General features: G+C 41.1%; 17 protein-coding genes and 1 long non-coding RNA gene across 35 annotated transcripts; 10 read left to right on the forward strand and 8 right to left on the reverse strand.

Annotated features, from left to right (window-relative positions):
* Positions 1-1,904: 1,904 nt before the first annotated feature.
* On the reverse strand, positions 1,905-32,695 carry LOC122784677 (DNA-binding protein SATB2-like). Its single transcript, XM_044049988.1, has 13 exons — positions 32,676-32,695; positions 29,361-29,580; positions 23,098-23,352; positions 20,111-20,296; positions 15,153-15,279; positions 13,782-13,905; positions 12,099-12,201; positions 10,391-10,441; positions 8,243-8,766; positions 7,953-8,165; positions 7,690-7,842; positions 5,886-6,077; positions 1,905-3,723 (listed from the first exon to the last, which is right to left on the reverse strand). Exons 3-13 carry the CDS (start codon positions 23,303-23,305, stop codon positions 3,106-3,108), a joined length of 2,499 nt encoding a protein of 832 aa, XP_043905923.1. The 5' UTR covers positions 23,306-23,352; positions 29,361-29,580; positions 32,676-32,695; the 3' UTR covers positions 1,905-3,105.
* A 670-nt stretch (positions 32,696-33,365) lies between these two features.
* LOC122762203 (potassium voltage-gated channel subfamily H member 8-like) lies at positions 33,366-68,546 on the reverse strand. 6 transcript variants are annotated; one of them, XM_044017414.1, is made up of 17 exons: positions 68,482-68,545; positions 67,680-67,714; positions 66,285-66,552; positions 54,516-54,749; positions 54,305-54,436; positions 53,298-53,443; positions 52,757-53,015; positions 52,286-52,443; positions 50,905-51,112; positions 48,738-49,115; positions 44,517-44,716; positions 43,740-43,989; positions 40,864-41,078; positions 36,303-36,562; positions 34,457-34,566; positions 34,301-34,353; positions 33,366-34,210 (listed from the first exon to the last, which is right to left on the reverse strand). In XM_044017414.1, exons 3-17 carry the CDS (start codon positions 66,358-66,360, stop codon positions 33,557-33,559), a joined length of 3,333 nt encoding a protein of 1,110 aa, XP_043873349.1. In that variant the 5' UTR covers positions 66,361-66,552; positions 67,680-67,714; positions 68,482-68,545; the 3' UTR covers positions 33,366-33,556. The 6 variants fall into 6 exon arrangements, with proteins under 6 accessions (XP_043873349.1, XP_043873357.1, XP_043873381.1 ...); XM_044017422.1 differs by lacking the exon at positions 67,680-67,714 and having other exon boundaries at positions 68,482-68,546; XM_044017446.1 differs by lacking the exons at positions 33,366-34,210; positions 34,301-34,353; positions 34,457-34,566; positions 68,482-68,545 and adding an exon at positions 39,902-39,995 and having other exon boundaries at positions 36,508-36,562; positions 66,285-67,942.
* On the forward strand, positions 68,541-73,931 carry LOC122762259 (cytochrome P450 4F3). The gene is made up of 13 exons (XM_044017452.1): positions 68,541-68,823; positions 69,376-69,520; positions 69,605-69,658; positions 70,064-70,191; positions 70,561-70,682; positions 70,774-70,920; positions 71,479-71,602; positions 72,565-72,631; positions 72,736-72,865; positions 73,098-73,231; positions 73,321-73,385; positions 73,464-73,546; positions 73,621-73,931. The coding sequence occupies exons 1-13, from the start codon at positions 68,620-68,622 to the stop codon at positions 73,814-73,816; spliced, it is 1,599 nt and encodes a 532-aa protein (XP_043873387.1). The 5' UTR covers positions 68,541-68,619; the 3' UTR covers positions 73,817-73,931.
* A 1,008-nt stretch (positions 73,932-74,939) lies between these two features.
* LOC122762271 (carcinoembryonic antigen-related cell adhesion molecule 3-like) lies at positions 74,940-80,752 on the forward strand. Of its 3 annotated transcripts, none has more exons than XM_044017459.1 (11): positions 74,940-75,193; positions 76,106-76,261; positions 76,343-76,468; positions 77,193-77,356; positions 78,286-78,388; positions 78,484-78,582; positions 78,682-78,702; positions 79,332-79,352; positions 79,456-79,482; positions 79,576-79,629; positions 80,132-80,752. In XM_044017459.1, the coding sequence occupies exons 1-11, from the start codon at positions 75,130-75,132 to the stop codon at positions 80,179-80,181; spliced, it is 885 nt and encodes a 294-aa protein (XP_043873394.1). In that variant the 5' UTR covers positions 74,940-75,129; the 3' UTR covers positions 80,182-80,752. The 3 variants fall into 3 exon arrangements, with proteins under 3 accessions (XP_043873394.1, XP_043873406.1, XP_043873398.1); XM_044017463.1 differs by having other exon boundaries at positions 74,941-75,193; positions 79,579-79,629; XM_044017471.1 differs by lacking the exons at positions 79,456-79,482; positions 79,576-79,629; positions 80,132-80,752 and having other exon boundaries at positions 78,682-78,748.
* A 2,554-nt stretch (positions 80,753-83,306) lies between these two features.
* slc19a1 (solute carrier family 19 member 1) lies at positions 83,307-90,790 on the reverse strand. The gene is made up of 6 exons (XM_044017448.1): positions 90,738-90,790; positions 89,131-89,740; positions 86,679-87,465; positions 85,857-86,049; positions 85,594-85,735; positions 83,307-85,320 (listed from the first exon to the last, which is right to left on the reverse strand). Exons 2-6 carry the CDS (start codon positions 89,407-89,409, stop codon positions 85,120-85,122), a joined length of 1,602 nt encoding a protein of 533 aa, XP_043873383.1. The 5' UTR covers positions 89,410-89,740; positions 90,738-90,790; the 3' UTR covers positions 83,307-85,119.
* Positions 90,791-91,874: 1,084 nt separating this feature from the next.
* LOC122785439 (C-X-C chemokine receptor type 1-like) lies at positions 91,875-94,110 on the reverse strand. Of its 2 annotated transcripts, XM_044051234.1 has the most exons (3): positions 93,734-94,110; positions 92,488-93,589; positions 91,875-92,396 (listed from the first exon to the last, which is right to left on the reverse strand). In XM_044051234.1, exons 1-2 carry the CDS (start codon positions 93,858-93,860, stop codon positions 92,520-92,522), a joined length of 1,197 nt encoding a protein of 398 aa, XP_043907169.1. In that variant the 5' UTR covers positions 93,861-94,110; the 3' UTR covers positions 91,875-92,396; positions 92,488-92,519. The 2 variants fall into 2 exon arrangements, with proteins under 2 accessions (XP_043907169.1, XP_043907165.1); XM_044051230.1 differs by having other exon boundaries at positions 91,875-93,589; positions 93,734-94,109.
* A 2,812-nt stretch (positions 94,111-96,922) lies between these two features.
* arpc2 (actin related protein 2/3 complex, subunit 2) lies at positions 96,923-106,784 on the forward strand. The gene is made up of 10 exons (XM_044016775.1): positions 96,923-97,161; positions 98,454-98,488; positions 99,395-99,507; positions 102,093-102,138; positions 102,304-102,490; positions 102,573-102,666; positions 103,510-103,636; positions 103,761-103,861; positions 104,851-104,951; positions 106,172-106,784. The coding sequence occupies exons 1-10, from the start codon at positions 97,088-97,090 to the stop codon at positions 106,191-106,193; spliced, it is 900 nt and encodes a 299-aa protein (XP_043872710.1). The 5' UTR covers positions 96,923-97,087; the 3' UTR covers positions 106,194-106,784.
* Positions 106,785-112,589: 5,805 nt separating this feature from the next.
* Positions 112,590-116,973, reverse strand: LOC122761562 (keratin, type I cytoskeletal 18-like). 2 transcript variants are annotated; one of them, XM_044016788.1, is made up of 8 exons: positions 116,565-116,973; positions 116,131-116,213; positions 115,761-115,917; positions 115,488-115,649; positions 115,274-115,399; positions 114,707-114,936; positions 114,059-114,093; positions 112,590-112,976 (listed from the first exon to the last, which is right to left on the reverse strand). In XM_044016788.1, exons 1-8 carry the CDS (start codon positions 116,922-116,924, stop codon positions 112,669-112,671), a joined length of 1,461 nt encoding a protein of 486 aa, XP_043872723.1. In that variant the 5' UTR covers positions 116,925-116,973; the 3' UTR covers positions 112,590-112,668. The 2 variants fall into 2 exon arrangements, with proteins under 2 accessions (XP_043872723.1, XP_043872732.1); XM_044016797.1 differs by lacking the exon at positions 114,059-114,093 and having other exon boundaries at positions 112,625-112,976.
* Positions 116,974-117,035: 62 nt separating this feature from the next.
* On the forward strand, positions 117,036-120,645 carry LOC122761578 (intermediate filament protein ON3-like). Of its 3 annotated transcripts, none has more exons than XM_044016816.1 (9): positions 117,036-117,457; positions 118,023-118,231; positions 118,316-118,376; positions 118,478-118,573; positions 118,678-118,842; positions 118,933-119,058; positions 119,170-119,390; positions 119,497-119,522; positions 119,659-120,645. In XM_044016816.1, exons 1-9 carry the CDS (start codon positions 117,290-117,292, stop codon positions 119,664-119,666), a joined length of 1,080 nt encoding a protein of 359 aa, XP_043872751.1. In that variant the 5' UTR covers positions 117,036-117,289; the 3' UTR covers positions 119,667-120,645. The 3 variants fall into 3 exon arrangements, with proteins under 3 accessions (XP_043872751.1, XP_043872736.1, XP_043872742.1); XM_044016801.1 differs by having other exon boundaries at positions 119,706-119,926; XM_044016807.1 differs by having other exon boundaries at positions 118,936-119,058; positions 119,706-119,926.
* Positions 120,646-123,458: 2,813 nt separating this feature from the next.
* Positions 123,459-129,657, reverse strand: gpbar1 (G protein-coupled bile acid receptor 1). Of its 2 annotated transcripts, none has more exons than XM_044019582.1 (2): positions 129,619-129,657; positions 123,459-125,632 (listed from the first exon to the last, which is right to left on the reverse strand). In XM_044019582.1, exon 2 carries the CDS (start codon positions 125,575-125,577, stop codon positions 124,546-124,548), a length of 1,032 nt encoding a protein of 343 aa, XP_043875517.1. In that variant the 5' UTR covers positions 125,578-125,632; positions 129,619-129,657; the 3' UTR covers positions 123,459-124,545. The 2 variants fall into 2 exon arrangements, with proteins under 2 accessions (XP_043875517.1, XP_043875516.1); XM_044019581.1 differs by lacking the exon at positions 129,619-129,657 and adding an exon at positions 126,551-126,766.
* A 5,478-nt stretch (positions 129,658-135,135) lies between these two features.
* LOC122765354 (angio-associated, migratory cell protein) lies at positions 135,136-140,709 on the reverse strand. Its single transcript, XM_044019580.1, has 11 exons — positions 140,394-140,709; positions 140,064-140,201; positions 139,841-139,960; positions 138,937-139,076; positions 138,172-138,316; positions 137,495-137,578; positions 137,005-137,120; positions 136,532-136,626; positions 136,006-136,096; positions 135,704-135,858; positions 135,136-135,613 (listed from the first exon to the last, which is right to left on the reverse strand). The coding sequence occupies exons 1-11, from the start codon at positions 140,482-140,484 to the stop codon at positions 135,538-135,540; spliced, it is 1,251 nt and encodes a 416-aa protein (XP_043875515.1). The 5' UTR covers positions 140,485-140,709; the 3' UTR covers positions 135,136-135,537.
* On the forward strand, positions 135,838-138,223 carry LOC122765356. Its single transcript, XR_006359964.1, has 3 exons — positions 135,838-135,886; positions 136,945-137,142; positions 138,162-138,223. It is a non-coding gene; the product is annotated as an uncharacterized LOC122765356 (long non-coding RNA).
* An 8,890-nt stretch (positions 140,710-149,599) lies between the features above and the next one.
* On the forward strand, positions 149,600-226,550 carry LOC122785211 (histone deacetylase 4-like). 5 transcript variants are annotated; one of them, XM_044050943.1, is made up of 27 exons: positions 149,600-149,743; positions 154,270-154,537; positions 172,497-172,565; positions 182,804-183,144; positions 187,570-187,720; positions 190,411-190,534; positions 192,240-192,358; positions 204,839-204,967; positions 205,061-205,170; positions 206,214-206,348; positions 206,468-206,660; positions 208,248-208,471; positions 211,675-211,902; positions 217,417-217,612; positions 218,610-218,743; positions 218,830-218,932; positions 219,863-219,909; positions 220,050-220,157; positions 221,587-221,642; positions 221,852-221,939; positions 222,057-222,176; positions 222,444-222,541; positions 223,300-223,418; positions 224,275-224,408; positions 224,630-224,714; positions 224,806-224,950; positions 225,989-226,550. In XM_044050943.1, exons 2-27 carry the CDS (start codon positions 154,516-154,518, stop codon positions 226,026-226,028), a joined length of 3,318 nt encoding a protein of 1,105 aa, XP_043906878.1. In that variant the 5' UTR covers positions 149,600-149,743; positions 154,270-154,515; the 3' UTR covers positions 226,029-226,550. The 5 variants fall into 5 exon arrangements, with proteins under 5 accessions (XP_043906878.1, XP_043906885.1, XP_043906870.1 ...); XM_044050950.1 differs by lacking the exon at positions 149,600-149,743 and adding an exon at positions 149,757-149,976; XM_044050935.1 differs by lacking the exons at positions 149,600-149,743; positions 154,270-154,537 and having other exon boundaries at positions 172,106-172,565.
* LOC122785249 (zinc finger and SCAN domain-containing protein 32-like) lies at positions 197,783-201,996 on the reverse strand. Its single transcript, XM_044050977.1, has 2 exons — positions 200,980-201,996; positions 197,783-198,210 (listed from the first exon to the last, which is right to left on the reverse strand). The coding sequence occupies exons 1-2, from the start codon at positions 201,943-201,945 to the stop codon at positions 197,815-197,817; spliced, it is 1,362 nt and encodes a 453-aa protein (XP_043906912.1). The 5' UTR covers positions 201,946-201,996; the 3' UTR covers positions 197,783-197,814.
* Positions 226,551-230,577: 4,027 nt separating the features above from the next.
* LOC122765259 (ribose-phosphate pyrophosphokinase 2) lies at positions 230,578-239,365 on the forward strand. 2 transcript variants are annotated; one of them, XM_044019421.1, is made up of 7 exons: positions 230,578-230,899; positions 234,172-234,361; positions 235,717-235,815; positions 236,159-236,283; positions 236,945-237,118; positions 237,247-237,406; positions 238,204-239,365. In XM_044019421.1, exons 1-7 carry the CDS (start codon positions 230,778-230,780, stop codon positions 238,294-238,296), a joined length of 963 nt encoding a protein of 320 aa, XP_043875356.1. In that variant the 5' UTR covers positions 230,578-230,777; the 3' UTR covers positions 238,297-239,365. The 2 variants fall into 2 exon arrangements, with proteins under 2 accessions (XP_043875356.1, XP_043875357.1); XM_044019422.1 differs by having other exon boundaries at positions 234,172-234,355.
* A 936-nt stretch (positions 239,366-240,301) lies between these two features.
* On the forward strand, positions 240,302-242,273 carry LOC122765459 (thymosin beta-4). Its single transcript, XM_044019712.1, has 3 exons — positions 240,302-240,386; positions 241,304-241,416; positions 241,498-242,273. Exons 2-3 carry the CDS (start codon positions 241,317-241,319, stop codon positions 241,521-241,523), a joined length of 126 nt encoding a protein of 41 aa, XP_043875647.1. The 5' UTR covers positions 240,302-240,386; positions 241,304-241,316; the 3' UTR covers positions 241,524-242,273.
* A 34,311-nt stretch (positions 242,274-276,584) lies between these two features.
* Positions 276,585-285,468, forward strand: LOC122765616 (ras-related protein Rab-9A-like). The gene is made up of 3 exons (XM_044020010.1): positions 276,585-276,680; positions 281,097-281,263; positions 284,489-285,468. Exon 3 carries the CDS (start codon positions 284,529-284,531, stop codon positions 285,129-285,131), a length of 603 nt encoding a protein of 200 aa, XP_043875945.1. The 5' UTR covers positions 276,585-276,680; positions 281,097-281,263; positions 284,489-284,528; the 3' UTR covers positions 285,132-285,468.
* LOC122765615 (transcription elongation factor A N-terminal and central domain-containing protein) lies at positions 276,674-278,799 on the forward strand. The gene has a single exon (XM_044020009.1). The coding sequence runs from the start codon at positions 276,844-276,846 to the stop codon at positions 277,828-277,830; it is 987 nt and encodes a 328-aa protein (XP_043875944.1). The 5' UTR covers positions 276,674-276,843; the 3' UTR covers positions 277,831-278,799.
* Positions 285,469-287,267: the final 1,799 nt, after the last annotated feature.

Consider the following 287,267-nt stretch of genomic DNA (forward strand, 5'->3'; position numbering starts at 1 on the left):
GAGCAGGGGTGTCAAACGCATGGCCCGCAGCCCAGAACCGCCACCCCAGTGGGTCCAATCCGGCCCCCAGGGTGAATTTGTGAAAATTTCACATTATGATTAGAATTAGAAGCTACACATGCAGCCAAATCACGGCATGTCCACAGCACGCGTGGAAGTAAGCCAGGGCCTTAACCCTCAAACCAGGTCTTCACCTCAGAAAAAGACCTTTAAGGTTGCGGGGCCCAGACAAAATGTCCTCACAGAGATATCACTTCATGTACACAAACACACACAGAGCCACACGTTGGCTTAACTGATGACTGTGTTGTGCTCAATGTTGTGTAAAGTGCTGCCGCTGTGAGTATTAACCTGTTTATCAGAGTGTGTATTAACGTGCTGGAGAACAGTGTGTGTGGGTGTGAGCGTGCGATCGCAGGTGTGTTTGCAAGCTCCACTGAGAGCACAAACCCCCCCACACACACACACACACCCTCGCCATCCATGCCCCTCCCCTTAGCATCCTGAGTAATATCAGCACATGGAGCACCTGCATCCCTATTCCGCAACACGCACACACACCTCTAATGGCCCCGTATCAGTCTGTCATACGGCTCTAATAGCCAGCTGTGTGAGCACAAACCCACTGGAGCGTACCAACGCTCACTGATGCAGTTGTAATATTAGATGCGAGTTCAATATGACACTTATAAACACACACAGAGTAGACATTTGTAAAGCTTCCACTCACGTCAATGAAACAGAGTCACGACACCCAGCGTGGACGCTCACCCACAGACGTCTCCTCCGTCAAGAAGTCAGAAATCCAGCGATTGCTCCTTTAAACGTGTTGCAGAGCAGAGGGTGGCAGAGACGAGGAGAGGAGGCACACTTTCACACATGGCAGCTGTTAAATTGTAATTATTCAAATTGTTATCAGATGCCCTGACGAGCAGCGAGGACATGAAACTGCGCTGCACTTAGCACGAATCGTAAATTAATCTGTTTCATAATGATTCCCAGAGTGAGGGAGAAGGAGAAATCAAACCAGATCTCTGCACACTGAACCGCTCTCGTACCATGACACAAGGGTTTAATGGGTGTGAGGCCGTTTGACCCACACGTTTATTAAATATCTGGATTTTTCTATCAATCAAATGTCTATATACAGTCAATATACAGACATCTATATATATAGATATATATCACACACGGTGCTCAGGAGCCGCCGTCTGTTTTGAATCAGGGATTTAAAAAGAAAAATTGTACGGTAGATTTTACGTGTTACAGCTGCTGGTTTAGGTCTGTGGGGTCAAAGCTGAGGAATGACATCTTATCTCTACTTTTGACATAATGTGATATAAAGTACGTTATGGTACCTTATAAATAGAAATGTCTCAATTTTCAGAGACAAACTAGTATCACAATCTTGAATATCTACTGAAATCTGTTTGAATTTTTTTTAACTTAACTGAGCTCTTAACATACAGTATTTATGTTAATGTTTTTACCATTTAGCCATAATGTAAACATTTTGAAAGCACGAACTGAAACAAATACTCTGCTTTCACACAGTTGACTGAGTTCGAGTTAAGTCTACAATTAATGCTCTCCATGGTATTGTGTGTACACAAACAGCATAGCAACATTTGTACGGTTAAAAATTAAAAAAAAATTATGTGTACAACTCATTTACTGTGAAATAAATACAACAAAAGTTCTATTATGTCAGATTTAACATCCGTCTTCTCTCTCTTTCCGATCCAGTGATTTCAACTATTGGACCCATACTACACATCATATTGGCTCATCATTTTTTTACCTCACACAACAAGCCTAACGATGTGGCATAATTCACTTAATTCACCACCGCATGCTCAGAAGAAAAAGGCAAAAAAAAACAAAACAGGGCAACTTTTACACAATAATTTCAAAAGGTTTTATCAGATTTTCTTGTCCTGAAACAAAACAGAGAGTTAAATTGACAAAGTGGAACAAATAAAAAGCTTGTGTGCTCTCGTCCAGGGCCGCACAGACTGGGAAAGGAAATACATTTCCTACCTTGTTCCTTTGTGGCATAAAATGATTCAAAAAAACAAACAATGTTGACAGTAACTTGCATCCATGACGACAGATTGTCAGCGTTTACATACCGAGTGTAAATCGACAGCTTCAGAGTCGACTATTGGGCCATTTGCCAATATCACACAGTCTCTCGTGATATGATCTGGATCGATACGATTCAGGGAATTGATATGGAAATGATTTTTACTGTCGCATTTGTCGCAACTGAAATATGATGTCATGATGTCATGATTTAAATTCACTCTCACGTTTAAATATAAATAAGAATCACTTTTTTTTAGTCTATGTTTTCACTTTTGAAATTTCATGTTCATGAATCGATACATTGATCCAGAAATAGCAAATAAAAAGTCTGTGATTTCAAAGCTCAGACTTTTCCTCTCTCGTCACATTTACAAAGACCACAAACAAAAACTCATGACAGCGATAATACTTTTGATTTCCTGAATACAAAGGTGGCAATAAATATTAATACAATGGTGGTTTATTGTCAGTAAGAGTCCATGTATGAAACGCTCGAAGCATCAAAGCACGACAATAAACGGCACGCTAGAAAAAACACGAGTAGAAAACTGGCTTTGTCGAGTTGAGTGACTCTTTACCTCTTTACACGAGCGGCGGCTGCTGCTAAACAGCTACTGTACGTACAGTAAGTCGATGCGCCTTCATTTATTTATTTTGAATATCTGAAAGGATTTTCCACCACGGCTTCCATGAAACGTCCTTGAATTGTTCTCCCTCTCTCTCCTGAAGTCGTGTACGTATAACTTACAGTACGTGTACCGCAAGCTTAAAGCTCTCAGAGGATCAAATCCTCAACTTTAGAGAGAAGTGGAAATTTAAGCATCGGTGTATGTAAAGATACAGTACGTACTGTATCTTTACATCAGTGTTATAAAATATTAAAAAAACACTGGCATTATCCTTCAAATGTAGTCGTCCAGATATCACTGAGCTCTGATCAGCTCTGGTACAGAGCATGTGTGTGTGTGTGTGTGTGCTTCACAGCTGTTTGTGTGTGTGTGTGTGTGTCCTCTGCTGTTATCTCTGCTGCTCTGCAGAGTGTGGACTGTCCAGGCTGCTGTAGGGGGACAGCGAGGACGTCGCGGGACCTGAGGCTTTCCCGTCATCCGCCTCTTCCTTCTCCAGCTCCATCTCCACCTCTCGGTCATCTCCTCCCTCTGTTCTGAACACCACTGATCCTCTGCCGTCCTCGCTGGACTCCTCGGACGCGGAGAACGCGTCCTCCGCTCTGCTCTGCTCCGCCGCGTTCATGCCTCCCTCACTGGGACTCAAGCTGTCGCCGTCGTCCTCGGGGACGGACTCTCTGGTCTGGCTGTGGTGCTTGACGTTGTAGCGCTGGTTCTGGAAGAACTTGACGATGGTGTGCTTGGGCAGGTCCAGCTGAGCCGACAGGGTGTGGATGGCCTCCTGGTCGGGGTAGAGGCCCACGTCGCCGATGAAGCTCTGCAGGATTCCCAGCGCTTCCAGAGAGATCCGTGTCCGGGAGCGGGCTTTCTTCTGTCCTCCGAGGCCTGGACTCATCCCGCGCTGGGGCGTCTCCTCTGAGCTGTGCAGTGCCGGCAGCAGGACGGGCTGTGGTTCTTCATGGACTGGAGATGGAGAGGTCAGCGGTGGGAGGGGCTGTCTGTGGAGAGCCTGTTCAAAAAGAATTCAAGGATTATTAATAAGAGGATTTTAAGACTTTTCATTCATGCAGCAAATACAGAACCATATTAAATGACACTTTTAATGCCTAATTTGTACAATTTGTAATATGCAGCAAGAACACAATAGATATAACAAGAAATGCCCTCTTTTCTATAGCTTTAACATAAGCAGAGCTCAAGAAATGTAAGTATTTGTCAATTAGATAATAGAGAGACTTTTAATTAACACATAAATAAAATGTCTTATACTTATTTAAGCCTAAAAGACCTTGACAATATGAATGCTGCTTTTCCTTGCCATCACACGGATATCCTTTCCTAAACTTTTCTAAAGTTTCAAATCTGTTCTCTGCCCCACACCAAAGTCCATAGAGAAAATCAGCCATTTTACATTATGCCACAAAAGAGTAGACGATCCCCTGCTGCCTGAATGATTCAGCTGTTGTGTTTTTGTCAGTTAATTATGTTAATTATGTGGAGGATAAAGTGGTAGAAAATGGATGAATGGATGTTAAATTTGTCCAACTGCAACTTGACTTTCAGTTTCTATATTCTTAAGATAACAAAGATTTAAGCCAGGGGTGTCAAAACCTTTTTCAAACCAGGGCCAGATTTGATAATGGGAAGATTTCCGGGGGCCAATGGCCTCTCAGACCTTTTTCTAACAGTAAACTTTACAAACAAGTGCACTATTTTATAATAATCTAATCTTCATTGTTAAAAATGATCTGCCTTTCTTTCACTCTCATCTGGAGTGTTTTATAACAAATAATATACACAAAATGTGTCTCTCACAGGAGAGTTTTCAACCCAGGACTCTGGTTTCAAAGCACAACTAAACTAACAGCTTAACTAATGGGGGCGACATGTGACTTCCGGGTCATAAATAATACACATAAAGTCGGCGCTGCGGGTGGTACCACATCTGACCGAGGACCGTGACACAAAACCACACTATATCCCATTAACAGTGTCTGGAATCAATAAATATTTTTCCTTTTGTTACTATATAAACGACATACAGAGTCTATCTCTCATCAGTCACTCGTGACTTTTTTCAGTACAGACCTCAAAGCTGTCGCGGCTACAATCACGAGTGACCCGCTCTTCCCATGTCGCACTGCACCGCCACCGCTCAGAGGAAATGTCGTACAAGTGGAAGGGTGATTGACCCGCTTCCATCCGCTGCCAACATGAACGCTCCGCTCTCCCCCCCGTTCATCACACAGGCGACCACACTGCTCAAGCCTATTAGCAGGGTGGGGCGGCCAGCACACCCAAACACAGGAATTCCAACATGTAAATCTTTGGCCCATCAAAATTAAAGGACCTAAATAAAGATAATGGCAATTCCTTTTTTCTCTCTCTCGGCTTCAATAATTACAGGCTGTGTTCTGAATAATATTGAGGTTAGGGCCTGACTGGAGAGCGTTCTTGGGTTTTGGGGTAGAGGGTGGAATGGAGGAGTGTTTAGCAGGAAATGTGTGGGCAGGTCATTTACCACTTCTATTTTCAATGACTTATGGGATACGACGATGACAAAGAGGAGGGCAGGTGGTGGGATCACAGACGCAGAGAGACAAAAACATTTTCTTACTCACAAAAGATGCTTTGATTTGTACTTTTTGCTCACACATGGCCGCACTGTGGTTGTGTTTATTAAAAAAATGAGCACATTTCTTTTAGTTTTTACTTGTTACTCCCATCATCATTCCAGTAGAATACAAGGTTGATGTATCGTCTACATCACGTGTGTCAAACTCCACTGACACTTTTACATTGTCCCGTAAAAAGAGAAACAAACTTATTAACTTTGAAAACAGTACAGTGACTTATTGGCTAAGCGCGTGTTGGTCATGGAAAAATGACTTTTTCCAGGACCAATTCCCCTCAAATTCAAGGGCCGAATGTAATGGCACAGGTTACGATGGGACGGCAACATGTAAGACCCGCTTTGTCTATTGTGTTTTATTGACTTGTCCTTTGGATCTTGGTCAAAGTCAGTCTTTGTAATGTTCTTTGATGAGCGAGAGGTCCTGAAATTTGCATTTCGCAGGCGTCACATATTTTGCTCTCTCTTGCTTAACGTTACTCGCTCATTGTTGAGTTTCACACCCCTGAGAGGCTACAATTGTCGGTACGTGTTGGTACCTGCTGTTCTGGGATGTGGAGAACGGTGTGAACTCTGTCGCTGTGCTGCTGCCTCGACTCCTCTTCGTAGACGTGGTCGCGATCGGACTGCGTTAGCGCCAGGAAGCGCCTGATGGTGCACAGGTTCTCCCACAGCGTGCGGTTGTCGGGGCTCGGGCTCTCCTTCCACCTGAGCAGCTCACACAGCCAACCCTACAGCCAAGACCCAGTGGAGGAAAAAAAAATGTGAAAAAGCTAGAGTGACAATGAATGACGGCGTAACGTAGTGATGATGTGACCAAATCGGGCCGGAACATGATGACACATAACTTTGAAATTAACTCACTCACTAGACAAGTCTTTAACTAGGACAGTGTAATGATCTGGCAAATTGCTCCTTGTGTAGAAGCAAAGACTATTTGTCTCAAACCAAAATCACAAACACATTGTTTCATGAAAAACAACTGCAGTGTAAAAAGCTGCAGATCTTTTTTGCAGACTACTACAAAAAACAGGTTAGTTTTTCTCTCTGAGGAGAGAAAACCTAATGAGTGTCATGTGATCCAACCCTATTTCATGTTTCAGGCTTACCAATATACATATATGATAGTTTAGACTTTTTTAAGCACACTAAAGTTTGTCAGCGCTTCCTGGAGAGACAGAGGAGAGGCTTGTCCACGGGCTGCCCCCGTTATCTTCTTCTTCTGTCGATAATGTTCTTATGTTCGTGTTTGGCATCACTTTGCATCACCTTTTTTGGTCAATTGCTGATACTTTTAAATGCAACAGAGCAGAGAAGGTGGAGGAGAATGAAAATGAGGGAAACATCGAGAGCGTGTGTGTGTGTGTGTGTGTAAAGATTGGATTATATCTGCTAGGCTGACCCAGGATCTGCCACCAGCTGTTGTTTATTCACAGCCTTCAGCCTGCAAATTAATGGTAATAATGTGATCATCCCTCCATCATCTTGTCTCCATTTTCTTCCTCCTTCTGTCCCCCCCTCCCCCCTTCATCCCTCACTCACCCCCTCACTTTTTCCTCTGCGACACTTTAACTTTAACTTCTTGTGCCTCGGTGATGAAGAACTTGCAGGAGGTTTGTGTGATAATGTGAAGACATTGCTACTGGCTTGAAAACCATATTGCGCTCTCTCTTCCTCTCTCTCCCCCCTTCTCTCTCTCTCTCCCTCCCTCAAAGCGCAGACTGAGCTTTGATCTCATCCTCGATCACCCGCATTGTTTATATGAGGATGGAGACATGATGGCATACCACAGCGGGGTAATCAGACACTCCACACACCCACACACGAAGAAATCACTCACACCTCCCCGTTACACCCTCATCAGAAAGTCAGGGAGCAGCTATATATGCAACTTCAACTGCAGGATGTTTGTGGATATAAATATTAAAAAAGAGACTTTATTTCAGTGGTGGATAGTGATAAGAATGTTGGATGGGTGTGAAGGTCTTTCTACAAGTTATTATTACGATCATACAGACTTTGATCTGCAGCCGCTTCTGAAAAGTGCTTTATGAATCATCAGGTTAGTAATCGATTACATATTTATTTTATTGCCGGAATAAGGGCTTATTCAGTCACTCGAGTACCTCCGCTCGCTTCAGGATCGGACACCAGGGGAGTGATTTTGAACGACAGCCTTGACAGTCCCAGGGAGCAGAGAGCTGCGTTCCTGGCATGGTCTGGACGGAATCAATTATGTGCCCTAATTATTTCCACGTCGCATCGACAAAGTTACAGTGCTATAATTAAACCAAAGGTTTGATCTGGAAGCTTTTCAAAAACAGCTGTTTCACTGGGACTAACCTGGCTTTTATTGGCAGCCACTTTAGCAAACAGAGCCTGCGAGACCTTCGCCCTCTTCATCTCCTGCTGGATCTCATCGTAGATCCCTGACGTGATGTTCATCAGCGAGTCGAGCTTCAGTGGCAGCTCTGCACTGGACACGCTGCACTTTGACTGCATACAGAGGGAAACAATGGGAAATTTCATTAATTCTATATTTTGTTTGAGGTGATGTTTGGGGTTTGAGTATGAGGCCAGAGTGTGTGTGTGTGTGTGTATGGTACCTGTGTGTGTCTGTGTGTGGTAGGGGTGGAGATGTGGTTGGTGGTGTGGTTGTGGTTCGTGTTGGTGCTCCTCTCTCTCTCCTCCTGGTAGATGCGGTCTCGCTCGCCCTCGGGCAGGTTGAGGAAGTTCTGCATGGCCTTCAGGTTGACCAGCAGTGACTGAGAGGCAGAGCGAGGGTCCTCCTCCTTACGAAGGATCTCTGAAAGTAACCCCTGCAGCACACACACAGTTACTATCATTGTTATCTTCAGTCTCTGGTGGACAGTGACATCATTTTATTTTAGATTACCTGTGTGCGGTTAAAAGCCACGCGGGCAAACACTGCTTGAGAAACGCTGGCCCTCTTCAGCTCGTTCCTGACATGCTGGTAAATGTCTGGTGAGACTTCGGCCCCTGAGCAGTTGAGGCCCGACTCAGTCGCTCCCCCGGGGCCTTTGCAGACCCTTGCGATGGGCGGGTGGTTGAGGAACTGCTGGTTGACTCCTTGTGGGTGCTGCTGGTGGGCGAGTAAGCGGCTGACGGCAAGCTGATGGTTGATGAGGTGGGCCATGGCGAGCTGCTGGCGGACGAGCTGAGGGGACAGAAGGCTGCTGTGGCCCAGAAGCGGCGGAGCCTGGGGACGCAGTGGAGGACTGGGGTGGTGCTGGCCCGCTGGGTGAGGCAGACCATGAGGCTGGGTGGGTGTGGGGGTGTCCCCAAGGCCACTCTTGATTGGCAGAGCTCCAGGGCCACCAATGGTGGCCAGATGTGCGGTGGAGGGTAAGAGAGCGGGAGGACGATGGCTGATGATGCCCAGGTCTAAATCCCTCTCCACTGTGTCAACACACACACACACACAAACAATATAGGTGTGTTACAACTGCCTAACCTTGAGTGGTATTACTGGGCAGTTCAAATCAGAGCAGGGATGTTCTTATTTCAGTCTGGGTTTCAACAGAATCACACTTGAGTAACATTCCTTTAAATGTGTAATTATATTCTGCAAACAAGCTGAAAGTAATTAAACAGACTTTTCTTAAAAAAAAACACATCAACACTTTGGCATAATTCCCATGGATATTTGGGAAAATCACTAAATTATTGTCTCAGGTTTCCAACCCATTTCCATCCTGGTAGAGCTGACAAGGTTCAAAGCCTGGGCATCGCGGGGTGAAGCCAGGGAAGCTGAACCTCAACAATGAAAACACCGTTTTCATGTCATTTGAAGAACTCAAAATCCAGATATGGGTTCCCTCAAAAACCCTTCTTTAAATATTTGCTTAGGGAGTTTCATTTTATTCCAGACAGAGAAATAGTTAGAAACCTCCTCCCTGCTCCACGCTGAAAGACTCTCTGAGGAGTCATCACAAGTCTTATTGCAAGCATAGAGAACAGACTTACAGGAGAACCTAACAGAGAAGTCCAGCCCAAAACCAGTCCATAAACACAAACTCCAAACAATTACAACATAAATGGATAAGTAGATTATATATAACACCACTTTAATGCAAACAAACCTGATACTTAAATGTAAAGAACAAAAAAGAAACTTTGTTTCATAATACTGTATGTGGAAATGTCCACAGATTTTGGAGGAAGGTATCAGACCTGGCTGACCTAATTATTGGCAAAAGAATATTGCCCAAAATAATGTTTATTAAATCTTTACCCGGATAGCTTTATTACTTCCCCAAAAAATTAGAGATCAGACACTCCTTGTGTTACAGTGCAATGGTTGAGGGAAAAGATAAGTTACGCAACCAAGAACAGGCTTGACACGTTCTGGATTTTTTTCTATAATTTCCTTGAGAACAATGATTTCGATATAGATGCTTTAAAAATAAATTGAGTGTTGTTGTTTCCTTTGTTTGTTTTTCTTCTCGATGGAAGATAATGTATATTCTAATTATAGTAGATCGTCAGGACTTGTCAGTAAGGGTAACAGTTTATTATTATTTATTTATTCATGTATTTGAGTGTTTTATTGTTGTTTGTTTACATGTGCCAGGTTGTATTGTTTATATGGCCGTCTTGTCTTTTCTAATTGGACAAAACTTTAATTTAAAAAAAAAATTTTTTTCTTCATTTTTCAGAGCAGTTCAAAGAGGTTCAGAGAAAAGTTGCATAAATGAATCTAAAATCATCCAGAATAAGTAGATTGAAGTGGCCCATTGATCAGACATCCTACACAGCCAGCTGTGAAGGCAGTAAAGTGATTTATGACTTTAGATCATATTGGTCTGAGGTTAATATGGATTTAAATAACGCTAATAATGAGTTTTGGACATGCAGTAATTAGCAGCTGCTGGATTACCTTCACAGCACTTCTCCGGGTTCTCCGGTTTTCTCCCACAGTCCAAAAACATGCAGATTTGGGGATTAGGCAAATTGGACACTCTAAATAGTGAGAGAGTGGATGGTTGTTTGTCTCCAACCATCCACTCGCCCTTGAACGTACCTTTTATATCCGACTTGTCCTGTGCACTCCACATCTTCTCAATGTAGTCACCTGAAGAGGAAACATGACAAGTCTGCATCAGAGTCATTATAAATCCCTTACATCACTTATTTAACTGTACTGCATTTTTATTAAACCTTTCTGTTAACAGTGTGTACCTTCATTTTTCAGTTATTCTCCTCTTTTCGATGGCTTTTTTTTTTAAACCAGCCATCAAGGGAATAGACACTCCTTACCTCAAGATTACTTTAAATCAGACAAATCTAGTTTATTTTCTATCCTTTATAGTCCATTAAAACTTAATTTCTAATGTTTTATTTCCAATTTTCTATAAGTCACTGTGACTGGCTGCTGCTGCTGCGTTCTTTACAGTGAATGAAGTTGGCTACAGGTTGGTCAAGCAGCTCCTGATTAATCAAATCAGATCAAATCAGTGAAAAGATTCTCTTTATCGCTGAGGTGAACTTTGTCTTTCCTTTTCTGAATTCTTTGGCCTCTCTCCCTCTCTCTCTGCTGTGCTGCACATAAATCTGCTTCTTATTACGCTTCCACTGGGTTTGGTTCAGAGTCACATTTTCAGTTATTAAGGGAATAAAAGTTGGAGTGAGGTTTGGCAGGGCTTCAGACTTTTACCTTCCCTGTGTGTGTGTGTGTGTGTGTGTGTGTGTGTATGTGTAAGACAAGCTTGTGTGTGTGGGGCTACCACTGCTGTTTTCCATTTGGAGTTAAGAGCATTTAGTTTTGTCATGTGTATTAAGGGTGACATTAATGTGAACCATGTGACAGTTCCTTCCTACTGAGAGCTGTCATTGACAGACATCTCATGCTGCAGATTAGACACATACAGGCTGACAGACGCTCGTAAACATGCAGGGGGTGGACAGACAGAAGAATGGGAAAGAACTTCATTAAAATTACGCTTCGCTTTTTTGAGGCCACACAAAAAAAACAACCAAAAAGGCGACGAGGCAGGTGAGCGCAGTCACGAGTGTCACTTTTGAAAGGGCTCTGCTTTTTTGTGTGTGAAAAGCAACAGGAGGCAAATAAAGTATAAACAGCTGAACGGTTTGAGTTGGTCACAGAAACTGTAAAGTTTTTTTAACAAGGCAGGAGTTGCTGAACATCATAAACCTACAGCCTGTGTGCATTTAAGGAGTAAGGCGACTGTGAAACATCGGGATTACATGCATCCCAATTAACTTTTTCACTTGAGTTCGATATTTGATGCAAGGGTTCAGTCGACTGAAACTAAACATAAAAGTCTCCAGTGGTAGAATATTTCAGCATGGTGAATATCCGTTCATTCGTTCACTGTCTACAGATTTATCCTCCCACATGAGGGTCACAGGGAGCTGGAGTCAATCCCAGCTGACATAGGGAAAAAGATGGAGTCACACCCTGGACAGTATGGTCAATTTAGAGTGTTCAGTTAACCTCTGCATGTTTGGGACTGTGGGAGGAAACCAGAGAAACCAGCAAAAAGCTAAAAAGACCCCAATCTTGCTGTAAGACATCAGTGCTAGCCACTACTCTGCCGTGTGGCCAGGAGGAGAGTGACCACGACAGTATTGTACGTGTTAAATATTCATCCAGACTCAGACCTGCAGAGAGCTGCCTGTTTGCTGTGGCGCGTCTGGGAGCAAGTGTCTTTGGCTCAGAGGTCATTTCTATTGGACAGGAAAAATCTTCACAGGAGGAATAAGTTTACCTTTGATGCGTTTGTATCTCTTGTACCAGCGTCCGAACTCTTGGCATTTTGAGGTGGAGACGTTGGCGTAGTAGGAGCTGTTCACTATCGCTGAAATCATACTCTGGACAGAGGAAGGAAATGTGAGGAATGATGCATTAAAAAAAGAAAAGGTCTAAAAGCACAAACTCAAGGCGTACGGGCCACATCTGGCCTGCCGTACGATTGTGTTCGGCCCGCTCACCTCTAAAAGAAATAAATGAATTGTGGGGCTCTCTCTCTCTCTCTCTCTCTCTCTCTCTCTCTCTCTCTCTCTCTCTCAAATCCCAACTAAAAACCTGGGGCGATTGGGCCTTTTCTGTAGCTGCCCCTAAACTTTTACCAATGCGAATAAAATCTGCCCCCACCACTGAACATTTAAAGACCCACCTCTTCTCCTTGGCCTTCACTTCAGGATAAAAGTAATCAACCCGGACACTTCTATGTCATTTCTTACCATTTTATTGTTCTATTATGTCATTATTTTACTTCTATTTTTTATACCTTTTATGTTGCTGTGCCTTTAAATCTGTAAAGCACCCTTTTAAATGTGCACTAGAAATAAAGTTGACTTGACTATGTAAATATTTAGCCCAGGCTATTCCATGATTAAATCAATTAAGCATCCATTGCGTTCACTAATGTATCTTAACATGACACGTTTAATTTCAAGTTTTTGAAAAAATTAAAATGAATTTATTAGCTTGCTTTTTGATATTATTTGACCTTGTCTGGCCCTGGACTTGAATTTTGGCCCCTTCTATAATTCTGCTCTAAAGTATTATAATAAATAAACATTATTACAGATTTATGACTTTATTATGAAGAATCAAACTTTATTTTAATATAATTAGGCTGTTAATAAAAGCCTGTGGTTTGTGCTGGGTGTGGCTCTGCCTTCTATAATTGGGTGATGAGATTTCAGCATTGACCAACTCTCGGCTGATTCGTGACAACTCTTGAGCCTGACTTTTTATTCTTATTTATTTTTTCCCCCAGCATGCACTGTGGTCAGTTCCTCAGATAGATGCAACAACTCTTAAAGAGAGTGGTGGAGGCTCCACATGGGAAACAGTGAGGATTAAAACTCACATGAGTCAGGCTGCAAACACACACCACCCACACACTTCCCCCTAATCACTAATTACATCATGACGAAGTCCCGTGTGTAAATCACAAGTCGAAATGACACACTCTCAGGTCTAATGACTGCAGGGTGTGTGTGTCTCTCCCTCTGTGTGTGTGTGTGTGTGAGAGAGACAGCAGTATAATTGAGGTGTGTGTGTGTATTTGCATCTTTTCCCATGGGATTGTATCAATAACTGTATGTGTATGTGGGACAGATTACACACTGCAAACGTGTGGGTAACTGATGATGACACCACATGTTTATAAAAAATATTTTCAGCTGTGTGTGTGTGTGTGTGTGTGTGTGTGAAATAGAATCATCATCATCACACACACTGAACCATTTAGCTTAAGCAAAGGAATTTAAAACTCTATCTCTGTTTACTTGTTACTTCCTGTAACATACTAATCATAAAAAATGTAATCCATAATGTGGAAATCAGGAAAGTATAAACAAAGAGTTCAACAGTCAAATCATTTAGATTTTGTGCTTTTTGTGGACGTTCAGGTACGGGGACATTCAGGTAGAGTGCTTACCTGGGAGAGAGGACACTCTTTAGCCAGAGCGCTCTGGTTGGTCTCTCGCAGCAGCTCTTTGAGGGCGTTCCTCACCGTGGCATGGGTCCACTGCTCTGACGGCAGCTCCTCCAGCCGCGCGAAGCTATGGAACAAAAATATTCACGATGACACAACACAGTGACCACTGAATCATTAAAAACACTCCAGAAAGAAACATCATGAAGTGATTTCCCTTTGAACAGCTCATGACACCAGGTGATTTATTTTAAAGCTATAACTTTTTTTGTCTGTATGCTGCGTCCTTCATCAGACCTGATGTGACGTTTGTGTGTATACAGGAGCCGTGCAGGGGCGGGTGGGGGACAAGAAGCAGATTAATTCCCCTTTTGAAACTTTTCAAAGGCACTTCTTTTGAGTTTTCACTCTCACTCTAACCATGTTCGCTGTCGACAATACTTGCACAGTGAACAAATAATTTCCTGTATGCAGCACGGGAATGTCACACAGAGTCGTGTGGAGCTTTTGTGAACTCATCTGATAGTGGTCCGAGTGAAACAAAATCAGTTTATATTCGACAAAGATCAGCCATAACTTAATTAAGTAAGACAAAATTGCAGCACGCATATCTTTATCTGATAAAATGGATATGGTCAAGGTTGTATAACAAACCACATGAAACTCCTATGTTCATAAATATTGTTATTCATGTCAGTGCAATATCTTTTATGTGAAATCCAGCACAACTCAGTTAAAGTCATGATGCCCTGTATATAGTCTGGTCACTCACCATCTATATAGCCTATATTATTCAGGTTTTTGATTTTGATATTTAATATTAACATCAGGCGTTAACCCTTTTTTTTTTTTTCTTATTTTAACCATAAAAATGTCCTGTGAGTAAGTGCTTTTGCCCATTTTTGCAGAACAACTTACAATATCTGGCAATTATTTAAAATGTACTGCATGTTAAAATACAGTTTTAACAATTTCAAATGAAGAAAACCAAAAAGGTTTATTTAGAAAAGCACTGCCCTTGTACACAAAACCAGATTGTGTGTGTTAAATTTGAACTAACATTTTTGAGTCTCTCTCAATGGCCAAAAAACGTATGTACAGGTGTTCTTCCCACTCTCTCCTCTCTCACTGGCTTCCTGAAACAGCGCCAGTGAAATTAATTGATGTGCAACTTCTCAGCTTCTGTGCTAGTGCAAACGTGTCGTCAGTGATTTCAGCTCGGTTTTAAACACCTTACATGTTACTTTCTTATGTTCACTGCCAAGCTTACCATTAAAACAAGAATTAAAATTAGCAAATAATTAAAATTAGGTGGCTCTGGCAATGACAACATTGCTAAAGTACTATAATTTAAATACACCATATGTAGCTGACCTGTGCAGCATGATGCGCAGTGTGACCATGTGATAAACGTCCAGCAGCATGTCAGCCACCGTTGCCTCTGGCGCGTCTGTGAGATAGTGGATGGGCATCGGCTTCCAGCGGCCCACTTTAATGATACCTGGAGAAAACACACACACACACACAGCGCATTATAATAAAATAATCGTCTTCTGTTGGACACTGATGTCCAGTCAGTGTGTGCAGAGGGAGCTGAAACTCTCCTGTTCTGGAACATTCTCTCAGTTTGCTCCAACCATGACTACAAGTGCAAATCTAAACAGGCCTAATCATGTTAGGAGCTGCTAAATCAAAGCCAGACGCTGCTTGGCCTGTCAGCCTCAGTCGTGTGTGTGTGTGTGTGTGTGCTTGATTTTGTTTCCTCTTTTCTGGCATAAACACTGACCTTGTCAGGACCAGTAGTCCTCATGGAGACCAAAACCTGGTCCTTCTGAGGAATGGTTTACGTTTAAGGTTAAGATTTGAGTTGTGGTTAGGTTAAGGTTATGGATAAGGCTTACAAACAAGCTGCACAAACCTGTGTGTGTGTGTGTGTGTGTGTGTGTGTGTGTGTGTGTGTGTGATGGGCCCATAGGGGGGCACAAGAACAAAAGACATTTTCTCTGCACTCTCCAGCTGATTAATCAGAGGGGAAATGTAAAACCAGCTCAACATTAAAGATGAGAGCAGCAATTTTGATGTTGAAGCTCTGAATAAACACCGTCATTGTTCCTTTGTCTGTCTGTCTGTCTGTCTGACAGCAGGTTTCTGGCACTTTAAACTGTGTTTCCTGCTGCTGCTCAAGCTTTGCTTTTGTCATGTCATCAGTTTGTCATTGATATAAACCAACATTTTAAACTCCTGACCTTAAATACACTCAGCAAACAGAAGCAAATAGTTCTGATGGCTGGCACTAACGATTATTTTCATAATCAATTAATTGTTAGGTCCAAAATGAGCTGAAAATGTTACTATGACCAGTGTTTTTCAGTGTTTTGTTTTTTTTTTAATAGGAAGCAAAGATATCAGAACCTATTCCCCTTTAAGAAGCAGAAAAATCAGACAACTTGTTTTAATTGTTAAAAAAAATAAATAAATTGATTATAATATTAGCTGACGATTCATTTAGTAATCGATTATTTATCAAGAAGGCAGCACGGATGACATTTTAGACTTCTTTAAATCTCACTTCATAAACATAAAAGTGGAATTTGAGTGTATGTTAACATGCTAAGAGATATACGCACTGTATTACATTAATAACCAGCAAATCGTTTTTTTAATTTAAATATTAAATAAACCAGTTATTTGCCCCTCCCATTTTCTGCCAAACATCTTTCAGATCTAAATTTAAAATTTTGTAAGTTTATGAGCATGCTTAGGCCCTCAAAAATACAATTAATTCTGAGGACTAATAATAAAAATATGAATAATAATGCCTTTAGTTTCAATAGGGTCCTTAAAGTACCCTAAATATCTAACATGTATAATCAGTTGTTTCTTTTTACTTCACTGCGTGACACACAAACTTTTCATTCTTTAAATTAATGCCACATCTTCATTTTATTATACCAAATAACAATGGCTACGTGTACGGCTGCAACTAACAATTATTTTCCCCAAATGATTTGTTGTTTGCGCTATAAAATGCTGAAAAATGTGGATCGGTGTTTCCCAAACCTGGAAATGATGATGTTTCTCAAATTTCCTTTTGTTTTGTCCACAAACCCTAAATTGAAGCTTGTTTTTTTATTCCCTAATAAAACACTCGTCATTTATCGAAAATGGTTTGATTCACTCGTTGCAGCCCCGAGCTACAGAATGTGCGTTGAGAAACAACCGAGCTCATCAGAGCCTGTAGGTGGGACAAGACAAGAAGTGAATACCAGACATATTTGTCAGCACCCGAGAAACTGGCAGATCAAAGAATGCAAGGAAAATGACAACAAACATGGATTAAGAGTGTAACAGCTTTGTAACAGTTTGTAAATTCATTTATGGAAACTCACACACACAGTTTCTTTAAAGTTTTGGAAAAAAACAAAACAAATATAACCATTGCTTCTGCTTGAATATAATTAGTGATAAAATGGACATGTGAGTCACTGCAGAGTGGATTTTAAATCATCCAGGGTCACCAAAAAAACACCATGAAACATCAGGATAGTATGAAGCTGAGCCACAGTTTCATCCGATTGTGAGGCCTTAGCATGCAAGACAGTGTCCTGGAAACTATTTTCAGATATTTCACTCTCTTTGGTGAAGAAACATGTTTGAATCACAGACGTGTAATTACTCAAACTTGTTTTTAAATGATTTAGAAGTCTGGGAGGGGGTTTAGAGACCGTTTTAAATATACATGAAATAATTTGGTTTGGCGATAAATGCTCTTAAGTGCAGTTTGAAAAGAAAAGGGACTTGGTTTGTGTCTGGGATCCACTTAAAACCTTAAAATATGGTAAATTTATATTTTAAAGTGAGTAATCAGTGAATGTTTCCCAAAACATGGCCTCAAATTAGATTTGACATGTCTATTTTTTGCTCGCCATTTTACCTAGGGTCATATTAAACTCGGAGGAGAAACCATATACACCAAATACGAAAGAGCTTCTTTTTAATTAGCCTTAATGTGCAAGTTAATTAAAGAAAAAAAAAAAACCTGTGCCAGTTTAAAAGCTTAAAAATACACATCCAGCCAAAGTTATGCAAGATGCAATTCAATCGCAGAAGAAAATAGCAGACTGTATAATTTTGGTTGTGACCACACTGGGGGGAAAAAATGCACGACTCCAGCCAAAAAATATTTATTTGAAAAAGAAAAGGCTTATTTCTCAGAACAAAACCTAGCTATTTGAGAGAGGCGAGGGGGGTCGCAGGGCGTCGGCCACTTGGTTACAGGGCCTGTGTTTATGGGGACACACCAGGAATGTCTTTCTCTGTGTGTGTGTGTGTGTGTGAGTAGGCTGCCGTTTCATGGTCGCCTGGATGTTGTCTTCCCTCTTGTTTTGATCTCAAGACGATGAGAAACTTTTGATTCTGGCCTGAGACTCATGGATTCAGATATTTGGTGGGTGAACTGGATCAGCAGATAAAAGGTTAAAAGAAAGATTTCCTCCTCTCTAAAAAAAATTAATAAATAAGTAGTAACCCCCACCCATTTGGAAAAGCAGTTACTGCTGCTGCTGCTGCTGGACATAATTAATTACTCATAAATAATCAAACAAAGCAATGTTTCCCATTGGCATGTAATAACAGCAAAGTGAAGCAACATGCACTACAGAGGCTGATGAGTCAATATTGTAAACGCTCTCGGTAATGATGAGATGTTACTGAAGCTCATCATTACAGAAAACATTTAAAATATTGACTCATCATTACCGGAACATTTAAAATATTGACTCATCATTAACGAGAACGTTAATTATGGGATGTTACTGGAGTTTTTAAGTCATCTTGTTGCCAGAAATATCTGAATATTTGAAAACACTTGGAAATTATGTGAAAACAGAGCAAGGATCCTCAAAAGTTGACATGAAATATTATGTGTATATTCACATTATCCAAACATGAGGTTTCCATATGGAATTAGATTTGTGTCAATATTTATAACAGCACTTTTTAAGAAGCAAACACTTTATGAATTGAGCAAAGAAATACAAACCACAAAATCAAAATACACAAATTGCAAATAAAAAAATCGTTTTAATCACTCAAAAATATTGTATGGTAAGTAGTCACAGGCTTGGAGTCGCTGTCCGTCTGGGACTACGACGATACCGACGGGGAAAACTTAGGGAACAAATTCCAGATGGACCATGACTACTTAGCCAATCAGCAGGAAGCTCCCCAAGTGCCACCCATGGTCAGAATCGCGAACAAAAAAAACACAGCGCAACGTGAGGGAACGCAAAAAAGTCAGTGCAAACAAAATTCTGAAAAATACCAAAAAGTGTGTTTTCAAACAAATGAAATACGATATTTTTGAATGATTAAATTTATGTTATTTGCAGCTTGTGTATATATACAATTAGTACACAAAAATTTAGTTTGCTTTTGGTCTCATGTACATCCTTAAATGGTCAATTCGCAACATCACTGTGAACGTCGAGTAACAAAATGACCATAAAATAACGTGAAGACAGAGCAACAATATGCCTTTTTAAGTACATATTCTAAACTACTGTAAAGGTGATATTCACACCAAAAAAAAAAAGGTGTTTTTACGGAATTATTTAATTTTGATATGAAGTTTTTTATACACTGTGTTTGTGGAGGGATTGATTGATTTGAAATTAGGATTACCTTGTACAGTATCTAGTCTTTTTCCCCTTCTTTCCATTCTGATAGTTTTGTAAAAAGATCATTTTTACTGCAGGAAACCAGAGGTTTCAAACTCAACTTTGATTCAGACACTTTTATTTTGACACTGTGAAATATCGTCACCAATTTTGTTACGTATGATGGAATATTGAGATATAATTTTAAGCTCATATCATCCACCCCTTTTTTCCACTTGACCAGCCCCCTCCTCAGTGGCCCCCAGTTTATTTGAGTTTGAGTAAACGATTAAAGAGGAGATGCAGAGCTTCACACTGAGGTGGAACCTTACAATTGTCAAGTCAGGATTACACGTTGTCAGTGTGCAAGTATAAAAACTGTCAGGAGCTTGAATTAATATCCAAAACACTCATATCACAAATGCATGGTTGTTATGGATTATAGCAATGGTTCTTAAACACTGGGTCGCTGCCCACAGATGGGTCACAGGACATTTATTTTGGGTGCAGAATTGTGTATTTCTTTTAAATGGCATTCATAAAATGACGTTTTAGTTGATGAGGTGTCGCAGATGTGGCTCTTGTCATGAATTATATTGTCACGATAGTTAGCCATTTTTTAAATTCCCATATATAAATTTAGGGAAACACTGGATTATAAAACATGATGCTCACCGTGTGCCTGTACAGCCAAGCTATGCGAGTACCCGAGAGCGACCAGCACCGTCTCCACCAGCTGAGTGAAGAGGACGTCCCTGCGCACCAACACAAACTCGGCGTGACAGTCGCCGTGTCCGTCAAAGTTCCCCGTGGCTCCGGCGTCACTGTGCTCCACCACACAGTAGACCGGGATCATCAAACCTGGAGGACGACACGGATTCACAGAGACTTTAGAGGAGCAGAAGAATGAGGACTCTCTGCTGTACCACACAGAAAAGGATCTAGGTGAATCAACTAAAGTTATTTTTTTTAAAATCGTTTCGGCATTTTATCCACACCGAAACGGCACATTGGGAGCAATGGAAACACTTATTCACATTGTAGAAACGATGTACAGTACCACCTCTCATGCGCTTGCATTCGCTTATTCTCGTCATCTGCCTCTTGTGTTTGGAGATTGTTTTGGTCTTTCTCATATAATGTACTGTATACTTATTCAACACACTGGGGATACAAGCTGAATGCCCCAGAAACCTTGGATTGTATCGATATATTCAAATGCAAACAAAAAGTATCCTATAGTTGAGAAAGGTATATATAAATAAATAAATAAATAAATAAATAGAGAGTCAACAATGGACTATCAAAATAAATTGTTAACAGGTTTATTATCAAGACATAAATGGAATATTTTAAAGGGGATGATTCTCACTTTGGGCGCAAGAGGTCCTGGGTTCAAATCCTGGACGAGCCCCCAATTGTTACAACCAGGTATAGGAGACTTCCTTGAGCCAGACTGTCAGCACACATTTTTAATAAACCTTTAAGATGGTTTGTTTAGTTTGTTGCTGGTCGTTTCTTGGGAGTTGAATAGGAAGAGGGAGTCTCCTTATTCAGGTTCTCCCTTAGACCTGGTTGTAATGTAATAATAATAATATATAATAATAAAAATAGTAAGTATAATAATATACTACAAGTAAGTATTTGTAAGAGTGTATAATTGTTTTAAATTACTGTTTTCAAAGCCTCAGAATAAGCCTTTTTTATGCACTTTAGTTAAGAGTCTTGTTTTATTGTTTCAAAAATCAAAATAGCCCCAAAAAACCTTGGATTGCATAGACATGTGTAGTTGTAAACAAACAAAGCCAGGGATTTTTCACGACATTGTGTGGCAGCGAAGCTGCTTGGTGGTCTCAGTAGAAGCCGCTGGTTAAACTGGGCAGCTGCCTGTAAGTCGCTGTGAGTTTGTACAACCATATTTGTATTTTCACCACATATTAAAGCCCACAAGGAATACGAGTCAAATCCAGAACCGCTGTTACAGGATATAACGTCTTTATCATGTTGCAGTCAAGGAGGCAGCGAGGGAGTGAGGGAGGGATGCCATAACTCCAGTGGTGGGGCTGGTTCCTCAAAGAGAATCTAGACCAGACTCATTGGGAAAGTACCAAGAGTTCCTCCAGGCCTGGACCCATTCACACCCAACCAGTCCACTGCTGCGTCCCACAGGAACTGCTCGTTAACCCGCCATCAATCCTGCGCCTGATGAGGCAGTGACAGATCAGCTGGAGCCAAACCAGAGACGTGTTAGGCTCAGGATCAGCCAGTAAGTGCTCAGTGAGAGGGTGGAGAGAGGTGCAACTGTGTGTGTGTGTGTGTGTGTGTGTGTGTGTGTGATGATGCAGGATGATGTTTTCAACTGCATGAGAGAATAATGGGCACCTGTGCAGCACTGTTTCCTGTTTGTTTGTTTTTTACTCTGGGTGCCAGCGCAGAGTCTGTGTTACCTGTGTGCAGGGGTTGGAAGTAACAGATTCCATATAATCAGATTACAAAATATGTAATCTGTATGCATATTTAACTTAGCCTCCATCCCTATATATAAAATGTTCTGTATTCACTTGACTGTAGATTCAAGAAAAATGACACATGTAAAAAGAAATGTACATTATGTCAATGTGAAATGTAAAGTGTAGTGTATGAAAACATGATGAAACCATCATGACCTCCTCCCTTTTCCTCTCCCTAACCACAGTTTCAATCATCAACGTCACTAATCGAGTCTCAAAACACTTTCTGCATCTGGTTAATTACAACAAAAAAAAAAATTCTATGTTTAATTTCCCTGCAAACTGATAAGAGACTAAACCCAGGCTGTGAAGCATTCATGGTTCCTCTTAACTTCAGACTTATAGAAGGACAGTAGACGTTCTTCAGTGGTAGAGTGGGTTGTCGTTCAGCTTGAAGATCATCGGTTTGATCCCAGGTTCTGTTAGTCGGTCAAGACACTTAACCTCCAAGGTGCTCCTGATGGCAGCGTGCGACTGGGTATGACTGAAAGGTCATCAAGACTAGAGGAGCAATGTTTTCTAATTTCTAAGGCTGCAATTACTATGAGAATCCACAAAGAACCAGACAAATCCTGCCCATTTCTGAGGAATCAATCAAAAGGGAATAATGTGGATTGTCATAGTCATTGCTGTTACTTTAGCAGACTAATCAATATTCTTATAGATTGTATTCAAACACTATATTCAGCCCATTGGAATAGATTAATTATTTAATACAGGATCAGCTGAAGTTTTAACATGCACAAATGAAAAGACAGGTGAAAAGGTTATTTAGCGATCATGAAAATATGTTCAGATTTATATTAACCCTTAAACACACACACACAATTAATAATTTATTTATTTTTAGACCACAAAATGAAGACGCATTATGACAAAACTTGCCAATTTTATTTGATACATATGGAAAGGGCTGATAAAAAAAATGAAGTAACACACGCTCTAGGTGTGTTAGCGTTTTTGAATGCCCATGACACATGACGCACTGCTCTCCCCTACATGACAGTACATACACTGCATCTATAAATAAAAAGTATCAGTATTGACATCAGAGATATTTATTTAATATTGATTGAATATCTCACTGGTGTGAAATCTGTTGTGCTGGATTAAAAACAGGATGTAGAGTGTGTGCTCGTCTTGACGCCTCACCTCCCATTGTTGTCAGTGGCGTGCCATTCTGTCGGCTCTGTGGGTTTGCCGGGCTGCCGTTGACCTCCGCGCGGCTCAGCTTGCAGGGTGGCGGCGGGCCACCGCCAGAGATGGGGCTCTGGTCTTGCCGCTCTTGCCGCTCTGGGCTGGCACTGACCTGGAGGACGGGGTTCTCCGTCCCTCCTCCTGCACCTCCTCGCTGATCCATCCCCACGAATGCTTCAGGAGGTGCAGGCAGCAGAGTGTGTGAATGTGCTGGAAGGAAAAGAGACACTCAAAGTCAAGTTAAAAACTCTCTGATGGGATCTGGACACTCACAGACATGTGTAGATTATAGAACGTCACAATTTTAACATGACATGAACAAACTAATTAACTCAACAAATGAAACCATTCAGGATGAGATTTATGTCAAATTTAGACCAGCCACATTTACTTAAAACCATATAAAACTCATCTCATACCTTTCAGCTAAATAAATTAAGGTTGATTCACAGCTATAGCCACATTTCAAACATATTCTTGTGGTTTTAACTGATTAAATTGGAGTGTTTTTCGTAATTAACAATACATTATTGAAATAAAATCAAATAGATGTAAATACTTATGAGTATGAGGCCAATCATATAATTTCACACACATTAAGAGAAAAAGCTTAAAATTAGAATAAAGAAAAAGCATTAATTCAAACACATTTTATATTCCAACACAATTACATTTCTATTTCATTCTGTATATGTAGAATATGCAGGATTTGTTTCTAATTTTGGCAATAATGGTAACAAATTATTATAAAATGTATATGAATAAAAAGATCAAAAACCGCAAGAGATTTGATTTTAACGTTTCATGCCAAAATCCCAACATAAACACCAGGACAAGAACGTGTTTTAACTGCTTGTTATTCAAGGTTTTATGCATATAATATATGTCATAAGTGTTTCCCTGCTGGAAAAACCCAGAAGTGACTAATCCATACTGTTTTATCGATCAGATATCGCTGTTGACAGACTGTTTCCATCACACACTTTCATCTGGTTCCTCCTGAAAGAGACAGAGCAACGACCACAACAGACGGGGACAGTCACGATCATCTGGTACACATCACAAGTCGACAGCCAGTGGCGTTCAACTCGCAGACTAAACACAGACCAGTTTATTGTCCTGAGTTTACACGCAGGAACAAAAAAATCACAACCTGACGTGAAGGTGTGGAGGGCAAAGATGTTTGGAAAATGACATAGAATCAAGACTTATTGTAAACCGATTGTGTACGACGATTATTATTATATATCCAAACATGGTAATTAGGAAATGACTGAACTTATTGCAGCAGAATTTGCTTTGTAGCAGAGAAATAAACATTTTTTTTTCCTTCTTTGATGTGTGAATGTAAGCAAAAAACACTGCATACAAGTTGAGCTTTGACTTTAACAATACCCAAAATGTCATCACATTGTGTGACATGATGGGATACAACACCAAAACTGACAAAACTTTTGCTATTAATCAAATAAAAACAAGATGTAATTCCGCTTTTGTATTGTTGAAAACTATAAAACCGTCTCGTTGCTTTGTTGTGCTGTCAGAGAAGTTTAAGACGACATTTGTTTTGCATTCAAATGCAGAATGTGCAGCGTCACGCACAGCAAACATCTACTGCTTGTGCTTTGTTTTACCTCCTCGCACAAACTGTGGTTTCCACTGCTTTGACTGTAAAGACGCTGAGCACCAATTTGAGCCCAAAAAGCGACGCATGATTACCATAAAAAACACACATGCAAAATTAAGTGCTGCCAATTAAAAGACAAAAGAAATGCTGTCCAACGCAATTTCACAATTTCTCTCTTTAAGTGTAGCTAAACCTGAAATTTAAAACTTAGATAAGCTGTCAGTCATCCACTGTCTAAATTTCCAACGCATATAAGGATTTTTACACAGATGCCAGGAGATGCTGGAGTCTTTCTACAACACATATAGACTAAGTTTAGCAATTCTTAATATGACACATTAAACCAGTGTTTCCCAAACCTTCTATGTGGGGAGCCACTTTTTAAAGATGGCCATCTATTGTGACACAAACCATGATGTAAATTGTGACAAGAGCAAATTTTTGGGCAAAATGTAACGACTAATTCACAGACATATCTGTAAAACCAGATATCATTGGGAGTCATTTTAACAGATATTTGGCAAAACTGATTAAAATTTCAAGTTGGATGGGAAAGTTCTGTTAAAAAGTTGATTTTAAGGCAAGTGAAAACCTTTCCTTGTACTACAACTTATTTATCATCTCAAAATCACTGTATCCTAATACTGTCATTTGTTTATTGTACATGTCTCACAGATTGTCTCCTAAAAAATGAGCAACCCTGTGATTCGCAGTCCTACAACCTTACCTCACATGGAATGAACCTGTTGCTATGTCTAAAATTAATGTCAGTTTCAGACATGAGCTCGACCTGACGACACCTTAATCTAAACCTGAGCTGATAAGAGTCAGTTAAAAACCAAGGTGCGAGCAAAGCATAACAAAGTCTTGTCGGTATGATATCGGCCGATACTGACTTTAAAATGTATTATTGGATATCGGCAAACAAGCCAAAATCCTCCGATAGGACTGATGACTAAAACAGTAGGCTGAATAAGCTGCTACCTCCATGACGTCTATGCTGGCACCCTCTACAGCTATTATTTTGTTTTAGGTTTATATATTTTGCACAATGAAGAAAATATCACTCGCTGCTGCGACATGAGTATGAAAAACATGTTAATGTCACAACCGAAGAGAGACTTCAGTTGGGCGCAGGGGAAAAACATAGATATTTAGGAATGACCTGATCACCAACAGCATTAAAAATCACCAACATCATTTTAGCGGAGACCTGTTACACAGGAGAATTATGTCTTTTGAAATAGCTGGAAATGGTGAGCACAAATATGTTGTTAACAACTTAAGACTTTGTGATATTGGTATCAAAAAATTATTGGTTATCAGTCCAAGCACTCCTGATATATGGGTAAAAAGTTCAATATTGTGTATAAACTGAGGATTTTGCAGCTTCTGCAACTCCAAAAACCCCCCTGAGACAGTATGTCCACTGAATTTAATGTTTTCTATAGCGATCCGTTTAAAAACCACCGCTGCTCATTGCCATCCCTGGACGCAGCTGTCTGTCCCACACTGTCTTTCCCAATTTCCCCCATCACTCTATTAAAGGATTTAATCATGACTGAGCATTCATTCTCCAGTCCACAGAAACCACAAACCTCTGAAGTGTTTCCTCTTTTTTCCTCCTGCTGGGACTTCATTTCAACCCCGGGAGGGGGAAAGCGAAAAAGTTATCGCTCTATTCCCCGAGTCAAATCGACAACAGTAAACAAGGTTACAGTGCAAATGAAGTGAATGCTGTTTTCATATGTATACACACGCTGAATCATGAGCAGCTGAGAGAAAAAGAATCAAAGTGTGTAACGATTTGATTAAAATGTCTTAAAAAGTTAAAAGCGTGCTCATGTGCTCGCTCTGCTTTTAATAAACGCATATTTGGAATATCTGGGCCATCGTAATTTCTTCTCTAAACCAGAGCAATATTTAAGTCGTTAATGAGGAGGCAGAAAATGTGCAGCAGGGGAGAGAGAAAAAAAACGATAGTTTTGGCATTTGAGAGAAATCTGTGCAAGACAAACTTACAAAACACAACAGCTGGAAAATTTTACTAGTAAGTAAATGTCACCCCTGGGGGATTATTTTCGGCATCAAACAAATATTTTCCCCAAAAACTGAGCTCATTTTTAATTGTTTTAGAAATAAAATGCCAGAAAATAATTAAATTTCTTTCAAAATATCTCATATTAATAGGCAAAATGGTTTCTGTTGAATAAAACCACTTAATTTTAGCATATTCATATTATTAATTCAGTAAATATATATACACTGTCCTCTGTTTATAACTGCTTTTAAAGCATCTGTTACTCACACACACATAACCACTTCAAGCAACACATTCAGGGGCACACAGCCATGAGACCACACACTCCTGTTCACTTTAGCAGCACACATGGAGGCCAAATGTACAGTTGCAGTCTCGGTAGCCTGCGACTGACAAATCACATCGAGACACACGACTTCAGCTGGCTACAAAATCGCAGATTCATTTAGGCAGGGTCTAATTTACAGGGTCTCTTGAAGTATTTAGCTGTAATTAGGTTTAAGTGTGGATTCTCTGTGTGGGCTTTTATGACACCTGAGTGTCCTTGAGAGGTTCCAGGTCATCACAGGGAATATTAGGACACTGGATCCAGTGGGTTTAACAGAAATCGCAGTCTTGTCAAATTTTCAGACCAAACTGCATCAATTAAAGGCCCACGTGTTTATCACATTACTGCCTATGTTTTATAATATAGAGATATTTAATGCCACATAAACCCCACAAAGAGCAAAGGTCAGTAAAAGCTTCAGGTCACAAATTTGATGTTCACACCTCATTGTGAATTAGTCCTATACGTTGTCATCAATGGATGAGAAAACCCGATGCATTCACATACACCTCTGAGAAAATGTAAGGATTTAATGTGTTTCCCCTCCATTATCTAATAAGAAAATGCTAACATTCAATCAATAATATCAATATTTATCAACATTCTCAACTTAAATTGGCTACAGCACATCTAATCGACCTTAAACTCAATTAAATAATTTTTACACAATGTTATTATATCATATTTTGTTCCTGAAATGCTCAATTATAACGTTATATTATGTATAATCTATATTTTAAACAACTTAAATGATGCAGCATCAGACTGCTTTTCACTTAATTCTACAGAGACCTGGAGCAGCCCCCCTGAAATGTATTCATATTTGTTCATCATTTAGTCTTCGCCGTTGATATACAAACATTAGTGCTACTAATACAATTTCCAGAATGTTATAGTGAATTCGGCTGTCATGTTAAGGTTAATACTTACTTCATTGTGGTGAAATTTTCGACTTTCACAGCTGGACTCCCTGCGGTAGCGAGAGCGGCAGCAGCAGCAACGGCTATTAGAGGCTGATTGTGACAGCAGAGCAAACACAGGTGCAGCTGATATCATAATTAGGCTAATAATGGCTCGGTTAGATTCGGGTGAGCCAAACGAAGCGCTATCGAAATGGTCCCTATTGTTAACGCTCAGTGGTTCAGTAAATCCGAATTGTATTAGCTGCAGCTGTGTTTAACCAACAGAACCTCGGCTTATTAAATGTGCCTGATGTTTCAACAACACACTATTTATTTTTAATGGGAGTTTGGAGCTAGCCTAGCACCAAACTCCATTCATTATTTGTCAAATGTTTAGGTACATTTAGCTTAGATTTAGTTTCTCCCTGACGTTAGCACTTGTACAAGTGACAAAGAAGTATTTACAGTAGAAGCCAAAATCTTAAAGTAAATGTAATCATGTTTAAATTTAGCATTAGCTTTAGTTTGTTGTTGCTCTCTGAGGTTAGCTCTCGCATTGACAACACACAAAGTGGTGACAGTAAAAAAAACAAAAACCCAAAGGCATTAAAAGTAAATTAACAAATTAATATTGTTTAAATGATAATTATTTTTCAAGTTATATGTCTGTATTTGGCAATAAGAAAAATAATGCACAGTTGGCTGAATATCACTGAAATTTCCATCACAAAATATGAAAGCTATATTTAGAAAATTAGGTGTATGATACCAACCACAACACTGTTTGAAACTATTTGTGTGGCAAGTTTAGAGAAGGTCAATTTAATAATAAAATCTACAATATGGATCTACAAACAGACATGTGTTCTAAGTAATCTACAACACACTTAATTTAAAGTTTATATTAATTGACCACAATTAGCTCAAATTAAATACTTTACATCAAGTGCAGGTGAAAGAACTTGCCTATTTTATAAATGGTTACATGGTTATGTTTTGTTGAAACTTAAACAAACCATTTCAATTCTTTATATGACACTTTAAACCAGTGTTTCCCAAACTGTCTATGTGGGGACCCCCATGGCAAACTATTGTGTCCCAAATCATAACATAAATTGTGACCAGAGCAACCGATGGTTGTCCTTCGTCGACAAGTGTAGTAAAGCTATGTCTATGTTTACGAATGACATTTAATTACATTCTACTATGCATTTTCACATTAAATTAGTCATAAATGACACAACCCCAAAGCTGCCATAAAGTTTTCATCCCACACACCGGGAGGTGTAAGAACTTTCTTCCAGTAAAATGCTCACTCACTTTTCAAGATGTCACTGTTCTTGCTGGGGAATAAAGTCCATCCACTGGTGCAAACGAGTGAATCCAGCCTGAGAGAATATGGATTTCTCCAATGTTTCCTTATTTAAAAAAAAGAGAGATGAAAAAGGGGAAGGAAAGAGGAAAAAATACAGAGCAGATTAGGAGTGGAGGCGAGGAGATGTAAAGACAAGGAGGAATGAGGAGAGACTGCTGCTGCCTGCTGTGTAAAATGACACATGGACAGAGAGAGAGAAGGAGAAGAGAGAAGAGAAGGAGAGATAGAGAGAGAGAGAGAGGGAGGGAGGGAGGGAGGGAGGGAGGGAAACATGACAAAAAAGTTTAATTTATTCATACAATAATCTCTAATGTACACTGATATGAGGCAAAAAAATACAAAGTAGTCTTTATTTGTAGAATTAAATGGGTATAAAAAATGGCCCTGGAGACAAAGTGAAAATTAATGTGATCATAATATTCATTAATTCACTCCCCAGATGCTGTGGCAGCAAAGAAAAGTGGGAAAAAAGTGTAAAGAGTTGGAAAATGCGGAGCAATATTCAATATGTGTCAAAAATATAGAAACATAACTCATGATAGAAAGTGTAAAGAGAGCACAAGATATAAGATACACATCATATCTAGTGCTCATATACAGTACTTGTCTATGATGCCACCCAGTGGTGATAACAACTTAAATTAAAGGTGAGGTTGAATGACCCTTTTCAAACTACATATGTGAGTTAGGGAGGTCTACTTAAACATTAGCTTGTTTTTATGGTTAAAAAACAAAAACAAAAACAAGTTTCATAGTTTCTAAAGAATGAGCCAGTTTACTTCTCCTCTCTGCCTGTCTCTGTCAGCTGAGTGGTTTCAGAGCTAAAACCACACCCCCAGAACACAGACTCTCTTGTGATTGGCCAGCTACTGAGAGTGGCACGCTGGAAATGGCACATCCCCTCCCAGAGCTACAACTTTGCTTCTAGTGGCGCTTTCCCAATACATGGTCCCGGCACGACTCGACTCAGCGTGGTTATTTTACTTTTCCATTACCTAAAGTACCTGGTACTTTTTTTAGTACCTGCTCTGGCTAGGTTCCAAGCGAGCTGAGCCAATACTAAAATGTGACGTCGTCAGCCTGCCGGGCCACTGATTGAGCGCGACATCTGACTCAAGAATCAAGCCAAACAATGCAGAACAGTTAAAAAGACTTAAAAATCCCTAGCATTTAGCACAGAAATGTGTAAAAAAAACAGATTTAACAAAGGAGTCTGGTGTATTTATATATAACAGCCCTGCCACTGTATTTCAGTGTCACACGGAGTACTGAACAAATCTCTTTATGAACTAATTCTAATGATTCAGTTACACTGAAAACAACTGCTTTACAAGTCACTAGTCATTAGTTTGCCTGTGTCACGTATAAAACGAAGTTACAGCAATTTCATGCAGCCATGCTGTGATGACTCTGCCCCCCAATTTTTTTTAAATCTCAAAACGCCACCCTTGCGTTTTCATGTGCTACTTTGGGAAAACGATGATGTCACAGTTCCACCTCTCACTTGCACTGTCTCTCATTCACTGTCCCTATCTTTGTTGTTATCATCATCATCAAGTGTTTATATTATATGTAAATATTATTATAATTATTATTATTATTATTATTATTGTTATTATGATTAGGGCCATAGTAGATAAACATGTTCACTTCATACTTTTTGTAAAAATAAAAGCAAAGCAAAGCTTTGGAGGGAATTTATCACATGTCAAAAAATTCTGCCCATCCATCACTTTCAGGTTTATTTATGTGTCTGTTCAAACAGTTGGTCTGGATTTGACCAGCAGTGGTCAGTGTTCCTTGATTTATTCTAGATGGAAGCGTAGTCACCTATCATTACCACTAAGGCTGTCTGCCCTCTTGTCCTGTCGCTCCTCTTTGGGCTCTGTGTGTGTGTTCTTGTATTTATCACCTCTTTAGGACCTTTTCCCTGCATAAACACTGCCCTTGTCATTTCTGAGAAACTGGTGAAGTTTAGAGCTTTGAGATATGAATTGTTGTTAGGTTAAGGTTGAGGTTAGAAATTAACTGGTTATGGTTAATTTTAGGGATACGGTTTTGTTCAGGCTGTCCAAAGGAATGGAAGTCAGTACAGTGTGCTGAGAAGTATAGCTGTGCAAACCTGTGTGTGTGTGTGCATGCACTGCCAACACTGATGCCCTACACATCCTTCATCTTAAGTATCTCTGACAGCTCACCACAAGTTGTTCACCATGAATAAGAGGTATATTTGTGTATGTGTTTCCACCAAACTCCACCCACTGATACTTTTGTTGCACATTCTGCTGCAACCATGAAAATGTTTTACTTAAAAATCACTTAAATTAAAGTTAATAATAATATATATTATATAAATTAAAGATATCCTGCTTTGTTCTGACATTTCACTTCAAACTGTAATAAAAATCTGGACCTACACGAGCAGCGGGAAGTTGAGCTTGTTTCTTTTCAGTGTGGAAATGCTGCCCCCCTGTGGTACCTAATGTAATCACATGCAAGTCATGTACACACACACACACAAATCACACATGTTGTAAGTTGTATGTCCTGTATGTCAACACAAAAGCATTCATTTCAACACAGGAATGTTTTGATTGACTTCTTAAAAGAATTATTATCAAATGATAAATGGTGTTGTGGTAACTGTTCGACTCAATAAGCTGCTTCACTGTGTGGATAAAGAAATAATTGGATTATACCAAATTACTGAAATAAATGATTGACTGGGGGACAGCAGCATCTAGTGGGGATTTAGAGCAACTTCAGCGAAAGACTTGCAGCTTGTGGAAACCGAGTTCATTCCACTAGTTTGACTAGTCTAACTAGTTGACTGGTTAGGCCTGTGGTGCTATTAATGTGTCATTTGGTATCACTAGTTAGTTAAAACTAGTTCAACAAAAGTGCCTCAAGTTGATAAAAAGTAGTGACGATTAAGAAATGGTAAAATTGTGTGACCAAACAAGAAAAGAAAGACCAAAACTAGTGAAGGAAACTGACATTTGATATGGGAGATGCTCATTGGCAAAATGATGCAGCAAAAAATGACTCCAATAAAGATCCAGATGTCACGTGACTCTATGAAGCACCATGTTGGCTGCCTAAGACACAGCAAAAATGAATGGGACCGGCTGATGACAGATTCAGCCTGTCAGAATTCAATGTGCACTTTAAATCCACAAAGATTGACCAACATATCTGATCTTTATTATGCCCCCAGTATGTTTTTCTATGAGTTTGTAAAGAGGTGGGGAGGACATTACCTGCAGTATCCTGACATCTTCCTCATTGACTTCCATTCATATTACTCCAGGGAGTCACTGAAAGTTTACAAGAGCCTGGAGGGAAACAAAAGGATGCAATCTGGAAGGGTAAGAGTTGTGTTATAGCATGACGTTTGCATTAGTAACAGGCAGTGTAGTGTAAATGACAATGTTACCACTGTTTTTTGGCACAACATCCAATATCCACCATCTTCACATTTATGATGACAACAGCCGATGAAGAGATGGTGGCGAGCACTCCTGCCTTTGCAACAAGAAGACTTGGGTTCACAAACCGGTTGGAACAAGGGCCTTTCTGCATGGAGTTTGCATGTTCTCCCTGTGTGTGTGTGGGTTTTCTCCAGGCTCACCAGCTTCCTACCACAGTCCAAAAACATGCAGTATGGGGATTAGGTCAATTGGAAACCCTAAATTGACCATAGGTGAGAGTGAATGGTTGTTTGTCTCTCTACGTGGCCCTGTGATGGACTGGTGAACTGTCCAGGGCTTACCTCGCCTATCGCCCTATGTCAGCTGAGATTGACACAGCTCCCCCTGCGACCTTCATGTGGAGAATAAAGCAGTAGGAGATGAACGGATGGATATATGTCTACAGAGGGGAACAGTGTTACTTTGGTTGTGTGACGTCAGCTACCGGAGTTTACTGTGTCAAACTCATCCAAATGAAACTGCAAAACAAACTCTTTTATTATCAGTTCTGCTTACACCTGGTGCTCATAATCATAGCTTATAATCTTTTTAAATCAATGTATTTACATGGCAGAGTTGCGGAAAAAAATGTTTCGTCATGCAGTAACTGTGCGACATGCTGCCCCCATCTGTCCGTCCAGTGTTAGTGTCCACGCTCCGCTCTTCTCGGCTCACACCGATGGTCGTCCTTCGTCGACAAAGCTGAGCTGCACGCTGTGCTCCGCCCACTCCCGAGGTTGTGATGTCATGCCAGAGGCGTGGAGGTGAGGCTCGGGTCGGGAAGTGGCATTATACTGAGACATGAACCGGGAACGGGGCTGAGACTCGGACTGGGACAGTAGCTGGAGATGAGGTCCTGACAGGTCAGCGAAGAGGGGAGTGATGGGAGATGGGTGGCTTAACGGAAGAAGAGAAGGGTTAGAGGAGGATGAGAAGGGAGGTGGCACAAGTGTGTGCTCATGGGGGGAGCTGTGGAGTGATGGGGGAGCTGAGGAATGGGAGACCCGCGGGGTCGTGCTGGTCTGCGAGGGTGAACACAGACGTGGATCGAGCTCTCCACATAACAAGTTCACACTGAGCTGCGGAGAGGACGACTCGGGTCCAAGGATGGGCGGGGCCTTCCCATCATCTGAAGAGTCCGCAGGTGCACTTTGGGTCAAAAGAGGCGGGGCTGGGGAGCAGCCGTGTGACGACGCGCTGGGAGGCGGAGTCACAGCGCCGGGTGTCAGCAGCACGGCAGGGACGTGGAGGAGAGGTTTGAGGAGACGTGTCACTTCCTGTAGCTCGTGGCTCACAGCAGCTACCTGACGGGAGAGGACGCTCATCTGAAAAGTCAGAGGAAAGACTCAATACTATTCTTTAAAAAATATTTGATGATGAATGATGAACAGGATCACCTTTATCGGCAGCCTCACCTCATGCTTTAGTTTTGTAACAGTCTGCATAGTGTCTGCATCTTCATGAGCCTCTGTGGACACAAACATACACACCTAGAGTGAGAAAATGGCTTCAAACGGCAATGAAATTAATAATATACAGTATTTGCTTTTGTGTATTTATGTGTAGGTAACCTGAGGGAGCCGATTCAGGGCTCGGTAAGAAACTGTGAGTTGCACTGGAGGAAAAATCAAACTTCTGAGCGGCGGCTCTGTGGCTTTCTGTCTCAATCCCGTCGACAAACCTGAGGACAGAGGAAGCGTCGTTTTACCATGGGACAAGAAAAAACTGAGGCACTGAACAAGATAAAATATATAATAGATATATTATAAAAAATATTATCTATCTGCGAAGTCCACAATTTAGCAAAAATATAGACTTTTTTTGACAAATGTGTGTCAAATGTGATTGAAGCCTAGTGTTTGATGTGATCTTTAAAAAAAAAGGACAGTGCTGATCTTAGGCCTCTCTGCTCTCTATAAACTCTAAAATGTTAATTGAACTGTCAAATTCAAAATCACAACTGCACGTAAAGAGGACAGAGGGAGCACTGATGGAAATGTTCCCCAGCTGATGTCGGTGAGCGGGTCAGAGGTCGTGCTCAGTGTGAGCAGGTGATGATGCACACACCTGCATACAAATCACCAGCCAACTAACCAACCAAAAAAACGCAGCTTCATTTTCACTGCACCATCACTGACAGGTGAAGTTGTTACTAAAGAGTAGATTTATGATTCATCCTCACTGTCCCCACACGCAGGGACATTACTAGTCCCATTCTTTTTTGCCGCATCAACGTGACAGTTCACAGGGACCAAGTCACGTAAGGTCCGGAGCTCTAATGTTTAACATGTTAATACTTAATGTCCACTGCTGTAACACAAAGCAAATGTCCCCAATGTGGGACTTATCATGAATAATCTTGTGAGGTGAAAAGATCAGATGACATGAGATGAGATAAGAAAATAAGGTGAGATAAATTGGCATAAGATGAGATGGGATGAGATAAGGTAATATTAGAGATGAGACGAGACAATATGACACAAATGTAAGATGAGATAGGATGAGACGAGACAAGAGATGAGGAGGTAAGATAAGGTGCAATTAAACAAGATGAGATGAAATGAGATAAGACAATATGAGATATGAGATAAGAGATGAGACAAGGTAAGATAAGATGAGATGAAATAAGGTAAGATGATATGGGACAAGCTAAGGTGGGATGAGACAAGACAATATGACATAAGGTAAAATGAGATGAAATGAGATAGAATGAGATGAGATAAGATAACATGAGACCAGAAAAGGTAAGCAATGAGACAAGGTAAGATGAGAAGTGATAAGAGACAAGATGAGACAAGATGAGACAAGATAAGATGAGATGAAATAAGATGACATTATGTGGGATAAGGCGAGATGGGATTAGATAAGAATACATAAGAGATTAGATGAGACAATATGACATAAGGTAAAGTGAGATTATACAAGATAAGATGAGCGATGAGAGGAGGCAAGATTAGATGAGGTAAAATGAGACATGGTAAGATAAGATGAGATGAAATGAGATAAGATAAGATGGGACATAAAAACACAACAGCAAACAGCAAACTGCAATAACAAGTGATAAAAATAGAAATTTGCACAGAAACGAAGTGACAGCAAAATATAAGACAAACATACTCACTCCCAAGCCTGACATTTATTTTTTGGAAATAAAATGCAAACACAATCCCAAAAAAACTGAACCTGGTGCTTTTTTAAAAAAATAATAATAAATTGACTGCTTGTGTGCATCTGTGCCAGAACTAGAGTCATTTCTCTGTCCAAGCGTCTGCTGCCTCGTCTCCAGAGGCTTCATGCAAATGAGCCTCTAGATGGTTTGAACATGCCATGACAGATTCAAGTTCAAATTCCCACAGAGGAGGATTACTTTCAGCCACCGGATTAACACAGTCAGTGCCTCAGTGAGTGTTTTCCTACCGTGGGCTAAGGTCTGACTGCAGGCAGCTGAAGCTCATCACAGGAATCTGCAGGCTGGTGGGCCGAGGGTGAACACTCGCTGTTCTGAAGGGTCTTGACAGCAGGGGGGAGCGCAGGGGGGAGCACAGGCCACGGCCAAGCTTTCCAAGAGCAGGAATCTTCGGGAGAGATGAGCGTTCCGACTCTGACCCGGGGCCTTCCTCGTCCTCCTTGATAGAGGGAAGCTTCTTCACGATTCCTCCGTTTCTCTCACAGTCGGTCTGAATTGTCAAGATAATGGCAGCAAAATTCAAAGAGACAGAAAAAAACCTCAAACAGACAGGAATAAACCTTAAAGAAAGAGGAAAGAACCTTAAAGAATCAGGAAAGAACCTCAAAGAGACAGGAAAGAACCTTAAAGAGCCAGGAAAGAACCTTAAAGAAACAGGAAAGAACCTCAAAGAGACAGGAAAGAACCTTAAAGAGACAGGAAAGAACCTTAAAGAAACAGGAAAGAACCTCAAAGAGACAGGAAAGAACATTAAAGAGACAGGAAAGAACCTTAAAGAAACAGGAAAGATCCTTAAAGAGACAGGAAATAACCTTAAAGAGACAGGAAAGAACCTTAAAGAAACAGGAAAGATCCTTAAAGAACCTTAGAGACAGGAAAAACCTTAAAGAGACAGGGAAATAACTTTACAGAGACAGGAGGAACCTTAAAGAGAACTTAAAAAAGACAGGAAAGAACGTCAAAGAGAGAGGAAAAACATCAAAGATACAGGAAAGAACCTTAAAGAGACATTATAGAGACAGGAAACAACCTTGTAGATGAAAATGATTGTCTGAAATTACCATATGAATTTGAAAACAGTTGTTCACCTTGAATTAATACTTATTTGTTCCTCAAAGTGTCACCACCATCATACACTCATTTTTGGCAGATTTTTTTTTTTTTACTATTCACAGTGACAGTTTGAGTATTTTTCTGACACATTCCCAGAGTAAACACAGCCCAGACTCGCAATCTGCTTGAATTACACGGGGAATCAATAAATGAGTTTGTGAATTAATGAGAGGTAAATAAGTCTAGTGTTGCTCTTTGAGCAGAGGGGGGAGCTGCTGAGCCATGCACTGTAGAAGCCTCACTGAGACTGAGCAGCCACAATTCACACATAGTGATGCTGATAATCCTTTCAGTTTAGAGAGCGTTCTCATTCAAAATCAAGCAAACAACGGCACCATTCACCTACAGTGACATGCAGTTGTTTTGAGGGATTATTATCATCTCAGATTTATGAAGAGTTTCTTGGAGTTTCAGGATCCATTTTAAGGTCTTTGTTGTTTTTTAAAGTTCTTAATGGTGTTCACATTGAGCCTTCTGGAACCTTTAGGTCTACTGGTTATCAGCGATTTTAATCATAACAGCCCACAAGAGCAGCAGAGGAAATTCATATTTTTACAAGAAAACTCTGGCCTCAAATGATCATTTTATTACCATGTTATTTCTCTTCTTTGAGCTTTTGTTTCCGTCTGTTTTTGTCAAGTCCTGAAATTGAACACTAATGACTCCTCTTTCCCCGTATTATTCTCTTCATTTTCTCCCCTATCTTCATCATCCTTCCCCTACCCTTCCCTTCATCACTCCATTTGTTGTCTTCTCCATTCAGTCTTTGACTCACGTGCCAGGCTGGTATTTTTAGATCACAGAGGTTTAATTTTAGCAGAGGTTTGCCTGGAGGGATGTGAGCGGAGAAGGGACTGTTGGGAATTTCAGTATGTGTGTGTGCAAGTGTAAGTGTGTGTGTGTGTGTAGCACGTGTCACTCTTGGTATGCAGCATGCCTATATATGCCTAGGAATTACATGTGTGCCCTTGTGGGTATAAAACAGAGTGTGTGTCCAGCATGTGAGAGATGCTGCATGCATTATATGGTCACTGTTTGTGTGTGTGTGTGTACACGTATGTTGTGAGTCTGAGAGTCAGCATATGAATGTAAATAACAGCGAGGTCCTTCTCTCTTCCTCTTCTTCTCAGCCTGATGTTCCCCCCCCCCATCTCATCTATATCTGGTTGCCGCTCTATATTTATTCAGCCAGGGACGACCACAACCCCCTCCACCCATCTGACAGCGCTATATTTAGGTACACACCACACTTGGTGGAGGGACACACCACTGCTCATGCTGCACATAGATATACACACACACACATTGTACATGCATGTTTGCGAGGACAACAACAGTGAGGACATTTTTGGCTGGTGCTCACATTCTGTCACACGTTAAAATGGCTGATTATGGGTTAAGACTTGTTAGGTTAAATGTGTTTAATGTAGTTGTGATGGTTAAGGTTAGGGTAAGGGGCAAAAAGGGGGGGTTGTGTTTAAATGTGGTCTGTAAGTAAACTTGACCTTGACAATGAATATAGACAAACTAAAGTACACCACATCATTGTCTCTCTTCTTTGGGTTTGCTAAATATAAATAGATAAAGTTCAGACTCAAATATAAGTGGGGTATGAGACAAAACACAACAAAGAGACTTTAAGAGACAGGCTACAACCACAAAGGGACAGGAAATCTTCTAAAATACACAAAACAACAACAACAAAACCCTCAAAGAACCACCACAGCCTCAAATGACTGGAAAAAAATAACATCTTTTTTATGAAGTGACCTGATTTTAATGTGTGTGTGGCGAATTTCAAATAAATAATAAGACTTATGATTTTCTCCTTATTACCACACTAGTACCATCGTTATTACCGACTGGAAATTGCATAAGAAATGTGGTATTGGTGTAGTTTTACCAACATGTTTTTATAATTATTCTGCAACCAGATACTTAGACTGAGCTGCAGAGATGAGGACATGGTGTGTAAAATGCGTCTATTTATCATACGTTACATGATAAATTACAGCTACTGTTTGCTCAGTGACACACAGTGTTAATTTGATAATCACGTGTCCAGGTGTTTAAACTATGGTCCCATATTGGCCCATATACAATCCAGTGAATTGTAATGATACAGTTTCTCTTGGATGTCTGCTCTAATTAACAGGTTTACTGGCAGCGACAATGGGACGCAGTCATTTCCAGTATAGGCTGGTTATTCATGTGCATGCTGCAGCTGAGTTCCATCTGTAAATCCCCAGCATTAGAATTGACCAAACTGAGCAAAAATCTTATCTGTTGGCCGCATCTCAAGCAGAAGACATTTGCACTTCCTCCTCACTCCCAGTCCAGATGGCTAATCCTTTGCAAGTGCAGAGCCATCACTCCGTCACTGTGTAAAATGCTGGGTGGAGGAGATCAATGCACAGATGAGACTGGTAGGGAAAAACAGAAGGACTCTTATTGTGGAATTTTCTTTAAGGCATTTAGAACATGAGACAATGATGATGATGACAACATGTTTAAACAACCTCAAAGAGACAGACAATGTGGTACCCGTGACCTTTAATGATCTTTGTTGTTATCTGGTAAAGGGTTGGTCTTTGATGTTAGATGATAACTATGGTATATGATGAGTGTGGAGTGATCGTGAAACTGCTGGCTCACAACTTGTGTGTGCTATGTTGGCTGAATAAACATTATAGTGAAGCCAGTGAGTGTTTCTTACTTTGTGCAAACAAGTTACCACAGGAAACAACCTCGAGGAGACAGGAAACAACCTCAAAGAGAAAGGAAACACCCTCAAAGAGACAGGAATCAACCTTAACAGAGAGGAAGCAATGTTAAAGAGACAGGAAACAACCTCAAAGAGACAGGAAACAACCTTAACAGAGAGGAAGCAACTTTAAAGAGACAGGAAACAACCTCAGAGAGACAGGAAACAACCTCAAGCCTTAACAGGGAGGAAGCAATATTAAAGAGACAGGAAGCAATATTAAAGAGACAGGAAACAACCCTAAACAGAGAGGAAGCAACATTAAAGAGACAGGAAACAACCTCAAACCTTAACAGAGAGGAAACAACATTAAAGAGACATGAAACAACAGAAGAGATACAAAACAACCTTGAAGAGACAGGAAACAACCTTAACAGAGAGGAAGCTACATAGAAGAGACAGGAAACAACCTTGTGAACAACCTCAAAAACCTCAATAGCCTCAAAAACACAGGTAACGATGCCATATTTTTTCATTCAATCCAATTGTATTTATTCATAAAGCAAATTTAATAACAACTACAGTTGACCACGTCGCTGTACAGTAGTAATTAAATAAATAAACAGATGTAAAAACAAACAAAAACATAAAAGACAAAACATGTGCGTGGACAACGACATCTCATCCAGAGTGTGCAGAACAGCAGACTGCACACAGTCTCGACTGCAAAGGAAAACAGATGAATCTTTAAAAGAGATTTATAATTAGACAGTGACGGGGACTGCCTCATGTATAATGGCTGCAACTGCGAAAGCACCGATCCCTTCTGAGCTTCAGCTGTGATTGAGGAACAACTAAGAGTAGCTGATCAACTGATCTTAGCCCAACAAACAAACCAACCATCCGTCCATCCAGCCTCCATCTGGGGGAAAATAGGGGGAGCTGGAGCCAATATGGTGTCGTGGTGATCATACCTCAGTGGCGTGTCCCTCCCGCAGGTTGTATGTCAGGTCATGCTGGATCTCGGAGATGAACTTCTGAGCGTAGTCTGGGTAGAGACACAGCACCTCGCGCAGACCTTTAAGGCTGATGTACTGGAGGTCACAGTAGGTCAAGGCCTTCACACAGGCATTGGTCTTTATCACTTCCTCTTGTGTCAAACAGTCAGAGCCAATCAGGTCACCCCGGCCTGGAAAAAAGAGATTTCATATAAAAATGTTTTTTATCTTCTTCAATAAACCTGGACTCTTTCAGTCAGTCTAGTTTGGTGAAAGATCCAGAGTGTAACATTTAGGAGACGGCTGACAAGACTTTTTTTTTACCTGAATCAAAGTTTTGTTACCTATTACTTGTTTTTAAACAATCGCAGTTTAAGTTTTAGTCCTGGCCAAACCTTCCATTGACTCCCATGTTAAAACTCAGCTCTGGAGTTCCTAAAAAGAAAATTGAAGACGAGGGTGATTTTAAAACTGTAATTTCTCTGTCAATTTACACCCGTTTTTCACTAATTTAAATGTGGGAGCTTCTGAAAGCCTCCCAATGCTCACAAACAAAAACACAAGCTGTATCGTCAACTGTTCTTAAAATATGACAACTTTAACATGTTGCTTTCTCTGCTTGTCACCAGTTTTTTGACAGGTGTTTGGAAGGGGGAGGGACATGGGAATTTTCTAGTTGACATTAATTAATGATAAATATTCACAAAAATTATATAAAAGCATATTCTTTTCACACTGACGTTGTATCATGGTGTAGTTATTAAAAAATGTAAAACAGAATTCGGGTGTTGCACCTTGTAGATGTTAAATTGTATCTGGGATTGAACAAATTAATGTGTAATTTATATGAGTGTTGGATCAAGTTTACACTGTGTGGTACAGATCAGTCTGTTGTGCTTTTTATTCTTCTCTTTTTGAATTCTGCTTCCTCCCTCGTCCTCACTGCTTCTCTGGAGCTGTAAATCTAAAGTGGCAGTGCCAAAACAATTTGTGCATCTGTGTGTGTGTGTGTGTGCGTGCGTGCACGCGCACGGGTGGCTCTGTTTCTGTTTCAATCCCCACGTGTACATGTGCATGGACTGTACACAGACAGCAGGAACATAAAGATAATAACCCCCCCCCTCCCTTTGGAGGCAGCAGTCACTTCATTATTTACAGCGGTTAAATCATTAATACAGGAAACAGTATTGCTAATTTGCTCCTTCTGCTTTGTATTGGCCTGTTTGTGTTTCTCTATTCTGTTTAATCCATAGACTGGGGAACAGAAGTGTATGTGGACATTCTGGCACATTCTAGAATGTTTGAGTTACATCATTTTGTGTGTGTGTTCATATTTACAATAGTTTGCTACTTTTAGGATATAATGGGGTGGCAGTGGCTCAGTGGTAGAGCAGCTCATGAGCTCAATCTCCTGCTCTGCCAGTCTACATGCCAATGTGTCACTTTGAATAAAAGCGTCAAATCCCAAATGACTCAAATGTAATGGCATCATTTAAATTGTAGAAGATTCCTACATAAATTCCAACATATTTATCTTATTTCAAACGCTGTTGCTCATATGCTCATATGAGTTGCAACTGGGATAAATGTGACAATTTAATTTAATTTAATTTAATTTAATTTAATTTAATTTAATTTAATTTAATTTAATTTAATTTAATACTCATTTTTGGAGCCAGGTCAGCTCTATGGACGTGGCCATTTTGGACCACCATGTTTTTACCCCCGCCCCTAGAGGACAAACATCTTTGTGCTAACTGAAGGCTAAATATGTTATTATGACACGCTGCACCTTTAAAACACAAACTCATTCATTAAATAATGCATGAAAACTGGTTCCTGCTTGTGATTGCTGCCATCAGTGGGTAACTCTCATCTTTTGCCCACAGAGACACTTAAACATGGGGATGATTGCAGCTTTTATTAGCACTGTGCTGCTCCTGCTTCATTATATTCTTTCTCGTAACAAAAATAATAAATAAATACAAAAACACTGGCTTGGCAACTAAATGCAGCAGATCTAATGACATGCTCGGTGGTGATAGCCCTTTCTCATCTTCTCCTCATTAAGAAATAAACCAAAGAGTAAAGAATTTCTAACCCCCTTACTCTCCAATTCAACACGACTTAAAAACACTTGATTGTGAATTGCATGCCTCCATACACAGTCCTAAATTATGCAATATCAACTGTCCTCACACTAATATGTGCCCAATTTTCCTATAATGGGATGATCATTTACAAAATTGACATGTTCTGTTGAAGAAGAACTGAAACTTTTTACTGATGCTGTAAATCAAGTGAGAAGCACATTTTCCCATTGATTTCCATTCAAGTTGCCCCCTGGTGGTAATTCAACATATTCTTACTTCCCTCTTGTCTTCATCCACCAAATTGGAATACTGTTTTATATACAGTATGTTTTATATACAGACTATGGTATTTTCACAATTTTGGTTTTGTACGTATTCACCCAGGGCTGGCCCAAGCCTTTACAGGGCCCTAAGGTGAATTTGATTTTGGGCCCCCACCACCTTTGAGTAGCCGGTGCTTGACTATTGTTGTTACAAATGTATCACTATGTGTATTTGCATAAATGAAAGTTGCATTACACCTAACCAGTGTCAGTCTCAGTGGTGATAACCACTTTAATTACTTACTTAATAATTAGAAAAATAGAAAAATTATATGTGTATACTATTTAAAATGCTTACATCCAATGGGATTCAACCATTGCTTAAAATCTACTCATTCAGAGTTTTGCAGCGGCTGCATGAGCCAATCCCAGACGAGTACATTCTGGGAGTACAATCTCCTCACTTTCGTAAATATAAAATCCCAATTTGATTTACCTAGAATGGCCAGCACAGTGTTGTCTTTTAGTACTTCCATGGAGCCGGAGCACACAAAGTAGATGGCGTGGAGGGCGTCTCCCTGCCGGATGAGGAACTCCCCGGGAGCGCAGAAGGAGGTCTTGATGATGAGCGAGAGGGAGCGCAGGCACCCCCTGCTGGCGGACTCAAAAAGCGGCAGCTGCAGCAGCTCCTTGTTCAGGTGCATGGCGATGTCGGCCCTCAGCTCGTCTGGGAAGTCTTTCAGCAGCTGTGAAGAGGACGGGGAGGAAAGAAAATGAGCTCTGTGATGAAACACACATAATAACAATGATAATTATCAACTTAATAACTGTGGTTCATCTCTTTTAGTTTAAGTGGCTCTTTCTGTTTTTCTTTAACCATCACTTCAATGCGAGCGAGTGTGTGTGGGAGGGTGAAGGTAACAGGCAAAATAAAACCTTCCACATTCCAACGTAGTCGCAACTGATTCACCCACAGAGGCATTATAGGACATTATTTGGTGTAACACGCCAACAAAAACGACTTTCTGTCAAACCTAAATACTTTCTAAAAGGAAAAAGCACAATTCTGCTGCACGAGTGAGATCCATCAAACTGTATTCACTTTCTCTGTAAAGAAAGGCCCTTGCCTGAAGCACAGGCTTCACACTCACGCAAACATTTGGCTAGTATTTTCAATTTCTGCTTTCTTGCACAGCATGGTGATACGAGCAATAAGGCAACAAACCAGGGTTTCTAGCTGTCGTCATTCCTCAATACTTCAAGCCCCTCCTACCTCGCTGACGTCAATGCCATTGTTGACGGACCAGGTGGTCTGGAAACACTCCATCATGCGTTGCTCAAGAGCCTTGGGCAGCCGGTGAACCCGGATGAAGTCCTTCAGGTCCTTGGTGCGGGTGTGGTAGAGGGAGCGGCGTGAGTACATCCGCTGGATGATGGCGGTGACGTTACCGAACACAACGGCATGCATTAGTGCTGCAGAGGAGACGGACAAAGACACAAAAAACCTTACTAAAAGGCTGTTGCATTGATAATCATCACATTTATTGTTGTGAATTAGTGAAATACACTAAATATTATAAATGCACATATATATATACATATATATATATACATTGATTTTTAAGCTCAAGTTATTTGTGTCAATTTATAGTCAATTTTATTGTTTCTAACACATGTAATAGCATTCATTTAACATTAAAAAGCCAAAGAATAATGAAAGGTAATAGCTGTATTTTAAGCATGTCATACAGATGATTTTAGAGTGTATTTACAGTGTATTGTCACACTCTTTTGAGAAGCACAAATATCTCAAAACATTTCATGACTCAAGAGAAACAACCTGTGTGCAGCTTTATATACAATATATCTCGCCTAAAAATATTATGCCCTTGATTCAGTTTAAATGCGCTCTGGCTGGGTTTCTTATCTCACGTGTGAAGTTTTGTGCAGATCGGAGAATGTGCGGCAAAGTTACAGTGCACTTGCTCGGAAGACCTACTTCCTGCTTGGAGGTAATGGTTTGCAGACGTGTTCAGAGCGGGTCCCTGCTCCCTGGTCTCACATATTTAGGGCGGAGTAACAACACACTGTTTTGTAGTGAAGCATTGAAATTGACAAAAATGTTTGTAACTACTGATAACTTTTCCTCCGTGATGAGTCTAGTAAAAACTGCCATGGTTTAAATGATTGCCTTGATTAATTACGTTTTTTACACGTGTCAGAACTTGTCAACAGCAATTGGTGTGGACACTACACTTCAAGTCAAATCAATGGCCATTGTTTTAAATGTGTGTACACGTAACTTTGTGCGTAAAAAAAATCCAATGCATTGTGACTATGGAAAAAGTATGTCCTTTATCCACCAGTTCTTGCATAAAACACAACAAGTCCACAAGTGAAACACGCACTTAAAAGGGACAGTGAGGGACCTTGTAAGAGTCTTTCATCAGCTCACCACCAGAGGCGGAAAAACATGAAATGTGGTACAAAAGTGGAAATGCTCGCTGCTAATTATTTTATAGCCGTAAACAAATGGTTAACATGTGTTGAAAGTGGCATTAAATAAAAGGGGGAAAAATAATCTCCCAGAAAAGCAAGTCTTCAACATCATCTTCACATCTGCAAGCGGAGGCTGCTCTCATGGCTTGTGCTGCTGCGCTACAGAAAAAGCATGCTCTGGAGGAGAAAAGAGCAACTGGAAATTGAAACAGTAATTGCAGCATCCACAGCAATCCACAGAGTCAAACATCATCTCAGTCAAATCCCAATGGTCAACAAGCAGCATTTTCGAAGCAATCCTCAACCGGCTGGATATGTCTACAGTCCGCTGCGGGGACAACATCGAGTAACTACTTGTACAGACACAAAACTCACATTTTTAAATAAATTTTTTATCAGAGCCTTCCATCCTTGGTGTGCAAGGAGAAACAAACAACAAAGGGAATTGTTTGTATTACTTTTAGCCCCGTAGATAAGGAAGCCAGTCGGCAGGTAACAACACCCTGAAGGCAGATAAGACGCGAGCAGTGTTAGCGTAAACAAAATATAAGTCTTTATTCAATTATCACAAGGTGTTTCCAGACACATTAAAACCCCAATTGCCAGGCACATTGCATCAAAAATTGACGTACTATATATCTCACAGTCTATACACCGGCTGCAAACTCACAGCAGCAAGACAATAAAATACTAAAGGAAAACCAAAGATAGAGAAAACAACCACCAAGGCAGTGGCTGTAACACTAGCTCTAACAAAACAAAACACAGTCAATCAAACTCCAATCAATCTCATCATGAAAAATACAAAAGAATACTTCTATATATAATCTACCAGCTGCACAGTGAATCCCCTGCACCCACACACCACAACACAGACACACAACTATAAACAAATGACCTGCTAAACCAGTAGCCCCCAAGCACATGGTCCTGGACAGATGTCCCCTCACCACTGGGCTGCCTCACAGACTAGGCAGGCAACAAAGCTCTCATTTCATGGTCGTTCCCCTCACTCTGAGGGAAAACTTGTCGGACGTGCGTTTACCAACGTCAACTTCACTTGGATATCTTTTCTTTTTTTGTACGGTGACCGTTTATCACTTAGATCCCTTCTGTGTGGCAATAACACTGCTCAGTCTGCCAGCACCGTCATCCTGGAGACAAAAAACCCGAAAGCCACACTTGCGAGCTGCAAACAGGTGCCTCTTATCACCTTGACAACACTTCAGCCGGCCTCACTCCGTGCAAAATCTGTTCCACCTACATAACATTACCCAGAGCAATTCACAGGAGGGCAGCCAAGAGATCTGCAAACATATGACATATGATCCATGTTGACGTGATGGAAGAACTGTCGATTAATCAATACAGTCATGATTTCTATGAAAATATCCCTAATGACAAACAGGAAAAGAAAGGCGAAGAAGAAAAAGAAATCCATCAAAATCGTCATTATACTTATCTGTTGCTAAGCAACAAATCAGCGCATTAAAAGGAAAATTTCTGTGTCAATCAGAAAGTGAACGGCCAGCACAACATTTCACATCACATCACATCAGTGATGTCAACCCTGAAGTCAGAAGAAACTCAACAGTAAATACCACGGATCGTCAAGTTAAAAAATTGTCTTGTTGACTTTAAGTGCGGGAAGAATCCAGCTTATTGCAACCAATACCAGAGGCTACAATCGTCAATTGAATGTCAGTGTGAAGATGCAGGAGTTTAAAGCATCACTTGACAACGGTTGTCTGCAAATTATCTTCTTGAAGCTGAAATGGTTATTGTGCAATACAGTCCATTGTAAAAGTTAACCAATGAATGATTGCTGCACTAAAATCTGTAAAAGTAAAAGGTAAAAAAAAGGACAGCACCATTTAAAAACTTGACCCAGTTTATAAAGGATGGGTTTTAAGAGTTCGAGGAAAACAAAGGACCAACGTATCTCCATTCTTATACTCATGTCATATACACGGACAACTGGGCCATGGTGGAAGGCATTGTGTTCTCTCCAGACTGTGAAAAAGGTACTGGATGAGAAGCAGCAATTTAGCCGTCAGAAAGGTGAATGTTATTTCTGCAGGTGCTACAGAAGAACGATGAGAGAACAAAGAGAAAAAATGGCTGACCTATCTACAGAAAAGAATTGTTCCTGATGTCCCGATGGTGTGGATTACTTTAGTCCAAGATGTAAAAAAAAAGAGAAGCTTAAACGTCAGTAATTCATGATAAAATCAAAAGGAATACGGCACAGGATTGAGTAAAAATGGACTTTCAACACTCCTACTGCATCCCATTATGGTGGTGTATGGGAATGTAAATATGTCTGATGATCCTAACGACCTTGAGCCATTAACACCTCATCACATACTTTTGATGGGAGGAAAACCTTCTCTGTCACCTGGAATATTTGGGACAATAGATAGTGGGGATTGCAGCAGTCCCACTAATTAATGGGTCTCCCTCTAAAGGGAACAATGGAGTGTGAGATTGGCTGGAGAATCTGAGCGGTATTGGGTTGGTTCTGGTGCACCGTTGTGACGAAAAGGGAGTTGAGCTAAAAGACAAAGCTCTCGATCTACTGGTTGATCTTCGTTCATATCCTCACCTATAGTCATGAGCGATAATGTAAGGTGATTAGAGATCCCAGAGGGACACAGAGTAGAGCCACTACTCCTTTACGTGGTAAAGATGCCTCCCAAAGGAGGTGTTCCTTATATATCGAACTGGGAGACTTAGGGGCAGACCAAGGACTAGGTGGAAAGTTCATATCTCCTTGCTGGCCTGGCAGCACCTGGGGATCCCCCAGTCAGAGTTGGACAATGTGGCCAGGGAAGGGAAAGTCTGGTCCCCCTGCTAGAGCTGCTACCCCCATGACCTGATCTCATGCAATAAGTGGTTGACAATTAAATGGATGGATGGATGGATGGGTGATCTCTGATTGCAGCAATTCTACTAATAATGGGTCTAAATGTTTGGTGATTTATTTTTACCCCACCTCCGATCAACATGGTGCAGATGGAGAAGATCTTCTCCGCGTCAGTGTTCGCTGAAACGTTGCCGAAGCCCACGCTGGTCAGACTGCTCAGCGCAAAGTACAGTGATGTCACGTAGGAGCTCCTGACAGATGGACCGCCACCGAGAGTCATCCCTGAGCCGTTCAGCGTCCTCACCCTGGTCCTGCTGCCGTTCCACAGGCCCGAGTCCAGCAAACCCGCGCCTTTCAGCAGCTCCGAACCCGAGCCATTCCACTGGCTGTGATTGGCGAGTGTCGCCATCACAGTTTCCGGAGGTGAATCGGGAACTCCAAACAGGGAGGTGAGTGGTGCCAGAAAGTATGGCGTTCCCAGGCGTTTGGCAAGTTCATGGAGCCAGCCTGGTGGCGGAAGAGGGACAGTTTAATGAGAATGCATCCATGGTCGTTAGATGAACTTTACTAGCAGGCTTCATCAGCAGCGGTAATAAGGCTGGAAGGGCAGAGTAATTATTTGTGCGCTTGTGTTTGTGTATTTGGTTGTGCAGGCTGACATTTCACATGTCAACTCCCATTTATATACAAGTGTGAAACAAATGCTCTGTCAACACCTGTGTTTTCCTCATATTTTAAAAATGTATGACAGTCAGTTTAACATCATTTAGATTTAGAATCCTGCCCATTTCTGTCCTTTACTAAAATACATTCTGGCAAAGAAATTATAATTGAAAAAGTTCCAAATTAATTATTAATTATTAATTATTAATTATTAAAGATTTCTTTTTTAATTTAACCAAAATGCATTTTATTTCATACATTCAACAACTTATAGAATCACAAATAAAGAAATGGGGGAGGAAGATGGAATAAATCAGTGGTTCCCAAATACTGGGTCGGGACCCAAAGATGGGCCACGGGAGATTTTTTTCTGGGTCCCCCAAACAAATTAGCAGAATTTTGCCAAACTTTTTGTTCAACTGACATGCATACATTTTAATTAACCAAAATCATCATGGTATTAGTCACTATATTATGCATAAAATGTGCTGTTTTCACAATAGGTTTCCGAAACTGGGACCTCCCCTTTTTCAATTTTACATATATATCTCTGTGTGTGTGTGTGTGTGTGTGTTTTCCTTTTTTGGTTTCCTTTAGATATTATCACATTTAAATTTCTATCTTTTAACTCACTATCATTACTGTTTTTTGTCTCACATATAAAATATTATTGGATCGCTATAATAGTATGCAATCAATTACATGTAGACTTATGTAACATTCAAACAAACAAAAAAGTAATTTACACCATCTCAGTTAAAATGTTGTGAACGGTGAGTTTACATACTGTGAAAAGGGGGCGAGAAAATCAAGAGCTAATGTGGGTTAACATGTTATTGCTTTTCAAGCCTATGATTAATGAACATCCCACTTTTCCTCCTGAGCCGTGGTCGCAGCACGTGTGCACCTTTCCTCATGTGTCATACATCCTTTTCTTTATCAGCCACTCTTGCTCTGCTCTGCCTTGCCGCTCCTCTCCAATTTTCATCCTAAGCTGCTGAGTTTAATCACTTGAGCAGGGTGACCAGCATCTCCACATGCACCTCACAGTATTGTTGTTATCTGGCACCAGGGTAGACAGTGGGAGGGGAGACAGCTCACCAGAATTAGAGGTGTTTTCTCAGTAAAACGACATAAAATTAAAAAAAATAAATCTCACACCGAGCGCACACAAGCATGTTTTCCTGCTCAGAATCAGTTGAAATGACTCCAGAGATCTTTGTCTCAGGGTCCATTTGTGGACTAACGACGATGTAGTACAGCATATTAACAAAATCTCCATTACAAATCAATGGTTTGATTTCTGAATCAAACCATTCTAAAAATGAGTTCACACAATGCTGATTAAGTCTATCTGCTCCATATAGCAGTTTGTGGGGTCACCTTGGCCACATTCCAACACTGCTAGCGTAAACACATTTCTTATATATATTTTGTTTCTCCGATGATCAAACCATTTTGAGGGGTATTTTGGCCTCTTCGGTTTGGTAAAGTTTGTTATCAGTGAGGCCAGTATTTAAATTTAACATTTTCCCATAATAATCTAATCTTTATAATTTATACAGTGCAGTTTTCTGCCATGTTATTTGTCATGTTCTCATAATGGTAAAAAATGGATAATACACACACACACCTATATCCCAGGAGTTGGAGCTGTTACTTTCAATCTCATTGCGCCCGATGAAGTACCAGACACAAGCCATCCAGTGAGCCAACAGGGCGAAGGTGGACATGAGCAGCGTGAGGACCACGGCGCTGTACTGAGAGTAGCGGTCCAGCTTCTGCAGGAGCCTCAGGAGCCGCAGGAGCCGCACCGTCTTCAGCAGGTGAACCCCAAAGTTCTGGTGAGAGAGGTGTTATGGGCGTCCAGGTATGAAACTTTGGATCGAATCATTTCCTGTAAGTTAAATACAAGCCTGGTCGCTTTTTCGCCCTAGCTTCCCCTACAATCTTGGTCTACCTAACATTGCATCCATCCATTGGCTACCGCTTTATCCTCACTGTTCTTAAAACTCACAGCTGATGCTCTTCCCCCTCGCTTCCCCTCTCCTGGCCATGTGCAATTGCGTGTTGCCTCCTCCTCAGCTCAGGGGGTAAATATCGAGTGGCTCCTTAGGCAGCACAGCTGTGTAGTGGAGGGCTAACAACTGATCCCTGCTGTAAACGACAGAGCCAGGGCTCCACACAGGATCACCAGACACGGCCGAAACGTGTAAAAAAACACAGCAACAGGCACACAACAAGCACAATGTACATGGTGCATATGGTGGCCAGAGTTTAGTTGGAAAAAAATACTTAAATAGTAGGAAAAAGTCAAAAATAGTGAGCACAGGAGGGCAGAGCTACAAAGTGAGGAGAAGGGAAAGGAAATTGCGGTGTTTGTATGTAAAATTGCTTTCGTTACAGCTACTCCAAGCAAGAACAGAAAATAACTGAGATTCACTGCATACACTAAGATGAAAAACATATTAAACAAAAGAATAAAGATTATAAATAATAAAATATTTATGTGTAGTATTATACGTAATAGTATTATGGGTATAACCTAAGTTTAACATGTTCAACTAAATTGGTAAAATCTCCAAATACATTTTCTCCAAATGATTTATAATCCCAAAATAACAACTTTAATTTGTTGCCTCGTATGTTTTGCAATAGTGCTGATGCACATGCCTTTATGTTGGTCGAAATACTGACGACGCTTCTTATTATTTTGAAACACCATGTCATTACTTTCATAAAGTTTCTCATTATACTGACTGATAGGATTGTGTTTGTTTTTTTATCACGGGTAGAAATTGGCTTCCATACTATGTTTGGATTTGTGTGTGTGTGTGTATGTGTGTGAGATCTCATTAATCATTGGTGAAAGAGGGTCGAATAGCAGTAAAGCGCCTAGCGGTATAAGAAGGTCGATTACCGCTGGCGAGGTGGAGCTGTACCTCTACATCACACACACATTAATGCATAAATTGAACATAACCTTTACAAAAAAAAAATAAATGTGCACTCACCACACTGATATTGAAGGCGTAGAGCAGGTCAAAGGGCAGGGCGGCAATCAGATCCACAAACAGCCAGGATGTGACGTAGTGGACGCAGATGGAGCGGGCGTCGTACACCACCTGACCCGACGTGCTCACGTAGGTGGTGCGGAAGTTCAGCACGATGTCTGAGGCACAGACACACATCTTATCTAACACATATCTTTTTTTAAGTTAGGTTTCTCTGTTTCAAAGGTTGTGTACAAGTGTAGGGGCCATGCAATCAGAGGGTTTATTAAAGGTGCAAATAAAACATTTTGTTTTCATTATAACATAATATTATGTTGTGGGCCACATATAATGGATGGGGGGGGGGGCTATTACCAGTTTGACTTCAAAATGCAGACATACTTAAATTAAAAAAGGATATTAGCTGAGATGAAGGATATAAACGTTTAAAAGAAGGAATAAAGACAAGAGTTTCAAAAGTTCCAGCCTTACCGATGATGAAAAGGATCTCCACCAGGATATCGCTGACACTTGGTGGGTTCCGTGCCACAGAGCTGCCCTCCTCTCGTACTTCCACGGTGGTGAAGCAGACATTGTAGGGAACAGTCACGGCTACGTAGAAGGTGGCCAGCAAGATCAGCCAATCCCAGCAGGCCTTGAACGCACCGTAGTGGAGGAGGATGAGACGGGACTTCTGGATGTCTGCCACCTTGTACTCGGGGACCGGGTTGGCATTGGCTCCGAGGACACTCTGGGTATGGAAACACACACACACAGTTTTATGTATATTAATATTGTGGACTCACCACTGGGAGTCCTTAATTTGGAAGGATCTCCACTTCATTCACTTCAGCATCAATATTTCAGCACTACTGGTAAGAGAATTCTGTGTGTGAGTGCTGCGTGTTATGAATGCTATGTACTGCTGTAACATACAAGGATTATGTAAATACAACGGTCAACCATGGAAACATTGAATGTCCCTGAGGTCAAACCCCAAGCAGGACGGATGATAATTAAACACATGTCTCACGTTGTTGATCTTGAGCTTGCTCTTGGTCTTGTCCTGCTTCTGTAGGTGTCCAGACAGCTGGTAGAGGACAGCGCGGCTGCGGCGGCGCTCCACGTTGAAGCCCGACGGGCAGCTGATCTGGCGGATCTCCAAGCTCTTCTCCTCATCTAAAAGACATGTAAAAGGTTGTGAGGACACGTGGAGGGAACCACACCTGTAAAACGTGGGATTCCCAAACTACAAACTAATAGAAAGTTTCTTGGAGCAAACAAAGCCGTGTGGTCTAATGTTGCTATTATTCCACAGTCTGGTCTTTTTTTCTCCACTCTTGGGTCTCACTTAACATTGCTGCTTTTTACTTGCAGCTGCAAAAAAAACCAAAAACAACCACAATCCAAATTGATGAGGCCATATGACACATTTCACAGCCTGCGGGTAATGAAGGCATTAAATTGCTGAAGCCACAGTGTACATTCACGTCTGTCGTCTGCTACTGTGAGTTAAGACAGCTCTATGAGCTCTGTGTGTGTAAAGATATAAATGCCAAGCAACTTATGACCCCTCAGCTCGAAATATACATTTATATTTATTTGAAATCAATTGGCAAAATATTGCTCTGAAAAATGCAAGATTTCAAAAACAGGCATCTGATGATGTTCTTATTCATAATTTAGATGTCCTTTGGGCATCTTACTGATTTTTTACAAACCTTTCCTGGCAGAAAAGCAAAGACTAAAACAGCAACAGCACATAATATACAGTATATAAGATAATCTATCACTATCACTATGATAAAGTCTTGCGTTTTGGTGAATCGAGACCATGAAAAATGTACACAGGATGTTACTGAATCTGTGAAAGCATGACTAGATAAGTTTTGTGCCTTCATTTGGAGAAAAATAAAGGTCAACCTGGCAACGTCCACTTTCTTTACTGTCATAAATTAGATTTATTAGGAAAATAAGAAGACAGCAAACAGAGGACACCATCACGGCTCCAGTAATCTTGTATATTTCTACAACTCTCACCAGTGTCTGATTCATTGCCGGGGTCCAGGTCTTTGTTTTCAGTGATGTCCTTATGTGAGACCAGGAACAGAACCACCTCGCTCTTCTCATTCTTAATGGGCACAATGTCCAAGAGACACCAGAACTTGGAGCCTGTGGAAGGAGGCAGGAGATCAGAAAAATCCCAAAACTCCACATAGGATATTTTTGGGACAGACACCATCAGCCTCACCGCTCTTCTTGTACAGGACGATCTCAGTCTTGAACTCTCGCCGCTCATCCAGGGCTTTCTGCATCTGCGAGGTGAGGCGGTCGCTGGTCTCGCTGCCGTACAGGAAGTGACACGTGCAGCTCTTCTGCATCAGCTCGCCGCGGGCGAAGCCGCTCAGCTCGCAGAAGCCGTCGGAGCAGTAGACGATGGGGTAGATGGACTGGACCTGAGCGTTCCCCAGGACGAAGTTACTGTCTGAGGAGAGGACAGACAGCGGGGACACAGAGACGCAAGACAGGGAAACGAACATGGTGCAGAGATGCAGAGACCCAGACATAAAGGACAAGGACACATAGACATAAGACAGGGACACAGTGGCAAATATATGGGAGAAGTCAGAAGACCACACACAGAAGACGTCACTTGCATTAAAGCTGGAACAAAGGAGAGCCATTCCAGTGTCCACAGAAACAAATTCATCTTAACTTAATCCAATTAGTGTGAAATCAAGCTGAAAAATATCCTTTTTAACTGCTGCCTTTAATATGACGGTCCTCTCTTTTCCCCACTGTGCCTCTGCCAGAGAAACCAACAGTCATTTTGACTCCAGTAACATCCACACTAATATGTATACATGACTTTACTGCTTAACTCTCACGATCACACTTCCCATGATTTTCCCTCATCAATAGTGTAACCATGTGCGGTTTCACATAAGACGTAAAGTTAATTCAAAGACAGCAAAATAAAACTTGTATGCCCAGCGTTAACTTTCACTTAATGGAGTCTTTCCCCTTCATGTTGAAGAAATCCCCTCTGGGAAAACTTTAATCCACCTGCTGCTTTCCCTCTCTCTCTTTGCCTTGATGACCTCTACAGTGTTTCAGCAGCAGCAGTGTATTCATCACACGTACTGAATCAGGCTACAGAGAGAAACCTTACACATTCAAAAATAGAAGTACTGCTGTGTATCTGAAAGGGTACAAAGGCTTGTCGCTGGGGGGGGGAAAAAAAATCGTCTTTTAAAAAAGGTTGCGACCTTTTTTTCGCGAGGCAAATCGGACACTCCAAATTGACCGTAGGTGTGAGTATGAGAGTGGATGGTTGCTTGTCTCTATGTGGTCCACTTTTCGCCCTATGTCAGCTGGGATTGGCACCAGCAACCCCCAACCCTCATGTGGAGGATAAAGTGGAAGCAAGGATGAATGGATGATGGATTTGTTCACCAGTAAGTGAAAGTACCATATCAAACTGTACTAGTTTAAGCACGGTTTAGAGTAGCTTGAGTATTATTGCTACAAATGTAATGTACTATAAATTACACACACATTACTCTTGGTCAATGTACCCACTGAAAATAAACAATAATTGTCCACATAATAATTACATTTGACCATTTATTTACCATGTACCGTTAATTATTAAAAGCTAATTCATGTGGTAAAGTTGCAAACACACATACAGTATATAGTGCAGTGGTAATGTACAGTAAATAACTTTTCTTTTTTTTTTTTACATTGTAAAAGGAAGACATGTGTCTGTACCCTTGGGGTGAAAAAGGTACAACCTTGTAACTCTCTGATAGTCAAACAGTACATTTCTCGTATCTCCATGCACAATATTGTACTAGTGAAGGGAACAACTCCCCAAATGTGTTCTTGTCTTGTATCCTTATTTTTGCGTACCATGCAGCTCAGACTTAAATTATTCAAGTAATTTCTTTATTTTTACAGCCTTGGGATATTTGCAGTGGTCATAATATCTCTATCCGTGCATAATAGAGACAAATGAATTATCTTGCACGCCACATATGAGTGTGGGAATTTGGGACTTTCACTTTTAGCTGCTCATGGAGCCGGAGACTGTGCAATGTGACTTTGCCCATGTTACATTGCAGGTACAAAGTATAAATCATGGGGATGGATGGTATGTGACACATCATTGTCATGTCATTCATGAAGGCAATACCAAGCAGTGCACAAATCACACTCTGATTCACTTAATGAATATGATTTGATGCCCCTGGTGGCGACTACGTCCACCTTTTATATACTTTACAGTCTACCATATTTAATTTTCTTTTTTTGGCTTTTGTACACATTTTCTTTTCAATTTTCTCAGTGTTAAAACATGAAATGTAATATAATCCTGCTCTGCTGGGGGAATTGTAATGAATTGTATTTCTTATAGCAAATATATAACAAATAAGAGATTAACCAAAACATACAAGCCACTAACCATCAGTTACACCTGTTCAACTGCATGTTAACACTAATATCTAATCAGCCAGTCATGGCAGTAACTCAATGCATATAGGCATGTAGACATGGTTGAGATGAGCTGCTGAACTTGAAACTGAGCATCAGAATGAAGAGGAAACTGTTTTAAGTGACTTTAATGAGGCGTGGTTGTTTCATAAACTGCTGATCTACTGGGATTTTGACACACAACCATCTCCAAAGTTTAAAGAATGGTTCAAAAACGGTTTTGAGGTTTGTAGAAGACCATCTCTGAACATACAACATGTCAAAACCTTGAAGAAGATGAGCTACAGCCGGAGAAAACCACACCGGGTGTCGCTGCTCCCACTTTATTGGTTGCCCTGTGTACCTAATGAAGTGGCTGGTGAGTGTTAGGAAATGTAGATTGCCAGGATGTTCTGGAAGCACGACCTATGACAAAATGCTACGACAGGCTCAGTTATGGGCATGGTCTTGAATAACTCATTATGGAAGTGAGTTAGGTATGAGAGGAGACGAGACACTCATTCCACCGAGATCGTTAAAGTTCATACATAAATGAATCTGGAAGGCCAAAGCACTCAATTTGAGGAACGAGCACAATAAAGGAACAAGGCAGGCGAATGACTGAAAGGCAGAACAGACAGAGTGAGAGTTGGATGAATTAGTAATGACAGTGAGACGGCATGAAAATGAACGGCTGACAATGAAATTTAATGTTTGCGCATAAATAAAGTACGTCCAGTGTAAACACTCTCACAAAACACCGCTCACACAAGACATAAACTACTTTTCTGTGCAGGAAAGACATTATTTTAGTATAGACATTTATTCTCAATGGCAAATGGGTGCAGCACCCGTTCAATATGTGCAACTGCGGTCAATTGTGTTTATGTTTTTTGAGTATTTTTGGTTTGAATGGTTGCTGACAGAGAACAGAGAGTCTGTTACAGAGTCTGTTAATGATATACCTGTTTGATTCTTATCTATATTTCTTGCATTTCTTATCCAAACTACATCAAAGTCGGCGCTGCTCACATTGGTGCCCTTAGTAAGTCACCTGCCAAGTTTGAAGCCTGTCAAGCTGACAGTTGGAAAGTTATGCTATTAAAAGGCAGACAGACAGCAATACCAGTTGATAATGTTGACATCGTAGCAACATGTCTATGGTGAATAATTAACCAAATAAACAGCTCACACTTTACAGACTGTAAAGCATTAATGGTGCATACCATTTACATCACAACTTGGAACTGGGAGTGACATCACCCCCCCAAGTTCACTGCGTTCCAGTTGAGAATTCAGGAAAAAAAAACACGGGCGCAAGCGTATCTCGGGCTAGCAGGTTAGCCATGGTTAGCAATACCAGTCAATAACAAGGAATGCGCTCCTGTACATGGTATTTTGCACACACAAGCAACGTAGCAACATGTCGATGGTTAAAAAAAAATACAGGACAGAAGTGCTATTAACAGTAAAAGTAGCAGCGTTTGCATGGGGGCAGCCGTCTTGGAATCCTAACTCGGGGTACATGAGGTTGCTCAAACAACTACAAATGGAACGCACCACAACACATTCATAGCCTGAATAAATAAATATACAGTAGACATCTAGTAGATGGATACATTGCATGGATGTGTTGCCAGGTTTATGACTGTGTAGCTAGCAGATGGAAAGTGGCTTAATGACTGCATATGCGCCTGCTGTGTATGATGTCATTCTGCCGGTGTGATATATGATGCATATGTTACATATTGATTATACAGTATAATGTACATGGGGAACATAAATTGCATAGTAGAGCATATCACCTGTACCTGTAGTGATGTTTATACAACTGGAACTGTTTGAAATCACTTAATGTACACATATTGATGTGTCATACATCAGGGGCAGTTCCTGTTAAATTAGATTTCTGATTGTTTTAGTTTCTTCAATGTGAATATTATGGACCAAACGATTCCTCGATTAATCGTGAAAATAATCGACAGATTAATTGATTACGAAAATAATCGTTAGTTGCAGCTCTAGAGTGGATGCAACGTTGTTAAAGCATTTAACCAAGCAGGTTCTCAATAGTATTTCAATTCGGGGGGGTATGAAAAAAATTCTGTGCTCTAGGGGGGGGCATGACAGTAAATAATTGAGAACCACTATGTTAACACATTTGAACAATAAAACCTCTGCCCAACAGTATGTCAGATCGAACAGTTTGGCTCTATTTTCTGGCCTGTATCACTACGCCGGGTCACAAGTCAGTGTTTCAGCTCTTTTAGTCAGAGAGAGGGTGAGGGAAATTAAATCAAATCAGACACATCTGACTATGAAACTGATGAAGATGACCTGTATAGAGAAAATCCATCAGGTTATATTTATAAACCAGAGTACGCACACAAGGACCTTTACCAGAGAGAGAGGACTCCACAGGGGCCCCAAGTCAATCAGGCAGTAGGATATTTACCCAGAGTGCAGCTGATGACAACCTTTTCTGCATACGTAAAAAAATACTGTATATAATACCCTTGTTGTCAGTTTCACCTTGTGTGTTAGAAACGGCCGTGGTAACAGCTGCACCGTGAAGCACAGAGGAGAAAAGAGGCCGTCCACCATTTCATACATAAAAAGGATGCAGCTGGTTGTTTTGACAAGTGTGACGGCACACAACAGGATTTGACAAAGTACTCCTCCCAGAATAATGGACTTGTACTTTTAATGATTAAGCAGTAGAATAGAGGAATATATGAATACTGAAGAACACAGAGCCCTTTTCCATGCAACAAGAAGAGTGCTTTTCATTTAATGCTGAAATAAGGCATGAAATATCAGGACAATTACAGTGCAGCTTTCAAAAGGAGTTTCTTTAAAAAGAAAAAAATTATAGTAATTGATGATGATAGTTGTTTTTGAGATGGTCAGGACAGTGTATTTACATTGGAATACGACTATATTCATGTGGCTCAGTGCTAGAGCGAGTTGTCTTTCAACTGGAAGGTTGTGGGTTAGATTCCCAGCACTTCACCCCACGTTGCTCCTGAAGGCAAAGCAGCTTTGAGTGGTCATCAAGACTACATGATGATGTAATCATGAAATAACATACATAATAAGCACTGTGCGGTTTTGTGAGGCCCAGTAAATATCCCTCAGAAATTATTTAGCAGACAATTTGATCAAAACTAATTTCACATGTTACATATGCTGCAAGGAGCAACTGAAAGTCATGTGCCTTGCTCAGGGACACATGGCATTTAGACGAGCATTAGAACCCACCAAGACACTCTACCAACAAACCAAAGCTGCCTCTTAAAATTCAAGTTTTAACTGCACAAATAAATGAAATAAGTATTAACTACATTTATATTCAGTCTTCCACACCAAACTAGATTAAACCCTTGAGGCTTAGACAAATGTGACAGATGTATCTTCCTCCAGCTGTCTGCAGAAACATCCTGCACCGCGCAAATATTAAACATGTTACTAAAAGACTGAGCACAAAACACAAACTTCTGTCCTGTTGCAGCAGCAGCAACTGCCTCCCAAAAAAGTCACATATATGCACCTGGATGTGTGATATATAGACTCTGCCTGGTGAGCTGAGCTCATATATAGTGGTCAGCTCCATACATAATAGGGACACTGATATTAATCGACTTCACTTTTAACTGTGGCTAAAAATGTCCCGGTCACGTGACCCTGAAGGCTCAGCTACTGTTCATTAAGGGTTTTTGGTCACACTCTCAGTAGCATAACGGGGAAAATTTGACAATTGACAAGTTCCTGCAGTTGCAACTAGCAGACGGAAGATAATATGCTAAAAGAACTAGAGATGGTGGCAGAACTACACCGTTAAAGGGTATCTAAAACCCCCTCTTCTGTGGCTAACTGCCGGATTTTGAAAAATGTCAAGAAAGTGGGCTGAGAGGAAAAAGGAGGGAGAGTTGAATAGCAATGCAGGGGGCATAGCTATGTTTACCTAGACAAGTAATTGAGTTATGTGTTACGTAAACATGCCAATCCAAAAACTCTGATCCGGTACAGCCCATTTAGAAACAAATTTAATTCTGAATGAGAGGGCTGGTATATGCCAATCGTCATTCGGTTTGGTGTCCATATACAATCACAACTGCCTGGTTTGGTGCTATCATGTGTCGGATCTATGTAAACATGACATATTTCTCTTTTGTTACTGCTGTATTTACATTCCAAAAAGAACTAGGACTGCTCACAGTATGCATGCAGTCAAGAAGAGGGCCCTCGCATCCCCGACGCGACTCGGAGCAGTCCTCTGACCTCAATATATCCCTCACTCAGCAGTCAGCTCACTTCACTTTTATGGAGGAATATTTGTGCCAACTTCCATGAATACTGACTCAACCACGTTGTGACGGGAGCCCAGAATGGATGAAGGGCACTATAGAGTTAATGAACCACACACAAGTGTTAGTGTGGTATCATACTAAAGGAAATCTTTGTGAGAATCAGACTGGTATAAGAATAGTTAACAATAGCTATAGGCCGAGATACCTTTGTGAAATCAGGGGTGGCATCACTCCCAGGTCCAATTTCCCTTTGCAGATAAACGCTTCATGTCCTCCACCATTTTGCTTCCACCCTTTTTCCTCTGCGTCATATTCCTGTTCTGAATCCTTCCCGAGGCAGTGGGAGATGCCTGTCACAACCACGATGCAAGCCAGGTGTAAAAGCCAAAGCACAGAAGCACCAAGACTCAGCCCCAATAAACCCTGGTAGTGATGGCAGAGACAGTGACAGCCCGTCACAATACATCCACCACCGCCGTGCACAATGCCCTGCTACACACACACACAAACATGCTGGTAACACACTGTTAAGAGGCCAACACTGCAAATCAACAAAAAAAAACAGGTTTTTGGATGTGTTTCCTAATCTTTCACTGAAAGCATGTTCTCACTCAGCTTCAAAACTTCACAGCCCACAGCTGCCTGCCAGAACTCCCCTGACAAAAACACTAAACTCTCTCGCTCTCAAGACGCTCGCTCCTCTGTCTCGTTTTTTTCCTGTTACAAGAGCATAAGATCCAGTCTGTAGTGACCTATTTACCATTTTAAAAGACTAAAACCGTTTCCAAATAAAGGTGCAGCCTTGCCGGCCCCTGGGACGAGTATATTTTAGAAACCAAAATCATTACCACAGAGTCGAAAACTGTTTGCCTCTCTCCTCAGTCAGCAACAAAATGTGCTCATTATCACCTGAGCTGTAAAATTGGTGCAAATTGATAGCACATCAGCTCCCAACACCAAGATAACATTTATATGGCTACTACACTCAATATATTCAGAAGATCATCAATATGAACAAATAACGCTGAAGGCATTTGTTTGCCTCCTGTAAAGCAGATTTTACTGTTTACAAACTGAATCCCTATAGGATTTAAAACATTTAAATCATAATTCCTGAATATACTGTAGTAGGCATACTGGGATAATTGTGAAATGAAACCCTTAAAGCAGAACTATGCAGGATTTTTACCTTAATTTAACAGCTCATTGTGATGTTCAAATGGCTTCTTGCGGGGATATTAGGCGCCGTCTCCACTCTCCATGCCATATGTTGGCAGAAAACCAGCCTTGCAGACCTGGAGTCCTCACAATCAGGAGGTCTCAGGTCTCACTAGAAAAACAAAATTGCTTCACGGTACTACACACATACCCACCCCCTAGCCAGGTACCAGCTATAAGATCAAGGCAATGAAAACTTGTCTGTCCAAGATGTGTATATATATATGTGTGTATATATATATATACATATATATATGTATGTGTGTAGTATATGTACATATATACATATATGCATATGGAGGAAGAGTACGGTTTTGGAATTTGCATTTTTGCCCTCCCAAAAGAAATGAATGCAAATAAAAACAATAATTAGCACATTCACCTTGGTCTTCTGTTTCCATTTATGCAGATCAAAGGAGAAGCTGGGAAAAAACCCTGCATGCAATGTAGAGTCAATTGACTCAGGAGTGAATGCTGATTAAACACATTCCCACTGGTCAAAAACCCAATTAATCCAGGATTAAAAGGGGTTTGGACCAGTGGGAATGGGGTATTAGCTGCAGCAGCTAATTGCATGAATTTACATGACACCATGTAAAGGAGAATAAAGGTGATAAAAATTGATATTTGGACAAACAGACCTGTATTTGACCATTATGCCCACAACAGAACACAATCTCACACAAAATGGGTAATGAGACATCTCTGGGTTACAAAGAGCTCAAACTAAAGCTCTCCACTGCAATATCAGAGAAAGAAAAAAAAAGTCAAGAAATCCCTCAGAGACTCAGCGGGTATTGCGCTGCATTAATGTTGCATGGAAAAGATGGAAGATCCCAGCTTCTGAGTTGAAAACGCTGTTCTGCTCAGCTGGCTCTGACAACACACCGTAACCACAATGAACATTGCCCTGCACTGTTTCTCTCCTGTGAGCCAGATCACAAACTGAAACATGGCACCACAGTATCTCAGCACTTTTAGGACAGCGCCCCCCCTATCTACAGCCTCATACAGTTTTACTGTTGTGTGGTCGGTGAGGGACCTCTTTAAAGGTTTCTCCAACTGTGTTTGGACCACAGGTAAAGCCAGAAGTACGGGAAGAGAGGGTAATGAAATCATGAATGAGCATCGGACCAGACTCACACATGTTTTTGTATACCCAGAAATGGTTACATTTATTCACTGTGTTTCTTAGTTTATTCTTTATTCATTCTAGACACAGTCTAATACATATCTAATTGACTAATGCAAACCAATATAGGAATTAATTTAAAGCTAACTATTTCAGCACCCTTTCCCAAAGCATCTGGAAACTACGATGGCCTTCACATACCAGAAAGGATGTTAATATTCTTAGTTTGCATAGTAAGAGTAGACACTGTCCTATTGCAATTAACTTCCTACTACATCCTTTTTGTGTGATACATAGTTATATGATAAGTAAACTAAGGTCTACAGAGTCAGAATTCCTCAAGTCAGGTTGAGTAAACTGTACTCTGTATACCCTGAAGAGTCTAATGGAGAAAACCATCTGGCAGCCAGTACGCAGGGGCTGCAGGGCAAATACACAAAGTTGATCAGATCCGGGGAAGTGCAATCTGTTCCACTTTCTGACCGCTGTTGACATAACGAAAAAATCCTAATTGAATCAACTCTACCTCATAAAGCAGTGCCTCTAGGGGACATGCTGCAAACATCACATACCTGAGGACACTACTAAATAATATTCGGGATGCATCTTTGAACATTACGTAGAGTGCCAGAAATGCTATATCACAATCTACACTAATGAAGTTCTTTATGTTTTCTGTTACACACAGATGTGTGTAAGGAAACAGAAGGTGCATACAGTGTCTGTGTGCTGCTGGCTGACTCCTGCCTGATAGTCTGTGCCTCCAGAACTGTGTTATGTAACACTGTTCCACTATCCTAATAAATACTGTTTGCAAATTGACAAAGAGTGATTTCCCTGTGGCGCATAGTTCTGCAATGAATTCTGTGTGAAAACCAGCGAGTAAGAGTCTGTAAAACAATATGAATAAATGCTACCTCAGTTTGTTTTGTAATAGTGTTGCAACTGTTATTATTCAATTCATAAAATACTTCATTGTAGGGTCTTTTTTAAAGCAGAACTATGCAGGATTTTTACCCTAATTTGACAGCTATGGAGTCATTGTGCTACCGTGTTTGAGTGTTGGACATTTCCCACTTCCGAGTTCTTACATAAATATGTTTAATCACATTACCACATTAGATTACTTTTCCACATAAGAGGAAGTGGCAAACTGGGATTATTTTGTGTTTGCCTTGGGCCAATTGAACAGGTTAATCCAACACGGTATTGTTTCAGGAAATGACTCACACGAAACACCCCCAAAATGACTAAAAATGTATGCAGTACATATGCCAGGCCTGTAGGTGGTGCTGTAACGCTACACCATAAATAGAGAACACATTGCAATGTATAATCGCAGAAACAGAGACTGAACAAACCAAGCCAGGGGAAAGAGAGAGGAATAAAGAAAGATAATAAAAGTTATGACCAACTTGGTGACTTTGTCGCAATATTTAGCAACTTTTCAGACCTTTCCTTTTTTTTTCTTTTCTTTTGTGGAAAGTACCCTAAGTACTTTCTGAGAAGAAAATGGCTTGTTCTGCCACATGACTGAGCTTCATCTAGTTGTATTTACTGCAGGCGGGGAGTCAGTCTGACTGAAGACACAGAGAGGGAGAGAGAAGCCACACAGTCAACACAGAGTCACAGACAAGAACGAGCTGTGGATGTGCAGTGCAGCTGACCATATCAAATCCAAATCACTCATCTCTTCATTCAAGTAAAAATAGTGTCTGAGAAAATATGTTTTGTATTCTCCTTCCCTTGTTTTCTTCCCGCTTCAGTTAGTTGTCATTGACAGTATAGTTGGAAACACTATCAAACAATCTCCAAACACAAGAGTATGATGACCACAGTAACTACAAATATAGGGACAGTGAATACCAGTGCAAGAAAGAGGTGGAACTATGACGTAATCATTTTCCCAAAGTAGCACATCAGTTGTCTACATGAAAAAGCAAGGGTGGCATTTGGCCACGTCCACACAGGAAATGTATTGAAATGTAAACTATTTGTTTTGGAAAAAGTTTTTAGAAAATACAGCATCATTGTCTCCATCCGCACGATCCGTCCTCTTAAATGGCAAAAAAACTGTAGCAAACTGTAACAACTTTCTGGCATAACCCTAGTCATTGGTATTGTCCATTTAAGTAAAAATAGTGTCTGTGATAAAAAAGGGTTTGTTTTCACCTCCCTTTTTTTTTTACATTTTATTATCATTGTTAATCTACAACACAGATGGCAAATTGCTGCTCAATATGATTGGATGTTATGTTTTTACAGGCCTGTCCATTCCACAGCTGACTGACATTTTTCATTTTTGTGACAGTGCATTCATTAGTTGGTTACAATCACGTTGTGAAGAGGATTTTAAGCAACACAGTAAAAAAAAAAGATGCTCCAGAAAATGATCTCCCCCCCTACCTTTAAGTGACTGTGCAGGAGAACAGACATAAAGATGTCTGGAATTAACCCTTTGAATACAGCCTGACGGTTCGGCTGCAAATCAAAGCCTGTCAATGGTAATTATTATGCTGACTGCATTAATTAATGGTGAGTCAACGTCTTATCACCATTGATACAGTCCGGAAATTACAATCTGTTTTTGGGTAAAAGCAGGATTTTGCTAAAAAAATAAGTTTGCATGTAATTTGTTTTTTTATTATTTTATTTGGCCCAAAAGTGGTTTGTCTGTTTGTAAATTAATAAATAAATAATGACTTTGTTGACTTCACATTTGTGCATCAGATTATGTTTTATGAATGTCCTCATCCTAATCCTCATCCAACTCTGCAGGATTAAGACTTTGCCACAGTTTAAATGTAAAAAGCTCGAACATTTCAGAGCAAACAACATTTACTGTGAAGAAAGAAAACCCCACATGATAATTAAATTAACTTACGGGTCCCGTCGAAACGAGTGGCGATGGTGTCCAGGAAGGTGTTTTGTGGCGCAATCAGTCCGCGCATCACCGGCATCCGAGAGCGCGTCGAGCCGCGTCTCTCCCGGCGCTCGGAGCCATGGCTCTCCCCGGCGGTGGACACGAAGCCCGGCAGGAACCTGGGCGAGATTCCCGGCGCTCCTCCTAAACCCTGGAGGAGGGCGCCGAGCCGAGACCCCCGCTGGGACTCCAGGGTCCGTGAGTGAGTGCCGACCACCGAGCAGGTGATCTGCGGGGAGAAGAGGAGGAGAGAGCAGCCACTTCAGGCTGGAGGAGGTTATGGAGGAGAGAGGAACAGTGAGAGGATGCTCACATTTACGCACGGATGCAGCGCGACCTCTCTCCCCCTCCTCCTTCTCTTTCTCTCCCTCTATTCAAACATTTATTCTCTCTATCCCTTTTTTCACTTTGCCAGTCCATCTCTTTGATATTCTCCCTCTCTCTCCTCACCGCTCAGCCTTTGATACCCTGATGAATGAATGACTGAATCAATGAATTCCCCCTTCAAAGAGGGAAAGTGTCTTTATTTTGGGTGTTGCCAATGAATTCATATGTTTCCAGCAGTGTCTGTCATGTTTCTGCAAAATCCATGTTGAAATGTTTGAATATTTTATATTATTACGTAACGTTATATACATTATCACTTGTTTTTTGTTGTAAGATATTTGGGACAAATATTGCATTAAAATAGGATTCACTCTCATTTTTGGACTGCATTCATCACCGAAAATAAAACATGCATTTGGGATACTGAGTGTGGCTGCTAGGAAAGCCATAAAGCTAAATTCCATCTATTGATTTACATCCCATAACTTCTTTGTAAAAAAGTGCTTCTTCCTTTTCTCATTACTAGTATTTTACTCATTCTTATTCAAAAACTAAAATAAACAATTGGGATTTATATTTGTGAAAGCATTCTTACTTTACAGTATATTTGACTTACCCAATATAGACATAAATAAACATATGTCACAAAAAATAAGTATATTGATTAGTATGGTTACTTCTGGCAACCGATTGAATTAATTTCTTTTTAATTAAAAGGGAAGAATATCACACAGTAATGCATTTGTAATATATACACAACTATGAGCGTGCACTCCATCCACAGTCATTCACAAAGTAAGGGATCATTTAAGTGGGTTTTTGAGGGGAATTCAAGCTTGTGTAACAGCATTTCAGGCTCGGTATAGGTACAGTAAGAGCAAAGCAAAAAGCCGCCTGCAGATTAAAGCTGAGCCGACATTTGTCACCGGCTGAATGAACTGCAGTGACTGAACAAAGACGTAGGAGAAGCTGCTGCACAAGATAAAAAACGTCTGGAAGAAACTATAACGTGGAGGAGAGAAGTCTTACCACACTGTCAGGTGACTGAGACTGAGGTCCTGATCCTGTACAATGTAGTGCAGGTTTGTTAGAGTGGTATTATTAGGGGAAATAGTGCCATCAACAGGATATGACATGCATATGATGAAACTACAAAATAAGAAGTGGCAACTGTCCATTTCAGTTCAGTTGTTACATCCTTTGTCAGACAGATTATTATATCAAATGTATGTAAAATAGCCTCTTTAACAGTCAGGCACAATTATATTACAAAAATTTTTTTTTTATTATTATTATTATTATTATTTAGTTTAGTCATTGGGTTAAGGTGGGGGGAGCAATTTTCACCATTGTACGTCTACAAACACTACTAATGGGTAATATATTCTGTTTCCTTTAATCCTCCTATAAATGTTACACACTGGACCTTTAACAATCACTAATTCACTATGAGTCAATCGTTCAAATTAAATGAAGTCTTCAAACTGAAAGGATCAAGTATTTATTTACCTCATAGCATGTTTAACCTAACATGGTTTGGTGCAGGTGATATTTTCCATTACTGCTTTCATATTACATTGCTTTACCTGTTCTGTTCAGTGCAGCAGGTTTGCTACGTAAGGTTTTGTTTGTGTTGAGGTGAAGACATACTGTAGGTTAGTCTTTTGGGTCTTATGGAAAGTAGCCATTAAGTACTCAAAATGTTCAGTACAGGGTTTTTACACTTGAATTCAAAGTCTGTGAAGGTAGATATTGGAATGCATTGCTAATATTATACTATATATTATATTATCATGAGAAAACTCTCCCCAACCCTTATCATAGTACTTACATCAGGTGGTTCAGAGTTCTCCTCCCTTACAGGTTACCACAGTGACACATTTCAACATCAGCAGCTTCTCAGTGTGAACACATCTGCTGTTCCTGTGCGTCTGTCTCGGCGCATCTCTTCGCATCTCTTTGCTCCACAATGTCTGTCCTCCAGGGCGTCCTCTACGTGGTCCTCAGCTGGACCAACCTCTGTCAGATCCTGTGGGTGGTCGTCACAGGGCTGGTTATCGTGGTGGCGGCGTGGACGGCGAGGCTGCTGGTGCGTCACGCCTGGTACGTGCACAGACTGTCGTGCTTCAGCAGGCCCCGTGCACACTCTTGGCTGATAGGTCACCTGGGCCAGGTAGGACAAAAACACACCAACACACACACATCATGTATGTTGTGTGTGGCACTTTTTTTACAATTTTTTTACTGTGTGTTCTGTTTTGTCGTTATGATGAAAGACAGAGGAAATGGTCTTTGTATCTGTTGCCACATACCATATTACAAAACGTCCTCTTTGATATTAATTTCCTTTCAACCGTTACTTAGAAATCAGAAAGGAAAACCTCTACCAAATCTTACTTTACTCTCTTTATCCAACTTTAAAATAACATTATTGAGATTATTTAAAAAAAAATAAAAATAGAGAATGTCATCTTGTATTTTAGGAGTTGTAATGATGCAAAACTCGGTAGAACACAAAATGGACAGTCCAAGTTTTGTCTGTGCACTAATCATGTCTTACCCGCCACATGGATGGAGTAAAGGTATAGTGCCGACTAAAACAGACCAAATTTAAGAGGAATAAATCGTTTTTGGGTTTCTTCGAATAAATGTTACAAATTTTACTTCAATTCATTGGCAAGAAAATGGCTGCTTTTATGTTTTTATGTTGTATTTCGTGTATCAGATGCAGAGCACAGAGGAAGGTCTCCTCCAGGTGGACGACCTGGTGCAGACATACAAACACTCCTGCAGCTGGTTCCTCGGTCCTTTCTATCACCTGGTCAGAGTTTTCCACCCCGACTATGTCAAACCTCTACTGATGGCACCTGGTACTGTCACACTCTGTCATGTCAAAACTAAAAAAGCACATTTCCCCCAAGTCTCATTTACTAATATTCATCGTTCTCTTTAAGCGAGCATCACAATGAAAGATGAGCTTATCTATGGGCATCTGCGTCCATGGCTTGGTGAGTCAAACATGGTTCTCTTTAAACTTTAAATCAAACCAGGAAAAACAGGTTATTCTGCTTCTTGACATTGAATCAGGATCGAGATAGATAGATAGATAGATAGATAGATAGAGAGAGAGAGAGATAGAGAGGGAGAGAGATAGAGTTTTTTTTTTCAACAGTTTTGCCCATTAAAAGAAATAGGGATTTCTTGAAAATTTGGTCATTTATGTGATGTCATCAGTGGGTAGATTCTTACCAAAACTGAACAGGAAATTCTGATTGTTCCGTCAAAAATTGTAGATAGGAAGTTGCTAGACCACGCCGATGAAAACATAGAGGGGAATTAGGTCATGAAATATTGATTCCATTTGCTCTGTGTCGCTATTGTCTGCTATTACAATCAAATTTCTTGCATTCCAGGCCAGAGTTTGCTGACAACCAACGGGGACGAGTGGCTGCGCAGGAGGAGGCTGCTGACCCCGGCATTTCATTTTGACATCCTGAAGAACTACGTTAGCACATTTAACGCCTCTGCTAACACCATGCATGTACGGCACACACTTTATGGGAATGTTTTTGCATCATCTATTTTTTTTAAGCGGTCCACCACACTTACAAATGGGTGGCAAGACAATAATACAAAGTTTGTTTTTTTTTGTTTTTTTTTTAAACTATCAACCCCAACATGGGATTCTAAGATGGCTGCCACTATACAAACACTGCTTCTTGTACCGTTAATAGCACTTCTGACATATTTCTTTCATAGTAAACCAGTGGAACACATAGAGCTGTTTAATTTTGACCACAGACATGTTGCTGCACTGTTTGTGTGTGAAAATAACGCCACTCCCGGTTCTTCCGATGTAAATGTAACACAGGACAAAGCTGTTTCATGTCCACCTTCTCTCCCACCCCAGGGTAAATGGTGCCGCCTTGTGGCAGAGGGCAGGACCAACGTAGAGATCTTTGACCATGTCACCCTGATGACACTGGACAGTTTACTGAAATGTGCCTTCAGCTACAACAGCAACTGTCAGGAGTGAGGACAGACACTTAACCATCCTCCACTCATGTGTTGTCGATGGCTATTTTTGTTTTACTTCTCCATTTTTTATTATTTTTCTCTGCAGGTCAAACAGCGAGTATGTGTCAGCGATAGTTAAGCTCAGTGACCTCGTCATCGATCGTCGCTTCAAAATGTTGCATCACTGGGACTGGATTTACTGGAAAACTCAGCAAGGGAAACAATTCAAGAAAGCCTTAAGTGTTGTGCACAGGTACATGCAAACAATTTGACCATAGCATTACTCTCATATCTATATTCTATTTTTAGCATTGCAATTCTTTACTGTACTTTGTAAGTTTTACAGCACTCATATATTATTATATTACATTTAGGGCTGCAGGTTTTTTCATAATCAATTGTAAATTGTTTTATCAATGAGTTGTTCTGTCCAAAAAATGACGATTGATGTTCCCAAACGTCCTATTTTGTCCACAAACCAAAATAATTTGGTTTTGATGATTTCAAAGTTGTATGGAGCAAAGAAACCAGGTAAAGAAATCACATTTAAAAAGCTGAAAAATCAAAAAAATCTAAATTTAATGGATTATCAAAATAGTTGCAGATTAGTCTAGTAATCGATTAGTTGGTACAGCACTAATTATGTACAAATATATACCATAACATAAAGTAGTGACCTTCCATGTCACATTTAATAGTATTTATATACCATATTTCACTGCGCTGCGTTAATTATTCATTATCTAAAGTTCTATATACAGGTACTTTTAAGGGCTTTATACTGTATAATCCTTTCATGATGCTATTCCAGGTTCACCAGTGAAGTGGTTCAGAGGCGTCGTGCCCTCATTAGCCAGCAGAGGGAGACGGACACAGAATTCACCACTTCACCTCAAAGAAAGAGAGACTTTGTGGACCTGATATTGCTGTCAAAGGTAGGACAGAAGAACAACTGTGATTGACTTGTGTTTTACTGGTGCGTGTGTCTGCTTTTCTGTCATAAACACTGACCTTGTCACGACCAGTGGTCCTCACCAAGACCAAAACCTGGTCCTAATGAGGTAGAGCCTCATTTCTGAGCAACTGGTTAAGTTTAGGGCTAAGCTTTGAATTGTGGTTAGGTTAAGGTTAAGGTTAGGGTTAAGACTTTGTTTAGGCCAGACTTGGGCATCATATCGTTCCTGTGGTATCTTTGAATACCAACTTTGTCTTTCATTCAGCTGATTTTATTGCAGGAAAACAATTGCAGTGTGCATTATAACATGACTCACATGGTGACTGCTCTCTTTATAAACCTATGTGCAGTACTCTAGCACCCTCCACTGACTCTCAGCTGCAATTACACACAGAAGTCATTCTGTAGCGCCCTTTCCCGCATAGAACCAACAACAGATAAAATATTTTATTTTTTTTCCATTGATGACTGGCTATGTAATCCACAGCAACTTTTATAGATATTCTCACATAACAACTGTCCCTACTGATGACTACTTTACAGTGCCTTGAGATAATGTACTGTATGTTGTGATTCAGTGCTTTATAAATAAAATGGAATTAAATTGAATAGTATTTGAGCTGTTGTGTTAGAGCTCTGGAATCAGGGGTATCTGTAAAATACAACAAAATAGAAGGGGTGGGGTGGGAGGGCACAAACTAGGGAGAGGGAGAGAAAACAAAGTTATTGTCATGAGAGAGCGAGACAGATAAAGAGAGAGGAGGTGAAAGAGAGAGAGAGTGCTCGCTGCATATTTGCAGTATAACATGGCAGCAAAACATAGAAATGGTTCGCCAGCCCTAACTATAAGCTTTATTAAAGAGATAAAATTAATATTGAGCAGAATTTAGTTCAGCATGATGGTCCGGCCCTCAACGATTGGCTGGTGTGTGTATATTGCAGGATGAAGATGGACAAGGCCTTACAGATGAGGAGATACAGGCTGAGGCCAACACCTTCATGTTTGCAGGTGAGTCTACTAACACGGCGCCATCTTGGCGTTACAGAATGACTGTAAGTGGCTGACACACAAAATAATTTAAAAGGAATTAAATTAAAGTGACTTGCCCAAAGGTCACGACTCAACAGCCAGTGCAATCTGCTGGACGCTGTATAATTTAGCACGCCACGCTCATCATCAGGACAAATGCAGAGAGGAAGTGATGGATTTGATGCAAGGACGGGACAGAGAGGACATAGAGTGGTCAGACAACACACACACACACACAACTATGTGATTATGTATGTACTGTATATATAGCCGCCAGTTGCTGACCAGTGCTTTATACCAAATGAAGAGACCAAGTAAACTAAAAATAAATACAGCAAATGTGCTTATTTATATAGACTGATACATATACATCTGTATTGCTATCAATTCAAAAAAATCTAGTATTTACATGTGACTGTGTTTTTACTTATCTTTTTGTACTCAGGGAGGATCTGTCAAACCTCACGTTCACCACCATGTGCATCAGAGAAAGCCTCAGACTCCACTCACCTGTGCAGGCTGTGACGAGGAAATACAGCCGGGACATGATGCTGCCTGGGGATCGAACAGTACCTGAGGGTGAGAGGAACACACTGTGACACCGTTATGATGTACAAAAAAACTCTAAAAGTCTAAAAAAAAAAAAAAATTAAAACATTTTTTGTCAGGTGCCATTTGTTTGGTCAGTATTTATGGAACACACCATAACCCCACTGTCTGGACTGACCCACATGTAAGAAACCAACCATGAAAAATCATTTTGTTGACTGTGAAACAGAGTCATCATATCTCACCTGTGTTACTTTATTAGGAGTACAATCCTCTGCGTTTTGACCCGGCCACCACAACAAGCAGAGCCTCTCATGCCTTCATCCCCTTCTCGTCAGGCCCCAGGTGAGCTGTCCTCACTGTCGCTGACCATTTATGAAGAGATGATTCTGACTCTGTGTGTGTGTGTGTATCCGCAGGAACTGCATTGGTCAGAAATTTGCACTGGCAGAGCTGCGAGTGGTCGTGGCACTGACCCTGCTCAGGTTTCGTCTTACCCTGGGGCTGAACCCCAGCGGTGGTGGTGTCCGTCGTCTTCCCCAGCTGGTCCTGCGCGCCGAGGGAGGGCTGTGGCTGCAGCTGGAGCCTCTGACTGCGCATGACATGGAGAAATGATCCAAGAAATAATAAGTACACATAAGCTCTGGCCTCACACTGCATGATTTTCAGTCAATTTGGAAGCAAAGCAAACATTTACTGTTTCATTAAAGGAAAATTACAGGCAAAACTTCCTATTTACAGTGTAATATACTTGAAAAATTTATTCAAAACGGTTCAAAAAGCTCTGTAATTACTGCTTTTAACAAAGCAATATTTTCTATATGCACATTTTTTAAGATGCGACAAATTAGTGTCTATCTGCTATAACATAATAAAAATAACTTAAGGTGAATTTACAGGCAGAGTTTTAAGGAACACAAAGCATAATAGTACAGTAGCATGTTAATAATGCATAAAATCATCATATACAGAGGGATTTGAAAGAGATGGATGGCTGAAATTTTTTTTTAAGTGTATACTTGTAATGTTGGCGTTTTATCCTGTACATTTGCATTAAGTTACAGATGATTGTTGTTGTTTTTTGTGTCATTTTGTTGTTTATTATGTTGTTTTGTTGTTGTAACTGTGGAATTTTAATTGTTTCCTGCAAAATGCTGCCTTTTTCTTTTTTGTTTTTGGCCAGTCCTAGTTCATATTGTCATGGAACGTATATTGTAACCTATAATTTCTTTTCTTTTGTTTTTCTTTTATTAAATAGCCTCAAATAAGTCCTGTTATGACATAACAAACTATAATCATTTCATAATAAAAACCATTACAACAGTTGTAGTTGTGTGTTCATATATATATATATATATATATATATATATATATATATATATATATATATATATATATGCATATATACTTATAAATATATCAGTGTTGATATGGGATATGGGATGATATATAGTTCTCAATAACAATGTATTTATAATGCAAAACTAATCTATTACTTAAAAAAGTGCTGATTTTGATGTTTTCTGGCTTCAATTGCAACATCTGGACGCAGGGAGGCAGAAAAGGACCACATTGATAGTGCATATTGAAACTTATATATATATATAATAACCATACAATTTTTTTTTAAGATGTTTTAACTTTAGACAATGTAAATAGGGTAAACATGAAACAAACACATATTATTACATACATATTATGTATTTGAATACAATATGACAACGGAGGCGGGATCTGTCGAGGTTACAGCTACTTTCACTTTCAGTAGTAAGCTCGCTGGTTCGCAGCTCGTCAACGCTCCTTCGCTTCTCATGTTAGAGCTATGTTTTTAAACCTGTCATGTTGTTTGTAGCTTAGTTAAACTACTCGAACTCGAGCTCGTCTTTCCCCCCCTCTCCTCTGGTTCTGTTGAGGAACATCGAGGAGACATGTTTTGGACTGTGTCACTGACTGTGTTGCTCTGTTTTCTGGATATGGTGTCCACTCAGTCCGGTAACCTTTACTGCCTTTACTCACTAATTTATTTACATTTTTGTTTAGAAAAACCAGCTGTTTTGTGTACAAACTGTTGTTTTTGTGCCGCTCTCTACGTAGGTGCAGTGTTGTGGTTTTTCTATGACCCCACCCAGTTTACACCCGTATGCAGCATGTGGTTTAGTCATCTACGCTACATAATGATGTGTCATTTAAAAATCGTCAGATTCTAAACTTTTCTTGAGATTAAAACTTATTCTGTTGCGTTTGCTAGTAAATCAGCAAGTGCCCAACAAACAACAACATATATATGAAAATTCGGCGTACTTTATTTAAAAACAAGTATAAACAAATAAAAGATGAAAATAGCGTCCAAACTGCATTGACTCCATGGCAACGCAACATAAGTTCACGCAATACTTTCAATGTGACGTTAAATACTTTGTTTGGAAGAAAATGTATATTTAATAGATACAATAAAAGTCGGTTTGCAAAGTCAAACACAAATGATGAATACTTATATTAATTGTTCTATTAGTTATATGGAAAAAAAACAAAAATGGAGCAAGAACATCAACAAAAATGAAAAATATGTTTCTTTTTTAATTAATTATGTGTTATCCTCCTGCCTTCTCTTGTCATCTTGTACTTCTCTTTCTTTCGTGGTTTATCAAATAACAGAAACTAGTAAATACTGAGTTTGCACACTTAAAAGGGCCAAGGTGAGTCTTTTAAAGAACCTATTTTGTTGAAACTGTAGTCAAAATAGAAAAAGGTCACAATCCTCCAGTGAAAACATGGAGCAGGTGGTTTTTTGGTCAATTAATCCTTTGATTGACTAATTATAAATAATATCTAACTGCAAAACACAGCTAAAACACATCAGCTTCAATTTAAAAAAGTGCTTTGTCTGTTTGTTTGTTTTTGCAGAAATTACACTCTACAAGAAGGTGGGTGATGATGTCATCCTCACACCTCCCTCTGTCACTGCTCCCATCACCAGCATCACGTGGAAGGTTGGTCTCAACATGGCCGTCCAGTGGGACGACTCTGAGTCTGAGGTTTCGTATTATCGTCATTTCAAAGGTGAGCTGGCGACTTGGCTCGAATTTGGTGTCCGTGTGTCTTTTGCTGAGAATTGTTAACCGTGCCCGTTTTGGTTTAAAGAACGTGGGAGGCTGAACATTTCAAGTGGAGGGTTGACAATAGCGGGAGTGACTCGAGGAGACAGTGAGGTGTACACGCCAGAAATAAACGGTGCCGCGGCAACGCCCATTCGTCTGATCGTCATCTGTAAGTACACAATACGCTGAAGTGTCACTGTCACTGTCACCCACTTTTCTCATCTTATAACAACAATAACAGCAGTGGGTTACTGATAGTTAATAGGTTAATACTGTAACAGTCAAACTTACAAATAACTATCATTACTGAAAGTTTTCATTATCAGGGAATGCGCTGGGTGTTTTAGAACTTGTTGGACTTTATGGAGAGCCGTCTTCTTCTGCCAACTGCGAGAAATATCAACACTGGACCATTTGTTCCGAGTGAGAACTCGGCTGTCCTCTCTTACTTTATTGAACATGTGGGTGAAATATTATATATAATATGGCAACCTACGGCCTTACTTAAATACTTTGGCTCTCCAGTTTCTCCAGCTTTAATGCCAAAATACTGCTCAATTAGTGATAATCTTTCTTACCATGTCATGCCTCACGCAGCCAAATCAATTAACGCATACATTTTCTTTCAAAATAAAAGTATGAAAATGCATAGCAACTATTCGATATATGTTATTGTAAAAAATAATTGCAAATATCGTGACAATAATATCTTATATCGGCGCACAAGCTAGATCCAACACTATCACACAACCGTGTGTTTTAAAAGTCCAGTTAGAAATACTGAACGTTTGACTACATAGTGTCATGACACAACTCATCTGTGAAGTATACAGTGCAGTGAAGTCGATCAAGTGTAAATATGACTCTTTTGTTTCTCTCTCCAACGTCTGCAGCTCCTGTTCCCGTGCCCACTGTCACTGTGTCCTGTGATGATGCGGAGGGCAGCTGTGTTTTGACATGCAGCGCAAACACCACAGGCGCTGAACCGCACTCTTTAAAATGGAAGTCGGACGACAGCGAGCTGACGACTACGTCCAATGTGCACCATATAGAGAAGGTCTGTGTCTTTACCTCACTATGGCAACATCTGCGTTCGGACAAACGTTTTAGCTTTGTGTTTGCAGTAATCTGTGTGCACAGACCTGTAAAAATCTGACCAGAATTGCGTTCGAAGCCACCTCTGTACGTGGTTTGAATCCCATGTGTGCTGTCCAGACTGCCAAAAAAATCAAGTCTGGATATGCTTGAAAATCCATTTAAACTGCCCTGCCCTTGTACAGCAGACAGTCGCACACACAGGCAAATGGCACAGAAATTGATGCCAGATTTAAAGGGAATACATGTTTCTTTTTTAATTCAAATACGGATACTGGGCCTACAACACAAGCCCCCGAAATAGTTAAACTAAAATGATTTTATTCTTAGTTTTTGTTCCTTTACACTTACCCATTTTAAGTGCAGGGTCTAGGTGTCGATGGCAGGCGTACCTGAAGTGGAGTAGTATGGATGTAGCCTGTTTTCTGTAGACATGTAAAAGATGGAGTGATTACAGCAAAACGTTTTTTATTAGTAAATATAGTTAGTAGACAAAACAAGTATTTTGTTCTACTCAAAATTCTGTTGCCACCTCCTTGTAGAAACATATTTCAACTTCATTGCCTCTGTCGAGAAAATCGTTGTATAATCCTGCACTAAATATTGTGATTGCGATATGATCATTTTTGCATCAGAGCTTTCATTTTTCACGAAAAAAAACATTATCAATATAAAACAAACATATTTACTTATGTGAAGAGAATGATTATGGAGCCGGTGAGTTTCTACTGCATTGAAGAACTTCAATCGCTGCATTGTCCTCAGACGTGAACATTGCACTCGTTCAGTTATCATGTACTTTTGTGAATCGGCTATGAATCAAAGCCACAATGAAACCAGCTTTTAAACGTGGTGCATGATATGAATTCAAATCACTGTTTTGACTCCCAGGAGAAAAGTTTAAGCATAACACAGTTCAGCTGTGAGCTGGATAATCCAGTCAGTCGACAGAGCAGTGGACCCATCTTCAATCCTTTCAACCCCAAAGCAACTCGTGAGTTATTTTGTTTGTTTTATCTTGGAAAATGATCACATACACTTAACAGTGTTAGCGACGTCCTTTTTTTTGCTTTTGTCGTTGTCTTCCAGGGGCTCAAGGAAATCTCAACATTAGTGCGGGACTCGTGGTTTTCATCAGTCTGTTGAGTGCTGTGCTGTTGCTGGTTTTTGTACACAGATGTAAAACAGGTATGATACTGTGATTATTAACTTTTATTTATTAATTAAGTGTTAATGAAACATGACTGATTTTAAAAAAAATCAATAATTCTGCCAATTTCTCTGTAGGGGATTGGTTCTTCCAAAAGGGTAGGAAATCAATTTTAAACCAGAAATGCATGTCAAAATAAAAAAGGTATGTATATATTCTGTATTTTGTAAGATATTTTTTGCTGGCATCGGACTACATGATATTTTGTCTTTCACGATGGTCACTATTGAATATGGAACAACATAAGATGACTTACGCACGCATACACATCCAAACAAAACACTCTTGGCTTGCAGTCAATTTGGATGTTACACTATACGTCCGTTCATTGTTCCCAAAATTCATAATCCGGTCCAACAAATTGCTTTTAATTGGCCTGACTTCGTGTCGTCTGATCCCGGCATAAAGGTTCAATTCAATTCAATTGTATTTGAATAGTGCCAAATCACAACATACAGAACCTTTAAAATAGTACTGAGAGTAGAGAAACCCTTCACACCAGCGCTTCACACAATGAGCAATCAGGTGAGGGGAAAAAAATCTGCCTCGACCAATAAGGGTGAAAGGAAAAATGGGGGACTCAGAATGTTCCCTTTTACCTGTAATATATCTGTTTAAGAGTCACTGCTGCTCTAATTACAAGTATGCCAAGTCAGTACACTCTATGATGCCTTAATTTAACATGAATATTGAAAACATGTCCTCTGCTGTGTTTCTGTCCTTGCAGAATACATGCCATGGACAGCAGGTCAGTAAACTGTTCTCCTTTTTTTTTATACATTTAAAATGACAAACAAAAAGGACTTATTCAGTAACCGTATTGCGTCTTGCTATTTGTTTTAAAATCACAGACTTCTGGAGAAAGAAGGAGAGTACACGTAGGTTCAAGCAACACACTCTTCTCTTCAATATTGTCCCATGTTTTTACTATTATAATATACAATGATGACAATCTCTTAATATCATTAAAGCAGCAGAGGCCTCTGCAACTAATGGCACCACAGCTCGTCAAGAGAATAGACAAGGTAACAGAAAAAAATCTATTTATAATACATGATATATAATTACTGTATATGTTTATAATCCACTTTACTTAAAGGTCCAGAAATTGTGATATCTAATGAAAAAAAATAGTACTATTTGTACAGAGTGCGGAGTCTGTTAAAAGTAGCAGTGTTTGTGTGGTGGCAGCCATCTTGGAATGGGTCAAAGATAGAAATCAGGGGCATTCCTGAAGGGAATGTTCAGTTCTGACTGCATTCTGAAGTGGAATGCCCCATATCTGGCTGGTTTGACCCTTTAGGCCAGGGGTGTGATTGTACAGCTACAACAAATTACAATTGCACGCACAAATTTAAACAGAAAGTATGATCCAGTCCCTGTTGTAAATAGGTTATATTCAAATTTCTGCCCATTAATCCCTCATAAATGTTAGATACTGGACCTTTAAATGCATGTTAGGCTTTGCGTGAAGGTGTAAGCAGCAGTTTGTGACTCTTTTTTCTTTTCTTTTTTTTAATCTGTCAGAGGAAACAGCGCGGAATCAGGATGCCGGGGACGATCTGCGTGTGTATTGAAGTGTCAAGAACTTTTAATGAAATACGGAAATGAACACATGCTGTGGAATGTTAGGGCAAGCCACATAATACAATGGGATGTGGGATCGGTCCAGTCGTAGCTGTTACAGAAACGTGTCTGTTACTATATACAGTGCTTAACAAATGTATTAGACCACCTTGTCATAAAAACTAGAAATAAGGAAATCTTTCAAAAACTTTAAAACTATTATTATTATTAGTTATTGTCATTTATTTGGCAAATGGCAAACTGAATTCTCCCTTTATACCCAAATTTGAGCCAGCTCACTGGGCAGAAATTAAGTATAATATTTAACCACTAAAATAAAATGTTTCTTTTCAGGAATGCAAGTAAACAACTAAAGTTTGACATCTTAATCAAGAAATAAGAATGTGCTTTACTATTTTTTCAATTTTGTTTGTGAGACAGTTAATTTGAAAAGTTGTGGATAACAATAATAATTGTTATTGATATGAATATCATTTTGATATGATATGAATATCATTTTGAGACATGACTGATTTTGATAATTACCAAGGCTGTCAATTTTGGGGCATACATTTAATACATTTGGTAAGCGCTGTGTATATATGTGTGTATATATATATACACACATATATGTATACCTCTGAAGAGAACTGAAATAGTGTTTAAAAATATATTTTTGGACAAAAATGAATAAATAGTCCAGATTGAAACAGAGATGCTGCCTCAGAGAGAAACCCGAAGACCCCTCAGGTCTTCATGGGAAATAACAGAATCTAGGTTTAGGCAGCAGCAGGAAACACAATCGAGTGTGTCTTCTTCCTGAATGTACAGCATCACCTGACATTCACTGGTGCTTCAAACTCATTTCATCAACAGCAGAGGAGGATTGGAGGTGGATCTGCTATGGATTCATGTGGGGAAGAACTCCACTGACAATGAGGTGAAAGAGGGACTCCATTGTTTGGCTCAGGCCACAATAATACAAGCTTTGTACAGAGTTTTACTGCATATTCCTCAGCAGCAGCCTCATGGACACCCTGCATTTATTATTAATACTGCATGTATTAAATATATGGTATGAGTTATAGCTAAGATGTAAATTGTGGTCGGGCAAAGGTTAAGGTTACATATTTAACAGGCTAACAAGGTTATGGATGAGGCTATGGCTAAATATACAAAAACTAAGCATTTTTCGCAACAATTTTAGTTAGTTTTGTAAATACACACTTCAGTTTCAGTTAGTTATCGTTCTTTTTTTAAACTCTACTTTTTATTTTTATTTCAGTTTTTGTTATTACTATAACAACCTTGATAAGCACTGAAAGACATGCTTTGACCCATCTGAGCTGCTGGAGGAAAAATAAATACTCCTGGTTAAAGTTGAGGTAAATAAAAATGTAAACCTATATAATGTACATGCTGTAGCACCCACAAACCGCGTGTTTATGTGACGGAATATGAGATTTGTTTATCAGCAACTGGCATTTTAAAATAAAAATACATTAGCTAATTTTTATTACATTGAATGAATGACACTACATTAAATTATAATGTCATAAGCTTGTTGTTTTGTGTATGTTTACAGTTTGCTGCTTTTATTTACAGATTCATTTTGCCTCATAAAAATGACTTTTATGCATTAGCGATGTGTATGAGGCACGATGTGAGCTTTGTTGCAAAGGAGGTTTTAAAAAATGTCTTAAAAGTGATTAAAATTGTTGCAGAGACCCTGTAGACTCATTTGACAGTGATTTGACTTACATGATGTAGCTTTAATGTGAAGTTTGGTCTTACTCTCGATGGGGTCGCAGAGATCCTTGGCACTGGTGTCCGTCCTCGCAGCTTTAAGGAGGTGAGGTGAGGTAGTTCTCATCAAACCGGACCATGTGGGGGAGCATCCAGGCTGCCGCCGTTAGTGATCGCTACAAAGGGGAAATGTGGACAGAGTGACATTAAGTCGGTCTGCCTGTGATGAATAGAATACAAATAAATGTAGTCCAGGAATGTATTGTTCATTTCATTAACTCTCGTCTATTTTGAAAAGTATCACATTGTCTCCTGATGTGGCTCACACCTCGCGTGACATAATAATAAAGTGTAAAAAGTGGTCACCCTTTTGTGATAAGACAATTATTGTTTTTATTAACATCACTCATAGAGGTTTCTTATATTGCAGTAATACTCCAAAGACTTAAGTTTGTTTGTGTTTTGTTTATGATGGATGTTGTAAAAGGGATTTATCAGACATGTACCAATAAAATAATGTTTTGCTCTAGTTAAGAAAAACAACAAAACCCTGAACCCATTTTCCTTTGACACCTATAAATCATAAATAAGAAATTAAATATTTATGTTGTAGTTTAAGGTAAATATAGACAGTGCGAGGTTTAACCACTAGAGGGTAGCACAGGGTCGATGACAGTTTCAAGCATCCTGAAAAATAAATTTTTTCTCATAATACTGTGTATTTTGTGATACTGAGCAAAATAGATGGCGGAAAAATGTGCTATGTATATAATTTAATGATGTGTAATTTGAAGATTAAATAGTGCATTTAGTTTTAATATTTTGAATCTCACTGATCCATATGATTTCATTTTATTTCGTCTTACTTTTATATTTTCTATATTTGACACAGTGTATTTGCACAGCTTATTGTCTCTTTAAATGTGAGTAGAGTCATTGCTGAGCAATCATGTTTCACTTTGAGAACAGCTCATACAGCTGCTGATTTTGACATTTTAAGTCTTCTTAGTTTCACACAAGGTCAAATCATTCAAATGTGTAAGTAAATAAAAGTAAAAAAAACAATTAAGCTGCCAAGTCATTGCTTACAGAGGTCAGGTCAGAAACCAGGGCTGGACTGTCCAACACAGCAAACAAGTGGGTAATATGTCACTCATGTAATTTCCCATGATTCCTTTCTGGGTTCTGGTTCACACATCTCGACATTCAGCTGGAGAAACAGGGGAGGGGGAAAAAACACTGAGTACCTGCTGAGAAATTCAGAAAAACAAACACATATCAGACACATCGTGGTGTTCGTGCTGGGAACGGTGACCACAGCTGAACTCACATGGACACAACACAGTACATTACAAAAGTGTGGTTTAGAAACGAGTCTGGGAAAATAAAATAGTAGGTATTTTATAATTAATTTATTCGCAAATACAAAAAGGAGGAAAAAACCTGATGAAAACCAGTTTTCCTTTTACAGCATTCACACAGATTCAGTGACGTCATCTGCCAGCAAATATTTGAATCAAAAATAGTTAATAAAATCTATACATATTGATGTATAACACTACAGCCCTTTTGACAGTGGGTTGGTACAGGCAAACTCCCAATGGACAACCGCAATACTACCAGCTGACTGAGGTACTGATGAAATTAGTGTAAATAGAAAATAATTAAGTTTATTTTCCTCTATCACTTCTCTTAAGCAGCATATTCTGTAGCCTGTTTCAGTGTCATTTCAAAAACCCTGATGCAGCTGTGACTACATTCTTGAAATTTCACATTACAGCAACAACAAAGATCACAAATTAAACGTTAGAAAATCTGCACTGTGGACTTTCATAATACTAACTATTTTAAAAACGGTTTAATGTGATGAATTCGATTATCACAATGTGAATTTACACATGTGTACAACAAGCAATTATTCTGATATGATTTAATTGTTTTCTATTGGCAGTACTACACGGTAAGGGTGTAAAAATTCCGAGCATGTAATTAATTTTTTGTGGTCATTTTTGGAAAATTGGGCTTGGAGGGTTACTGGTTCGAATCCCCTCCAGTTCAAGGGCTGGGGCAATGCTCATTGTTAATTGGACACAGTAAATTGACTCTAACCAAGGGTGGCCACATCTAGTGTGTCAGGAAGGGCATCCACAGTTGAAAAAAACATCTCTGCCAAAATCAAATGTGCAGATCATCCATTGTGGTGACCCCTAGAGCGGGAAAAAAATGTACCTTATTTCAAAGGTCAAACCTCTGCCACTGAAAAAGAACAGTTAACCATGTTTGCTAGTTTCCTGTACAAGTTACAAAAAAACAGCCCATTACATCAGTGGTCCCTCACTGTGTGTATGAAACCACATAGGCGTGTAAAAGTAGTCAAGAGGTTCTAAACTACAGTACATAAACATGACTGTCAGTGCTGCATTGACCGTGAGGCACTTCTATGATTAAGGCTTAGCAGCCAACACTGAACAACGACGCCTCCGTTTACAGCAGTGGGGTCAAAGCGGCTGAGCGCACTGAGCCTGAGAAACTCGTTATCAGCAGCCTGTTCTCATTCCAAGAGCGTCGTACACCGCTGCTCTGTCACGTCCCTCAGCGTCACCTTACATACGCAAAACACACAGAAAAGCTCTGACACTTCTGTACAAAATTTTTAGCACTTTACAGTAGGGTTGGGTAAAAACATTAATTACGAGATGCATCGCGGTTCAGACGTGGACGATTCTGAATCGACTACAAATTACAATTATTTAAACGGTACACAATGTGAAATAGACGGTGCCAAAAGGCAAAACTCGGAAGCATGGAGTCGGTTTCGTTGACACTTAACAAGGAGCCACGGCCTCTTTGAGGCGGGTAGGATAGGATAGAAATTACATGTGATGTTTGGACATCTGTTGCCACCATATCGTACATCCCTAACGCTAACCCTCAATGGCCGAACTCTAGCCTCTGTCCTTTTATTAGCTCTAACTCTAGCCTCAGTCCTTCTCCTGGTCCTAATCTTAACCTCAGTCCTATTCTGACCCCTAACCCTAACCTCATACTGACTTTTATTTTACCTCTGCTCTGAGTGTGGAAATGTGCCGCTAGTCGGTTTACATTGGAAGATGCCTTGTGTAAGGCAATGCAGAGGGATGTGACACGTGGTTGCAGCGTTACCACCTGGGTCTTGATAGGATTCGACGCAGACGGAAGAAGAGCTAAGCTATGGCACTGCTGCCATTAGACAAAGGTTCCGCCTCTGAATTTGCTGCCACAGGACTTAGCTCTGTGGACTTGGCCTGGTCACTGGCCTCGCCTCCTGGTCTGTTCTGGTTTCTGTAGTGACGGAAGATGACCACAGCAGCGCAGATGAAGTAGACAACAGTCAGGATGATGAAGTAAATGAAGAACACCAGGAACTGTGAAGGGAAAAATTAACAGGTTATCAATATGGAATAATTCATCCTGTATGAGAGAACTAAAGCCTTATTTATAACCTGACTACATTCTATCGCCCCTGACCGATTTTACGCTGTTGCTTTTTTTTTGGTCTTGTCAGTGGATGTCAACTTTAACATTAAAGGTCGGAAACCACAATCTTCTCAAAACCTTTTGTGAGTCACATTGGACTAGAACTTGTTGTGTTTTTTTTTAAAGTAAGATCATCTTCTATAATGAAGTGAGTGTTTCACCTGGCTGTGCACATCAAATGCCAGGCCCCTCTTATCAATAAATATCAGGCTGATAATGGTATTCAGTATGGTCCCCAAGAAGGTGTTGATGCCAAACACCAGTGCACACAGCTCCTTTGTGAGTGAGGAGGCAATCTGGAAACTACAGAGAGACAATTCAAAAAGTCAGATCATTAATGATACAAACATAAAATCACACACTGGGGAAAAAAAATAGTGTTTACAACATGAATGGTTTTGTAGTTCTATGGTCAAATACTCACGTGGCAATAGGCACCAGTAGCTGATAGAAGCATCTGAAGATAATGTAGGCAATGTAGCACACCCAGATGTTGTCCGTGGTGCCCATGAGCAGCAGCAGACCCGCCTGCACCGCCGTGATGATGCCGATGACCAGCTCCGACCAAATGTTCCACCGGATTTTCAAAAATCCCGCCGTGAAGGACATTATTGCACCTGGACAAAGACATACGTCAGTCACTCCTCTCCATCTTGAGAATTGTCATTGAGTGTCGAACACACATGCTTCCTCACTGCTCTGCACTTAATAAATAAAGTGACAGCACTGTGTTAGCAACAAAATAAAGATTCCATTAACATCATTTAACCATCACTAGATTTGACTTTTGCCATCTTGGAAATTACTTACAAGGTGCTGCCTTTGTGAATCTTTTCCACCTAATGCTATGTGGTAATTAATGATTAATGACTGTGGTAGAGTTTTTTTCTCTACAAAAGGAAACTAGAGGAAACTCCTACTTTTTCCTTAACCTGTAATTAGGTAATCAAACACAATGTAATTCATATTAGTCTTGTTCATGAAACCTGTAAAGGTGGCAAGACAAAGTGGCAAACATCAACGTTTTATGTCTAAAGACATACTTAAATTAAAGCTACAGAATTATAAATGTTCCTAAAGTAAAATTAAAAACGTTTCAGCTGACATTTTAGGAGATAGTGGAACTTTAATGTTTAGTTGAGGTCTAAATTTAGAAATCTGAAAATGCACGAATATGCATGAAAGATTTAAAATGTCTAGTCTGTTCTTAGAAAAACTACATTCAGGAGCTCCAAAAATGTCTCACTCAGTAAGGTAGAAGCTGCCTCCACTCCCCCGTTGTAAACGTTCTTGTTCTCCGTGGCGGGGTAGACTTTGTTCCACAGGATGTGGACGTAGAACAACACTAGGTAGTACCCAGTGGAGTTGAACACCCACCACAGGGACCACAGCCTCAGGTTCGGGATCCTGACGACATTTCTCAGCTCCAGCAGCATCTGCGCAAGGACGGAATCCTTCCAGCGTGCTGCAGAGCACAGGGGTGCTACAGAAGGAAACCTACTCTGTTTCGGCTTCATTTGGTCCAGTTCTGATTTGGAAGCTGCCAATGCTGCTTTTTCCATTTGCTCCTTTTTACGCATTTGATTAAAAAACAGGGAGCGTTTTGGCCATGGCATGCACAGAGCCAGCAGAAGGCCAAAGCTAACGAAACCCAGGGATATAGAGTTGAGGGTGTAGAAACTGATATTGCCCAGGGACATGCAAAGCTGACCCAGCACCGAGCTGGTGAACACACCCATGAGGACTGAGCAGCGTGAGTATCCAGCCACTCGCTGGTAGAGGACCGGGCTGACCAGGGAGAAGATGTAGGAGGAGTAGGCCATGCGGCAGGCCATAGTGATGCCGTAGAAGAACTCCATGAGCTGCATCTCAAGGAGAGAGGTACCCAGGAGCAGAATGACCCAAATGATCACCTGACTAATGCCCTGGATGACCAGGACTGGTTTGTAGCGCAGGAGATCAGTCAGCAGGAAGGCTGGCACCAGCACTGCCATGTAGGAGTAGGTCAGCACAGGGCTGATCTCATTGGTCACCTGACGATGACAAAAATCAAGATGAGAAATCATGGCGGGGGATGAAAAATCCACTTATAGTTTTGTTTTCATAGCCCTAACACTCAGTTTTCATGATAACTTTAAAGTACCGTATTTTCCGCACTACAAGGCGCACCTAAAAACCTCAAATGTTCTCAAAAGCCGACAGTGCGCCGTATAATCCGGACGAGACGGAGCCGGGCATGTTGGATCCCGTATTCGCCCAACTGTTTAATTCGGACACTGAAGAAGAAGAATTCGAGGGATTCGCGGATGAGGAATAACTTGATAAAGTGAGCTTTACATGTTTATTTTGTGTGTTGTGTTGTGTGACATTAACGTTTGAGCAACGTTGAGTTATTTATATATTGTTATTGCTTTGCACTATTTCGAGTGTTACTATATTGTGATAGCACTAACGTTTGATTTACCGTAACAGTATCAGACTGTTTTTTACGTGTTTATTGAATCCAGGAAAGGTTCCCCTCCACTATGTGATATAAATGTTGCACTACATGTTATACCCTGCTGTTGTTAAAAGATAAACGAAATACCACATCACATAAAACAGCTGTTTATTCATGTTGGGAGTAAACGGAGTTGTCAGAACGCTGGTTTGTAATCTATAAATAAAGTTTGACTGACCTATCTGACTGTTTTGTTGACATTACCTTTAGCGCAGCTCCATCTAATGAATGCATAACGTAACCCCAGCCCCTACTGTAGCGTCTATTCTATGCGCCTTATAATGCAGTGCGCCTTATATATGGACAAAGTTTTAAAATAGGCCATTCATTGAAGGTGCGCCTTATAATCCGGTGCGCCTTATAATCCGGTGCGCCTTATAGTGCGGAAAATACGGTAAGTGTAGGGCAACAGGACATGGGTGGCCACAAGTCTAAAATGACCGTATCAAACTGATCAAACTCGGTATTAGCAGATCCTTGAGTTTTCAATATCGGTATTGGAAACAAAAAAGCTTTATCATGGCACCCCTACTCAGGTGAACAAATCTGTCTGAAAGAAGCTGGTCAAAATCTGATACTGTAGATCTCTAACAATGTTTTTGCTGATTGTCACATTTTATAAAAGTTGAAAATACTTCATTTCTTCAGACAGACAAACAGAAAACTAACTGTTGGTAAATTGCAGTAGTTCTAATTCAAATCGCTATTCCTTCATTACAAAACTCTACAAACTTGTTCGAGCGATTCCTGCTTGGAGGAATGTGAACTTGGACCTCAGTGTGATGGATCAAAAACTCACCACAGGCCACTCATTAATTCCACTGTGTAATGACTACCCAAATGAAGTGGAGAGAGTTAGAGGCAAAGAATTCAGCCTTTTCAGACTTAAGTGGGCAACTGTAATCTCTCTTTGATTACTGACTTGTAATCAAAGAAATGTATTATGTTTACTGGACGGTATATATTCTAAACATGGCTGCACTGGTGTCATTTTGCATTACACATTCATTGACAAGTTGTGATTATTTGTAAAGGGAGTCACTCTGATTATGAAGTTGGTCGGAAGGCAGGTGTATCATATTTTAACGGAAAAATATCCAAATCTATTGCTATTGTGTACAAAACAAATGATTTGCTAAATAAGAAATGTTATTCAAAATGTATTCAAATATAAATGTGTACACATGTGTAGACAAACCTGACTTCTGGTGAAGTTCTTGACGGGGCTGAGCAGAAGCGGTGTGATGAAAGGCTCCCCGGGCTTTATCGATGACATGAAGCCATAGAAACACAGAAACATCACTGCCCAGTTCCACTTTCTTGGTTCACTGGTCCCTTCCTGGGGACCATCAGCGGAGGACAGGACCTCTGCCATTTTTTCGTCTCCTCCAGTGTCCTCAGATGTGAGCACTTTCAGGTCCATGTCTTTCTCCTCGTCTGATCTGTCCACACATCCTGCTGTGTCACCTTCTACCATTATGTCAGCTGTTTGTGGTTGGGAGGGTTCGCACCGTGATGCAGAGTACAGGGTCAGTCAAACCAGCATGCAGTGACTTGTTCTGGCATGAAAAGCTACTGATTTCCAGTTTAAAATCTAATTAGAAATGAAAAAAGCTGTTGTGCTTCTCCACTGCCAGAGAAGCCTCACACACTGAGCGAACCATTGAACGGAGCAGTGAGACGGAAGTTAAAGCACAACATGCTGCTGATCACATGTAAGAGAAAATGTTGACCTTTGCTTCATTCCACTCTGTGACATAGTCTGGACACAAGGCTACCCAGCAGCTGAGTCTGGTGTCATTGTTAACCTGGAAAGATAACACTGTTGTTAGTCACACTGTTATGACAGTGGGCAGACAAAAACTTTACAGCACAGCTTTTTGATTATTGCTTATTCTATTTATATGTTTACATTTTATTTCTATATCTTATTTATTGTCTAATTTACTACTGCTTATTCTATATCCTTGTAACGATGTAAAATTCCCCAGTGTATATAAATAAACTAATCTAATCTAATCCCAAATCCACCTTTATCTTATTTTTCTTTTATTAATGTAATTTTGGTTGTGAAATCTGACTGAAAACAGCAATTATTTGGGACTTGTGTGGAATAATTAGACTTAAAAAATATATATTTAATTCAAAAAAATTGGAAAGTACGTGTAATAATATCATCAGATTAGAGGAATCTGTGGGCATTACACGCATCTGAATATCCAAAGTGTTCCATATTGTAGTGCAACTAAGTGACTAGTTACATCATCTCTAATGTCACACATGTGAGGCTGTAACTGTTGGATAAACCAAGGTCGTTTTCTAACACTAGTACATTTTTGTGTCTCTGTTTTTTAACGAAAAGTTAAATATGTCTTTCTAAATGGTGGTACTTTTTCAGTGAATGTATAAACAGGGACAAGTTGAGCCAGTTTTCCTGTGAGAAATGTTTGTGTGTGTGTGTGTGTGTGTGTGTGTGAAATCATGTTAGCATACATAAGATATTAGCAGGCTGTTTTGTTAGCTGCTAATGTGCGAAACCTCGCGTTAACTTGGGGTTTGTGTGTCGGACACCAATACACATACATGTGAAATTATTTCAATGAGTCACAGAACCCGCTAACCAGGGAGCTAATGATACACAAACTTAGCGCTCTTCTATCGACTTTGTCGACTGTATTCAACGTATCGCAATAATGGCAATTAACTAACATCAACATACGACACATAAATCAGTTTATGCATTAACAGACACCATTAATTTGCCTGTAATATCAAGATATGTAATAACGAATGAACATAGCATACCTCATGTGCTGGAGACGCTCAACAGTACTAATAACACCGCATTGGCTTCTGGGAAATGTCCCACAGAAAAAATCAAATCAGAAAACTCTTTACAACGGGATTGTGAAACTTTATGTAACCTGGGTTAGGGTTAGATGATGAAACAAACGTGTAAAACAAACGCAATTTGGTTTGTTTTATTACAGCAAAGATGACATTTCATTCAATTGTATGGCATAATGGTTTTGAGAGCGTTGCGTTTAATTATCGCCATCTGCTGGACAAATGATGTTATTACAATACAAAAGTCACCATTGCAATGACTACTTCATCCAGGTCAGTAAGTTCTTCAGCGGTTGGCTGTAGGCGAAAACAGTCCTGTAGGTGAAACGTCCAGTCGCCTACTAACCAGCCAGCCAACTACTGAAGAATACTACTATACTAATGTACTATTACTACTACTACTACTACTTCTTCCACTACTACAACTACTAATAACAATAATACTAATAATGATTAGTTAGTTTTAATACGTTTTATGACTTGGTTTGCCAGTTTTTATTAGTTTTTATTTTTTGTAAATGTTTAGTTTTTATTAGTTTTCGTGTTAGTGGAGTTTAGTGGAGTAGATGCCATTTTAAAAATGTATTAGAACAGATGAACAGCCATCCCTGAACCAAATATAACAGTCTACAAGAGAGTAGACTGAACTGCAAAATGTGCATCATAGTTAGTGTGATAGGTCAAAAATCAAATAGCCATGAACATAACATAAATATAATCAATAACCCTCATGAGACACATCACATTGTTTGTGAGCTAGGGGTCTCAATCTCTCAATCTGAGGAAATAATAAAAAAAGAACTTGAACTTTACTCAGTTAGATAAACCAACTCTACCCAATTAACTACATCATGAATGTTATATTTTACTTTCATAGCCTAGTAAACGAAAAAAAATGAAAACATTTTGTTATGAATTAACCTTTCAAAATTGCTGGCAGAGGAAAAATAAATACACTTCATATGAACCCAAAAGGATTATGTATGAAATACATTTACAAAGTCAAAAAACTAAGAACATTATAGTTAGTTTTAAAACTCAAAACTCTTTTTTAAACTCTAGTTTTCCAAAGAAAGCAATCTCACAGGTGTGGGCCATAGTTTATCAGTGAAACACATGATTTTAATTGGAAGAAACAAAGGGTTTGCAAAGGAAGAACTATACAATACACATCATATTTAACAGTTATAGGGAGGACTTTAACAGTGTGTACGGATCCACAATATACAAACATCACTTCTGTAAAAATTGAAAAACAAAAAAATGTAAATCGGCTGTAAATCTGAGTTTTTATTAGAGGATGTGGATGACAGAGAGGTCAATAGGGGGCAGCAGTGTACCACATACATCAGAGACAACATTGTAATGTTGTTTCCCTGCTCCAGCATATGTGATTCAAATGGTCAGCTCATCAGCAAGCTCTGCAAAAAACCTGACAATCACCCATTCATTTGAATCAGGAAACATCTGAAACCTGCAGATCAGTGGGTACCCAGGACCAGGATTGAGGAACCCTGCCTTGAAAATCCCTGTATAGCCCCGCGATTCTTAAAGACTGAATAGATTTACAAATTAGCAGAATTTTTCCATGTTTTTACTTAATATGTATATGTATCTGTCTTAAATAACATCATAACATGACAACAAATTGTATGTTTATTAAGTTTCAGATGCTGATGATGCACCTTTCTCTCTGGGGAGAAAATATTTTTTAACATGCTGTAAAATAGACCAGAACATTCAGAGTAAAACTCCGCTCCCCTCTGAGGTCTGAGATGTTGACCTGCTGACCCTAATTGATAGCACTCTCTTTTGTCTGACTCTCCTCAGGCAGAGCAGCATCATTTTCTTCCTGAACCTCTCTCCCACAAAAGCATACAGGACAGGGTTGATGCAGCTGTGGAGCAGAGCAACGAAGTTTGTTGCAGTCAGAGCCAGGTTTACCGACATTCTCATGGCACAGTCAAACTGCACCAACTTAGCCCTCAGGACTGTGTCTATAATCAGGGTGACATGGTACGGTATCCAGCAGAGCAGAAATGCAATCACCACAGCGATGATCACCTTCATGGCCCGGTGTTTCCGGAAACTTTGAGCGCGCAGCAACCTCACGATAGTGATGCTGTAGCAGAATAACATGACACCAAGTGGGAACAAAAAGCCAAGAATGTGGCCTAACATTCTCGTGGCAAGTCGCCATGAGCTGGCATGCCCAGAGTCAAAGACCTCATAGCAAATCATCACGTCTGAGTCTTTGCTGAACTTGGTAGCATCTTTGAAAAGTGCAGGCAGACCGAGCGCCGACCCAACTGCCCAGACTGCAGCACAGAGGACATGGCTCTGGTGACTGCTCTGAGTCTCATTGGCATGCACGATCGCAACATAGCGGTCGATGCTGATGCAGGCCAAGAAGATGATGCTGGTGTGGAAGTTTGCATCGATGATCAGGCTGAGGAGTTTGCACATGAAGTCACCAAAGATCCACCCTTGCACCGCCGCCACTGCACAGAAAGGCAGGGTGAGAGCCACGAGGCCATCCGCCACGGTCAGATGAAACAAGTACACATCAGACGGAATCAGGGCCTGCCTGTTGGTGCCTATCACCCACAGCACCAGCAGGTTTCCTGGCACTGCCAGGAGAAAGATGACTATGAGGATGAGACACAGCGCCACGGCCACTGCAGGATCCAGCTCTTTTGGCTCACAAGGTGATTTATCAGGGTCGAAGTAGAGGGTCCCGTTCGTTTCGACCGTGTAATCCTGCAGGTCATTGAAGAAGTCATCAGGGAGGGTGTAGGAGTAGGACATGGCTGTGGATGGAAAACAGAGAGATATATGTACACTGTGGTGGCAGCACAAACATAGATAGATAGATAGATAGATAGATAGATAGATAGATAGATAGATAGATAGATGGATAGATAGATAGATAGATAGATAGTTCGGGTACTCACCTCCTGCACTGGATCGGTTGCAATTATTTCGGGGTAAACAACTCAACAAACACGTTTGTGCCGCAGAACACCCTTTTATGAGTGACACAACATCTGTCCCAATAATGTCACGTTTCCTTCCCCACATGTGTAACTATGTCCTGTTTCCTACCTTACCGACTATGAAACTCCCTGTGTTTGCAATATAGAGTGTTTCTACACATTTTGACATGACTGTGTGAGAGGAGTACAAGTATAATTGAGAAATATAAATAGACCATGGCTGAGTTTGATTCAACTGTTCAACACATGGTTCAAACTGGCGAGATAGCATAACCCGAAACAGGTTATCATTTAACAGATACAATATATACATTTACTATTAATTTACTATTACAACAGAGGTTAGAAGGTATGTAATCATATTATTTAGTTAATTTGTTCAAGAAACCGTAGAAATTTTAATGTTTACATCTTAAATATAACCAAAATATAGGAAAGGAAATATAGAAAACATTTATGGGCATTAATAAATTTACAAAATAAAACAGCTCAAGTTGACATGGCAACTCTATCACATGATGAGATCCTGTGTGGTGGAGTTGTTGAGTAATTGTTTTTTTTTTTAAAACATTCGGAGGTGTGCTGCGAAACTTCCTGGTAATAAAATAGTGCAATGTTTTCGCTCTTGCTGTCACAATAGCCAGGTATTACCTCTTTCATTTTGATTAGGTCACTTTTTCTTCTCTTATTTTTGAAAAACAATCAGGATCATTTTCACTATTTTCACATATTGTTTTATGTGTTTCATTTGTCTTATATTATACCATAGATTAGTGTGACACTTTTAAATTAATCTTCTACCCTTGCAGAAATGTACACATTCATCTATATAATGTATACAAACTTTGAAATGAAGACACTGTAATGGAGCTAAAAACAAAAAAAAAATTATTTTGAAAATATAAATTGAAAATTATATTGAAATTTCTCAAGCCAAAACATTCTGAGACACAGAATAATGACTGGTTACCAGGTTTTATTAAAAATGTCAGCCATTTTACCATGACAGTGTCATGTTTTTGCTCCACAGAAATAAGATCTTTGTCATTTCTGTGTTTTTCTTAAGCATGACAGACATCACTTTGCATAAACAGGAGACACATGACAATAACCACTCATCAGTAATAATAGGTTCAGCCACATCTATTCTCTCCAGAGCCAAATGTGCTTTCAAACACAAATAAATCACTCCACTCATACCAGAGTGCTATATCACCATCCATTATTGCCCCCAGACACCTGTCTCCATATACAATACAGCACCTGTGAGTAAATAGAGACTTCATGGCTCCACATGAATGACAGGCTTGTTTTTAGTTTCTGGTCTTTAGTTTTTGATTATATAAAACAATATTTTGAATCCTGGTCCTTGAAAACCCACAGCCCAAATGTTTCCTCTCCATATTTGTAACACTGAATTGATAAACAAACCATGTCCATGAGATGTTTGCTAAACTAATACAACTTAACTTTATGCATGTTATTTAAAACTTATACACGTAACATCTTGGTCCCAACCCAGTGTTTGGGAACCACTGTTTTTAGATGTTTCCTAGCTCCAACACACCTGGTTTCTGGGAATAAAAACTGAACTTTTTTTTTTATTGTTGTCAATTTACAGCTACGGCTAGTTTAGTTGATGCTATAGGAATGTGACTGTGTCTCCACTACAGCCACAGCACCTTTTTATGAGTTTTACTGTTTTACAAGACACTAACATTGTTACATCGCTCTGTCATCATCCCAGTGTCCTTTCCAGCTCAAAATATATTCACGTCTAACGCTAATAATGATTGCATAAATAATACTATGATATATTGATATCTGCCAATCGCCATTATGAAAGGTTTTACCATTTTTTGTTTCATCAAGATCAAATACAACAAGTAAATACTCAGGGTTGTTTTTTTTACAAAATGTACATATTTAATTAATTGATTGCTCATTTGGCTGATGAAATATTCACATGTCTTGTTCCAATTATTCAAAACCAGATGTAAATGCCTGCCATGTTATTTGATAATATGATTTAATTAATCTGCTTACTCGTCAATGACTTTAAATGACAGTGTGGACAGTTCGTTCCTTACATTTTTGAACTTTTCTTTGACAAAAGCACTGAAATACGTACAAGCTAGAAATTACTGGACAATAGCCATGACACACGTCTGTAAAATACAGCCTATATTGTGTTTGTGTTGACATCATGAAACCACTGATACATGTCTCAACCTGCCTTGCAATTAGGCAGACACATACTTTTTTTTACTGCTGCTCATACATAACATGTTAGCAGGCAAATTTGTCTTTGTTGATGTGTGTTTATCTTGTATGCAATGTGATGCTTTCTGTCTATGTCATCAATAATACCCCATATACAGTCAGTGGTCAGTTTATTAGATACACTTTGCAAAACACTGCATTTAATATCTTCAGCCTTAATTTGAATGTGAAATCTGTGGGGTTGCAACTAATTAATTATTCTAATTATTTTAGTTATTTTTTTAACATAACTTAAATCCACTTAAAAAGACCTTATAATTTATGTATTCATATTATGCAGGTTTCCCCACTTACACTGCGTCTACCATACTTGAAAATCAAAATCTATATACAGTAAATGAATAGGTCTGGTTTTCAAACAAGCTACTTTTGGTGATTTTATCAGAGAATATTTAGAACCTACTTCACAAAAACAGGCCTTTTCTGTTGATTTATTTATTTTTTGTCTAACGTCTCTGTATTCTGGTCTGGCATACACAATTGGTTTGCTCTGAAAATGTACCTCGGTTTACCCACAATGATATCATATATTGTGTCACACTGTCGGACACTGTTAACTTGGAAAATTCACGCATGCACCTGGAAATGAAACCCACCATCATTCACAGCCTTTATGCATAATTTGACTGATTATTTCATGTAAACATCATGGATAAAAAACAAAAATAAACCCAAAACACTTATCTTAACACTTTATCTTATATCTTCTTTGATTTTTCTTAATTATCCGTTGTACCTAATATTCCATTGCTTTTCCCAGTCGTGCCTGTATTTTATAAATATAGCTTGAAAAAAAGAACAATTGTCACAACGAATTTATTACAGGCAACGTCGCGGCCACACTCTTCAAATGGGGGTCCTCTGTGTAAAAATATGCGGAAGTAACAGGCGGAAGCAGCCTCAGCGGAAGCGGTCTGTTCTGTCAAGGGAGGAAAAATTAGCAGAATTTTGAGACAAAGCGGTCGATCTCATCACTTAGCTTAAGTTCGCCATTTCCCCCCTTTTCCTCGACACCGGCGCTCCACTGCGATGATCCTGTTAGAAATCAATAACCGCATTATAGAGGAGACGTTGGCGCTGAAGTTCGACGGCGCATCAAACGGGTGAGGAATCATCGTTACACCTGGCTAGCGCCGCTAACGACAGCTAGCTTTTGCCCCGTAGCATTTCACTCAACATGATGCCTGTAATATGACGAAGCAACCGATAAACGAACACAGTGGTGCATATTGCCGCATGGGTTGTGTTTTTATGGTCGTGAAATCAGGGGAAACACATCGTGAATTAGCTTCCAGATCCGCCGAGACTGCTTTGCCTGGAGCTGGGGTGTGTCTGCACGGACGGTGTTGTGCCAAAAAATGTCACCACAAAGATTAAAATCTCACCCAGGAGAAGGAAAATAACAAAATAGTTAAGGGTATTGCAATTGCCGTGACCTCACGAATGTAAAAATGCATTTAAAATGTAAATAAGGTTACAGGTTTGCTCACTTTAATAATAATTAGCTAGCAAGGTTGCTAGCTTATTAATTAACACGGAATTCTAAATGTAATTCAGTACATTGGTTCCTCCTTAAAAAAGTGAACTGAAACGTGATTTAGTCGCAATTAGTCGCGTGCTGTCAGAAGTGACAGGACTTGCTTGTGTGTTTCTCTGCACTGGAGGCATTTAGCGGCTACCTGTGCTCGCACCACCGTTGGAGCTGCTTCCGCATTCCACCAGTCAAGCTGATTCAAGTCTGTGCAGCGCTGCACTTTGTGAAGCAGAATAATAACACAGCAGCCTGAACAAGTTACTGCAGCGTCCGTCCTTTAAAAAGTCTGCCTGCATTTCACAGTCTGTGCCCCTCTTAAATGACGTTGTTCAAGTATTTAATGTATTTTTGGCTACTGTTGCGAGTGTGAGAAGATGTTAATATTTGTCAGCCAATGATGTTAGCTTGTTCAATGTTGCATTTATGTCTGTTTTCACTTCCCACATTTATAAGGGTAAGGAAAAGCTGCAAGTCCTCACAACATGAAAGTACTTTAAAAGTATTTTCGGGATAAAAACGTTCTTTTTTTTTTTTGCTTTGTAGGTCCAATGCATAACATTTAGGTTTTATTGGAAGAAATTGAACGTCTTCATAGCCTCACACAATGATGGATAAATGGATAAACCAACCACAGTGTGTGTTCCACATTTTGAAGTGGAAGCTTGTTAAGCAAATTAAGTGATTTCATTAAATCAATGGAACAATAAATGGCCAATATATTTCTGTCCTTCAACTGCATCTTTCAGCATTTTTCCTGAAGGTGTTTTTTGCTCATTCAGGAAGGAGGATTTTTGCTGCACAAAAGACAGCGTTTGACTAATTCACTCTATGTCTCATCAACATCCTATATTGTCTCTGCAGAAACAAGCCAGAGGCCGTCGATGTGACGTTTGCAGGTAAGATTGTATGCAACGGTTTGCTAAAATTCTTGATTTTAAAGATGCGAATGTGAGAATTATATGAATTTTATGGCATATATTTAAATTAAAATTAAAAAAGGTCCTTGTTTATGTCTGTGTAGAAGACTAGTTAGAAGTGTCTTTTATGATACTGTATTAATCATGAGGGCACACTTCAGAAAATATTATGTGTAACATTTATTGGTGCAGTTGCACGTTGCAGCTGAATATCCCTCACCTGCCTTTAGTTGGCATCAAAACTCAAATGATGTTGTTTGTCCATTGTGGGCTATTGTGAAAAAATAGCTACCTCTGTAGAGCTGACCTAATTCCTGATATAAATATAAATGGCACATTCTGGGGTCCTGAAAAACAACAAATACGATGCAGCTATGGAAAATAAAGTTATTGAGCCTCCATCAGGAAACTTATGCATAATGCCACTCTTTGCTGTTTTCCTGTATTTTTATTTGTACTGTAGCAGATTGTCATTTGCATAATGTCTCTCATAGCATTTGGTTTAATATTTGTGAAAAGAGGTGTGTCAGCTGTGGTCTGTAGCTTTTTGTGGGATTTAGGTCAGCCCTTTTTTTCAGGGCACATCAGCACTTTTGTGACGTTGACACATTTAAGTTGTAAGCTGTTACTGATGACGATACAGATTTTTAGCAAGCATTGCAATAGTGTTTCCTGTGATGTCATGTGCTTGGTGTACATGTTTGGCCCAGTCAGTAATGACTTCCAAATGACACAGAGCGTTAGTCCTCCCATGTTAAATTGAAATCATCAAATGTGTTATACAGTATTAATGCTGTGTTATTAGCTTTTTGGTGGAGAAGCTGGTGGTGAGGCATCAGGTTGCTTGTCTTCTTCTGAATCATCTGACGTGTATCTCTGCTGCAGATTTTGATGGTGTCCTGTACCACATTTCCAACCCCAATGGGGACAAGACTAAAGTGATGGTCAGCATCTCCCTGAAGTTCTACAAGGAGCTGCAGGAGCATGGAGCTGACGAGGTAACACACACACAATGATGAGAATGTGGTCGGAACATAAACAATTAGTCTGGAAAAGATCTCTCTGTAGTTTCACCAAATGTCACACAAGCTCGAAATTCTGAAATAATCCCAAGTGCCTGAAAGTCCTGGGGGGGGATCAGTTGTATTTCAAATGCTGCAAGCTCCAGTCTTCTAGTTCTTAAACAAAAACATTAAAGAAATAAAAAAAAAATTTAGCCCTCCAACACGTTTGCAGCAGATGCTTCTTGATACACTCTTCATTTCAGACACTACGAGCATGCTTCTGTGGTCAATCTGATGTAAAGAAGTATCTAAAAGGAAAAGTAGAATTAGGTTATGACACATACAGACAGACTTCTCTACTATGAGCTATGTTGCCATGTATGGAAGAAAGCAGCTTATTGGAGCTTCTGTACGAAACAGGAAGTCAGCATGTGTGTCTCATAGCAGAAGAGGACGTGCTTACTGTGAGCGCCAGCAGCCTGTGTGTGTGTGTGTGTTCTTATATTTATGACCCCTTTAGGACCTTTTGTGGCATAAACACTGACATTGTCAGGACAACTAGTCCCCATGGAGACCAAAACCTGGTCCTAATGAGGTAGAACCTAATTTATGAGGAACTGGCTAAGTTTAGGAAAAAATCTTTTGTTGACTGTCCGAACAAATGTAGGTCAAGTGAAAGTCCTTAAAAAGGTAGCTGCACAATCCCTTGTGTGTATATAATTTGACCTTGTGGGGACTACAACTTTAGGGGTTAAGACTTGGGTTTTAGTGTTCGGGTTAGAATTAGGTTTATGTTAAGGTTAGGCACTTAGTTGTGATGGTTGAGGTCAGGGTAAAGGGTTTTGGAATACATTATGTCTATGATGTGTCCTTACTAAGATATAAAAACAGGTTTGTGTGTAAGGGCTGCTTTCCAGCATCTTCCCACTAAAAGTCTCGTTTGAGACTTCTGATTTTTTATTATTATTATTATTATTTTTATTATTATTATAATAAAGGTAAATAAAAGACAAAGTTAAAAGTGTGAAATTGGTATTTACATCGGCAGATATTGGCTTTAAAATGTATTATCGAATATCAGTAAACACACACCAAGAAGGTTTAAATAAATAGGCTGTTACCTCCTTGACTTTTATTTATTTTGATCATTGAAGAAAATTTATATCTGCATATGCTGCAAGTAGGCAAAATATTACGTTAATTTCATGACAGAAGAGACTAAATGACCCCTGTAGTATCAGCAAAAGGTCCAATATCGTGCATCCTGAATTATAATTAAGAATCAAATTTTCCACACTGTTTTTTCCCCTTTTCTCTCTCACTTCTGAACTGGATTTGCATACATGGCCTCCTCAGTTCATACCATGATGACAGGTATTCATTTTCATACAGGAGGTGTTGTAAAATGAAGCCCTTAGAGCAGACGATGCAAAGCGCACTGGTCCTTCTGCCGCCCTTTGGCTATGAAAATCACAAGTGTATCAGTTGTTTTGAAAGCAACTGTTAAGTTTTTTTTAAATGCAATTGACCATCTCCTTATTATCTCGTGTGTAGAAGTTTTGCTATAGCAGATGTTGTGTTTGTTTGTTTGACACATTTTCTCTTTTCCTTCCATCTTGATAAGATATAACAGTTTAGTAATTAAACATATATATTTGATAAATTAATAGGAATGATACTCGTAAAAATAATAATTAAAAATAAAAATTAAAAAATTTGATGCATCCATAAGCCTTACAATAGACACAATTGCTGTAAAGAGACATGTTGGAGGTGGAGCATTATGATTTTAAAAATGGTGGGTTTTAGTACATGCATGAGTATAGATGTTATATTACTAACTAAGCTGATTAAAAGTCTGGGTCGGACTGATATCTGTAGCAAAGAATACTCAAGGTTCTGGTATAGATCGTATCAGACGCAAATGACTCTATAATAAACATTCATTGAATTTTGAAAATGTATCAAATAATGCTTTTTTTGGTTAAGGGATACAAGGAAAACAAAACTGAAAAAAAGAAAAATGCTTTCATTTCGGTTTTAAATGATTAGTTTCAAACCATAACATGTAGCTGTTAGAAGGCTGTGTCTAAAAAGGCTGCTCAGTCAAACTACACTCTGCTGCTCCAACACAAAGGATATCAGTCTCCCAGCAGCTTTTGTAATCGGGTTGCCTGGCCCCCGCGTTGAGCTCAGCCAACACTCCACAGCAGGACTATGATCAAATTGTTCTAATGAATGTGATGTTTTTGATGCATGCACAGCATTGATTGCCTCACTGGCCGTTTTACAAGTCGCACACGACTATTTTCACCCGCAAATGTGAATAACACTCTACTGTAATGTTGAGCCCTTTATTGGACTTGTATGATCAGTCACTTTGTTTTGTATAATATACAGGTTTCTAAATCTTTAACTTAAGTTTTATTTTCTCTTTAGCTGATTTAAGTATTCATTTTCATTTTCATTCCTATAACATAAGAAATAGCTTCCCTAACTGTGTGACGTCAGTGCTTCTTTTTACAACCACATTTAGAGAAGTATGATTAAAAATAAATGTTTCTTCTTTTTTTTTTCAGCTGCTCAAGCGAGTCTATGGGAACTTCCTGGTCTCACCAGAGGCTGGTAAGTTACAGAGCTCCTTTTAGAAGCCAGTGAAAGAAATGTAAAAAGCTTAGGCATAAATTTGATTGTGTTGTCTGTGTGCCACAAAGCAGCTTTAACAGACTGTGGTAGCTCCTTTTTAATCTGGATTTTCCATCCCTCTGTGTCCCATCATCTTTCCCTCAGGCTACAATGTGTCCCTCCTTTACGACCTGGACGTGTTACCAGCCAATAAAGAAGAGGTCGTCCACCAGGCGGGGATCCTCAAGAGGAACTGCTTCGCCTCCGTGTTCGAGAAGTACTTCAAGTACCAGGAGGAGGGAATAGAGGGCGAGAGGAGGGCTGTGGTCCACTACAGAGACGACGAGACCATGTACGAAGCTATAGACATACAAAGACGGTCAGGGGGCAGCTTTGGACAATCCTGATGTGTCTGACATGTCGTGTCTTCGCAGGTACGTGGAGGCCAAGAAAGACAGAGTGACCGTCGTGTTCAGCACAGTGTTCAAAGACGACGATGATGTCATCATCGGCAAAGTCTTCATGCAGGTTGGTGAGAACGTTCCTTCGTCCATTTTCTACCCCTTTGTCCTCTACATGAGGGTCGTGCGGCAGCTGAAGCCAAACCCGTTCTACATATGCGGGTTCACGCCCCGCACAGGTCGCCAGTACATCGCAGGGCAAACACACAGACGCATATGGTCAATTAAGAGTGTCTAGTTAAGCACATGCTCCACCACGTGGCCCCCAAATAAAGTGTGGAATGGAGTTCTGCCACACTGAAACCCACTGAGTGAGAAAATGCTGTAATATGCTGCAAATGATGCTTTACAATTACAATACAGGAGTTATTATGGCTGTTTGGGTTAGGGTTAGACTTGTTTTTAAAAGAAAAATACTTACAGAAGTAAAATACAGCCTCCAGCCATGGCCACTAACATCTGTAGATCAGCTCCTCTAAGTCCCAAAAACAAGGCTGAAGCTTAGAGGGAACCGAGCGTTCTCTGTTTCAGCTGCTAAATTGTCATTAAAAAAACATGCTTTTAACCCAGAGTGAGTTCTGTTTTATGTCTGTGTTGCAGCTTATTTTCTTTTTTCTAAATGCTTCTTTTATTGTCTTTTATGTGTGTGGCTTATGTAGTGTTATCTTTTTTAGTGTGCATTAATACAATTGCATTGGATAAGATAATCATTTAACCTGGCGATTATTTTCTTGAACAAAAAAACACAGAGGGAATGAATTCTACATTACACGCTGCTCTTTGTTTTTCTTGGTTTCCTTAGTATAGTCACAGTTTGGTCATATCGTAATGTCTAATATTTAGTTTTTAACAATAAAAATGTTCAATGTAACTAAATGAAAGCAAACTATTGCAACTTTTTTCTGTGTAGGAGTTTAAAGAGGGTCGGCGAGCCAGCCACGCGGCCCCTCAGGTGCTGTTCAGCCACCGGGAGCCGCCGCTGGAGCTGAAGGACACGGACGCCGCTGTCGGAGACAACATCGGATACATCACTTTCGGTCAGCGTCCACCGAGTTTAATCATCTACTAGGCCTGCACTGCAGCTGTGTCGATAACATGAGTAATAATAATAATAGTAATAATAATGATAATAATAATAATGATGATATTTTTTTTGTCCAGTCCTCTTCCCACGTCACACCAACGCCAATGCCAGAGACAACACCATCAACCTCATCCACACCTTCAGGGACTACCTGCACTACCATATAAAGTGCTCCAAGGTGAGATTGTTTGTAGATCAAGTAGCTTAATGAATAGCGTCTATTGCTAAATTGTCAGTACTTGGTATCTGCAAGTAGTCAAATTTAAGTAAATTGTACTTGTACTCGGTCAGAGAAAGTAGTATTTGGGCGTCCATCAACATTTTTGCTACAATCTTTTCAAGTCTCGGCTTTTTCTCCCCCTACAGTTTCAGAGTACATCCCACAGTAAACATCCATCCATCCACTGTCTACCACTTTATCTTCACTGTTTTAAACTCAATTGCACCGTGAAGCAATTCATGTTTCTCGCAACTCGGCACAGACTTCGCAAGAACTCCCGGTTTTGACTCTGGGTTTGGCGGCCCTGATCTTGCAATCTTTTCGCTAGCAGATGGTAAGGGGAGTGGAGACGGCCCCCAATCTCCCCACAACAAGCCACTTAACCATCACAAAGCCACTAAAGCTGTTAAATTAGGGTAAAAACCCTGCATAGTTCCACTTTAACACATGTAAGTTGAGTAAAATATTGTGGAAAGGTTTTGTGTAGGAACCCTGTATGTATGTGAAGTCTGCTTTAATTACAGGTCACAGACAAGTCGGCATGTCACCCCTGTAATTGTACATTCATATCTTCACTATAAAACCTCCACAATGGAGAGTCCAGCTACAGGAGTGAAGACTTGAGATATTTTCTTCGCAGTATGTGGGCGTTTGTGTACTCACGAGAAAAACACATACATGCTTGAAATGGCTCAGATAATGGACCCATTTCGACTGTAAACCCTAATCAGAGTTTGGTTTGCACGACTCGAAGTCGCAAGGCAGGTTTTTGTGTCACTCCGTAAGTATCCGGCTCTCAGACAGGCAGATAATGGAGGCTGGATGTCCGGATGTTTCCACCTCAGACAAGAAGGAGACTAAGTGGGTGTCACAGAAGGGCTGTGTGTTAAGAGTCTGGCACAGAGACTAATAAAACCTCGTCATTCACGTCCACGTCTCTTCCACAGGCTTACATTCACACACGCATGAGGGCCAAGACGTCAGACTTCCTCAAGGTGCTGAACCGCGCCCGACCCGACGCTGAGAAGAAGGAGATGAAGACCATCTCGTAAGCTCTGCTTCACCTCATACGCACACCTCCCTTCTAAACCATCACTCACATGAGTCAGAAAACAAGAAACCCAATTTGTTCTTTACAATAGCTGAATTTATATAACACCACTTCCTCTCAACCTGGGTGTCAAAATAAGAGCCACCGACTTCGGCTTTTTACTACGTCTTACAGAAAATGTTTGCCATAACACAACAGTAAAAATCGCTTTTTATTGTACAGTTCCCGAACTTCAGAAGCTTTTAGACTAAAGAAATAAAATTCATGCAAAAATTTCAACTAAAATACATGGAAATAGTGTAGGGGGTTGTCACTAGATATGTTTAGGAATCAGAGTGGAGGGGACGTGTAAATGTCTGTACCCACCACGAACTGTAGGTCGATCGGGACCCAGATGTTCAGAGCATCCGGCAGTCCCACAAGGGCCAGAGTGACCTAGGTAAGCAGGTGGAGGGATACGAGGTGCCAGTCTCGTAATAAATCTCTGAGTATATGAGGTCATTTTAGTGTGGAAGGGGCTTTAGTCATTTTTGCCATCATGATACTGGATGTACTTATTCTTCCTTTTTTACGAGTAGACGCATGGACCTATGTGTGTTTTTGAGGTGTGTATCAACTACTCCCTATGCGGTTAAAAAAGAAAAAGAAAAAGAAATACAGCTCTGAAACTAATTGGGAAACATCCATTGTAGTGTCACAAAGAGAGTCTTTGTTCTGCAGTCAATGTGTCACTGAAACAAGCAAAGAATACCCCCCACAGCATGTCACATGACTCACAGGTTGGGCAACACAGCAGAAAATTAAAGGTTCTCGGAAACGGAGGCCACTGCTTGTTTACACATTGTTTGATTATTTTGACAGAGATGTGACGCACTGAGTGGAGTCAAGTTTAAGGGCCAAGTAGCTTTTAGTGCTGCTGCCAAAACAGAATCAATTAATAATCTATGACTTAATTAATCATAAACTGTTTTGATAATCGATTCTATCAGTTTTTGTTGTAATTAAAAACGAGCTCTCTGAGGTTTTGGCTGCTTAATTGTGAGTATTTTCTGGTTTCTTTGCTCCGTATGACAAAGAAAAATCATTTAAAACGGAATCATTTTGGTTTATAGGAGAATGAAGAAATACTGATCAAGATTTTTTGACCAAACAAGTACTTGACCATGTGAAAAAGATCTTTACTTTAAATGCATCTTTCTTTAAATTTTTTTCGCTAGTGGAAAGACCTTCTCACGCTGAGGCTGACCCCGCCCCATCACAGGAATCCCCTTGTGGACACGCCCACCCCCAAACATGCCGCATTGAGACTCAACGCCACATCGGAGGATCGGGGACTCCAGGATGCCTCAAGAACCCCCTCGCCGCCCCCCCCATCATAAAGTTCCCTTTTTTTTTTTGAATGAATGCTAATGTTGGCTCCACTTAGAAAAAGCCAAGGCTGAAGAAACCTTGAAATCAAAGGGCATTCCTTGCTTTGGATAGTTAAAGAGAATTATAAGTCCTATATAAATATATATATGAAAAAAAAAGAATACAATTTTTGATACAATATCTTGTGTACTCCGTTTGGTACTCCACCTTTCCCCTCAACCGCATAGTCTTCATGTTCTAGATGAATTCAAGTCCTCCCTTCTTCTTCTTCTTCCTCTTTGTGCTTTCATGTCTGTTCCATTGTCATTTGAAAGACAAAATAAATCACTCTTTAAAAAAAACCCATCCCTTTTTTGTTTTTCTTGAAACTTGTGCTTATTTTACTTACTTTGAACAGAAAAAAAGCATATTTGTAATTATGATTATGTGACTTGTGGTTTAAATGTTCTCATAAGACAAGAAAATAACAATTATTAGGGTTCGAGCAACAAGGTTGCAAGAACCCTATTGAAACTGGAAGGATTATTATTATTATTATTATTAGGGTTCGAGCAACAAGGTTGCAAGACCCCTCTTGAAACTGGAAGGATTATTATTATTATTATTATTCTTATTATTCCCCCAAATGAATCGCCTTTTTGAGGCCTTTCCCATACCCCAAAACTCACAGATTTTTGTGACCGCATCAATCCTGGTGTAAATTTACGTCTGAAAAAGGTTCGGGGAATGTGCGTCGAAAATTGAATGTGGGAGGGGCCAATAAGTGCGGCGCCACCTGTCCAAATTCACCATGACCAACACAAATATCGCACATGCACGAAATTCGGTACACATGTGTAGTGGGTCAGGATGAAGAAAAAATTACATTATGACCATGATCCAAACCCAACAGGAATTCCGCCATCTTGGGTTGATTGGCGATTTTTTGGCGATTTTGGCGAATTCGCAGCAATGGTATTTGAACTAACTCCTCCTAGAGTTTTCGTGCGATCACCTTCAAACTTGGTGAGGTCCCTGTGGACCAGTTGAGGAGCTCACGGTATCAAAAGTTTTTTCAAATGTCGCACGGCGCGCGAGATAGGGGGCGGCAAAGTCCGTGATGATTCTGATGTTTCGCATCAGAAAAACAAAACTCTTATAACTTTGCGATGGAAGGTCCGATCCGAACCAAACTTGCTACCATTGATGATGGGCCATGGCTGAAGACGTCTATGAAAAAACGGTGAAGTTTGAAAACAGCGCCTCCTTGTGGTGAAAGAAAATACACAAAAAAAAAGTTTTTTTGCGATTTCGGGAATTACTTTTACACAGATGATCGTACCGCACTCAAAATTGGTGACAATAGTCACAACACATGGTAGATGATGCGTGACCAATATGACGACAAATCGTTTAACGGTGTTGCCATGGCAACGACGCAAAGTCGGATTTTTGGGACAAAAAATCAAACTGCTACAACTTTGCGAATCCTGGTCCGATCTGAACCAAACTTGCTAGGATTGATGATAGTCCGGCCCTAAAGACGTCTATATGAAAATATTCAATTTCGAAAACAGCGCCCCCTGGTGACAGCAGACAGTATGACAGCTTGTATTTCAATTATCTCCTCCTAGAGCTTTTGTGCGATCACCTTCAAACTTGGTGAGATCATTGTGGACGAGTTGAGCATCAAAAGTTATCAAAAGCTTTTTAAAATATTTTATGGCGTACGAGATAGGGGGCGCCAAAGTTGGAGATAATAATAATTTTTCACAGCAGACAATGAAACTCTTATAACTTTGCGATGGAAGGTCTGATCCCAACCAAACTTGCTATAGTTGATGATGGTTAGTTCCTGAAGACGACTGTGTTGCTGAAACGGTACATTTTGAAAACAGCGCCTCCTGGTGGTGGTAGAAAATTCAAAAAAAACAAACTGTTACAACTTTGCCAATCCTGGTCCGATCTGAACCAAAGTTGCTGGGATTGATGATAGTCCGGCCCTGAACACGTCTATATGAAAATATTAATTTTCAAATACAGCGCCCCCTGGTGACAGCAGACAGAATTACATTTATAGTTTTTGATGCTGCTCCAACAAGGATTGTTGTATCCACTTGAAACTTAGTATGTGGGACCCCAGACCCTTCCTCAACATGTACGTAAAAGGTCACCTCCCTACAGGAAGTGGAACGCCCGAAACAGGAAGTAAAGTCTTACATTGTCCGTTTGACACGAAACTAGATATGTGAGTTACGGGACCTTCCCTGAACATGTTTCCGGAGACGAACAGGAAGTCGGCCATTTTAAACAGGAAGTGCCCTCTAACTTTGCCGTACGTTGTCCGATTTGCACGAAACCTTATATGTGAGTTACGGGACCTTCCCTGAACATGTTTACGGAGACGCCGTTGACCGAACAGGAAGTCGGCCATTTTAAACAGGAAGTGCCCTCTAACTTTGCAGTACATTGTCCGATCTGCACAAAACCTTATATGTGACACCAGGGACCTGTCCTGAGCATGTCTGAAAAAGGTCACCTCCCTACAGGAAGTGGAACACCCGAAACAGGAAGTAAAGTCTTACATTGTCCGATTGACACAAAACTAGATATGTGAGTTACGGGACCTTCCCTGAACATGTTTCCAGAGACGAACAGGAAGTTGGCCATTTTAAACAGGAAGTGCCCGCTAACTTTGCCGTACGTTGTCCAATTTGCACGAAACCTTATATGTCACACCAGGGACCTGTCCTGAGCATGTCTGCAAAAGATGACCTCCCAACAGTAAGTGGAATGCCCTAAACAGGAAGTAAACTCTAAGATTGTCGGATCTGCACAAAACTTGATATGTAAGACAAGGGAACTTCCCTGAACACGTTTACGGACGCGCATTTGACCGAACAGGAAGTCGGCCATTTTAAACAGGAAGTGCCTTATAACTTTGCCATACGTTGCCGATCCCCCCCGAAATTTGGATCGGCATGTGCGGGGACGCCGCTGAAAATAACTAGTACTGAAAATAACTAGTACCGCGCGCGGTGAATGAACGGGTGAGAGCGCGAGGCGCGCGGGGAGCCGTGGCACACGGCGACTCGCGCGGGTCGGCTCGAACCCGTTCAGAACCGCGCGCGGTACTAGTTATTATTATTATTCTTATTATTCCCCCAAATGAATCGCATTTTTGAGGCCTTTCCCATACCCCAAAACTCACAGATTTTTGTGACCGCATCAATCGTGGTGTAAATTTACGTCTGAAAAAGGTTCGGGGAATGTGCGTTGAAAATTGAATGTGGGAGGGGCCAATAAGTGCGGCGCCACCTGTCCAAATTCACCATGACCAACACAAATATCGCACATGCACGAAATTCGGTACACATGTGTAGTGGGTCAGGATGAAGAAAAAATTACATTATGACCATGATCCAAACCCAACAGGAAGTCCGCCATCTTGGGTTGATTGGCGATTTTTTGGCGATTTTGGCGAATTCGCAGCAATGGTATTTGAACTAACTCCTCCTAGAGTTTTCGTGCGATCACCTTCAAACTTGGTGAGGTCCCTGTGGACCAGTTGAGGAGCTCACGGTATCAAAAGTTTTTTCAAATGTCGCATGGCGCGCGAGATAGGGGGCGGCAAAGTTCGTGATGATTCTGATGTTTCGCATCAGAAAAACAAAACTCTTATAACTTTGCGATGGAAGGTCCGATCCGAACCAAACTTGCTATGATTGATGATGGGCCATGGCTGAAGACGTCTATGAAAAAACGGTGAAGTTTGAAAACAGCGCCTCCTTGTGGTGAAAGAAAATACACAAAAAAAAAGTTTTTTTACGATTTCGGGAATAACTTTTACACAGATAATCGTACCGCACTCAAAATTGGTGACAACAGTCAAAACACATGGTAGATGATGCGTGATCAATATGACGACAAATCGTTTAACGGTGTTGCCATGGCAACGACGCAAAGTCGGATTTTTGGGACAAAAAATCAAACTGCTACAACTTCGCAAATCCTGGTCCGATCTGAACCAAACTTGCTAGGATTGATGATAGTCCGGCCCTAAAGACGTCTATATGAAAATATTCAATTTCGAAAACAGCGCCCCCTGGTGACAGCAGACAGTATGACAGCTTGTATTTCAATTATCTCCTCCTAGAGCTTTTGTGCGATCACCTTCAAACTTGGTGAGATCAATGTGGACGAGTTGAGCATCAAAAGTTATCAAAAGCTTTTTAAAATATTGTATGGCGTACCAGATAGGGGGCGCCAAAGTTGGAGATAATAATAATTTTTCACAACAGACAATGAAACTCTTATAACTTTGCGATGGAAGGTCTGATCCCAACCAAACTTGCTATAGTTGATGATGGTTAGTTCCTGAAGACGACTGTAATGCTGAAACGGTACATTTTGAAAACAGCGCCTCCTGGTGGTGGTAGAAAATTCTAAAAAAACAAACTGTTACAACTTTGCCAATCCTGGTCCGATCTGAACCAAACTTGCAAGGATTGATGACAGTCTTGCCCTGAACACGTCTATATGAAAATATTCATTTTCAAATACAGCGCCCCCTGGTGACAGCAGACAGAATTACATTTATAGTTTTTGATGCTGCTCCAACAGGGATTGTTGTATCCACTTGAAACTTAGTATGTGGGACCCCAGACCCTTCCTCAACATGTCCGTAAAAGGTCACCTCCCTACAGGAAGTGGAAGGCCCAAAACAGGAAGTAAAGTCTTACATTGTCCGATTGACACGAAACTGGATATGTGAGTTACGGGACCTTCCCTGAACATGTTTCCGGAGACGAACAGGAAGTCGGCCATTTTAAACAGGAAGTGCCCTCTAACTTTGCCGTACATTGTCCGATTTGCACAAAACCTTATATGGGACACCAGGGACCTGTCCTGAGCATGTCCGTAAAAGGTCACCTCCCTACAGGAAGTGGAACGCCCGTAACAGGAAGTAAAGTCTTACGTTGTCCGATTGACACGAAACTAGATATGTGAGCTACGGGACCTTCCCTGAACATGTTTACGGAGACGAACAGGAAGTCGGCCATTTTAAACAGGAAGTGCCCTCTAACTTTGCTGTACGTTGTCCGATTTGCACAAAACCTTATATGTGACACCAGGGACCTGTCCTGAGCATGTCCGTAAAAGGTCACCTCCCTACAGGAAGTGTAACACCCGAAACAGGAAGTAAAGTCTTACATTGTCCGATTGACACAAAACTATATATGTGAGTTACGGGACCTTCCCTGAACATGTTTCCAGAGACGAACAGGAAGTTGGCCATTTTAAACAGGAAGTGCCCTATAACTTTGACATACGTTGCCGATCCCCCCCGAAATTTGGATCGACATGTGCGGGGACGCCGCTGAAAATAACTAGTACTGAAAATAACTAGTACCGCGCGCGGTGAATGAACGGGTGAGAGCACGAGGCACGCGGGGAGCCGTGGCACACGGCGACCCGCGTGGGTCGGCTCGAACCCGTTCAGAACCGCGCGCGGTACTAGTTCTATTTGTTTTGCGTTTTGTTGGATATTTAACTTTAACTTACATCCACATTATCACTATTAGGATGTTTTTAACTACACTGTAAAAACAGCCTTACTAGATATATGACAAATATTCTCATATTGATGTATACTTTCTTGTTTTAAGAAAATGAATCTGCCAATAGGGGAAGCAAATTTTGCTATCTTGTAAATTTATCCACTTTTTGTTTTAAGTCATGTGACTTAAACTGAGGGAAAATGTGTGCTTATCACAAAGAAATTCTGTCATGTAATTAATGAAAACTTTGTTTAAAATGTTTTAGCTTTGTAATTGCAGCTTAAAGTAAACCATAATATCTTATTAAGCCGGAGTTGGATCCTTTTTTCTTAAAATGAGATTTTTTTTCTGGTACAAAACTTTCTTGAAAATTCTTGAAAATTGGACTGAATTGTACATGAACCATGTTATCTTATGTCAGTACTACCTATATTTACGTTAACTTAAAGATTTAATAGTATAACCTTTATATGGTTAAAGAGTTTCTTAAACTGTGTTTCCACCATTTGACTCTCTTGTACTGAACCTTTAAACTTATATGTTGTTTCTTTGGTTTACACATTTCACTTTACCCAAGGTGAAGAGATGATTCATTGACATTTATTCTTAATCTTTATTCCTAATTTTCAAAGCCAAAAATATACTGCACAAGGCAGCATACATTGATTGATTGATTGTAGTAAATGAATAAAAGAAGACACCGGAGAAATTTCATTTTAAAATTCAAAGTTTTTATTTTTTTTATGATATCTGAGAAAGAAAAACACTTTAGGTCTGGGCAGCATCAACCGAATATGATACGTTTAAAGATCAAGTTTTGGCTTTTCATCTTCTTTCTCGGACTCAGAGGAGGAAGAAGAAGAAGAGGAAGAAGAGGAGGAGGAGGAGGAAGAACTCTTCTTAGTTTTGGGCTTTTTGTTTTTTTTCTTATGGTTTTGGGCTGCGACCTCGATGACGTCTCCTGCTGCCTCTGCCTCAGCTGGAGTCTCCTCCTCCTCCTCCTCCTCCTCGGTGATATATTTATTAGCAGGGCTGCTTTCTTGCTTCATTATGGCTTCTTCTTTTACTTCCTCCTGCTGTTCGGGCACCACATTGTCAGGCATTTGTTGCTCTGCAAGCAAAAACATGACGAAGACTTCACCAGTTGTGACCACATAAATGTGTTAACCTCCTTTCAGTCCTTCTGCGCGTAGCCATCAACAAAGCGTCATTGATGACAAATCATACTCTTTATAGTTGTAAATAAGATGTATACATACATTTTTTAACAATACATGATTGGAGAGTAGTGAAACTTGAAAGGAAGGAGTTCAGCATGCAGAGAAATTCAGTCTCTCGCTGAGAGTTGAATCAGAAGATTGACGGAGTTAAGTAGTTTGTAAGCAGGGTCGTGTCTTATTTGTTTCACATGACTTCAGTCCTAAATACCATGTACAGCGTCACCTTATCGACTGGTATTGCTAACAATGGCTAGCTAACTTCTTAACCGGAATGTGACGTCACTCCCAGTTCCGATCTCCAACTTCCGATTTATTTAAATGGTTACAATTATTTCTTTTAATCCAGCTATGCTGTCTTATTTGTTTCACATTAATTCAGTCCTAAATACCATGTACAGCTGGTATTGCTAACAGCGGCTAGCTGACTTCTTCACTGGAACGTGGTCGACTCAGTGGTGACGTCACTCCCAGTTCCCACTTCCAACTTCCGATTTAAATGGTTACAATTATTTCTTTAAATCCAGCTATGGTGTGAATATTGGGTGTCAATACAGTGGGCTAACTAATGCTAATCATTTGCTCTTGGGTAGGAGGTTGGCGGTGTTTGCAGTTTCCAGTCTCAGTTGCTATGCTAAGCTAACCAGCTGCTGACTGTGCTTCACACAAACCAAACACATCAATCTTCTCATTTAACTCTCACGTAGCGAGAAAGCCAACAGGCGGTGCACATTTCTTTGAATCACATGTGATGTTAAGGTGCTGTTGATTTAGTAAGAGGTGCATTCACATCAGCATCAACTTTATTGCTAACACTTTTCCAGCCTCTTTTATGGAGAGTCAGGTAAGAGATCTTTAAGTTACTATGAGTTTGAAAGGACTAAACCGAGCATCCTTCTTGGCAATAGAGACTAACTTGTTAATCAGGTGACTCTCTGCTGTAATTTTACTTATTCCAGCTGGACACATAACTTACCACTCTGCAGTGCTTCGTCTAAAGAGAACTCCAAGCTGTCGGGGAAGAAAAGGATAAGTATGCAGGTGGGGGGAAAAAAAGGTTCACCATGCATGCTTTTGTTTTGAGGTACTTTTGTCGTTTAAAAGAGGTTTAACTGATGCTTTTCAGTTATGCTTTTTTTTTTTCCCATAGTGGTACAGTTCGGTTTGGTACAGTACAGGATGGGTCGGGCTTGTATTTCAACAGAGAACTGCACTTTTACTTGGTAGCCCAAGGGAAGGGAAATGGTTGGGGCGGATTATGTTGGTACTATTGTGAATAGAAATGTAAAAAGATTTGTACCATACTGTACCAAACTGAAGCATTCCACTTAATGGAAACGTAGCTTTAGAAGAGAATACGCAAACTAAGAAAAACTGCGTAAATATACTCTCCTTACTCTTAGCAAGAAAGCACCTATGGGTGTTCTCCAACAGAACGTCTTTAAAACTTTAAAGATACATTTGTCAATAATTATCGTTATTATTGTTATTATTATTGTTATTCTTATTGTTATTATTAATAATAATAATAAGATATGGTAGAAATTAGTAGCCATAAAACATTAGATGTATGTTGGTAAATGGGTTACAAACATCTGACATACATTCTTCTGACCATCCTCACCTGTCAGTGTCAATGGTCATCCCAAGGATCAGCTGCTGGTAGTTATTGATTTCCGACTCTAACTTCATCTTGACACACAGCAGGTCCTGGTTGGTTTCCACCTGGCGCTCCACCTGTGACCTCACCTTCTCCAGCTCATCCGCCAGCTCCAGGATCACCTTGTTGAGAGGTGCCAGCCGCTGGCCATTCTCATCTCCCGTGTTCCGCAGGGTCTCCTCCAGATTTTGGATCTGAAAGGACAGAGAAACACACATAAAAGACATGACTCCGCAAGACTTCTGATGTTTTCCTGTTCTCGTGGTTACGCAACAGGAGAACCAGGTGGTTTGTTTGTCAGTCCACAGTAACACGGAGCAAGAGTCAGTCTGGTTTAAAGTAGCAAGTTGACACAGTAATGACAGTACAGTCAGGAATGCTTGTGAGATGAACAGGTAGACAAACACACCTGCAGGTGATTTTGACATTCCTGACATGATAAACAAAAGATATTGGTTAATATTAAGTTGTTTGCACTTCCTGAAGAGATTGAGATTGAGATTGTGCTCCCTCATGTGTTTGTGTGGTTACCGTGCTCTGCAAACCCTGGATTTTAATTTCCAGGATTTGTTTGTCTTTGCACAGATCCTTAAGCTCTCTCTTTCCAGAATGCACGACTTCCACATTTTGGGCCTCCTCCACCTTGATGTTTTCAAACTGAAAAGGATCAAACAAGACGAATATGGTGTCATAAACTAAGAAGATGGACATGAGAGTGTTCCAACATATGGAGGACACGGCGTACCTTGCTCTGGTACCACTCATCAGTCTCCTGCCGGTTCCTCTGGGCTAGTTTATCATACTGGCTGCGGATCTTGTTGAGATTCTCAGCCAGGTTGGAATTCTGAGAATCGATCTCGACCGTCACCACGGACTCCCTGATCTTCTCACGCAAGACGTCCACATCCTGCAACAGCCACAGTTACAACTAAACCTTCCCTCAACACTTACACAATTCTGTTGATATAAAAAGTAGGGCTGCAACGATTATTCGCAGCTCTAATTAAAACTGTCTCACATCCTTGTGTTCCAGCTTGAGGCGGACAAGCTCGTCCTTCACCAGCACAATCTCCTTGTGTTTCTGCTCGCAGTTCAGCCTGGTTTCCACAGCAGTCTTCCTCAGGTCGTCCAGGTCGCGTTCCATTTCCTCACGGGACTTTTTTTCGTGATCCGCCCTGCAAACAGGATGGATAAATAACCCAACAATGAAATAACTTCATGCATGCACTTCTTAAGACAGGTGAGTGAAGAGAAAAAAGTTGGAAACGTTTTATCGAAGACCTTCATCTGGCAAAAAACTTAATCTGATGCCTGATCAAAGTCCTTTCATATCAATAAAATCATTCTTGGAAGTTTAGACACTGTGCAAGAGACTGCATAAAACCTACTTGTCCTTGAAGTCATTGTTGGCCATTTTGGTGTTGTCAATCTGGAGTAGCAGCTTGGCGTTATCCATGGTGATGTCTTTTAACTGACAAAAAAAGGGCGAGGTTAGGGTTCAATCATTTCAGTAAGTGATTAAGTTCAGTTTGACACAAACTGAACTCAGGGAAATTACTCACAACTTCCTTTTATGCATGTTATTTAAAATATATACACAAAAATCTGAACTGAAAGTTTGGGGAAAAAGAAATCTCCCACAACCCATGTGTGGGACCCGACCCAGTCTTTGGGAACCACTGTATGTATATATTGTGTATATTATAAGTGTTTCTTATAATATGTAACAAGATGTAAAGTTCAATCAAAAAAAGCCTAATATTATCAAGAAAATAGGTCATGTATATATGTGTATATTTATATACAGTATGTGAGTACTGACCTTGTTCTTGAGGACATCCAGAGGTTTCTCTATCTCGTCCCAGTCCCGGTCCTCAAGTTCTCTCCTCTTGGCCAAAATCTCATCGATCTGTTTTTCCACGTTCTCGTTCTCCTCCCTCAGCTGTTTCACTCGGTCCAGGTAACCGGACAGTCGGTCGTTCAGACCGCGCAGTGTCTGCTTGTCATCCGCGGGGGCGGCAGGCGCGGCAGGCGCGGCGGGAGCGGCAGGAGCGGCCCGTGCGTAGTCTCTGTCGCTGTCTTTGCGCAGGACGCTGCGCAGCCCCTGCAGACTCGCCACGGACGCCCTGGAGCCTCGGCCCCCGGCTCCCCCGAACATGCTGGCGGCGGTGTTTGAAGGCATGATGGCACCTGGTTGAGAAGAAGCTGTCAGACTGAGAGGGTTTCAGTGAATGGGGTTCAGCAGATGGATGTGAAGGACACAGTTGGGTTCTTATACCTGCTTTTACGCACAAATCCTCCCACAGTGATGCCCATTGGTTCCCAGTGTCCAGCGCCACTCCTGGACAAACTGGATCAGAGTGGAAATTCAAGTTTTTCATGGCAACTTTTTTTCATTTTATGCACTTCTTTTGTTTTGATTGGAGCAGTGAGAAGGTGATGGGTGGTTCCGTCCACCTTTAAAACAGGCGAGGAGCTGCAGAGGAGCCTCAGTGTCCACACTTCTTCTGCTTCTTCTCCTCATCGTGGTTACATTGGACCTGCATCATGTCTCAGCCAGGAGGTTACAGCAGCCAGTCCTTCTCACCCAGCAGCACCGGAGCCGCCAAGAGACAGAGTCAACCCAGCCTCAACAACATCAACTCCACCGGCAAGACCAGAGAGAAGGAGGACATGGTGGGACTCAACGACAAGTTTGTCAAGTTGATCGACAAGGTCAGTGACAGTTGTTCATCAACGTTTATTATTATTAATAGTATTATAATCATTATTATTTGTAGTAGGCTATTAGTAGTCTACTTGTATAGCACCTTTCATACAAGGATTGCAGCCCAAAGTGCTTCACGATAAAAGGAAAATTCAATTTAAAAAGAAAAGAGATGCAAATACAACAATAAAACACAACACAGAGTGGAATGGCAAACGTCAAAGAGTAGAAACCCTGTTTTAACTTTGAAATAAAACAAAAGATGCAAATTAAACAGTCAAATATATACAACACAGGGTGGAATAAAAGAGGAAGTCAGGAGGTTAAAACTAAATAAACTAAAAATGCAAATAAAACACAGTGTGTCTTTACATTCCTTTTCCACAAAAACACATGATAACAGGCTGCTCACACACTGTAGCCTCACCTGTCATTATCAGGAAACATAGAATTACATGTAAAATCTTCCGTCCAGCAACATTTTTTACATATATTTTGATTATTATTGACATTATTAAACATTATTATAACATTAGTATGTTCGTTTGTTGCTGCTGCTGTTTTGTGTCTCAGGTGAAGAACCTGGAGGACGAGAATAAGAAGCTGGACACCAAGCTGAAGATCCTCAAGGAGCAGGAGGCGTACGAGGGCAAGGTGGATGCCGTCGTGAGGCAGCTGGAGAACGAGCTGGAGCAGCAGATTGAGAACCTGCTCCACGACCAGGAGAAGCTGCAGGCGGAGCTCCTTAAGAACCAGGAGGAGTTGGAGGACACCAAGCAGCGGTCAGCAGCCATCTATGCTCCTCTGGTTATCAATATTATGAATTATGAGTATACATTTCAACCTTTACTTTCAATTGTTTTCAGGTTTGAGGACGAGATTGTAAAGAAAGCTGATGTGGAGAATGATTTTATTGTCACCAAAAAGGTAATGTGAGATTCTGGTTTATGAGGAATTGTGCTGTATAACCTTTTTTTTTTTTACATAATGACCACATTTGTATTCATAATACTTCCTCTGTGTGACAGGAAGTAGATGAAGGTCACTTGGAGGAAGTAAACTTGGTTCTGGAGCTGGAAGACCTGATGGGAAAACTGGAATTTCTCAGAGTGGGATATGATGAGGTAATCAATCAATCAATCAATCAATCAACTTATCAATCATTCAATCAAATAAAATGATAGAAACATACAAATACATCCGTTTTGCTCGTGTCTGCCCCCTGCAGGAGATCAAAGAGCTGGAATCCCTGGTCCAGAACAAGACGGTGATTCTTCCTGACAACAGAAAACGGTACCTGGACATGGACGAGATCGTGGGGACTGTGAAGAACCAGTACGCCAGGGTGGCTGCTCGCACCAGAGAGGAGGCCGAGCTGTGGAACCAGAGGAAGGTGAGGAGAGGAAGTGCTGCGCTCTCCACAGGAAGTGTCTGTTTAGAACTTTTTTCTTTTTAATATTTTTCTGTCTCTCACGTCACTCAGATGGATGCCTTGGTGGTAAGTGCAGGACAACGTGAGCAGGACGTGCGTGAATTGAAGAGGGAGATATCTGATACTCAGCGTCTCATCCAGAGACTCAATGCAGACATGGAAGTTCTCATAAGGAAGGTGGGAATCACACAGACTCAGTCAGTCACAGATTTGATTCGACTTCCATCCAACCAGCCAGCCTCTGATCTTCTACTACTTCTTCTTCTTCTTCTTCTTCGTTGTGTGTAGGAAGAATCTCTGAAGAAGGACATCAGCAGCTTGAGGACAGAAGGGGACAAAAACCTGGAGAAGGCGCGAGAGGACATCGCTCTGCTGGAGGAGGCTTTGAAGCGCGCCAAGCACGACCTGACCGGACAGATCAGAGAACACCAGGAGCTGATGAACCTGAAGCTGGCCTTGGACATCGAGATCGCCACGTACCGCAAGCTCCTGGAGGGCGAGGAAGAGAGGTATTCAAACGTCTGTGTGGTGGATTCACTCATTTCTGTTCAAATACATCACAATAATTAATCCATCCTGACACAAACAACTCTCTTTTGCTCCATCTGCGTGAAGAATGAACCAACTCCTGCGCCTCACAGGTGAGGACGCTTCTGTTACTATTCAAGTACAAAAACAACTGTTTCTGCATATACGTCATTTACAACAGTATTCTCATGATAGATTCATGCTTTTTGTGTGTGCGTGTCCCTAAAATCAAACCTCTCTTTTGCTCAGATTACTAAAAAACAAACCCACCAATCCAAGTCCTTAATTGCACACAGACGTTCCCCTGTCAGAGAAGCCAAGAGCCCCGAAGTCACCGAAGACACTCACTCCCCCACCAGCAAAGAAACGTGTGATGATCCAAGTGGAAGTGGATTCAGGCAGAGAGGTGTCCCAGAGCTCCTGCTATATCGACGACTGACTGGAACAATCAACACTGCTCATCTACTATTAGGGCCAAACTGAAGACATTTTTTTTTTTAAATCTTTCAAGAATAAATCATAATATGATGAGAATAAAGTTGTAATATGATGAGAATAAAGTTGTAATTATTGATCAGCTACAAACCTGCAGAGTATTTTGTGGTTACATTTTAATTTAATTGGGCTTCATACTTAATATTTTTAGCACTTTAGCACCACATTATCTTTAGCATCAGGACTTTGAAAAGATTGTGAAAGAAACTGAGTCTGTTTGGAAGAAAGAATCACAAACACAGACTTGGAGGAAATGCCTGCTAGTGGTCGACTGCAGACTATATCGCTGTTACGCCTGTGTTCTGTTGCTATTTAATAATAATACGTTAGATAATGATAAAACACAATCTCATGAAATTACAACTTTATTCTCGGATTAAATATTTTTTTCTCTTCAGTTTGGCCCAAATACTGTGTCCTGCTTTTACCACAATAACATTATTTAAACTGCAATAAGTCCCTTTTTGTAGTTTTCTTACAGTAAATCATCTTGTAGCTTCTTGGGAGGTTGACCTTTTTTTATTTCTGTGCTTGAACTTGGAGATGGAGTTGTTTGGATGGAGCAGTGTTTTTTCCAGCTTAACTTATCTCCTTCTGTCCCTGGATTAGTTTACTCTTCATCTTCATCCAAACGTGACCCAAATATGACTCAGAGTTTATCTTTGTACAACAGCCGGGCTTCATGGCTCAGATTCTTCTGTGTGAAGTGAACAATAAAACGAGGGACACGTGGCACATGCAGGTGGTTTAAGGAGTGTTTCTGTTCTGTTGCGCCATATTTGTATTTACACCAGGAGGAAAATCCTGAGATAATGTTTCTTAGAATCACACAGGATCACTGTGAGGGCAGCGGCTGTCTGCTCTTCCCATGTCTTATTTTTCCTCTAATAGTTATCATCGACTTTTTTTGAAGCCAAAACAAATTGGACAACCTTTAAGCAAAAGCATCAAAAACATAACTCCAAACTGCTGAACTCTCAGTACAATTCCTTTAGTGTCATTCACATATTATTTTAAATCATGCGACACCCTGGTAGTCAGTTAGTTTTCCTCATGTTGCACCTGTGCAAACACTTTAATCATGTGTCAGGGGATAAAAGAGGCTTTAAGTGACTTCAACTCAGGAGTTTTTTATGAACTCCATAAATTAGATAACATGTGTGCCGCATGTAGCACTGTAAATACTATTACGAGTCATTACGTCATCAAAATATGAGCAAGGAAACATTATTTATTTCATGTGCTACACCAGTGTTTCCCAATGTCTGGGTCGGGACACACAGATGGGTCGCGGGAGATTGCGTTTAGGTTTCCCAGAACAAATTTGCTGAATTTTTCCCAACCTTTTATTTAAGATTTATGTGTGTATGTCTTCAACAACATGCATAAAATTAAGTTTCTCAGGTACTATGAAAACTAGGTAACATTTGTGCTGCATGTAGTCCTGTAAATACTATTTCAGGACGTCAAAAATATGAACAAGAGACCTTGTTTCTATCTCAGTTGTATGTGTTTGAATGAGTAGCAACGTCATTCATAAAGCCAAACTTTTCTTATATCCAAATGGACACATGGGGAATCTAAATAAATGCATGATTTGCCACACTCGCTCATGTGCCATGTCTTTAGGAATCAATAAGCAGGCAGAGAAACTTTCCATTCATTCTGGTTTTAATGCAGTGACAGCTCCTCAGTAATTGTATGTATGCAGAGAACCATAGCAGCCTCTACTGGCCATAAGCTGCTATAGCACACAAATGTCACTATATAAGAATCCATACATCTTCTACCCTCCACATGAGGGAGGGGGGCCAGTCCATCACAGTAAAACGTGCAGAGTATTTTGTGAAGTTACATTTTAATTTAATTGGGCTTCACAAATAAAGAAATACATAATATTTTTTGCACTTTAGCACCACATTATCTTTAGCATCAGGACTTGAAAAGATTGTGAAAGAAGGACATGGAGCTGTTTGGATGGAGCAGTGTTTTTTCCAGCTTAACTTATCTCCTTCTGTCCCTGGATCAGTTTACTCTTCATCTTCATCCAAATGTGACCCAAATATGAGTTTATCTTTGTACAACAGCCGGGCTTCATGGCTCAGATTCTTCTCATATTTGTATTTACACCAGGAGGAAAATCCTGAGATAATGTTTCTTAGAATCACACAGGGTCACTGTGAGGGCAGTGGCTGTCTGCTCTTCCCATGTCTTATTTTTCCTCTAGTAGTTATCATCGACTTTTTTTGAAGCCAAAAAAAACCACAAAAAACTGGACAACCTTTAAGCAAAAGTATCAAAAACATAACTCCAAACTCTGCATGAAAATGTGCACATCTGTGCAGTTCCTGTCCATCTTTGGATCCACTTATTCATTCACGCCAGCAGGTTTTCTCAAGCATGAACTACATACAATCCAATTTTCGTTATTTTTTATTTATTTATTTCAAAGTGGGTTCATTTAATTGTATTAATTTAGTACACTATGTGAACATCATTTCTGCAAAGGTTGACTTTGATCAAGTGAAGCAAAACAAAATTAAGAGAGGTTTTTGTACAGAAACTACAGGCGAGGTCTCATTTGGCACCATTTAATCATGTATAAAACTACTTATTTCATTTTTATAGCACTATTAGTGTTCCATAAACCATTTTATGGATTTGTTTCAACGTTCAATTAGACTTTCATATATTTCCCATTCCAAAAATGAACACAAGGTGGCAGGACTGAGCTGTATTGCAGTACAAAGGCCTGCATCCCCGCTTAGATCCATGTTGGTTTTAATGCGGTCATTATATTAATGACGCTGTCGTTGCCAAAATGAGATTGACAGCACTGTCAGCCAATCAGAAATCCGGCTGCATATGGGGATTGTAATGCTTCCCCTAGGTTCCTACTTGTCTGTTTGACGCCGGAATGACTTGAGTGTAACACAGGAAGTCCGTCTGACCAGATAACATCAACTTTTGACAGAGATACATGAAAGGTAAGAGCAATTTTTACAGCAATTTCGTTGTCTTTTTTCTTTCGCTTTTTATCTCCCCGGTGCTTTGGTGTAGAGTGCTTTGACGCATATCCTCAGAACCCTCTGCTTTCATTCGAAGTGTATGGCTGTGTGTTCTGAATAACGTGTTGTGTGGTGACACAGCGCTGCTGTACGGAGTTTGATATGTGATGATTAATTTAGTTGTTATGTGAGGTGTGTCTGTGACATTTAAAATAGTTTACACAGCCTTGTAGCCCATATTCTGCTTTCGTGTTTCGTATTAATCACTGAATGCTTATCTGTGTGCCCCATTTGGGTGACATTGGTGTTGTTAGTTGTAAATTAGTTGTGGGTGGGCACATTATTAGCGCATTGCTATCTTGAGGCAGCAGAAAACCACTGTGCCATTGACCAACCGACGAACCGGGTCTAAAGTCAACTTGTACCCTGAATGAGAATATTTTTCTTTATTAAATGTTTCTTCCTCCTTTTGGAGGAGAGAAACTATTGATCTTTAGTGCTGTACTTCATTTTGTGAACAATGTGTTGAGTTTTGACTCCCCTTTTTTAGTCCATTTATTATTTTTTGGACACATTTTTAATGTCACACTTTTGAGAAATTGAGCTTAAGTTGTTGGGTTGATAAATATAAATATTTAATCTATTTCGAAAACATGTTTAAGATGCAATGTAAATCTCACTTATCTTTGTATAAATCCAAGAAAGAGGAAACAATCAGCTTACGAAATGTCTGAAAGCTCCTTTTGATATTTGAATGTCAGACTATTACGTATAAGTGTGATAAATCCTGGCACAATGTGTTTGTTTTAAAGCTGAGAGTATGAAGACTTTTCCTTCTTCTTCCCCTGTTTATTCTCAATCTTACTGACATGTACATGATATTCTGATGTGGAAAAGAAACATACAGGAACAGGACCTCGTACAGATGGCGTACATGATATGATAATATCTCCCCCGACAATGTCCCCCGACAGATCAGGACCTCATTTGTCGTTTAATTTGATCAAGGTCTGCTTTTCTCGTTCGCCGTCGTGTCTCTTTTTCCACCCACACGCATGTGAAACTGCATTTTGTTTTTGCAAGACAAATACCACAACACACTGTACATACAGTACAGTACACATACTGTGTTTAATGAAGTTACAGAGGGAAATCGAATTGTGTTCAGACGTTAAACATCCCTCTGACATTCTCTATCTAAAAGCGGAAACTGGTAAAGTTGTGGATTTTTCATTTTCAGTGTCATGTTTTAGCGGAATCCTAATCTCCTCATGCCTTGCATACCAGTATGTAGATAAATAGTGGAAGGGTAAACATTGCATACATATGGAGAAAACAGCATTTGTACTGATGTGTGCGCAGAGCAGGCTTATAGGTATTCCCTTAACATTCCCCCCAAATGGGGGTGGGAATACCCCCATTTGGGAGCAATGGGGGTGGGGTACCTTGCTCAGGGGTACCCCAGCCATTTGACCTGGTCGGGACTCGAATTGACAACCCTACTGTTACAAGCCAAGTTTCCTTTCCCTATCATTTCTGCGTGGATCTCCACTTGGCCATGGGCAGTCTTCTCTGGTTTTGGCATATTTCTTGTGGATTCATCCTCATAAATATTGAGTTTGTCGATATTTTCTCAGACTGCCACCTCCTCTGTCTCCTGTGTGCTCCTCCTCCTCCTCCACCTGTCTCGGAGTTTCTGGAGGAGTTTGAACGCCGGCTCTGTGTACTGCTTGTTGGCGAGGCCGAGCACCAGCGGCACCACAGCCATGCTTCCGATACCAGTGCAGGACAGCACGATGTGCGTGGTGGAGCTCCACTTGGTGTCACTGATCAGGAACGCGATGCAGGCGTGCATGTAAATGAGGTAGGGGACCCAGCAAGCGAGGAAGGTGAGCGACACTGCCACCACACAGCGAGTGTAGCGCAGGTTCAGCCTCTGCTCCCGGTCTGACGCCTGACTTCCCCGATCCACAGAACGATGGAGGCGACAAATGTCCCTCAGCTGACCTCGGGTGATCCATAGGACATGGCCGGTCATTCCAGCGATGGTGAGAATAGCAGGCAACACAAGCCCGTACACTTCCAAGTATATGAAAGCGTTGGGAAATACCCGACGATACGAGCAGCACATGGTTTCATTTGTTGAAGTGTTTGAAAGCAGAGTGACATTTTGGCTACTTGTGCAACAGCTGTTCCAATCTGGTCCAGTCCAGTTATTCCACCCAAAGGCAGGAAGACATGCGTACAGAAGTGGAGGCACCCACACCATCAGCAACGCCAGGGGGAGGCTGCGATGCATCCACAGGTTGTTGTAATGCAAGGGGTCGACAATGCAAATGTAGCGCTCGTAGTGAACCATCACCAGGTTGAAAAGGAAAGCCAAGAAGAGGAAGTTCGGGAACACGTGAGCCAGCAAACAGGAGCTAAAACTTAGCTCCCGGTTCAGGCCCATTAAGGGTATGAAGGGCAGCGCCACACCCGTGCACATGTCTGCCACCAACAGGCTGAGGAAGAAGTAGTTGGGCGTGTTGTGGAGCTGGCGGTTCCAGACGATACCCAGGATGATGACGAGGTTCGCCAGGATGATGGAGGTCGACAGTGGCACGGTGATGGCGTAGATGAGCTGCTCCACAGAGAGAACAGCATTTGAGTTGTCGTCATCCATCGTATGTGGAATCCAGAGAATCTGGATACTCCACGCCCATCAAGGGTCGGCTAACCTGTAGAGGAGGCGAAGGATCGTTACTGTGGTAGAGGGTATTTGAACAGTGGGAATGTAATCCCAAAATTAATATTTTATCTCGGATAGAGAAAGAATTCCTACATACAGACTTGAGTTACAGAAACCATTACAAAGCAAGAGGCTGAAGTTCATGTAAAGGTCTGGTGTGTCAGAATTAGTGGCATCTACTGTTTCCCAAGCATGTCGGGGAACTATGGGAACTTTTTCTTATTGCATGAACCAGGAATTAATGACCCAGTCTCAAAAAGCATAGCATTATTTTTAATTTTATCATATCACACTCACTGCAATACAAATATTATATTCTATTTGACGATTTTCCCCATAAATGCATCATTTTTGCTCTTGTTTTCGGATTCAAAGCCTGAAGACAATGCTAGAGACGGCACATTTGACTTAAAGATTGAAGGAGTCATATGACACGACTGTCTTCCTGTCTGTCTCCTCTTGACCACTGAAACAAATTTAACTTGTCTGTTAACTGGCTGCTGTCGATCAATAATTCATCAGCAGAGACTCTGGAGTTACAGTCTTTTTGTATCTATTATAATCTAGAAAGTGATATACTGTAAAACTGTTGGTTTAACTGCTTCGTGTCTGTAATGTAATGTAATGTAAAGGATGTGCTAACATAAAAAAATAAATATTGCAACATGCCAATATGTCCAATACCCATATGTGCATGTAAAAAGCAAACAGTGGTTTACAAGCAAAAATTGCATGAGGGGAATTTTATAGTTTCAAAGTCCTGTTACAGATTCTGCAGATATGGTTTATATGCAAGCACATGCAGTTTGGGTTAAGTTTGGTTTTATCTGAAAGGCTAGGTGCTTTTTTCGTTAATCTACCTCTGAACCTCATTGGGGTAAGTTAAGAAAACACGTATTTCTCCTACCTTTTGGAGATAAACAGTCCAGCCATGTCTCCTTTGCCATAAGAAATTCAAATAAATTAAGGTTTCTTAAAATCTCCTGTTACCCCCCTCCATGTCATACCCATCCAGCGCAGCCTCCACCATCAAAATAAATCAGCCTCTTTTATCATTTGAGAGCCTTTTTTTTTTACACCACTATCTGTGAGTGAGAGAGAGAAGTGTATACGGCGCCGTTCCTCTCTGGAGGGAAGTGCATACTGAAAGAGGAGGAGGACGTCACAGTTCTTACTGTCTTTTCCTGAGGGTGGGGGATGGGGTTTCAGTGCGCTGGTCATGTCTGGGATGAGACAGTCTTCATCACCCAACCCTTGACCTATAACTAGTACACACCATTCCATCCATTGACCTTTTTTGTATTGCCACTACCACTGTCCAGGGTGGAAAACTTGTATCACTGCAGCCTGAGAATGATAAGAACTCAGCTTCACATGTGGTTTTTGTCTTCATGTCCCAGTCACGGTCCTGGTCCTCACAATCTCCCGCTTTATTTGTATCGTGGATATTTATGGAAAAATATCACGTAATGTAATATAGTTTACATTCTAACAGCCGCTGTCACGCACAGTATGTAGTGATGTTGCATTGGTTTTAGTCATTCTAGTATTAAAGGTACAGTGTGTAAATCTTTCACCTCACTTGCTGAATCTATGTAGCTTTCAGTTACCATCAAAATTCAAAAAGTTTGTTTAGTGTAAAAACATGGGAAAACATGTAAAGCTGAATCAACTCCTGATACAAATACAAAAGGCTCATACTGGGGTAATGAGTATAGCAATTTAGATAGAAAGTATCTATCTATCTATCTATCTATCTATCTATCTATCTATCTATCTAGCAATTCACACATCAATCAGGTGATTATACACTTCTATTTCTGCCAAATTAAAATAATATACACACTGGACCTTTTTAAAAGTCATTTTAGCAGTCATTGAGATTAAGAATACATCTTGAATCTTGAACATTAAATTTATATACTGTATATATATATATATATATATATACATATATGTATGTATGTATGTTTATATATCTTTATATTTTTATATATATATACATATATATGCATTTATGTGACAAACTGGTTGGGGTGGGCCCCCCAAATCAATTCTGATCAGGGCCACAAAAAGGTGTGGTCCCGTCATGAATATTTGTCATACAGATATAAAGGAATTTTTTACTTTTTTTTTTCTTTGTTATGGGACTCCACATGTGTCTGACTGGTGTTTTTTATCCACTTTCTGCTAGTATTTAATTGCACCCCATCTCCAAAAGAGTATGTGTTAGATACTGTGCACACTAAGTAGGTTAAAGCCATTATGAGGATGAATTTACTCCTTGTATTTGGCCCTGTGCTTTCACTAAACGTATACATACAACTGGGTGTACACGTGATTTCATAACAGCTGTCTCAAGCGTCACATATTTAAACACAGCCGTGGATGGAGGGCCAGCGGCAAACTGCTCCTTTAGCCAAACACGGAGGACTCCTTCACTGATAGTTAGGAGCAGAGCTGGTGCAGGCAGAGATGGACGAGCAGCAGTCAGATAATGCTTTTAAACAGAAATGTTCCCGAGCCTCACAGCGTCTGGGAAGACACTACGCAGGGAGGACAAGCTGGACAGGAAACCACAACATCTCCACATTACAAAGGAGCAGAGGGAGCGTTTGTTTTTTCCTGGAACGCTAGCTCCCATGCGGCAATAAATCAGTGCTCTAATCTGGATTATTTTGAGAAAAATTCAAATGTGATTTGAGGGGTCAGAGGTGCCATCCACAGACTTCAGCTAGCAATGTTGGGAGTGCAAAACAAAAACATCTTTTCTTCTAAAGGTCCAGCATCAAAGAATTAGTCTGTAGGTTTATATGACATTTAAAAAAAATATATAAATAAAAATAAAATGATGTTACGCTTCCATTTACATCTGAACTCGGAGTAAAATCACCCCTGAGTTCCGTTTAAAAAAAACACAAATGTATCTTCGGCAAGCTGTTAGCGATGTTAGCAATACCGGTCGATGGCGGCGCTCTACATTGGTATTTTGTGCACACAAACAGGGTAGCAACATGTCTACGGTTAAAAATGAGACAGTACTATGTGTACGACTGATTTACTGTGAAACAAATACCGATATTGACGATAAAAGTAGCAGTTTGTGTGATGGCAGCCATCTTGGAATCCTATTTGGTAAGGTAGCTCAGAGTTGTAAATCATCTTCAACCTCAGAAATTTATAGTTCCATCTAAATGGAACTAAAATTTGACTTTTTAATAACACGTTAGTCTGACTAAATCAAATTTCTCAAAGTTGGAATAACAACCCGATAATGCAACTGACAGTGACTCATGCTGACCTGGGCGCTCTGCGCACGCACACAATTCCCACCCCTGGCTAATACACAGAAATAATAGAAGAAGCTGTTACGCAAAAGGATAAGACAATAATGACTAAAACATGTTGAAATTTAGGCTGGGAAATTTTTTAACTCAACTTTTAAAGCTAAAAAGTTGAGTTGTTGAGTTCTTCCTGCTGTTCCTTTTGTTTTCATGCGTCTTGCTCCCTTTTGCTGTTTGTCATATTTTCACCTTCTTGTATTTTAAAAGTATTTTCTTGTTTGGGTTTTACATCATGACATCCCCTTTTCTGCTTTGGATTGCTTTTGCCTATTTTTGTAAAACATAACAAGCATGGTAGGGATCTGTAGTGGTCTTTACATACCAGAAAGGATGTCCCCTTTTCTTCATTCATGTAGACAGTTTTCATGAAACATGGCTGCACATATGCTAGTGGACTAGCGTAGACCAGCATCAAAACAAATGTACTTATATTTAATACTGTATAATAAATATAAGTACTGCTTGTTCAGGTCAATTAAGCGAGCCACAAAAACGATTTATTGAGGAGTTAACAGATAAAGGGAGGATGTGTCTGTACAGTAGACCCACACTATGACTGTTACTACATGCATTTTGTCCACAGTATTTGTCCTGATGTCTACAAATGCTGTGTCGCTTGTCACATGTTTACCTTGACAGTGAAATCCAGCAGTCTCCCTCTCCTCTCTTTGTTCAGTTCAGTTAGTTCAGCATCTGTTGTCAGGAGCTTCAGTTTTCATAGATTAGTCCGATGAGGTCTGAAGGTGATCCTCCGTTAGGCCACTCCTAGCCCTTCTCTCCTCTCGGGTTGACCTTTGAGGCCAAACACAGCGCTGCTGTGACGGATGAGGAAAATATCCTGCCACAAATTGACAGGTGTTATTTTTCCCGCAGTTGTTAGTTGCCAGGTTTCAGGCCAGCTATGTGAAATAATGCTAACACTTTACATTACGGTACAATAACAATAGTGTTGTATCAGGGGAATAAGCTCCATGTAATAGTGTGGTGATAACAATAAAACAAAGTGTGTGGGACTCAAGGGAGTATGAATCAAGACATTATAATATGATAACGATTAATTTTGATTCCCAAACATTTAAATATAAAATAAATTAAAAAATAGATATATTTTAATAATACACACAGTCGTGAAACAACAAACTAGGAGCAAGTGCAGTTGTCACTGGTGATTAAGGCTTAACATAAGCTGTAGTATTTGCTTATTTGACTGTCTTCAGAATCAATTTTTGCAGTGTACAGCTTCCAAACAGGTTATCCAAGGCAGGAAAAGAGTGGCTGGCGAACAGTACATGTGATGGTAGAATGAACTTGTGTGCGTGCAAGTGTGTCACTGTGTGTGAGTTATGCATGTACATAAGTAAACCTTCAGTCGCACACAATGACCATGTGAGCTGAGAAATCCAGGCGCAAGGAAGAAGCACTTGGTGGACAGGAACCCAATCCACAGTTGTTTTTCCTGTGTGACAATCGGACGGCGAAGAGGAGAGGAACCAAAAAAATAACAGAAGAGGACGGATTAGTTGAGGATTAGGAGAACAGATGGAAAATTGGCCTTGATATTTTTAAAAGAGGTGTGTGAGGAGGAACTTGGTGGAGTGCTGTTTGTTCATGCTTGGTGGATTCTGCTGTTAGAATGACCAGTCAAAGTCATGAGGCTCAGACACATTTAAGTAACTAAACCCCCTTTTATGTGGATAACTCCGCCCAATGCCCGATTTTGAAAATGTCAAGAAGTGGACTGTGAGCTGAAGGCCCTGGTATACGCGCGCGTCAGGGTCCTGTGGTATCCCACTTCACCATCAGGTGGCGGTACAAGTCTGGACGCAGGGTATAGGACACAATCCTACCAAAGAAGAATAGAACAAAGCTACAGCTGCCTCAGACAGTCTGGTTCATAGATGAAAGGCCTGGGATGTCAGCCCGTTCGTGGGTTGCCAGGTCGAGGCTCGGGTGACTATCCATGGCGACTATTTCTTCTTATGTTGGTTTTCTTTTTTCTTGTTTTGTTGAAGTATTTACACTAGTACATGGAATTCTACTTTGTCTTTACCTCTTCTACATAGTATAGATCCACACATCTGTAATTACACTAATGTAAACACAGTAATGTATTGTATATATATGTATATATAACACTTAAATAATGTGCTATATGTATACATGTAGGATGTAGTTGGAGCTTGGAGTTGTTGCTGATACATGAGCTTCACATTTTCCTTTTGTGTGTATAAAATGGGGGAAACAAGGAAAAGGCTGGTCCCACGACCCAACTTGGCTCCAGACCCAGTCAGGGAATGACTCAGCAAAAAAAGTGCATATAATTAGCATCCTTTGCATGTTTTCTTCATACTTAGTGTTGAGTAATATTAGCCAGGAACAGATGTGCAGGAACAAGACAGAGAACAGAACAGATCTGATCTTGATAAAAATATATGTATATATATATATATATACATATATATATATATATATATTGTTGGTTAGACATGATTACGACTTCAGTACGTTACTTAATGTTTTTTATAAGCATTTACTTTGTAGTTAATTCATGTTGGAACTTCGCAAGTCTGGTTTTTCGCCCTTCTCCCACTTTATCCACACGTCATAAAAATGCACGACAATGCAGCTCTCGCTACTTTCTAGGTTTTTCCTGATAACTTTTTTTTACTTTTTTCTACTGACTTTGTGTGTTTCAAACTAAACTCTGGATACCTCGATGCTCGACGTGGCCCTGTTGCTGTGTTTTCAACACTTGTCGGCCATGTCGGTAGATCCCGCGTGTAGCCATGGCTCCATTGTCTCATTGTTTACAGTAGGGATCAACTGTTAGTGCTCAGTATACAGCTGTGCTGCCTGAGGAGCGACCTGATATCCCCCGTGAGCTGAGGAGGAGACACTACAGACCTGTTCTCCCATCCATGTAAAATCTCTTGGTGGCGCTGAATAATGATAATTATGCATTGTTTTGATATAGCGCTTATATCAAAAATGCCATTTACTAGTAAATGAATAAAATCATAAATACAGCCAATTAACAAATGATGATGGACATTATGATAAAACAGCTTGGTTGAAAAGCAAGTGTCAGTAGCTTGTATTTTAGCTGCAAGGCCAACAGCTAATGGTGAGCTAGTTGAGTTGTGCTGAGTCAGCATATGGGTCACATTTGGTGGTAAAATATACTCTTCAGTACCTTTTAAGGAAAGCAGAGTTTGAAACATTCGTCAGATATTGCTGTATGTTGTGACACAAAAGTGACTTTTGGACAGATGTTTATCCCTATACTTCTCATGTCGGTGTCCTGCAGAATCATGCTGACTATGGACGTATTATTAAGAACTGGATGATGCACGTTTTGTTTTTCTTATGTAGTTGGATTGTGTTGGAGAAATGATTTCGTCCAGGCAGGGTTTCAATCTTTTGACATAAATAGAAGCTAGCAATTTGTAGTCTGTGTTATTTGGCGCCGATTACCTAAGTGCAAATTGTCTTTGTCTGGCTTAGGTATTAGAGAAATAAGACCTTGTTTCATTGATTCTGTTAGCTCTCCATTTTTAGCACATTCCTTGAATACATCCAACATCAGCTCCTCCCTGGAGGTTGTATAAAATTTGGTAACCCATCTGGCCCTGGGCTTTTATTTGAGGGTGTCTGTTCAATGATGGAGTCAAGCTGTTGAATAGTTAATGAGTTATTGTATATTTCAAGATTCTCCTGTCTTTAGGAATAAAATAATTTCTCATCATTAGAGAGGGCATTGTTGATATATAAAGATATTTTTTTTGGTCTCCCCATCATTTGGTTTATCATAAGGTTTATTAAAATATAATTTAAATCCTTAATAATATTAGCATTTTTTGACAAATTCTACACTAAACTTAACTGAACATTTTCTGTGTTCAAATTTTAATAGTTCTAATTTGGAAATCTATGATCACTCATTCCTGGATTTGAAAGTATTTACAATTCCTTCCTCCGAGCAGTAGGAGGAATTCTGCATAAGAGAGGAATTGAGTTTCCAGTATCCAGGAATTCTTGGTTTACTGGATTTAACTTGAGAGGAGTAAATCAATCCCAGCACGGTCTGTCAGAGGAGCAGGAGAGACGTTGCTTGAGCACAAGGACGGCACGAGAGAATCGGAGACGAGCCAAAGATCGATGTGAGATTTCTGAGATAAGTACGCTTTGAATTAAATGAATTTGGATGTGTATACCCAAACACATCGAAAGGCTAACTTTGGAAATGTGAGGCGAAAGTACATATGAAAATATACCAAACTTGTAAGCTCTTCCCCCTACTGCAAAGAAAAACTTCTAAATCAGTTATGGAAAAAATAAGATTAAAATTTTTCTTTAAGCATAACAACTGGGATGAGGTTAATACTGTGTATAAAAGTAATTAATATTCCCTTCTTAATTTTCTCCATCTCCCATTTGTGTGTGTATGCATGGGTCAGAGTTTCCGTGAAGGACCACACAATTCCCACTGAGTTTATTATTTATAAATCATAAACTTCTGTCCTGAGGTGAGAAATGTGCTCAAAAAGATCAAAGCAAAGAAGGCTGCAGGTCCTGGCGGCATCGGCTCCAGGCTCTTCAAATCCTGCGCTGTTCAGTTGTGCGGGATTATGGGGGATCATCTGTAAGGATCGTGCTTTTTTTCATTTCTCCAGTGCTTTCATCATCATACAGCACAGCACTTTTGAAGGACAAGCTGGAGCATGCAGGAGTGGATCGTCATCTCACAACCTGGATTGTGGATGATTGGACCATGGCCGTCTGTGCTGCAGAATTCTTGTACAGGATCCTTAAAACCCTCTTTGACTCAGTACTGCTGGGGCAGTAGCATCTCAGCTGTGGACAGAGCTCTGTCCTGGGATGCCCCCTTGACTCTGTGGCGGTGGGGGAGGAAATGAAATTATGCTCGACAATCTCTCCCACTACCTGCAGGACACCATCACAACACTGGGCAGCTCCCTTCCTGCTGCTGTTAGACTACACAGTAAACACTGGTCTCAGTAGACCACAATAGTGCAGTGTACATGTACAATATCTCATGTGCAGTCCTGTTTATACTCTAAATCTCAAACTCTGTATATAGTCTGGTAAATTAATGTCTATAATGTATATTCTATTTGACCTTTGCCTTATTGTCAACATTTTTCTATATTGTACATTCACAGATGTGAAAATACACGTTTATTATTTATTACTATTATCTTTTACAGTCTTTGCTGCAGTGACACTGTATATTTCCCCATTGCAGGACTCCAGCCTTGTTTAGACCGCAGCCTAAACTGGATTTGTAAGCATATCTGATCAGAATCTGATCTTCCTGACCCAACGGTTCACATATATGGCAAGTGATCAGATCCGATCTGCATGTTTTGTGTCTGTAAAGTTTAAAGTTTGTTTCCCTAAACGTGTAATGGCACTAAATAATAATGTTAAGCATTACTTAAGCATACTATACCTTTATTAATGCTCCATGTGACCCTTATTTTTAAGTGTAAAACATACATCCCTTGACTACGACTTAATAAATGTACGGATTATGAATTATTTCACTATAATTAAACATTTGTTAATCATTATTTATGTTCCTTGAGACCCTTATTGTAAAGTGGGACACATGTTCTACACATTTTCCTTACCGGTGTGGCTGTTTAAGGCTCACAAGGAGCATTAATAAAAGTTAATAATGGATAATAAATGCTTATGCTTACATTTACATTTTTATTGTGTTAACTGACATTACCGGTAACTTTATAACCCCTTGGAAAAATTATGAATTAATACCTTAATTAACCTGAATATCATTTTTAAATATTTACTTTAATTTACACTGTAGGAGGACACAGAGATCTACAATAACTGCTTTATGGTGTATGACTAGGCTTCTCTCTTGACTCATATCTGATAGAAAGAATAAATAAAATGATCAGATGACAAATCCAAACAAACCACTTGAATTCGGGAAACTTAAGATGCTTTGTTGCATCATTAGCTTTCCATGTCACCGTGACCCGCACGAAACTCGTAAACAGACAAAAATAGACGCCAGTATAAATGATTTAGTACAACAAACACAAGGACATTAAAGTTTCTAAGATAAAACAAAGAACATTTGTCACAACTGACACAGGAGGAAAATGAAGGGGTATATTTATATTTTAGTTTACATGGAAATTTGGTGAGATGATTCCAGTCCATAACCACACACACAGACAAAATTGGAGTAAATTAATCATCAGGATCAAAGGATTCTTTTGGAGGACACTACGGTGGATCATTGAATTCCACTCAACTTAGTCTACAGATTTAATGACTCAAAAGCTTCTGTGTCTACTTTCTGTCACTTAAACCAGGCCAGGAACTCCACTGATGTAGTGATGACAGGAGAAAAATCATGTTCTGGACGCTACAATCCTACTACAACAGGTCAGATCACATCCTGAGGAGAAGTGGGACATGTTCAGTCTGAATAATCCAATGTTTTTCCTGATATTTCTTGTAAAATATTTCCGTCTTCCTGCTGTCTTTTTTTTTTTTACCGGTCAGGTCTTTGGAGGCAGAAGACTTTGGCCTGGTTGTCTCCTGAGGCTGTTACAGCCAGAGATCCTTCCCTGGACAAAGACGATAAGGATGAGAAAAAAGCATCAAAACCTGCACAGTTGTCTATGCGCAGAAAAGAGCATGTTCCCTGAAATCGGTACCTGTTGATGGCAAAGTCGAGGATCTCCGCAGTGTGGCCGTGGTACTCCGACACCATGTTGCCGGAACGGGCGTCCCATACGCGCAGAGCTCCGTCCAAACTGCAGGTGGACACCATGGAGGAAGACTCCTCCCACTGTAAGTGGACGATGCCGGCCTTGGAGGAAACAAAAACAACAATCACGGTCTAGATTTTGTTTCTTATTTTTGAACACAATTTGTTTTATTCAATTGCGATTTTAAGTATATTTACATATTTAAACACATGTAAAACTAATCACATCAAAAAAGCGGGTACAGTTACCTCATGCTGGCACCGGTGCCTCAGAGCCTGCGTGGAAAGGTCGTATATGGCCAGAGTCCCGTCGAGGTACGCCACAGCTGCGAGAGGCAGACTGCAGAGAACAAAAAAAATATTAAAAAGGGTCTCTTTCAACTAGTGGAGGATTTCTACACTCGGGACTCCTCAGTTATTAGAGCATTTCCTCTCACTTTATTTAATGAATGTCATTTTAAGGATTTCAAAGAAAACTGCACACTGATTTAAAGCTCAGCACACGGCACAAAGCTGTTACTTTATCTTTCAAATTGTGATTAAAATGCATTAGAGACATTCAGCTTGCACAAATGCAGACCATTTAAGGAGGGAAGTGAAATGAAAAACCTGATTCAAAACAACATTAACATCCATTTTAATTTGTCATTGTTTAATCAGTGCATGAAGACATAGTTCTGCTTCTTTACACATTTCAAAGATACTTTATTTTTAATGGTAATAATAATAAGAAAAAGCTCTACTTTCTAGAGTCGGCTTAAAAAAAAAACCTCACATGTTGCAGAATCCCACAGACTCAACTGAGTTGGTCTCTCCCTCGTCTTTTGATCCTTTAGCTTTGCCTCCTTCCACAGAGAGCGCACCAACCACCTTCACAGAGACATATTTATTGTCACTGAACCACAGCAAAGATAAAATATTATTTAAATAAAAAAGAAGATACACAGTCAAAAAAAGAAGGGAAAATGTAGTCTTTAAAAGAATGAAAAACTTTACAGAATTTCATACAATCAATAGCCACTTTATTAGGTACACAGGACATAATAAAGAGACAGGAGATGATCTACTTCATACCTCCATTGTAACTATTATTTGAGTTACTGTTATATTTCTATAACCTTGAAGCAGTCTGGTGATTCTCCTCACAGAGAACTGACGCTCACTGGATGTTTTCTCTTTATACGTCAGGTTGAATGGGTGTACCTAATAAAGTGGCTGAGTGAGTGTATATCCACTGTGCTTCCCCACCTTGCCTGTGGTGGTACTGATGAGCTTGGCACCGCCGTCCACTGAACCCGTCAGCACCAAAGAGCCATCCTTGTTGAACGCCAGGCAGGTCAGCGCTCCCTGATGTCCATCCTGACCTGTTAGCGGGGAAAAAAAACAGTTAAGTACGGGGTCAAATGTAGTACTGAACAATTCAGTGAACAAATCTTTTTAACTGATTCTAATGATTCAGTACACTGAAAGAACTACTTCACTAGTTTGCATGTTTGTGTCGCATATGAAATGACGTCACTGCAGTTTCGTGCAGCCGTGCTATGATGATCCCGCCCACGTTGAGGAATTACTATGAAGTAATGGAAAATGACGTGCTTGATACCAAACTAAGTAGAGTTGATTCAAGTAGAGCCAAGTAGTTCTAGAACCTCATTTTCATAACAAAGAACTTCTAAAAAGCCTCCAGTATAAAAGGTAACAGGAGGATGAAACGATGTGCTAGAGCTGCCAGACTCACCTTTAATGACGTGGACGGCGTTGCCTTGCTTTAAATCCCACACACGAACCGTTCCGTCCTCATAACCCACCACAGTTCGTTTACCTGAGGATCAATGACACAAAAATTGACATTTAAACACACAAAACTGTAAAGCAGTGGTTGTTAAATGATCCAGGCTTAGGGACAACATTTATACAGACCCTATTCATTTCCCATAATTTGTGCCATAATACAGAATTACTTTTTGCACTGATAAACATGAAATAAAGTTGGAAAGCAGAACAAAAATTGGCCATAAGTTGGTCATTAAGAGCAGTACTGTTCTATCCTCATAACCCACACACGGCTAATTTACTTGAAGATCAATGACAAAAAATACACATTTAAATGTACTATTAAATATTGTACTACATTTATCCGGAGTCATTAAGTATTTTTAACCCATTTATTTCCCATAATTAATGAGTGGAAAAGACTTGGTGCAGTGATAAACATGGAATAGAGGTTTATGTATAATAAAAGAGGGGAAAGGTTAAGTTTTTCTTCTAAATTGTGTTTATATTTCTTTGGTTTCCTCACATGGGAAAGTGTGTAAATAAATAATAAAATGGAGTAAAAGACACATGTTCAACACACCCACTTTTAGCCTACAGTGCATCATATTGATTTCTGTGTCTTGTTTCAGTATCTCTCACCATCGGGTAGGACTCTGCCACTAGTGGCCTGAGATGCAGGACTCTGGAAGGTTTTACAGTCGCCTGACGGAATCTTCCACATCCACACGTTGCCATCGTCCGTTCCTGCCAGCAGCACCGGAGCACAGGGATGCCACTCCAACCACTGAGGAGGAGAAAGCAGGGCAGTCAACCACACACATTATATGCTTCAATCAGAGCAAATCTAACAATTTTTATTGTTAGATTTTATTTTTAATTTATAATTAAATTAATAATTATAATAATAAAAAAAAACAGGGAGAATATCTGATCCCTCACTTCCACAAATATTTAGCCATCATGGTCAACCTTTTGTACTTCCTCATAAATTCCTTCAGCCCCAATAAAAGACACAAGTGCAAACAGATGCACTAACTAAACAGTCACACAAATACAGAGTCAGGAAGAGGCAGCGGGTTTTTTTTTAAAACCCACTTAAACCCAGTCCACATTTAGGCTGGTATTTCTTTTAAAAACACATTTTTTAGGGGTGTTTTGGCCTTTCACACACACAAACTGTGAATTATGTTTCTGAAAACACACCTTTTTGAATACTTAAACTTCTGATTAAATCTCTTCTATTTGGCCAACAAATCTTTACAGTAACCTTTATACCCCCATCTGTTGACGTGTTTTCATGTGGACGAGGATGTAAGCATGTGTGGACAGGATTGTTTTTCAAAGCAGACAAGGAAAACCCTCACTTTTTTCAAAAACACCCACTAACATGTGGACTCTCTTTACCTCCAGATCTCCCACTTCGAAGGACCAGATCTCCTCTTTGGTTTCCAGTTTCCATACTTTAATCAAGCCACTCATGTCACCGGAAGCCACCAGAGAGGAGTCGTGGCTGAACACGGCGCACGTCACAGAGTCTTTGTGACCTGTTGAAAACAGAGTTGTGACACAATAAACTTAACTAATGGTCAAACAACTTCAGCAAATGCAACAGATGTTCATTTTTATAGTTAGTTTTAATCTCTTACATTTAAATTCCTATTAAAATGTAAAATGCACATTTAATTTTCTATTACATGTAAGGAACAGTTCATATGTTTTCACTCTTAAGCAGTTTCTCATATAAGTACAGATCCATCTTTCCTTGTATTGACAGTTCAGGCTGCTGCTGGTAAAGTAATGGTGTAAAGAGATTTTATTAGCACACTTTGACCCCTTTGTTCCAAATGAGCATCTTAAAATTGCCTAAAGATATTGGCTGGCATCAATTAGCATCTATCACCTGCTTTGGTTTTTACATCAGCGGTGGCAGCAGCCATAGAAATAGCAATACAGTGTCACAAAGCTTGAGCTTGAAAATTAGTTGACGAGAGCTCAAAGTGGCTTCCACAGTCTCCAGATCACACTCCAATAGAGCAAAGTTGGGATGTGGTGTGGACTCATGAAGGTGTGGCTGATAAAGCTTGATGCTGTTATGTCAATATGTACATATATACATATACATATATATGTATATATATATATATATATATATATATATATATATATATATATATATATACATATAAATATGGATAATGTTGCCATAACCTTGTTGAATCTATGCCACAAAGACTGCAAGGTGCATGCAAGCAGTTGGTGAGAGTACAATGTAATATCTAATAGATGTCATTCTGCTACTGAATTGTACCTGTGCACTCCAGCAGGACCTCTCCATCGATCACTCTCCAAACATAGGCTTTATCATCTTCTCCTCCCGTCACAGCCAAGCTGTTTGTCTTAGGATCCAAACTCACACAGAACACTGAGCCTGGGGAGAGGATTACGTTTGATCAGACTCAACTAGACTCACTTTCCATCATCATCAACGACAACAACAACAACAAAAGCGCAGACTGGACGCTTTACCTCACCTGTGTGTTTGGAAAAGGTGAACTCGCTGTCATCCTGCTCAGCCTCTGCTTCCATCTCGTCCTCTGTCTCCCAACCTTCATCATCTGCGTTTCCAGGATCTTCGAAGTCGACGTCCTCCAGGTCATCGGCCAAATCATCTGTCACAACAGAGAGAGTGAAGGAGGATAATTCTTCAAAGGGGGAAAAAATCCCCCTGACGTCTCGCAGAAAAGTGAGGCGTAAGTCTTTACTGTCACCCACAAAAATAAACACATCGACATAGATGGTGACAGTTGTGAGTTAACATTGCGAAAATGTCAATAAAAGTTCTACACTGTTTATCTACCCACCGGGATCTGGCTCCATCTCATTTAGGTCAATGACTTCAATAATTTCCTCGTCTCCGTGGAGCTCGATGGCATTTCTCTCCGTGTTCTCCATGCTGCGAGTTGGCTACACGCTAGTTTGACAACCAAACAGAGAGTGTTCGAGCTACCAGTGGAAGTAGAACTACCAGTCTCCAGTGTGCTCTCAGAGTTTTAAAAAGGGGGGGAAGGAGGGTTATATTGAAGGTCGCAAACTTCGCATTTATCGCTGTGGGGATTTAAATGTCAAAGTAAAACTGTTTTCTTCACATGTTGCGACGACTGAAGAAACGGGCACTTAATGATGACGACAAACGTTGAGCCCCGCCTTCTGTCTTGTTTACATTCCAGTCCACAAGATGGCGACCTTACACCGAATAACTTAAGTAACGTGACCAAAAGGGACGAAATTATCACTTGTAAGTGTTTTTAAATCGCAATTTTGTAGTTATTTAACCAATATACTTTAGGTTATGTATACACATATACTTGCATAGGTTGTATAGCTTTTGTCTTTGTTTTATAGCTTTGTTTTAGTATTTATTCTGTTTCCTACATCTCTTTTATTACACTGCTGCTGAAAAAAATCATAGGTACTCATTCTGTAAATGTGTGTGTAGAAATCTCACATAAAATCTTGAATTAATAAGAAAAAGAAATCACTAACGACACACTCACCGGCCACATTGTTAGGTACACCTGTTCATCTGCTTTTTAATGCTAAAATCTAATTAGCCAATCACATTAAAGCAACTCAATGCATTCAGGCATGTAGACATGGTCATTGTTGTTGTATTTCAAAAAGTATGGGCCCATAGCAACACTGGGTGCCAATACTGCCACGTTGTGACATGTCCTTTGTACCTAATAAAATGGCCAACAAGTGTATATTGCTGTATTATAATTAGTGATGCATTCATGTGTAATCTGCACTTACGTTGCAGCCGGTAAACACAGCTTGAATTTGTTCGCATTATTATTTTTTTCTTTAATGAATTTGCCCTTCAGCTAATGCAAAAAATGAGCATCATTTACAACTTTATTGTTTGTAAGATATTTTTATATGCATATGTGTGTGTGTATATATGCGGGTGAATGTCATCATTATGGAACAAAGAAAAGTCAGTTCATCGAAGTATTGTCTGCTGGAAACAGAAATCCCTGCATGTGCAAAAATGTCCCTATTTTGCTAAATCCCTCTTTAAAAATAATCATGCAACATTCCTCATCGTACAATTGTAATATTTTTCTTGCCGTCAGTTTGTTATGAAGCGATTACTTTTTTCGCTCCTTCTTGTTGTAACAGCTGTTTGAAATCATCCCCTTTCACTACTCCGTTCCCAACATGCTCGCACTCATTTCTCTGTAATGAGCTGTAAAGTGACTCAGTGCAGACACATATATGAATCATCACTGCCATTCTACTTCACCACTGATAGGTGCAGTGTCATAAAACCATAAATTACTCCTGTGTTATTGCAGAGGCAAAGGTGAAGCAGCACACTGTGGTGTCTTAGACTTTAACACGGGTCCATGCCAGTAAACCCATTATGTCTTCATTCACTTGTGGTGCTTATTACGGCTGTTCAAGCAACACATTACATGGCAGGAAGTGAATACAAGGCCAAGTAGCAAATAAGAACAATTTTGTACACTTTATTTTGAAGATTTTCCTGCTTTAATCCTCCAGTTACAGCACAAACCTATGAAGTAGCATCACAGACTAATGCAGAATGCTATTAAAATCCGATTTTCATAATAAAAGCCCACATAAAATGTGGACATAATCTTCCTGTTTGCCAGATGATGCCAATTTGGGAGTAAAAGTATATATTGAATAGCTACCAGGGGGGCAACTCCTCTGTTTGATTGGAAGTCAATGGGAAGCTATAGCTTCTACTTCTCACTTCTTGATTTATAACATTTCAGGTCTTCTTCAATAGCATGTGATGTCCATCCATCCATCCATCCATCTATCTTCTACCACTTTATCCTCCACATGAGGGGCTGCTGCCAATCCCAGCTGACATACAGCGTAAGGTGGGATCACACCCTGGACAGGTAACCAGTCCATCACAGGGCCACATAGAGACAACCATTCACACTCACATTCACACCTGTAGTCAATTTAGAGTGTTCAATTTGCATAATATCCAAATTTGCATTTTTTTTTTTGTCCATGAAAAAGAGAAATCCAGCTAGATTCCACTACATTTAACTGCTGATTTTTATTGGGTTAGGGTTAGGGTCTGTAATATTTAGAACATTCTTAAATGTTACAGACTGGACCTTTATGCTCTGCTCCCTCCATTTGTTTTTTAAAAAAGTCACCTCTCTTTCTTAATCCTCCCATCTAACATTCGCTGGCCACAGATATTTTATGAACACTTAACTTAGTTTGTCTACTTCAGGTTTTTCTGGGTTGGGGTTTTATGTCTCTTGCTATATGCTCCTGGCAGCGCTCACAGGCCAGACTGCATGCCCAAATAAGTTTTACTGGCTTCCTTCTCAAACCACCCTCCCCTGGAAAAATACAACCATCGCATGATGTGGAGAGACATGGAAACACCGGGGTGTACGTTATTTAGACGTTTGAAATCTGCGCTGAGTGAGGGATTTATAAACCCTCCGTTGGGTTATGAGTAATGCTGGAGGAGGCTGTTGAACTTTCACGCTAGAATGGTCACACACACTTTATTTCATCAATCTGTTTCTGTAGTGCATCGGTTTTTTTTTGGTTTTTTTTTATCCGGCTGTTGTGCCAGCAAAGGACTCCATTCAGTTCCTTTTCACAAAAGCTGAAAGGTCTAACATTGTCGGATTAATTTGGGCATATGAATCACATTTTACTGCAGCTGATTTTGAAGGATGAAACACATTATGTTTCCAAGAGATTTCCCCACACACGGAAATTAAATTTTCATACCAAAACCTGGCAACGGCTCACATTTGTCACCTGAAAAAGCCTTTGAAATAGCAGTTAACACTAACTTCTGTCTTATCAAAGACTGACAACATGGCTGAAAGAATAATGAGATGATTGTTTAAACTTGGTTAGCAACCATGTTCAGCATTTAGAGGGAAACCGTTAGTGACCATCAGCTGCTTTGACCTCAGACATGCAGCTTGTGATTCAGCAACCATGAAATGCATGGGGGGAGGAAGTTGCTTCACCACTTTCACTGTCTTAACTTTTTCCTCTGTTCTGTGGAATACCTGGAGGTTACAATCAGATTTAAAGCATATTCTTATCCTCAGGTTTGTCCAGATTTGCCGGTTTTTCGGTGGTGACATTGCAGAGTTAAGAATATTTGTTCACTGCATTTGCGGGAGGTCATTTACATAGTATTTACTTTTCTGATTTTTACTTTACACTTTCCTTCTGATATATTCAGTTAAAACGATAGTGCATCCAAACCTTGTTCATGTCTGTAGCCATAGCATCCCAGCTGCTTTATAAAGTGGTGTTAGGTCATGATCTTCCAATTCTATGTGACCTTGTCCCCCATGTTAAGCACTGTAATGCTGTCACAAGAGCTCAAAGTGCTAGTGGGGAGATGAAGAGACCGGAGGGGAATCACCTGTCAAGGCAGGAGAAGCGCAGAATAAGGAGAATAAGGGGTGGAGTTTTTGGAGATAAAAATGACAGTGGAAGTGGAAGTATACAAACGAACATCGCTGAGCCGCAGAGACAGGATAAGACCCTTGGTTTAAACGGAGCAGGGCACTTATGTCAACTTATATCTTATATCAGGTGAAGGGAGAGTGTGACTGCAGACTTGAGGTGTTGCCAGGCCCAGTGAGACAGAAAGTTATGACACTAGCTCACTCTAATCCATGGTCAGGACATCTAGGGAAATACAAGACCCTTGCTTAAGGTTTTGTTGGCCCAGTTTGTATAACTGATGTTTTCCCATGCACATCAGGGAAACAATGCATGCACCAATCCTTAATTGGTTTATGCATTGGATTGGACCCTATGAAATCTGTTTTATTTTCTGTTAATTCTGATTAATTTTCTTTTCTTAAATCCAGTTTTTGTTTCTGTTTGTTCTTGTTACATTTTACGCTTGGCTATTGCTTCACTCTGAATGTAGGAGTAAGTTTTGAAGTCCGTTTCAGATAGCGTATTGGTCTGAGGTGGCTGTTTAAATTGTTGCAAAGGGAAGCTGGTCCCACTGAAACATTGTCTTGTCAAAATGTTCCCGACTTCTCAAACAAATGCATATTCTGCGAGATTCTTCCATTTGCAGTTTAATTTATTTCATTTTTTCATCCGTCGGTATTCTCCATATTGCAGAAAACATGGGGCCCTAATGATTGATAGAGTGGAGCCATATTGTTTGCATAGTGAATGCTTTTTGTCCCTGCTCTGCTGCTGAAGTATTGCTTGACACAGCTTGTTTTCACACAGCCTACAGCATACAAATAATTTTTATCAACAGCCATCACTGAGTGTTACGTACTGCATCTCTAAAAACAAAAGAAAGATGTCACAAAGCACAGAGTAAAACTTCTTGTTTTGTTGATAAGAATGATGCCTTTTAGGTGTCACAGCATGTCTGCTGCAGCTGCTGCTGCTGCTGCTGCTGCTGATGTTTTTCCTCCTGCTATGGTTTTGTCTCAGTCCTCTGAATCTGCCTATTTTTCCTCCGGCTCTCTGAAACGGCACATTGGGTGGGCTTCTCTCTGCCGTCATCAGGACAGCAGAGACCAGGAGTGGACCCCCATCGTAACAACATTTCTTGGTTTATCACTGCTGCAAGCTGGTTTCTGTCTGAGGAGCATGGACACTCTGGGGTGTTGTTACTTTATTGGCACACACACACTTGGCCTGACCGGGAAATGGAGGCATATTCATCCACTGTGTGTGTTTGTATGTGTACCTTTACACAGACTGTATCAGTAATAAGGCCTGGGAGCTGTTGCTGTGTGAGAGGTAATTACTCCATGCAGCTCAGCAAGGCTTTGATGGAAAGTTTTAGACTAACTGGCTTGACTCTGCTTCTTTTTTTTTTCTTTCTTTTTTTTTAACAAGCACTCTTTATGGCTCCATTTTGCTCCCATTTCTCTCTTAAACACTCCAGTTTCATGGCATCCTGGAAAGATGTTATGTCTCCTTTTTGAAATAAAAGCAAACACTGAAGAAAACCCGTTCATTTACGTTGGAGGCCGAGTCCTGTCACAAGCTGTCAAATGCATGGAGGTGTTTAGAATTGTTTTCTGTCTGGCTGAGCCTCTTTATGACGCTGAGGTCTGCCTCCTTTTGTCTGCACACTGCATCTGACTCATGTGGGACCGTGCTGGGTGAGATGACGAGACCACTAACAGCCAGTTGTATGTGTACAGCAAGTGTTTTGGTCCACAGCCTGTGTGTGATGTGTCTGCTGTGGTAGCAGAGCGGCATTTTGCGCAGGCCTGACACACACAGACTGTTGACTTTCTAGCCTCATTGCCGCTGCTCTTCCAGCCACAGGCCCCCCCCCAAAAAAAAAAAAATCATGTATTTTTTGAACATCATCACTCGGGATCTGTTTTTTTTGTGTCAAGTAAGTTACTTTGGAACAGATGCCTCATGTTTCACATACAAGGACTCATAGAAAGCACCTGCAGTGGACGCAGGTGATGCCACTCCACTGGATGCAAAACAGTTAAACTAACATAATCATAAATTTGGCAACTCCAGGGTGATGTTCACTGAATTGCAAATGTGCTGCGCTGGGCAATATAAGCCAATGTAATCCCTGCTTTGACATCACAGCTCTGGACACACACAGTCTGGTTTCCATGACTTCAGAGGACATTACGTTGGCTTACGTTAATTTCCTGGAGTCTTACTGAAGTCTAAGCTTAACCATAAGAAAAATATACATAGGCTATATTACCAGAGAACACTTAAAAGAATTGGTTCATCAATCAACAAAACCTAGCACCAGCAGAGAATCTCTGAAGCCAAATCTCTGGACATTACCCAGAGTTGTCTAAAATGGATTGGCTTTAAAGTGCCTACAAGCTAAATCCTTAAATCTTAAAAATCTTTAAGGATCTGCTGATTTTTTTTTTTTTGTGCAATCATGAGGTTAGATTTGTTGTTTTAACTATCAGTCTCAATAACCAATGACTTTGATTGCTGTAACGTTGAGTACAAATAATTATGTTAATGCGAGATTTAATTCTAACAACCTCAGTGCTTCTTGGAGCATGTTCAATGTGTAGGAGGAAAAAAAAATCATCCTATCAGCCTTGGTGCAACTTTCTCTCTAGTGCTAATTAACTGGTGTTAGCGCGCTAATGGGCGAAGACACTGAACGCGCTACAACAGTGACAGTGTGAGCATATTTGCATGCAAATGACAGTATTTAGCTAGCTTCAGTAAAGATGCTAACACTTTGTCTGTATTAGCCTCGGGTAGGTTTGTTTACTTTGCATTTAAATTTAAGTCTTAGCTGAAGGAAACATTTTTAATGGTAGAAACAATTAGTTTTAAGCATTTGGTCATGTCAACACAAATTCAACCAGAATGAACACTGGAAAGAAATTTCTTTTTTCGTGGCACTTCCCCTTTAAATGATCTATGAAATGATGCTGCCTGGCATGTCAACAGTAGAAATATATAGGGGACACAGGTGTTTGAGTTCAAACAGAGAGGAAGTTCGCAGTCATAGCCCTCAAGAGTTTACTCAAGCACAAGACCGCCTTATGTAACCGATGCTCCATAGCTCGTCCACGGAAAAATATAATCCTTTGTTGCTATGGATACAGCTGTCCCAACAGGCTTCCCTTGCACTCCAAAAGAGGAGTGACCTGAATTAATAAATCCAACTTGTAGCTGAGCAACACAAAGCTGGCACTAATGTTAAAAATAATTGTTTAAAATTGTATTTTGACCGTGTTGAAAAGCATCTGTCCTGCTGAAGTGTCCTTGAGCAAGATCATGCTGGACCTTGACAACTGATTTTAATCTTCCTCCTGCAGAAATGCAAGTAATAAATCAAAAGAGTTTGAGAAAATCTTTAAATTTACCCTTCAGGTAATAACTATAGTCCAAATGAGACTAATGATGAAGGTAATAGATCAGCTGTCGGAGGGAAAATGACAGTAAATGCAACATTCCAGGCATTATGACGTCTGTTAAAGCTTTCTTTCCCCTCCTGAGTGGCACCCTGGCACAAATCTGGGCAGTAATGAAGTTCAGTCATGTTTCAACAGTTTCGATTCATTCAGGCCCGAAAATCTAATCCTCCCAAATTTCTCCAGGAGCAATCAGGGGGCCTGAGGCTGTGAGAGGGAACCGGCAAATGCGAAGCTACTTCCACCACCACCACCACCACCACCTGTACTCTGTGAAAAATAACCCTGTCTCGTACAGAAAACTGGTTAGTATATACAGTAAATGAGTTAGCGAGCGGTGATGCTGCAGCTGTGTCAGTGGGTGGTTGCTGAGATGCAAAATCCAAGTTGAAGTCATGGAAATAAGTCTGTCACAGTTTGTCATATGGAAAACTGTGAATAACAGAAGGGAGATTAGAAATCAGTGTCATCCTAACATATTCTCCAATGAGACTAAACGTAATGGGTAAAACATATTCCATTTAAACAATCGCTTTATTTGCTTTGTAATTATCATAAAAATCTCCTTTTTATACAGCTGTAATGTCCAGAAGTACAGTTTACGGGCATATATAATGAAACCACAGCAGCACTACAGGAGATAATGAGAAATGTAGACACACTAATGAGTAGTTTAAATGTATTGCAGGGACGTTAAAGTACAAAAAAGTTGGCAGAAACTTATCCTGAACTCGCTGATAAATCCCATTGTAAATGAAGTGGGAAGTATATAGATGAATCAAATGCAATAAATTAGGACACAAGAGCATAATAATGATCATGGTCAATAAAAAGGCAGCAGTAAATGATGAATTAAAAATTCATCATTGAGCACCACAGACACCAATGCTCCTATATGAATATTAAAGAAGCCATTATTTAAGTTATTTATACCAAAGGAACTGACAGTGGATGTTTCTTTCAATACAGGGCATATCCAGAGAATCCAGAATCCTATTTTAAAGCATTCTTACATGCGCACACTCATTTCAATATTTAATAGCTAATTTGAATATGAAATTACAGATATTCATAATTCAATCCTATGTAGACAAATCGATTCTTTCAGATATCCACAAAATTTACCAGGGTCTTTGAATGCATCACGTGAGCTACTCCACCTTGTGAAACCTGCATTACTTTCACTCACTCTCATGTACTGGAGTTCAGAATATTATTTTGCTATTTGTTTTTACTAGACATAACCATTTAATTAAATTATAGAGATTAAAAATCCCAAAATCCTGTATCACATGTTACACTATGCACAGACAGAATATTTGTGGCACAGTTGGAATGACTATGTCTTTGAAATAGTTTTAAATGGCTAGTACAAACCAAAACAGCTTCCTAGTTTAATGACTGCGACGGTCTGATATCGGTACCGGCACATACTTGAGTTTGTGATTTTGGTATTGGACACGAAAAAGTGCATCAGGATAAAATTATACAGTATTTCTATTGGGGAAACATTATTCTTGTGTGTGGACACTCGGAGCTATGGTATTGTGAAACTATTGTGACGGTTTCCTCTCTGCAGACGTTTCCACAACAGAGAGTGCGACAATGCTTTGGCTGATGGTGGAAAGAAATGCCTGTTATGGCAACGTGTGGCCAGTGTTACCATTGGGTCCATCACGTCACAAGATGATCCCGCGGCACGATAGATGCGATTGACATGGAGCGACGCGACAAATCTTGTTCGGTGTGAACACAGCAAGTTTAAAAAAACAATAGTGATGCAGCTTTGGTGTAAATAATACAACTATAATAAGTGCAATGTATAGTATTACATTTGTATCAATAACAGTCAAGCACAGGTGACTCTGAGGTGGTGGGATGGGGGGGCCTAAATCAAATTCTACTTAAGCCCTCATAAGAGCTATGGCCGGCACTGATTCGTAGTAAATACATTTTGTTTTGAGAAAAAACTATGATGTTTGTTATCTGGTACTGTGAGTGAAATAGTGAAAGTCTTGTCCATGTACGCTGTGGAAAAGCAGATGATCACATTTTTCATCACGCTATAACCCCGCCTCTGCTAAATGCAGGGGCGCTCCATATGACGCTGCTGGGGCTGTTACAAAAAAAAAAAATCCAGTATGGCGGAATCTGTCAGGAGATGATTTTTTTATGTCGTTCCTCGTCCTGCGCGGAGAAAAAGCCTCAGTTTTGGACATGGGAGAGGATTAACAGCGGTGCTGGGACGCTGCATGTCGGTGTAGGTGAGGAGCTGCTGCTACTGCTGCTGTTGTCGCTCTCTGGATGTGTGTGTAGCCGAGCTGCGGCTTGTCTGCAAGCAGGGATGCGATACACACACACACCACACACACACACACATACACGGGATTCATCAAAACAATGTCCGCCTGAAGTTTCCACTCTGCTCCGCCTCGGCTTCTGCTTCCCGGTTCTTTTCTAACGGCTTCTCTTGGGGTCTGAGCAGCGTGTAAACCCGGTAGGAGAAACTCCACATCCTTTTAAACCGCGCTGCTAACGTTCTGTACACGCTTTTTTTAACTGCACTGTTAGCAGGCGGGAAGTATGTAGGCAACAAGAGGGGGAGAGAGAGAGAGAGAATGTACAGGCGGTGTTTATTATGCCGATTGTTGCTGAGCTATTTATAGAACACGGACTGAGCTTTAGGCTCCAGTGCAGCGCACACTGTGATTGTGTTGTGTTACTGACGTGTTATTATTGTTAAAGAGTTAAATTAAATAAAGGTATAAGGCCTGTGTGTGTGTTTGAAGTATGTGTGAATGGTTCGGGATGGGCGGTGGTAATGCTCTGCATGCGCCAATATTTTTTTTTCTTCTTTTTTTTGTGAATGGGAGCGTACGTGAACGCAACACGAAGTCAGCACATTTGCTGATGCTGCTTTCAGGTGTTGCTAAGCTAACGAAACATCATATATTAGTAATAAAGAAAGATGTTTTAAAGAGTCTGGACTTTACGTGCAGTGTAGAAGACATGCATGTAATAAATTGCAAGTTGTTGTAGTTGCTCATTGGGTGTTGATTGATGTATTTATGGACATACAGCTGCATTTGCAATTAGTTAATTACTTTTTACTGACTTTTTCCTTGTCAAATTCCTGTATCATAACCTTGAGTATTAAATGAGATTACATGAGTCAATACAGTTGTTTTTACCTCTTTTAAAGACTTATGTTACATATTTTGTTGTAATAACGTATGTGGAGTTGTCAAAACTTTGTCAACACTTTTAATAATAATGGCGTTAGTCTGACTAAAACCAGACTTTTATAAATACACCTCAACATTTTAGTAAAATTGATTTTTTTTCATCTGACTAACATAGTATGATGCAATTGGGAATCTAGCTAGTTATTATTGCCACAGTCTGGGCACTCTGTCGTAAACCCTGAGATATAGGCTGGTACATGGAAAAACATGGTGGTATTTTTTTGTACCAAGGAGACCGATATATGTCCTGTTCCGATGTTCCGATTTATGAACTTCATGGATGCAAGACTCAGAATGGTGCTGGATATGCTAACAATTCGCCACTAACTAAACCTACCGAACGACATAGTATGATATTCTTTTTTCTGAGCTTTTTTTATTGCTTATTCTCTTCATACTTTTCTACCTCTGGTGTGAATTACCCTGGTGTGGGATCAATAAAGTCTAGACTAATCTAATCTAACTGTGTATCGTAACATCAGAGTGAGGAAGGAAATATTCGGTACTACTCAGCCAGTGTGTTGTATTCTGTTTTTCTCATGTTAGTGTGTGTATTTGTGACTATAATGGATCATGACTAGTCTTCTTGTAAAGTGCAAGTGCATAGGGGGGAACCAAGCAAGACAACAGTTCCCATGATCCCCTGCTGCTTCCCGATGTCATCAACCTATGTCTTTTGTCACTGTTTTAATTGAGAGACCCACAGTTGCAGAAATTATTTACTGTACAATTAAACTACCAAGCCATTAACAGCACATTTGTGCTGATGCATTTACCACCTAACTATAAACGGCCCTTTCAAAAACATAAAAGTTTCAACTGTATAACAAATGATCTGCTCCTACAAAGAAGAAATGAACAGCCCACGTTTTTACAGTCTTGAGTTTAGTGAAGCATTAATGTGAAATGTTGTTTTTTTAAACCGTATAAGATGTAATTTTTTTTTTTCTTTTCCCGATGTCTTATCCCAAGTAGTTCCGATGTTATTTTTTAAATCCATGTCCCAATTTTTTTTGTTTATTTCTTCACTCTGGGCTCCAGGGCTTGTCCCCACATCTGTCACCCTGCATCAAGAAAGCTCTTTTTAGGGACAATAGCCGAACGCAGCTACTCCCCTTGACACACTCACTTGTGCCCACTGCCCCTCCTTGCCTTGATTTTTTTCTCTGTCACAAAGCGCAAGACTGCATCAACTGTGCAGTGACCGACTTTTTGGGTATTGTCCTCGGCTGCACTGTCTGGCCCTCTTGTCTTGACACCCCCTCCCCTTACACACACACACACGTCCTTCTGCTCAGGACTTCTGAGACCTCTGCCAGCTCACACACAGGGGCGTGAACATGCACAGATCCTGCCCCCACTCCCCCATGCCCCCATGGGCACCTGCCAACCACCTCCCCCACCCACCTTGCCCTCGGGCAGTTTTGCCCCCTTATATTTGTGGTGGCGGAGTTGACTTGATGCTCTGGGCTTGGGCTGTGATTACATTTGACAATGCTGCTGCAGAACTGAGGAATTCTGACTCGGCTCTGAAAACAAAGAAAAGACCAATCATTTATGTACAGAGATAATAAGAAAAATCACTTTACAAAATTTTGAAAAGCGCATTTATTCGTGGAACGTATAATCTGACATTTCTGCTTTGTGAAATTCACATTTACATAAAACTAACTGGAGTGTTTCGCCAATTCATATTAAAAAAATCTTTATTCTTTGAAGGTTTTTCTTAATCTTGGAGTACCTTCGTCTTAAAGAATATTATGTTCGGGGCAAGTAATTTATTGCCTGAATGGTTCAGGGCTCCTTACAGGGTAAGTAGCAGCGGACTTAAGTTCATATTTGAGTTTTTGACTCTGCTCTTGTGTCCTCTTGGCAACAGAAAACCTTGGGGACATTTTAAAGAAGGACAGTTTCATGAAACTTACCTGGCAGCACTTACTGTACCAGAAGTGAGTTTATACATTTCACCCCTCACATATTTTAGATGTAATAAAAATATATATAGATGACGTTCACTTGTACAAGAAGAACAGCGTAAGTTTCTCTTTTAGGTAACTCCAAAGTCAACTAACTCGCTTTGCTGGCTAACGCACTTCAGAATTCAGGAATTCTCTTTTTCAGCGGGCCAATAGAAATCCCATACTGGTGCTTAATTGTCAGACGCCAATTTGTATTCCAGCCTGCTGGAAATCTAGTTGGTGCTGGCAGCAACCCCAGCCAATCCTTGCCAAACAGACCAGGACAGCGTGAAGGCATTTGGTGGAAACAGAGGGAGGAAGAAAGGGGAATAATGAAACAATAATAACATGGCATAATCACAAGAGAAGTTGAGGTAACGGTCATTTATTCATTATCTTCCACTTTATCCTCCACATGAGGCTAAAGGCAGGGTGCACCCTTGACAGGTCGTCAATCCATCGCAATTTTGTCCAATTAACCACCAAGAACATGTTAAATCCACACAGAATGTCCCTCAGTCGGACCGGGTCGCAGTCCCAAGTCTTTTTGCTGTAAGGCAACACAGCTACCCCACTGTGTGAACCCACATAGCAGTCAACCTTGAGTAAAATTAAAATCCGGTTTGTCGGTTCTTCCCAGTGTCACTTCTCAAGTCACTTTGTGGTATTTTGGGAACCAGACTCATGAGTTGGAGGCTCCTCCGAGTGGGGCTGTGTACGATGTGAGCCCACATTGGAGTGTGAAATCACGAGCACTGTAAGGTGCTTGATCACAAGGCAACAAGTTTGATTGAGAAGTTGGTATGATTCCATGCACAATTAAGCAGCTCAACTACGCCGTTCAGTTGGACTACTGCCCTTGTCCCAGTATACAAGGACTTGTGGAGGCGGATGGAACCCATGTATTGAAGGAAGTGTGTCCACCTCAGCTTTGCTCGGGGGAAAAATGTCCCCTTTTAAGCTTGTTAGTATTAGGTGGTTTTCGGTTTAGTGGCTAGTTGTTACCATGTTGTGCACCATTCTGAGTTGTCCAAATGAACCTTTGCATTTCTGAATATTAGCCATAGGTGGGAACTCTGGGGCATGTGCACAGCATCCAGTACAGCTTGAGTACTCGGGTCCAATTAAAGGTATACATGCAGCTCGACTACCATTTGCGTTATCTGAATGTGTCAGTCCGTCTTTGAGAAATTCGGTATAGTACAATTTCAGTCGGATTAACGCTTCAGCTTTGCTTCGCTTTAGTTGGGGAAGTTTTATTAGATTTTATTAAAGATGTAATAATACCTCATATAGATTTATAAAATGATAGTAAATTCATTATTTTTGAGTTTTAGACTGTTTTTAAATGTACTGGTTATTCCTGATGGCCAGTGCTCATAACTGTCAACAAACGATTAAGTGATTAATTAAGAAAATAATCCTGAGTTACAGGCTTAGATTTTAACTTTGCACGCGATCAAACAAATTAGTGTCATCAATTTAGTGCTTTTAGGTAAATACTTGTGTGACTGCATCAGGAACTAGAGAAGTTATAAACAGAAAAGGAAATGTATTAATGTGGTGTTTTGTATCCTCTTTGTTAAGGTTGGTACCGGTGTGAGACATCAAGCTGCCGCTCGCTCTGATTGGAGTAATCATATCAAAAGCCTCATGGGGAATAGCTGCTGCTGCTGCTGCTGCTGGATGCCTGCTTCCTGTTTCCAGCCTTGATGAGATTCTTGTGGGGTGGCCTCCTGAGTGTTGGACCTGCCTGAAGACACACTCACACATTCAAACACACACACTGAATTGGGTGCTCTTGCTTGCCACTCTCCGTGAGCACCCCCAGCGATGACATCACACAGCCACCAAGGTAAAATCTTAAACTTTACACTGTTGCTATTAATTAATTTAAAGTTATTTTCAGTAATTTTACAGCTCCTTCTGCAGAATCTCTACTTCCCCCTATGGATTTTGGAGTAATTACCAAAACAGTCTGTGATCTTTAAAACCTTGAGGTCTATGGCCTAGTTTTCTCTCCCCCTGCCACCAAGTTACATGTTGTATATCTGTCTCTTAATGTAGCAACCAGGACACTTAACTGGAGCTGTGTGGTGAAGGAAACAGCAGCAGGCCACTGTCTTTTCGGTGCTACTTTTCAATATTGCACAATCACGTTGGTGTGAAGCCAGTAATTAAAATACCTAAAATTAAATTTACATAAATGTATTTGAAATTCTTTTCATTTGGCAGAAATTAAAAATGTAAATATTTCTAATATTTATGCACTATAATTTTTTATTAGTGTATAATTATCTGATTGTATGAATTTGTTAATTTTTCAAAATGTTCTTTTCACAATTAGCTAATGTTTTCATTTTAGAGTTTCAAATCCCAGCATTGTATAAATTCTGAATAAAACTTAAAAATGCTTTTAGTATGTTGACAACAAAATGCAGCATAAATTCTTACTCTGTACGAGTGAGACGCAACAAAGACGGCATGTTTTTAAGGACTCCAGTTTTAAAAGTGTCAGACAGTAGATGGTAGATTTTGTTGCATCTTCTCAGCTCCTGCACTAATGAAACAGTGATCCATCACAGCTGCTGATGAAACATACTGAGAATCATCAATAAGATTTGTAACTGTCATGTGCGAAGTAATAAGAATTGAGCTGCCCCGTACAGTCACATTAAGACGAGTCTCTGTTTGCTGCCTTGTCCGCCACACTGATGTATGCGGACGTTTTGTCTAGCAACACAGACAGATTGCTGCTCACTAAAATGCAATAAAACATTTTAATCTGGTCTTATGGCTGTTAATTGGCCTGATTCAATATGAATGAGCTCCAGAGGGTGAGAGAGAAAGTCCATAACACAGGCTCATTAAGAGAGTCTGCTTTTCTCTTTGACACCTAATCAAGCTCACTTTAGAGGCTTTGGCTTGTGTTTTACTGAGCTGATAAATAATTTGGTAAGCAGCTGGCGGAGGAGAAGGTTAGCCTCCTGCCACACAGTTGGTGTGATACCTGACAATGTCGACCATGTTTGCTTTGTACACCTTGGAGTGTATGCACTATAAATACCTCAGATAAGATAACCAATGTTCCTCAAGGGACATGAGTGAACTGCCGCTATGGTTGGTGTCCTCAGCTCTCTATCATCTCCGCTACTGACAACATCTGGATGCACAAGAGTGGGTGGCGGGGATATATACTCCCCACTCGGTCACCTGGGCGGGCTTGTATCTCCTCCAAGCTTGGGTCCTATACCAGAGGCCTTGGAGCGTGAGGGTTCTGCGTGATTTCGTAGCTGATCCCCCAGGACTGCACTCTTCTGGATAGAGATCTCTTGTGATCTCTTGGAGATTATAGCTTATAGTGTTCTTATCACCGCTGGGACCCTTCACCCCCTCACATCTTCTCTTCTCAGCTTCTCTTTCAGCCTTTTCCGGTGCTTCTCAAGCTTCTTGTGTTCCTTCTTCTTGATGTTGGCGTTACTTTGGATTTATTACCACTGCCGCCCTCTGCTGTTCATCAACCACCTCTATGTCCGGTTGATTAGTCAACACCAGTCTTGATCTGGAATTCTGACATGATCGAAGCTCAACCACCTTTATTGGTGTCTTCCACTTTTTGACTCTGGGACCTCCAGTCCCAACTTGGTGCAGATACACTACACTATATAGACAATACACTATTCCATCGCCTCGATTAGGGCAGCCCATGGCCTAGTGAAGGGAACTTGGCTGTCCTTAAACTGTCAGGATTTAACTCAGTTTGTATCATGACATGTCAAGTAAGCAAGGGAGAAATCCCTGCCGAATCAAATATGCGGATCACTGAGCAGGTGATCCATTGTGGACTCCTAGAGAGGGAGAAGCCTTCCTAGCAAGCATCTTACAGCCCAAACTTGGGGGTCCCGGCTTGTGTGGTAGACTCCAGCCTTTATTTATCTCCTGTTTAGGGCCTGTTTCTATGTCACCATTATTAGTTGCTCTCTTTCCGTCTAGCTCTCTTCAGCCATTGGTGTGTTTTTGTGATATCAGACATATAAATATGTATTATTTCCCTTGCTGTCACATGACTTTCTCTGTCTTCAAGCAACTCCAAGTGCATTACATTGTTAGATCAACCTGGGATTAGTGCAGCTCAGCAGTTATCATTAGAAAGTCCTAAAAAATCTGTTGTCTCTCTTGGAACCAAAATTGATGTGCCGCTAATCTCAAAAAATTATTCTTGCTAACATCTACAAATTGACCGTCTGTCTTGAGATAAATGATAATATGCAGCAAATGATAAGAGCTTTGCTCTTAATTCTCCACCGGCCTATTTGTCTTGAGTCTTAATAGGAGTCGAGAAAACAGAAATATAAACCAGTCATGTGCTCTATCGTAGTTCTTCCCCAACTTGCTTTTAAGATAATTTTGTGAGAAAATGCAATCTAGTTCATTTTAGGCTGCAATTCAGAAGTTTTGAAAATATCTTGAAGATGATATTAAACCAGAAATTGTAGTCTTTTCCAAATGATTTTCATCTAAAATGTATATATATGTACTGTATATATGCTTACGTTTTTAGAAAATAAATATTCCACATTTAAAACCAGACCATACGCTTAGTCTTCCCATAATCTTTTCCTAAGCTCTTTAATCGTAAGTGTGTCTTCAAGGCACTGAAAAGTCTAAATCTCACATTTTATCTGTGAATGGCATTTAAGGTAGTTAGATGAAGCTGTATATCATGGAGGTTTAATTTACTCGTATTACACTTGCATAAATTTGACTCTCAAGAAAATAAAAGGTCAAAATTGAATCGGCAGAGGGTGAGACAAAGCTGGATCTCACATTTCCTTCATTAGAAACCGTAAACAGAGCTTCTCATAATACACTCGTGCTTCTTTCAATAATAAAATTCTGTCATTATTGTATCACGATACTTTAGTAGGGAGAAGACAAACAGTGATTTTGAATCGGTGCCCAGCACTGCACACGGCCAAGCCAGGAAGCGTCATTCTCTTTTGGCCAGTGGCGGCAGCAGCTGATATAACAGATAAATTAACCAGCTCCTGTCAGAAATATGATGGGATAGAGTTTTTTTGACTTCCCTCAGTTTACTTCACACAGGAGCACCACAGGATCTGACCCGCATTAACTCACCTCTCAAAACACTAAAACCTAAAAGCTGTGATCTCTCTGCGCGAGTCCAGGAGACATTCATACCTGCAGCTGCTTTTCCTCAATGTCTCGTTTTTCTCTGAAAAGCCTGCAGAGGAGAAGATCTGGGTCCTCGGTGTGCTGCCAAGTGTGGGCGTCAATTCGAGGTGTTGCTTCGCTTGTTTGAGTGACAGCCTTGTTGGAAGTGAGTGAGACAGAAACAGGCAGCCAAGACACATTTAAAGATGTGAAATGTGGGAAAAATGGGCAAAAACTCTGGCCTCGTTTTGCCTTGTCAAGCTTGTCCTGTGGCTTTTTTTGCACTAAGATGTTTATATTTACACAGGGGACAGGAATTAGTTCTGTTTTAAGAGATGCACCCGTTTGATTTCTCTTTTATAGTTGTTCTTCTGAGGAAGAGATGTGAGGAAATTCAGCTTTTGGTTTCAGGTTGCATCAGGTTTGTCTGCTGCTGGATTGAATTTGTTTTTAATAACAGTGGCTGTTGTTCTGGGGAGCAGTGAGTCTTTCAGGGGCTTATATTTGCAGTGTGATCCCAAGCTGGCAACTTTTTTCTACAAATGCACGAGATTAGAGCTGGGCGATAAGGGAAAAAATCTTATCACAATATACTTTTTATATCATTCGATACCGAAATATACGATGATATAAATGTAGGCTTGGCGATACGGCTTCTATTCCCTCGCAATAACTTTGCGTACTTTTGTGTTCCCTTGCAATACCCACTGCTTTTTGTTTTGGACAGAACGCAGAGGTTATTGTGAGGAAACGCAGAGGTTATTGCGAGGGAATGCAGAAGTTTTGTGAGGGAACGTAGAAGTTTTGTAAGGGAAGGAAAAAGTATTGTGAGGAACCTAAAAGTTTACACTAAACAGTTTCCCACCATTATTCTAGAGGGGCTCTGTAAAGTTTAATGGTCAAATTAGTTGACCATTAATTTACTGTCGATTAATCTTTTGAATGTTTTTATTACTAATTAAAACAAGTTATCTGATTTTTTTTTTGGCTTCTTAAAAGTGAATACTTTACTGGTTTCTTTGTGTCATTTGAAAACATCATTTTGAGGTTTGAAAAAACACTGGTCAACATTTCTCAACATATCCTGCTATTTTTTGGACCGAATGATTACCCAATTAATTGAGCAATGAATCGATTATGAAAATGATCGTTCGCTGCAGCCGCAGATAAGAGTCTCAGAAAACCTTGAAGAAAAGGCAAACACCAAGATGAGCCTTGACGTTGAGGCATTGTTGAATAAAAAAAGACATTGAATCACAAATCAAAGAGAATCATTCATCAGGTAGTGAATTATTCAGCTATTACTTATAATATAAAGTTGCTGCTTTAGTTTCAGGTCTTAAAAGGAAATCTATAAAAAAATATTTCTCAAGTTCTTTTGTGTGCTTTTCAACAAAGTTTCAGAAAACTCTTTGGACTTTCAGTCACCTTGCTTATCATAATGATTTGAATACGTCGCGTGTGTAGTGCAGAAATCGGCCACGAGCCTGACACTTGCACAAATCAGCCCAGCACGTCAGCGGAGTGTGTAAAACAAATGTTGCCAGCTAATGTGCTCCAGTGCTCCGTACACAGGAGCAATCACTCTGTCTGCAGATTGTTCTGATGTGAAGGCCTCACCAGCCTGACTCTTTTATCCTCGGGAAATATGAAACCCCACAAAGTGTTTTACATTTCATACTTTTCTAGGAAGAGATTTATGGTAAATGATATTTAATCTGGGCCACACGGTTGGTGTAGTGGTTGGAACTCCTTTGCCTTTTGCAGCAAGAAGACCCGTGTCAGATCAAAGGTCTTTCTGCAGTTTGCATGTTCTCCCTGTGTGTTTTATATGCAAGAAAGTGATTAAATCAAATAGACCTTATATTTTAGCATTCTGCTATACCTTCAGATGCCTCTGTGTTTCCGTGGACCAGCCTGGAAGTTATACACTCAATTTGACTGTCGGTGGGGAAAAAGGGAATAAAATCTGATATTCAACACTTTGACACTTAACAAAAGGCTCACCTAAAAAATGTATATACCCGCTCAAGTCTCCAGCATCATAAGAATACGTTCACCGCCTTTTCTAGCTGGAAAGTGACATTTGTAAACTGCTTACTCTCTCGCACCAAAGTCCATAGAGAAAATCAGTGATTTTACATCATGGCACAAAGAAGTTGTTGATCCTTTGCTTTCTCTATTGCTAAGCTCAAATATTTTATTTAGTGCCTTAGGTGTTTGAACTCCGTAGTTTGGATTTATGTGACTGACACAAATTTACCAAATGAAACAGACACTTTGTCTCCTGTCAGCTTAAAACGCAGAGGAAAGTGAGTGGTTTACAAACTTGTTTCTTTCTATTTCTACTTCTTTATCATTATTATTATTATTATTAATACATTTTTTGGTGAGAGTGTTCTGTCCCGGAAGGATGTATTTACGCATGGCAAGTTCAGAGGTCAGAATTAAATCAGATTAAAACGTGGAATATTCTGATTTGAGTTACTTCATGTATAAGTCATAATTAGTCATTATCAGACTATGATCTGTAACAATAGGAATATGATGTAATATTGTACAACACATTCAATTCAGACAACATAACCAGCCTTATTTTTCAGAATTAGGCTGCAACTGGGGATGGAGTGGCTCAGTGGTTAAGACCGGTACCCTGTGTGCGAAAGACATGTAATTGAAAATATTAAAATAACATATATATATTTTATCATAGCAGTCGGCGTCCTCAGGTACATTGGAGCAAGAAGTCAAGGTCAAGTTCAGCGTCAAATTGGTTTATATTTATATAGCGCGTTTAAAAACAACCCCTCTTGCAGTCCTTGTACTTGATGGCCAAAGAACTTTCTGATTTCTGAGTTTATTTTGTTGTGAACGGGAACTTTCGTTATGATGCTGTTGTTGCGCTGTACTCGGAAGTCAGGAGCTCTGTGCTGAATGGACATTTGCCTACAGTCTAAACATGTCCTGACACCGATTTACTAGTTTTATAGCAGAAAACAGACTGAATGGAAAAAGGTGGTGTGCTGAGCTCCAAAAAGTCACGCAGCAGAAATCCAACAGCGGCTCACTTAACCGCGGTCAAGCCCCTGCTCAGCACATTCCACTCAGAAAAACCCCTGTCGCTCCATACTGAGTGTTTAACTCAGCGGAAGTTTCACCACAGGACTTTCTATTCAGTCTGTTTTCTGCTATAAACTAGGAAATTGGTGTAACTTCCATTCAGTGCATAACGTCATAAAGGTAGTTGCACAGTCATTTTGTTTCCAGGTTTCCATTTATTTGCAAAACCAGACAACTGATTATTCTGTCTTTTTCCTTTCTCAATGATTGTCAATTTTCATTTCTCAATTTTTCCCCCAGTTTTATTTTCTGAAAACGTTGGCCATCAAGTACACGGACCTGTTTCCCTAAAGTAAAGACACCAAATAAATATGAGTAAAGTCACAGCAATGGAAACAATACATAATTGAAGATGATGGCACGAAAACTTCAAATACCGGAAGTGCGAATTTCGCCAAAATCGCCCAAAAATGACCCAAGATGGCAGCCTTCCAGTTGGACTTACATTAAACTGGCCAATGACTTTTTGCACCGTCCTGACATGATAAACACACGTACCAACTTTCGTTCATGTACGTGAAACATTGCCAAAACTTCACCTGATGAAAGCGTTTTTTAATTTTCATTAGTGAGTTTTGGGGTATGTTCAGGTCCTCAAAAATGTGATTTATATCTAGGAAAAATAATAAGAATAACAATAACAATAATAACTCCTTGAATTGTTAAAAATAACTCCTACCCACCAGAAAATAAAGAAACAATAAACCCATTAAAATAAGAATAACAAGAAAAAATAAATGGTATTAAATATAAATAAAATAAATAGTATTTTAGAAGCCTGAATACAAAAATCATACTATTTGACTGAGTTGTTGCACCTTCATGTTCCAAAGATTTTAAAACGAGCTATAACATTTTGAACTGAAATGTAGTACAGTGAGTGATTATTAGTGAGCGTGTACAAAAAAATTAAAGATTAACAAATCCTATAAACACTATCAAACCCACGGTTGCAGCAGGAATTGGCGCTCGGGTGACATTTTACTGCTTTATTTTGCAGAGGCTGTGTAGGCGTGAGGCCCTTTAATGGCTCCGAACAGGTGAAGTTGACACAGTGCTCCTCGAAAGGCTCAACAGTATCTAGGTTACAAGTGCAACAGGTTCTGTACAGCAAAAAAACAAAACAGCAGTGGAAATGAAATGTAGTAAAATAAACAGCGTGTAGTGTCAGGACTCGGGAGGTTGTGTTACATTCACTGGTACCTAACACTCCAGGCCTCAGGCACTTGTATTTGTGTTGTTTGTCTTGTATAAACTTGTTGAATATTTTGAATTTGCAGCAGTCAAGTTTAGTTTTGTGTAATCAGGTTACAAAGGAAGATTTGTGTTCTTGTAAGTGTGTATATGGTGAACATTAAACTGCTCACTATGTGAAACCATTAGCATACTTTTATTATCAGGTCAGTTGTAATGGCTTATAAATAATATCTGGTTATTTTTAGGCTATATCCCAATATACAAGATATATGTGGAAATAAAGCTGCATACAGGTTGTTTCTCTGGGCTCATGGAAAGGAGAGTGATAATACACTGTATATATACACTCTAAAGTAAATTATCTACTGTTTATTATCAGTATTACATGCTTAAAATACAGTATTACCATTCAGTTCAGATCGTATCTGGTTTCTTTTCTTGTTAATATTAAATAATGTGTTAGAAACTGAAATTGCCTGTGAAATTGCCTGTAAATATGGCCAAATCATGCTTCTACATAAATAATTGGACTTAAAATTAAAATAGAATTTTACCGGTTCTACATATTTTATAATCAACAAATTTATATTTTGTGTATTCCACAAATATAATTAATATGACGGTTGTCAATGCAATAGCCTTTAAAAGCAGGAAAAGTCATCAAAGATAACTCAATATGTCACGATTCTCCAAATCGTTAGGGTTAAATGCTGTTGCCAGTGCAACAACTCTTATGACCATCAAGATAATGAGGCTGCCTGGATTTATATCGATTTTATGGCTGTAGAATTGTCAATGAATGTGTGCTTTTGCTCAAATTTTCACTTTCAGTTATTCAACCGTTTAGGAATAAGCTGACGTCACAAACGTGTGATGCACTGCTGAAGTCATTGTCTGTGATTGGGCGGTCTATTTCTCTGCTTTCCGGTATCCATCCATCCATCCGTCTTCTATCTCTTTATCCTCGCTAGTCCATACTTTTTGAATTTTCTCGATATCACAAACGGTCTAGGAGTTACGTTAATGAGAAGTATGCATGCCATATTCTGGGTTAAAACCAGGAACAGACATGACAGATACCTTATTATGATATGGAATCCAAAATCTTACTTGTGATGGTGAGAGACTGCTGCTGACGTATTATCTGTATATACTGTATGCCCCCTGGTGCAAGGTACCCTCCCCTGATACTGACATAGGAAATGCATGTGTGAACTAACTAATATACACAGTTTTTAACCATAATCACTTTTTAGGACTGAGCTCCTGGGGTGCGATAAATGCTCATATCCAGGCGATTAAGGCCTTGGTTTTAAGTCTGTGCTGATGCTGCTGCTGCTGTTTCTGCTGTAATGTTCCCACTTCTCCTCGCGGTCCAATCTGAAGTGTTGATAGAACAAAATCCCATGGGCAGTGTCTAGTTTTCAAGGTAATTGTAGTCGTGACCAAAAACTAATCTTGTACGTTTATTGGCACAGGCTCTAATAAGACTCTCCATCTATCACAGCTCTTATTTTTGCCTTTGGTATAAATGGTAGACACGGAAAAATCTTCATATTAAATTCTTAATTGTGTTAGTTTTCCCTATTTGAGCTATAGGTGGACAGATATAGGTTATTCTGCAGCTGATGCAGATGCCGATTTTTAGAAATCAGGGCAGCCGTATCTCTTTCCCTTCAAACAATACAAAATACTGCTCGTCTTAATGTGTAAGCTTAATATTAAATACATGAAACAAGGTCATAAAAAAAGTATTACAGAATACAGAGAGCAGAGGAGAATTGTAAACAAGCGACCATGTAGAGTAAGAATTGACGTGCCATTGTATAAATAACATAAGGCTATTTAGTTTGTTAAATAAAAGGACATGGTTCTATAGGAAGTGTAACCTTAAATGACATCTGTTGTGATCTTGCGCTCCATAGAAAATACAATTAAATGAAATTGACTTGACCTTCATGGGTGGGGCGGGTAGGGGAAAATGTCATCTATGATGACATGACAGCTACAGTTTTGTTTGCTGCTCATGGCATGGATTATCGTATCCACCTCAGCATTGATGACAAGCACATTATGGGGATTATCGACGGCGAATATCGCGACTTATCGGAAAATTGTGTTACTGTGGCAACTGCGCATAGTTGGATGTTTGTTGGCCCCCGAGAGCCGACAAATGCTCACAGACGCATGGCCGTTGGCACCCTCGTTAATAAAAATGGCTCCACAGCGCCCCCAAGGACATTTAAAATAAACAGCCCCCGCAACTGGTTTAACCTCCACATGTCTATCAGGATAATTAAAGAATTTGAACGGCGCCTCTTTCTAAGTCACTCCACACGCCTCTATGTAGGGTGTGGTGACCTGTTTAGTTCTGCTTGCAGCCCTAGTTTTGATTTATTTTGTTATCATTGAACAGTTATATTTTATCAGACGGAGGAAAAAAGTCAATCAGCTTAATATACAGAATGGATAAAAAAAAAGAAAAACCTGTATCTGTCAACCTTTTAGCTTGTAGTGTGTTTCCTTTCCCAAGAAGGAGCATGAGAGGAAATTGTATAACTCATTACTGGTCCATTATAGAGCAGCCATATTGACTGTGGTTTCCTTGGGCATATGCAACATGTATCTGTTAAGAAGACCAGTGTAAAATCTTCTTAGAAGTGTAAAAATAAAATAGAATAAAATAAAGTGTCTCTGGTTGTTAAATATGAATATTGAGTGAGAAATGTATGGATAATTCATGCTTTACAGTTATTTATTCCTTTCTGGAGCCACTCGGCGACCCCTTTCCCATCCACTTCTCCAAATGCACATGATCACGCTGCTTAAATCCAGGGGTGAAGGGGTTAAAAGCTTTCGCTGCAATAAAGAGGGCCCGGCTTACCCATGAGTCTATTTTTAGAAACATACACACAAGATATGTGCATGTGCATTCATGGCGAACAAACAGTCATTATTCTTGGGCTCCCGTGTTGATTCTCCTCCTCACAACTGAGTGTTTCTTTTTCCCAGCTAAAAATTGAGCACGAGACGAGTGCATGTATGACACAACTGCTGCTTCTTTTGTGGGGATCATTGTGATCAGAGCATGACGGGAATTTCAAGCCTCCGTCGTCACGTTTCTGCTGTCCACTTGTGCCGACACGTCGTTTCTATTTGGCAGAACCAAATTTCGTAATTGTTGTGGATTTGCAAAATGCACTCGCCCCCATCCTTCCTTTTCATGCTGAACCCAGCACAGATGATGAGGCTCCGTGCCAGACTCACAGTCCGTCAGCTCCGACCTCCCATGTGCCATCACCAGCTCGGCTGAACATGACTAGCAGTCCATCCCTGACCATTCTTAAACAAACTGGAGTGAAGCGCACACCTGGTCTCACTGCACTCATCGTGGCGTTTGTACAGGGTGGATACCCCGGTACATTAGAGGAACTATTTTTAATTGGTAGTAGGACAGAGACGGCACAGACAGAAAACATGAGCTAATGAAAGGAATGGGACACAGCTTTTGTCCCCGTGTCTTTTGTCTCGTCCCGGCCGAGAAACTGGATACACTGTGTTCTGCCAACGAGCTGTCAGTGGCAATTACGGTTTACACTGCCTCCCTGGAGCCCCGTCCTTGTGCCTTTTGACATAGTGCTCCATAGTGCTTGACACCAGGCATGGATGTCTGGCCCTGGCATCCAGAAAATACTACCGTTTAAAAAGGAAAGAGAAAAGTGAATGAGATTATTACCTAGGGTTTAGCAATATATTGATATTATATCTATATCATCGCATGAGACAAGATATAAGCAATTTCACGATATTGGACTTTTTGCTAATATTTTCTCTACGCCCCAAATGCAGAGGTCATTTGGTGTCTTCTGTAGTGAAATTAACATAATATTTTTCATATTCGTGTCACAGACGTAGATATACATTTTCTTCATTGTGTAAAATAAATACGTGTAAAACAGTAAATAAAAAAGGCCTAATATTTTAGTCTTTAGTCATATTAGGGATTGTGTGTTTGCTGATATCTGTTAATACATTTAAATATAAATAAATAAATATTAAATAATACATTTAATATTTCTATTTCTAAAATCCCTAACACGTAAATATCCTTCATTTAACATTGAAAAGCCATGGAAGTATTGGCTGAATTGAAAGGTAATAACTGTATGTATTTTACGCATATAATACAGATCATAAACAGTAGATATTTTATTTTAGAGTGTATTTACAGTGTATTGTCACTCTCACACAAACATCTCAAAAGAAAACTTTTCATGAGCTGAGAGAAACATCCTCAGGATATAGGCTAAAAAAAAAGTAGCCCAGCCCTAGTATAATCTTTAGGACATTAAACTATCATAAAACTAATAAAACAAATAATAAATTGTGCATATTTCAGCTGCAGAGCAACTGTAATCTTGCATGTTGTGGGTGTTTGTTGTTGAGGCATTAAGTCCAGCTACAGAGGCTTTAAAGCCGGATCATAAATCTCCTAGCAACCATGTGAAGCACCATCGTGGACATTAAAAATCGACTTTGCCCAAATGATCACTAAATGTATGAAAACCCACTCTGGATAAAGAGAGATAATGTTCATGGAAAGTGGAGGCTGCAGGTTAGCTCAATAATTCATGCATCTATCTGCCTCCAGTGCCTAATTACTGCTGCACTGGGTCACTGTAGGGGGTTGCAATTGATCCCAGAATGCACCGGGTAAAAATTCATAGTAACACCCTTCACAGCTTTACTCATATAGTGAGAACGTGATTCTCTCCTACTAATACTTAAGATCTTTGGACTTCCATTATGGCTTCAACACAGGCATACATAGTTTTATGTAGTTCAATTTGAATATTTCTCTTAAAATATTTAATTCAAGGATAATTTATTCAGCTAATAATGTTGATCATAATTAAGACACAATCACCGCCAAAGTTTTCACATGGTTTGTTGAGATCCAATGAATGAGCTCCCACTTAAGCCCATAAATTTGCTGCTTTTTGAACAGAAGCTCTAAACTTGAAGCTCTCGTTAAATTATAAATGAGCCAGCAAATCACATACAACCCCTACCCAACAGCCACGGTCATATTAAAGACGTAAATCTGTACTGCAGATTTTGCGTTGACATTAACGCTGATGCTGACTCCGAGAAAGCGCCGGTTTGATTGCGAAACATCTCCCCCATGCATGTAAGGTTTTTGTGACTTTGTGAATAAATGAGTCTGCCAACCTCACAGTTCGTGACAATACCAGCTTTCTAATGAGCAATTGGTGCCCAAGTGATTTTCGTTTTCTTTTTATTGGATAATGACATTTTCTGAGACTGAGATAAAAAAGCACCCAAGGCTGTACTCGCATCACTATTCAAATCCAATTCAATCCTGATTCATAACCGATCGGATGTGACGGCTCACATTCACAACAACCAGCATCAGACTTTCACAAAAACCGAACTGTTCCTAACTTTTTGCATGAATCATCATTATCAGACACCTAACATCATGTTTTCAGACCTCTTAGGGTAGGGTAGGGCTGCAGTTCACAGTTATTTTGGTAGTCCACTAATCAGCCCTATTAATAGATTAGTCACGATTATTTATGTGTATTTGGAATAAACACTGGTAACGTTACTAATTATGTGTTTGAATGACACAGGTTGACCGTGTGTCCAGACGAAAAAACTTCAATTATTCTGATTATAAAATTAGAATTGCCAATAGGACTTCTGAGTCCATAGAGCCCTGAAAAAAATTCACGTTAATAAAAAAATATGAACTTAGCCTAAGACCCCACCCCAAATTTCATCACCACTGTGTTTTTTTCCCAGCCTAATCAGAATTAAATGAAGGTCAGAGGGTTACTTCCGAATGTTCATGGGATACAAACTGGTGGCTTGCTCTCACAGGGGTCACCCCAATCTCTCTTATCAGTCGCCATGACATCAGCCAGTGCCCTCGGGAAGCAAATTTGCGACCCAGAGGAAAAGGCTCTTCAAGGAGAGGCGTGTTTGATTAATCGCATTGTTCCTGTCTGGATCACCTTGCTTGCTGGAGTCACTCGGGACGAAGCAGCCAGAAAGGAAGCGCAGAGAATGTAATGAGGCCGTAGCATCCTTCCTCTCTTTCTCTGTCACTGTCCCTCTGTGTCAATGCCACTGTCGCACAGACAGACATCTCATTCTCCTGCATAACAAAGGCCTCTGTCAGCAGAGAGTGCACAGTCCCGGGTCAAACCTGCCTGTCCCTTCATACAGTCACAAAACTACGTTTAGCAGTGTGGCAGACCCAGCTCTTCACCATTTGGTTAGCTCATTATTCCTTCATTCTTCTCCCCCTTTTCACAGTGCTGATCAGAACATGCATGTTTTTTGACGAGCGCTAGCTGCATTAGCTCAAGTCGACTGACTCTCTGCCTGAGGCTAGCTGAGGCTATTTATAGCTCCCCGTCTCCCGATGCCTGCCCAGTGGGACTGAGAGGAGAGGAGGATGAAATAAAGGAGTGAAAGAAAGAGAGGGAGGGAGGAAGGAAAGAGAGAGCAGGAGGGAGGAGGGGGGCTGCTGGGTAACTAGGCTACATTCAAGATTGATGGACTCCGTTGCCACGGTATAGATCACATCTCTGCACGTGTGTTGGTTGTTAATGTGGTTTTGTTGCTTTGTTGCGATGCCCTCCCTCGCTGTTTCTCCAACGTGTGTGTCCTCACACACCTGTGTGCTCCCTCCATGTGCGTCTCAGGTATCAACCGCGCAGTTTCGAACGGAGGCTTATGCACTTTGCCTAACCGACCACAGACAAAGATGTCCATCCCCCTGATTCCCATATTTAAGGCCGGGATGCAAAGCCGCTGCCAGTGCAATTTGTGCAAAAACAGGCGTAGAATTACTCTGAGCCACAGGTGTGATTGCATGGAGATGAACCTCATTTCCATTGCAAAACACAGCAGCGTGTGTGTGTGTCATTTGAATGGGCTCATCAGGAGATATCAGCTAACATTGATGTGGATTGGTTTGTTTTGCGGAGGCTTGGATCATGCCTCTACTCTTGGAATATTTCCTGACAGTTTGCATAAAGTTTGACAGTGTTTGTATTCGACACCACTGTTTTAACCTGTTTTAAAGTGTCAGTTTAAATTTGAATACTGGTTGGTTGAGGTGGTTTGTCAGAACTGGTAATACATTGGTTGTGGGGATGGGTATTAAGAACCGTTAAATCGATACTTGTCTGTCATTGTTAAATACCAAAACTATCGATTAGCGATATTATCGATCTGTACAAATTAGGGCTGAACGATTTTTAATTGATATCTAACTGCTATTATTTTGACAGGAATTGTGATTGCGATATGATTTGAGGAAATTGTAACATTTAATTGTGTTATTGTTCTCATTTGCATTCGAAAAACACCATTACTATGTGATATTTGTGCAGATCTGTGAGAAACAAAGATGATTTCAGTGTATATCAATCTAAAATTATATTTTGACACAGTAGGCCGTATTGCGATTTCAATAAAATGTATTTGTTATTTTTTTCATCCTTAGTACATATGATATGGCCAAATATAAACAATATCAGTATTCATGTTATGTTAATTCTATGTTCGTAATGCCTGGGAAGCGTAAAATACAACCGATTCCCCCAATGATGACAAAGCTACCAATGTTGGGCAACTAGGTGTGAAGTTTCACCGTGTTATTTAATAGGTGGTGGTCTTCTGGCTCCAACACTGATGGAAGGTCTTTTTGAATGCACTTTTTAAGAACTTGTAATGTATGCACTAAATAATTGTCCACTAATGATGAGATTACACTGGACCTCACTGTGTTGTTTACTCTGTGGACAAGTGACCCGGAATTTAGTCTGTCAAAAGCTGACATACAGTGTAACGTAAACGATTGACAGCCGTTCATTGCCTTCATTTTGTCTCACATTTGTTTGACTTCCTCTTTTGCAAACTCGGTTAATGCTTTTGTTAATGTTGATGTGCGCCCTCTGCTGGTATAAATTGAAGCCAGGAACGTTGCCTGCAAGGCACATTGCTACTCAGGGTTCTCCGCATTCCAGTCAATGTCTTTGCTGCAACAGAAACATACTTTATTCCCAATGGAAAGGCGGAACCAGGTGGATGCTCCACTTCTGCGAGTCACCCTTTTTCACATGGTATTAACTGAAACGCTCATAAAAGATAACTATTTTTAACTTTTTAGCTACAGGCACATAGTTGCACAACTCTCTTGACTCGTTACTCAAGCTCTCATGTGTTCAGAATGTCAGAGATCAAATAGTTTGTTTTTAAAAGGGTAAATAATATGGATTGAATCAGAACTATTCGTTAACTTTGAGACTTTTCAAAGCTCTGGAGAAAATATTTGCATTCTGTTGGGAATTTTTAACATAACACAACCCTTTTGTAGGATACCCCAAAACATATTCTATGATATTATCTGCCGATAATAATATTGCACATCCCTAATTAATACAGCGGCCCATGTGCAACGCCCTCTAGAGGTGAGAGGGCCTGTGCTTCGAACAGAAACAGACACTGGTTAATTGATTGAATTTGTAATGGCAAATTATTGACCAACTAACTGTTAATCATTAACATTCCTAGTATCAAAGTATTGGTATCAATTAGCATGACTAGTATCAGTTTTGGTATGGATAAATATTAACAGTACCATCCCTGCTGTTGTGAAACTTAAGGAAGACAACTCATTTGACCAAAAGTGATGTTTGAGTCCTCACAGAAGCTGATGCAACATGGGGTGCAGCCGTTCACGCATGGTAGTGCAGAATGAAAACACACACATTCAGTGTGTGTGTGTGTGATGCTTCCTCCAACTTCATGGCTAATTAAGTGTGCATGTGTGTATGTTTGTGCACGTCTCATCCAGAGTGAATTCCCGAAATAGATCATGCACAGTGAGACGCTCCCCTGTTTTCCCTCCCTGTTATTCCTCCAAAGGGATTTTACACGGGGTTTTCATCTCCCATCAAAAGGAATAATTGCATGTTTGTGTGTGCCTGAGATATTTTTAAGCCTCATGCTCAGAATATATATATGGCTCAGGTGCATGCAAGTACCAAAAATACATACATGTGTATAGATGTATTTATACACATGTACTGTGCATGTGAGTATAGTAGGGCTATTCCATTATTAATCATCAACTATTTTGGTTTTGATTGATTAATTTAAACAAGTTATATGATTTTTCTGCCTCTTAAATGTGAATATTATTCCTTTGTTCTATGTAACAAAGAAATAATTAACTGCATACAAAATAAGACGTTTTTTCACCATTTTTCTGACAAATATGGACCAAATAATTAATAGATTAATCGAGAAAATAATGGACAGATGGACAGATTATGTAAATAGTCGTCAGCCCTAGTGTATAGTCACAGATTGGTGTGTCATTTTCTTCCTCCCTTCTCCATTTTTGCACAGTTTCGTTGTTTCCCCCTCCATCTTTTCATTGCCTCCTCCTCCTCCCCTTCTTACCTCTGCCCCCCACCCCCAGTACACCCTCCGCCTCCTCCTCCTCCCACTCCTCCACCACCCTTTTCTGTCGCTCTGCTTTTTATAGCCATGTCTTCCCAGGGCTCGGCAGCTACAAAAGCCTTTTCATGTTGCCACTATAATTACAGCCTACACACTTGTGCGCATGCACTCGCAAAAACACAGAGAAGTGCATCCGCGTGCACACACACACGCGGGGAGCGCAGCAGCAGCAGCAGCAGCAGCTGCGCGTCTGTGTTCTCTGCATGCGTGTGCGTGCTCCGCATGTGCCGCTATATACAAAAGGGTGAGCTATTTTTACCTCGCTCCCTCCCTCTCCCTCCTCCTCCTCTCCACTACCCCATCCCACACCACCACCACCACCCACCCACCTCCTCATCCCTCTCTGCCGCTGCTGCCAGCCACATTTGCTATGCTGAGCACAGGCGGTATCAGTCGAGCCCCAGCATCCCTCCTCTCTCCGCACACCGAACTCACAGGAGCCGATGAAGGCTGCGCCTTTGGTCCCCCCCGCCTCCTCCGATTCCAGCCTTGCTCTCAGATCACCTCTGCAGCCCAAGCGTCTCTGCAGACTCACTAAGGCTCGCTTGCGCTCTGGTCATGGACCGGGCAGTCGCTCAGGTGGTGGTAGCAGCAGCAGCGCCGTGGCATGTGCTCGCGGCTGTGTAGATGACCCTAAAACCCGCTGCTCTCTTTGGACTGTGGTGTTAAGCGCCCGATCAGCTGGCTCTGTTGCTGGAAGCTTGTCTCAATGTTGCGGACCATATTTGAAGCGGAGTGTTCTCTCTCTCCCACAGAGGGGATCCTGGGGAAGGAGCAGCCGCTGGAGGTTCTGAAGACATCAGTGCTCAACCACATCCCAACAGGTTGGTCTCTCTCTCTCTCTCTCTTCCGCTCTCCCCATCTCCCTCTCCCCCTCTCTCTCTGTATGTTTTGTGCATATTCTACAAAGCAAAGCCCATGTTTGTGCCTCTACGTGATTTCACTGTCAACTGCATCCCATGTGACTTTGCATGCACTGGAGGGACGTGTCCGCTCAGTGTGATTGTTTTTGTTTTTGAGGTGACCTCGCGTTTGAAGCAGCAGCACCATATGAAGATATGGCTCATGTGTTTTGACTGTTTATGGGATTCTTGAGCAGAGTCCATGCTTACTCCTGTACTCACTGTGCCATTTTGTTGAATGGAAATCCATCTCCCTGAATGCAGCACTGTTTGTGAGCTTATGTAAAACTGTGAGTAGTAAGTTTGCTAGACACAGCAGGAAAAATAATTTTTACATCATTGGATATCGATATAAATCAAATCAATATTTCTGTGAGGCTGGGCGATATCTCGATATATTTTTTAAGGATATATCCCAATATAAGAGATGTACAGTATGGGTAAATAACGCTGCGCACAGGTTGTTTCTCTGTGCTCATTAAAAGTTTTCTTTTTGAAATGTTTGCACTCTAAAATGATCTGTATTACTTATTTATTTCTTTATTTGGCTTTTTAATGCTAAACGAAGGACATTTACATGTTTTAGAAGCAATAAAATTACCTATAAATATGGTCAACTTCTGCTTTAATAACACAAATAAATATTGAAAGCAGTATTATTGACTCCTTTAAAGATAATATTGTCGATTACATGTATTTTTATGTACATATATGTATATATATTATATTTAGTGTATTGTACAGTGCAGAGGGAGAACGATGGAGATGAGGTAATCTAAAAGAGAAGAGTGCAGAAAGGAGTCTGGGAAAAAATAATATATATGCATAATGCATAATCTATAATGGGGTATTTAAACAGTTCTGTGCCATTTATTTTCCAGCTCAGAGAACAATTTGAAAAAAAAATTGTGAAAATAGTAAAAAAGGTGATTCATAATTTACTCCCTGTGCAGCGTCTGACATATGAATGATTTCACAGAGCAGCAGGGAAGGAGGAAGGTGCTCCAAGAAGCCTGTTGCTGTAGAGCGACGCTGACTGTTTATCTGTACAACTAGGCTTTATCTTGACTTTCTCTCTTGTCTCGAGAAAGCTTTACATGTTCTCTCCTGTTGCTGTCGTCGCTGGGGTAATTTTTCCGCGTTCCTCCGGCTAAGGCTGATAAAATATTGAAATCCACCGCCGAAGCAAACTTCATCAGATATTCTCGAAGTCTGTCGTCTTGGACACGGACGGAGCCGCTTTGGTTCTGCAGGATGAAGAGAAGAGGCACGTCCCCCACCCGCTACCGCAGCCTCTGAATATTTAGCGAAATTACCCGTGTCTGACCCATGTTGGTTGCATTCAAGCAGCAAAGCAGTGGTCACTGCACCTGCACGTCCTGAGTTTGTTGTTTTTGGTTGTTTTCCATGCCTTGAACTTTTTGTGTATGTGTGTCATTCCCCTTATGACAAGTTTGCAAAAGCTAAAACAAAACTAGACACATAATCAATCAGCATTTTGTTCTGTTTATTGACGAATAATCAACTCTGATTACAGCTAATTACCTCTGTTTTCCTTGTCTTATGTAACTGGATATTGTGTCAAGTCAGACACATCAAACAACATATTAACCCTTTAACATCTAAGCCTCAAAATGTTCATCTGGACTTTGTTTTTTGCTTATTTTAAACATAAAAGGGACAGAAAATGTCCTGTAAGTAAGTGCTTTTGCCCATTTTTCCAAAATAACTTTCAATAACTGGCTTGTTATTTATAAGTTATTGCATGTTAAAGTAGTGTATTAAAGATTTAAAATAAGAAAACCACTTTAGTTGTACAGGGTGAACAGTGCAACACATTTAAAATATAAATCTCCTAAATGTCCTAAAAAACAGGCCAAAAAATGGAAACTTATATACAGGCGTTTCTCTAACTCTCTCGTCTCTGGTGACAAAGACGCTGTTTCGCCGCCTTCCTGCAACAGTGTGAGTGAAATTACCGTAATAACCACATGTTGGCTTTGATGTGCAACTTCTCAGAAACTGCTGGAATTTATCTTATAGCACAAACAGTCACATAATTGCTGTAGTGTAAAGTGCGCTTGTGCAAATGTGTCTCGCCGAAGAACAGTTCATTGCAGCCTTAAAGCAGAACTTTGCTAGTCTGTTGCTTTTCCGCCTTTTTCACAACTAAGCTCCCCCTACAGTGTTGGAGTACATATTTTTACGACACACATTTGACGTAAAACGTACATCTATCCATTCTACCACTTTATCCACTCCTGGCCATGTGCATTTGCTGATGTGTCACAAAGTTAGCACTTGTACCCGTTTCAGAGTAAAAGCACTCAGTCTATCCACCCAGTGTTGTTTCCATTGCTTCGCCATGAATCCATTCCACTGGATTGTTAGGAGAGTCCCCATTCCACTGAAAACCTACTCCAGGTTTTCCTTGTTACCTATCTACAACAACTTAAATTCAACTAAACAATGAAAAAAGATTTTACTTACTAGTATAATGCACAGAGTGCCATCTGCTGGTACTTTCTTATGATCAGTAAGAATAAAATAATCAAATTTTTTGGGAATATTATTTAAAAAAAAAAAAAAATCTTTGAATGCACATTGGTTCAGAATTTTATGCATAGAAACCAATGATTGGTCTATAAACTTCATGAAAGCCAGTACTTTATTTAAGGCACAAGTAAAATGCACTGTTGGAGATAAATTGTGTCAAAATAATTTCATTATCTTGGCAGTGGCGGTGGGTTTCAAAACCAGGCCGATGCATAATGGACTAGTTGAGTGAGGACTTGAATCTGTCTCTGAATTAGTTACTGAATCGATGTTTTTGCTGACTTCTTTTGGTAAAAGTAGGTAAAAGTAACAACCGGTGTTAAAATACACCAGATGTGCCCCCTTGTGGTGCTGCCTCTTGCCCAGGTTGTTGTTGTAAATGAGAATTGGTTCTCTGCTGACTTACCTGGTTAAATAAAGGTAAAATAAAATAAAGTCAATAAAATAACTTTTTGACTAGTGAACCTACACTCCTGTTATAAGATATTTGGATATCTTTAGTTCAAGCAAGAAATGAAATTGCAGGGGGCATGATCTGCATTATTCTCCTCAAAGCAGTCAGCCCTAATTTAAGCCTTAGTGCCGCAGGTGCACCCATGGTAAATTGCCGTGGAAATAATACACAACTCCTTAAATGGACATCCTGGGGCTGTGTGTTTATAGGTCACATATTCAGGCTTTTTTGCCATCTTCTCATGTGTTGTTGAGTCAAAGTTATGATTCATTTTATATCGCATTTTTTTTAGTCGCGATATAAAGTAGCAATAATTGTGCAGAAGTCACAAAATAGACGCGTTTTTCTTTTCTTTTTGTTCAGAAAAACGAGTGAACGTGAACTTTGAACTACGGCGTATTTCCTAAATTTTTTCAATCCAATTTTAAACATTTTGATAATTTTTTGTGTGTTTATATAGTTGATGTTTCATCAGATTGAAAAAAAGGATAATAAGACACTCTATATTGTACATTCTTATAGCCTCTGTATATACTGTACGTTTTAACATAGTAATGGAAAAAAAGCAGCCGAAATGCTCCGTGTTCTAAGGGTTCATTTTTATTAATGAATTTTAACAGATTCATTGATATTTGAAAATAAATAAAGACAAATTGCAGCCTTAAAAAAACTAGGATGTCTTGACCCTCTGTTGACAGGAGTAGTAGTCAGTTCTTGGGCCTTGTCTCACACTGATGAAAGTGTCTACACATATAGATGTACAGTATGTGCTGCACGTGTCTCTCTGACCTGCATTCACGCTTCTCCCTCCTCCTCAGTGGCGACGCCACACATTGCTGCGTGGCGTCACTGAAACCTGCAACATGTCCCAGCTCGCTTTATTTTTTTCTTCTTTTTGTCCCTCTCCTTATCCTGTCAGCGTTCTGGCTCTTAAGTCAGGTCACGGTGCCATTTTGTTTTAAGATTCTAACGAAGGAAAGATCATTAGTGAGGGCCTGATCTCTCTCAAGGAGGCAAGAGTCCACTACAGAGTGAGAGAAAGTAAGGTTGGGCTTGGTGCTCATCCATCAACAGATGTGCTACTTGTTGTCTCTCATCTTGCGTCGCCGCTAAATATCTCCCCCTGCTTTGTCATCTCTCTTTGTGTTTTATTTTTTAATGCACATTTTACAGAGGCGCGCAGTAAACGTCTCTGCCCGACTCAACAGTGCAACATTTCTTAAGCCTAACAAGTGTGAAGCTCAGGCAGTCAGACCATGGGATATACTCTCAGCAAAGCCAGTCTCAAATCGGAGACGCCAGCCCTCTGCATTGTCTGGTATAAATAGATCTGCAATTGGATCCAGAAGAGTTGTGGAGTGTGCCCGAGGGGTTGTAAACAGATTGTGATTTGTTGTGGGGAGATGGAAAGGTGGGAGGGGATGAGGACGGACACACAGAAAGGCCGGAGGATGGAGGGTATAGAGAGAGAGAGAGAGGGAGAGAGGAGAGAGAGGAGGGTGTTGCTGAAAGAAATTGAAAAACTGTTCTTAAGACAACTGTTGGAAGTAATTGAGATTTGATTTGCCTCTCAGGCTTCAATAATAAAAAAATTGCAACGGAATGTAGTAAAGAAACACTGAAGAGCTTTGATGCTAAATCGAGGCCTTGGATGCATCTCCAGTTGATTTTAAAGTTTAAAGTTGTCAGTTCCCGACATGCCGTCTCCCCTGAGGTCTTTGTTTTGGCTTTCTCCGACTGTCTGCGTATTGTCCTCTATCTGTCCCACATCAGTAAACTGTGGGAGGTGTTTGACGTCACCGCTTGTACACAAAGATGTGTTGATATCAAAGTTTATCTTAGTCCAGTGGCAGCCAAGTCTGTGTAATCTCCCTATATGCAGCAACATGGTCAGCGACGTCTTGACCTGTTATACAACGGTGATCAGTGATTATTCCCACTATAATATGTGTAAATCTTAATTATTTTCCTCTATTTTTTTACTCGTGAAACAGTGGTAAGTATTATCCAAATAATAGTGTGGTAATGAGAATTAGTGTAATACCTTCACATGAAAATAAATCAACATTGATTCTTACAGTATTATAAAGTTGAAATTCATCCTCCAATACACTTTATTTATTTCTAACTTTATTTTCGCAATATTACGACTTTATTCTTGTAATACTACGACTTTATTCTCATAATATTACAACTTTATTCTCATATTATTACAACTTTATTCTCGTAATATTACAACTTTATTCTCATAATGTTACAACTTTATTCTGATAATATATCGACTTTATTTTCGTAATATTATGACTTTATTCTCATAAAATTATGACTCGATTCTCGAAAGATACATTTTTTTTCTTCAGTTTGGCTCTAATACTTTGTACTTACATGTGCTTCTCATTTAGTTTATTCAATAACTGGTTACACACTTTTTATTTATAATTTGTTGCATTATTTCTTATCATTAAAAAAGGGAATTTGCTAAATATATGTGCATTGTTCACTGGTTGCCGTGAATTTGAAAAATCAGCATTTGCCGTAGAAAAAAAAGGTTTATGTGAAATTGGGGGGGAAATGCTGGCAGATTCCAGCCCAGGGATTGATATAAAACCGCATGAGAAAGGGAAAGAGAGGGAGAGAGAGAAGAAGAGAGAGATGGTTATTGTACTGTAGGTGGAAGTGGGCGGGCGGAAGGGGAGGAGAGGAGAGGAGGAGACATTTGTAACACTACAAACTAGCATGCGGGGTTTTCCTTGGCCTTAGACGCAAGGGAAGCAGGTCGAGCGGGGAAAAGGAGCAGTAGAGAGAGCGAGAGAGAGTGTGTGTGTAAGAGAGAAAGAGAGAGAGAGAGAGAGAGAGAGTTGGTTCCTGGAAAAGCAGAGGGCTGCAGAATAAACAGACTGCATGCCTGAGACGGCCCTGTGATGTCACCACTGGGCAAACCGGGGACGAGGGGAGGAGAGAGAAAGGAGTAAAGAGAGAGAGAGAGGGAGTGAGACGCCCATCAGGTTAAAACAGCAGAGGGGATGAGGGAAGAGCTGAAAGTCACAGAGGTGGAGGAGAAGTCGGATGAGGAGGCAAGGGAGCGTACTGTTGTCCACTGTAACAGACTGAAGGGAGGGAGGAGGAGGAGGAGGTGCAGTGATAAGGAGGAGAGGAGGCTACTGTAAAGGACACTGATGGGTAACAACAGCACCATTTCCCACCTAATTTTTCCTCTCTTTTTCTCTCTCTCCCTCTTTTGTGTGCTGAGCAATTAATGTGACAGAGATGCCGTGTGTGTGTGTGTGTGTGAGAGAGAGAGGTGTGTTTGTCTTATCTTTTTTTTTTTTGCATTCATGTGCATCACTATCACTTAGTCAACATCCACAGAGGAACATTGTGTACAAGGAGAGCGTGCATGCACACGTTGCCTCGTATGGGTTTTATGGATTTGCGATTAGCCAAGCACGTAGCTGCAATGCTTTGAGAAGTGTGGTTTTTTTTCAGTTATGATGACCATGTCTCTCCTGTGTCCCGTCTGTCTCTCTTGTGTCCTGTCTGTCTCTCCTGTGTCCCGTCTGTCTATCCTGTGTCCCGTCTGGCTTGCACTTGTGCTGTTGGTCACAAAAGAAAAAAATATGACGTTTTTTTGCGGCGTGTTTACGTTTTTTGTCTGACCTTGAGGACTTAATATGCGGCCCCTGTTGCGTTCAGCCCCGCAAAAAATGGGCTGATATTGACTCAGGGTCTTAAAACTGGGAAAGGGCTCATAAAGGGGAAAAGAAAATCAGGTAAAATCACAACACGACGTAAAAATGTTGCTTAATTACCGTTATTTTTTATTAAAATCAATAGTAAAATCAATCCATGTATCCAACTTTATTTACTGTGGCTCTTTCTCTCAGACAAGGCAACACACTCGTTGTGCTTCACAGTATGAAAACATCATCGAGGAAAAAACAGCCCAGCATTAAAAGAAAGAAAGAAAGAAAAGGAAGCGAGGAAAACGCCATCATGGAACCCGCACACAGCCGTGTAGGAAAACTGAGCCTGAGGTGAAAATAAAATCGTAAATGTTAACAGATAAAATGAGATAGATAAGTAATGCGCTAAAAAATAAAAGAGTACAATAAGCAACAAAGGATGAGATTAACTAGAAGAACTAGAAGATTGTGTAAAGGAGATTAAAAATGTGGAATAAATGAATTTGTGTTGGATCCTAAAATGCAATAAAATAGATCAGATGAATAATTACGTAAAAGCCATGTTTAAAAAGGTACTGTAGGTCTTAACTTAAACATTCTATGCTACACTCAGGTTTCCATGAAGGTCATAATATTCCATTATCATATTGTTTAGTTCTATGGGAATGGGAAACATTAAAATGCTGCTACATGATGACCTGGGAGTTCTCGAGGGTTCATATATATACCTTAAAAGCAAATTAAAATAACTTTCAAGTTGATTGTAAAAGAAACAGATAGCCAAACTATTTTTTTACTCAAATTTGATTTACTACATAGAGCTGCAATCCAATCCAATCCAACATTACATGTAAATCACCTCAAAACAACCACAATGGACCAAAAGTGCTGTACTGAATTATAAAGAAAAGACATAAAAGCTCACATGAGGCAATAAAGTACATCTTACACAAATAAATAAATTAAAAGATATAGAACAGGGGTAAAAGTAAGTAAATAAAATGGTGTGTGTGTGTTGTGTGCAAAGAAAAGTTATGTTTTTAAAGATTTGGTAGCTTTTATATTTGGAAAAAAGGCAATCCAATACATGTTTTTTTTATTTTACATTTAAGTATCCTGGGTATAATGTTATGAAGTTATGTTGTGAAGTTATGTGAGGCTATGACATACTATACTTCTCAATTGTAATCATAAAACTGCAGCAACGTTAAAAATATTTGGAATTTGGGGGATAAAAATCACGATTTTTGCATGAATCTGACTTTTTTTTTACACCTATAGTGCCAAAGCATGACTAATACTTAGCTCCCCTTGAGGTAGAGTCAGTGGAAGAACAGTGAAAGAAAAGCCGCCTGTCAACCCTCACAAACTGCAGGTCAGAAATGACATTGTTTTTTTCACTGTGCCTTACAACCGTGTTGACTCCCGACTCGCTCTGTTGTTGTCAGCTCACACATGTCAGCCGTCCCTGAGGACCTGTTGCAAATTGTTGCGCTTTTCTCCAATGGCAGAGGGATGAGAATAGCCCGCGGGGGTGTGTCTCACCTGCTGCAGGGGGGAGAAATAAAAAAACAACAAACGAGGAAGTGTAGACTCTAATGAGACTGTATGGTTTTCATACTCAGCTGCTGCTGCTGCTGCTGCTGCTGCTGCTGCGCTGGCTCTGTGATTGACACCCAGGAGAAGAAAGATGCTTATGTCTGGTAAATTGTCTGTATTTATGTGGCACGTTTCTAGTCTTTAACGCTTAGAAACACAGAGCATTTTGGCAGCTTTTTTCCCATCACTATGTTAAAACGTACAGTATATACAGAGGCTACAAGAATAGTGTCTTATAACCTCTTTTTCAATCGGATGAAACACTGCTTTCATTTTCACCAACTATTTAAACTGAAAAAGGTACTCAAAATGTTCAGAATCGGTTTGAATTTGTGAAATTTGGAAATACGTCACAGTACAAAGTTCACTTTTATGAACAAAAAGAAAAAAAGTGGTCTGTTCTGTGTCATCCGCACAATTATTGCTACTTTATATCGCTACTAAAAATGCAATATAAAATGAATCGTAACACACAAGAACAAGAGAAAAAAAATTAAATTAAATTTTTTAAAGCCTGAATGTGACCTATAAACACACACACCCTCAGGATGTCCATATAAGGAGTTGTGTATTATTCCCATGGCAGTTTACCATGGGTGCACCTGTGGCACAGATCCACAGTTTTTGCCATTCAAGCCATGTTGTCTTGTCCAAGGAAACATCAGAGAGCTGGGAATTGAACCCACAACCTTCCAGGTGAAAAACTGCTCGCTCTACCCAATATGAGCTTAAAACTATATCATGATTTTCCCTTCATGTTTATAGCAAAGTCAATTTTCTTAAAATGATACGTTACAGAATTTCACACTAAAATTAATTTGTGTCTATGGGGAACAATGTATAGTTTACAATAGTAATAATAATACAACACACCTCTGGTTTAAAAGGATGTTGAGTGGCTTTATGAGAGCGATGCATCACAGATGAGATATGAAGAGAGACAGATGCAGGACACTCTGTCTTCATCAAAAACATCCGAGAGGAAGTGAAAACAAAAGCAACAGACTAACTAATAATGATGCTTCAAGGAGGGGCGATATGTCTTTTGCTCCTCAAATCAATTTGTCACCGTGGGCTGGAGTGGCTGTTTGTCAAGTCAAGTGTATTTATGAGTGTGTGTGTGTGTGTTTTTTCCAGGGTGTTTTCACACCTCAGTTTATGTGAAGTTGTTCAACTGTGACAAAATAATAAGGAGAAATCTCTCTGGGACTTCAGGCAAATCACGATGGAAGCAGTTTATGGCTCTGCAGCTCCCGCTATCGAGTGCACCAGTGATTACGTGCCTCTTTATTTTATTAACTGCGAGTATGAGGCGAGTATCGCTGTAAACATGTAGGTAAATAATCAGCCAATCAGCTCCTGTTTATTCAGATTTAACGGGGAGGAAGCGGTGTGATTGGAAGGCTTCCTGTACTGTGATTTGTGGGTGGCTGCGCCTCGCCGAGGAGACTCAATGCAATCTTTGTCCGCTGTCGCTGACCTTCATGTGCAAGTGCAGCATCAGCCGCATTTAGCATGAAAACACTGCACCAATGTCATCAGAGTGATCTTCATGTTTTTCACATCAGTGCTAGGCCATATGGGAAAAAAAACCCCAAATTTTTATATACCTTTTTATATTATTCATTATCACTGTATTATAAAATAGGGTTGCAACATTCTGGGAATTTTCAAAGTTGGAAACTTTCCATAGCAATTTATGAGGATTGACTAGGATAAACATTTGTATTACATGTTTGAAATTAAAGGTTATTAAATTATTTATTGTAGCTAGGAACTTTACTCCGGGAATTTTGGAAATATTCCCAATTGGAAACTTTCCATGGGAATTGATGAAAATTAACTCTTGTCTCTCTCCCTCTTTGTAGTGGACATCAACTCAGCGCTTCCCCTGCGTCTCCCACCGGCTGCTATCCCCATGGACCTGCGCGTGGACCATCATCAACAACAGCAGCAGCAGCAGGTGACCCAGCTGTCCCCGCCCGGTCAGCAGTCGCCTGGCTCCCTCGGAGGCACGGGTCAGGGCAGCGGGGGCGGCGGCGTGGTGGTGGCAGCGGCGGCCACGGTGCGCGAGCAGCAGCTACAGCAGGAGCTGCTGAGCCTGAAGCAGAAGCAGCAGATCCAGCGGCAGCTCCTCATCGCTGAGTTCCAGCGGCAGCACGAGCAGCTGTCCCGCCAGCATGAGGTCCAGCTCCAGGAGCACATCAAGGTATGTCACGTACAGTTGTGAAAATGTAGGGTTGTTATTTTAAAGCGGAACTTTGCAAGTTTTTGTCTCCACGGGGTTCCCCCCACAGTTTCAGAGTATGTCCATCCATCTGTCCATTGTTTACTGCTTTATTCTCGCTGTAAACACTCCCCCCTGCCTTCATCTCTCCTGGCCATGTGCATTTGTTTTCAACGGTGCTGATGAACACAAGCTGTGGAGCCTTGTCTGCATCCGTTTTGCTAAGTTTCTTGCTATTCGATGAAACAGGTTTACTCATGTGTGTGGCCACTTTTTAGCTGGCTTTGCCTTGATGAACATCTAAAATAAGGCAATCACTGCCTTGATCTTGTAGCTGGTACCTGGCTTGAGGTGTGTGTGTGTGTTTAGCCACTTTGAAGCTGTTAACACCTGCATAGTTTCACTTTAATAACCTAAAACAACCAATTCAGGTAAACTAGAAGGGTGTGAACAACAATGCTACAAAAACAGAATTGAAGGTGAATGGCTTAAAAAATAAGATCAGAATTGGATTTGTAGACTTTTATTTTCTACAACAAAATACCAATCAATACTAATTAAAGGTCCACTGTGTAAGCATTAGTGACACCTAATGATAAGACTGCAGATGATAACAATCACTTTACCTTACATTTAAGAAGCTGAAAAACCACAAATTTTTTATTAATTATTTAAAAATATAAAAACACTCATATTAGCTGACATGTTATTTAGTTATCTTTTAGTAATTAAACATTGGGTCCCTCCACTGCTTTTATGTCATATTGCGACTCTGGCTTTAAGTTAAATATTGAATATTTATTTATATATTGAGTTAAAAATGGACAAGTATTAGGCCACACATGTTAAGTATTGAATTCAGGTGTTTTAATCAGGCTTTGGGGTCAGCCTCTTATCGCCAATGAGGGGCAATTTCAGCATGCCAAGACATTTTAGACAACGCTATGCTTCCAACATTGATGGAGTTCCCTTTCCTATTCCAACATGACTGTGCCAAAACATGTAAAAGCATGGTTTTACGAGTTTTGTGTGGAAGAGCTCGACTGGCCCGCACAGAGCCCTGACCTCAACCCCATCGAGCACCTTTGGGATGAACTGGAACAGAGATTATGAGCCAGGCCTTCTCCTCCAACAGCAGTGTCTGACCTCATAAATGTTCTACAGAATGAACAAAGCACAAATTTCCCACAGAAACACTTGAAAATCTTGAGGAAAGTCTTCCAAGAGGTGTGGAAGCTGTTACAGCTGCAAAAAGGGGAGACTAACGTCATATTAAAGCACTGTATATGTATTTGAATACAGCTTTTTGCTATTGCTATTTATTTACAATTTTGCAGGATTTTTGTAGTGGATTTTACATTTTTATCTGATATCCGATCCAGTGAGTTACATGGACTCATTTATGGCTGGCAGCAAAAATAGACAGAGAGAAGATCTGTTGATCAAGATATTGATATATACTGTTTATATGACCTATCACATTTGTTTTAGTACTATAAGTATTTTAGCAGCTGTATGTGGAGAAAAGGGTTTGCCCTCCGCTGCCTCAAATTGCCGGCTGGTCTGTAGGGAAACCTCCCAAACCCATTTTAAACTTCACTAAACAAAGCGGAGGCAGCCCTTAATTTAGTCTGTTACAGGATTCTTCATTAACAGACGACACTCGGCAGCAGAGAGCAGCTTCCTTAGTCACTAAGTAGATGCAGCAGGAGCCGAGAACAGGGTGGCACTTAGGCGTTCATTTACACCAAGAATGGATAAAAAGCTATGTAAGGATGTGTAGATTCTTTCTTTTTAAGCCTGTAATTATTTGTGTTATAGCAGAATTTGACCATATTTATAGGCAATTTCATTGTTTTTAGCACTGTATAATATAAAATATATTTTAAGCTTGTAAAACAGATCATAAAGAGTAGATATTATTGTCACAGACCCCCGAGAAACAACCTGTGTGCAGCTTTATATCCCACTATATCTTATATGTGTATATTGTGATATATATCACTATCAATATATTGTCCAGCCCTAAAAAGGAAGTAGTGATTCAGAAAAACATGTGAAAAGAAGGACTTCTGCAAAGCGAATGGGGAGCTTTTGATTTTTATTTTTTTTTACATATCCAGCACGAGGTGACATTTTGAAACCAGAACGGGTCTCGCTCACATGACCATCATGACCTGGAAATACAGAGTGGATCTAGATCAGCACACCCACACACACTGAGGCTGAAGAAAAATTCTGTTGTTTTGTTCATGTGGAGTGTCAAGCATGCACATCCAACTGAGCAGCTTCTTTTTCCAAGGATCCACTCCTCACCTGTTTCTTTAGAGAGTGAGAGTTTGGGTGAGCTTTCTCACCTTTTTCCATTTTCTGCTGGTGTGGTATGTGTGATTGAGCTTGTGTTAATAGTGTAGCAGAGTGGAGTTTGATTGTTGTTTGGCCCGGTTGGAGGCCGCGTGTCTCTGCGGCAATGGCATTCTCACAGACACGGTGTTTGAGTCCATTCTGACTTTCAAGGTGAAGTCAAGTAAATCTCGTTGTACAACTTGTATAATGACAATAAAGGCATTCTATTCTATTCTATTCTAGAGGAGAGGAGGTTCTATGTCAACATCGTCTCCAGTTCACAGATAGTTTTTTTGTTTGTTTTATAAATATCGATGCTCAAAGCCAGGGTCTGGTTTTTTCCAATACCTCGAACATTTTTTACACTAGTGTGACCAGGAGGTCTCACCTGCTGTCGACGACTGCCCTGTCAGAGAGTGTCGACACAAGAACCACCAACTGTAGATTAGTTAAAAGGACTTAAACATCCTGAAAATGTGCGTTCATCTCCAACATTTACCAAAGAAATGACTAAAATCTGGTGTATTTAGCGACTGTGAGCCACTGTATTCAACTATTCTAACGATTGATTGACAATCAATTGTAATTGTTTGAGTTTTTGAGTTTTGAGTTTTATTCACATTTTTTGTTTACATTTTCTCATATCATATTTGAATATATATGTATTTGTATGATTTTCAAAACTCCGCCCAGCCCAACGCTGTGGCATGATGAGCGATGGTGTCTGACCGGCTGGTCTGGCCTGTGGTGGGGCTGCAGGACCACTCAGGTGGAGGCCAGTGACGCACAGGCTGAGCAGGGAGGCCCATCCTCAATCGGCCCCATTCACAGCCCCTGTGTACACACACGCGCACACACATTTGAATGTGTGCAAACATATTCAAAACATTTCTTTCATAAAGCAGGAGATATCCTGAAGCCCTAGAGAGTATTAGTCAAAAGGGAAAGTTTGTGTGCAGATTGCTGGTCTGATGAGCCACAGAGGTTTCTGGCGTGTTTGTGTGTCTGTGGATGTGGGTGGAGAGGTTACTTTGAGCCTTCCCACCCACTCAATCCCTGATCCTCAACCTTGATTGAAAGACACAAAAAAAAGAAAGAGAGAGAGAGAGATGGAGGCTTCAGGCTTGGACGCGGGCCAATGCTTTTCTCGCCTCACCTTCATCTCACCTTCAGCGGCCACTTAATGTATTCGCAGATTTGTATTGAGCGTCTGATTTGCCATCATGGTAAACACAACTACTAAATGTCTATTTATGGTGTTAAAAAAAAAAAAGCAATCAGAAGCTGATTACTTGCAGTTACGGTAAGTGATCAAATATTGCCATTGGGCGTGCGATCATGAGGGGGAGAAGAGGGTCGATTCCTTGGCACATCAGAGAGTGAGAGGGGTCATTATGTTGCTGGCAGAGTGCGAGCACAGACAGCTCGCCTATTTATTGTATATTACGGAGACATCAAAGAGTAATTGGGACTCTTGATTCGGTGGCCCGGGTTGTCAAAAATCATTAAGGCTCCAGAGGAGCGCGTTTCACTGTGCATTTGTGGCGTTTAATTGACACTCTTATCCACCGTGACTCACGGCGAGTCCCCGGCTCCTCGCTCAAGGACGCTTCACCGGGACCAAAAGGTGTTTGTGAGCACACTCGGTGCTTTTATGTGGATTTTTATTTCTGACCTTTTAAGGTTACAGGACAAACTGCAGAGTGTGTTCTTCACTTGAAAAGCCCTGAAGGAAGAGCAGGTTTTTAACATTTAAAGTATTTAACAGATGCTCTCCTCTCTCTCGCTCTGTCCTGGAGTGATGAGGAATAGGCAGATTGGATTATGTGTCTCACTAAAGCCCCATCCCCATTTGAATTGTTTATATGTATTTAAACGCTTAAGCTTGAGCCCGGAGGTTTTTTAATGATACTGCAAAACTTGTGGCACCTGTCGGACTTAATTATTCCTGAAAGTGACTCAAGGTGTGGAATGTTAATGCAGAAAAGTAAATAATTGAAGACATGCGGACAGAGAAAACCGGTATTTTGAGTTGACTGTGTGTTGTTCTCCCCTCCGTAGCAACAACAGGAGCTGCTGGCGATGAAGCACCAGCAGGAGCTGCTGGAGCATCAGAGGAAAATGGAGAATCATCGTCTGGAGCAGGAGCTGGAGAAGCAGCAGCGGGAGCAGAAGCTGCAGCTGCTGAAGAACAAGGAGCGGGGACAAGAGAGTGAGTTTATCTGTGCTGCCGTTTGTAACAACAGTCACTCCCTCTCACAAGACCATTCTCCACTGCCCATAAAACCCACAACCATCTGTTTACACGGAGCCGTTGGATCCTGCTTCGATTAGCAGTGATTGAATTACATGCGCTAATTTCTCGTACTACTTTATTTTGGCAGTCTAGTTCCTGATACTCCACCCAGAGCTGAGCAATATATGGATATTATATCTATATCGTGACATTTTATTGAATACATTTGTATATATTGATTAAAAAGACACAAAGTTGACAAAATTGTATTCACCAAATTGTAAGTCACCTGATAACACTTCTTTTATTTTAAGCCAAATTATTTGTTATAGCAGAATTTGACCATATTATAGGACATTTTTTAATTGTTTCAAACACATATCCTTCATTTCACATTGAAAGAACAAGAAATAAAGCAGGTATTATATGAAATGAAAGGTAATAACTGTATTGTAAGAATGTAATAAGTAGATATTTTATTTTGGAGTGTATTTGCAGTTTATTGTCACAAACATCTCATCTGTGTGCAGCTTTATGTCCCGATAAGAGATATATAGCCAAAGAATATCCAGATATTATTTATAAGCCATATCACCCAGCCATATAGAAATACTGATTTGATTTTTATTGTGATATACACTGTGTCACTATCGAATTATATCAAAACCATCAGAATGAGAATTAACTGAAAATGTTGGATAGTTTAACCCTTTAACACCGGGCATATCGCAGACGACACGTTGGCACAAGTGCATTTTGCATTACTGTAATTACTCCACGGTTTGTGGTTTCGGAAAAATTCCAATGGTTTGAGAAAGCTGAGAAGTTGCACGTCAAAGACAATGTGTCATTATTACGGGAATTTCACTCGCGCTGTTGTAGGAAGCCGGAGAATCAGCGTCTTTGACGCCAGATGGGAGGGAGTGGGAAGAACACCTGTACATAGTTTCCATTTTTTTTGCCTGTTTTTGCACATTGAGAGACAAAAGACTAAAAAGATGTTATTGAAAATATGTTTCATACTGTTCAAATTTCAAAACCAAAGTGTGGAAACCTGGTGGAAACCAGGTTGTAGACAAAGCAACACCATAGTCCTGATGATGGTCTGTTTGGAAGAATCTGAACGTCGTCGAAATAAATTCATACATTTCCCTTCAAAACACAGTTGAGATCAGTATTCACAGAGTGTGCTTCTGTACATGCAAGTGTGTGTTTCCATTTTACTTGGAGAACCTGTGTATTTACTGCGGTAAACGAGCTGTATTAGCCGGTGGCCTTGGCGGCGGCTGAGCCCAGTTATTACGGCTGCCTGCTGGACGTCTCTCAACAGTCCATTGAAAGAGAGTGGACAGGAGTCCTTGAGAGCAGTTTACACACTGTATGGAAAGTGGTTACAGACCGAGGCTGCGCCCGTGTGAGTCCAGTGTGTGTGTGTGTGTGTGTGTGAGAGCGGCGGTGGCGCGGTGTGTTTGCCCTCATGTGTACCTGCATGAGTGTGGTTTGTGGTTTCAGCGGCTTCAATTTTCTCAGCAATTTGCATAGTTTATGTTTCTTTTTCCCTGCGTTCTTCTTCCCCTTTTAGAAGATTCATTCTGGGATGCGGGGTTGGGTTGCAGCTCGTGATTACTTTCAGTATCGATTATTTTAATTGCTAATTGTTTTAATTGTAAAATTTTGATTTGATGTGAATTAATTAAAATCTATAGAGCCTCAGGCACCATTAAAGCACCTTGTTTTCCTTCCTAAACAACTGTCCAAAACCCATATATATATTTGATTTACAATTAACTAAAACAAAGGGGTAAAATATTTATTGATTGAGAGATTAAAGTTAACAAAACTACTTTAAATGGACTGTAAGTCTTATTACCGAGCCATCCCAAACTGCACATTAAACTGCTTGTGATTCCTCTTCTCTCTGCTAAGTAATAAAGGCAACAGTGCCCTGAAATTGACCCAGGTTTCTCTGCAGTTATTAAAAACTCATGAAACAGAATGAACCTCCAGAAGCTCAGTCGTTACAAATACAGACAGACAAACCTTTCTTTTGCAGCAAATGTTTACTAAAATCCTTAGTATGACTTGTACGATTTTGGGGGAACTGTCTCTAAATCATTTATGAAATGATAATCATGTGCTATAACCACGATAAACAGCTGTTAATAGGTAAATACAGTATGTCTTACTACATGTTCAGCAGTTTGTTTCATTGGAATACTTATATTTTTTTTTTCAACTCTCTCCTCTCTGGAGAAAAAGATGCAGATTCTCCGGCTTCCTGCAACAACGCAAGTGAAATTATCATAATAACCGCACGCTAGCTTTGATGTGCAACTTCTGAGCTTTCAAACTACCGCGGGAATTTTACCACCACATAATCGCAGTAATGCAATGCAAACGATGCAAGCGATGCGATGCGCTAAAAGGTCTAATTCTAAGGCCACGAAACCAAATAATTCTTATCTTCAAGCAATGTTATACACTTGTACTTGCATATATAAGGGTACTAGTTCAGTTTCTGCCAATAAATAAATAAATAAATAGTGTACGTGTTGCATACTGGAGCTTTAAAGTGTTATGTTTTCACATGGAGGACAAATCTGCAATTTTTTCACACTCCGATGAAACACACCTGCTACCTTTCTCTCTCTCTCTGTCTCTCTTAGGTGCTGTGGCCAGCACTGAGGTGAAGATGCGTCTTCAGGAGTTTGTCCTGAACAAGAAGAAAGCTCTGGCTCAGCGGAGCCTCAACCAAGGAGGCCTCCCCAACGACGCCCCCTACTGGTATCGGTGAGGAACAACTACTGTTTGGGAGTAGAATGTTTGTGTGTGCAGTTGGTTTTCTTTGACACTGTACGAGTGCGGTACTGAAGGAAAAAAAGGACTTGAAGCTTTTGAGAATAAAGTTGTAATTTTACGAGGAAAAAAAGCTGTAAATTACTAGAAGATAATTGAGGAGATAATAGTTTTGATTGTGAAACGCCGTTCAACATTTTCTGACATTTTCTGCAGCAACCAATTAATTGATCATGGAAATAATCATCAGTTCCAGCCCCTGTTCTCAAATGTCTTGTTTTATCCCCTTTTTTCCAACATAAACGATTAATCAATTATCAAAGTAGTTGCCGATTAATTTAGTAATAGTTAATAATGAATTAATCATTGTAGTCACATCATGGGGATGGAGGCAGACACCACTAAAAAAGTGTAAAAGTGTGTTTTTTCACCCTAAAATGATTCATCGATTTTCAAAATTAATTTTTGAAATTTGAGATTAATGATTTCAGCCCTCTTACACCACTAAAAAAGTGAAACTTTATTCTCAAAATCGTACTTTTTTCCCTCTGCCATCGATTTCCATAGATAATCCAGTTTTTGCTCTGAATTACACAACAGTGGCATGACGTGACATCACGCGCTGTCAGGTTAGCGGCATCCTCTGATGACTGTAAGCAGCAGAACACAATAGAAGCTTCCTGCAGATGATTATAAGTTCTGAGGGTAATTGACTCTCTGACAGCAGATGAATAATGTATTGGACTGTGCCTTAATCTGTCAGGAAGCTGCTTCCTCTTCCTCACCTGCCGCTCTGTGTGAGCCTGGCTGAGAGATGCACGGAGCAGCGTTATGAAACAAAGATGGCAACAACACACACATACACACACACACACGTGATAGCAGGATAATTGGAAGCTGATGATGGGGCACTTAAACGGAACACTCAGCCTTGAGTGTTTATTGTAGCATCTCCGGAGCCTTTTTTTCCAGGTGTGTACACTCGCCGTTTCCTCCTCACGTGCATTCCTTATCTGCGAGATGTGGCCATACAAACCAAATAATTCATTATGCAAATTAAAACATCGAGTCATATTCAAGTAAAAAACAGTAAACATGTTTATCAGGCAGTAAAAATCAAGGTTCTGCATTCAAAATATTTCCGTTTTTGTCAGAGAAAAAAAAAGTCCTTTTTTAGCGGTGTATGCCTCCATCCATATGATGTTACAAGAGCTGCAATGATTAATTGATTTAATTTAAAAAATACCGGTACTAAGTATTATATCGGTTCGTCCCAAGATAAAATGCAAAAAACAATCAACTAAATGATCTTATATAATCACAATGAGAGATCCAATCAAACACGTTGACTCTTCCTATAGCCTGTCTCCGTCTCCCTTCTCTGTGGCCCCCCGCTGGACGTCCAGTTTGCCCTCAGTTTGGGAGGAGAGGTGCTTGTGTGTGTGTATGTCAGGAACATGCATAATATGGGCTGAAGCCAGCTGAGCTCGGCTTAACTTTGTCCACAAACTCCACCTCATTCTGTAGGCAGTGAACAGATGGCAGCGAACCTTTGCCAGGAGATTTGCTGTGATGTTTTAATCATACAGATCTGTGACAGCCATGCAGTTATTGCTCATTCAGTCACACACTCACAGTTATCAGCGTTACCAGTGTTGTGGATTCTTTAATTTAATTGTGATTGTGTTTGTTTTGACAGTAAAACCCAGCACAGCTCTCTGGACCAGAGCTCGCCTCCACAGACTGGGGTGTCCACCTATAACCACCCGGTGCTGGGGGTCTACAACCCCCGGGATGACTTCCCTCTGCGGAAAACTGGTACATCACACACACTCTCACACACACACACACTAAACCAAAACGCCCAACCTTCACCTAACCACAAGTCAAATCTTAAGTTTAGTGCTAAGGTTCTGCCTCATTAGAACCAGGTTTTGGTCTCTGTGAGGACTGCTGGTCCTGGCAAGGTCAGTGTTAATGCTAGAAAAGGTTCTAAAGAGGTTACAAATATGAGTACACACACACACACACACTCATAGAAAGAGAGAGACAAACTTTTGGCAGTGCAGAACTGTGCCATTGGTTCAATGCAAGCTCACATTTGGTGAAGAGTACACACACACACACACACATTTTGGAACTGTAACGTCCAGTGGCTAATATGCAGATTCACGTCTAGCATAATTTTGATGGCATCAGAGTGCTGCGCCATTAATCACAACCACTTTACAGCTGTCAGGGTGAAGGTGTGGGGCTACATTTCCACACAAAAAAGTGAAAATGTTCCTGGCTCTCTCTTCATTTGAATAGTATTTGGTCACAGCGACACCGATGAGAACCCGAACTCCCATTTCGAAGCCTCAGAGTCGCGAATTATAGCCTGACCACATCTCAATCTCATGTGAGATCGGGTACGAGTCTGGAAAAGGTGTAGTCACCTCCCCACTTTAAAGAAGCGTAACCAACGGACGTAGATGAACGGGCCTCTTTTGTGCAATTGGAAAGACCTCACAATCAATCAGACCAACAAGAGTGATGACTGTCTAGTAGGGCTGTCGTTTAATCGTTTATTGACAATGACTGGAAGTTACGATCCTTTGTCTTGACTGTCAAAAAAAAAACCTGTGACTAATTGCCTGAGGCCTGAGTATCTTTGTAACCACATTGTTCTATGTGTAGTTCTGTCTTTCAAAAGAAAGATACGATTAAACAATGGTGTCTGAAATGCACACTGTCTGATCTATTAACAGCCCTACTATCTGGCAATGGCATTTTCCAAAGGCAGCTGCTCTTCGGTGGCTGACATGTTGGACGTATACAAAAACTGTCGTTCCACTGTCATCGTCGTGTTAAGCCAAAAAAACAAAAACAGTTTCTGATTGGTTCCCCTTTTTTTTTTAGATTCTTTAGTCGGCCAAAACGTCGTCCTTGCCAGACTCAGCTGGGTTCACCCAGGCTAACAGAAATGATCTTAGCCAAGTTTTAAAGATGGCGCTGGGTGATACACGCCCAACACTTTCTGCGTGTTTGAGATAATCAATGATATTTAGTTGAACAGAAACAACCGTCAGACGTTTTTCCTGCTGCCTTCACTTTGTTGGATAATTGCAACATTACACCTAAGTGGTTCTGACAGATCTCACTTGAGGGCTTTGTCGGTTGGGGACATCTCCTCATGTAGCGGAGCAATTACTTCTGTGGATCCCGAGAGCTCTTTTCTTAGCCCTTTATTGTTTTCAATTTACACTCCATGCCTTGGTCAGGAAATCCACAGCTGCAATATTTGTTCATCTTATTGATGATGAGATGCACACAGCAAATCCATCAGCTCACTCCTCTGTGTACTAACTCATAATCTTGCACACATCAAGATAGTAGTTAACTGGTGTTTAATGCTGATAGGAAGCTAATTGACCTCTTTTTTTCCACTGAAAGGGAATTAAAAACATCTTTGAAATTTAAGCACGTTTTTGTCCACCCTGCACTTATTACCTGTGTCCTTGGGAGTTGGTTTTTAAATTGTCTTTTAATTAATTTGACTTTAACTTTTGTTAGATTTTATTATACCGGGGTTTATTATACGTAATACATCTACTCGGCTTGTGGTTGTAATCTTAGTTTTTGGCGAAGTGTGTTTCACATGGAGGTGATTAATGGACTGCACTTGAACTCTGAGTCACTGCTGCTGTGCGGCCACACAGAGTAGATGTGAGGGTTGTAGAGTCAGCTTTAATTATGATTGGTGTCAAAAGTCAGCATGAAAACCTTTCCAAAGTAAAAGTCATTACAACTCTGCAGAAAGTACTGCTGGAATAATAAAAATAAAAGTTTTCTTGGAGATGATAATCTCAAGTTTTCAGGCTTCACTGCTCATAGTAGAGTAAAGCCAGCTGTTTGCAGTGTGTGTGTGCGTGTGTGTGTGTGTAAAGAGTGAGTGGTGTGCACGGTGGTGTAGCCATGAAGCAGCGGTCGTGTTACAGTGCAATTATTCACTTAGCGCGGCGGCAGGCGGCTACAGCCGCTGCTCCGAGCTGTTGACTCTGAGCCTTCTTGGATACGATAGCAGATAGACCACAGTTGACACTGGCCCACACAGCCACATTCCACCTTCAGGAGAGGTGAGGAAGAAGAAGAAGAAGTGACTTTGGTGGCACTCTTCTTTCTTTTTTTCCTCCTGTCAAAATAATATGAAAAACATGTGAGGTTTTGGCGTTGTTGGGTTTCTTTTTAGAAGCAGACGAATGCAAGATGAGAGAAAAGAAAACGTAGAGCAAGGATTTCAAGTTAATCCAGCAAGTGGCAGAGATGACACGGACGCTTGCTTCACACGGAGAAAAGAAATAAAGGAGGGGAGCGAAAAGATCGTCCCTGGAGTTTTTCTTGATTTCCATAAGGCTGTGGATTGTGCAGAGAGAGAGAGGGAGAGAGAGCAGAGAGGACCTGTGCCACCCTGGTATTTGTCCACAGCAGTGACGTGCTTTGCGGGGTTTACTTATGGTAATGCCAGCTCGGTGGAGGTTAGAGGCTCTTTTATATCACCGCCTGGCCATAAAGTAGAGGACTGGCACCCAGGGCACCCAGGGCTCCCAGCAACGGTCAAAGGAAGCAACAGCACTCTTTTGTGCATCTGCCACATCTCTTTTTTTTTATATTCACCTTACACCTTTAACGCACATGATTCGCTCACCCCCGTAGCACACAATGTGACACCGAAATAAATGGTTTTTTTTGCCCGAAAACTCTTAAAAAAAACATGATTTTAGTCTGTGGTTACTGTGGTAACTGCACATGGGGACAAAATATTGTCTACGGTTCTGCTACTGTCATACGATATTGCATCTGTGATGTATTATCCTGATTTTCAAGGCTGTTGCAATACTGATATTGAGGGACCAATTCTGAGATACATGATACAAAGATAAATTCTATGACAAAATGATAAGATATAAGATAAGATCTTTCAATTCTAAGCCTGATTATTTATGTTACAGCAGGATTTGACCACATTTGTAGGTCATTTAAGCCATATGAGCCATATCGCCCAGCTCTACGTGTATCCTGTTATAATATTTGAAACCGTTCCCTGTCGGAAAGGAGTCAAAAATTATCTTTGTCCTGTTTTGTCAGTTGATTTTTTTTTATAAATTAATTTGCCATGATTATTTAATTTAATCTGATCGAGTGTGATTTTTGCCATCTGAATAATAATTAAATAATCAGCCAATTATTATTATGTAATTAATCAGCAGAGTGTTATTTATATAAGTTTATTTTTGCTCACTGGGCATTTCGAGTAAAAATACATTCAATCAATCTTCAGTCTTTTAATAGTGTGTCTGTTAAATAAACTCAGGAATAGTCGCATTAACTCATCAATGTTTTATAATCAAATACATAATTGAATAATTAAATATTCATGCCCATCTTTATTCAACAGAGCCTTGATGATGATGCCAAGAAACTTCAATTGTTGTCATTCAAAATGATGATGATGACAACCTGTTTACCTGTTTCACTTTTATTTGTGAGTGCAGGCACAAAATGCAAAATTGGACATGTTCATTTGATGTTAGATATTAATTTGGTGACTCGTTTATTTGTTATTTTTAAACTGTTGACAGAGAATCTGTCAAAACTCTATGTCTGAATACAGTTCAATTGCTCTGATGACCTTATGTGATCTTTGCATGACAAGAGTTTGCTGAAAAACTGAAGTATCAGCCAAAATGGCAGCCTTTGACAGCCATGAACTCTTCAAGTTTCCGGGTGAGAGCGCATCACATGACGTTAGAGGACGCCGCATGTTCTCACGTATGTGAATGCCTAGGAGACATGTCGACAGGGTGGGAAAATCTCAGGCTCGCCGTACTTTTTGATAGGCAGAGGAAGGACACTGTTCCCGTCTTTTGATGACTGATGAGTAAATGTGTCTTTTTGTGACCTAACTGGGGCAGTCTGTCCCTCACATGGATACAATGGCTCACAGGCAGACTGTTACTGTACAGTACATGGCATTTGGTTGGTAACCAGATTGCGCTGCTCGTCTGTGAATAGACAGCAGCAGCATGCGGCTGTCTGAATACAGGATTTCATTCACTGACGACACAGCCTTTCACCTCAATTCTGAGTGAGGCCCATTTTAACAGGACAACAATGCCCCATTTGTGCATTGATATCATTTGTGACTGTATGTGCTCCAGTCTCTCTGTAGTCTATACTTTATACTTTGTTTACTTTTAATATAAAGAATGATGTTAAGTCACACCGTAGTCATTCCATTTTTTTGTGCTATTTTTTACCATGAGAGTGGCGATAGACTGACTTCCCTCCAAGCTTTTTGTTCTATTTTTAAACTGTCCCTGAAGATAAAATGTATAAAAAGTTTCGGCAAAATAGAACATTTTCAACTTGAGCGAAGGACGCAAAAACTCAAATGACACCAACTATTTGCACTGCCCAGCCCGGTCAACGCTAAAGTTCTGTGCGTTGACTTAAAATATGTTATAGTTACTGAGTAACGAATGATGAATGAATTCATTTGCTGTTGATTAGAGCCAGGATTATGTTTTGTATAAAAGAAAATTGAATATCTCTGAAAGCGGTTTTCATTCATATGGAGCCTCCGAAGTTAACGGTAAAACACACAAAGTTGTGTCCTGCTCTGGATGGTTTGTGAAACCACACATGATTCTTGTCAATTGTCTTGAATCAGATCTGTTGAAAACACTTCATTGGATGTGATTGAGGGGAGATACATGCACCTAAATTCAAATATAAATTCAAATTTACTTGCTTCTCTTTGTGTACCCACCTTCAACTTTTACTTGATTTCGAGGTGGATACTAAAAATAAACCAATATCACTCTTTTAAAATCAGTGTGAGCTTTTCCCACTCACTGGGGTTCGGGAAGGACGAGGAGGCGGCGTTGAGGGAGCAAATATACCGGTTTATTGTAACTGAAAATAATCAACCAAACAAAACATAATAAGTCAGCTGTGGCTGGTGTGTCAGCGCTCTCCTGCGCTGCGCTGTTCTGACTCTCTGTGTCTCTGTGTGTCTCGGTGTCTCTCCGTCTCTCTCTCTCTCTCTGTGTGTCCGTGTGAGGACCCAGCCTACTGCAAGAGACCAGAACCAGGTTACAAACATGCTTATATAGCTGACTAATTACCTGATTCTGTCCAGCTGTCTGATCACCGGCTGAGCCACTCCTTCCTTTCCTCCAGCAGCCATCGCTCTAACCAAGCCCCACTGCCACATACCCCCACCGCCCGACTTAGGCCGGGATCCCGCCGGCCGCTAGCCCACTCCCCCCCCCCTCCGCAGAGCGGGAGAGAAAGTCGGCCACGGCCATGCGGTTCCCCGGCCTATGGATCACCTTGAACCGGAAAGGCTGTAAAGCCAGATACCAGCGAGTGATCCGCGCGTTGGCATCTTTCATGCGGTGGAGCCATTGGAGCGGGGCATGGTCCGACCAGAGGGTGAATGGGCGCCCCAGGAGATAGTAGCGGAGGGCACCGACCGCCCACCGTATGGCGAGGCACTCTTTCTCCACCGTACTGTAGCTCACCTCCCGCTGAGCTAGCTTCCGGCTAATGTACAGTACGGGGCGGTCGACGCCCTCCACCTCCTGGGACAAAACGGCCCCCAGCCCGCTGTTCGAGGCGTCGGTCTGCAGGATGAAAGGGAGAGAAAAGTTAGGTGTGTATAAAAGTGGCTCCCCACAGAGGGCTTGCTTAACCCTCTCAAACGCCAGCTGACACGGCTCCGTCCACTGGACCGGATCTGAGGCACCTTTTCGGGTCAGGTCGGTTAGGGGGCTGGTCAGCTCCGAGAAGGCCGGGATGAACCTCCTATAGTAACCGGCCAGCCCCAGAAACCTCCTAACCTCTTTTTTGGTCTTGGGTCTTGGGCAGGCTGCCACCGCTGCGGTCTTTTGTATCTGTGGCCGCACCTGCCCTCCCCCCAAGTGGTACCCCAAATACCGTACCTCCCTCCGTCCAACTGCACACTTCCCTGGATTGGCCGTGAGCCCCGCCCTCCTCAGGGACTCCAGCACTGCTCCCACCTGCTGCATATGCTGCTCCCAGGTCTCACTATGAATGATGACATCATCCAAGTAGGCCGCAGCATATGCAGAGTGAGGCCGCAGCACCCGGTCCATGAGGCGCTGGAACGTGGCTGGGGCCCCGAACAACCCAAATGGAAGCGTTACAAATTGGTACAAACCATACGGAGTGGAGAAGGCCGTTTTTTCCCTGGACTCTAGCGACAAGGGAATCTGCCAGTAGCCCTTGGTCAAATCCAGTGTCGTAAAAAAGCGAGCCGTGCCCAGCCGATCCAGGAGTTCGTCGACCCGGGGCATTGGATAGGCATCGAATTTGGACACCTCGTTGACTCTACGGTAGTCCACACAGAACCGTATTGACCCATCAGACTTGCGAACAAGAACAATGGGGCAACACCAGTCACTGTTGGACTCTTCTATTACTCCCATCTCTAACATAGCCTGAAGTTCTGCCTGAACAGTTTTCCTCTTATGTTCCGGCAGGCGATAGGGTCGTGAACGCACTGTCACACCCGGGGAAGTTTCTATGTGGTGGTGTATGAGGTTTGTGCGTCCCGGCAGGGGAGAGAACACGTCGGCAAACTGCCGCTGCAACGAGGCCACGTCTGCTCTCTGGCCCGGCGAGAGATGATTGTCAACGGGGACCGGCGCCGACCTGTTTAATTTATTCACTTCCGGTCCCAGCTCATCTCTCTCAATCACCGTGGTGGCCAGAGAAACAGACGCCACCTCCCTCCAGGCTTTGAGGAGGTTAAGGTGGTAAATCTGTGTTGCTCCACCCCTGTCAGAACGCACAACCTCATAGTCAACATCCCCCACTCGCCGTGTGACCACAAAGGGCCCTTGCCACTTGGCGAGTAATTTGGAGCTAGACGATGGTAGCAATAGAAGCACTTTATCTCCCGGTGAAAACTGTCTAAGTTTAGCCCCTCTGTTGTACAGCCGCTGTTGACGTTCCTGGGCCTGGAGCAAATTCTGCCGTGATAACTGACCCAGTGAATGGAGTTTTGCTCGCAGGTCCAGTACGTGCTGTACCTCATTTTTACTGGTGCTTGGACCCGCCTCCCAGTTTTCCTTAACCAGGTCCAAGACACCCCGAGGTTTCCTGCCAAACAGGAGTTCAAAGGGCGAAAAACCCGTGGAGGCCTGGGGCACCTCCCGCACTGCAAACAACAGAGGGTCCAACCATTTATCCCAATTACGACTATCCTCGTGTACGAACTTACGAATCATGTTCTTTAGCGTTTTGTTAAACCGCTCCACCAGGCCATCAGTCTGGGGATGGTACACACTAGTCCGGATTGAGCGGACGCCCAGTAATTCGTATAGCTCGCGTAGTGTACGTGACATAAACGATGTGCCCTGGTCAGTCAGGATCTCTTTCGGGATCCCAACTCGGGAGATGACCTGAAACAGTGCCTGTGCAACACTCTTCGCCGAGATGTTGCGCAAGGGTACTGCCTCGGGATATCGTGTTGCATAGTCCACTAGAACTAACACAAAGCGATATCCCCGTGCGCTCCGGTCTAATGGCCCGATGAGGTCCATGGCAAGCCTATCAAAAGGGACCTCCATTAATGGTAATGGGCGCAAGGGCGCTTTTGGGGTGGCCGGAGGGTTGACTAATTGACATTCGCGGCAGGATGCACACCACCGACTTACATCCGCCCGAATGCCCGGCCAGTAAAATCGGGCCATGATCCGGTTCAGTGTCTTATCATATCCGAGGTGACCCGCCATGGGGTTGTGGTGAGCCGCCTGGAAAATCGTTTCTCGGCGGCTTTTTGGGACTAACAACTGGGAGAGCTCTTCCCCTGTTCGAGCGTCACGACTCACTCTGTATAAACGGTCTTTAACGACAACAAAGTAGGGGTGAGAGAGTGCTGCGTTAGGGTGAACCGGACAACCATCAATTTCCATCACTTGGTCAAAGGCGTGGCGGAGGGTCTCATCCCGAGACTGTGCTAGGGGGAAATCTTCCATGGGCGCCATCTGTGCCCCCCCCCAGCAGCGTCGGGATGCGGCACCTCCGCCTCACCACTAAGGACAGCACATAACTCACATTTCCCTGACTTACGTGACCGCACCCTCATGGTTTCCCCTGCTAAGCTCGTAAACCCCGGCCAGTTTGTTCCCAAAATTAGAGGGTGCGTGAGGCGAGTACTAACTCCAGCCTTTACTCTATGTTTTTTCCCTTTAAAACAAATTTCCAGAGGCCACCACCGGATAATCGTGAATATCCCCATGCACACACCTCACCCTCACCCACGATGCCTCTAACAATGCCCCCGGTCGAACCAAGCGCTGATGGATCATGGTCTGTTCACAACCAGAATCCAGCAGAGCTTGATGTGTACCCCCTTGTATACATACCGGTATACGGTACGTCCCTTCCGAACCGGGGGAGGGGGCCGGCGGCCCGGCAACCCGAACCACTTGCCCCACTTCCATGAGCGGGCACTCCGCTCTGATGTGGCCGGGCTGCCCACACCGCCAGCACACCTGCCCTGGCGTCTGAGGAGCCCCCCGGGGTGCCAGGTGATCAGACACGTAGGCTGGGCCCTGAGGGAAAGACGGCAGAGGGTAATTAGACGACCGGAGCGATGCATGCTCCGGCTGTGTGTGTGTGTGTGTGTGTGTGCGTGGGTGTGGTGTAGGAGCCGATGCTGCTGGGAACCTCCTCCTCGGGGCTGGAGTGGGACGGCTGGCAGGGATCGTCGCTGGCCTGGTCTCCTCCCTCATGCTCCGCCGGGGAAGAGAGAGATGGTCCTCCGCGAGGACGATCGCTGCCTCGATGTTGGCCGGGCGGTGGCACTGGACCCAATTGGCTGTGGACGATGGTAACCCAGCGATGAACTGCTCCAGCGCCACCTGTCCAACGACGTCCTCAGCGGAGTGGGTCCCCGGCTGGAGCCAGCGCCTCGCTGCGTCCAGGAGCTGCTGCGCGTATGCAAAGGGGCGCCCGGCTTCTTCAAAGGAGAGCCCCCTGAACCGCCGCCGGTGTCCCTCCGACGTACTGCCCAGCCGGTCCAGGATGACTCTCCTCAGCTGTGTGTAGTCGTGGCGCGCCGCCGCCGGCAGGCTGTGCGCGGCCAGCTGCGCCACGCCAGTGAGCAGGGGAAGAAGCCGAAGCGCTCTCTCCTCCTCCGGCCACCCACACGCCTCCGCCGTGCCCTCGAAGATGTCCAGGTATGCCTCCGGGTCATCTTCCGCGGTCATCCGCTGCAGGGCGACGGGCGGAGACCGTCCTCGACCGGGCTCCGGGTCGGCGCCGTGGGCAGCCGGGCGTTGCAGCAGCTCCCGCAGGAGAGCACGATCGTCCCGCTGTGACGCCGCCATGTCCGCGAGGAGCTGGGACTGCTGCTGCTGCAGCGTGATGGTGCTCTCCTGCATCGCAGCGAGGTGCTGAAGGGCCAGCGACAGCGGAGATTGTCCTTCCATGTGTCCCTGTTCAGGAGCCACTGTGAGCTTTTCCCACTCACTGGGGTTCGGGAAGGACGAGGAGGCGGCGTTGAGGGAGCAAATATACCGGTTTATTGTAACTGAAAATAATCAACCAAACAAAACATAATAAGTCAGCTGTGGCTGGTGTGTCAGCGCTCTCCTGCGCTGCGCTGTTCTGACTCTCTGTGTCTCTGTGTGTCTCGGTGTCTCTCCGTCTCTCTCTCTCTCTCTGTGTGTCCGTGTGAGGACCCAGCCTACTGCAAGAGACCAGAACCAGGTTACAAACATGCTTATATAGCTGACTAATTACCTGATTCTGTCCAGCTGTCTGATCACCGGCTGAGCCACTCCTTCCTTTCCTCCAGCAGCCATCGCTCTAACCAAGCCCCACTGCCACAATCAGCTTTAGATGGTATATTTTGTCAGCAGACACATAATTACCTCCTGTCTTACTAATGGGGTTAATAATAAGTAACGGAGGAAAAAGAGGGAAAGTTGGTGTATTATGCCAAAGTAGCTTTGGCATAATGTTAGCATAGCTAGTTATGTGGTTGTAACAGTTTTTATGGGAGGAAAATGCTGTTTTTGAAGCCTTTCATTTGGAAAATACTTGAGTTTTAGTTGTTTAGTGTCAGAAACCATGAGTAGAAAAAAAATTGGCTCTGCAAAACGTGAACTAGTTTGCCTCCATCTGGACCGAGCTCTCCCTCCCACTATGTGATACTGTACCTTCACACCTCATGGTTCACACTTCACTCGTTTCCACACATTTATTTTTACCTGACACTTGATGGGAATAAGTATGTTTTTTTTGATGAATGTCTCTGAAAAATGTATTTTTTTATAGGTACGTTTGGCCTGGGGGGGTGTTGGGGGCGCGGGGTGTCTTTTCGTTATCATACTTTCAGCTTTCACATAAAAGAGAGTCTGATTGTGTCATAATCATGGTGAGTTGTGGATTAAGCTCCCCTTTTGATGATTAACTATTGGATAATGAATAGTGAAATCACCTCAGGCTGTTGATTGGCAGGGCAGAGTAAACAGAGCATTAGCCTTTCGTTGGTGGAGCCAAGGTGACATGCCGTTCCCTTCTCCCTGTCTCTATTCACAAGTCTGTGACAGCGAACACAAAAGACCAAAAGGCCATTTGGCAATCAGACATGGCTCCCAAATTGGAGCTAATTGCTTTGTAACCGCAAAGTTTTTGGGAAAATGGATCAGAATTTGTCCTGTTCAAAAGGGGCATCTAAATAGGAGACGGTAAATGAATAGCAGCTTGTAGCAGTTTGTCTACAGAACTGGTTTCGTAACAGATCGATGTGCACGCACACACACACACACACACACAGCCGCTGACGCTGAGAGGCCTGTGAGACTGGCGCTAACGTAACTCTCCCACCCTTTGGATTGATTTGCCCAAAGCTACACAGCTGTCGCTTCCATTACACCCTAACAGAGGCGTCAGCCTTTCAAAAAGAGTAGAAACAGAGGAGATGGATGAGCTTTAATGTGCAAGCACGGCAGTTCAACAGCTGGAACAAGAACCACTTCCTTATAAATACAACTGATAACCAGACACAAGATGATGGATCGGGAGTTAATGCTGCAGTGCTGAACTTTGATGAACATTATTTGTATGCTGCCTCTGCTACTGGTTTGGAAAGTTTGGGTCATTTAGGTAAATCTGAGCACAGGATTTCAAACACTGTAGTCACAAAATAACACAGTGGATCAACAGCTTTCTTTCTGGAATTTGTGTGGTTTACAAATATATTTTCAAATTAGAAGTGTGGCAAACATTCTGGCTTCCTCAAGACAGATGGTGAAAAAGAAGGACAAGACACTACAAGAGGATACTGAACTACACAAATATGTACATGTAACCTGACACCACAGTGAGAAGCTTTCAAGTTTTATTTCACTCAGAAAAGGACGCACGTCACATTGTTATGTGGACAAAACATCTTGTAATTTTCATTTCACATTGAGGAAAACACAATGTGCGCGTTTTAATTTGTCATCGTCTTTCAGAGAAAGAGATTGTTTCATTTTTATCACGAAAGGATGAGCAAAATGTTTGCAGAAGCCTTCAGAATAACAATAATAATAGGAAAGAAATTCAGTCATCATAACTTGTCGCACCAAGAATCCACTTCTGAAACTTTTTGTGGACGCTTCTTTGTGTCTTAACTGATGCAGCTGCAGACTGATTTAACATACAACACAGCGCTGCTTTTTCCTCCGTCTGTCGCGCAGAGAATCATGTGATCACTAATGGACTTAATCAGCAAAGTGTGAACTCATTTAATGTAACAGACTCTTGACTTGAAAGACACTGGGGCTCCTAATGGTTGTTTTGGCAGAGTGTGAATGTGTATGGAAGATGTGTAATTTAAAATACACTGCACATTGATGCACTGCTTGAATGTGTGAATGGGTGTGAACAGGTGAATGGCAATGGTGTTCTTCGTGACTAGAAAAGTGCTATATAAATACACCCTTTGCCATACAAAATTCCACAAAGAAAACTTTATGGTCACTCAAACACCAGATGGTGCATGTATGTGGAAAAAATAACCCATGAACGGTGCCATGAATGGCACACTGGGTGGGAAACGAGGAAATGCCAGGACGCACCAGGCTTCTAAAAGTGTAACAAGTCAACTGAGATTACTTTTGTACACTAAGACACTCATTTTAGTCTTCTCAACTTACACGTTGTTTTTGTATTTGTTTACTGAGTGATATTGAGTTATTTTATCTCTTTCTTTCTCCGTCCTCCTTTCAGCCTCGGAGCCCAACCTGAAGCTGCGCTCGCGGCTGAAGCAGAAGGTAAGCGAGCGGAGGAGCAGTCCGCTGCTGCGACGCCGAGACAGCCCCATCACCACGGCCAAGAAACGCTCCCTCGACATGGCAGGTAGGAGACATAAACACATGGCTTTTCATACAGCAGGTTTTTATCTCAGTCGTAGGAGTGTGTATTTCATTTGTGTTTGTTTGTGTGTTTCAGACACTGCGTGTAACAGTGCCCCAGGATCTGGACCTAGCTCCCCAAATAACAGCTCCAACAACATCCCCAATGAAAACGGCATCACCATGTCGATGTCTAACAACACGGAGGTAACACACACACACACACACAAACTTTAGGTGTTTATTCTTATAAACAATAGTTATCACCAACAGAGCAAATGCAGATTTTAGCCAATTAAAAAAAAGGTTCACTGCCAATCTATGCAAAGTACTGTATTTCTAAAGAATATATCCGCCACTTAATCTCACTGTAGGCAGCGTTCTCTGACTGGAAACTGAAATTTGTAAATTGCTCGCCCTCCCACACTGAGGTCCATAGAGAAAATCTGCATTTTTAGCTCACAGGGACACAGGAGCTGCAACTCTACTGCTGCTGTTTGTGTCAATTAAAACTGAGCAAAGGATTTCAACCACTGTACACAATAACACATTTGAACTTAGTGATGGAGGCAGCAGTGTATCAACAGCTCCTGTGAGCCATGATGCAAAACTGCTGGTTTTCTTTATGGGATTTGGTATGGGAGAGTGAGTGGTTTACAAATTCCAGTGTTTGGCATATTCTTAAGATATACCCCCTCCAAACTTCATCTAAAATTACTTTTACTACAAAGAAACATTTTAGTATCAAGCAATACTAATTTATTTGTTCTGCAGAACCTGAAATTGTTTTGAAAAACTATTTATTTTCAGATAAAGGTTATGAATCGCTACCACAGACACGCCATCATAACTGTGAAAGTATACATTCCACATAACAGCATAACTTAAACCATAAATAAATGATGTATCCGTTTGCTGCCAGAGTAGCTTTGCTCTTTAATGTGTATGCGTGACTACAGGGGCTTCCTGGTAGCTCTTAAATCTTAGCAACCTGAACATTAAGGGCTCTGAGTGAGGGATGTTCTGATGATGGGCCTGTCGAGGAGGAAAAGAGCCAAGATGCTATTTGTGGCGGCCATTATGGGCACTCAGGCAGTGTGGAGGAGGTCTGTGGCTGTCAGGACTGAAACCGCCAGCAGGGTGCAAACGCAGCTCTCCCTTGCCCCATGTGTGGATGTATAGTGTGTTGTTTGCCTGTAGAGATTTTTCATGATGCAAACTCGGATAAATCATTTAAATGCTCTTCCCAGGCATCTCTGGCCCAAAGGCTGAGCAGCGGCGCTGAGCGGAGCTCCGTTAACCAGCTGTCCCTCTACACTTCACCATCCTTACCCAACATCACCCTGGGGCTGCCCGCCACTGCCACAGCCACTGCTGCTTCCAACGTAACTGCCAAGCTGCTCACAGATTGACTATGCATCTATTTAATTGTGATTTTTTTTTTTTTTTATTGGGGGGTATTACCTCTGAGAATGTAGTTCTGATCAGCCTGTAATCCCCCCAGGTGACCTCGGCCCAGCAGGATGGAGGTCTGCAGCCGGCCCTCTCCCTCAGCCCTCCCTTCCTCTCCGGTGGTCAGTTGACTCCCTACCTGGCTGAAGCGGGAGCGGGAACAGGTGGACATAGCGCTCACAGTCCGCTCCTCCAACACATGGTGCTCATGGAGCAGAGCCCGGCACAGAGCCCCCTGGTGACAGGTGAGAGGAGTAACGCTCATCGACAGCTCAATAAGTGGCGGCAGTTAGTTTTTTTTTGTAGAATTTAAGTTAATAATTGGAAAAACATATCATATTATTAACACACAAGGTTAAAAAATACATGCAAGCAATGGATCAGTGGTAGATTGAGTTGTCTTTCAACTGGAAGATTGTGGGTGTCCTTGGGGCAAGACACTTAACGCTACGTTCCTCTTGATGGCTGTGCCGCCAGCATGTGAATGGGCATAAAAGATGTGTGTTAGCAAATGTGCTGCACATGGATGTTCTGTGTGAAAATGTGAGTGAATGTAAAGCAGTGTTGAGCTGTGATATTCCCATGTGATGTATCAGTATGTTAACTTTCTTTACAGTGTCTTAAATATGGATGTATTTCTATACTATAGCTTTTATTTGGAGACACACATATATGCGTGGTCCCCTCACACTGACAGACGTCCATTCATTAGCTCAAACTAATGAGCTCCTTTCATATGTCAGTGTATGCGATGTGTGAGTGTGACATAGCTGCGTTGTGTGCCCTTTCCCATCAGCTCATTTCATTGACTGTGACATTGCTGCTGTTGTCGTCCGTGGGGCACAGGCAGTGTCCCCGCCCGGCAGTGACGCACACACGGACGCATCCACACACACAAAACTCTCACAGACAAGGACGTGCGCGTTGCACGCCCACGCACAGGACATCAGCACATAGCAGAGTGAAATTAAATCTAAGCTCAGACAAAAAAAAAATCACGTTTTTTAGCCTTCAAAAAAAAATCCTCTTTATATCAACAAACATTGCCGTTTCATATCATCCCCGAGTTCCTTATGACTCTCTGGTTTGCATCAATAGGCTTTTCACAAGTGTCTCAGGTAATCATTTTTCTCTGATGTTTGCACAGTAAAGCCTCTCCAGTCTTTCCTCATCTCGATGGATTGCTGTAAAAGAATGAAGGTGTTCCTTTTTTCCCTTGTCTTTCCATATCATCGCAGTTTGTCAGCACAGATGTTTGATGTCATTTGGTTCACAAATACATCTGATAAATAATCTGAGGTCTAACACAACACAACAGCACCATGTGTGGATTTGCTGACTGCATGTCGACACAACCCTTACTTTGTCACCCCACAGAAAAAATGTGTGTCTAACCACCTTGCCAAAAAGATTCAAAAAGTTGCCATTGTTTTCAAATCATGGAAAATTCAGCAACATCATCTGCTCTCAGATGATGTGGGACATTGTACGCTTTAGTATGCACCTGTATCAAACTTCATATATATATATATAAATATACATACACATACACATATATACACACACACACACATATATATGTATGTATGTATATATACATATATATGTAGAAACATGTCCCAAGAACAACACAAGGTGTTATTACCATAAAGTACTGAAGGGAGTGTGATAATACAGCTGGGAAATACAACTGAACAAACAACATGAATCACATGGACCGTGTCATGACTGCAGCAGTGCTTCAGTTTTCGTCTTCTCCAGACACTTTAACAGCCAGGCCAGAGCCTCTGTCTCCTTGTGTTTTGTGAAAGACCGCCCTGTTCTTCTCACAGGTGTCAGCGGCCTGTCCATGTCGTCGGCCACTTCCATGGTGAAGCTGCAGCGGCAGCACCGGCCCCTGGGGAGGACCCAGTCGGCCCCGCTGCCCCAGGGGAGCGCTGCGCAGGCTCACGCCCAGGCGCTGGCTCTGCAGCAGCTGGTCGTCCAGCAGCAGCACCAGCAGTTCCTGGAGAAGCACAAGCAGCAGTTCCAGCAGCAGCAGCTCCACCTCAACAAGGTGAGGAGTTTTAGATGATGTTATGATCCTAACCAGAAGGAAGGACAACGTCACTTGAATCTTTAACCACTTTCATACCTAATATTCGTCTTCTGTGATTCTATTGCATGTAGTCATAGTTAAGATGGTGGGTGACGACATGAGATTGTATCTTGCCCCCCAATAAATGCAAGGAACGTCTTTATCCACGTTTCCACTGAGTGGAATGGTTCGGCTTGGTACTGTAAGGTACCATTTTTCCATTCGCAAACCAGCCCCAACAGTTCCATTTTATGGCACCCTTGAGTATGAATGAGTTAAGTGGTATGGTAAGATGTGGTTGACGTCTTGTTGAGACAAACAGCCACGAACCGAGCCGGAAAAAAAGAGGACATCTGGACGTCCTTCATTACTGTTGTTGTCAGCTGTGTCGAGTCCTGTTGTCATTAGTTGTCGTCCCACCGATACTGCGTCACGGTACACACACACCTACCAGGTAAAGGTACTGTTCTCAGTCGAAATGCAAGTATATCCCAGGACTTTATCACTCCAAACCACACCATACCGTACTAGACCGAACCGTACCATGATACCATGATGGAAACATAGTAGCTTGTACTCAGGAATCGCATTTTCTGAGGACGAATCAGGGACTGATTTTGAAGTGTTGAGACCAGAGGCTGAGTCACTCAGGATCGGCGTCAAAATCCAGTGTGAACAGGATCATATTCTCCTCCATAAACTATGAAATTAATAATTTACTGTAACTCATATTGAATTATGATTTATCTTGTTTTTTGTTATATAACATGTTATTAGCCGTTAGATGGAAGAGGCCACAGATCTGAAGTTTCATTCAAATGAACTGATAATTAAATAGGCCATATAAGAGCCACAGTGGGTCGACACAGGAGCTGTAGTGTAGTTGTTTGTGTAGGCGGCAGCCACTCACACAGCCAGTAATGTGTTGTTGCTGTAGTTGTAGAGTGTGTGTGTGTGTGTGTGTGTGTCCTTTTATTTTATCTAGTCATTTTCTTCCTCTCTCTTCTTCTCCCTCTGTAGTATTTTTGTTTGTGAGTAGGCGGAGGCAGGTATGGGTTAACATGTATAGCAGCGTGTGTGTGTGTGTGTGTGTGTGTGTTTCCATCCATTTCTCTGTGGCGGAGACGGTCGCCACGGGCTGTAAGGTAACTGTGATGCTGCCATGGCAACAAAGCGGAAGCCTTTGCCTTTTATGGTCAGGGAGGAAGCCAGGAGCCGCTGCTCTCAGTGGCTTTACCTTTTCGAGGCAGAGTTCTCGCTGGAGGAGAGGTGGGTGGTTGAAACAAGGGATTTCCTCTCTTCCTCCTCCTCCTCCTCCTCCACCACCCCGCCTCCTCTGCTCTACTCTCTCTCACACTCTTGCCATATGTTATTGAGCTCTCAAGTGGCAGCTTTTCACACAAACATCTCTATAAAAGCCTCTGGCACATCAAGGACAGATTCTGCAGGAATTCAGTCAGGAACTAAATGAAAATCTCTGTTTTTCTCTTTTTCTGTGGTGTTTTACAGCCCATAATGAGCGTTTCATAACTGCCTCCTCCTTTTCTTTGCCTTGAACACCTTAATAATGGTCGACCAATATTGTTTTTTCAGGGCCAGTATTGACTAGGGATGGCACGGTACCACTTATTCCATTTTATTTTTTTTAGAGCTTGTCAATCTCAATTGACCTGGGGGCCAAAGAGTGTCTAATCTGGTTACTTCACAATAATAACATGTTTATGATGCAAAATTAATCTATTAATATCAGAAACAGATATATATATATATATATATATATATATATAATAGCATCAACAACTGTAATTAAAACACCAAACAAGCTTATATGTATGTAATACAATGTTGAATGTAATGCATTTAATATTGTGATAACTAAAACCGAATGTCGATATTCTGTCACCTCGCTTGCATGTGGCCCACGGGCCACTAGTTTGACACCGCTTTCTAAGCGATGAAGCTGTTAACAACACATTAGTGCTAGCCATTTCAAGCTCAAAGACATAGTAATAATCCAACAGCATAACAAATATGCTTCCTTTTCCTTGACGATGAAAGAAACGGCCCACAACATGACTCAGCTAATGCCGTATTTCCACCGACTCTACTCGCCTCGCCGCGGCACAGTTTAAGTAGTGTTTCCACTAGCATAGTACCTGGTGTTATATAAATACAGACCATTTAATTAGTGATGATTTTTGAATAGAAAATAAGTATCATCAATGATCTGCAAATTGTCCTTCAATTGCAGAACTGTCCTTTAACGAGCTAAGTGCAAAACAAATTCTATGCTTATTTTTCTCCTGTCATTTATATGAATGTTTGGTTGGGATTTTGCCTTTTAATTTTATCAATGACCCATTGGTAAAGCTAATAACTTCTTTTTTCTGTGACGACTCAACACACACCCACTGCTTTTGTGATGGATAAGGAAGTGAAAGAGGAGGATTGTGGGAAAGTAGAGCAGAGCAGAGGAGGGCGGCGGGGTCGAGAGTAGAGGTAAAAAAAAAAAAGGGTCAGTGGGGGAGAAGTTTGTTTGGATGTATAGCGGAGGGGGTTGAGTTCAGAGCTTTGACGTCGGTGTTGTCCCCTGGCATGTAGCCAGCAGACCCTGAGGCTTACAGCTCTGGGAAACACACACACACACATACTCATCTATACACACAGACCCTCCTACTCACCTGATGGAGCCTACCCCTGAGACTAGTGTTTGTCACTGTTCTCTTCGTCTTCCCATCACAATCACACGAGGACATTTCAGTCCGCGCGCCGCTCATGGCACTTTGAATTGTTCACGTCAGTGACAGTGAATGAATAGACAATTGAATCACTACTCTGGTTAACAGCAGGCCCCCAGAATGAGTCGATGAAAAGTGGCACAACGGGGCGTTGGGAATGTCTCTCTCTTCAACAAGACACATTTTGCCCCGGAGTACAGTCGGCAGAGCGGCCACTCACATTCAATTAGAGCGGATAGGTTTTGAGACGAGCAAGACACCAATCTGACTCAGTCATCTAAATTAAGCTTGTTAAAAGAAGAATGCTCCAGAGAAAAGAGTGACTCTGCCAGAGAGTTTGATTCAGAGAAAGAGACCGTTTGTCTGACACAGTGGAAAAAGGATTTGTTACATCCTGCTGTTTGATTATGAAATAAATCATTCTCTCTCCCCCGTCTCCCGCAGATGATGGCCAAGCCCAGCGAGTCACCCGTGGGTCGTCAGCACCAGAGCCACCCCGAGGAGACAGAGGAGGAGCTGAGGGAGCACCAAGACGTGGGGGCTCTGCCGCCCGGGGTCACCATCAAGCAGGAGCCGCTCGACCCGCAGGAGCTGCAGGAAGAGGCAATGCAGCAGCAGCAGCAGCAGCAGCACAGGGAAAGGCAGGCGGAGCAGGAGCTGCTCTTCAGACAGGTAGAGGACGGGCAGCAGAATCAAAGGAGAAATATTAAAGAGTGAGACATCTGCCCTAGTTTACAGCCTGTGAGCCTTTCCCACTCACTGGGGTTCGGGAAGGACGAGGAGGCGGCGTTGAGGGAGCAAATATATTGGTTTATTGTAACTGAAAATAATCAATCAAACAAAACATAAGCAGTCAGCTGTGGCTGGTGTGTCAGCGCTCTCCTGCGCTGCGCTGGTCTGACTCTCTGTGTCTCTCAGTCTCTCTCTCTCTCTCTCTCTCTGTGTGTCCGTGTGCGGACCCAGCCTACTGCAAGAGACCAGAACCAGGTTACAAACATGCTTATATAGCTGACTAATTACCTGATTCTGTCCAGCGGTCTGATCACCGGCTGAGCCACTCCTTCCTTTCCTCCAGCAGCCGCCGCTCTAACCAAGCCCCACTGCCACATACCCCCACCGCCCGACTTAGGCCGGGACCCCGCCGGCCGCAAGCCCCCTCCCCCCCCCTCCGCAGAGCGAGAGAGAAAGTCGGCCACGGCCATGCGGTTCCCCGGCCTATGGATCACCTTGAACCGGAAAGGCTGTAAAGCCAGATACCAGCGAGTTATCCGCGCGTTGGCATCTTTCATGCGGTGGAGCCATTGGAGCGGGGCATGGTCCGACCAGAGGGTGAATGGGCGCCCCAGGAGATAGTAGCGGAGGGCACCGACCGCCCACCGTATGGCGAGGCACTCTTTCTCCACCGTACTGTAGCTCACCTCCCGCTGAGCTAGCTTCCGGCTAATGTACAGTACGGGGCGGTCGACGCCCTCCACCTCCTGGGACAACACGGCCCCCAGCCCGCTGTTCGAGGCGTCGGTCTGCAGGATGAAAGGGAGAGAAAAGTTAGGTGTGTATAAAAGTGGCTCCCCACAGAGGGCTTGCTTAACCCTCTCAAACACCAGCTGACACGGCTCCGTCCACTGGACCGGATCTGAGGCACCTTTTCGGGTCAGGTCGGTTAGGGGGCTGGTCAGCTCCGAGAAGGCCGGGATGAACCTCCTATAGTAACCGGCCAGCCCCAGAAACCTCCTAACCTCTTTTTTGGTCTTGGGTCTTGGGCAGGCTGCAACCGCTGCGGTCTTTTGTATCTGTGGCCGCACCTGCCCTCCCCCAAGTGGTACCCCAAATACCGTACCTCCCTCCGTCCAACTGCACACTTCCCTGGATTGGCCGTGAGCCCCGCCCTCCTCAGGGACTCCAGCACTGCTCCCACCTGCTGCATATGCTGCTCCCAGGTCTCACTATGAATGATGACATCATCCAAGTAGGCCGCAGCATATGCAGAGTGAGGCCGCAGCACCTGGTCCATGAGGCGCTGGAACGTGGCTGGGGCCCCGAACAACCCAAATGGAAGCGTTACAAATTGGTACAAACCATACGGAGTGGAGAAGGCCGTTTTCCCCCTGGACTCTAGCGACAAGGGAATCTGCCAGTAGCCCTTGGTCAAATCCAGTGTCGTAAAAAAGCGAGCCGTGCCCAGCCGATCCAGGAGTGCGTCGCCCCGGGGCATTGGATAGGCATCGAATTTGGACACCTCGTTGACTCTACGGTAGTCCACACAGAACCGTATTGACCCATCAGACTTGCGAACAAGAACAATGGGGCAACACCAGTCACTGTTGGACTCTTCTATTACTCCCATCTCTAACATAGCCTGAAGTTCTGCCTGAACAGTTTTCCTCTTATGTTCCGGCAGGCGATAGGGGCGTGAACGCACTGTCACACCCGGGGAAGTTTCTATGTGGTGGTGTATGAGGTTTGTGCGTCCCGGCAGGGGAGAGAACACGTCGGCAAACTGCCGCTGCAACGAGGCCACGTCTGCTCTCTGGCCCGGCGAGAGATGATCGTCAACGGGGACAGGCGCCGACCTGTTTAATCTATTCACCTCCGGTCCCAGCTCATCTCTCTCAATCACCGTGGTGGCCAGAGATACAGACGCCACCTCCCTCCAGGCTTTGAGGAGGTTAAGGTGGTAAATCTGTGTTGCTCCACCCCTGTCAGAACGCACAACCTCATAGTCAACATCCCCCACTCGTCGTGTGACCACAAAGGGCCCTTGCCACTTGGCGAGTAATTTGGAGCTAGACGATGGCAGCAATAGAAGCACTTTATCTCCCGGTGAAAACTGTCTAAGTTTAGCCCCTCTGTTGTACAGCCGCTGGTGGCGTTCCTGGGCCTGGAGCAAATTCTGCCGTGATAACTGACCCAGTGAATGGAGTTTTGCTCGCAGGTCCAGTACGTGCTGTACCTCATTTTTACTGGTGCTTGGACCTGCCTCCCAGTTTTCCTTAACCAGGTCCAAGACACCCCGAGGTTTCCTGCCAAACAGGAGTTCAAAGGGCGAAAAACCCGTGGAGGCCTGGGGCACCTCCCGCACTGCAAACAACAGAGGGTCCAACCATTTATCCCAATTACGACTATCCTCGTGTACGAACTTACGAATAATGTTCTTTAGCGTTTTGTTAAACCGCTCCACCAGGCCATCAGTCTGGGGATGGTACACACTAGTCCGGATTGAGCGGACGCCCAGTAATTCGTATAGCTCACGTAGTGTACGTGACATAAACGATGTGCCCTGGTCAGTCAGGATCTCTTTCGGGATCCCAACTCGGGAGATGACCTGAAACAGTGCCTGTGCAACACTCTTCGCCGAGATGTTGCGCAAGGGTACTGCCTCGGGATATCGGGTTGCATAGTCCACTAGAACTAACACAAAGCGATATCCCCGTGCGCTCCGGTCTAATGGCCCGATGAGGTCCATGGCAAGCCTATCAAAAGGGACCTCCATTAATGGTAATGGGCGCAAGGGCGCTTTTGGGGTGGCCGGAGGGTTGACTAATTGACATTCGCGGCAGGATGCACACCACCGACTTACATCCGCCCGAATGCCCGGCCAGTAAAATCGGGCCATGCTCCGGTTCAGTGTCTTATCATATCCGAGGTGACCCGCCATGGGGTTGTGGTGAGCCGCCTGGAAAATCGTTTCTCGGCGGCTTTTTGGGACTAACAACTGGGAGAGCTCTTCCCCTGTTCGAGCGTCACGACTCACTCTGTATAAACGGTCTTTAACCACAACAAAGTAGGGGTGAGAGAGTGCTGTGTTAGGGTGAACCGGACAACCATCAATTTTCATCACTTGGTCAAAGGCGTGGCGGAGGGTCTCATCCCGAGACTGTGCTAGGGGAAAATCTTCCATGGGCGCCATCTGTGCCCCCCCCCAGCAGCGTCGGGATGCGGCACCTCCGCCTCACCACTAAGGACAGCACATAACTCACATTTCCCTGACTTACGTGACCGCACCCTCATGGTTTCCCCGGCTAAGCTCGTAAACCCCGGCCAGTTTGTTCCCAAAATTAGAGGGTGCGTGAGGCGAGTACTAACTCCAGCCTTTACTCTATGTTTTTTCCCTTTAAAACAAATTTCCAGGGCCACCACCGGATAATCGTGAATATCCCCATGCACACCCCTCACCCTCACCCACGATGCCTCTAACAATGCCCCCGGTCGAACCAAGCGCTGATGGATCATGGTCTGTTCACAACCAGAATCCAGCAGAGCTTGATGTGTACCCCCTTGTATACATACCGGTATACGGTACGTCCCTTCCGAACCGGGGGAGGGGGCCGGCGGCCCGGCAACCCGAACCACTTGCCCCACTTCCATGAGCGGGCACTCCGCTCTGATGTGGCCGGGCTGCCCACCCCGCCAGCACACCTGCCCTGGCGTCTGAGGAGCCCCCCGGGGTGCCAGGTGATCAGACACGTAGGCTGGGCCCTGAGGGAAAGACGGCAGAGGGTAATTAGATGACCGGAGCGATGCATGCTCCGGCTGTGTGTGTGTGCGTGGTGTAGGAGCCGATGCCGCTGGGAACCTCCTCCTCGGGGCCGGAGTGGGACGGCTGGCAGGGATCGTCGCTGGCCTGGTCTCCTCCCTCATGCTCCGCCGGGGAAGAGAGAGATGGTCCTCCGCGAGGACGATCGCTGCCTCGATGTTGGCCGGGCGGTGGCACTGGACCCAATTGGCTGTGGACGGTGGTAACCCAGCGATGAACTGCTCCAGCGCCACCTGTCCAACGACGTCCTCAGCGGAGTGGGTCCCCGGCTGGAGCCAGCGCCTCGCTGCGTCCAGAAGCTGCTGCGCGTATGCAAAGGGGCGCCCGGCTTCTTCAAAGGAGAGCCCCCTGAACCGCCGCCGGTGTCCCTCCGACGTACTGCCCAGCCGGTCCAGGATGACTCTCCTCAGCTGTGTGTAGTCGTGGCGCGCCGCCGCCGGCAGGCTGTGCGCGGCCAGTTGCGCCACGCCAGTGAGCAGGGGAAGAAGCCGAAGCGCTCTCTCCTCCTCCGGCCACCCACACGCCTCCGCTGTGCCCTCGAAGATGTCCAGGTATGCCTCCGGGTCATCTTCCGCGGTCATCCGCTGCAGGGCGACGGGCGGAGACCGTCCTCGACCGGGCTCCGGGTCGGCGCCGTGGGCAGCCGGGCGTTGCAGCAGCTCCCGCAGGAGAGCACGATCGTCCCGCTGTGACGCCGCCATGTCCGCGAGGAGCCGGGACTGCTGCTGCTGCAGCGTGGTGGTGCTCTCCTGCATCGCAGCGAGGTGCTGAAGGGCCAGCGACAGCGGAGATTGTCCTTCCATGTGTCCCTATTCAGGCGCCACTGTGAGCCTTTCCCACTCACTGGGGTTCGGGAAGGACGAGGAGGCGGCGTTGAGGGAGCAAATATATTGGTTTATTGTAACTGAAAATAATCAATCAAACAAAACATAAGCAGTCAGCTGTGGCTGGTGTGTCAGCGCTCTCCTGCGCTGCGCTGGTCTGACTCTCTGTGTCTCTGTGTCTCTCAGTCTCTCTCTCTCTCTCTCTCTGTGTGTCCGTGTGCGGACCCAGCCTACTGCAAGAGCCCAGAACCAGGTTACAAACATGCTTATATAGCTGACTAATTACCTGATTCTGTCCAGCTGTCTGATCACCGGCTGAGCCACTCCTTCCTTTCCTCCAGCAGCCGTCGCTCTAACCAAGCCCCACTGCCACACAGCCGTACAACAACATCGGCAGAGAGAATCAATATGAAGTCTCAGAGAATTGATTTTAACTGTGTTTGGCACTAATGTGTTGTAGATGTTCCTGGGGAAGACCCGGGGATGTGAAAACTCAAAACAAAAACAGACACATAAATGTAATTTGGGCTGTAAAAATGTTGCTCAGCGCCTCCAGGGCCTCCCCGTGATTGAATGCCGGGAGAAACTGAAACGGCATCATTTGTCTTGGCTGCCATCTTTTGGCCATATGTTGCAGTAGCAATATAAAACATGTCAAATTAATTTTTCTTCACTTTAGTCCTCTAATGCATCCACTTTTTTTTGATGCACCACAAAACAACTTCTCCTGACAGCCGGAGGATTCATCTTGTTTATTTATGTTTTACCTTATTTTTATTTATTTTTTATTTTGTGTGTGTGTGTGTGTGTGTGTGTGGGCAAGAGTAGCAGGCTTTTTTGCTAGAGCAGCAGCGGATTCACCAGCTCAGAAACTATCAAGCCTCCATGGAGGCTGCTGGCTTGTCGATATCCTTCCCCGGACACCGTCCCCTGTCGCGGGCTCAGTCCTCTCCAGCCTCGGCTTCCTCTTTTCCAATCAGTGTGCCAGCTCCTGAACCTACCATCAAACCTCGATTCACCACAGGTTGGCGTCACTGTCCCCCTTTTTTCTTGTTTTAGTAAGAAAATTGGGCATTTAGTTTCCTTTTCGTTAACTAAAATTATTTTCTTACAGATTTATCAGTCTTTTTTTCCTTCCCCATTTCTGTCTGTGTATCTTAAAAGTGCTCATCAATTTTTACTGAATTGTCATGAATTTCCTGGAAAACACCTGGAAATTAACAATGATTTCTTTGTCATATGACAGAATCTGGTTCTGGACTTGTGGTCTGCCATTTAGTGACCTATAATTTACAATATTTGAGAAGTTTTTGTCTCCAAATTTGACCATTTCCCCCTAATGCACTGGACTGAAAAGTCAGACTGTAATGTGCCTTTTAACAAGGAAAAACAGGCCAAAATTAAAGAAAGTTGTAATTATAACAAGATTTTCACTTATTAATCAATTACTAAGTTAATCGTCAACTATTTTGATAATCGATTCATCGGTGTGAAGCTTTTTTCATTTTTTCATGTTTTCGGAGTGTTTGAGCTTCATAAATGTGAATATTTTCTAGTTTATTTGCTCCATATTACAAAGAAATTATTAACTGAATCATTTTGGTTTTTGGATATCATCATTTCAAGGTTTGACAAACACTGACAGATTAATCGAATATGAAAATAATCGTTAGTTGCAGCTCTAATAATAAGCAACAAAATTCTCTCATGTAAGAAATGTTAAATTAAAATGAGTCTTCTTTTACTTACCTAAGCTGATTATGAGAATGTATACCTCAGAAAGATTTTTCTTACTTAAATTTAGATAATTTGGTTTTGTGCAAAACTTTCTTGACAAGATTATTTTGCTTTTTTGGCAAAAAAAAAGAACAGTTCCCCAGAGATGAAGCTGATTTTACTTTCTTGAAAATCAATTTTTGCAGTGTAAGATGCTTTTCAAAGTAAATGAAATACAGATGTTAGAAATAAGTCTGGATTTTTATTCAATAAACACCTAACACGAGTGTGTGTGTGTGTCTCAGGTTTGGTGTACGACTCGTTGATGCAGAAACATCAGTGTATGTGTGGAAACACCAACAGTCACCCGGAGCACGCCGGGAGGATCCAGAGCATTTGGTCGCGGCTGCAGGAGACTGGACTCAGAGCGCAGTGTGAGGTACGACGTCTCCACACTAAAACATACACAAAGTAAAATGTCTATGACACGGATGTAAAACCTTGTGTGTGTTTGTGTGTGTGCAGTGTATCCGTGGGAGGAAAGCCACTCTGGAGGAGCTGCAGACAGTTCACTCTGAAGCTCACGTCCTACTATATGGAACCAACCCTCTCCGACAGAAACTTGATTGTAAGCACACACACACACATACTTACTGCAGACAGAATGCATTCCCTAGCCCTTTACCCTAACCGTAACCATCACAACTAAACGTTAGCCTCATGAAAACTAAATTCTGTGTGAGTGAGAAACAACAAACAAAATGCACACTTCAGGTCCATAAAGTACAGCACTAGCAGGTAATGCTGCTGATGTGGGAGCTCCAGTCTGGTATAGAGGATGTCATTTAATGTGCATTTTGTGGGAAACTGTACATACTGTACGGACTAAAAAACAAACTATATTCTACATTGTTTCAAAATGATGTGCATTTTTGTAGACGTGGGATTTATAATCTGAAGACTGTGGACCTTGAGGCTCACTCAGGCTGTGTCAGTGGCACAATGATTGACAGTAAAATGATGTCGGATTAATGAGGTCCTAATGAGGTGGAACTTTCAGATTTAAAATTCTTTCACCACATTGTACTAAGGAACAGAGTTAGGACTGAAACACAACTTTGGTACTTATTTTCCATAGCACTTGTTCTTTTTAGTGTATTGTCATTTTTGTACTTTTTCATTTGCACATTAGCACTTATTATCATGTGTCAAGAATACATACATTCATATGAAACAAAAAAAACAAACGTTTCCTAACTCCTAACCCTAAAACCAGGTCTTAACCCCCCAAAAAGCCCTTTCAAGTTGTGAGGACCAGACAAAATGTCATCACTTTCCCCAAAATGTCCTCACTCCATATGGTTTATACATTATACATTGACTTACATTTAATTTCCTGGAGACGTACTCTAACTCTAACTACTGTACCACTGGCCTAACCTTATCTTTCTTCACCGTAAAATGATTAAGATTTAGGTCCCCACAACAGAAGTAATACCTGGAACACATTTATATTATCCAAGTGTCTCTAATTTTATTTTCATTTCCCGATCACCAGGTTCAATCACTCCCATGTTTGTACGGCTACCATGTGGCGGGGTGGGGGTAAGTACAGCTATGGAGTCAAGTATTTAGTATAATTTATCTCATAATTCTTCCTAGTTGCGGTGCAGAAATATGTGCTATGGAAACAAATTGTAGATTTGTGGCTCAGGTTTTGAAGTGTGTGTGTGTTTGTTTCTCAGGTGGACAGCGACACCATATGGAACGAGGTCCACTCCTCCAGCGCGGCTCGCCTCGCCGTCGGCTCTGTTGTGGAGCTTGTTTTCAAAGTGGCCACTGGCGAGCTGAAGGTAACCCCCCCCCACACACACACACACACACACACATCCACACTCATCCTCTGGTGTCATCTCTTCTTCCCCACATAGTCGGGGAAAAAAACACTCATGAGGCTGCCACAGACAACCATAATCTCTAAAGGTGATATATATGTAAGATATTTATATTGGGATAATTATCACATTAACTAGGTTGTAAAATCATCATATATGATTATAAATATCTACCAAAAGCATATTTGTTTTTCGGGGAAATTGGTTTTTTTTTAGGTTGTATAACAGCTGGCACCTTCAAACCCATAGCTCCGGACGCCATGTGTCGCAGATTCTATGAACTGCCAAAAAAGAATGGGACCTGTGCTAGATTCAGCCTGTCAAGAGTTGACTGCACACTTTAAATCCATGGAGATATCAATTTTGCGATACATCGCAAAACTTGACACACTTGAATATATGTGATCCTTTTTATTCCCCCTGGCGAGTGTGGAAACAGCTGGAGAGGCCATTATTCGTAGACCTGCAGTATCCTGACATCTTCAACTTGAAAACAGCCAAGTTGTCTGACACATTGCCGGATTTATGTGTCATCTCGTACAACATATACCCTCCCAGATCCTGGCTCGCCATCAACTTCCTAAAACTTAACTGGTTAAGAGTCTGGGTGTCATCCTCGACAGCGCTCTTTCATTTCAGCGTCACATCCATCCCTCTCACCCAACAGCACTGCTATTCTGCTTCACATCCTGTCAATTCCATCCATAAACTGCAACTGGTGCCCGCGTCTTTACCAGAACCCCCTCCATTAGTCGGAAATCACCTGTCCTACAGCAACTTCACTGGCTCCCTACAGTATCAAAGATCACATCATGTATGAGACCAACAATAACCTCCTCCTCCACATGAACACGCCCACCCGTACTCTTGGGTCTTCCTCTTCCATCCAACTCACCGTTTGACCACCATGGGGTGGAGAGCCTTCCGCCGATCAAAACATAAACAGAGTTTGCAGCCGCAAATAAGATTGTGGAAAAAACAAATGTTTCCTTATTTTAATGACATATCATTAAATATCATTTTCTTTCACATAGCCCCTCTGAGGAGAATAAACTAAATGTTTTATTTTCACATCGTCAGTAAAACAGATTTATACTGTTTTCACTGCAAGACTTGTTTTCATTATCTGTTAACCAGTCAATAGCATTGTGTTTCAGCGTATTGATTCATTAACTATATTGTGGCACACCTTTGAACAAATTCCACTTAGTTTTGTTATTTGAGGTTCAATCTGTTAGCGCCGCTCACTGTTGTTGTTTCAGATTTAGTCCTCTCCACTTTGTCTTCAGCTCGACAACAGCGTCTCGAGCAGTTGTTCACTAAATCACTAAACGCAGGGGGGAAACAACTGAGGAATGATGGGTGTCTTTCCTTCTTTCTTTCTTAGAATGGTTTCGCTGTGGTTCGCCCTCCTGGACATCACGCCGAGGAGAGCACTCCCATGTAAGTCCACAGCCGTCACCACACTCACTTAGAGACGCTTAATCTGTGCATAGACATATACCACTGTCTGGAACACATATTACACAAATAATTGAGTTTTGTTTGCACATAAAATGCTTTAAGGACACCTTTATTTATTTTTTATACTTCTTTACTGCAACGTCTTTGAAGTGCATGATAAAAATGTGAACGTTTTGTTGCCGTTTCAGGGGTTTCTGCTACTTCAACTCCGTCGCCATCGCAGCCAAACTGCTGCAGCAGAGGCTCAACATCAGCAAGATCCTCATCGTGGACTGGGTCAGTCTCTGGAGAGTCCACATCTTTGTGCTGACATGTAGTGTTGTGCAATGAATAGTTTGTGCTTGGATTTCTTTCTGTCCTCTCATTTTGTGTTGTGTAAAAATCAACCCCCAGGACGTTCACCATGGCAATGGCACCCAGCAAGCATTCTACGATGACCCTAACGTCCTCTACCTGTCTATTCATCGCTACGACGACGGGAACTTCTTTCCTGGAAGCGGGGCGCCCGATGAGGTGTGTTTGTGTTACAGTAGCTCGATCTATGTCGCTAAATACCAATTTAGTTTGATGACTCAAGTGCCTGAGACGACATTTTGTGTAATGATTTACAAAATACGAGTATATGGATTCAAATGTCAGGAAGTAATCACTGAGCAAGTGAACGTGGAGCTGCACTGCAAAACAAACCCCCATCCTACATGTAGCTCACAGGCAAACAGAGCAGCTAACAACCGGCAGACGTGATGTACATATGAGTCACGCGTGTGTGTCTGTGTGCAGGTGGGCAGCGGTCCAGGAGTCGGGTTCAACGTCAATGTTGCCTTCACTGGAGGCCTCGACCCGCCCATGGGAGACGCCGAGTACCTGGCTGCCTTCAGGTGTCACACGCACTCTCAGTCTTTCACACACACACAGTGCCTAGTTTCTTTTTTATATATCACTTTTCTTTTTAATACCAACAGCAGAGAGTGTGGAAAACACCCCTGCGTAAATTGAATCTTCCTGCTTTATAGGCCGTTTCAAATTGACAGCTGGAGTTGAAGATTGGTGACGGGGAAAAAACCTTTTAACTCCATAACAGCACATTTTTATTTAACGACTTTGTAACAACACATCTTTTAATCCAGGGGGGGTTTTTTAAACGTGTTGTGTGTTTTTTTCAGCCCATAAAGCAAACACTTAACCTAAAATATTCAAAACCACTAAATCTGGAGATGGATTGTTTCATAAAAAACACTGACTGCTGTTGTGTTTGATTCTTTTCTCGTTTTCTGCCGGTAGATTAGAGTTTCATTAGGGAAACACCCTGTTATTCCCCCGTATTTGATTGAATATTTGCTGCCATAAAAATGTCCGCCACGGTTTCTAAAGCCCAAAAGAAGTGTAATGTAATGTCTTGTTTTGTCCGACAAAACCTTTTTAAAATGCAAAACTATTTGATTGAGACAAATCGAGCTGAAAAAACGTTCATAGTAGTCAATAAAAGTGAGCAGTTTAAGTTATGCACACACATCCTAGATGAACCTTACTGCTGGGGGGAATGCACTCTGAGTCATAAAAACAGACAATAATCTTTAACATTGTAATCTATACACCATATAACTTTTACACTTATATCTTTACCTCTTGTTCTCAGGTCAGTGGTGATGCCTATAGCCAACGAGTTTGCTCCCAACATCGTGCTGGTCTCTTCAGGCTTTGACGCGGTGGAGGGACACCCTCCACCACTAGGGGGCTACACTCTGACGTCCAAATGTGAGTGTGGGGAGTATTTGTCTTCACAGACATTTTTAAAGGTGCAGCGTGTAGGATTTAGAGGGCAGCTATCAACAGATATTGAATACACTATTTGCTGATGTTTATATTAATTTGTTATCACTGGTAAATTAAGAATTATTGTCTTTTGTGTGACGTTTGAATGATAGCACAGGCTGGATAAATCAAATACTGGTTTTTCTGTTATATGTAATATGGGGATGCAACTAACTATTTAATTTCTGTTAATCAAGTTATCATTTGTTATCATGATTTAGTTTTAATGATTCCTTTGTTACATTAAGAAGCAAAGAAACCGCAACATATTCGCATTAAAGAAGCTGAAAGATCAGAAAACTTGTATTAATTATTTAAAAAACACATTATCTATCATAAAATCAGTTGACGATTGATGGTAAATAATTGATTCATCGCTACAGCCCTCGAGTAATACAACACAAAAGTAATAATTCCATATCAGTTTGTTCAGATGGTAATAAACGTTGTCTGGTCATTTATCCTGTGTCAAATAATCAAACATTTTTTGAGTGTCAGGGACGTACGGTGTCCTTCACAAAAAGGATGTACGTCTCTGAGTGCTTCAAAATGTGAAATGCTGCTTCATTTGTTTAGGTTGACACAAGACGGCGGCCTCTGTGGCCCCGTCTTTAAAAAAGGTGACTCTCAGGCTACAAGAACCAAATCATTTTTTATTTTAAAGCACTTATACAAGCATACTTGTGGGTCATATATTCTATTTCTGCCAATAAACCCTCCCTAAATGCCACATACTGGATCTTTAACTACACAAAGTACAACTTTTATATCCGCCCTCTCTCTTATCACCCGTCCCCAGGTTTTGGCTATCTGACTCGGCAGCTGATGACCCTCACGGGCGGCCGCGTGGTGCTGGCTCTGGAGGGGGGTCACGACCTCACTGCCATCTGCGACGCCTCTGAGGCCTGCGTGGCTGCCCTGCTCGGCCAAGAGGTACAGAGGTCGCGTAACGCAAGATCTGAATCGGAATTTATGTTCCGATTTATGCTCCACCACCTCTTTTACTGATGTGTAATTGATATTTTGGAAACACATGAAGTCAGACAGTGTGTGGTTCAGGGTCAACACCTAGTGGAGAGTATTTGAAACGCTGCCTTTAACATGTCTGTGTTTATTATATATATGATGCATGTGTGTGTTTTTGTCCCTTGCAGCTGGACCCACTGCCAAAGGCCTTGCTAGAGCAGAGGCCCAACCCCAACGCTGTCCGCTCCCTGGAGAAGGTTTTAGAGACTCACAGTGAGTTCACACTCAGATTTGATTATAATTTCATTAAAAGTAATAAAGTAAATCATTTAATTTTACCATCTTCCACCTTACCTCTTCTCAGGTAAGTACTGGCGCTCGGTGCATCGCTACTCACCACGGCTGGGTCTTTCCCTGCTGGAAGCCAAACAAGGAGACTCGGAGGAGGCCGAGGCCGTCACCGCCATGGCCTCGCTGTCTGTGGCCAACACCAACACCATGGATCAGAGGTAAAAAGGAGCCAGAGTCACAAAGCAGCAGGAGAACCTGATTTATATTGAGAGGCAGTGAGAAGAAGATACAATCCATGCATTGTATTGATTCATAGTTGTTATTATCAAGCTATATTCTAATCAAAACATGCGACACAGATGTGCTGCACATGATGCATAAATGAGGGCTGATACAGGATGGCTGTTGTCCTCGGGTCAGTGCAGGTGAAGCCGATTGATCAGCAGGTTAAAGTTTGTACCCAAAAACTTCCCCCCGAGCACAGTGGGGGAAAGATGAAGATATAGGTATTGAACGTATGCTACAGAGCAAACTGTGGCTGATTAGTTTGAGTCTGAAGTCTGTAAGGGTCACGAAGGTCACACATGTAAAGCACAGGTCATACTCTCGACCAGGAGTAGGCAATTATTTTCCCCAAGGGGCCACATGAGAAACAAAAAATGTTGTTGCGGGCCGGGCCGAATTTTAATTAAATGTTATCTCTTTTATCTAAAAAAGCAGTAAATTGTATTGTTTTGGTGTAAACAGGGCAGCATACAAACACACAATAAACACAATGACTAACCAACTCTATTGAAAATATCAAATTACTTGACTATAATGAATACTGTTATACTATACTACTGTGGTGTGGTGTAGTGCTGTGAATACATTGTCTAACACAACCACATGAATGAATGAATGTTTTTCATTTTTTAACAATTTTAAATGATGAAACAGACTCAACTGTAAACATAACAGTTTACTAGTTGCACATAATTTCCTGAACGAACGACAGGTTTTAAAGAAAATAAGACTAAGGTGCAATATTGCTGCACCTTCTGCAAACAAAACTTAATTTTTGAACTTAATAATTCTCAACTCAACTCAAATTTATTTACAGAGAGCACATTTTACAAACAACCGAGATCAACCAAAGTGCAGTACACAGTGACGTCAAATAACAAAATAAAAAACCGTGGAGTAATAGTAATAATAGATGAAGGACATTTGACAAGCAGCATGTCGTCTTATGTGTGCGTTTATTGTCTCTTCAGGCCAGAGGAGGAGCCAATGGAAGAGGAGGAGCCACTGTAATGGCGGGGAAACCTGAGGGTGTCACACTGTTACAATTGACCTCTTCTGAGACGGGCCTCTCTGAGCTGCGACGAGTCTCGACTGAATCCTTCATTTAGTCCCTACAACGCCACTCACCATGTCAGTCACCTTGACTGACAGCCCGAGAGGGGGTGGGCTCAGCCTCAGAGAGGGGAGCCAATCAGGAGACAGAGGACTGAATTAGGACGGGAAAAAAACCTAACAAACATAACGGCGTTGCTTTGGCGGCACACGCTCTGAGACACTTTTTTTCTGTCAGTCTTCACACACACACCCCCCGTCGTTAGCCCACAGTGGCTAACCGCGTGAGCGAGGCGGCGGACGAGAGCGGATTTCATCTTTTCAAGAGCAGATCTCGTCTTTAGAAAAAGTGTGATCACACTTCTGTGCAGAAACATACGGTGCTTTACACAGCTGCCCTCGCATTGCACACGCACACACGTGTGTGTGGACACCTGGGACAGCAGACGTCCCCAGCTGTCAAACCCAGCTCGGGGGTGGAGGGGATTCTTTCTCTTGTCTCAACTGTATTTTTCCCCCCTGTCAAAATAAGGGCATTGCAGCATCTGAGGTCATATTTTATGAGATGTGTTTACTGGCTGACATTTTTTTTGTAGGCTTTTACAAAGATGTGACGGCGAGACTGTCACATGACGAAGAAGAAGAAGCGTGAGAGGAGTGCCTTGGGGAGGGTCTGCTGGATTTTCAGGATTGTTCAGGAAAAGATTGCCTTAAGTCAAACAATGTTTTTTCTCTCTCTCTCTCTCTGTGAGGAATCAGTGCACAGAGGAGGGAGACGGGAGAGTTTGGGCGATGAAAATAAAAAGCGAACAATCTCTCAGCATGTTTACTCTGGACGGTGACGAAGACGGTCTCACAGGCGAGACGTTTTACTGTGGGACGGATATATTTTTAAAAAAACAACGCTTCGTGAAGGTAGTTGCCAGCTTCAGCAGCAAAAAAAAGAAAAACACAAAGTTCTAACACGGACTGATTAGATTGACAACTTAAAAAAAAAAAAAAAAGGTGGTTCAGCCTTTTATGTAGCTTCCCTTTAACCGAAGTCATGAAGCATGCATTTGAGCAGAGAGGCCATGTTTGAATGTTCACCTTAAAGAGAAAGCCAAGTCAGAAAAGCCAAAGCATGAGTTTGCATATACAGTAGTAACTTGTACTTCACTGGAAAGTGGAAACATTTCTTGTACTGGTCCTTTCTGATAAAAAGGTTCCCAGTACCCCAGTTCAATGTTTACTATTTAAATCAATTCAAGCATTTTTTTTTTTGTTTTCTTTTGTTTTTTTTACGACCTCCCACACTTTGCCAGTTGGCAACTACCTTGGTTACCAGTGTGAGCTGAACACTACTCATGTATATTGAAGTGAATATATTTTGAGAGGCAGTCATGGAGCATTGCCTGTTTGTATCTACACATATATATGGTTTCCACGTCGAGTTAAAAATATCCCAAAACAACAACAAAAAAAAAACTGCTTGTTAAGCGTGTCCACTTTTTATTTTGTAATCATACAAGATTATTTTTCTAACGTTTTTCGCGCCCCCCCCTCCATCCATCCATCCATTCTGTGTTTTTATCCGTTTTCTGGATAGATATAGGGCTGCTGTTCTCACACAAACACACACACATGTTGTGCTGCTGTCACTTCAAAATGTTTCTTTCTTGTATTTATCAAAAACAAGCAGCAACACTTTCTTTCTTTCTTTCTACGGCTCTCTTAAGCCTTTTCATCAGCCGTGTATTTATAACGTGTACTGTTTATACAGATTTGTATATGGGACAAATTTATTAATGTACTCCAACTAATGACAGCTATGATATTGTGAGCAAAAAACAAAAAAACAACAGTATGGGTGTATGATATTACTCCAAGCAACATATTTAACTCAACCCGCACTGTTCTTTAACCCAAAATGTGGTCATGACGCGGCGCTGCGGTTGACTTTTTAACAGACATTTTGATCACTTTGTTGCCTAATAATGGATACGTCTCGTGCATGGGTGAAATGCACTTAACCTTTCAACTGTGACAAACACATCACATTGAGTAAAAAAGAAAAAGAAGAGGTTCTTTTTGAGGCTGTTTTATGTAGCTACGTGTGTTTTCCTGGCCGGGAAAGGAAAAGAAAAAGACGTGGACGTGAAAAAGAGCGTGGATTTTTTCGAAGAAGTTGAGGATGGGGAAATTTTTTAAAGAAATACTTCACTCTTAAGCATGTCTTGTACTATCATGTGTATGTGTCTTCCTCTTCACTTTTTCCTGCCTGAATCCATGTGAATCCGAATATTACGACTTCAAAATCAACCCCCCACATCTGTCGGCTAAACCAGATTAAAGACTATCATGTTTATTCTAAGTTGATATCATTTTGTAAACTTGTAGAATCCAAGAATGAGTTTATATTTGTCGTCATGTCTAAGAAAACATTCCACTTGTTACGTGTTAAATCTGGCTTTTTTTTGTTTGTTTGTTTTTTACTTGAGGTTTTTTTGTAGAAAACTTTTAATACTGCTTTTTTTCCCGGGGCTGTCTTTAACTCTTTGCATGGTTTGTTAGTCAGCATGCCTGCTTGTCTATGTAATTAAAAAAAAAATTGCACAAAAGAAGAACACTGGTGGACTAACAAAAAAAAAAAAAAACTCCCTTCTTTCTTCCTCTGGTGTTTTGGAAAAAGACTCCACTGTAAAAAAAAATTGATATTGTTCTTATTGGATATCAATAAGTGATTTTAGCAAGCACTTAACATGTAAGGACTGTGTTGACGAAGAGAAACGTGCTCTGCCAAAACCTCAGCTACACAAGACTCTCCCAAAGAATCTTCCTCTTTCAAAGATTTTTAAACAGGCACTATTTATGCTGGAGGAGCGACAGTTTAAAAAAAAACAAAAAACATGGGGGGGATCGTTGTTTGATTGTCACACCCACCTCGGCCAGTTCTTTATATAAATATATACATATAATATATATATATATATCAACATATATATATATATATATATATATACACATAGAAAACCACTGTGGCTCAAGAGCAATTCTTGGTTTACATGTAAATGGATTTAAAAAGAAAAAAAAGTTATTTTTTTGTTTGTTGTTTGTCTCTATTGATGAAAAAAAAAAACAATCTTTCTTTGGGACCTACGCTTTGGACATTTCATCTCTGACATCGTCTATAAAAATATATTTCTGAAAAACACAAAACGCATGTGTGGCTGTGTTGTTTTCTGTGAATGTGTACGTTCAGGGGGTCAAACGGGGGAATTTGTGCGACTGAAACTGCTTCTAAAATACTTTTTAAGATGATCACACTGATGACAAAATCAATAATAATCTGCCTTTTATCACCTTGGTGAAGTGATAATTCAAAGTCCATGTTTTGTGGAATCTCCAAAATGTTGTTTTTTTCACTCCCTGAGAATGAAAACTCTTTTGTGATTTATTGGATATTTCCCAACTGTTTGGTAGGTTTTGATGCTCCGGAATTGGAAGCAGCAGTAGCAGCAGCACATGACAGCGGGGCTGTCACGAGAGCAAAGAAGAGGAAGACGATGGTGTAAATTTGAGGAGACATGTGAAGAGCGTGACTTCTCTTTGAGTGGATAATCAAATAATGAAACTCAATATCACATATTTAGGCAAAGTCCACGGCAGCGGCTATCAGGTGACCGCTGTTGTTTTTCCTCTCCCTCTTGAGTTCAACGAGTTGCCAAAAAGAATTCTCATTATCAATGCTAAACAACTCTGAAGCGGTGACACGTTCCATTCATCCTTAAAATCACTGAAGCAGCAGGAAAAACAACAAAAGCCTTAAAATGACTACTAAATTGAATTTAGAGTCATATGCAAAAAAGTAAAACAATACAACACTGTAAAAATGTATTTTCAAGAATATAAAGTAAGCCTAATATTTATTACATATTCTACATATTGTATTCCTATTACAGTTTACTTGAGAGCTTTTATTACCAGTAACACGTGCAAATATAAGAAATTCAGCTTAACTAAGACCAAGTACTAATTTTAAGTCAACATTTCTTACTTGACAGAATTTCTCTGCTTGTGAAATGTATAGATTGCTTACATTTTTACCTATTTTGTCTAGTTTTTGGCCTGTTTTACCTCATTTTTGGGCACATTACAGTCTGGAAGTGACTAGAGATACAAGCTAGTTCAAATAATTCAACTTGTCCCAGTGGCAGATTCTTTTTCTTACATTATACTCAATTTAAGAATATTTGACTCATTTCTAGGGGGTCTGTTTTTACAGTGAAGGAAATGTTCCCCAAATAAACAAAAAATAAACATATGAGAAACTTTCTTTTTGTTTTATTGCATGGAAGGTGGTAAGGAGGAAGACACATCTTGATATAAAATACAATTTAGCAGTCAATAATGACACAGGATCGATTTGAAAAGGGTGAGTAGAGTTTGTTGTTGAGTGAGGTTAGTGTCAGTGAGTGTTTGTTTCTCTGTCCAATGAGGGCAGGACAGTTCCCTTTAATCATGCAAATACTCAGCTCAGATTTCCTCTCTGCTCGCGGTCCCTGCAGCTGCTGCGCCACTACGATGCTCTCACTGCAACATTAGCAAACACATTCCCCAGTTTTCTAGCCCTTAAGTGGGGGATTCCTGTCGTTTTCTTTATTTTGTTTTTTTTTTTACTTTTCCTTATTTTCCTTGGTTTAACAAACCGCCGCAGGTCTCGTCGATATGCCGAACATCGTGCTTTTTAGCGGGAGCTCCCACCACGACCTGTCCCAGAAAGTGGCCGACAGGCTGGGGCTGGAGCTGGGCAAAGTGATAACCAAGAAGTTCAGCAACCAGGAGACATGGTGAGCACACTTTTTCTCTTTCACACGACGCCTGATGTGCGTATTTTTTGGTTGGTGAAGCACATGTTGATCTGCTGTACTTCCATGCGGATATGTTAGCTCGAAGCTAACAATAGTTTACTACACGTGACCAGCTAGCCACATGTAAACACACAAGGCTAGCACACTTGTATCAAACATCAGCGCCGTGTCGTGCTACCACCCTTGGGAGTCCGTTTGGCTCGTTTTCAGTTACCGTGCTTGCTTACTGTTTGTAGCAGCTACATTTAAGCACCCTGTGTGAAACGGTGAAGATGTCAAATTGCGTAACTTTACATTTGGCTCGTAACGTACGTGTCATGCTAGCTACTAGCGTTCCGCTACGTCTGTTTCCCGTGTCACGGGTGAAAGTGGACGAGGCCAAGTTTTTGTACGTGTGGTGCAAAGTCTTCTTCCCTGAGCCATTATCATGGTTTAAACGTGGAAACAGAGCTATACGTGGAAACGGGGCAGCTGTTCCATTGAATTCCACGTCAAATTACGTGTGCACATGTTAAAGTGTACAACATGTACGCAGCCTCTCAATGTATCCACTTAGCTGAGCGGCTATTGGTTAGCTACGTCACTGAAAACACACCGACAGCATGCATAAACGTTACAGTCGCTTACAAAGTAGTTTAGATGCAGTTGTTGTTCAGGACATGCGGGAAGGTTCCACATGTGGTTCGGGGGTGGGGTTGTTCGATAATGGGTGCCAGCGAGCCTGCTGTCAGTGTGCCTAAACAGTCATGCTACAGCTACTAGCCTGGGTCAGACTGTGCAATATACACATCTATAATTATAGTTGCCCCGGTTATAAAGTGTAAAATATCGTGTTAAAGCAAACAAGGTGATACAGGTGAACTTTTTTTGAGTTGGGAAGTAATGTTGGCCCTTATTGGTGCCCGTTTTTAAATTACTGTACTGTGTCCACTTCTTAAATCACATGCGCTTAATTTGCACACTAACAATGTGCGTGCTTGGAGCTTTTAGCCTCGTTTATCATTAGCCTTGCAAGTGACTTTTATTACTTCGACTGTACAATGTTGTGACTTGGCCTTGAGCACCGTTAGTTAAGGTCATTCCGCTTGTTTAAAGCCTCTTACAGAATGACCTTTTGGCTGCCATGTTTGCTGAAGCTTCAGGATGAGGATATGTGGCTGATCACTCTGCTTTATCTCAACTGTCTTGTTCTCTAATGGAGGCTTGAGATGTATCAGCTTAGTGAGCATTAACATCATATCAGACAATTTTGGTTTATTGCAATGTACTCTGGTTAAAAGTAACCTGCACTGCACTGTAATCTGTCCATAATATACCGACATTTAGCTCAATACAACACATGATACTAGAAGAGATGGAATTATTACATGTAAATGCACTGAAATAATAGAATACTGGTACACATGTGCATCCCTGCCACCACTAAAGAATCTTTTGGTGTGTGATGTAATAACGCAACTGGAAATTGTCTAATACTAACAAGCACAAAGGGACGATAATGCCACCTCTTGTAAAGGAGTCAGACATTTCATTGAATGAATCAATTCCCCACTTATTTGTATGCTGGGACAAGGACAGTTGTCCAATTATACAGCCAAGTTGAGCTACAACTGTAGCTCATGTACTGACTGGCATTTCCTGCATAAAACTGGGGTCTTGACCCCTTTCTCTTATCTAAGGCCCTCTCTGATGGTGATGTTTGTGACCTTTTGGCCAGGTCACCCTTGTAAGAGATAACTTGATTTCAAAGGGACTTAACTGTTTAAATAAAAATAAAAATCCATGGAGAACTCTGGTTATCTGTGTGGAATGTTTCTCTCATGGGAAAGCAGATGTTTAGGCGACACAGTGCAAAACAAAAAGATTTTCTCACACCAACGGGAGGTGAGAACAGGCCACTGATAGCAGCTCTTCTCACAGCTCGAGTGCAGACAGCGGGGGAGAGTAGATTCTTGGGAATAAAAACTGCACAAGACATGTTGACTGTTTTGCACAAGGATGACTGTCCAAGTTGTATTGCCCTTTTTTGCTCGGTAGCTTCATTTTCAAGTGTCATAGCTTTCACATTTCATGTGAACTATAACGGAATTCAGATATGTCAGAAACGGAAAGACAAATTACGTCAATATATGTTCAGGTATTCAGGTCAGCCTGCATGACAGAGCACGTTTCCTGTCTGTCACAGATGGTAAAGTTAAACTGCAGTTAAAGTGAAAGCATCACATTGCTGGTTATACATATTTATGTGTCCACAATCTTTAATCTATTTAGGATGTCAACAGAACAATACTTGACATTTCAAGCAAAGACATGACAGTAATTGTCAAAATGGTTGCAGATTTCTTTTCTGTTGACAGACTAAAGGACATTTTAGAGCCGGAATGAAGATAGTTGGGATTATTCAGCTTTTAGTAAATCAGAAAAGAGTTTTGTTGTATTTAAAGAAAAAAAAAAAAAAGAGATATTGAAAAATTAGGATGGCTTTTTATGTTCAATACCGATATAAGTCAAATCCCAGTGTTAAACCACAACTAAGCTGTTAATCCAGTTGTTGTCCTGATGCATTTACTTGCCATTTAAAACACACAATGCTCCCAACAGGGAGTTGGCTCACATCCTGGTCACATGACACTGATGGCATGCATCTTTTTTTACAGCCCGTGCTCGGTAAAGCATTTACATTATGTTTTGGGTTTACGACTTGTATGTGCTTATTGTTTTTCTTTATTCTCTATTTTTTGCTTGGATACTTCTGTGCTTTAAGCCATAAAAAAAACAACTTTCTGATGTATGTAGCCAACTTAATTTTTTTCTGCCTAATTAATACACGGAATGCTAAACCTCAGTTTGTACAATCTACAGTATATGTCTGCACTGCAGTGTAAGTGTATAAAATATTATGAAAACAGTATACAAATAATGAATAAATTAAATATTGCAATACACAATTTGGTTAAAAATAATTAAGCTTTAGTGACATGGCAACATTTATCTTCACATCAATGGAGGTCCAAAACTTGTAATGCTGCTGTGTTTATAATCACCCAGTGCTCATAGATTTCGTTCCGTTTGTGTTGTGATTCAAATGAGGAACAAAGATTAAGACCAAAAAAAATCCCATGTTGTGCCACTGAAGGTTAGGTATCAGTAAATAGAACATCCTGTACTAAAAACACAATAACATCACATAATCATATTCACGTCCTATTTCTCAATTTAACCCCGGAGCTCCCGCCTCTGTGTTTCACCAGCGTGGAAATCGGGGAGAGCGTGCGAGGCGAGGACGTGTACATTGTGCAGAGCGGCTGTGGCGAAATCAACGACAACCTGATGGAGCTGTTAATCATGATCAACGCCTGCAAGATCGCCTCCTCGTCCCGTGTCACTGCCGTCATCCCCTGCTTCCCCTACGCCCGACAGGACAAGAAGGACAAGGTACAGGTACACGCGCACACACTTCCAAAAAGTTACAAATCTAATTCTTAATAAAAGCCAGTTGTTTTCCCTGCAGCACAACCTGCAACATTACCATTCCTTTTACACCCATGTATTAATGAGAAACGTCAATGTGGTGTTACTGCAGCGTGCTGGCGTGTAATTAGAGCACTGAGCTGCTCTCTGAAAACCTGAGCTGGACAAATGTGACATACGAGCAGGTCGGGGGGGGGAAAACAAAAAAACAGGGGGGTTTATGCAGCCAGCTTATCTAAATGTGTAGTTTTTTTTTACCAGTTCACACCTAAAGGATAATATTCTTCCTCTTTGCTTCACTCTGCCCGCACAGACCACAGAAATGTCTTATTTTCCTCACACAAGGGCGTAACGTGAGGGTCAAAGCTCACCCTGACCTCTGCACATGCTGACTTCACAGTAACTCCAAAAATGATTTCATGATCCACACAAAACTAAAATCGTTGTTGTAGTTGTACAGACAAAACCTCCTTGAATTGAACAATGGATTTCTGTCTTATACTTAATTATATACTAAATTGTTCAATACAGTCATGGACCTGTCATCACCATCGCTTCATGCATTCCATCATCCTTTATCTACAGATCCAGTATATGATACTTATACTTGGAGCAGATGTGCATGATTTACTCAAAGAGATTAGGGAGATAAATGTTAGTTGCAGTCATACAGAACAACTCAGAGTTGCCATTTGTTTCAGAGCTGTTTGTTTCAGAGCTGAAACTCTGAAGACTCGATTACTCTGAAGACTCGATTACTAAATTAATTGTCAACTATTTTGATAATCGATGAATCGGTTTGAAGCTTTTTTCACTAGTAAAACAAGATTTAGTTTCAGCTTCTTAAATGTGAATATTTTCTGTTTCCTTTGCTCCACATAACAAAGAAATCATTAAAACGGAATCATTTTGGTTTGTGGACAATACAAGACATTTGAGATCATCATTTCCAGGTTTGACAAACACTGATCAACGTTTTTCAACATTTTATGGACCAAACGATTACTTGATTAATCGAGAAAATGATCAACAGATTTTTTTTCTGATTTCTGAAACTGTTCCTCCGTAGTTTATACCCGAATCTCTGTCCCTTCTACCAGCACGTAGACTCCACTTCTATGTAAAGTTTTGTCATCAAGCATTAAAGCCTGGTACCATGCGCGAACATCTACACAACCTTATTTTCCTGTAGTGAAAACAAAGACATCAGACCTGGCGTGACCTCAATCAATTATCTAATTGGAATTAAATCAACTTTGAAGCAGTCTGCTTTTTTTTCCTTTTTTACTCACCTCAAGTGACCCGTGTCCTACTTCTCCTCTCAGAGTCGAGCTCCCATATCAGCCAAGCTGGTGGCCAACATGTTGTCTGTGGCCGGAGCTGACCACATCATCACCATGGACCTGCACGCCTCACAGATCCAGGTGAGTCTTGCACTATATCACTGCTCTTTTTCACCAAAACATTGTGTGTTTGGTTCAGCCTCATCTCTGAAGAGCAGCGGCCACTAAAGTTGCTATGAAGCAATGTTTTGATCTTTGATTTTGTCTGACAATCTTCAGAACCCTTCCCTCCTTTCTTGTGCCTGTACACTTGAGATTTGTCTGCTTTCACTCTTGATGTTTTGTGAATTCTGTCCAAATTTCACATGTCAAACCGGTAGAAATTCATGAAACGGTCGCTCCCACATCACACCAGGGATTATTTTAAAGTTTAACATGCATCAGTTAGTGTTGACCTATGTTTTTTTTGTTTCTTTTTTGGTAGGGTTTTTTTGACATTGCTGTGGACAACCTGTACGCAGAGCCTGCTGTTCTGCAGTGGATCAGAGAAAACATCCCAGAGTGGAAGAACTGCATCATTGTGTCTCCAGATGCTGGTGGAGCAAAACGGTGAGCGACAGTCACACATTTAGTTTCCTAAGTCTGCAACCAAGTCTTTGAAATTGTTTTATTATTTGCTCTTGCTTGTTTGCTGCACAATTTAATTCAGCAGCAGAGCCTCTGAATGTTTACCAAGAGTTCAATGTTTATCTCTTCAGACTTTGTCACCCAGCAGAAAAATGTGTTACTAACCAGCAGAGGTGTAAATAATGATTGATTCATGGTTTCAGTTTTGGTTGGCATTGCGTTTCAATTCAAATGACCTGCACATGACAGTGTAGTACAAAATAAAGGCTTCAGTTTGAGCCAAAGTGTCTCATGCTCTTGCATAACTTTTTCAGGTTATACCCAGAATACTTGTGCTTGTGTTTACTTTGCTACCATCTTGCAAACATTTTATTCTGATCTCATGATGACGTTTCTTGGCATACAGCAGCAGAGCAGACCCTTAAATTAGCAGATCCTAGCACTGATTAAGTTTTGAGTTTGAATAATCGAACCGTGACCCTCGTAATTGAAGTGTGGGAGAAAGATTCACACCTCAACTAACCACCATGCCAGTTTTGAACTATTAAAACGGCCAATAAAGTGTTTCAAATCCAAAGATTTGTCAACATTGTCTGCTTTGTGTCTTATACCCTTCCTGTCCTCCCTCCTGTCCCGCGTGCAGCGTGACGTCCATCGCGGACCGCCTCAACGTGGAGTTCGCCCTCATCCACAAAGAGAGGAAGAAGGCCAACGAAGTGGACCGCATGGTGTTGGTGGGCGATGTCAAAGACCGCGTGGCCATTCTAGTGGATGACATGGCCGACACCTGCGGCACCATCTGCCACGCTGCCGACAAGTTAGTGCTTCTAGTTTGTCTCATGTCACGTTCGTGGGAGATATTTTGTACACTGTGTATGTACTGTGTGTTTACTGTGAAGCCTCTGAAGTCTCAACGGTTTGTTTTTCTGCTTTTTAACCTGTTAGGTTGATTGACGCAGGAGCAATAAAGGTCTACGCCATCCTCACACATGGCATTTTTTCTGGTCCGGCCATCTCTCGCATCAACAACGCTCCATTTGAGGCCGTGGTGGTGACCAACACCATCCCACAGGAGGAGAAGATGAAGGCGTGTCCAAAAATACAGGTACACCTGTTGATATGAAACTGTCTGAAGAGTAGAAGGACAGTGGTAGAGTGTTACAGTGTTAGATCTGCAGCAACAATGTCACTCTGATTTTTATCTGCTGTCTCCTGCTGTTCAATGCATGTGCGACTCCCAGCGGAGATGGGTAGGAAGCAAGATGTCTCACTCCTTTATTTAAAAAGGATGTTCAGGTTCTGATGACATAACCAACTAATCATTGAAAGAAAGAAGAAAAGGATATAAATGTTGCAATAAATGTATCGATGCAAATTAGATGGTGTGCGAAATTGCATCTGTAAAGTGTCAAAGTGACAGAAGTTGTTTGAAGTGGCCAAACGATCAGTGTCAACCCTCTTATGACCAGGCTGCTTGGATTTATTTTGATTTTCTGGCTCTAGATATTGTCTTAAAATGTGTTCTGCCCCTTTTTTCCCAAGATAACTTTCGCTTTTGAAATCTTTCGTTTATGAATCTTGTCTGTGATTGGACGGTCTTACCATGGAAGTCCTGAGGGTGCAAAGCTCTATTTCTCTGCTTCTGGGTGTCCATCCATCCATCTTCTACCGCTTTATCCTCTACACAAGCTTGGCGGGGGGTGCTGTGCCAATCTCAGCTGACATAGAGCGAAAGGCAGGGTCACACCCTGGACAGATTGCCAGTCCATAGTTTTTTGAAATGTTCTAGATATTGCAAAAGGTTTAGGAGTTACCGTAATGAAAAGTATGCATGCCAACAGGAGGGTTGATGTTGAAAACGCACCTCTTCGTCCCACAACTGACTTCTCCTGTGTGTTCCAGGTCATCGACATCTCTATGATCTTGGCCGAGGCGATCAGAAGAACCCACAACGGCGAGTCAGTGTCCTACCTCTTCAGCCACGTACCCTTGTAAAGACCCCGTGTGTGGACGGCCCTCGGCCCACTCTCCTCTCTCTCCCTCTGTCTCTCTGGTTCGACCACTCAGCTGCCACGTTTGGCCACATCCTCCCGATGAAACACTCAATAAAAGGCCTCTCCAGGTTTTTTTGGCCACCCAAGTGTCGTCTTCGACGTATCCCTCTCTCAAGAGACGGAGCCAAATCTCACTTCCTCCTCTGATGACCAAGTTTGTATTTATAAGCATCTCTCTCTCTCTCTCTCTTTCTGTTCTCTTTTTTTCCTGTCATGCCGACTCAAACAGCAGAGGCCTCGCCTTCATTTAAACCAAAGGGTCCATTATGTACCACTGTTAATTAATACTTATGTCAACCTTACTTAAAAATAAAAGAAGCATTCCATTGTGTCATGTGGTACAAACATTTTGGCTGTTTCTTGCTTTTCAAAGTGCTAAAATTAGTGAGAATATGCACCTTTTTTGTTGTTGAAAGTATTAAAATGATAAAGTCTTAACCCTGAAGTTGCTCTATGGACTTTGATTGTAATGTTAGTTTAAACCACGAGGTAAATTATGTTGACGGGACCACATATTTAAAGAAGAAAGCTTGATTTAATCTAGTTCTGAGCCTCCCTGTATGCTGTCGCTTCTTATCTTGATATGTTGCTGCAACCTAGTGGTGGCTTATCAGTACAACACCCTTCTCTGTCAAATGTAATGATTTTCTTTCTCTCTCAACTCCCTGACAGGTTTCGTCGTTGATTAAAGTGTCGAATGTGAGGTGTTTTTTTTTGTTTGTTTTTGTTTTTTTCCTGGGTTGTTTTTTTTTTTTTTACCCATTTTCCAAAAGGTCATTAAAGTAATTGAGCCCACAGCTTGATTATAGTGTTAAGATTTCAACAATGATTGATTTGTCACTAAATAAATAAATAAATAAAAGAGGAATTGTCTATAGCTGTCACGGCGCACAGGTGTCACCGTAAAGAAGTGAAGAAATCACTGGTGGGAAAAAAAAGCATGATTTAATGTTTTATATGTATGTAACACTTCAGGCTGTTTCCTTGACAATAAAGCTTTGACAATGAGATGTTCTGCTCGTCTGTGCTGCTTAGTCCACCTTTTTATTTACCATCCGTGGGTGTGGGTTAATTGCAGTTTTGCATTAGATGTGTGGAGGTGGGTGTAGTTCATGGTATAGGTAGTTTTTCAAAATATGAATGTCAAAGTGACAGTTTAAAAATATTTACAATATGTATAAATGTCAAATGGAAGTCTTTCAAAAAGTCTTTCATGTTAAATCATGGCAGTCTTTCAAAATATATGCCAGATTATTAAAGAATTTAATTTAGCTGTTAACTGAAATATAATGAAACTTATAAATTGTGGTCTTCATATTTTATTTATCGACAGAAACCAACAAACTTATATTTTAAATAATTCATTACATTATATACATGTAAATAAAGTGTTAAATTATGGCAAACTCCCAAATATGTAAACATCAAATTGTGTCAGTTTTTTCAAAGTATAAATGGGTTTAATCTTTTTTTTTTATCAATGGAAACCAACAAAGTGAAATGTTTTACATTTATCATATACATTATATTGTGACATGTATATTATTGAAGTCTTGCCCGGCCATATGAGTGTAAAATTATGAATTACAGTCGTGTCCCTTCACCTCTGCCTGGCTCCTCTTTGTGGTCAGCTGTTGAACGTTGAATCGCCACCAGAGGGAGCTCTTACTATATAAACGAGCAGCCACACAGAGTGATGACAGATTTTGTGCAGTTTTGACTCACAAGATAGTTCTTTTCAGACCAAAAATGTAGCAATTTATTCATTTTTAATGGGTAATAATATGAAACAATTAATATTGTGACTTATGGTGATAAAAATAAGAATATTATACATGCATTCAGACAGCGTGATGCTGGGAGAGGAGGCGTGTCTGTGAGTCTGGGTCAGGGCAGGTGACGTCACCGTCATTAGCATATTTCTGACTATATGTAATGGTTGCGCAAAGACGCGCCAGTAAGTGCTGCAGCTGCGCCGGACAGAGAAACTCCAGACTTAAGTCAGATACTTACTCTCTCTCACACACTCCGGTAAGTCTGACTTCACTTCTTTGTGTTTCTCATTGACGTTGTTGTTGTTGGAAATGTGAAAATAGAAGCAGATGGAAGATGTTTTTTTACGCCAAAACATGAGTTTTTGTTAAAAAAAAATGTAAGAGCTGGGTGTGCAATTAGGTGAGTGGAAAGCAGCTGTGAGTGTGTGTGTCTTTGTCTTAAAACCGCTCACATTCATGTTTCCTTTGTGCTCGGGCTGCACGCGCCTGGTCCCGTTATTAAAACGATGCTGTGGTGCGTTCACGGCGCTTGTGTTTTTGTCTGTGAGCGTTGCCTTTAATGACGCCAACAATTTTTTTTTCTTAATTTGTGGAGTTGAACTTGGATTTCACGAGGGATGATTGAGCAGAAAGTCAAACTGGGCGGTGGTTGCTGATGATGGCGCCCCAAGGGGACACGTACGTGACAAGCGAATGCGGATGTTAAAACCTTGGACACCAGTAAATCAACGTTTACCTCCAGAAAATGATTTTTTTTTCCTTCACTCAAAAACCGTGTCCTTTTTTTCGTCTCCGGCCGCTATTGTTATGTAAATGTTGGGATTTGAACTGCCTCAGCTCAGACTTGGCTGCATTGTGTGTGGAGCAGCATGTCCTCGGCGTGCATCTTCCCCGGGGCTGCTGCGTTGGATAACGGGCACATGTCTCTGCTCAGAGCCGCAGGCGGACGCAGCCGGGCTCATTAGGGGAGAAGTCTACTGCGGCTGCGTAGGGAATCAAACCTTTTTTTTTTTTTTTTTGACCACTGAGATTGAGACAACGCCCACAGACTGCAAAGTCTTTTTACAAATATTTGACATTATCTACATTATATGGAGTGATTTATCTCTCTCTGTATATACAGATATCTGTGTTTTCTATTGAGACATTTTGACTTTACTCTGATTTTTACAGACTACCTACAACAATGGCCGACAAGCCCGACATCTCTGAGGTGACCAAATTCGACAAGAGCAAGCTGAAGAAGACTGAGACGCAGGAGAAGAATCCACTACCTACAAAAGAGAGTAAGTGTGTGACTGTTGCGTCACATTTAACCCCCCCTTTTTTGTCTGTGTGCTCACTCATCTTCTCTTCTCCCCCCGCAGTCATCGAACAGGAAAAGCAGTCGTGAAGCCCCTCCCTCTCACCATGTACTGTACACGCCCCCTCCTCCTCCCGCATTGCCTTGTTTTCAGTCACATCTCTTTAGCTGTATAACTTTGTATAACCTGAAATCATGAAAACGACAAACCGAGCTGCACCACCTGTTGGATGGATGATGCTTTCAGGGGACTCCATCCCCCCACCACCACCCTGTCCACCCTCCTCAGCGGCAGAAACGGCACTGTCAACATCTAGGGTGATGAAGCTTTGTCCATGACGGAGGGGGACGAACGGACGGCAGAAGATGCACGTCACTTAACACCTTTACGACCAACACTGGCGTCACAGGGCGTGGCCTGCGCAGTCTTTGTCCCAGGAAGCTCGTCATCATTGCCGCCACACACACGAAAGAAAACGCACCCAACTTCCTGTGTGGCTGCTTTTGCGCCAAAGCTGAGGTGTCAAGCTTTTTTGTCTAATTTTTTTTCTTTTTGGGAAATGCACAACTTTGATTGTATGCTGGCCAAAATGTAAATGCCCCAAAAATCACACCATGTTTGTTTTTTCTTTTGTACACAAGGTTAAGGGAAAAAGTGTAACAGGTTTCATCTAGTCGTGGGAGATGCACAAACGGACCTTATTTACGGTTAAATTGCACCACATATGTCAGAGTTAATCATGATATCGTCTCTGTTAAGTTTTGCCTCTGAAAGGAAGAAAACCACCAGTGATTGATTCAGTGTGTTTGCTTTCAACCGTAACTTACTTTTTTTTTTTTGTAAATTCCCTGTCATGTTACTCTGCCACAGAACCATTGCCAGAAATGGGGAAAAAAAACATGAAATGTTGTAATAAAAAATAATTTGTTACTAAAAAAAAAAATCTGTAGTACAGTTATTTTCTCACTGAAATACACACACTTTTATTATGCATCTCACTTTAAAGGTGCGGTCATCCTAATTTGCGGTGGCAACTCACTTTTAGTGAGTATGAGAGAGTAATGGAAATGAAACATGTCTGACCACCTGTCATATGCCAAAGCTCAGTCATTAATGCTGCAAACTCCAACCACAGGGCAGCCATTCCTTGTAATCTAGTAAGTAGATGCAGCTTTTAAGGGGGACACTGATCATTTCAGGCCTCAGAAGCTCAGAAAGCAAAAAATGACTCCTTGCACACCAAGGCCCTCGGGCAAATGTGCACCAGCTGCTTTCATGCATTTGTCGGCAGTGGCTTATGGGATGGCGTGCTGTGACCCAAGAGATTTGCCTGTCCCTTAAATTAGCCACCATCCACCTCCAAAAGCCTTAATGTCATTAGTGTGACATCACCGTTACTTGGCGGTGCATTCAGAGAACCCATACTGTGGCGTGTGTGTAACTGCAGCAGCTCGTACTATAATTGAAACGTGACCGGGCTTCGATGGAGGGAATCCCGAGTCGGCACAGACGCAGTGATGACTTTGCCTTTGAAGAGTGACATGAGTCGACTTTTTTTTTTTGCAGTATTGAACCGCGCAGATGTTTCCTGATGCTAAACGTATCTTGTGAAACAGTGTGTGTGTGTGTGTGGATCTCAGGCCTTGTTCTGCACATCCAAGATCTTGCTCTAAGTGGATTGGTGTTAAGTCACTTTCTCTTAATGAGGTATTAATCTGCATTGAGGAGGAAGTGCAGGTTAGTCAGCTGCTGCTGCAGCAGGTCCCCGCCCTCAGCTGGGATTAACCCCTCCCATTTCTACCTCCTCCTCCTTCTGCAGCACCACCTCCAGAGAAAGTGCAGGAGGATTTAAGGTGGGGCAGCAGATGGGGGATGAGTTTGTGGGTGAGGGTGTGGGGGGAGGTGCATCGGATGTGTCAGCATTGAAGCTCGTTGGAATCCAGTGAGTGTCCTGCCTGGTAACCCATGGCAACAGCTGCTGCTGCGGCTGCTGCCGCTGCTGCTGAGTCATGTCCCGGTTTGAGCTGACAGATGGTGAAGACCGTTCCAAACCACTAAACTCTCACACATCTCTCAGACACAGACTAAAGAATAGACAGAGCTGTGGTTAGTTTTTATTGTTAGCTCGGTGAAATAAATGTTGAAATCCCATTTCTCATCTTGCATTTTTAATGCTTTTTGTGCAGCAAAACCAAACAATCACTGATTCGGCTACTTTTCCAAGGCAACCGACCATCCAGGAGCTCCAGTACATCGGACACACATCAATACCAGCCCACTGTCTTTAAAGGTCCAGTGTGAGATATTTAGGCTACATTCAGATTACCAGCCACATCACATTTAAGGTGAAAATTGGCCATTCTAAGGGTACCCAAAGGGGAACATTGTTATTTTTACACCATATATTCCTGATGGGTAATTTTTATACCTTTGTATCTTGGTTAATGTATGCTAACTTCATCATCAGGGCTTGGCAGTTGCTATGCAGTGATGGACATCGGAGCGCCTTTGTTCGTGGGCCAAACTTGTTACGTGTTGCTAATGTTGCGAGTTTTGTGGCTGAATGTCGACGGTATCTATGGCGAGACTTTCAATGTCAATGCTAGTGAAAATGTTCAACTTAAATAAGGCCACAAATCATAGTGTAACAGGCCTACCATGTGCTAGCGAGAAGCTCGGTAAAGTAAGGCCCTAGCCTATGTTTGTATTGAACTTATACAAATATACTTATAGGTAGTATATTCAAATTTCTGCCAATAAATGGACCTTCAGTGCACTTAGAGATATGCTGAAGATGAAAATGGCCTTATTAATAGTGCTGGAGAGCTCAGCTGTCAGCAGAGAACAAAAGAACAGAAGTTCTCGGCACCATCTGCTCAGTCTTCATCTGATACCAGAGACTTTATCGACATATGGTGATGACCAGAGTATATGGTGCGAGCAGCCATGTTTGTGCGTCAGAGGCTGCAGTGTGTGTGTGTGTGTGTGTGTTCTTGTATGTGTATCAACGTGAGGACCAAAAACGGATAAACCATTGGGAGTGAGGACATTTTGTCTGGTCCTCACAACTTTAAAGGGATTTTTGGGGTTTAAGAGCTGTTTTAAGGGCTGTTTTAGGTTGAGGTTAAAGGTTAGGGTTAAGCATTTAGTTCTGATGGTTAAGGGTAGGGTGAATGCTGGGAGAGAATATGTGTGTGTGTCATAGGATGTGACTTCAGAGTGTAATGTAATACAGTGATCAGCACCACATGGTCTTTTGAACAAATCTGAAGCTGCCCGCAAACTAACTAATGATTCCAGGAAGATTCGTACAGGGACTGAATAGCACAATCTATACACACAGTACATTTCTATACAAACCTCATTTCAATCAGGTGTATTGGAGCCCCGGAAACATCTAGAAAATAAAGTGGCTGTGTTTTCTTTATACTTTGGTGGTTATGTGAGTTTCTGTTGACTGTCTTGAACCAGTCAGTCACTCTTCTCTGACCTCTTGCATCAACAAAGCATTTTCTCCCACAGAACTTATGCTCCCTGGATATTTCCTCTTTTCTCTTTTTGACCTGCTTCTTCTTTTTCTTTGCGCTTTTCCCTTTAGGGGTCGCCACAGAGGATCATTTGCCTCCATCTTGTCCTCTCCCCTGTGTCCTTTTGTGTTACATGTCCTCATGAACCTCTTCTGTGGTCTTTTTATAGATTTATAACTCTGTAAATTCTAGAGACGGTTGTGCATGGAAATGCCAGTAGATGAGCAGTTTGGAAGAGGAAATGACTGTGTGACAAAGCGAGGAGCCACACAGGAATAAACTGGCATCTTTTGCATGGCAAGAGCACAGAAGCATGCAAAACTAATGCCGATAAAATATGTAAGAAACTGTAGATCTAAAGGCGAAAAAGTGACTTAAAGATAGGGTTGGAGATCCTGGAAAAACGAGCAGGCTACATTTTGAATTCAAAAGCCCAAGCCCCTTTCTTCAGACTTCCCTCCGAAGCTCCGCCTTAGCTTCAGCAGCTCGTCTTGACCGCATCTACATGTGATTGGATGATTTGAGTTAATAAGTCATTTAAAGATTGTACCTAATAAAATGTTGTCTTTTCAGCAGCAGTGCAAATAGGAACTCATTTTATAGCATATTTTCTTTTTAACAAAGCACAACAAAGTGCTGAGAAATCAAGGGAGTAAAACACACACAGGAGCATAACTGTTTAAAAAAACAACAAAAAACATGTGTAACAGCTGTATGAGCACTAATTACAACATCAAACGGCGACATACATGCACAGACGCTTTGTTGCAAAGTGAAGGTGTGGTTTCCTCGCTTTAAACAGAAGGCATTTTCATCAGCTGCCCGCGGGCAAGTGTTGCTTTATTATTCCAGACATGCTCTGGTAGTCTGGCCTCAGATGGAAGCCCCCGATCAATGCTGTTCCCTGTGAACGCATCAGCTACAACAAACAGATCCCCTGCTGCTGATGCACAGACGGCTCACGGAGTGTTAGGTTGAGTCATTAGTCGGTGTGTTTACATGACATTACAAAAAAACAACACCACCAACAATGTACTGTGTCAGTGTGACTTTTGAAATTCACCATTTTAAACCATTTTGAAATGGTTTCATTTCATAATCAGAGTCAAATTACAACAACCGTAAAATGTGATTATCGGTTGAGCTACTGCTGCATGTGTACGTTCAGACAGACCAGTGTCGGAGACCAAAACGCCCGTTTTTAATCAGAATCAGAAAATCAGCTACTCCAAACAAGAAGGTATTAACTAAGGTATACTAAGAAAAAAATATATATATAAAAAAAGATTGTATCCAATACAATATTTACACATGTGTAACCCAGGTTTAAAAATATAAATGAATAGTGCCAAAGGTGTTGAGAAATGTTGAGATACTTCCGGGTCAAGTGATGTCACTTCCTGTTACTATGTCTTGGTCACCAGTCAGCGGTGAGTTGTTGATTTCTGTTTTGATTTTAAGTCCTGACTGTAACATGTCAGCATTTGCATAGCACATTAACTTTTGTTTGTTAGCATGTTGGCATTTGTATGTTAGCCCATTAGCTTTTTGTTTGTTAGCATGTTGGCATTTGTATGTCAGCCATTAGCTTTTTGGTTGTTAGCATGATAGGTTAGCCTATTAGCGTTTTGTTTTGTTAGCATGTTAGCATTTGTATGTTAGCCAAATAGCTTTGCATGTTAGCATTTCCTGTTGGATTTGGCTTGTTTAAATAGAATTGTAAGGTTTACAAGTTGTTAGTTTATATATTTTTGTTAATTTGCTAAAAAGAAATACTTTATACAGTTGGCTATTTACACATTTATGTTCCCAATTATTATTTGCATATTTACATGTTGAAATATTTACAGCAGCATGTTTAACAACTTTAAATAATTAGCTGAATCTGCCTTTGTGGTTCTGACTCACATTTACCTGTCTAAGTCCTTCTAGCTTCTCAGTGGTTGCTTCAGACACATGTGATGCATAAAAAGGAAGTAAACAGGAAGTGTGGTTGTTGTGAAGCTGCTGAAGTGTGGAGAACAATAAAGAAATATCCATCTCCATCTTGCTGTTCATTCATATCTAGAGTGATCCAACCACCACACATCGAACCCTCACGTTACAGAATTAACATTGTTTACACATGTAACAATGTTTACAGTGTTATTTATTTAGAGATGAATGATTTGTTGTTGGATTTATTGACAGTTAATTGATTGACTTGATTGCTTATAATAATGACTGTTGAATATTATGAACATAAACAAATTTAATTTAAAGGGTTGATGATTAATTACACCTTTTTGACCTGTTATAGGTCAGGTTCCTTTGGAGGAGCATTATGATGGCAAGCTAACCCCAAGAACAAGGAGGAAGGACCATGTCCTCTGCAGATTGTGGTAGGATGTTGAACTCTCTTGAACTTGGGAACTAAAAACTGGAGAAAAACAATTGAACTAGAACAAATGCACTACTCAAAACTGGAAAAGTTAAAATTATTAAGGCCTATTTTTTCATGGTTGCTTATTTACTCATTTTATGTTGTCTTGGTACTTTGTACATTGGGTTCCCATACGAATCGACACTTCTGTCTATGTCAGTAATTTGTTAGCCTAATTAGTCGTTCATGTAGAAATAAGACTTAATACATATGTGTAAAATATAAAGGAACTGAATAAATAAATAATGTACAGTATATGAACTGTAATAGAAAAAGTAATTAAACCTAAATAAGTGGACTGCGTGCAACCTAGTGAAGATAACTGATTCAGATGAATAGGCGGTTATCAGGCTTTTGGTGATGAGCTGAGCGTTTGAATCAGGTGTGTTGGAGAAGGGAAACATTTAAAACATGCAGAGCAGTGAGTCCCAAGAACCAGGATTGAGAATATATCAGCTTTGAGCAGGAAAGTGTCGTATTGTGGCAACAGCAGTGGGTGCATGAAATCATCTTGGTGCTTCCATGCAGTTTAAACATGGAGGAGCGCTCAGTGGCTGCTCTCCTGAGGCTTGATACGCAGTGACAGTTCTGACATTTCCTCTGCCTCAGCACTTGCTGTGGGCCCAGATCTGGGTCACTCACTACGTCTCCTCTTCTTTTGCCAGAAGTAGAAGAGACAAACATTTCTGGCTGTTGAGACAATGTCATCTTCTTTTCACAAGTATTTATACGACTGACCCACTGTCCTTTACATGGATTTAAATATTCTCATGCAAAACCAGAGTTAACAAGAAATAAATGGTAAATAAAAACCTTTTTGCATAAAATCCCAAAACAAAGTTTGCTACAGTCATGTGTAGAACCAGAAAGCCCTAACATTAATCAAGAAAACAGCTATTTCTGCTTTGTTACAGTCAAGTCCTGAGAGTGAGAACTCCAGGTTCAGAACAATGTTAATCAGTAGAGTTAATTACCCGGGCCGTCCCAGGAGAAAGCTACTTAATTACAGTCTCTGGGTAATAACAAGCTTAACCATGTTCTGTTCTTATTTAGGGGTTTGTTGATCAGGATGAAACCAACCAGAGCTTCAAGCTTTTTTGTTTGCCTTAGCTCTTACTGAGGATATTTATGGGTGGGCATTTCTGATTAGACCCTTAATGGTCACAAACAGGAGAGCAAGGAAGGTGAAGTTTATCAATCTCTATATGCGCGTGTGTTTTTGTAGTCCGCTTCCTGCATTTGGTTCACTTGAAGCAAACCGAGACGGGGAGTTCCAGACCAGAGTTCACTTCTTTGGTGCGCATTCACACCTCCCCAAACGAACCAGACTTTCGGAGTATAGCGACACCTCTTGAAAAAAAATTGCACTTAAGTGCTCATCCGCATGTGCAGATTGAAGATTAAGCCATTTTCTAATGTCCATTTTGTGTAGGTTGCATTTGCAAGTAAATTTAATCACAACTTCTGTTGCCATGGCCAAGAGCGAAATAATGACCTCAACATCAAGGTCCAGCAGCACATTTAAAATTTCATGTATGAAATTCATGTAACAAAAAACTTTATGAAAGGTTATTAAGAGTTTGTTTGCTGTTTTTTTTTTAATATGTTTTTAAAGCTGCAGGACACAACTTCTGTCAATTTTTGTGGTTGATCTTAACACATATCTATTTCATTACATTGTATGTTACTATTTGTTTTTAATTTTTCTTTGACCTCCTGTTTAGATCTCCCATTAGTATTTTAGTCTCCAGTGTTTTCCCTCACGTTTTTATCCTGTGAAGGACTTTGAGTTGCGTTGCCTTGTATGAAAAGCGCTATATAAATAACGTTTGATTGATATGTGTGTATACAACAGCAGTACAGGGGTCAAACTGCTGAACGGCTGGGTTTTTTGAGCAGTGAAAATCACCTCTGAAACCTCTCCCAGCCTGTTTGCAGTCACCTTATTAGTACAATATTACTGTTGCCTCTGTCTGTTTTGACATAAAATGAGTCACTTCCTGTGTGCAGCATGACTCCTAAACACCACTACACCGAGGAACCCAGACAGTGTCGTGTGGATTTCATCACCTTTGTGTGAACTCATAGTTTAACTGACATTTGTTCTATTGAAAAGCATTTTACGTGTTAATGAACATCACAGACATGCTAATATAGCCATGTGTGCAGAAGCTTCTAATTTATGTCTGTAGTCATTTTACAAGTGAAAGACGACAACACAACAACATTTCATACAATAATTAATTAAAGGGCAAACATTTAGTTAATGTAACCGTGGGTTTACATTTCAGAGACGGTGAGAAATCTTGCATTTTGTAGTTTAACCTGCTGCGTCTGTACCACGATCAGATAATGTATGAGGAGATAGAATTCCAGTCGACAGGGATGTGTTCCAGCTTGTATCGTCTGTAGGTCTGATTCCTTATGACACCACCGCTCAGCATATGTGGCTGAAAATGGCCCCAAGGACACCTTTTCAGCCTCGCAGTGTTGGTGTCGCTCTGATGCTGATGGATGAGTCAGTGTTGGAAAGGAGCCCAGGCTTTTTCACACCGTCCTGACTCGAGTCCTTGATAAAGTGGCTCCTCTCCTGTTCTGCAATTAAGAAGAGTTGCGGGTTATTTATTTGTCGTCGTGTTGATGCTTACAGATGAAATCTGACTGCACGAGGTGCACACATTCATCACTTTGTGTGTCGTGTTATCAGTGCAGAACTGTACTGATAATTTAGTGCGTTTTGTGTCCGTGTTCTCTCCTCTGTTTGCCTCCTTTCAACACCCGGGTTTATTACTGCACACATGAACAACCAGTGTGACAAAAGCGCTTTGTGCTGTCTCATTATCTTTGTGACATGGCTCCGAGGTTATGTCATGAATTACCTAGACTCCGTTCCATTAACTGGTTTGTTAAACTTTGATGTTGCACACAGAGCTACGTAGCATCTATTAGCCTAGCAACTGGCTACTGACAACACACTTCCCTGAAGCCTTTGCTCCACATAACCTTAGGTCATAGTAACTTTTACTATTGTAAGAATTGATACACATATATCGCATTACAGGTTAATAGTGTGCCCATGCTGTGCCCATGCAGCTCCAGATAACTGTAAACATGCTCTTCATCTTTACTGCAGGGCATCTATAAAGTCTCCACATGGTTTTACATCATATGATGTCTCAAACTCAAACGTGAGCTTCAGGTTTGAAGGCTTCTGGAGGCTTCAAAACAATCGGACTCTTAAGGGTGACTTCACGACTGGTTGCCACTAGGTCCAGGCAGTTGAAGACAACCGCAACATTGCGCTAGTGAGGCAAGTGCAGACAGGCTGGAGTGAGAGTGAAAACATAAAAAAGTGCCCACAGAAAGTTTCAGACAGGAATTTGTTACTGCACTGCACACAGGAAGTGGTTTGTTTTACGTCAAAATAGACAAAGGCAACTGCAACATTGCACTCGTAAAGCGAGATGAACGCAAGCAGGTAGGAGTGAGAGTGAGAACACAAAAAAGGTCCCACAGAAAGTTTCAGAACCTGACCAGAAAGTTTTGTCCTCACCCACCCCTGTGCTGCCGCTGTATATGCACAAAAACTCCCTAGTATTGCTTAACGGCGTCCTTTTTCAGGGGATTCAGAAGAAAAATTAGAAAAAGTTACGTTATTTCTGTTCATAAAGACCAAAAGAAAGAATGACAACATCTATAGCAAGCACTAAAAGTTACACACTGCAGCTTTAAATCACTTTTCATCTTCTGATGCTCAGATTGAATTTGAAATTGGACAATTTGCCATGTCTAAATACATTGAAGAGTGATTGTATATATACAGAGTGTTTGTGTTTTAAGTCTCCTCTGATTAATTTCCATGCGTTGGAGCCGCCACATAACCCTAATCCACTCAATCTCATCTCTCGTCCCAATCTCAATATTTGTCCATTGCAGTGTTTATTTTTTTTATTTCCCGTTTGCGAGGTCAGTGCAGTGGTGATAACGCCCACTGGCATGGTCGCGTGTTGCAACGAGCCAAGGTCGACTCAAAGCACTGGCAACAAGAACAAAGCAGCTCACTGAACAGCACATGGAGCTGTGTACAGCAAATTAACGGAACTATTCCTCGAAACAGTTTAAAGCTATGTGAGGACATATCTGAAATGTCTGCCTCAGGGCATAAGTGGCTCTTTGTTTACGGGGTTTGCTGGACTCAGACATGGACTGAAATGAGGCGAAACTATACCGTCTGTGCACGTAGAGATAAATTATGCTGGAGAACTCATCTGTCGTCGCACACAGACATCATTTCTTCATTTTTGTGAATGCCAAAGTGGATTTTTTCCTTCAATAGCTGATAGTTTTGTCACACCCTGAGACAGGTGTGCAAGAGCAACTGCATCATTTTGTGTCAACGTGTGGTACAGTGTCTGCTTTTGCTACAGAAACACATGTTTAATATGATTAATGTATGTAGACAAGTGGATACATAAATGATAATAAGAAATACTGTTATTTTTCTAAATAAAATAACACACAATATGTTAAAATAAATAAAAATAACACACACAAAAAAAATAACACACAATATGTTAGAAAACTAAGCCAAAGCTGGCAGTTACTTAGTCCATAACAGGATGTCATAAAAAGGGGAAATTAAAGGCGATATATGTAAGACATGTATTATACAGTATTAACATATAAAATGACCATCAGAGATTGAGAAAACATGTTTAGTTGAAATTCTTGCTTCACATTTGCAGCCCGTCAACTGTTGTTTCTGTCGCTCCACCCACCCAAAAACACTGCCAATAACATGTTGACACACAGGAGGCCAGCAGAGGGAGTAGCGAGCAGCTTAGGAAATGCAGAATCTCAAAAGCCTCAGCACAACTCTCAAAAACATCTCGAACCACAGGAGAGGAAACACAAGGGTATGCAGTGGAGGTGCATTAAAGTATTGATAAATGAAAACAGAGGACGCTGAAGACGTGACACTTCAGCCAAGGTTAGCATACTCTCTCTACTTATTTCTTTCTGTGGATTCATAAAAAATAAATAGTTTGAACACAGTGTAACACGGCGCGGTGTGTATCATCTGTTTTCTGTACTTATGCACTGTAAACTTGGCCAGCTGATTGTGTTTCAACTGGGTTTTCAAATGAATTCCAATCCAAATGTATCACATTCCTTTCGTCATACGATATTTCCTGGTCCACAGTCTGCTGAGCTCGAGGTCAGCTGCTGCGTCCAACCATCCCAGGCACGGATGTCAAGGATGTCACAGCACAGACGCATGAACAAGACAAAACCTGCACTTTGCAGAGTATGTCAAGAATCCTGCACCACCTGTTGTTTTGTCTGAAGGAAGAGGAGAGTGAATTTGGCCGAGCGATAACGTTGTTGTTTGGCGATGAAAACAGGAATGCCGGGAATGCAGATATGATTGAGACATCAAAGACGGCAAAGATGGAGTTTCCACGTGTGGCGCACGATTAATGAGGAAATTCCACATTTGAGCAGCGTGGAAATAACTTTAACATTAACAACAAGTGTTAAGCCTTGATTGTCAGGAAACCTTGCATGTCCTAAATCTCAGCCTGTGTCCAATTTCCCTGTAGGGATCAAGTGACCTTTTGAGACACCATCATTGCAGTAGATTGCAAAATTGGTTTCAAGTTACTTTGTGTTTCAGCAGCCAGAACTAAATCTGAGTTATGATTTCTCAGATGAGGTCTCTGTCCAGTTTGGTGCGGCCAAAAGGTTTGGCAAAGAAATTATTTTCTGGGCCTCCTCCATTCAAGGATCCTCAGGGGTTTTCACCCCATGTGGAGGAACTGCTCAGCTTTTCCTGCCTCGAGAATGTCCCAGCATGCCTTTCCAGCACTCTGTGTGTGTGATTTAATCAATAAGGCCATTTGTGTGGTTGCTTTGTCCAAAAAGGGAAGTCTGGCTGCACTTTGACTTCCTCTCCCATTATATCCGTTGTTACTTTGGTGGCAAAGGTTTCAGAACTAGATTGTTTAATATTATAAACAGTTTCACCTCCAGTTTAAAATGTCACACGACGGGAACATGTAGAGGTACATGAAGATCCAAAACAACGTAATTAATAAACGTGCTATGCAATAACAGGCCGAAATTATGTCAAATAGGCTTAATGTAATATGTAGAAGTCACGTCATTACACCATAAGATGCATTAGCACATTAATATGAACAAACGCAATGTGCTTGAGTGAAAAAGACACGAGTCACGGGGGTGGTGAAAAAGTGTGCTTTGAAATCTGAAAATCCTCTGAGGTCCACCCAAACCTTACATCACTGCTTCATTACACTTCTGAACATGCATGTGTTTATTACAACTGGGCTCCATGTCATTTTTTAAAGGTTTAACTTCATAACAAAGTGCTTCCTCTTTAAAATTAATACATTTACATTTATATATATATATATGTATCTTATATATATCTTACCTGCTATACCTGGATTTTTTTATTAACTTAAGTATTTCTTAAAGTTTATCGGACATATTTTACAGCAATTAAAAAAATTAAAATGAAAAACATATTTATTCATCTATATTAAATCAACTTTCACAGCCCTAGACAAATAACTTCAACAAGAGCTAATTAGAGTCAGATTTTGGCAAAGCTGGTGTCACATTAATGAAGGAGGTGACGTCCAGAACTACTGTGATAAAAAAAAAACAACAACACTCCAACATCTTGATTTTGTTAATGTGACTCACGTCATAAACAAAAGAGCTGACAAAGATCAACGATCAAGAGCTGGTGATTTGTATAGAGCTGCTGACAAAATCGTCTCAAAGACTTGAAATATCCTTTAGAGTTGGACACATAAGTTGTGCATAAATTGGAGCCAAATTAGCACTGTTGCTACTCTGCCTAGAAATTGGCAACGAGTCAAAATGACATCAAAGGCTTGATGCAGAATCCTCAGCGAGATACATAAGAAAAAAAAAACACCAAAAGGAACCATTAGAACTGGCGGACACCTCTGTTCATGAATGAACTGGACACAAACCACCGAACAAGCGTAATGGACACCACTGAGGTCGCTGCTACTCTCCAAAAAAAAGACTGCTGTGCCTCTGAGGTTTGCCAGAGAGCATCTGGACACTCCACAGTGCACCCGGGAAAATGTTTTAAGCGCCGTTTGGGGAAGAACACACAGTGTTACATGTTGCGTAAAATGGTGATATGCGGTGAGGGGGAGGGAACGCGATGATTTGGCCCTGCTGTGCTGCCTGAGGGCCAGGAACTGCTTGTCAGTACTTTATTAATTCATCCAGCAATCTTAGAAAGAAAATGTCAGGGGTGTCTTTTCCTCAGCTGGAGCTCTGTATAAGCTGGGTGATGCAACAAAAAACACAATGACAGACTGACTTCAACAACTTTTGGAGTGCACCAATCAAAGCCCAAACTTTTAAGTGCTTGCTTGCTGTTATTGCTGCCAATGGACGTCCAACCATATCATTAATATAAAAAAGTCTTCTGGTTTTCTCTGTGAAGTCATTCAGGAAGTAAACATATATATAATAGCCACCAGGGGCAAAACAAGTAGGTGTAATTGAAGTCTATAGGAAAATGTTTTCTTTTTTATCATCAGTAAACATTTTCCTCCATTTTCAGCTCCTCTTCAATGGAAAATGATGTCAATCTTCTAAATTAAGGTCCTATTTGAATGAAAATAGATGATAGAATCTGGTATATGAGTGAACACCAGCCTGAGTGACAGCTGATATCGTCCAATGACGGAGCCAGGTTGCTAACCTTGGTTGAGGTTGTTGCTGCCAATGTAGGGTCAACCATATGCAATGTACTGTATACTGAAACATGGACAAAATCTTTTGGTTTTGTCTGTGAAGTCAATCAAGAAGTAAAAATATATTGAATACCCAGCAGTTTTAATCAAAGTACTTTATTTATAATGTCAGTAAACATTTTCCTGAAGAGTTAATCCTGTCTATCACTAGTTTTAGCCCTTCTTCCTCTTCTTCTTCTTCCTCTTTTGAAGAAAATAGATAACGCATTAAGGCACGTATTAGCAGACAACAGTGTGGTTGACAGCTGGTATGGGATAATGCAAGTCCAGTTGTAGTTGATGCCAGATTCTTATGGGTGACATCATAACCGGTTGCCATTTGGGTTCCAAGGGTGCACCTACTTTTTGTGTTATGCACTCAAGCACACTGAGTTTGTTTATATCTGTGACTTCGATGAAGAACAAATCACTTTTTTTACTGGCAAATTCATGCAGAAAGTGGTTCACATACTTTTTCTTGCCATAGTTCTTTGTATGATGTTTGCTGTGGATTTGTGGTTGATATGTTGTTTGACTGCCAAACAATAAATGATTCTCTCTCTGGACATCACATCCTGAGGGAGGAATCAACTGAATCAACAGTGTGTGTCAAAGGGGAGGGAAATGATGTGGAAACAGGTTCTGCAGTAAAAATCGTCCTCTTCACTTATACAGCCTGCTGTTTGAGGCCATATTCCAGCCACATCGTTCTTTTTGGGTCTGTTATTCATTGATCCATCATATCACAACACACACATGACTCAACAGTCGCAGACTACATTCACAACAGTTGTCCTTATAAAGCAAAAAAAAAAATCTCTCCAGACTATGACTCACTGATAGTGTGTGAACACCCAATAAATAAAGATAACAAGACCACATTTAATCACCTTGATTCTGAAAGTATAGATTGTTATTGAGGCTTATAATCTCAGCAGATAAAAAAGAAAAGAAAAGAAGATTAAATCTGGGTTTCTGAGCCAACAGGTTAGCAGTGTTATGTCCTAATGGAAGGTACAAATCATAACAGCTCTGCAGAGGCTTTGTGAAGCCATTTCTAAGTATTTAACAGCTTCAAGGCCTGTTCTCCAAAACAAGACCTGGCCGTTGTTGCAGCACAAGGAAGTTCAAGGAGCTGGTTGCTCTTCCTGTTTTTGGGGTTGCAAGGTTTTGGCACTCATTTCTGCCAAGTTTCCTGCATCTGTGTATCAAAGGTGAACGTGTGTTCTTCTGAGGTTAATGAATTATGGAGGTTTGCTGGCAGGACATTTGTTTATAGCGGTTGTAATCCCCATGACAGTTACTTTGTACGTGAGGACTAGATGTATAATTTGCCCCCTCAAGCCCATGTTCACTTAGTGCCCACTTAGTACCCAGATAGTCCTGACCCACTTATGGCACTTTTCGATTATACAGTTCTAGAACTGCTTGGCTCGGCTTGACTCAACTCTACTTGTTTTTTTTATTGTTACATTAGGGTAACACCTGGTACCTTATGTATTTAGCGATGGCACTGCCGAAAACCCGGCAGTCGTGAGCCGGATCATGCAGAAAGTTCTGAACTAATCTTTTATTTAACTGATTCTTAAGAAAACGCAGTTTTGTGCAGCCAGGCTATGACGACCTCGCCCATGTTGAGGAGGTGTAAAGTAAAGTATGTCTGAGTAAAGTAGGGCTGAGTCGTGCTATAACTGTAATGGAAGAAGTACCATTAGTACCCAGGTAGCCTGGAAAGGGTACTAAGTGGACATGGGCTTGAAGTGGGCAAATATTGTTGGAGCAACCATGGACAAACCTGCTTCGGACAACACTTATGGGGCCCACATGTGCGTGCTGCAATTCCCTAAAAACGCTCACTTTTTTTTAGATTGGAGCCGTTGCTGGGTGAATAGAATCCCAGATGCCCAGGTCCCCCCTCCGTCTGAGCGGAGACAAACAGACGGTCCCTGTGTCTTTTTGTCCGTTGGGGCCGCTCCGACACATAAAGGCTTTGGTCAGACGTGTGCCTGCATTCCCTCATCCCCCACCTCTGCCTTCCCACTCCCAACTTCATCTGGCCTCCCGCCCAGATGAGCGCCGACTCACCCTCTTTGTCTGCCGATCTGGCACATGACCCATGCACTGGCAACTGGCAGTGTGGGCCCGGCTCCAAACACCACCCACGCCTTTATTGTTCCTTGTTCCCCATTTTGGTCCCAAAAAAAATCCCCTGCACCACAGGCGATACAACATCTACAACAACTACAACAACAACAATGGTATCAGTAATTGTCATGAGCTTCTTTCCAAAGACTGACTATAAAGCCTGTTTCACACTAAATTTAGCAGGTATTTTTACAGTATTCCTGTTGCCAGGGTGTTTTCTGCCTTATGGGCTGTTTTTCACTTGTATGATATCCCACTTCTATATTTTCTATTTTTTACTCTGTATCTTTACTCTTTACTTCCCTCATCAAATGAATTGGCATCAGAGTGATTTTAAGGCACTAAGGCTAGCAGCTTAGATGATGATGCGTGTGCTTGGAGCTGTTGTGCACTAGCTGGAGGATGAGTTCTGGTCTGGGGCCGTGGAGACCCGGGGAGTTCTTGCAGGGAGCGAGTGCCATGCATGGTCGGGCAGGAGCCAGGGAGCACCTGGGGAGGGAAAACTATTGCAAGGGAACTCAAATGTTAATGCAAGGTATGAGTGCTGAGCTCTGGGGAGTTCTCACAGAGATCAAGTGCCATATAGGCATTGCCACCTGAGGCACGGGGAGAGCCGGGGAGCTCTGGGTAGCAACGAGGAGGGAAAACTATTGCGAGGGAACGCAAAAGTTCGATCGTAAAAGGGGAAGGAGGAGGAGTGAGAGAAAACAGCTGTAGAGGTGTACGAGCCAAGGAGGGCTCATTTGGGTTATTGATTGTCGGAATAAGGGCTTAGTCAGGTAATGCTTAAATGAGTCACAGACGTGTTACCGGAATACTTCATGTGCATATAAACGTAGTCCTCTGACACTCTGCTCACTTAAGACACAGTGTCATTTAATTGGTCAGGGGATGTGGACGGAACATCTATTCATTTATGTGTAACAGAAATTGCCTTCTTTTGTCTGCATTGTTGATGTGGGTGGCGCCCTGGTGCCCCCTATTGATGAGCCGCCCCTGAATAATAACATATTAAAGACATGTTTCAAGTGTACAGGGTTCAAACTGGACCCTGGTCACAGTTTTCTACTCCACTGTTTGATGCTTGGCAGTGTTGGACCTCTTATGTTTCAAAACCCCTGACCACACACTACAGGTGAACACCCAAGAAAACCCCCCAAAACTGTCAAAGTGTGTCATGAGTCAAAAAAAAAAAGGCAACATTTTAAAATTAGAATAAAAAGTGGTAAACCACATGTGAGAGGAAGTTAAAAAAAAGCAAAAACATAGGCCTCATTTTCTGAAGTTCCGCTGTTTTAGAATGACATCGAGGGAAACTGAGGTTTCGTTTTCTGGTGGACTTCACTGCATGGATGTAGGCGGGAAAAGTTAAAGTGGGAAGGCAGGGAATTTGAGCTGTGTGAACCCCAGTGCCCCCGCCATGCCGGAATAGCAAATCTATGTAGAAGAAGAAGAAGAAGAAGAAGACGCATGATGCTTGGATGATTTCAGACATTGAAGTGCAGGGAAACGACATTCCTCTCATTTTAAAAAACAGCTGATTAACATAAGATACAGAGAAAGTAAGGCTGAGGAGGACGAGGTGCAGGGAGAGAGAGAGGGAGAGAGAGGGAGCTGCCACAATCCCAAATAATCCTCCTCCTTCATTTTCATCCACCCTGCCCCCCCCTTTCTTCTCCTCCCCAGAGGTCAGAGCAGGGTTACTTCTCAGAAACAGGCCCACCCTCCATCTCTGGCTTTCCATAACAAATCTTCCCAAACACACGAGGACTCGTAGCCAAGAGCCCGAACATTGTTTTCACACAGCAACAGAATGTGGAGTGCAAACCATCTCTATCGAGTGTTCCTTATTTTAACACGTGTGTGTGTTGAATAAAAATAACAACAAAGCTAACATGCAATCCAGACTTCAGGATTTTGCATTGTCGCTGTCTGTTGTGATGAAATATCTTGGACATGAAGTGATTTTAGCATGACTCATCAGTCTTTTAATATTTGAATATTTAATATTTAATATATTTTTTTGGAATCCACTCCTCTGTGACCCACACATGACTCAGCTCTGGCCCAGATGTCAGTGTGAAACTAGGATGATTTGAGCTTTAGTGTTCTTGGCTCACGTCTTTTATTAAAGCTGCTGCAGACTGGTTCACCAGAGAAGGCGTCTTTTGTTTGTGTTTGATCCTCCTTATTATAATTTTTTTATCATTTACTTACTTTATTTTATTATTTCCTATTTAAATGTTTCCTAGTATAATACTTATGGTTTCTCTGCATCTCCATGTCCAATCAAGCCACGATATTTCCCCATTCACACTGGGTCAAACCCATTTAATCCTGTGTTTAAGTGGGACTTTCCACCAGTGTGAATGTGTTTAATAGCATGTGGTTTTGTATCTGCATCAGTGGAAACATTAAAACCCAGGTGAACATAGCTAGTTTAGCACAGCTGTTAGCATATCATTTGTTTAATGAATTAACGACTGATTTAAAAACACTAAAGTAAAAGATATGAAATAGAAGCCACTATTAAATCACTGAGGGCCATGCATGCTTCCTTGAATATCACAATCACTGGCATTGGGAATACTTTTAATGTCTTTTTTAATCAGGTTTATTCAGAGTTAATAATCCCACGCATACTCACTAATTATCGTGTCAGCTCTCTGCCAGATAGTTCTCATGCAACACTTTCCAGCATTGATTCTACCTGTTCCTGACCCACTCTACTCGTCGTTGCCCCGGTAATTACAACAGCCTAGTTTTACTTCTGCCTTTCTCGGTTTCTGGCAGCTCATTCCTGTGGCTGGTCTGGATTCCTCTGGTACCACGTCATCACGGCCGACGTGTACCCTGCTTGTCATTTGTCGGTAACCCCACATATCCGCTCATGCGCCACTTCTGGGTTAGCGACCCACAACCCACAAAAAGGCTACAGTAGTCATTTATGTCATCATCCCTTTTCAACAAGTCTATTACAGAACTTTGCATCCAGAGCTTTTCACTCTCAAGTCTGCTTCCAAATTCCATTGAACTATTTAATTTTGATTTAATTCATTTAAGAATCGAACTTCTCTGCCATTTGTGCTGCTACTGGGTCATTGATGCACCTGTTTCAAGGTTAGTTACACTGCAAAAAGAGCCCTACTATTAGTACTTTTCTTGTTTTAAGTTTTTATCTGCCAATGGGGTAAGCAAATCATTAGCTTGGCTCAAATACTTAAATCTAGCTTGCATCTCTAGCCACTTTCAGACTGTAAAATGAGGACAAACAGGACAAAAACGAGTCAAAACTGGTAACTAGCAAGCATAAGAAATGTTGTACCTTATAGCAACCTTAGAAGACACACCAATGCATTTTGTTCTTCTTGGGCTGTGACAAGTTTCGTGGAATTTTGTGCAACTTAGGTTTGTCCTACTGGGTTTCACCTTTGGTGGTGCAATTTTGCACCACTTATAACAACATATTACCCTTATTTTATAACATTTCTTCGCCAGTTCTGATTTGCGTGCCAATTTTTGTCCGTTTTGACCAACGTTTAGCACGTCAAAAATGGAATCCTTTCAGAAGAAAAAAGGTATTCCACTGTAGGTCCTCTTCAGTGAAGCTTCACATCAATCAATAGCCTCTCATTCCTCATGTGGTTTTCTCCAGCTGCTGTTACTGTATACTGTTTGAGATCAGACTCCACACGTCAGAGGCAGACGATGCAATTTGCCCTGTAGTCCTTATCCCTCACGCATTCCACCCACAGTATCCTCTTGCCCCTCACGTATCGCCGATTTACCTTTACATCTCGCTGCGTCTCTGTTGCTAAGACACACAGGACTCACAGTGAAACGGACGATCAATTAAAAGTGTGCGTTTCCTGTCGGATAGTAATAAATGACGAGAGGGTCGGACAGCAGCGGCAGGAGGAGGAGGAGGAGGGCTTTCGTTGGCAGTCTTATTTGCCACAGCATCAGTTCCTCTCAGTGGTGCATGAGCTACAGCCCAAGTTGCATTTTGCTCTTTACTCTTATAGTCAGTGTTGTGTATTTTTCTGATGACTCTAGTTTACTACATGTCTTTCTGCGTGTTTGGCCGACATTAGTGTTTACTTCAGGAAACACTCTTCCTCTACTCTGCAAAAACAGCCCTGCTAGAAATAGGCCAAATATTTTTTTACAATTATTTAAATGTGCTGCCAATTGGGTGAGCACATTTAGCTAGAATTCTGTCGCTTAAACTTGTACTGTAATAGCTACAGTAGTTGAAATCCTATTAATTCTGCTGCTTTCTGCAGTTGTAGGTAAAAGCTGCTCATGTGATCAAAGTAAACACAGTTATACATCTTAAACCAAACAAACTGGTTTTATTGCTGTAACGCAGCAGGTAATATGACTCCAGAGTGTATAGAGTGTCTTATTTTGTTCTTCTTTTTAAATAATCAGGAACATGGTTAAATACAAAGTGTGTTGACATTCAGTGAGGATAAACATTGGAGAAGCTTTAAGGAGTCGACGGCTCGCTCAGACGCTTTAAACAAAGGAAATCAATATTTTATTTCAGATTGTTAGATTTACATTCCGCTGCGTTGCCTCATGCTCTCGCCACAATGCTGTCTCTATCAGCTGGAAAACAAAAGGCTGATGTGAGACACTCACAGCCTCTCACATTCCTGCTTCCACCAGACAGAGTGGCCTGAGCGCAGCCTGTGGCTATTAGCTGCAAATCAATTAGCACAGTGATGGGAACAGTGCTGCCAAATGGATGCTCTTTCCTGCACATCTATGTCATATCAGGGCTCGGCAGTGAGAGTGCAATTACTGCCACGGGGATGAAACGGTTGGGTGGGATTGTGAGTTTTGTGCCAATGAAAAAGAACGACTGGTGATTGTAGCCACTCCGAGTTTGTGTTTTTGGGAGGCGGCATGAGCTTAGGATGCTTTTTTAGTTAAGATGATTGTAAGTGTTGGAAGTTTTCATGCATGAGCTGCAAACTAAACACGGTCTGGGAGGCAAGCAAGCAGCTTCTGAGTCATTGTGGTGGTTAAAATGGCCTGTTGTGGGGAGATAGGGAGCTGTGTCCACTCCTCTTACTCTCTGTTAGTGGAAAACCAGCCTTGCAACATCAGGAATTGCTTCACGGCACTACACACACACATGCACATGGCCAGGACAGGGGAGCGACAGTGAGGAAGGATGAAGTGGTCGACAATGGATGGATGTTTACGGTGGTATTGTCAAAATATGTACTGTACTGTACTGTACTGTAGGGGGAGCTCTGTAGAGAAATGTGCACATTTCTGCTTTAAATATAATTGACAGGATGTTTTGGTTTTGGTTTGAGGAGTTTTGTCGGGGAAATCCACTCACATGCCAATGACATGTGTTCAAATTGGAAGAGATCCCACCACACTGTCAAAGACAAGACACACACACACACACACACACACACACAGAGTCACATGTATCCAGGCAGACAAGATGCTGATCAGACAGAAGAGCCAAATACCAAATACTATAGATATAGTGGGTGTACAGGTCCTGTCAGGCTCATGCAGTGTGTACGTGTGTATGTGGGCCCCCCAGGCTGGCTCTAACATAACTCCTGGCAGCTGTCAGTCAGTCAGTGCGTCACACACAGATAAGATTTAAGATACCTCGGGGCTATACAAACTAACTCTTCTTCTTCTTCTTCGGAGGTGAGACTAAATTAAAGGTTTGGGTGGAAGATCATTTTCTGGAGCATTTTTTTTACTCTATTGCTTAAATTCCTCTTCATGGTAACTTTATGTTTTTGTAAACTTTTAATAGTATTTGTTGTTTTTCATCATCACGCTGAACAAAAAAAAACTTGGCGTCACTGAAAAGTACCATACGAATTCCCACCTGTAGGGGGCCTGTGAGAGCAAAATCTATATTGTGAACAGACAGAGCCACGCCTCCACTTCTGGCAGAAATGGAAGCCTGGAAGTCAAATTCGGTGTAAACGCACAGAAAGGCCACGGAAACCAAAAAAGATAAATCAATCAATGCTGATATCTTTAAAATGATTAACTCGTGCAAGCATCTTATGGGGAGCACATTCAATAAATGTTCCACACTGGACATTAAAGTATTTAGTTTCAATAAACGGACACACCAAAGACTATATGCTGAGTCAGCAGGAAGTTGAGTAACTGCAGTGACGTAGCAGTTTTACTGACGTAAACCAACTGGATTTGATCTATTATCCGTTCCAGGGAGACTTTTTAAAGCTACAGTGAGAGGCTTGATAGCTTAGAAGAAATACTAATGAAAAAAACCCTATAGAATTCAAATATTCTGTAATTAGTTTAATCCCACTAAAATGTAGTCTACAATCTTGAAGTACGTTACAATGAAGCACTGTTCAGTGTTGCAGAAGGTTGTAATCTGTGCATAAAGAGACTCCACCTGAGTGGGAGCGGACTAACCCCCTGAGGAATTGAAAACCCTGTGGTTTAAACGCAGGAGAAAAGGTCACATGAAAGAGGATCTCTTCGCAGACAAAAGGAATAAAGTGTTTTCATGGGAATGGGAGCAGAGATGGGGATATATTTTTTTTTTTTTTGCAGATTGACGGCTTAAATCTCCCGTTCTATGTGATCAAACCCCATGGAGATGTTTTTTTCTCCCTCATTCCTGAAAAATGAAAACAACAGCACAAAAGTTGCTCTTGTGTTTTGCACACGCTGATCCAGGATTACAGGTCATCTCTGTACGGGTATTCACTGGTATTCATTTTAATAAAAACAGCAGGGGGGGAAACAGTGCAGGATTGACTTCATCGCGGAACAGACTGCAGACTTAAATTAGACCATCCTCCATTTATCAACACCCTGTTGTCATGGAAATTGCTCGCGCGGGCCAAAAGTGAGCAGATGGCCCGAGAAAATTGATGGCTGTGAGTCAAAGTATAGCTGATCTGCTGATTTGCTCCAGACGCAGCGGGAGAGTGTTTGGACTTGTTCTCAGTTTGCGTTTCGTTCGCCGTGTGTGTAGGTGTGTGTGGGTAAAGGACAGGGGACAGGACATGTGCAGGCCTGCCGCTCTCATCCGTCCTTACATGTTAGACATTCCCAGCAATGTAAAGAATGGGTGTGGCTATGAGCAGAATTACAATCATTATGAGGTGTTTTCACACACGCAGTGAAACTGATGTCTATACTAAGTCTATAATTAGTTTGTTTCTTTACGTTATTTTTCCTTTTTGCCTCGGGCAGACGACTTCTCGTGTCGTTTTGATGTTCTTCTGAAGGCTGAAGTTGAGGTTTCATAATAGAGAAGGCCTGTATGTCCACCTGCGTGCATGTGCCATGTGCGTCGCATAACACGGACCCTGGTATACTCACGCATCAGGGTCCTGTAGTATCTCTATATAAGTGGTCTATCAGTGGTTACTGACGGTGTTGTGTGTGATTTATTTGAAGTTACGGTAAATCGCCTTCAGTGTTCAGAGAGCCTTCAGATTTTCTCATCATGGTAGAATAAAATCTGTCAGTGACGGAGACCCCCAGCTTCACACACGCACCTCCAAACCACTCGGACCAGCGTTAATTGTTAAGATTCCTCCTCTTAGAGTTGTGCGTTCCTCAGAGATGACACCGAGCCGCTGCAGTAGATGATGGGACTTTACACACTGTGTGTGTGTTCTTGTCGGTGCTGCGAGACGGAAGACTATATGGCATTAAATTTGTTTTACAGATGTTTGTGGTCACAGTTGGTGAAGTAAAATTAGCTCTGTTCCAGTTTGGGGTTTTGTTTTTTGCCTAAAAAGAAAAAATAATCTTGGCAAGCAAGTTTTTCACTTAAAAAAGAAATAAATTATCTCATTTCAAGAAAAGAGACTATCTAACTTTGTACTCCTAAGGTAGTACTGTTTACTTTTAGCTTTAAAATACAAGTCAAATTGGTCAAAATCACTATCACATATCGGTGTGTGTGCAAATGTAGGACATTCCAAACCAAAGGTCAGCGAGTACTTTTGGCCTAGGGCCAATGTTTTTTCCTAAGCAACTGAATATGGAGCCAAAACATTGTCGCTTCTAAACTATTCAATCTTGTATAAAAAGACTCATTTAGTAAATGTATTGGTTTCAAATAAAGTAACAAACAGTTGCCACCGACTGTTGCTAGTGTCTTAAAATATCTTCAGTACAGTCTTTCACATTCATTTTATTTTACAGAAAAAAAGAAAGAAAAATTGTTTTGTTTTTTTGCGAAGTTAAGAAATCTGAAATTGAAAGTGAAAGATATAACATGAGTTAGCTTTTATTTCTAATGACACAAAATGTGTTTGTTGCTTTTTACCTGGGTGCACCGCTCTCTTCACATTTCAGTCAAATTCTACTTTTATATCAGTTTGAATAAGGCAATCCAAAGCCTTTTTTTGATTTGTAATGATAAAAAAAAGGACATTTGCTTCTCCCGCCACCACAACACAACATATGTATACAAATAACTGAACAACTCCTTGCAGCGTATTCTGTAAATGATTCTGTGACCGCTCCCCCAAGCAGGAAATAGCCTTTAAAAAAACCTTGTGCAACTTTTTGTATATTGAGATATCATATCTGCTTGTATCCTTCTACTGATAACACAGTCTGCAACATTTAAGTGGCAACAAAGTCCATTTTGTTGCTGAGGTGACTCCACTGCCCTCAATCTGCTGCTTCACTGTACTCACAGTACAACAAAAAAAACAACCTGTGGCGGGAAAAGCCAAGCGTGCCGTCGTCTGATTAGACGGCCGTCGTTGGCTGCGGACGACAGACAAGCAATGAGAAGGAGAGAGAAGACCCTCTCGCCCCTCTCACCCCCTGCTGTGATCTGTGAATCTGAGAACATTCCTGCTCATTAGCCGCCCATGTTGTTCATTTTGTGCCCGCGTGTGTGTGCGCACAGCAGTGTGATGAATCGACTGTGGCAGGTAAAACATAAAAGAGGGACATGAATATGCATGAGACTGTCAGAGGCGATGTGTGAGAGCAAAGGGCCATCACTGGCTCCACCTGAGGTGGGGGTGCTGGTTGGGGGTGCGACACACACACACACACTGTGGCATGACCTCGTATCTGTTGCTTTTACCTCATTCTCGCCAAGTGCCAGCACGCGACCATATTTGGACATGAGTCCTTTTGTGTGCAGGACTTTTCTAAACATGGCTAGTCGTAGCTACGGCGGGAGGGGAGAGGAAGAAAGTGAGAAATAAATAATGACCTCTGTCTCTTCCTCTGTGTATTCAGACAGGAAGAGCCCTTGTTAAGATTTGATGCTCTTTAAAGTGCAAAAACCTGTGCGTCGGCCCCAGTGCCGGCCCAAGCCTTTATGGGGCCTCCCCTCCCACCACCTTGGGGTAACTTATTGAAGACTAGAAATTACATTATTTGCAGTTGTGTTATTTACACCAAACCAGTTTAATTTTTGCTATGTTCACTGTGGATGTGATTTGTCATGTCGCCTTTTGTACATTTAGTGATGGGAGCGCTGGCCGCAAGTCAAGTCACATGTTTTAACCAGAAGAAACAGGCATTTCTTTTCACCATCAACGTGTCTGGCTCCGTATGGTTGTCGTGGAACCACAAAAGACGACAGTTTCTTCTCAGCAGACGTTTCCACAACAGATAAGGAGTCGTACAGCTCTGAGTGTCCACAAGTATGTGATGTCATTCGGAGAATCTCAACGCTGATTGGCCATCGCGTCAGCGCGGTTTTACGCAAAAGTTGAAAAATGACAACTCCAGCGTCGGACACGATTCGGCTGAAGCGAATATCGCGTGTGTGCATCGACTTTGTATGTACAGTTGTCAAATGTGGTGTGAACCCCAGCATTAGAGGGCAGTAAAATCACAAAAGTGCACTTTTGTATTCAAAGTGAAACACTAGGTGTGGTGACACTGAACTTGAATTAAATAAGTAAACAAGTTTTCAAATCTTAAACTACAAAATAAAACCAAATTCCTCAACACCATTTCTTTTGTTGTTTAAAAATGTTTGGTTTCACCAGCTCTGGGTTAGATTACACTTACCCACCATTCGGTGTGTGTCGTGCAGGAATAGCGTTTTTTAAACATGAGGTCAGCTCTAAAGAATGTGGGCAGTGCTTTCCTGTGCTGTGCTGAAACCAGCCTGATAACCTGCACATTACAGGGACAATACATGACCACATCAAGCAGGGATTTTTTTTCTTCCCTGCACTGTAGAACCAATGTTTTTGATACACAGAGCAGCCATTATGTGAGGAATGTGGGAGGACTGTTGAGTTTATTAAGGTGAGGACATAAACTTGGGCCTGAAATGTCACCGAGCAGCATCAGATTTGGGTTTTTTTAAAAAAGGAAATGCCAAAGAGAGGTTATTATTTTACTGCTACATACCTATTTTCCGTCAATGATTATGGACACATCCTTGCTGTTGTGTTTTCGCAGCCCTACACGGCTCGTTTTAATTGGCTCCGTGGTCAGAGAGTCCACAGCGACCCCCCCAGAGACAAACACTGACACCAAACACCTCGTAGCTACTGAATAACCAAGACGAGAGTGAAACTACATGCATGAGAGGTTTCCAAAACAAGTCACACCGTCTTATATGTCACATTTTACGTTGTGTTATGATTATGATTTTTCTCAAAAATAGCTCGACCCGCATTTTTAGAATTAGATTTGCGTCCTTTAATAGAGAGAAGTTGTTTAAAGTGTGTTTATGTTTGTATATAAGCATCAGAACAAAAGCTGGAGGAAAAAGATACTTCTCACATATTGAATGTACAGTTATTTTCTTCTTAATTTAAAAAAAAGATAAAATCATGGTAAAAGGCCCTTTATTTGTGAGCACTGATAAGACATATGAGGAAGAGGACGAAGAGGCTGCTCAGAAAGAGAACTGAGAGCGACCTCTCTCCAGTCTGTACCACCTCCACTTCTGCATTTGCTCCTGCCCGAAGAGGAAGTGGGAGCGTTGCACTTCCTGCTGCTCACATACCTGTGCACTATATGCGGTGTGTGTGTGTGTGTCTCTCAATACTCAAGGCTGCCTCCTCCAAGTGTGCGCTCATCATCCAGATGTTGTCAGACTGCGTCACAGCACCGTGTTATGGGCTGTCCCAGGCGTCACATGAATCGTCGGCTCCTTCACTTGAAGGATACATCTGGTGTTTCTCTCCCAGAATTCTGGGGTGGTGGAAATGCACCTGCGCGCTCTTTTGCCAACCAGCAGAAAACAACAGGACACAATTATCCTTTTTTTCATTTAATAGAGACTATTTGACCTGATCAAACCAAATTTCTCACAGCATCTTACGTCGTCTCCTTCAAGTGTGCTGTGGTCCTGTCGGCTGCACACTTGGAGGATGTAGCCTTGACTATTGAGACACAGCTTGTGTGTGTTCCCACTATAGTTGTTACCCAGAATCCTTTTAGCGAATCTTAAGTGCAGCAGAGAGACAGGAAGTATGACCCGGGCCTGATAACAGCGGGGGCGGCTATTTTTGAAAGCAGCGAGCATGCAGCAGACAAGGAGGTGTCTGTTCTGTTTCCTGTTGCTTGTTTTGTCAGATGTGAACGGCTGAATGTGTCAAAGTGAAGAGTTTGAGCTGTGAGACAGTGACTGACTCTGGCTCCTCATTCCCTCATATTTTCTTCCTCAACGTCACAACTTCTTTACAACCTGTACAATTAAAGGTCAAGTGTGTCTGAAAGAGTGACCCCTTTCCCAAATGTGTCAGAACTACGGAGGCTGCAGCTCAGTGTAAAGCTATCATTTCAGTTAAATGCTCACAGCGTCACCAAAAAGAAGCAAATCCTTATCCCTAACATAGTGTTTGGGTCAGATTTAGTCAGATGTGACATTTTGACAGCTTAAATGTCATTGGTTCAGCATGAAATTGTCCTAAAGTGACTCAAAATCCACCAAAAATTTAAATATTTTAAAATGTATGCACAGCTGCAACACATTTTTGTACAGTTAGGCAGGAAAGTTGTGGTTTCGTGTATTTGAGCCCAAGTGAGATATTACCAATGTCACAATGAGAGTGCCTTGGTTGGTGTAAAACCTAAAAAAAACACATTCATTAAGGATTAATCGTCCATTTTTATATGTCAAATGGGCAATTGATATATTTATGTACCTTTGCTATGAGGGAATGTGGGAATGACAGCCTCCATAAAACAAGACCCATGCATAAACCTTTGTATTAAAGGTACCAAAGTGACTATACAATACAATTATATTCAATTTCTACCCATAGATTACACACTGGACCCTAAAATTAGCATATATCTCAGTATACAGAGGCCATAAACGTGACTTTGTTTGCCTGAAGGCCTTTAAAATGGCCGACCTGATATTGTGATTCAGCCTTTTTTAAAGCAGACAAATCGAGCGTGAAAGGCCACTGCTGCTGCTGCTGCTGCCGCCGCCGCCACTGCTGTTGCTGCTGCTGCTGACTCCACATCAGTCTTAGTTTGATAAAAACCTCATGTGGAATTCTTGGCCCTCGCTGCCTTCTTCCTTCCTTCCTTTTTTCCTTCCCCTATGATGCCAAATAAGGCCAGTTCTCGCCACATGGGCTGAAATCCGAGGCCGGCGTTGTAGCTGTCGTTCAACGTCTCGGCGTTTACTCCACACTCAAAGAATGAGAGGAAAAAAACAAAACAGTGATGCTTGCGTGTTTTCTCTCCTTCTCTTACTATGAAATGCATGACATCATCTGCTTCCCCTTTTTTCTCATATTTCCCTTCATTTTTTCAGTCTTTTTTTCCCCCTCTCTCTCTTTTTGCTCTCTCACATGTTCAATGTTATGTAACTCTATTAAAGCGGCCAGAGCGAGATTGTGAACCTTTGCACTGAGCGGAGAAAAACATTTCCCCTTTTTCCTCTGCTGGCCACAGCTGCTGTGTTTCACCCACTGCATCAGCCATACACACACTTGTGTGCACTTGAATGTTCAGAGGAACAAAAAAGGCCTAAAATGGTCATTTTCCAGCTCACAGCAGCTGACGTAAGTGCATGCATTTTACAGAGGTAGTAAAAGTCACTCAGTTTTTTGATTATTGTGCAAAAAGCAACACAAATGCTTTATAATGACAGGGGGGAATATGATGAAAATATGTATTGAATATTTCAAATTTTTTGGCGACGTTTTTCAGCCGTTCCCATTTCATGTAGAAGGACTCCCTCACCTTCTTCCTGTTTAGTGTTACTTCCTACAGAACAATGTTGGGGTTTTTTCTTCTCGTACTTTAAAGTTCCCCTTGTGCTAAGGAAGTGAGATGCGGTGGTTTACCTCCCATCAGCTCAGTGACAATAGACTCTGGTTCAAACGAAGGGGAATGAGAAGCGACGTGACCTTTTCTCTGCTCTCAGATCTTGTCGCTCGGTGTGTTTCATCATGTCAACATCATTCAAGGTGCAGCTTTCATCCTCTGAACTGAGTCACAGTCTGCAATGTTCGGATTTCAATGTTTTTTTTTCCATGGCTCTGAAAGCCTTTATTCCTTAAATTGGATTTCACTTCACTAAATAATGAGCGAAATTGAGTTCAAATTACACCAAACGATCAAATGATTGTTCCATTTGCTTTGGCTCTTTTGCTGAGATTTGATAAAGAGTCTACAGTCACAGCAGCAGCTCTGTGTGAAGCTGGAGTTCCAGCTAAATGCTAACGGTGCCACCAAAAAGAAGCAACTCTGGGTCAGATTTTGTCGTTGTGACTTTTGACTGCAGTAAAAAATACCTTAAACTTCACTGTTTCATCATGAATTGGACAGAAATCTAAATTTTGAGATAAGATAGTCCTAGAGTTCAAAATAAAATGTATATAATGTGCTGCAACTGTGATGAAAAGAAGAAGAGTCTGTAGTAGAGTATTAAAAACCACAGTTTCACTCTCTCTCTCTCTGTTCTTTCTGTCTTTCTCACAACTCATCAATTCATAGCGTTTCATAGCGTTCATAGCATTTATGTATCTAAATAATGTTAATCTTAAATGTGGTTTAATTTGGTTGTTGAAAATGCCAATAAAAAACAAACAAGAGTAAATAACACAACAATAACACAAAGTATGCAATTTATAAAGTTACATTTGTGTCAATAATAGTCAAGCATAGGTGACACTGAGGGGGTCAAATCAAATTCAGCTTAGGTCCCCATAAAGGCTTGGGCCAGCCCTGTGCAGAAGAGTCCTCTGCACAAACACTGCAGGCTCATGAATCTTAACTGTGGGATATCTGGAATTCAGACTCAATCGCACAACGGAAATTACCATCGATGGGGGGGGGGACTGCCGGCTAAAAATGTACAGAGGACAGTACATGCTGTCTCTGTCCTCGCTGGGAAAGAATACTCATAACTCGTGTGAAGAGATGAGTTCCTCGTCTTCATTTTCACAACGCACGTCACTCTGAAATGCTAATTCGATGATTATGGTCATTATCTCTAATGTTTAACAGCAACAGTGTACTTTTTTGGGGGGGATTAACTGAATGAGAGGATTAATGTGCAGAGCAGGTCACACTGCATAGAAAGGACTTTTTGTTATAGAGCTCATTCACACACACACACACACACACACACACACAGAGCACTACCCTTTCTGTACAAAAGCACCTTCAGCTCTTATCTTCCATTTACAGCACAGCACACCTGTTTGAACATTGTCACACAGGTGGATGTTTAACTGTGTGCACACAGGGGGCGAGAAAAAAATAAAACGGGAACAAGGGGAGTTATGTACACATGATGTCATGGCTTTTATGAATTATTGTGGATTCCAGGAGGGCGATGAGTAGAAAAGTATTGCTGTGTGGTTGTTGTGGGTGAATTATTACAACGTCTTGTCTTGTAAATCCAAAATCACCTGCAGTTCTTCCAGAGAGAAACCACTTTGTGTAATGAAAACGTCCATACGGAACCTTATCTTTGACGGGGGCAGACACAAAGGACGGACCAATGCCATGCCATGGCATTTGGAGTCTGTATTGTCCATCTCATAAATGAATAGGAAAACCAAAAGAAAAAGATGATTGATGAATAATACACTTAGGAGAGAGTTGGAAAAACACCTGTACATAGTTTCCATTTTTTGGACATTAAGACAAAGACTCAAACAAATGTTATTTTAAATATGTTTTATACTGTTTCGAATTTCATTTTAAATTGTGAATACATTATTTTAATATGCATTAAATTGCAAAAAATAGCTGCCAGATATTGAAAGTTGCAAAATTGAAAGCATGACTGTTGTTTTTGTTTTTTGCAAACTTATGGTGTGCGCTAGTTTGAGTCATACTCCAGCCCTGTTTGCAGTAGCCACACTTCACTTCCTGTGTGCAGCAGGCAACACAAGACATAAATGCTGCTCTACTGAGAAACATGTGGCACTAATCAAACTTTTGTGAACCAATTTGTTCACATTTGTTCAGCTTTAACTGCTAGTTTACCCATCAATCTTTTGGTTCCATTTTAACTTGAGCACCATCTCTCTCTGGCAGAACTGAATCCAACAGCTCCTCAGTTTAACCCTCTCAACCTCGCTCCCCCCACTCACTGTGATCACATTACAAATGTTAGCCTGATGCTACACAACTGCAAGCGGAGGATGTGGTTATTTGTAACCCCTTGTAAGTCTTGGCAGCGGTGGACAGACGAAAAAAAGAAGGGGGTTATGGGAAAACAAATGTGATGAATCAATGTGGATGATTGTTAATGCAGCACAGGGAACACATGGTCATAAGCAGGGCGGATTCAGAGCGCATGTGTTGTGTGTAAGAGATTAAAGTCAATACTTTTGTATGATGTTTTAACACAGTTAGTTATTTGCTAAATTAAAGAACTACTGCATAAAAAGTGTGTCTGGTTCTGACCAGAGTTTCAGCAGGGAAATTATGATCAGTCACGAAGCACACGACTTCAGAGTCCTCACTTCCTGCATGAGGTAAAAGATAAAGCCTGAGAGAGTGACATTTCAGTACAAAGCCTGAAATAGAAAGCTATAGAAAAAAAAACGACTGTACTGTGAGAAATAAAAGAAAAAAAAACAGAACAAACCCCAGGGCAGAAAAGAAACAGGAAAACAGCACAAGTCATCTGTGTTCAACCCCCTTAGGTCATGAAGAGTGTGTTATTGGGTGGGTGGGAGCTGAAGGCAGCCACTACATACACACACACACCTACATTTTATTGCACACACACACACACACATGCACCACACACCCTGTCAAGAGCACATAGAAAATATAGGTAGACAGCATGAAAACCACAGCCCACATCACATCAGTGTGAAACAGGAGAAGCTGTGAAAACACACACACACACACAACATCAACAACTGAATACAAGACGGTCTTAAATGTACGCACAAATCTTCACTTGTACAACTTCCTTTGTCCTAATATCTCTATAAAAAACATTAAAGAACTCAAGAGCTAACTCACACATTAATGTTCATAAAAAATGTATGCAAACACCTTAATTTAAGTAATAACTACTGGAAATTTTAGGAAACTCTTTAACCACTTTATTAGGTACACATTTTGTACTGTTTATGTGAATGCTTTTAGTTTTGCAGGCATTATTGACTCAAGCTGCTTGAAGTTCAAACGGAGCATCACAATGAGGGGAGGAAAGGTGATTAATGACTTTGAACGTGGCAAAGTTTGTTGGTCTAAGTATTTCAGAAAACTGCGGATCCATCATGTTCATAGTGTTTATAGAAAATGGTCCAAAATATCCAGGGAGCAGTGGTTCTGTGGGAGAAAATGCCTTGTTGATGCCAGAGGTCAGAGGGGGAGAATGACCGGACTGGTATGAAATCATCAATGATAGTTTGGTTTGTTAATGAAATGAAATAATAAAGCTGATGCGACCAATGCCGTCTTTTGGTTAGCTTCCTCATTAGCATCCTCTTGTTTGGTGGCGCTTGTGTTGTGTCGTATTTGTATCACAGTAAATCAGCTGTACACATACTGTTGTTTAATTTTTTTATCTGTGTACATGTACATGTCGCATGGTGCTGTATTGCTAACAAATGCTAGCCTACGGGATACGTTTGCGTCCATGTTTTTTTTCCCCCCAACTTCTCTTTGGAACGCAGTTGTTGTGTGATACTGGCCAATAAACACTGTTTAACACAAATTTGAATTTAAGCATTTCATTTTTCTATTATCCCCCCCAAAGGTTAACAAGTTGTAACGCCCGTGCTTAGCTAACACCTTGTTGACAAACACTTTTAATGAACTGTTTGGACAGTGGCCATTTTGAAAGGTCATACACAGAAGGAAAATTACAGGTATTAAATAATAATCTTTTGAGTGCTACGTTCCCTTTAGCTTCCTGAGTTGGTGTGATCAGTAACACCTGTGCTTTTCCTGTTAAAACATGTCAAAATGGCTGCTGAGAGTGAAAAAGGCCCATTTTTGTGCTTGGTTTTCAGGGTGTGTGTGTGTGTGTCTGTTGACTTAACGTGTTGTTATGAATGTTTGTCCACAAAGAAACTGACCACTTTAACACGATGACCTCTGTCCTTAGGATTTCTCAAACTCTGGGTGGGGGTAGCATATGTGTGTGTGTGTGTGCGCGCTAAACGGTCATGTGTACATACCATCAAGTGTGGCGTGGTCTGCACAAGAGGGGGAGACAACAAAAGCAGGATGTGATACAGCAGTACTGCCACTGAAGTCAGTCCAGTGCAGAGAGCGCCACCTCCTGGTGAGAGTGCCCCACATCTGAGGCGTGCTGGTAAAATTCCATTCCATTATTTGATAACATCTGTGGAGCCTTGAAAGTGTTTTCGGGAATTTCAGTCGTTTATCGGCTGGACGAACAAAACACAGGGGGGTCTTTGGTATCTTGACTGGTGAAAGAGGGTTTTTTTTTTTTTCCCCTTCTCAAACGTATGTTTACTGAATTCTCAGCTGAACCGCACCCATCTAAACACACACACACACTTTATCAACATGGACACACTTGTTTTCAGAGAGGAAAGTTCGACATTAACACGACTAAAAGCCTCACAGGAAGCTTATATTTCCATCTTCAGATCTGCAGTGTGAGGACGTGAGAGCCAGAAGCTATTACACTGCATCCGTTTTCCCTCGGGGCCTCCGCTGCTCTTGACTGCACACTGAATGTCGAAAGCAAAAGTTTCATAGGGGGATGTCATACTCGGGAGAGGTATCTAATTATTTGTCTGCAATTACGGAACTGTGATTTGGTGCAGTTAAAATTCCACACGGCCAGTCATAAACCAGTTACCAGCTGTCAATGTTCATGTTCACGACTGTTAACAAGTGAACACAACAGCGTTTTTAGGCCTGAACTCATTTTGCTGGGACGAACTGTATTTCTCTTGATTGCAGATGTCAATCACGCCCCAGTTTAACTGTGGTGACCTCTGGCCCCTGAACTGCACCTTTGACAAGCATCCATTTATTTCTCTTTTCACAGAATGGGAGAGGAAGACACAGTCATGACAAACGCAAACAAAAGATAACTTTTCAATCCTTTGTTTCGTTTTTTTCTGTTAAATGTGTGTTGTTAACCTTTAGGAATTTTTCATACTTCTTTAAATGATGAGTGGTAGACAATAACACTTTACATTATATAGAGCTGTTGTAGTGTAGCAGCAATATTAAAGCAATAAAAGTATCCTGATCCTATCCTGCACGTATATTAATAGAACATTCTGCTTGCAGCGGCATTATAATCTGAATATCGTGGAGAATAAGATCAACAGCTGGATTATTGGAGCCTTTTCCACCAATATTCAGTCAGATTATGGTGGATTAAAATCCTCTGTAATAGAGGAATAAAGGGCATTCTGTTGCGACATGACAGCAAGGCATTATCCTACATGTTCATCTCCCTCTTTCACAATGTATAATTGCACAACAGCTGAAAAAAGGCTTGTCTCGGCCTGTTGTGAGATACCTACCACTATGGAATTCTTGTCTGGTGGCTGTTGGCAAGCTGCAGCCCGTAGGCTCTGCTCATGTGAGGCCTGGAATTCAATGCAAATCTGTTCCATAACTATACTGTAGTGGAAAGTATGAGGTGTAAACAAACTGAAAAGCTTGATTTAAAGTGCTTTTACATACAAATACCCTCCAATCTCATATTTGCATTCCTAAAAAAAAGTTCTGATGAGTGCTTGGCATCTCCATTTACCAGAAACATGCACGGTCATGCTGAGGGTTCGGTTTTGTGAGGCTGCAGCACCACCTACAGGTGGAGTCTGGTGGTGACACTGTTTTGAAGACGCTTCCAACATGGCTGCTCCCATGTAGACGTTTCCTGGGGTCTGTCGTGTTTGTGTGGAAGCTGTAAAACACTCAGGAGCGCAGGTAAACGAAGCCACACAGAAAAATTTAAGTTTTAATCTGATCACTCAGGGAATACTGCAAATTAGAACAACAGCATATCGCTTTTACAGTCTGTGGCCAGTACAAAAGTTCCATGATAATACCTTTTTTTTTTTGGTATTTTCCATGAAGATTCGGCATCTTTATGTGTAGGAGTTATGATGTTGGGTGTTTTATTTCTCTAGTCGTCATGGATACAAGAGCAATAGACCAGTGTGTGCTGCAGATGGAGAAATTCAATGCAGACAGAAGCTATGGGAACATCTTGACCGTCCTCAGTGACCTTGATAAGGCTCGAGTCACAACAGAGCAGCTGGAAACCACAGACGTTGTCCGAGTTCTTTACAAGGTCCTGAAAAGCTGCTCGGACGTCAGCGTGAAGAAGAAAATCAAGCACTTGTTGTGCAAGTGGAGACGATACTGCAGAGACACACGGGGTGTCTCTGTGAAGGTCTTAGGACCACACAAAGATGAGGAGGGAGGACTTTCCCCACACTCTGCTTCAGTGCAGGCAGGTGGCAGTGGTGCTGCTACAGCCACAGAGGGAGGTGACGGCCTCCAGGCTGCAGAGAAGACATCTGTATCTTCTGATATTCCTTCCGTAAGAGCCAAATGTGCTCAGCTGCTCCTCACCGCCCTCTGCACTGAACCCTCTGATCAGGATGTGGCTGCACAGCTGGCCGGCAACATAGAGCAACACATCCATGCACTCCACAAATCCAACCAGGCCAAATACAAAACCTGCGTGAGGAGCAAAGTGGCCAACCTGAGGAACCCGAAAAACCTCCACCTGCGCCTCAGCCTCCTGAGCGGCTCCCTCTCGCCCGAGGCCTTCGCCTGTATGTCAGCAGAGGAGATGGCGAGTGCAGAGCTGCGGCAGCTCAGAGAGGCGTACTCGTCGCAGGGACTGAGCGAGAGGCAGCTTCCACAGGGGACCCAGGGGACGCAGACGCAGAAGATCCGCTGCAAAGGTTGTGGAGGGTCGGACTGTAGGGTGACACAGGTGTCCAGAGGTGCGCTGTTCCTGCCGGCGTGGGTGAGGCGGGGCGGCCCTGACGAGGATGCAATGACCTTTGTGACCTGCAGTGACTGTGGGAAGCAGTGGTACCACAGCGGCTGGATCTGTCTATAGATTAGGAATTAGGGATCATGGCACAAAACCACTTTTTCGAGTCTGATACCAATATCACAAACTTGAGAATCTAACAATACCGATGTCACATTTTAAACCTGTTAACAACGCATTTGTGTAACAAATATTCTTCTCCCATGAAGAAGAAATAAACAGCACACAACATCAGACTCAGCTAAGATGATGTTGCTGATTTGTATTTGTACATTTTTATGCATATGCTTTCTGGATTGTATGGGATTTTCTGAATCTGTCCAATATCAACCGGTTTTCTATATCATATAATATACTGGCTGACCCCTAAGAAAAAGAATTTCCAAATATACTAGTATACAGGAGAAAACTAAGAATTACATACTATAGAAATAGAAATATATAAATCTGTGTCACCATATTCAAGACAGAATAAATTAAATACCAATATACAGTATATAAACAGTACTTTAACGTAATTTATACATGATTAATTGCTGGAATATGCAAAAATACATAAATGTAAATGTAGGTCAAAGAGGATTTATTGTGATTTGATCGATAAGGGCAAGTTTCCTTTCCTCTTTAAATTAAACTTTAATGATACGTGTCTTAAGACGATGAGTCACATTATTTACAAAATCAATGCATCTCTTTTATCCAAACAAAAAAGGTACAGTTGAATACAATATGTACAACAGATTTTGTAAGGGTAGCTGCTACGTTTAGCAAACAAAATCCTAGGCCAAAATGAATAGAAAACTGAAAAGAAGTCTGGATTTTGAAGACAGTGATGAACTGAACGTCCGACATGTTGTGAGGTGAACTGGCCACTGCTATACTTTTAGCTGTTTCTGTTCATCAAGGAGGAAAAGATGTCTAAAACCACCTCAATATCGATATTTCAATTTTCAGCCCACCCTTACACTATAGGCACCTGAAGTAACCTAAATAATATCACAAAGCCTCTGTGTTAAGTTTACTGCTACTTTTTTTTATTAAAATTAAAAGGAAAATAATGTTTTTCCTGCAGTTTGTTCATTGCTCCACTTGTGTTTTCTTCAGCACTGAAACAAGAGTGGAGAGAGAGGCGACAGTGCTGCATTTTTGCGGTTTAAACAACAAATTCTTAGGATTTTTTAGTAGAGATTGCATACCTTCGTAACGCTCAGTTGCAGCCACAGCAGACTTAAAACCGCAACATCTGAAAAAGCAGCTCTCATCATCTTCTTGCCGCTGAATCATTTCCTGTGTTCTTTACTTGCTCTAATTGCCGTTTAGTGTGTCTTTTCCTCACAGAAGCTCATTTGGCTGCTTTTGTTTACTTTATTTGAAAACAATATGAAACCACTGAGGTTAACCTCACTCGCGCACGCTGATTTTATTGATCTTCATCCATAAAGTGTATTCTTGTAAGCCATCCCTGCTATGAATGCTGGGTAAATTCCTTTCAAAAGAAAGAATGAAAGAAAAGAAACACCACATGCCTGTGACCTTCTACAATATCCCATTCATTTGGAGCAAACTGGAGTGAGTGGGTGAGACATGTGACCTGAGTAAAGGGTGAGCATGTGAGTCAGTAATCTGCCTGCTGAGCAGTGGATATCCCACTGTGTGTGAACTCTGTGGATGTGGCACAGTTAGTGATTTACACGTCATCGTATAAAAAGGCTTAGTTAGTTGTTTTTTTTGCCCAAAAGATTTATCTTGGGCCATGAGATTATTTTTCAGTTAACTACATTTAGATTTAGTACGACAGAGTATTATTAGAACCAAACTGAAGAGAAGGGACACTCAATTTAAGTAAATACTTTTCATTTGACAGAATTTATTTGCTTATTTTGTCTAATTTTTGCTGTCTTTCCTCATTTTATGGCACATTACAGTTTAAAAGTGGCTGCACTTAGCTTCAGTTTTAAGTTTTAAGTTAGTTAGTTAGTTTTAAGTATTCTAGCCAAGCAAAAAAATGATTTACCCCACTGGCAGATTATTTTTCTTAAAACAGGAATGCATGAATATTTGGCTAATTTCTAGCAGTTTCTTTTGTTTGTGTTTTACAGCGTATAAAACTTATTTTATTCACCCTTGACCAACATGCAGATTACTTCCCCCTTTTCCCCAGATTGTTTTCAGCAGCACCTTGTCACACACAGAGATACAGTGGGAATGCAGTCAGCTCTGTGTTGTGTCTCCTCTCAGATGCTGCATTTACACTCCATGTTAACCCAAGTCGGATCTTTTCCTCCCATGCGGCACAAGTCATGATATGAGCCGTGAAGGTGAAAGCAGGCTGAAAGCACATGGAGTCAAATATCAGCAGAAGAAATCAGACATTCCCCCCGTTAATATCACCATCTATGATCACATGACTCTCTTTTGACTACTGCAATAGAGGCCTAGGACTCAGTCGACGCATGCCAAGGTTTTGTGCCTTAGGCGTGGCCTTCTAACAACTCAAGACCTGCAGTGTAGATGCAGTATTGGTCCTTGTGTTGCTTTTCATTCATGGTGGTCTGCAATTTAGGCCTCAGCAGCAAATTTCACGCAGCTAAACCCACACTAATAAAAATATCTGCGTGTGGGTTGTTGTTGCAGAGCAGAAAACATGTTGTGGTAATGTTTCAGACTTTATGTCCACATGTCAGATATAACGCGCAATAGCACAATAGACAACTTGACACCTGCTAATAATAATAATAAGATAGTTATTATTATAGTTATGTAAGGAAGCTGAGATATTTCCTGTTTCCACTTCTGCACCTGATAGTTAAGTGAGTGTGAGATAATGATGATGATGATAATAATAATAATCATAGTGTTATAAACCTTAATTTATATAAGGTTTATTTATTTATTTATAATTCATTTTTTCCCATATTTCAGTAATATTACATTTCAGGTCTTGGTAAGAAAGCATATTAAACACAGAGGTTAAAAGGTACATATTGTCTTAAAACAATATTAAACCCATACTGTATATACCATATACAATACCAACTTTATTCTCGCAATATTATGACTTTTTAATATTACGATGTTATTCTCAGAATATTGTGACATTATTGTCAAAACATTGCCTTAATACTGTAGATTCTACTAAAAAAGTCTATAAATCTCACGCACTGGACCTTTAAAGTGATTCATTTGCTAAAGTGGTGAAATGAGTGGAAACCCCCACTGTTCTTACACATTTTAATGTTTTTTTTCATGGTTAGTTAACTCCAGTTGTCACATGCGTTTAAAACACTGACAAAGACACTATTTTCTCCTTTTGAAAAACATTATAAAAACAGAACAATGCAGTGGATGCAGTGACCACATGAGAGGAGGCGTGACGCTGCCGGGTCATATGAGCGTCAGCAGCGGCTCAGCGGTGCCACAGTGCAGCAGCGGCGGCACTGACCGGGTCGCAGGCAGGGATGAGGTGACCAGAGGCGGGCAGCGAGCACCACAGTGACAGGTAAACTCACTCGCAGTCATTCATTCATTGCAGGAGCGGAGAAATCTGACTACGTGTCGTTTTACGCGTCGAGTGTGTGCGTATCAGTTGGCGCGCCCATTATCGGACGGTTTGGATTTATAGTAAAGCTTCCATTATCGGACAAGAGACCTTCTTTCTTTGATTTTTCCTCATAAACACCGATAGTTGGAGCAGGATTCAGCATATAAATAGAAGTGTATGCGTTTTTGATTTATGTTTAAAAATGTTTGCATTTCCAGGTTTGAGAAACACCTTTCTTTTACCTAACAACTGATGAATTAATCGAGAAAATAATGAATTGGTTATTAACTGGTTACAGGTTTGTGGCTAATTAAGAGGACCATCCTCACTTCTCTCATTAGTAAGTTATCTCAAAAGTAAATAAATTGATTTCAAAAAAGAAAAAGTGACAGTGACATGTCTGTGTAGATCAGTGGTGACCAAAGACAGGGGCGGGACCCACACATGGGTTGTGGGAGATTTTTTTTAGGTCCCCAAGCCAATTTGGAGAATTCTCTCAAGCTTTTAGTTAAACAGTATGTATTTGTTTATCAAGTAAAATGCCTAAAATCTAATTAATGTACCAGACACATCTTGGCAATGACTTGTTTGCCAATTCAAAATTATATTAGGTGTAAAAAATTTGCTCTCGTCATGGTTTATGCTGTGATTTTGTGTCACGATTGTTTGCCGTCTTTAAAACGTTGGTCCCCTCGTATAAAGTTTGGGAAACACTGGTAGAGATTGTCCAGGTCATTTGTAACTTGTCTCCAAGTTTAGTTCCTATTGGTATCACTGATATTTGGAGTCCTAAAATAAAAGTGTCACACCTGTTGCTGAGATAAATCTGAGACTGATTGTGTTATTTGGCTAAATGTTTGATTTCCCTGCTCTTTTGACTCGCTCGCATTGTCCCACAGATTTTGTGGGTTTAAATCAAATGAGGTTTGAAGTCTGTTCCTTATTGGAAGTAAGCCAAAGAACAGCCTCTTGTGTAAATGGAAGCCTTTCTGCTGAATGAAGCATATGACTGCTGGGTGTGTGACTGTGAGTGGCATTCCTGCCACGGCACCACTTTGTTTTTTAGCCACAGTCGTAGTATCATTTTTCTGTTAATGCACTGATCCTGGGGCTGTTTATACCTGCTGCCTGTTCATGTGACGCTGGAGCTTATGTTCCTTTCACTCCTTATCAGGGTTTAAATGTTCACTTATTTCAACTCTTCAAACTCTCTAAAGTGGCTCTAACAAGTTACGCCTCATTGGCCACAGACTGCATGAACCCTCCTGTTGATTCGAAGAGTGAACGAGGTAATCTTGATTATTAACCTAGATCCATATACTTTTTTTATAGTTTTTATTTGGGTCCCAAAACAAATTTAATGCATTTTCCCGACCATTAATTTATGATTTATGTGTATATGTTTTAAATAACGTGAATTTTCAGCTAATTTACCTCACATCTTTCGGAAATGATATGTAACTTTACAGATATGGCTGTAAATAGTTGTAAGTAGTTCAGTACTTCATTTATATTGTGATTTGGGTCACAATTGTTTAAAAAAACACATTACAAAGCTTGTTTTGACAGTCAAAAATGTGAATATGTTTTTTCCTTCATCCGTTATGTAAATACAAGATGTGCAATTTTAAAGTCATTTATTTTTCAATAAATATGTACAAGGGGGTGCCCCTTTTTTATTTGAGCCCCTGTGGTCCTGAAATGTCTTTGCATGCCACTGTGGCCCAGATTCTGAATCTATTATTCCACTTAATTGTTTGATGAGGACAGAAAATTGACAGAAAATTGGGAATAATGTACTATTATTTGATCGTATTCTCTTGTGACATGGCGCAACTCATTGTTGAAAGCTAGATAATGAAATGTTGAAAGATAGAGTTTGTTATTATTTCATTATGAGATTATCATCAGACAAAGCTTCAAATCTATGTATTTGAGAAAAATTGGAACCAGCTAATGTTGATTTTTTTAAAGTAGTGACTGCGACAAATGCTTGATGCATTAATTTCTCTTTCAGTGACCCCACTCACCTCCTTTAGCTTTACTGTATATAATGAGTATTGAGTGCAGGAGGAGACAGTTCTTAGAATCCCCTCCCTTCCTCCCTCCCTCCCTCTATAGCAGCCTGGTCTTCTTTGATGTACAGGATGATTAACATGAGCCTCAGCTTGTGTCCAGAATTAAATTCACACTTAAACCCTCATTAGCTCCGTTTGAGGATCAGAGCCAGTGAGTGAGTTCAGTATCTTCACACATATTTGAATGTACAGCTTGAAAACTGAAACAGATCCCTGTTGTTACTGAATCGCAACGCTGTGGATGGACAGAGGACGCCTCGCTGGTCCTGTGATCGGTGTGATCATGTGATGTCCTGTGGCTCTTTCATGGATCATTTCATGCACAGTAGTGCATTACATGCAGCGTAGGGGGCTCATTAATTGCGTTGGGTAATCAGAGGGCAGTGGCTGTGTGATGGGATTAGCCAGATTAGCTCATCTGACTCTCGCCAGTTCTTGTGTGAGGAAACATGTAAGCAGACTGTCAGTAGTAAACCTGGTTCTAATGAGGCAGAACCTCATTTCTAAGGACTGGTTAAGGTTAGGACGATGACTGGTTATGGTTAAGGCTTTCTTTAGGCTGTCCAAATGAATGAGAATTAATGTGTCTTAATGTGGGTTAAAATTTGGTTTTATGCATTTATTTGTGATGGTTCAGGTTAGGGTAAGAGGCTAGGGAATATACCATTACAAATGTTGGGGGGGGAATAAAACACTACATGAACATAAATTTGATGATGGTGAATGGAAAGAATACTTCAGTATGTCATGAAGGTCTTTCTACAAGTTATGTGATGTAATTATTGTGATTTTACAGACTGTGATCTGTATCAATCAAAAGAAAAGAACAGCTGGTGGGAGCGATCGATTCACTAAGAATGCTGTACATGAATGTGTGTGGGTGTTAGAAAGAGAGAGTGACAGCTGATTAAGATGCTTTTTGTACTTATCTCAGGCACCTTTATCTGTGAGGACAAAGGTTAAGAGTCTGTGAATGAAATAAAGCAGTTGCTCGGCAGTGATGCAGCCACATCCTGTGCAGGGAACGCCCCTTGAACTTATCTTAACATAACTTAAGTGTTATCATTGTTGAAATAATTGTTTCTTTTTTTTCCCCCCTCCCAAGGTGAACTTTCTCTCTCCGGCCGTCTTAAGCTCACTCCACGATGTCCAAGTCGTCACTCTTGAAAGTCATCATCCTGGGCGACGGCGGCGTTGGCAAATCGTCGCTCATGAACCGCTACGTCACCAACAAGTTTAACGCTCACGTCTTCCACACCATTGGCGTGGAGTTCCTCAACAAGGAGCTGGAGGTGGACGGCCACCACATCGTTCTGCAGATTTGGGACACGGCGGGTCAGGAGCGCTTCCGCAGCCTCCGCACGCCTTTCTACCGTGGCTCCGACTGCTGCCTGCTCACCTTCAGCGTCGACGACGGGCAGAGTTTCCTCAACCTGGCTCACTGGAAGAAGGAGTTCACTTATTACGCAGACTTAAAGGACCCGGATAGCTTCCCCTTTGTGGTCGTTGGCAACAAACTGGACGTTCCTGAACGTCAGGTGTCAGGAGAGGATGCGAGGAAGTGGTGCCGTGAGAACGGCGGACACCCGTACTTTGAGACGAGCGCCAAGGACGCTACAAATGTAGCGTTGGCCTTCGAGGAGGCCATTCGCCGCATTCTGGCGACGGATGATAGAGCTGACGACCTCATCCACACTAACACAGTGGATTTATCGAGAAAGACTCACACTGATTCCACCTGCTGCTGAGTTGAGGGACTCACCCAGCAGGAGTTCATATGATGTCTTTGTTATGCCATTGATCTGTGGCTACATCCATGCTAATACACTTTAGCTTTAAAAAGGAGTTTCCAAATTTCTAAAATGCAGAACTTTTTGAAAGCTTTTTTTCAGGTTTTAATCTGGACGGACAAAACATTTGAAAACATTGAGACAGTCACCTGCATCTTGATGTAAATACCTGGAAATAAAAGCTCAAATATTGTCTTATAAACATTCATTTTGATGTCAAACCCATATGTTTTCATTGTAAAGCAAAAATAAAGGAAATTGCCTCACTGTTCCAAGACTTTTGGAGGGGACTGTATTAGTGGCCTCAGTGGTTTTTTTTAGACAGTTAAATTATCAAGTTTTTTTCCCTACCACCAAAATACCTGGTTATGTGTTTTTTGTATGTACCCTTTCTGTCCACAAGATGGTGTCCATGAGTCAACATGTGAGAGGTGAACGTCCAGTTTGTGGTTTCACAGCTGATTTTTTTCTTAATGTGTGACTAAATATTGATATAGGGATTTGGCTCACAAAGGGAAAACACAGGATAACACAACTGGGTGAAGGATGAGCATGTGGCTTTGAATATTCACAACTTAAAACCATCACCTTATTAAGGAGACAGAAGCTGTTCTTCTCTATTTTATTTTTAATTGAAGTTGTATCACTGTCGGCCCTGCGATGGACTGGCAAACTGTCCAGGGTGTATCCCGCCTATTACCCTATGTCAGCTGAGATTGGCACAGCTCCCCCTGCAACCCTCCGATGGAGGATAAAGTGATAGATAATGGATGGATGAATGGATGCATTATTGTCACCCTGTGGAACTTTTTTTACAGTTGCTGATAGTATGTTTCACTGGCTCTTTCCTCTTGATACCAATTACACACATATATTTAATGTTTTATTCAATCTGTAGCATCTAATTCAAAATAAATGTGTTTAAATTGGTATAATGAGCACATGATAATAATTGAAAAATTACATAAAATATCAGAAACTGATATAGATATTTATTGATTCTTTTGTGATTATGGGTGGGGTGAAGTAAAATTTGACAAAAATGTCATAGGTTAGTATGTCGTCTAAAATTTGACAAAAAATGTCATAGTTTAGTATGTCATCTAAAATTTGACAAAAATATTATAGTTTAGTATGTCGTCTAAAATTTGACAAAAAATGTCATAGTTTAGTATGTCATCTAAAATTTGACAAAAATATTATAGTTTAGTATGTCGTCTGAAATTGGACAAAAATATTATGGTTTAGTATGTCGTCTGAAGTTTGACAAAAATGTCATAGGTTAGTATGTTGTCTAAAATATTATAGTTTAGTATGTCGTCTAAAATTTGACAAAAATATTATAGTTTAGTATGTCGTCTAAAATTTGACAAAAATGTCATGTATCGTTCGTTCATTCGTTTTTCAAAATAAAACCATACATTAAAAAAACGAAAAAACGACTTGTTTTCTCAAATTCGTTTACAAAATCAAAATCAAAAAACGGATAACGACTCGTTTTTCCAATTTCCGATTGTGTGCTCAAATGAAAAATGGAAAAAACGGATAACGAGCGTTTCCCGTTTAATCCAATTTTGATAAATGCGAGTTACGTGACCCGGAAGTGACCTGTGACCGGACAAGACAAGAAGAAGAAGACTACCTGTGATCGGGAAGGGAAGCATAAGTTAGTGTTGGGACAACGAAAAAAATGTAAAAAAATGGACATTTATGTTCTTTTTAATGGGAATAAGAGGGTTACTCTGAAGCCAGAAACTGCGGTCAAGTGCGCCGTCATTCGTGTGGACATACTATACTATGACTTTTTGGACTGATTTTATATTATGACTTTTTTGACTGACTTTGGACGACATACTATACTATGAGTTTTGGACTGATTTTGGAAGACATACTATACTATTACTTTTGCAGGTGATTTTGGACGACATACTATATTATTACTTTTGCAGGTGATTTTGGACGACATACTATACTATGATTTTTTTCAGGTGATTCTAATGTTTGAAAAACTCAGAGAAGAGAATGTTAAAAACTCAAGAACACCAAGAAATTCACCCTCTGATCATCTGCAGAAATAGCTCAGTCCATCAGAAG

Source organism: Solea senegalensis, linkage group LG2 (assembly GCF_019176455.1).
Source record: "Solea senegalensis isolate Sse05_10M linkage group LG2, IFAPA_SoseM_1, whole genome shotgun sequence".
In the NCBI taxonomy this organism is placed as follows: Eukaryota; Metazoa; Chordata; class Actinopteri; order Pleuronectiformes; family Soleidae; genus Solea; species Solea senegalensis.

Coding starts and splice junctions, on each gene's coding strand:
- LOC122762259 (XM_044017452.1), top strand. CDS start 68,620: ATGTCTGTCCTCCAGGGCGTCCTCTACGTGGTCCTCAGCTGGACCAAC. Junction 70,192..70,560: donor CCTCTGCTAACACCATGCAT/GTACGGCACACA, acceptor CTCCCACCCCAG/GGTAAATGGTGCCGCCTTGT. Junction 70,921..71,478: donor GCCTTAAGTGTTGTGCACAG/GTACATGCAAAC, acceptor ATGCTATTCCAG/GTTCACCAGTGAAGTGGTTC.
- LOC122761578 (XM_044016801.1), top strand. CDS start 117,290: ATGTCTCAGCCAGGAGGTTACAGCAGCCAGTCCTTCTCACCCAGCAGC. Junction 118,377..118,477: donor ATTTTATTGTCACCAAAAAG/GTAATGTGAGAT, acceptor TCTGTGTGACAG/GAAGTAGATGAAGGTCACTT. Junction 118,843..118,932: donor AGCTGTGGAACCAGAGGAAG/GTGAGGAGAGGA, acceptor CACGTCACTCAG/ATGGATGCCTTGGTGGTAAG.
- arpc2 (XM_044016775.1), top strand. CDS start 97,088: ATGATCCTGTTAGAAATCAATAACCGCATTATAGAGGAGACGTTGGCG. Junction 98,489..99,394: donor CGTCGATGTGACGTTTGCAG/GTAAGATTGTAT, acceptor TCTCTGCTGCAG/ATTTTGATGGTGTCCTGTAC. Junction 102,491..102,572: donor TACAGAGACGACGAGACCAT/GTACGAAGCTAT, acceptor GTGTCTTCGCAG/GTACGTGGAGGCCAAGAAAG.
- LOC122785439 (XM_044051234.1), bottom strand. CDS start 93,860: ATGTGGGGAAGGAAACGTGACATTATTGGGACAGATGTTGTGTCACTC. Junction 93,590..93,733: donor CAACCGATCCAGTGCAGGAG/GTGAGTACCCGA, acceptor TTCCATCCACAG/CCATGTCCTACTCCTACACC.
- gpbar1 (XM_044019582.1), bottom strand. CDS start 125,577: ATGGATGACGACAACTCAAATGCTGTTCTCTCTGTGGAGCAGCTCATC.
- LOC122765615 (XM_044020009.1), top strand. CDS start 276,844: ATGTGTAGGAGTTATGATGTTGGGTGTTTTATTTCTCTAGTCGTCATG.
- LOC122762271 (XM_044017459.1), top strand. CDS start 75,130: ATGTTTTGGACTGTGTCACTGACTGTGTTGCTCTGTTTTCTGGATATG. Junction 79,353..79,455: donor ATACATGCCATGGACAGCAG/GTCAGTAAACTG, acceptor TTAAAATCACAG/ACTTCTGGAGAAAGAAGGAG. Junction 79,630..80,131: donor TCGTCAAGAGAATAGACAAG/GTAACAGAAAAA, acceptor TTAATCTGTCAG/AGGAAACAGCGCGGAATCAG.
- LOC122761562 (XM_044016788.1), bottom strand. CDS start 116,924: ATGCCTTCAAACACCGCCGCCAGCATGTTCGGGGGAGCCGGGGGCCGA. Junction 114,094..114,706: donor ATGACCATTGACACTGACAG/GTGAGGATGGTC, acceptor CTTCCCCGACAG/CTTGGAGTTCTCTTTAGACG. Junction 112,977..114,058: donor AGACGAAGCACTGCAGAGTG/GTAAGTTATGTG, acceptor TTTTGCTTGCAG/AGCAACAAATGCCTGACAAT.
- LOC122765459 (XM_044019712.1), top strand. CDS start 241,317: ATGGCCGACAAGCCCGACATCTCTGAGGTGACCAAATTCGACAAGAGC. Junction 241,417..241,497: donor TCCACTACCTACAAAAGAGA/GTAAGTGTGTGA, acceptor CTCCCCCCGCAG/TCATCGAACAGGAAAAGCAG.
- LOC122765354 (XM_044019580.1), bottom strand. CDS start 140,484: ATGGAGAACACGGAGAGAAATGCCATCGAGCTCCACGGAGACGAGGAA. Junction 139,077..139,840: donor GGTCCTGCTGGAGTGCACAG/GTACAATTCAGT, acceptor TGTTTTCAACAG/GTCACAAAGACTCTGTGACG. Junction 137,121..137,494: donor CGCCGTCCACGTCATTAAAG/GTGAGTCTGGCA, acceptor CCCCGCTAACAG/GTCAGGATGGACATCAGGGA.
- LOC122765616 (XM_044020010.1), top strand. CDS start 284,529: ATGTCCAAGTCGTCACTCTTGAAAGTCATCATCCTGGGCGACGGCGGC.
- LOC122765259 (XM_044019421.1), top strand. CDS start 230,778: ATGCCGAACATCGTGCTTTTTAGCGGGAGCTCCCACCACGACCTGTCC. Junction 235,816..236,158: donor TGCACGCCTCACAGATCCAG/GTGAGTCTTGCA, acceptor CTTTTTTGGTAG/GGTTTTTTTGACATTGCTGT. Junction 237,407..238,203: donor AGGCGTGTCCAAAAATACAG/GTACACCTGTTG, acceptor TGTGTGTTCCAG/GTCATCGACATCTCTATGAT.
- LOC122785249 (XM_044050977.1), bottom strand. CDS start 201,945: ATGGCGGCGTCACAGCGGGACGATCGTGCTCTCCTGCGGGAGCTGCTG. Junction 198,211..200,979: donor AAGGGACGTACCGTATACCG/GTATGTATACAA, acceptor TTCATCCTGCAG/ACCGACGCCTCGAACAGCGG.
- LOC122785211 (XM_044050935.1), top strand. CDS start 172,451: ATGTTGCGGACCATATTTGAAGCGGAGTGTTCTCTCTCTCCCACAGAG. Junction 204,968..205,060: donor ACGCTCCCTCGACATGGCAG/GTAGGAGACATA, acceptor TGTGTGTTTCAG/ACACTGCGTGTAACAGTGCC. Junction 206,661..208,247: donor ACAGAGCCCCCTGGTGACAG/GTGAGAGGAGTA, acceptor TTCTTCTCACAG/GTGTCAGCGGCCTGTCCATG.
- LOC122784677 (XM_044049988.1), bottom strand. CDS start 23,305: ATGGATCAGCGAGGAGGTGCAGGAGGAGGGACGGAGAACCCCGTCCTC. Junction 15,280..20,110: donor CTTGGCTGTACAGGCACACG/GTGAGCATCATG, acceptor TGTTTTCTCCAG/GTATCATTAAAGTGGGCCGC. Junction 7,843..7,952: donor CCACACACAGACACACACAG/GTACCATACACA, acceptor CTCTGTATGCAG/TCAAAGTGCAGCGTGTCCAG.
- slc19a1 (XM_044017448.1), bottom strand. CDS start 89,409: ATGGTAGAAGGTGACACAGCAGGATGTGTGGACAGATCAGACGAGGAG. Junction 85,736..85,856: donor CTACTGGTGCCTATTGCCAC/GTGAGTATTTGA, acceptor GTCTCTCTGTAG/TTTCCAGATTGCCTCCTCAC. Junction 85,321..85,593: donor CATTTGATGTGCACAGCCAG/GTGAAACACTCA, acceptor TTCCCTTCACAG/TTCCTGGTGTTCTTCATTTA.
- LOC122762203 (XM_044017422.1), bottom strand. CDS start 66,360: ATGCCGGTGATGCGCGGACTGATTGCGCCACAAAACACCTTCCTGGAC. Junction 49,116..50,904: donor CTCCAACTCCTGGGATATAG/GTGTGTGTGTGT, acceptor TTCCGCCACCAG/GCTGGCTCCATGAACTTGCC. Junction 34,354..34,456: donor CCCTGAATCGGCTCCCTCAG/GTTACCTACACA, acceptor TTGTGTCCACAG/AGGCTCATGAAGATGCAGAC.